Source organism: Rousettus aegyptiacus, unplaced genomic scaffold, assembly GCF_014176215.1.
Source record: "Rousettus aegyptiacus isolate mRouAeg1 unplaced genomic scaffold, mRouAeg1.p scaffold_m13_p_4, whole genome shotgun sequence".
Classification (NCBI taxonomy): domain Eukaryota; kingdom Metazoa; phylum Chordata; class Mammalia; order Chiroptera; family Pteropodidae; genus Rousettus; species Rousettus aegyptiacus.
In genome coordinates this window covers 156,004,629-156,239,585 of record NW_023416307.1, presented here as the reverse complement: position 1 = coordinate 156,239,585, position 234,957 = coordinate 156,004,629, and the positions used below count along the sequence as shown (strand labels likewise).

At 60.1% G+C, this 234,957-nt stretch overlaps 14 protein-coding genes and 1 pseudogene across 25 annotated transcripts; 11 read left to right on the top strand and 4 right to left on the bottom strand.

Annotated features, from left to right (window-relative positions):
• Positions 1-32,766: 32,766 nt before the first annotated feature.
• Positions 32,767-161,653, top strand: CACNA2D2 (calcium voltage-gated channel auxiliary subunit alpha2delta 2). The gene is made up of 38 exons (XM_016149799.2): positions 32,767-32,933; positions 57,503-57,584; positions 97,998-98,114; positions 131,438-131,497; positions 138,482-138,526; positions 141,714-141,855; positions 144,780-144,911; positions 145,091-145,148; positions 145,856-145,906; positions 146,034-146,133; positions 146,227-146,385; positions 146,620-146,727; positions 146,830-146,908; positions 147,410-147,459; positions 147,642-147,731; positions 147,946-148,017; positions 148,261-148,335; positions 149,528-149,602; positions 149,681-149,752; positions 149,829-149,900; positions 150,011-150,072; positions 150,832-150,908; positions 154,826-154,886; positions 156,886-156,983; positions 157,144-157,234; positions 157,340-157,402; positions 157,509-157,612; positions 157,864-157,962; positions 158,053-158,141; positions 158,352-158,399; positions 158,633-158,704; positions 158,816-158,968; positions 159,111-159,163; positions 159,284-159,339; positions 159,495-159,621; positions 159,809-159,918; positions 160,017-160,099; positions 160,215-161,653. The coding sequence occupies exons 1-38, from the start codon at positions 32,767-32,769 to the stop codon at positions 160,353-160,355; spliced, it is 3,393 nt and encodes a 1,130-aa protein (XP_016005285.2). The 3' UTR covers positions 160,356-161,653.
• LOC118602450 lies at positions 80,807-80,925 on the bottom strand (annotated as a pseudogene).
• A 2,748-nt stretch (positions 161,654-164,401) lies between the features above and the next one.
• On the top strand, positions 164,402-168,964 carry TMEM115 (transmembrane protein 115). Of its 2 annotated transcripts, none has more exons than XR_004950557.1 (2): positions 164,402-165,806; positions 168,173-168,297. XR_004950557.1 is itself a non-coding variant. In XM_016150016.2 (2 exons), exons 1-2 carry the CDS (start codon positions 164,886-164,888, stop codon positions 168,372-168,374), a joined length of 1,053 nt encoding a protein of 350 aa, XP_016005502.1. In that variant the 5' UTR covers positions 164,412-164,885; the 3' UTR covers positions 168,375-168,964. The 2 variants fall into 2 exon arrangements, 1 of the variants encoding a protein (XP_016005502.1); XM_016150016.2 differs by having other exon boundaries at positions 164,412-165,736; positions 168,173-168,964.
• A 613-nt stretch (positions 168,965-169,577) lies between these two features.
• LOC107513390 (cytochrome b561 domain-containing protein 2) lies at positions 169,578-173,022 on the bottom strand. Its single transcript, XM_016150018.2, is given in 7 exon segments — positions 169,578-170,423; positions 171,112-171,149; positions 171,500-171,651; positions 172,074-172,147; positions 172,149-172,199; positions 172,202-172,282; positions 172,285-173,022. Coding segments are annotated over 7 exon segments (1,059 nt in total). The 5' UTR covers positions 172,444-173,022; the 3' UTR covers positions 169,578-169,919.
• Positions 172,353-175,591, top strand: NPRL2 (NPR2 like, GATOR1 complex subunit). Its single transcript, XM_016150015.2, has 11 exons — positions 172,353-172,473; positions 173,016-173,107; positions 173,200-173,368; positions 173,515-173,623; positions 174,006-174,142; positions 174,234-174,331; positions 174,436-174,472; positions 174,591-174,684; positions 174,760-174,877; positions 175,157-175,299; positions 175,386-175,591. The coding sequence occupies exons 1-11, from the start codon at positions 172,396-172,398 to the stop codon at positions 175,451-175,453; spliced, it is 1,143 nt and encodes a 380-aa protein (XP_016005501.1). The 5' UTR covers positions 172,353-172,395; the 3' UTR covers positions 175,454-175,591.
• A 111-nt stretch (positions 175,592-175,702) lies between these two features.
• ZMYND10 (zinc finger MYND-type containing 10) lies at positions 175,703-183,309 on the top strand. Its single transcript, XM_016150014.2, has 13 exons — positions 175,703-176,783; positions 177,045-177,153; positions 178,074-178,190; positions 178,311-178,364; positions 178,485-178,622; positions 178,706-178,794; positions 178,885-178,985; positions 179,326-179,498; positions 179,720-179,845; positions 179,921-180,042; positions 180,156-180,281; positions 180,370-180,556; positions 183,204-183,309. The coding sequence occupies exons 1-12, from the start codon at positions 176,692-176,694 to the stop codon at positions 180,443-180,445; spliced, it is 1,323 nt and encodes a 440-aa protein (XP_016005500.2). The 5' UTR covers positions 175,703-176,691; the 3' UTR covers positions 180,446-180,556; positions 183,204-183,309.
• RASSF1 (Ras association domain family member 1) lies at positions 180,877-189,627 on the top strand. 2 transcript variants are annotated; one of them, XM_016150020.2, is made up of 6 exons: positions 180,877-181,309; positions 183,204-183,310; positions 187,196-187,300; positions 187,493-187,790; positions 187,913-188,028; positions 188,689-189,627. In XM_016150020.2, the coding sequence occupies exons 1-6, from the start codon at positions 181,060-181,062 to the stop codon at positions 188,833-188,835; spliced, it is 1,023 nt and encodes a 340-aa protein (XP_016005506.1). In that variant the 5' UTR covers positions 180,877-181,059; the 3' UTR covers positions 188,836-189,627. The 2 variants fall into 2 exon arrangements, with proteins under 2 accessions (XP_016005506.1, XP_016005505.1); XM_016150019.2 differs by lacking the exons at positions 180,877-181,309; positions 183,204-183,310 and adding an exon at positions 183,334-184,061.
• Positions 189,628-190,461: 834 nt separating this feature from the next.
• Positions 190,462-193,445, top strand: TUSC2 (tumor suppressor 2, mitochondrial calcium regulator). Its single transcript, XM_016150012.2, has 3 exons — positions 190,462-190,763; positions 191,876-191,996; positions 192,167-193,445. The coding sequence occupies exons 1-3, from the start codon at positions 190,618-190,620 to the stop codon at positions 192,230-192,232; spliced, it is 333 nt and encodes a 110-aa protein (XP_016005498.1). The 5' UTR covers positions 190,462-190,617; the 3' UTR covers positions 192,233-193,445.
• Positions 193,446-195,577: 2,132 nt separating this feature from the next.
• On the top strand, positions 195,578-200,537 carry HYAL2 (hyaluronidase 2). Of its 3 annotated transcripts, none has more exons than XM_016150010.2 (4): positions 195,578-195,693; positions 197,820-198,796; positions 199,283-199,372; positions 199,796-200,537. In XM_016150010.2, exons 2-4 carry the CDS (start codon positions 197,870-197,872, stop codon positions 200,204-200,206), a joined length of 1,428 nt encoding a protein of 475 aa, XP_016005496.1. In that variant the 5' UTR covers positions 195,578-195,693; positions 197,820-197,869; the 3' UTR covers positions 200,207-200,537. The 3 variants fall into 3 exon arrangements, with proteins under 3 accessions (XP_016005496.1, XP_016005497.1, XP_036075603.1); XM_016150011.2 differs by lacking the exon at positions 195,578-195,693 and adding an exon at positions 196,868-196,992; XM_036219710.1 differs by lacking the exon at positions 195,578-195,693 and adding an exon at positions 197,191-197,436.
• Positions 200,538-200,671: 134 nt separating this feature from the next.
• HYAL1 (hyaluronidase 1) lies at positions 200,672-207,381 on the top strand. 2 transcript variants are annotated; one of them, XM_036219711.1, is made up of 4 exons: positions 200,672-204,445; positions 204,912-205,835; positions 206,193-206,282; positions 206,476-207,381. In XM_036219711.1, the coding sequence occupies exons 1-4, from the start codon at positions 204,425-204,427 to the stop codon at positions 206,791-206,793; spliced, it is 1,353 nt and encodes a 450-aa protein (XP_036075604.1). In that variant the 5' UTR covers positions 200,672-204,424; the 3' UTR covers positions 206,794-207,381. The 2 variants fall into 2 exon arrangements, with proteins under 2 accessions (XP_036075604.1, XP_036075605.1); XM_036219712.1 differs by lacking the exon at positions 206,193-206,282.
• Positions 207,382-207,498: 117 nt separating this feature from the next.
• On the top strand, positions 207,499-210,953 carry NAA80 (N-alpha-acetyltransferase 80, NatH catalytic subunit). Its single transcript, XM_036219713.1, has 2 exons — positions 207,499-208,137; positions 209,905-210,953. Exons 1-2 carry the CDS (start codon positions 207,748-207,750, stop codon positions 210,733-210,735), a joined length of 1,221 nt encoding a protein of 406 aa, XP_036075606.1. The 5' UTR covers positions 207,499-207,747; the 3' UTR covers positions 210,736-210,953.
• On the top strand, positions 208,144-213,704 carry HYAL3 (hyaluronidase 3). Its single transcript, XM_016150003.2, is given in 5 exon segments — positions 208,144-208,533; positions 211,510-212,420; positions 212,802-212,891; positions 213,010-213,258; positions 213,260-213,704. Coding segments are annotated over 5 exon segments (1,671 nt in total). The 5' UTR covers positions 208,144-208,157; the 3' UTR covers positions 213,305-213,704.
• A 381-nt stretch (positions 213,705-214,085) lies between these two features.
• On the top strand, positions 214,086-219,069 carry IFRD2 (interferon related developmental regulator 2). The gene is made up of 12 exons (XM_016150002.2): positions 214,086-214,319; positions 216,171-216,290; positions 216,377-216,461; positions 216,568-216,692; positions 216,774-216,931; positions 217,088-217,138; positions 217,223-217,401; positions 217,489-217,594; positions 217,892-218,029; positions 218,117-218,245; positions 218,325-218,420; positions 218,541-219,069. The coding sequence occupies exons 1-12, from the start codon at positions 214,262-214,264 to the stop codon at positions 218,619-218,621; spliced, it is 1,326 nt and encodes a 441-aa protein (XP_016005488.1). The 5' UTR covers positions 214,086-214,261; the 3' UTR covers positions 218,622-219,069.
• LSMEM2 (leucine rich single-pass membrane protein 2) lies at positions 218,695-223,243 on the bottom strand. 3 transcript variants are annotated; one of them, XM_016150009.2, is made up of 4 exons: positions 222,214-223,243; positions 220,210-220,384; positions 219,932-220,117; positions 218,695-219,722 (listed from the first exon to the last, which is right to left on the bottom strand). In XM_016150009.2, the coding sequence occupies exons 2-4, from the start codon at positions 220,304-220,306 to the stop codon at positions 219,589-219,591; spliced, it is 417 nt and encodes a 138-aa protein (XP_016005495.2). In that variant the 5' UTR covers positions 220,307-220,384; positions 222,214-223,243; the 3' UTR covers positions 218,695-219,588. The 3 variants fall into 3 exon arrangements, with proteins under 3 accessions (XP_016005495.2, XP_016005493.2, XP_016005494.2); XM_016150007.2 differs by having other exon boundaries at positions 220,210-220,323; XM_016150008.2 differs by having other exon boundaries at positions 220,210-220,320.
• Positions 223,244-223,355: 112 nt separating this feature from the next.
• On the bottom strand, positions 223,356-234,750 carry SEMA3B (semaphorin 3B). Of its 5 annotated transcripts, none has more exons than XM_016149999.2 (18): positions 234,642-234,750; positions 230,469-230,652; positions 229,571-229,728; positions 229,370-229,432; positions 228,845-228,964; positions 228,672-228,765; positions 228,344-228,463; positions 227,323-227,468; positions 227,122-227,233; positions 226,940-227,009; positions 226,720-226,864; positions 226,174-226,393; positions 225,831-225,922; positions 225,715-225,756; positions 225,320-225,477; positions 225,177-225,232; positions 224,946-225,085; positions 223,356-224,414 (listed from the first exon to the last, which is right to left on the bottom strand). In XM_016149999.2, exons 2-18 carry the CDS (start codon positions 230,575-230,577, stop codon positions 224,013-224,015), a joined length of 2,247 nt encoding a protein of 748 aa, XP_016005485.2. In that variant the 5' UTR covers positions 230,578-230,652; positions 234,642-234,750; the 3' UTR covers positions 223,356-224,012. The 5 variants fall into 5 exon arrangements, with proteins under 5 accessions (XP_016005485.2, XP_016005486.2, XP_016005487.2 ...); XM_016150000.2 differs by lacking the exon at positions 234,642-234,750 and adding an exon at positions 232,530-233,537; XM_016150001.2 differs by lacking the exon at positions 234,642-234,750 and adding an exon at positions 232,033-232,197.
• Between the last annotated feature and the right edge of the window lie 207 nt (positions 234,751-234,957).

Below are 234,957 nucleotides of genomic sequence, written 5' to 3'. Positions count from 1 at the left end.
CTGTCACCAAGAGCCATTAGGTGTGGCCCTGGCGTTGTTCAGGCCCTCAGTCCTCCCTTAGCACGGTGGAAGCGAGATAGTCCATCTCCGATGCCAGATCGGTTTTGAAGTCATTCTGGAAGGTTCTAGGGGGCACCTGATGGCACCTGGGGTGGCTCTGGGTCAAGGAAAGTGAAGGCCCAGGTTCCCAGCCAGGATGCTAGTTGGGTGTATGGGGCGCATACTCTACCCACCTGTCCCTAAAAGGAGCTGTTCTTCCCTCCACCTCCTTATGGGAACTGGAACAGCAGGTGCTTTGCCACTTACAACCACCAGGTGGCAGCAGTAGAAACCATATTTTCCCTTCTATCCTTTCCTTTTTGGAGCTGAGGACTTGACCTCCAAAGAGACCCTGAGGTTGTCTGGCAGCCCTGAACCTGCAAGGAGTTGAGGAAAGATGGGGCCCCACGTCCCCTCCAAGGTACAGGATCCCCTTCCATCTCAGAAGAACGAGGGGCCTATGGCCTCTCCCAGCATTATCTCTGTAAGGTCTCAGGGGCAGTTGCCGGGTGGGAAGAGCAGGCTAGGGCCGACTAGGGCGGGACTTAGAGCTTGGCTACCTGAGACGCCCACGGTCACACCACAACCAGGGCTACCGGTTCCCAAACGGTGACCAGAGAGGACCCTTCCGGAAGCCCGAGCATGCTGGGCGGGTTGAGGGAGAGGAAAGAGGGTGGGGTAGGTGGGGAGAGGAACCAAGACTGTTAGGTGAGGTCCCACCATCCCTCGCCTGGACCCCAACCCAGAATCCAGCCCCGAAGTGGCATTAGAGGCTCTGTGGGCTGACCTGAGCCCGGAAGCCAGCTCTCCGCCCCCCAGAGACGGAGCCCATCTCTCCTCTGCCCACGGAGGGCGGCGTCCGGAGGGTTTATGAATTCTCCCAGCATCTCACCTCCCGCTGCCTTGTTCTCTCCCAAGCGCTGCATCGTTCAGGCTGCTCCAGCCTCCTTGTCACCGAGACACCTCTCGTTTATCTCCATCCTGTTGGGGCGGAGGGGCCCAGACGTGGCGTCGGCCTTCACACGCACCCCCTCTGGTCTAAGGTCGCAGGGCCTCGCCCCAGCAGGGCTTGGGGAACCTGCTTTCTAGGTGTATAGTGTTCTTGGAGTCCCGGTCATCCGGGCCCCCTCTAACAGCCTGGATCCAAAGCCTGAAGCCTCTCCAAGGGCTGCCCATCGCCCTGGCCGCCGTCCACCGGTTCCGGCCCATGCACAGGTCCTGCCTTACACCAAGCTGAGGAGCACGGGGGCCTGGGCACTCGTGGACCAGCAGGGAAAGCCGCTGGGCCCCTGGCCCCTGGGGAGGTGTAGAAATGAATGAATGAATGAATGAACGAACGAACGAACGAATGAATGAGGCCTGGCGCCAAGCCCCTCCAGCAGCCCAGCCCTTGCCCCGAGGTCTTTGTGAGGAGGGTCTTGATCCACTTAACAAATATACCTGGGAAAACTCTCCACTTCCTGCCCTGGTGGGGACTTGGCCCCTGGACAGCTGAGGACCCAGCTTCCACACCTGCAGCAGGACTAGGCCAGCCCCTCCCATACCCTATACTCAGCCTCTGTGGCAGCGGCCGGGCAGACTGGACAGCCAGGCCCCCGCCAGCTGGGCAGATCCACTGCAGGAAGCCTCTCTGACTTCTTGGCCCAGCCCTCAGTCATCCGTCAGGTGCAAGGCCGCCTTACCCAGTCCCGACCTGCCAGCCCCCCACCAGGGACCGTTTACATCCATCAGCTGCTCCCGACAGCTAAGTCCTCAGCCAACAGGTCCTGTCCCTCTCCCATGGAGCTGACACTGGACAGCCCTTCCCTGACTCTCAATCTCATCAGCTGGACTCCCTCAGGGAGGAGGCCACCTCAGGCAGGTCCTTGCACAGTTCTGAAGGGGATCCTTCCCACCAAGCGCCACCCCCCACACCCCCTAGAAACCCAGCCTCAAACAGCTCCAGATGCATCCACCCCAGACATCTGTGAGTGCCCACCACATGCCCACATGTGCCAGGCACTGAGCACAGCACGGTGAGCAAGGCCGGGGTCCTACAGAGCTGTGTTCCCTTGGCCAGGAGGGACTCGGTTCCCAGGCCCAGGCCCATGGCCAGTGCAAACTCAGGCAGCCTCAGACCTGGGCTCCTCCAGCCTGGGGCCCAGGAGGGAGGACTCCACAGGGACTGGCCTCATCTTGCCTCGGGGGGTGAGGACAGGGATGTCCCGAGAACCTAGTCCTGAGGATGACAGCATGCCTGCCACTCAGGACTCTTCCTTCACCTGGCCCCGGGCCCCAGCCAGGCCGGTATGGACTTGTCTTCACCTGTCCTAGGGGAGGGGCCATAGGCACCAAGCAGAATATAGGAATCCCGGAGCGCTGTGTGGCCGTGAGTGTGTGAGGACACAGCTGTATAGGACACCATGAAGGGTAACCAAACTCCAACAGGGCAGGGACTGTCCCTGTGGCCTCCATGGGTGGCACACATGCCTACCAGGGTGTGAGTGTGCCAGGCTGGCATGGGGGGGATGGGCCAGAGTCATGACTTGTCTTTTCTGATTACGGGAGAGCCCTGAGCCCGAGGGGTCTTCCACACCGCCCCGTCCCTCCTGGCCCTGCCCAGGGGCCAGGGGCCCGAGCCCTGCCGAGACGGTTCACTGGGCAGCTGAGGTGGACTGGAGCTGGGGGCCTTTCTCATCACTTCCCAAGGGCACAGGGTCCCCGAAATGGGATCTCCCTCCTGTCTCCTCCCTCCTCATTAGGGCAGCCTCCCCTCCTCCCGAGTTTCCACCCACAGGCCGGGGACAGGCCCTTGGAGGCCCTAATCCCTGCGCCGCAGTCAACTGCCTGCCTTTCTTCCCAACCTTATCTGTCTCCCGCAGCCACGGCTGGCTCCCCTGTGGCCGGCCTCCTCCCCCCTCCAGCCTCTCTGCAGGTCAGGTTGGTGTGTCCTCCTCCCCTCCCCTCCCTCTACCTCTCCCCCCTCCCCCTTCCGCCTCCTTCCCTCCTCCTCCCCCTCCCTCCCCCTCCTCCCCTCCTCCCCTCCCTTCTCCCACTGCCTTCCTCGACCTCCTCCCCTCCCTTCTTTCCCTTCCCCTCCTTCTTCCTCTCCCTCCATACCCCACCATGCCCTCCCTTAGGAAGAGAAGGAAGTTGGGGGGCTGTAGACAGTGGCCGCCATGCTCCCTCATTCAAGGTCAGCCTTCCAGGGAGAGAGGCCCTTGGGCTGTTTTATGGTGGAGATAGGAGGGCCTAGCAATGAGCATGGCCCCCGGGAGCACTGTGAGCTGTGGCCTGGAGGGGTCTGCATGCCACCCCCAGCGGCCTGCCGTGCCCCCTGCGATCTGGAGCCCAGGCCTCCAGAACCCTCGGGAGGAAGCTCGGTCCTCGGGCCTGGACAGCATCCCACTCACGGTGCAGAGCTTGGGGCCACCAAGCGTTTTTCTTTCTCGGCCTCAGATTCCGCCTCTGTATGCTACGTGTGGGGTGTTGGCCGACCCAGCTGATGACCTGACCCGGGGTCAGTTCCTGCCTCAGCCACTTCCTACCTTGGCAAGTCACTGAAACTCTCCAAGTCTCACATCCCCCACCTGTACAATGGGGACACGCGGCCCACCTCTGCCACAGGCTGTGAGGACACCAGCTGTCCGGCTCACGGAAACTGCCCAGAGGAGGCAGGACCAGGGAGGATCACGGCTGAATGTAGCAAATGAACCTACATTGGCGGTGACAGGAAGGACAATGATGCCCGCCCCGCCCTGCCCTGCCCCTGGCTCCTGCCTGGCCCGGGGAAGACAGGCAGCTGGGATTTACCCCTGACCGCGCAGCCGAGCAGCACCGCAAAGGGTCAGGCGGGCCCAGTGGCTTGGGCAGTGTGCGCCCCGAGGAACTCTCTCTTTTCCTGTGAAAGGAGAGAGAAATGGAGGACGAGGATGGCGATAAGGACCGAATGCAACAGGTGTGGAAGCTCCACACGTGCAGGCGCTCGGTGCTGCCTCCTCCAGGGGCTGTCCTCCCTGCCACCCCCCCCCATCCTCCTTCCCCAGTGTTGAGGACCAGCTCAGGGCAGGTCAGAGTCTGGTGCTGCCCAGGACAGGGCCACGAGAGGAGGGGGGTGGTGCACACCCTTTCAGGCTCAGAGAGAAGGTGCCTGTAGAGGGGAGCTCGGAGTGTCTGCCCTGAGGCTCCCCCAGAGTGACTGACACCTCCACAGACACACAGACCGATAGACGGACAGAGATGGAGAGGCTCCGCTCCTGCGGTCGGCCCCGGTGTGTCCAGGGATGCCTGAGGAGGCGTGGCTGGAGCGGTCTGCTGAGGCCCCATCACGGACGCCTTGAGCGCCAGGCCCAGGAGCCACGGCAGTGACAGTGTTGACTGCAGCTGGAAGCACGGCGAGCTGGCACGGGTGCGTGTGGGAGACGACGGTGTGCGCGGACACACGGACGCACAGCCGGCCATGTGGGGTGTCGGGGCACGGCTGTGTGCATGTGTCTGTGCCCATGGAAACAGCGAGGTGTGTTTGTGCGTGCGCCTATGAACGCGTGTGCAGATGGGTGTGCTGCCCCGGCCTCTCCGGGAAGGACACCTGCCCTGCTGTGCTCCCAGGTGGGCGGGCGGGCACCCGCCTAAGCTCTGAGACGTCCCAGCTGTGCCCCCCGCCTGCCGCCTCAGCCCCGTGTGCCACAAGGGCAATGGGCATGTCAGGCGATCAGACCGCAGGTCGATCTGACTTACCTTCTCAGAGGGAAGCAGCCTTGCTCCGCCGAGGGTGGTGGGGCGGCAGGAAGCCGGGCTCCGCTGAGAGGGGATGGGAGCCGGCAGGGTGTGGCCGCCAGAGACAGTGCGGGTGCAGCCGGGGACGGAGCAGAAGCCGCCGGGAGAGGAGGGCATCTCTGACCAAGGTCACTGACCACCGAGGCCAGGACCAGATGGGGCAGTAGCGGAGAGAATGCAAAGGATACAGGAGAGACGTGAGGCGGGCTGACCAGTGTGTCCCCTCAGCCCCCAGGGGTCCTCTCCCGGCAGGACGGGGGCCAGCAGTCAGGGTGCAGGCACGTCACCCAGCTTGCAGGGCGCCTCATGACCTATTCCGGTGGCCACTCAGGTCCTGGGCCTGGCCGAGTGTGCCCTGGGAGGTCTTTCTGGCTGACAACATTTGCGTACAAGAGAACCGGCCCCACGTGTGAAAGTTCTTACCACTAGAAAGCCATTCATTCATTCACTCATCCATTCATTCATCCATTCAATGACAGGCATCAGCACCCACAAAGCACAAGGCTCAGGGCTCAGGTACGAGCACCAATCATCCACTGTCTACCCTTGAGGGGGCAGGTGCTGTGGGGGGCAGAGTATACCTGAATAAACACCCTTCGACAGGGGGAGATGGGGGGTGCAGAGGAGTCTGGCTCGAGGGAGGAACACAGAGGGGCGTCCTGGAGTCGTCACCCCTGAGCTAAGGCTGAAGGATCTGTGAGAGGCGTGGGCGTGGCGGGGGGACAGGGAGGGAGACGCTCAGGCACTGGGGTGGCAGGAGCGGGGGCAGACGGCTGACAGGAGCGCCCTCCAGAGGCCGCACCTTGGGTATCGCAGGGATGAGTGTCAGGGTCGAGGCATGTGGTTGGGGTGGAGCAGTCAGCGTGGTGGGAGCGGTCAGCACGAAGGAGCTTCCGCGGGTCCCGAGGGTGACGGGAGCCGGGGCTGGTTTGAGCAGAGGAGAGGCGGGAAGACCCCCCTGGGACCTGCGTCGTCCAGGCCACATTGTCGGTCTCTTCAGGAGCTTTCGGGGAGAGGGTGGGTGGTACATCTGGGGATAGACCTTGACCTTGTCATGGACCCGCTGGGTTCCAGGCCTCTGGGGACCCCAGGGAGGTATCCCGTGAGGTGGCTGGAGGCAGAGGTCAGAAACCCTGCCAGAAACAGGAGGATAGGGCCATCTGGAGAGGCAGGCCGCCTCAACCACTGTGTGGTCTGCTCGATGGGTCCTTCGGAGGCCTGAGTCATTTCCAGGGCGTGGAAGGGTTCCAGCCTGGGGTGAGATGGGGAGACGGGGAGAGAACGGGGTTGAGAAGCGGGGATGAGACTGGAAGCCCAGGCTGGGCAGAGGGCATGGGAGAGGCTCCAAGTGGGTCCCCCCACCCCAGCCCTCTGCCCCAAATGGAGCAGAGGAGTCAGTCAGTGGGGTTTACTGAGCCCACTTCTCCACCTCCGCCATGGTGCCGGGAAGGGCTAGGGACGGGGGACACCAAGCCAGTCAGGAGGGGCCCGGAAATTACGAGGGAGGAGGCTCAGGGGGTGAGGGAGCTCAGGGGGAGGGACTGCGCCCGCCCAGACCATGTGGCAAGAGCGGTCAAGGTGAAGGGGCCCAATGAGACAGGAGGGGAGCCCCCGGCCTGATGCCAGGACCCAAGAGACACAAGAGACGAGACAGGATCCAGACCCTCCTCTGAGGCCTCGGTCTCTCTCTCCTCTGCGAGACGCCGGCGCCCCTGGGCCTCCGAGGGGGAGGAGCAGGAGGCCGGAGACCCAAGCCCCACCCTGAATTAAAGCTCCCCCCACCCCACCCCCTGCCCCACCCAGTGGCTAAAAATAAAAGCAACAATAATTTCCCTAAATGAAACCTCCACTTAAACACTTAAAAAGCAATAAAAACTCAATTTTCTTTCTCTCAATTATTTTACTTATTTCATTTTCCAAAAGGTTCACCCTGTTATGAAGATGTATTTTTCCCCATCAGCGGCGGCGTTCTCCGCCATTACTCAAACTGACTCGGCCTCCCTCCGCCAGGAGGCTCGCCTGGTCTCCGCGGCAACCAGGTGCCCTGGGGGCCTGTGACTTCACCGCCACTACCTTGTCAGTGGGGACACTGAGGGGCCAATATCCGCCCCCCTCCAGCCCGTGCCTTTGCTTCCCCGCCTCCCGGCTCGGCTCCGAGCCTCGCCGCCCCCAGCCTCCCCACCAGCGCCCCCGCCGCCTCCCGGCTGCTCGGGTCAGGCCGCGGAGGGAGATCGAGTCCCAGGCCCCCGCGGACGGCGCGAGGCGAGGCGGGTTGGCGGGGCGGGCCAGGCCCAGCGCCTCACTTCATCACGCAGAACTGACACCGTGAGCACTCGGTTTCCCGAAGTCGTTAGTGCTTCGCGATCGGCTCCATTTGTACTGCGCCCGCCCTGCTGCCTCAGCCCTGCTAATCGTTTCCACTCGCTCCTTCCGTTTTTAAACTGCTGTCTTGTTGGCTTTTAATTTTTAATTATTGCTGCCTCCCCTACCGTCCTAATTGGTCCAGGCCCTGCCGAGGCTCCCCTTGCCGGAGTGGCTGAGGCCTGCCCGCCTCCTGTCCCAGCCGGCCCTGGAGGGTCACGGCCTTGCTCCAGAGGCCAGCTGCACCTGGCTCCTGGTTTAGTGAAGGCGCCAGGATCCAGGTCCACCCTCCAAACACACGGCGGGCACCCACTGTACCGGGCTGTGGGTGCGCTGGTCCTCGGGAGGTTTGAATGACCTGACTCACCCGGGACCCCTTTGTTCTGTTGTGGGGGCTCCCATGGTCTGCAGGGCTGTGAGGTGGGGGTTACGCAACCATCTCCTCTCCCACTGCTCATCCGCTCACCGCCTGGTGTCCCTGGGCCTCTGGGATTTACGGTAGGAGGGCACCAGCCTCCTCCTCCGCGGCCCAAAGCCCAGAGGTCACTCTCGGCCTCACCTCGGAGCCTCTGCTCACACAGGTCCTCCAGCCAGGATGCCCTTCCTCCCCTTAGCTCTGCCGAATCCCGCTCCGCGTTCTATCTGTTCATTGGTCTGTCCGTTCGTCTGTCCACCTGTCCACCATCTACCCATCTATCTGCACTTACTTCCATCTGTCTGTCCGCGTCGCCTGTCGGTGGGTCTCCTACTCTGATGTTTTGCCCCTCTGCATCTGCCCGAGCCTGAGTCCTTCCCTCGGAGTCTGTCCCCCGAGGCCCCAGGTCTCCCCTGCTCCGTGAGGCACGACTCCATGGAGGCCCCTCCTGCATTGTACTTGGTCACAGGCAAGCCGGAGTCAAGTTCCTGGGAAGTTTCAAAATTAAACCTGACCTTCATTTCCCTTGGCCTGTGTCTTACACGTTCCTCCCTTCGGGCCTTTGCTCCCCTGAGCCATCCGGTGACCCCCCCAACCGAGTGTCAGCGGGCCGGGGCCCTGTTCTAAGTGACTTGGGCAAGACCCTCCCCTGTTCCGAGCTCCCACTTTTCTCATCTGTAAAATGGAAACAAACCCCAGTTTCTGGGTGGCCTCTCACTGGGCCGTTGGGAGGCTCACAGGGGTTCTGGATGGACGTGTAACCATATAACCAGTGGACAGGGAGGCCGGGGGCCCAGTTTCTACCCAGTCTTTACCCCAGACCCTCTCACCCTTCCCCTCTCTGAGCCCCTCCACCCCCTCCACGAGTGGAGTCATTACTGACTGGGACTCAGGAACTGGGCTTCCTCACGTCACTTGACTCCTGCCCGACACTATAAATTAAGGACAATCGGCAGTCCCAGAGCGGGAAAGGACCTGCCCACGTCCCCACAGTTATAAGGGCAGAGGAGAGTTTGAACCCAGGGCTGCGACAGCTTGTCTTAGGGTGGGCCGATGGGTGCTGGCGAGCCTGGGTGCTCCTGCGGCTTGCCATGGAGCCTCGGCCTCAGTCAGCTGTGTTAGCTCACCCGAGCACTGGTCCCACGTTCCGATGGAGACGCTGAGGCTCAGAGAGGGAAGAGACTAGCCAAGGTCACGTGAGAGTCCTGGTCTAGCAGGGGCTCCCTCTGCCGGGGTCCTCGGCTCCCTGGTGGCAGAGAGATGGGCCCTCACCCTGCGGGGGGAGACCTCATCCCATTGGCTGGCCTGGAGAATGTGTGAATCAGGCTGTGGTCACAGTGACCTTTCCTTCTTGGCCTGGTCTGTTGGTTTCTTCAGCGGCGTTAGGGGAAAGGCAAGGCCAGGAGGGGAAGAAACTTACTGAGCAGCTACATGGAGCCAGGCACGATGACAGGCAAGCCCATACTTACTCCCGAAATCCATCTGCTCAGAAGGAGCTATTATAATCCTGCTTTTTTCGCAGAAGCACAGCCTGAGAGTCAGAGACCACCCCTTGCCACACAACCCCCTGTCCCCTGGGAATCGGAGGCTCCTCCCAGTCCTGCCAGAGCTGCTCCCTGGCAAGGATGGGCCTCCCCAGTCTTAGAAGTAGCTCCGCTGCGGCCCCTTCTGGGGAGAAGGCAGTATGGAGGGGTCTGTAGTTAGAGCCCCTGGATCAGGGTCCTTACCTGTCACTCACCCTCCTCCAAGCCAAGCCCCCAGCACAGGGCCTGGCTCCCTGCGGCAGGGCAGGTGTTCTGACACCTTTGGTGACTGAGTACCTGAAGGGAAAAAGGAAGAATGTCCCAGCCCCACTTAGCCACTAGGGATTGCAGCCCCGGGGCACTAATGGGCCCTCCCCTAGAAGCACCTGGACTTCGAAGGCCCTGGGGGAGGTGAGGGACTGCTAATGGAATTGCAGGCAGAGAAGAGTTGGGAGACAGGGGAACAGGTGGCCTTCCTGGTACCCCCACCCGCCCACCAGCCCTGGCAGCAGCCCCAGACGACTCGGGCTCCTAGGCAGGCTCTGTTGGCCCAACGTGCGCCACCACCCCTTCTCGTTGTCCCAGACGTTGGTATTGGGGGGGGGGGGCAAGGGAGCAGCCTTGCCCGGGGCGGCCCGGGCCCGTTGCCCCAGCCCAGGGCAACGCCACCAGGACAGACGCACATGCGCGGAGCAGCCGCAGGCCCTGCTGCTGCCTCCGGCGCCCCCAGCCGCCTGCGTCCGGAACGCGGGAGAAAAGCAAACAAAGACGTATTGGTTTCTGCTCTATTAGAGGCGCAGGAGGGGGGAAATCAATGTTTAGTAAATGGGAAAAGAGAAAATCGTTCAGGAAAGACAGTCTATTTCCAAGCCGGAGAGGGGTTCGTAAACAGCACAGGCCATTGCGGAGGAAGCATCGCGGGCCATAAACTTCCGAGAGGAGGAGAGAGGAGGCGGGCTCCCTGAGCGCGCCCAGCGCGGGCGCTAATGGGAGCCCGCGCCCTGGCAGCCAGGCAGGCGCTTCCCAGATTCAGGGTTCCGAAAGGATCGGGGTTCTTTCAACGCCACGCCCAGGCACCTAGAGTCGGCCATGCTGCTCCCCCTTAATCCCTTCCATGGATCCCCATTGCCTGGCTTGCATCTGAGCTTCGTCCCTGGCCTGCGTGGTGGGGCCAGGCAGATCCTCTAGCCTCTCTCCGGTGTCCCTCCTCATGGCTCCAGCCGTCCTGACTGCCTGGAAGTTGGCTATGTCCAAGAGAGTCAGGGCTGGCCTCCTGGAGGAAGGGAGTTCCAGCTGGCCTTGACTCCCTGGAGGCGTTCCCTGGGTTAAGAAGGGAAGGCGTGGTGAGCTGGGGTGGAGAAGAGTTTATGCAAGGGCCAGAGGTACTTGGGAAGTGCCACAGGCTCTAATGGGAACTTTGTTTCAGAGGGATAGTTGAGGAAGAGGGAAAGGCTGGGATGGAGGAGTGGAATTGAAGTGGGGGCTGGCAACCTGGTCCGGCTGCACTGGTCCCAAAAGACCCCCCCAAAAAAATAGCATCAGAAAGGGACTGTTAGATCCCTAGGAGGCTACAGATGGGAGGCCGAAGACAGAGTAACTCTTGCTCTGGGCCCCTGGGCTGCTGGACTGTTAGAACCCACCTCTCTGGATGTCCGGGACACTGTCTCCCCGCACCCCCCCCCCCCCGTGGCTGGCGTTCCATTGTTCCAGAGAGTGGGCACATAGGACAGAGCCTCTGTCCTCTCCATTCATCAAGGCCTGGCTGGCCGCTCCGGGAAGTATTGAATTTTAGCTTAAGATGGATGGCGTGACCAGAGTCTCCTTTATAAATGAATTATGTTCTGTTTATCGTCTGCGTGTGAGTGTGTGTGCGCACACACGTGTGAGTACCAGGTGGCAGTGTGGATATGAAGGGCGTGCTCCCACGGGTAGGCGCGCGTGTGTAGGAGTCTGTGTGTGGAGAGGAAGTGGTAGCTGGGGTGCAGGCAACTCTTTCAAGAAGTTCGGTGGAGGAGGAAAGATCCTCAAGGGTGGGGCCAGGGAAGGGATGCCGGGAAGGGCAGCAGCTTCGCTTTGGTCGTTGCTGTTACTATTATATGGGTTCGGGACCCTGTTCCCTGCAGGAAGTCCCTTCCGGGTGAGTCTTTCAGCTTCTCAAGAGCATGTGAGGTTGTGAAGTCAGCTATTATCATCCCCATTTGCTGAGGAAATAAAGACTTGGAGAGGGAAAGGGATCAGCCTAAAGTCACAGAGCGGGACCCTGGAGCTGGGACTCCAGGCATTCCTGGGGCCTGAGGTGGTTTTTCTGAGAGAAAGGTTGAGATAGAGAAGGGAGCAGGGGTTGAGGGACATGGGGGGCTGGAGCACTCCAGGTCAGGGCACTGAGATCTTGATGGCTCTGGGCAGGAAAAAAGGATGTGCTCGGGTGAATGGCCCTGAACAGAGGCCTGTCTTCGAAGCAGTTGGGGAAATCGGCTGGACCTGTAACACCTCCCCGAAACTTTGCAGCCCCACGTCCCACTCAGGATGCCCACTTCCATTCCGCCCCTCTGGGCGCCTGCTCTCCCATCTGTACAACAGGGGTCTGGACTGGGTTAAGGGAGTGGAGGACTCTGACCTTCCGGAGCTCTGTGGCGGACATAAGCACAATTATATGGGTACACATTTTTGTGGGGGAGCATGTGCATGCTCAAAGGGAAGCACATGTGCAAAATGGGGTCCAAAGGAATGTAGACATGTGCTTGTATGCATCCCGGCCCGCTGTGGGGGCAACGTGTTTACACAGGGGAGGGAGCCTCCCGAGGGTCTACTAGGTCAGCTCAGCCTGGGGTGAGAGGGGGGAGTGAGCAGCAAAGTGGGGTAGACCAGGCCCGTGTCTGGGTCCAGGGGTGGGGATCTGGATAGGGCCTATGGGCAGGAAGGGCAGGCAGAGGAGGCCCTTGGATCATAGGACTCGAATTTCCAGCCACCATAGCCCATTGTCATCCCTGCACCACTCCGGCCCCGCCGCTCCGGGCAGGCACAAAGAAAACAATTTTGCTCCAGCTAAGGACAAGCAGGAGATGGAGACTATGATAAGGGAGCTTCAAGGTGAAATCAGCCAGCCTGGCCCTTGGGCTGGGCAGGGGAGGGGTGCAGAGCAGGGCTGAGGTTCAAAGGAGGGGACTTGAAGGGGCTTTGGGGTGAGGGAGCCTGAGAAAGGAGAGATGAGGGGAAAGGCTTCCCTGGGGGCCGAGCTGCAGGGAAGGAAAGACAGGCTCAAGGATACCAGAGGCTGGACATGCTGAGGAGGAGGCGCTGAGGAGGGGGCTTTTAGGCCCAGTCCTTGTGGAGCTCCTGAGGAGTCACCCACCCTGAACACTCCCTGAGTCCTGGGATTGATCCAGTGTAGGTATCCAGGGCACCCGAACCCAAGTGACAAGAAGGGCTCTGGGCCAGGCTTTGGCTTTGAGTGCCAAAGGAGAGTTAAACTTGGCCAGGCTCAAGGCAACTGAGCAGGAAGGTGGGTAGGGGAGTTCCTAGCACCAAAGGCTGCTCCCCTCCCCAGTTCAGGCAGGCATCTTTCATCCTGGATGCCTGGTGTCAGGTGCCAGCACTGAAGGAGGTGATCCCAGGCAGGGGCCCAGGCCACAGCACACCTGAGTCCTCTTGCTAATGGGGGAGCAGGTGCTAGAATGCAGGCCATGCCAGGGCCCATCCAGCCGACCTGCTCCATCGTCCCACCTGCTACACTTCGAGGTCAAACAGGACTGGGCAGTAGGCTCGGGAAGTGGAAGCAGCCAGATGAGTGAGGCTGGGGACAGGTGAGGGAGAGGGGAAGAGGTTCAGGCAGGTGCCCCGGCAATAAGGTGTCTCGCCCCCAGGAACCCCTCCTCCATCTTCTGGCAGGAGCCAGCTTAGGCTTTGTCCAGCTGTCCAGCACTTGTGGAGGCAAGTTCATCTGTCCTTTATGGAAAACACTCCATAGATGCCCCTGCTGCACCCCTCTCCATAACAGGAAAGGAAGTCTGGCAGGGAGCCTTGCTGGAACCTTCTCATTCTGTAGCTATGGTGAGTGAGCGAAGGACCCAGAGGATATTACTGGCAGTGGGATTCCTTTCAGTGCATTTCACTCATTGAAGAAACAAATGAGTCCCCCAACTCAAAGCACATGATCCTCTAGAAAAATAGCCGTGGCTTCAGAATTGTCATGGTCTCTTCAAGGGGGGCCCTGGAGGCTCACGCCATCTGTAGGGTGGGAGGGGGCACTTTCTGCCCCTCCAGTCCTTATGAGCTGGTCTTTCCAGGGGATCCTGTCTGTCCCCTTGGGTCCGACAATCCAATGCTCTGAGCGTCCTCCCCGCTCCAGCCCAACCCCACAGGCCTAGGGGTGCAGACATAGTGAATACCTGGCTTCAAGGGGCTGTAGGTCTGGGATTTGTATCAGACCCCAATGGGGAATGCTGCCTGCTATGGGAACATCATTATGGACATGGCCAATGTACCAGGCAGTCAGAAGCTCTATCTGTCTACAGTTCCTGCCCTTGCTGAGGCAGGCTTGAGATATATCCCTGTCTTTCTCAGTAAGAGAGGAGAGGAAGAGGATAAGGAGGGACAGTCGTTTGTGGGAAGGGAACTGGGAACTGGATGAACAAACGGGGCTCTGTGTGGCCCTCCCTCCAGGCCCCAGACTCAGGCAGAGCGGGAGAGGCCTGGGCTTCTTCCTGGGCTGGGAGCGCGGGATGGGCTGTAGCCCTCTCACCCAGCGGGTGGATCTCAGCACCACGGAGAGCTCCCACAGCCTCACCGTGGCTGTCAGCACCACGGAGAGCTCCCACAGCCTCACCGTGGCTGTCAGCACCGCGGAGAGCTCCCGCAGCCTCACCAGGGCCCAGCTGCTCCAATGCCTGAGAGTCAGCACCTGGGGTTCCTCTTGGTGAGTCTCATGGGTCTATTGTCCCCCTAGTGAGTAGTGTCCTGTCTTGTTTGTGTCACCTCCACACTGGCCTGGACAGGCCAGGAGCTTAGGACCAGCATGTTTGTTGACCAACCGAATCATGGTCTCCCTGCGACCTCCGCCGCGTCCCAGGCTGCTCTCCAGGCCTGACGACCATCTTCCCACATGTTCCTTCTTCCCAAAGTTTTAATTTAACCAAGCTATCCTTTCTTCTCCCTGAAGAATCAATATTTTCTCTGTCTTTTGACACTTATTTTATTTTATTTTTACATGCGGCCTCCCAAAGGCTGTAATTTATGGCTAATACCATGCAATCAGAGACAATGGCTGGGTGCCTGTGAGTGGGAGCAGGCAGGCTCCCTGCCAGGTGCCCCCCAGCTCCCCCCTCCACCACCCATTCACAGGGGTGTCCATGGCGGTGAGGCCTCTGGGTGCAAGGTCACAGGGAGCCCGGGAGAGACATGAGCCATGACCTCAGCCATTATCTATAGGGCACAAGGGATGGGCCACCAGCTGCAGCAGCACAGAGGTGTGGGGGCTTCTGTGGGGGGCTGATCTGAGTAGAGGAACAGGCAGGGTGCTAAAGGGCTCCTTGCTAGGCCAGCCTCAACTGCAGAGAGCCCTCCCCCAAAAAAACTGAGGTGCCAGGGCGATGCCTCTCTCTGCCAGCCAATGCCTCCTCCCTCCCACCCCTCCTCTGCCTGCCGAGCTGTGCCCGCGTGGCTCCCGCACTGTAATCTACGGCGCTGTTACTGTGTCAGTGATTTAAATCCTCTGATGGAGCTGGTGACAGCTTAAATGGCTGCCGTCCCCTCCCTGTACCCGCCCCTCCCCCCGGGCCCTGATGAGGCCTCATAGGAAGAAGGAGGGTTTGCTGAGGTGGGGCTCAGACAGTATTTGCCAAGCTCAAGTGTGACCAGTCTGCTGTTCCTCACCCCTCTGGAGGGGAGGGAGCAAAGTGTGCCCTCTCCTTCCCCTCACCAGTGATCAAGGAGAGAAGATAAAGCCCTCCATAAATTCCAGGGAAATGGAATGTCTGGAACATGCTCAATTCCACCTGCCGGCAGGTGAGAGCCACAGGGAGGGGGAAGGGTGCCCAGTGCCCAGCAGTCCTTTTCTGTGGCCTTGTCGCCTGTGACTGGCCTGGAATCTAACCCTGTGTGGTAGCCCCAGCCCCCACCTCTTCAGTCCCTCCCAATTATGCTGAGTTTAAACTCCGGCCCTGTCCCTGGGTCCTCCTTCTCATCCTGGAATCTCCCCTCCATTCAGATGTTTGATCCCTAGTTCTATCTCTGTTCAGCTGCTGTCGGGGTTAGGGCATTATACAGATGGGGAAAACTGAGGCGCATAGAGGCAGAGCTGGCAAAGACCACCTAGCAGTCAGTAGCAAGGAGCTGTCTCTCTCCCTGGCAGCAGATCCAGAGCCAGGCACTGGGACAGGGTAGGGGACAGAGCTGAGAGATCCTGCTGCTGGATGGGGTTTCTCCACACTGATCAAAAGAGCCTATAGGGCTTAGCATTTCTGGTCCTCTGGCTCTGGGGTCCCAGGCCTTCCAAATACAACCCCAGAAGGGGAACAGGAAGAGCAGGCAGGAGGCACGTCCAGTTCAGGCTGAGTCAGAGTGGACCTCACGTGGAGAGAACGCATGAGGTCTCAGCTCTGCTGGTGGACGTCAGGGACAGGACTTGGCCTTCTGGAGCTCATGCCTAATGGGGGCAGGTGAGGCTCTCACCGGGCACTACGTGATGAGAAGAAGCAGTCCAGGGGCCATGGGAACACCCCCCCCCCCACTCAGAGCTGAGGAGTTCCCTGGGAGTGGGGAGGTATTCCAGACAGAGGGAACAGCACATGTGAAAGTAGCCCCTGATGGAGGGGCCAGGACTTTGCTTTGATGGCAGAGGAGCAGAGCGGCGACAGTCCCAGACCAGGAAGGACGGAGGCAGATCTTGTAACCTCCCTAGCTCTGTGCGAGGAGACAGGCAGCAGCATCCCCTCCCTCCAGGACCGTAAACCGAGATGCAACAAGGTGAACTGACTTGCCCAAGGTCAACAGTTTGCATGTGGTTGAGCCATGACCGGAGTACAGGTCCTCTCGCTGCCTGCCCCTCAGCTCCCACCCCTGCCGGGACTCAGGCTAAGCTGGGCTGGTAGCTTGCCAGACTCTAAACCCCTGCAAATCCCTCCTGGGAGTAGGAAGTGTCAGAGGAGTAATTAAATGATCGAGTGAGCAGGGTCAGCAACTGGAACAAGGCACCCGGCCACACCAGGTGTCCTTCCAAGTAGACGCATGTCTCCAGCCGGGGCCTCTGAGGGATTCTGGTGGCAGGAGGGTCCTGTCTCCCTGCCAGGGGTGGGAGTCAGGTAGACTCCCCTTCTCTGTGCAGGACACTAGATAGTGAGCTCAGGGCTCAGGATGCCCAATTGTTCCCAGAGGGACCCTTTACTGCCACTATCCTGTCCTATGGAGCTTGCAGTCTGGAGGGGCAGACTCTGGACGGCCAGAAAGGCATACAGTGGGGTTGCAGGACTAACTCCCTAGGGTCCCAGTTCACCTCGAGCAGCCCTCTAGGTGATAGAGCTGGGCCTAGGAGTGAGACAGACCTGGGGTCTCTTCCAACCTGAATAGCCCCCACCCCATTACCTACGACCACCCCCAGATCCACACCCCTGACTCAGTGGCTTAGCCTAGCTCGCCACATCTCCTACCCCAACCTCCTTAATGACTTTTTAATAAATTGAAAAATTGTTTCAATACCAAATGCGATCCCGGGACATTGTTCGTGACTGTATTGAGCTTAAGTCAAACGTTTTGCATTAAATCCGACTGATTAATAATTACAAGGAGCAAGTCTGTCTTTACTGTAATGTGTTTAGGAAAACTGATGGATTTAATTTTTTTATCGGCCAAAGTAAGAAAATGTAATCTTTCTGAAAGTATCTAATACAACAATGCACCATAATTAGTTTCTCTGGAAACAGGCATAATGGAATAGAATAATAAATCACTTCTCCTTTCGTCCCTTCCCTCTGATGGAGAGAGATTTCCCCTCAGTGGGGCCAGGAATAGGACAGGGAACAGAACTGGCGGACTGAGAGGGCCGTGGCTGTGCAGCTCTGGCTCCTCTCTGCTGAGTCAGTGGCCCTTGGCCCTGCCTCACCCTCCGAGGGGCTTGGGGCTTGGGGCACAGGCCCTCCACTCCCAGGCCAGACACTGGCCATCTCTCAGGAGCTGGGACCCAGGTTCTGGAATGATGGCTGTGGCTCTGACCCACTCCCACCCCCTTTAGACAGAGCTCAGTCCCCCTGCTTTGCAGGTTCTGGGTCCTACCCCCACTCCTGGGCACCCCCGCCTAGCAGCCTCCACACTCCTCACGCCCTGCACCCTCGATCTGGGCCAACACCCCAGTCGTGGGCTGCCCTCATGAGAAGCTCCCCGGACCCAGGTGCTTCCCTCAGCTGCTGCCCCTGCCTCAGGCTCGCACTCAGTAATGACAAGATAATTGTTTGTTTTATTGATCATGATCAATCAGCCTTCTGTAGCCCAGTGATGGATGATGTGGGAATAGTCACATTTGCCCTGGCACGGTACCCCAGCACCAGGAGGGTCAGATGTCCCTCCCATCCTGCCACTTCGCTGGCCACCTCTGGCCCCAGCCCATGATGGCTAAGAAAAATGAGCACTAAATTAGGAATCCGGGGCCCTGGGGCTGAGTCCCAGAATTCCAGAGCCCCGTGCAGCCCCTGCCCCCAGTCTCTAGTTGCAGATTTCCCCCGGGAGGCCAGACTGCAGGTTAGCAGTTTGGAAGATCGGTGTATAACTGGGTTGCCCAGATGGTGCCCCATAAATGCCCACGCAGGCCATGAGGCTCGCGGCCCAGAACCAGGCAGCCCACTGGTCACCCAGAGCCACTGGAGGCTTCTCTGGCCACCTCACTCATCATTCTCCTCAGTTTTGGACTCTTCACTGAGGCTCCCACCCTCAGGTGGCACAGCCTCTCCCTTTCTGACTCCTCACAAGACTCTACTGGCTGGTCTCTGCCTCAGCTGCTCCCATTCCAACCCTCCCCACACCTGTGGCCAGAGTCGCTGCCTGAAGCCCAGCTCAGACCATCCTTCCCTTTGCACAAGGCTGCACAGAGACAGGACAGGCTCCCGGGTCCTCCTGGCTCACCCCGCCTCATCCTGAGGGCATCCCTTCCTGAAAAAGGAGGCCCAGACTGTGATCCCAGGGGGACCACGGAAGACCCTCTCTCAGCCCTAGAAGTCCTGCTGAGCTGGGGGCTGGAGAATGTTGTACGTGGGTCTGGGAGATGGAGACTGAGAGAGAAGGAAGGGGAAATCCCATTGCCACTGTTGGCAGTTGTCAAATTCCTCTGTTCTCCCTGCTTCCAAGCAGAAGGGAGACTTGCCCCCCTCTGCCCTCGAGTGGCCAGGTGGGGCTGTGTGTCTGCCTCTGGCCGGTGAGTGGCCAGAAGAAGGAACACTTCCAGGCCAGAGCACTTCATTGGTGGTGTGAGACCTTTCAGGGCCCTCGCTTGCTTAATTATTTGAAGCCACTAAGATTTTAGAGTTGTTATTGCAGCCTAACTGAGCCCATGTTGACTGGTGGGGGAGGAAGGATCTGCTCTGTGACAGGGGGCGCCGGGGGGAGGGGCGGCAGTGATGGCCAGCTGTATGCTGGGAGGCCAGGTTTTCACCCTGGTTTAGCTACCGTGGCCCTTGCCCTCTCCATGCCTCAGTCTCCCCGCCAGCAGCAAGCCACCTGCGTATCTTCTGGGATTGGGGCGAATCGACCTAGGGGACAGTGTGAAAGCATCCTGAGTGGGGAAGAGGAAACACGGGTCAGCGTGGGTGGGGACGGTGGCAGCGAGTCCCTGCGTGGGTGTCGATGCTACCGCGAGGGTGACAGCAGTGCGGAGCGGCCAGAGGCAGTGTTGGTGTTGGCGTCGGTGTCTGCGCTGGCGATGGGGAGGCCGACAGCAGTCAAGTTCGCTCCTGTCAGCCTGGCCCGGGCCGACGGCCACCAGGGCACAGGCGCAGCCGCGATCACGGCGGACCAGGACGGAAGGCCTTGGATGTTGATTAATTACCTCTGCTGGGGCTGGCTAATTGTCCGCTGATCTCGGTTCATCAGATGCCCTGCCCGCCTGACCGGGGCGAGCCTTCCAGAGAGTGCTGCGTGGCGTCGGGGCAGAGGCTGCCCACACACGCCAGTCCCAAGGCCTCTTCATTTGCCTTAGCTGAGCGCTCCCCTACTGGGCACACACAGGCTCCTCCTGGGGAGCTGGGTGCCAGGCTGGGCATCTGTACAAGCATCAGATGGTGTTTTCCTGACTCTTGATTTGCACAATATGGAGTTGCCATGTGTCAGGGAGATGCGTAGGGTGCAGGGCTGGGGGGACTCTCGGGGACTTGGCTAACGGAGTCTTCTCTTGGACACTCCATCAGCAAACATCTGTGCCCCTTCCATGCAGGGCCTTGTACTGGCCGCTGGGGGCACCGCGGACTCAGTGATGATACCGCGTGGCTTGCCCTCTGAGTCCCGGTCTGAGGAGAAGGCCGCTCTGGATCCGCACACTCCCGGTGGGGGGAGTTCGACATGGCTACCTGGGAGAGGGCCAGGGCGGAGCGGGTCTGACTAGAGGACCTGGCTCCAGCCCACCCCCTGTCCTGGTAACCATGGGCAAACTGAGGTCGGGAAAGGGTAAGGTCGGTCCCAGGCCACACAGGGACGTGGGGGCGAGCTGGGCCAAGGCTCCTCATGCCACACCCCAGGTCCTCAGTCTAAGGTCTGTTTCTGATGGAAACCATGGATGAAGATTAAAAAAATTCCTCCGTTTTGTTTGTTGCTGAATCAGCACTTCTGTCATTCCCAACCTGAGGGGCTTGGCTTGTCTGCTACGAGGGGAGGGTGGGGAATGCCTTCATTTAAAAGCAGAACTAAAAGAAAAACATCCATGGGCCCCATTTCACTGCGGCAGACATGACGAGCAAAGCATGGTCGTTAACATGATAAAAGTCACTTTGTCTGGGTGTAAAATTCATTTTTCCCCATTTAGCACATGGTGCATTTGCATCATGCAGCAGTTCCTGGGTTGCAGTCTCCTCCCAAGGATGCCCTGAAATTGTTCCCATTCCCCACACAGCGTCCCCGAGATGTGACCCTGGTGAGGCCAGGGCCACAGCCCTGGGAGGGGACACCATTCAGCCATTCCCTTGGCCACAGAGCTGCTGCTCCCAGTAGCCTTGAGGGGACCTTGAGGCCCCACGGTCTTTGGCCAGACCTGGAGGGGACTTGGCAGGGAGAGTGAGTGGGGCATCTGGGGACCCCACGAGCCCCCACTGGCCCAGTCCTTGCCCTGGCTCTGCCACCGTGCTGGGTGACTTGCCCCGACATCCCATCCACCACCACCCCATTAGGCCCAGGAGTGCTGGCCGCAGAGGCAGGGCCTCGCTCGTCTCCTGACACCCAGAGAGGGGAGGGAGTTGCCTATGGCCACCTGAGCAACTCAGTGGGCCCGTTCAGCCCCAGTACACCGAGGCCGAGGGTTCAAATCTCATCATCGCCTATGCCAGGGCCCACAGGGGTCAAATGCCAAAGTTGAGTCAGACGGCCTGGGTCCTGCCTCTCATCCTGTCTTGGAATATAGCCTTGGAGTTTTCCCCTTAGTCAGACTCGGTTTCCCCAGGTTCCATGGGCCAGATTCTGAGGTCCTCGAAGGGTGTTGAAATATCGTCTGCTGTTCACCCTGGACCTTGAGCGGGACCCGGCACCACTGTGGGCTGAGGGGCAGTCAGATGGAGGGGCGGGAGGACAGAACCTCTGCCCAGCAAGCCAAAAAGGACCCACTGCCTCCTCAGCGCCCTTGTCCCCAGCTCTCCCCGCAGAGGCCGGGCTGGCTCCAGGGAAGAGGTGGCATCAGGCTACCGCCAGGTGAGGCTGGCGGCCTGTGTGGGCACTCTGGGTAAGACGCAGCCCCCAAGCTTCGGGAGGTAGGAGCTGAGAACCCCTTTCTACAGAGCCCCAGCAGCAGACATGGAAGAGAGAGAAAGGACAGGAGCCCTAGGGCCATGCCCTTAGCTCCGGGGGCTTGGACACAGTTGCCGATAGAGTTGCCAGCTGTGGCGAGTGAAGACGGAGATTCCTGTGGAGGGAAGGAACTCAGCGGGCTGTGGGTGGGAGTGGGGAAGGCTCCCAGGGGGCGTTGGCCGTTGGCCCCAAGAAAAAGGGGGAGGAGGGCCCTTAAGTGCAATGCTCACCTGGGCCTGGTGCGAGCCTAGAGGTGAAGGGGACCCAGAAAAACCCATAGGGGAGTTGCGGGGAACATAGCACTGACCCCTTCGTTGAAGCAACAGAGAGGCTGAGAAGGCCTGAGGCAGTGGAGGGGAGTCCTGTCACAGTGGGGAACATGTCTGGGTCACGGGGCAATGTGGGGGTGGAGGGGCGGGGCTGGAGGCCCTTGACAGACAATGTTGGGGTGCCCACACAGGCTTTCCTGGAAAAGGCGGGGCTCCAGCAAGGCCATGGTCCAACTGCAGGGAGAGGTCCAAGCTGCCCCTCTCCTCCAGGCCGGGACAAGGGGCACGTGCCCCATACCCCACGGCTTACACTGTGCTGCTGGAAGGGGTCCCCGACTGCGGGCCAGAGTAGAGTTCTCAGGGACTCCGCAGGGCTGGGGGAGGGGGAGAGGGCCCTGCCCCCCACCGTGAGAGGGTGCAGAGGCGCAGTGCGCATGGCGGGCGGGGCCCAGCGACAGCTGTTCGCTTAGTGAAGCTATTTTATAATATTGCCGGAGCTTTTAAAATAATCCCATTTCTGCAGAATATTCCCAGCTAATTGGAGCTGTCTCTTTCTTATTAAACAGAAAGGTTATAAAAATGTGTGTTGAGGGTTTAAGAGCAATACCTCTCGGCTGCTCTGATTGTTATGACAAGGATAACGTACCGGAAGCCGAGCGTGGTGGGCTCGCAGAGCAGGCTGTGGTGGCTGGGCAGGGCGCGGGCCCGGCGCGGGCGGGCGGGGGCCGGGCGGGGGCCGGGCGGGCAGGGGCCTGGGCAGCGCCAGGCTGGCTCTCCCCATCGTGCCTTATGCCTCGCACAGCACAGGCTTGAGCAATGGCAGCCTCCTCCAGAACAATTGCTCTCCAAACACTTAGGCTGCTGTGACAGTGCTGTCCATCACCCAGGCCTCTGACTGCGGGAATTCACATAATTTACTGAGAGGCAGAGGAGATGGGGGGCAGCGATTCCAATTAGCTGAGCCAGGAGGCAGATGAGTTCGCCAAGACCTCAGCCCTCCGGGGGGATGAATAAACACCCTGCCCTGGGGTTGGGGGGCAGCCCAGGAGAGAGGTCTCTGCCCCTGTTCCAGCGACCGAGGGTGAGGATGCTAAAGGCACCCATTCCACAGGCAGGAGCGGGAGGCGCCGCTGTAAAAGGCCTTTCCCAAGGTCATTCAGGGAGGGTCGAAACTAGTCCGGACCCTGTCTGGAGCTGGGGCCTTGTGCTCGGCACCTGTCCCTCCCATAGCACGTGTATCTTAACTCTGTTTGGGGAGCCTCTGCACGCCTCCGCCCCACCGTCCTCCATCAGAGCACCCCGCTCCAATCTGCCACACGTGAGGGATCGGCACCGAATTTAGTGTAAAATGAATTCCCTGTTGCTCACACAGAGCTCCGGAAGAGGCACACAGGACCTCCATGGACCCCTCCCTGCTGGGCGGCTGCCCCCGTCTGACCGGGCAGGTCCTCCCTGGGACCTCTCTAACAGAAGACAAGCTTCCAGACCGACCTAGGCCGCCCACCTCTGTCTCTACTCATCACATTCCTCCACAGGCCACCCCGCTCGCCCTGTGCACCTCAGCCTCCGCCGACCTGTCGCTCTGAAATGTGCTCCATCTCAGTCCTGCGCCTGGCTGGGGGCTCAGTTCCAAGCCGTCTGGGGCAATCTCGTTGCTTCAGCTGGTGGTGTGTAGGGGCGGGGTGGCACCCGTGCCCCACCTTCCTCCATGGGCTTGGAGGGCACCATGGGAGCGGCCCGTCCACACATGCTTATGACTCAGCGATGGGTCAAGCCCCTGGTGGCTCCCCAGCAGCCCTGAGAGGGAGATCAGTGGGCTCACTGAACCCATTTTACCTTCAAGGGGACTGAGGTGCGGTGACATGAGGTTGTGGGTTCAAGGTTACCTATGCCCAGTGCACGTCTGCTGCCTCCCCAGCCATGACTTAGGCCGAGGCGCTGGGATGACTGTCCTTTCCACCTTATGCTCATGGGACATCTCTCTCATGATTTGCGGCCGCAGCTTGTATCAGCCCCCGCCCCCGCCCCCGGTCTGTTTGCCCGAGTGCCGCAGGCTCTTTCATCATGGAGACGCCTCGCTTCTCAAGACGGAGCAGCCCTCACATGCTTCACCGGGTTCCTGGAGGAGCTCCTGCCTTCACACCTTTCACCGCTTCTCCAATGTTTCCTTCACCTGGCGCCTGGCATGTCCTCTCCTCGAGCTCCAGAAAGCTTTCTCCTTTTCCTGCAGCAGAAAACAATCCATGGAACCCCAAGAGTGCAGATGTTCAACTCTGCTGGGCCCAGGGGTCCATGGAAGGGGGGTGGGACGGGGGCCCTCGTCTGCTCACTGGCTATGTGGGGTCAGATCCCCAACTGCTTCCTAAAGCCCCACCTGGAGGTATCTGTGTCGGGCGGGCTGAGCAAAGAGGTTCAGTTCAAGCAAGAGAGAGGGGCGGCCTAATTATTAGATGTTGGTCAAACCCGAAGGACGCACTGTCACCCTGCAAGCGGGCAGCAGGTGCATGGCATGTAGAAGTAAGATGGGTTTATTTAAAAAAATTTTTTTTTTGAAAGATTAGAACGTGCTCCTCATCCTCAACTCAGGAGGAGCTGGACCAGGAGCCAGATCCAGTCTCCACTGCTTCCCAGCCACACCGAACAGCTCACTCCGAACTACTGGAGCCTCGGTTTCCTCATCCGCTCCACGGGGCTAAAGCTCTCTTCTTGGGAGCCTGCTGTGAGCATTAGGCATCTTCCGGCCCGGGCTGGTGTATAGCGGTGGGCAGGAGGAGCAGGGCTGGGGTGTGGGGGGGAATGGTGGTGGGGGCATGCATCTTGTTCACTTTCAGGAGGAAACATTAAGAATTCTCTCTTGGAAATCGCAGGAAAGCCACAGTGACCTGGCCCCTTTCCTCTGTCCGGTGAACATAAACTTCTCAGTCCCCAGGGCGGGAGCAGGAGCGCTCCTGCTGAGCCTCCTCGGCGCCTGGTTACCTGGAAGCTGCAGCGAGACCCTCAGTGAGCTCGAAGTGTGGTCCCTGGTCTCTGCCAAGGGCAGGTCTGGAGGGTGGGGGGTCCAGCAGAGCGTGGGGTGAGGAGATTCCAGACCTGACCAGTTTTCTACAAGAGCAGCTAGGCCAGGGTTCTGAGCCCCGCCCGAATGGGCAGCAGCTGCCCCCGGGTGCCTCGCTGAACTGCTGCACTGTGTGTATGGAGGGGCGCTGAGTGGCCCCCAGTCCGATCGGAGGCATGTAGCTGGCCAAGAGCAGCACAGAAACCTGTGCGGGTCATACGGAGTCTTGAGGGCAGGGTCCCTCTCACTCCCGGAGGTGTGACCCGCAGGACTGGCAGGGGTCACATAGTGGGCCTGACCCCAGACCCCAGCATGACGGAGGTGACACGTTATCACATAGTCATTGAGTCATTCATCAACACTTCATAATGCCCCACCCTCCCGGGGGGCCTGCGCCTGCCTGGCATACCTGTTGCCCTGGGTCCGAGCCCCACCCCCACTCCCGCCCGTGCCTGACTTATTGCCAGTCAGTCCTGTCCAGGGCCTGCTCCCTGCCACCCACGACAGCTGGCTTAGATCCTCAGGCAGGACCTGAGTGGCTCGTTGCAAACTGCTGAGTCCACATTCTGATTCTCCCCGAGGTGACTCTCTGTCTCTCTCAGTGTGTCTCTCCATCCGCCTCTGCCTCTCCAAAACTCCTCCTCGCTCATTTAAAAATTAAGACCTCAGCAAGATGGTGCCCTGACTGGGCCCAGGGAGGCCACGGCGGTAGGTGGCGGGGAGCCCTTCCAGCTGGTGGGAACGTGAGCAGGCAGAAGCCAATTCACCCTCTTCTGGACGCTCACTGGCCAGCACAGCTGCAGCTCCCCAAGCACCCCCTTCTGCCTGCCTGGAGCCCCACGGAGCTCTCTGACAGCCGTGCTCTTGCAGGGAAGGGTTCAGCCCTGCCTTAGAGGTTCCCAGACCTCCGAGGTCTGTCTCCGGGCCACCGACAGGCCTGCTGCTGTCTGCAAGTGTCCTGCCACTTGCCTGGCTCTGCTGGGCACAGCACCGGCCCCTAATTAGCAAATAGAAAACAGACGCCCAAGATGGGGACATGGGCCAGCTCCGACCACAGGGAGCCCGGTGGATGGCCTCAGGTAAGGACTCGGGGGGCCTGGGGTCTGGTTTCAGGTGCCACTGTTCATAGGGTGACTTTGGGCCCAGCCCAGAGCATCGCTGAGGCTCAATTTGCCTATTTATGGAATGGAGTGAGAGATCCACAGAGGTCCCACTGTCCTTTGAAAGGGAGTCTGGGGCTTGATCACCCCCAGAAGGGCCTGGTTGTCTCCCAGCTGCCCAGACCCCAGGCCCAGCTGGGAAGAGATACGGCATCCCCGCGAACCATGGTCAGCCATGCCCCTCGTGCCCCTTCCCTACCCCCCACCTCTGGGCAGTGATGCCCCTCCCTCAGCTAGGCCACCTTGGGTACAATGGTCCGAGGCCAGCCTCTGACCTGCCTGTGTCCCCAGCTCCCACCCCTGCCCTTTTCCTGCCACACTGCATGGGCTGCGCCTCCTGTGAAGACCGGATGCCGCCTCATTTGCCTAACCAGGAACTACTTCACGCTGGCAGAGGGAGGAGCGTGTTTCCACGCACGCCACGGAGAGGGACAGCCCCGCCCGCTTTGCCCCTTTGTGGCCGGAGGAGCTGGGGCTCCCGGCCCTGCCACCTGCCCAGCCTGGGCCCATCTGTCCTGTGTGTCCCCAGCCTCCACTGCATCCCCATCCAGCAGAGTAGCCTCCCATCCAGCATAACCTTCCTCAGCAGATCCTAATGGCTCACCCACTCCCCCTGGGGGCAGTGCCGTTCACGGTTTCACTCTGGAGAATACCCTCCTCCTCCAAGGGCCGGGGTACTTCCTTAACCATTAGTGCACTTGGGTTATGTTTGCAGCTAATGCCCTGGCTTCTGTGACAACAGATGGGGGCTGAGAGAGACCCCTCTGGGATCTACACCCCCAGGCCTCTCCAACCAGCGTCCCTGCCTCCTTCCTCCCTGCTCCCTGCCGCACCTCATCTCGGGCCTGGAGAAAGGGAGAGCCGTGAGGGCTACAGATGGCGCCGGGATTCTGGGAGTGGGGACGCCCGTACTCAGCGCTAATGGGAAAGCTGGACTCGTTCTCGGCGGAAAGCCTCCTCCCTCCTCCCCGCCTGGTGTCCAACGAGCTCGCAGGGAGAGTCCAGAGTGCCAGCACTACCCCCAGGAGGCAGGGGCCTTGTGCGATGGGCAGGGCGGCCTCTCGGGGTCTTCCAGCCTCTGGCGACTCGCTGCTCCTCCTGGCCCCGCTGCCACCTGCCACCTCCCACAGCATCGGCCTCTTTCAGCAATCGAAGAAGAACACCTGGCCTCATCCGTCTTCCGGACTCAACAAATGAAGTGCTAACTGCCCCTCACAGGAACAGCAGCCATCAGTTAAACTAAGTGATGGTGGAGCCAGGTCCCGCCCTCCGCTCAACCGCCTAGCAGAGGCTGATCTGCTAAAGGGTTGATGGGCAAACGCCAAAGATGCTCTTAGCAGAAGTGGAAGATTCGAGGATTTTCCTCAGGGGGTTTCTCCAGCCCGTGGCCCGAGGAGGTACTTCCTGGGGTCCAGCGTGGATCTGGCCTGCCACTTCACGTCCATCGGTGCTAAGGGCTGTCACTCGAGCGCCTTCTGCTGTTGCGGAGGGGGGGGGGGGTGGTTGGCGTGAGGAGCGGATGGCCCTCGAAGGGCCCCCCTCTAGGGGAATGGCTCGCTCACTCTGCCCGCACTTCGAGCAGAGCTGATTCATTCAGAAGACACGTGCCTGGCCTGCTGGTTTCATTCAAGTCATCGAAGCCCCCTGTACCTCAGTCCCCTCATATGCAAAATAAGCAAGTTAGGGACAGGTCGTTTCCAGAATTACTGACAACTGGATTCCAGCAATGGGCAGGGACAGGACTGGCCCAGAAGCCTTTTTCCCCGGCCTGGCGAGGGAGGCCGGCGCCCGCTCCTCCTCGGCTTTCTGACGGCCTGGAGGGGCGGCTATCAGAGGAGGCAATTTGCCGTGGCCATTTCGCTGATGGGACGTTAGGCGGTGATGGAAGACCGCCTCCGTCAGAGCCTGACTCAGCCCACCGCCGACACTCTCCGCTTCCACCTGGAGGCAGACAAACATGTCTCGTGGAGAGTTAGAGCCGCTGTCAGTGCTGGCCGGGGCTCCGAGGAGACTTTTATTTATTTGGAAGCCGTTCAGACACCTAATGCTCTTCTGAGGACAGAATTTCTCTTTTATTTGTCCTCATTTTCTCTTGCCACAGCGGAATGAAGGCCTCAGGGGTGGGGCAAGCCCAGCATCCGAGCCTGCGTACCACACTCAACACTGTGAGTGGGATGCGGGGTGGCACCAAGGAGCCCTCCCTCCTGGGGCAGCTGTTCAGGCCAGGGTCCTTCCAAGAGGGGTTCTGAGGACTCGGAAGGCCCCAGTGTCTGGGAGGGCCCCAGGGGACAGAGCTGGGACCTAAGCCCGGAGCCTGATCTTTGCTCACCGAAGCCCTGAGAGAAGTGCTGCCCGCCCTGGGCTTAATTTGCTCATCCAGAAAAGAGCAAGTTGGACCAGAGCTCTCTGCACAAGACTCCAGACTGTCCAGAACAGCTCCTGGTGGAAATGGCACCACCAAGACTGGGCTCCTGGTGTGAGCAGGCCCTCTGACCCTCTGGCTGGGCACGCAAGCCGGTCATCCTGCCCGAGCTGGGACTCGAGCTCTGTGAGGGCAGCCGAGGCAGCGAAGGTGACACCGTGCTTCCCTGTCCTCACACAGCCCAGGATCTTTCTCCAGCGATGAGGCTACCCGGGGTGCTGGAACCTGAGTGTGGGGGCAAACAGGCTGTCCCAACATCCTGACTCATGGTCACCCCCGAGCCAAGCCTGGCCCCACACGCTGCCTTTGAGGCCATGTCAGTGGTCTCCCGGCCTCTGCTGGGAGCTCCCCCAGAGGGCCGCATGGCCCCTCACCCCCACCCCACCCCCACCTAGAGGAGCAGTGGAGCAAGGCAGACAGCCTCCTCGCCTTTCCCTGCATAAATCCCACTCAGTCCTGCCTCAGGCCTTCGCTCAGACCCCCCTCCAGGGCTGCTCTCTGCACCTCCGGCCATCCATCCGCCCGAGTCCTCCCTGTCCTTCCGTGTCAGTTTCAAGGCCCATTCCCTCAATGAGCCTCCCCTGACCGCCCAAGCCTCACGGCGCTGAGCAACCACATGCTCCGCTTCACCTACGTGACACAATTACGCGTGGCTCGAGGTGTTCACTGTGCTTCTCCTGTGTCACAGTCCTGCACTAAGTGGAGAGTTCCTGATGGCTGAGCCTCTTTCGCCCTCTAGAACCTACCCGATTAACCAGTATCCTCTCATGGTCAGATAATCTGGGTCCAATGACCCTCGTGGTGACGGAGGTCTGACCAGGGAGCTTCCACTGCAGCACGAGGAGGGGCCGTCGTTGTGAGGGCCCTTGAAGAATTCTTGATGCATTTGGAGGTGGGATCCCTCCCTGGCTGGTGGCCATGCTGCATCTGCATCATGCTCAAATGGGGGCATTTGTGCGACCGTTGCGTTCTTGGATGTCCCCAAGGAACTAGTGGGCAAGCCAAAGTAGCTGCTGGCAGGTGCAAGCGCTGGCACTCAGCCCCTACGCGAAGTGTGTCCTGCTGGGGGCCCTTGGGGACCACTGAGTCCAGCTCAGAGGAGGCGGAGAATAGGCACATCAGAAAAGACCAGAAGAGGCGAGGACAGCCGCCTGTTATAGGACACTTAGAAAGGCTAGGGCTGGGTCAGGGGGACTCGGGGGGGCAGGTGCCTGCTCCGTTCATGCTCAGCCCTGGGGAGACTCCCTTTCTTTCCTCTCTAATATGCCCACTCCACCTTGCTCATCTTGTGAGGCCAAGCTGGAATCCCTCCTCCTTTTCCAGGAAGCCTTTCTTGCCTACCAGCCTATAGGACCTGCTCATCCTGGGGATGCTCGAGTTTCTCTGTGGTTTTCCTTTATTAAGCTCTTGCTGAGGGCCAGGTCCTGCCTTTGGGGTATTATACACTGTGGGTCTTTGGACCATCCCTGACAGGTGGGTAGCCATGTCTTCCATTATATGGACAAAGAAACAGAAGCTCAGAGAGGCAAAGTGACTCGCCTATACAACCTGTGATATGTAATGCCAAAGCTTTTACCTCTTACACCCAGACCAGACCATCCTTCCCGGACACGCCCAGGCTATATGGAGAAGCCACTCAGAAGTCCTTTTATCTCTACTGCTTGTGCCCTCCCCATGGTCAGGCTCTACGTGAGAGCCTGAGGGGCTGACAGGGACAAGGAGACTCAGGTCCCAGCTTAACAAGGGGCCAGAGTGGAGGTGGTTTCCTGAGCCAAGACAGAGGCCGCTGATGCGGGTGGGTGGAGACCAGAGTGGGGACCAGAATGAGGAGGCCCGTCTAGTTGAGGGGGTTCATGAAGGCATCCCGGCATAAATATCCTGGGTTCGAGTGGTAGAGACAAGGGAGAATTTTGCGAGTGGAGGGAGCCGCAGGAGTAAAGCCCTATGAAAATGGAGCGTCCAGCCCACTGGCATGTGACGTGGCAAGGGGTGAAGGAAGGGAGGGTGGAGGCGGGCAGGCTGGAGTGGGGACCTTGCTGCCCAGGTGTCCTGACGGGCTTCCACCTCCCACATGTGGTGTAGCTAAGCCCAGCACTTGCTTGACACATAGTAGGTTTTCCATAAAGACCTCCCAGTCTGTTGAGCTGACCTCCCCTCAGCCTGCATGCAGAGCTGGCACCGGCCCGGCCCCCTGCCAGGACCAGGCCTCTCTCTGCGGGTGGCAGCTTTACCTGCCCCTGCTGCCCCACCTCTTCCTGCACACGCACCTCTGGCCAGGTGGGTAGCCCAGGCTTTCGCTGCCACACCTGTCAATGTGCCTGCCATGGAAGTCCCCAATTCATTGATTTATCCTCCCGAGTTCTCAACCTGTGGCTGGAGTCAGCCACCAGGAGACTGAGGATGCCGCGAGCCTTAGAGGTTGTGATGTGTAAACTCTTACTACCCGTTTACTCTCAATTACCTCCCCTCCTTATTTGTCTTCCTTTAACGGCCTGTCAACCAAAACCTCCCGCCTTTCCCTCGGCGCCAGCGGCTCAATTAGGTGCACATCTGTGGAGGCTGGGACCGAAATGCCCAACTCCCAAGGCCTGCTCACCTCTCCAGCCTGGGTACAGCCGCCCGATTGCCTGGGTGCTCTTTGGAGGCAGTACTACCCTCCTGATGTCTCGGGGCAGGGAGGCGGCCGCTGACACTTCTCACTCTGCCACTGCGGAGTTGGCCTTGCATAGGTGCCCACCTAACCTCAGAGGGCACCTAGGAGGGTGACACCCTTTGTGCTGGTTCCCTGGGGCCATGAGCTTGGGCATTTGTCCAGCAAACAGATACAGGAGGATGCCACCAGCCAGCCCTGCCTTGGGCGTAGAGGAGACAGAGACAGGCATCAGCTAGAGCGGCTGGGAAGTGTCTGGTTAGTCCAGTCCTGCTGACACTTCTAAGCAGACCCCTCCCCCCCAATTCTGTTTGGCCTGGAGGGACCGCTCTGCCCAGAGATGGGTGTGGGGACACCTGGCACAATCAGGCATCTGAGGATGGGCCCTGCTCGTTCCCCGTAAAGCTGTCCGGGCTTGGCCTCCCAGAGTCCAGCAAGCACCTCTGGTTCACTGGCCCCCAGGCCTATCAGGAGTTTGGGGCCCAGGGCACTGTCTTCCTTTCCTTTGATAATGTTTTGGGGACCTCACAGTTTGGAGCCTATTGGCAAACCCCAGTCTGGCCCTTGAAGACTCAGGTCAGGTGAGAAAGAGGCTCCAAAGCTGTTCCCTCGTGGAGGTCTCTGGCTTTTGAGGGCGGAGCAGGGCTGGGCACAGCCCAGACAGGAATGGAGAGCAAGCAAGGGTTGTCCTGAGCCCTGGTTCTAGCCCATGACCTTTGCCCCCCTCAGTCGGGGTGGGGGGAAGGAGGGCATTTCTTTTTCCTCAACCCCAAATCCTCTTCAGGACAGACATGGCGATGAATGACTCACCCAGATATCATAGGGGGAGGCTCTTGCCCAGGTGATTAGTGTCCTTTACTCAAGTTAGGCACAGAGTCTGCGGGTAGTTACTGCTGAGAGGGTCTTGCCCCATGCGGGGCTGGCAGGAACATTCTTATCTGCACAGGGGTGTAGCAGGACCCCAGAGCACCTTGGGGAAAGCCCAGAGATGCTCTCTCTCCCTCAACCACCAGTGCTGAGGTTTACCAAGCAATTCAAGCCTATTTTCACTTCATTCTGGAAATGGGGATGGGCACGCACACAAGCATTCACGAGGGAGGAAACTGAGGCTCTGAGAAAAACACAAGCTGCAGAGCAAGAATGAACACCAGCTCCCCAGCCTTCTCCCTGCAGCATGGAAGAGCCAGGGGCCAGCTGCCCCTGGCGCTGGAGGAGTCTAACAGAGGCTGAGCAAGCCTCAGGAGTCGGGCCTTGGGGCCCATAAGCACATGGTGCCTGCTTAGCCCCAGGGCAGTGAAATGAGTGGCCGCTCTGGGCTGCACCCTGCCATTCCCAGCCCCTCACAACTGGAACTGGACCCAGGTTCTCGCTCAGGGTGCCAGGAGACTCAGGCCCTTTCTTTCAGGGGTTGGGTACCCCGAGAGGACTCTTGAAGGTAGCTGCAGCCACTGGGGGGTGAGTTAGTTCAGCACCGCTGGCCTCTTCTTTGGTTTCTCCGAAGCCTGCCATTTCACCATTAAACCTGTGACTCCAGGCCTCAAGCCTGTTGAAGGTCGAGCCCCCAGAAAGGTCAAGTAAGCGCCTGCCCTGGGCCGCAGGGGTCGGTCACTCTAATTGCCGGGGGGGGGGGGGGGGGGGGGGGGGGGGGGGGGCGGCGGAGAGGAGCACGGGATCTGAGGCAGACGGGCAGGCAGGGGCGCACACGCGGAGCTCGAGCCGCGGCTGGGGCTCAGGTGGCGCGCGCCCGGGCTCCGCTCGGCCGCGCGGGCCAGCGGGGCAGGCTCGGAGCTGCGCGGGGACAGGGGGCGCGCAGGCACGGGCGCGCGCGTGGCCGCGGCGGGGGCGCGCGGGGGCGGGCCGGCCAGGGAGGGAGGGAGGGGGGGGGGGAGCCGGGAGGGCGGCGCCGGCAGGTTGGCGGCGGCAGCTATTTGAGCGCCGGTCCCGGGCCGGGCGCTCAGAGCGCGAGGAGCCAGCGCGGCGGAGAGACCGCAGCGCGCAGCCAGCAGCCCGCAGAGGCGCTGCGGCCCGCGCAGCTCCGGGGCCCCCGCGCGAGGAGGCGGAGGAGGAGAGGCCGGCTCGCCGCCCGCCGCCCGCGCCCCCCAGCCCGCCGCCGCCCCCCCTCCCCGCGGCGCCGCGTCTTGAATGGAAACATGGCGGTGCCGGCTCGGACCTGCGGCGCCGCCCGGCCCGGCCCCGGCGCCCGGCACCCCGCGTCCGGGCCCGCGCGCCCGCTGTCGCTGCTCTTGCTGCCGCTGCTGCTGCCGCCGCTGCTCGCCGCCCCCGGCGCCTCAGCCTACAGCTTCCCGCAGCAGCACACGTAAGTGGCCTCGGTCGGCTGCGGGACCACGGCCGAGCCCTGCGCCGCCTTCCGCGCCCCGCGCCGGGGGGGCGGGGGCGCAGGGTCCCGCGGTGCCCGGGGGCGCCGGCCCCGAGCCCAGAGGGCGGGCAGGAGCGGTCCCGGCGCCGCTGGCTGCGTCGCGAAACTTCCCCGCGGTGCCTCTTCTTCCTCCGCCCCCCGCCCCGCGGAACGGAGCAGAGCAAGGTCCCCGAGCCCTGGGGTGGGGCGGGGGCGGGGGTCCCGAGCTTGCCCGCCGATGCCCCGGCCGCCGGCCGCGTGAGAGGGGAGCGCGGGGTTGGGTGAGGGGGCGGCCGGCGACCCCCGCACCGCAGAGTTGGAGCCGCGCGTCTGCCCCACGTTTCCTCCCCTGTGGAAACCTGGCGCTCTCGAGCCAGAGGTGGCGGGGCACCCCCACACCTGTCTCCGTCGGCCTTTTCCTTTGAGGAGCAGGGCTGAGAGCAGAGGGTGCGAGCACCTTGTTGTGGCCGGTGCCACAGAGGGTCTCGGTGCTCCCTGTTCTTGCTCCTCCCACCACACCTGGGGCGGGGGGCGCCAAGTGAGCCCAATTGGGAGGGGACGATGCCGGCGCGGAGGCAGAAGGTGCATGGCAGGGAGGACCCCTGCTGCCCCCGCCAGCAGGGAAATAGCATCTCCTGGCCTTGCCGGCTTCTGCCGGTTCTTCTCTCTGGTCCTGAGTCCCTCGCCCTCCCCGAGAGCCTGCAAACGCGCCGTGCTCCCCGGCGAGCTCGGCCAGCTGCGTCTGGGATCGGGAGTGGGCATTCGGCGCGAATGGCCTTGAGGGCAGCAGCTATGTCTGTGGGCAGCGGCCCCGGCCTCTGTCAGTGCCCAGACACCCTTTGCCCCTGATGGGTTTGGGGTATGGCGACCACCTTGCTGTCTGCTCATCGGTCTCCCGGCTCCCTGAGGAGCCACCTGTCCCCGGTCTTCTTCGCTAGTGGCCAGGCTGGGGGTTTGAGAAATGAGCAGCCCGGCTGGCTGCCAGAGGCCAAGGGGAAGGGTCTGGCCCCTGGGAAGGGGTGAGTCTGTCTCTGTGTCATTAGACCAGTTCCACCCAAGGGCAGGGGCTCCCAGTTCTGCCTCGGAACCTGCCGACTCCGGCTTTTGGTTCTCCCAGATGAGGGAAAAACAAACTCGGAAAGGCGCTGCTCCGAGTCTCCCTCTCTCTGTCTTGTCATCGCTCTGCTCGCACAGCCTGGCTGTTGCTCAGGCGGGTGATCAGTTGGCAAATTACAGGTGCCACACGGACGCGTCCCCTGCCAGCCGCCTGGATTTTTCGTGTGTGTATATGGGGGGTACGTAGGGAGAAGAGAATCGTATGGAAGTTCAGAGCTCGTGGGTGTGTTATTGCCTTTCATTTACTGCGATGAAAATGGACTTAAGCCACAATGTTTAAAAAGAGCAAAAGCATTATATTTTGTTGTGTTTTTTTCCCTCAAAGCCAAGCCACAGTTATTTTCCCCCAGCCGTTTCATAGCTCCGCCGGCGGAGGTTTACGTAAATGTCTCTTTTCACCGCCTTCCCACCTGGCTCCCTCTCCTTTCAACCTGCGGGGGGTCAGGTGGCTGCTGGGCCTGCGAGGGTCTCCTTTGGAAGGACAGTGTGAGACCCTGACCAGAGTGGACACCTGTCCCTCTGTCCCTGGCAAGAACATGGTGAGGCGGGTGCGATGACAGCGGCACATTTCCAGCTGGACTCTCTTCTCTCGTCGATAGAGTTGGAGCTAATTTGAGGGTTTGGGACATGTCTTGGAAACTATAATTAGAGAAGGAGGGTGGGGGTGGGGCGGGGGCCGCGCAGCTCCAAGGGTCTAGGGGGAGGTGACTAAGGGTGTGACGACACACAGGGTTTACCGTGACAGCCAGCGCCCTTCAGCTGCCCTGGTCCTGCAGATGTGATGCCCGTTGATTCTCGGAGGGAGGAAGGGGAAGGAATTGAGAGAGGTCCTGCCCGCCAACCCCCCACGCAGGACCGCGGATAGTCGGAGTCAGGGCTTTTGCTGAGCTGACATAGAGGCTAAGGCTGCTGTGGGGATGCTGCGGAGGGGGGCAGCGGCCTCTCGGAACTCTGCAGGGTCAGTGTGGCCAGGCTAGGATGAGCCTTTGACACAGGTGGCTTTCCGAGGTAGGAAGTCGGACCCTCCCTCGGTCTCATGGCACGGGAGAGGGACCTCGATGGGGAAGTCATGTCCTCACTGGTGTCTGGCAGTGCGATGGGGCTCAGCGTTCCAAGTCGCTGGGCTCTAAGCGCGCGTGGGCTTAGGGTCTGGTGGTCGTTATTCCTGTCATTGCCCTGGCAGTGAGTGTGGCTCTCTGCCCACCAGGCGAAGCGACCGAGGCTGCTGCTGGATCGAGGAGGGCCGCGGAGTCATGGCTGGAGGGAGCACAGGGCCTTGGTTTCGGGGGCTCTTTCACCCCACCCAGACCCGGATCCGGGTTTCAAACGGGGAGGCGGCCACATGTCGCAGTGCGTGTGCGTGCATACACACACGCGTGTCGGGGGGGCGGCGTGGAGAGAGGGCACACGCTTCCTTTCACCTGCTTCCCGCTTCCAGGGGTGCGCGCCAGGCGGCTCGAGTGGCCGGGAATGGCCGCTGCTGGCCGAGGGGCGGCCGCCACTTCTTCGCCTCCCCGTGTGTCCTTTCCTCCCCAAACCCTCGGGCTCCCGCCCCTCCCCTGTCCCCTTAGTCCGTCTCTCACCCTTCCTCCACCGCCGCCTCGCTGCCTCGCTCACCTCCTTCGTCTCTTTGTGCCCACCCTGTCTCCCCCGCCTTTTTTGTCACCTCTTTTGGACCTCCGTCCCCTGTTCTCTGGCGTCCGCGGGTTTCTCTGGCTGCTGCTCTGTGGGGTCCCAGCTGCGTACTGCGTGGAGCACCTGGCCGAGCCGCCCCCTGGCTGCCCCTTCTGGCCCCACTCTGCCCTGGCGATGGTGCCGGCCGGCGCCTCCTTTCCCTGGGCGTGTGTGCTGGGTGGGGGGGAGCAGAGAGGGGCCTGAGGGGCCTGGACCCCCAGCAGATGAGTGACAGCTGGAGCGTGTGCCGCTCTTCCCGAGCGTCGCGACCGGGCATGCGCCAGTCTAGCTTCGGTTAATGGTGGGTGACGTGCGTCTGTCTGGGCCTCCGAGCCGCGTCCTCACCTCCCTGTGACTCTCCCTGTTAGAGAGAGGCAACGGCACACATCTGGGTCCCTGTCTCCCCAACAACCTACTGCAGCCTTCTGCGGGGGTGTCGGGGGGGTGCGGCTTGGTGGCCCGCCGCCTCCCCTGACCTGTGGAGCTCCCAGGTGCTCATGTTCCTCCTGCGGCTGAGAATTTGGGTGGCGGGGCAGGGGTGGGTACCCTAGGCTGCTGTCCCCCCTGTGCCCGGGGCCTTTATGGGGTGCCTCCTCCTGGCCAGCTGTGTCAGGCTAACCCCTGAGAAGGGAGGGGTCCCATTTTATCATAAGTCCCCTCCTAGTCTGCCAGTGAGCCTCACTCTGGATTCTCAGCCACACTGTCGCCCTAAGGAGAGACTGAGTCACGTCGGGCCTCCTCACCTCTGCTGCGTGCAGATGGGCCCTGCCAGCCCTTGGCACCGCGGACGTGGATGGGCGGACCCCGCCAGCTCCTGGAACGAGGCAGTCTGAGGGCATGCTGGGTGTCAAGGGTAGGCCCTGTGGGCTCAAGCTTTTGTCTTCAGAACTGACCCTCTCCATTGGGATGACCTGGCCTCAGTTTCCCCAACTGAGATACTAGAATCTGCGTAAGAGACTGGTGGTGAGAATTAATGGGAGAGGGAGAGGCAGGGCGGGTTCCATGGGTGGGCACCATGGCGGCCATTGTAATGTTAGCGTCGGGCCCTGATGCCGCAGCCCGACGGGTCTCCACACACCAGCCTTTCCACATTGCTCCCGTGGGCCGAGCGCCGTTCTCTCATGGGCATGCTTCTCTTAGGGGTGGAGAGCCCTCCCTCGAGGTCTCATACCCACACTTCCCAGATGCCTTTGGGTCATGCCACTAGCTTGGGCTGTACCCATGCACGGGGGATGTCACCTCCTTCAGGGTAGACGCTGGGCCACCTCCCTCCCTCACTCTCTGACGCCCAGCTTGACTGTGGTGGGGGATGTTGTCAGGCCAATGGTGGCCTCCCCTCACGGAGCCCAGGCAAGGCCTCTCACCCACACTGCCACCCTGAGCTCGGAACCCGTGGTCATGCCCATCCTCAAACGCGGAGACCGAGACTCAGAATGATGAAGGGACCTGCCCGAAGCTCCACTGGAGGTAGGGCTGGGCAAGGACCAATTTGTCAGTCACTTGGCCGACCTGCCAGGGAGCTGGGCACATGTGCCCCATCTTTGGAAGAAAATGAAGAGGCCTAAGATGTACGAGGCATGTCCAGGCCTCCCAGCGAGACTTGGCTGCTCTGTCTCTCTGGGCCTCAGGCCACCCCGAGGGCCCTTCCCTGGACCCAGGCTGCCCTGTCACCCTGGTCCTCATAACCGCTGTGTCTGCCTCCATCCCTTCCCTCGTATACAGGCCACCACAGAGTCCTGCAACCCAGGTGTCCCCTTCTCTGAGGCTTCGGGTCATGGGCCAGGCCTGCCTGCCATGGAGGGGTGGGCAGGAGGGACTCACCTAGAGCTGCCGAGATGCCATCTCCCCCTCCAGATTCCTGTACGATTCCGGAGAGAAGGGTCATAGGGTGGGGGTGGGGCTGTCGGTAGAAACTTGAGGCTGGATCCTCCAGTCCCTCTCTAGTTGTCAGGCCTGAGGGGACTTCGAGGATTTGGACCTGTAGATGCTTGGGTTTTCATGCTGTCTGGACAGGTGGGGCCTGGGGGTCCGGGGTTCTCATTGCTAGGGAACTACTAGTCAAGGGGCAGCGGAAGGTTTGGGAGTCAGAGCAGGCAGGCACGTGGCATGGGCCCTGTCTGGCAGAGTCCTGTTGTCTGTGGGTGGGGGTTGGTCTCTTTCTCCTTCTCTTTCCGGTACAACCTCCCCCCCCACACACACACACTGCTGTCCTCTCAGGCCTCCAGATTCGAGATCTGCCTCTGCAACTAGTGTCTTGAGGTGAGTGGGCCCAGGGCGTTAGGGCCTCGCGTGCTCTAAAGGCGAGGGCGAGGGGCTTTCCCGCTGTTGGCCGCCTGCCTCCAGCCAACCGGGGAACTTCGCTTCCTGTCAGGTTGGGTTTTTTTTCTTTCCGGTGCCTACTGTCTAAACAAGAAGCTACAGAATCAATATTCGTATTCCCAGAGGGAGGTGAATGTGTGGTTTTCGCTTTTTTTTTCCCTTTTCCCTTCCTCGCTTGTCCTGTACAACCTGAAGAGCTTCCCAAGTTACCTGTGGCTGAGAGAGGGAGAGTTGGCAATACAGGTGCAAACCGAGATGCCCCCGGGGTCCCCTCAGGGGTCTCTCGGAGCTACGTAATGGAACGAAGGATGTCCCTGCCTGACGCCCTGCCCCTACAGAACTCTGGCCATGGGTTTGGTGTCTCCGGCCCCGGTCCTGCTTCTGGACCACCTGGTTCCCCTCCTGCTTCGCCTGGGCTCCCTCCTCCTGGGGCTGATCTGGCCTACTTGGCCCCCAGCCACCACTGGTGCCGATGACTGAGCCTTTGGGGGTGGGGCCCTTCCAGCTGGGAGACCCTATCTAGCTGGGATTAGGTGTATGTGTGTGTGTGGGGGGGGGCGAGACCAGCGGTTCCCCACCTTAGGTTGGCCTATTCCTGGGGACCCTCCATCAAAAGCAGTCCCCTCCCAAGCCTCTCAGCTGAGCAGCTAGTGTGATGGTGACCTTGAACAAGGCCACTCCTCCCCCTGGGCCTCAGCTTCCTCTTCCAGGGCCCTCTGACTCAGACACTCCAGTGCCCTAAGAAAACAGGCCCAGGGTCTTCCCTCTCCTCCCCACACTCTGCTCTAGCTGTGGGGTGAGAGGCCAGACCCCTACCCTGGACAGGCTCGTCTCCCCCAGTGCGAGGGCCTGCACTTCCTAGCCTGGCCTCTGGCCACTCCTTGGGTATCTGGAAACTGCAACCCAGACTGACCCACTTTGAGCTCTGATCAGCCTAATTGTTCAGCGGAGAGGGAGGGGCACAGGAAGTCTTCCCTGCTGATCATTCACCATCTCTCCCCACCTTGGAAATGACTCCGAAAACCAGGGGGAAGGGAGTGGGGGAGAGGGGGGGAAGTTGCCCCCTCTGCCTCTCTTCCTGCTTAGCCCTGATCCCTGCTTCCTCCTGGATGCCTTCTTCCCTCTGGCTCTTTCTGAATGAGCCCCCACTCTCGAGGCACACTGAGGCTGCACCCACCTCTCACCGCTGTGTGACCTTGAGAACTTCCTCAGCCTCTCAGGGTCTCGGGGCCTCATCTCTAAAACAGAGTTCCCTTGATCATGCTGCTTCACCGGGTCGGGGCGTGACAGGTCATGAGGGATGGGATAGGTCTGGCCCCCATGGGTGCGTGATGAGGGCAGGTGGGTTCTGACTGGATCGCTGAGGGTTCTCCGTCCACCTGGGCCCGCGCTCGAGTGCCAGCCACCTGTCCCGTAGCCCACAGCACCATTACACAGCCTGGCCCTGTAAACACCTGAGACTCTTGTGGTTTCTGGGTCTTTCCTCCTGTGCTCGGCCCTTGCCTGGGCCTATGTGCACATGTAAGCTTGTGTGTGGAAGTGTCTACACGTATGTGCTCTTTGTTCACATATGTTGGGTATGTTCTCGCGTGTGCACACTTGTGTGAGTGTCCATTTGTACATGAAGACATGTTTGGGTACGTGTGCATATACGTGACCATGTGCATGCTTGCACGTTGTTTGTGAGCATAGGTGCAGGTATGTGTGTACATGCATGCTCATGTGTATGCACAGGTGTGGGTGTGTGCCCGTGTGTGTGCATGTGAATGAGGATGTGGGTGTGTGCTTATGCGTGTGTGCACATCTGCGGGTGTGAGCATGTGCAGTTTATCTCTGCACCCAGAACGCACTCCCAGAGCCCGCCTTTTGCACCTGCCTTTGAGGTTAATGCCAGGGTTTGGCTAGGCGAACGCAGGCAGTGAGAAATAAAGCCGACTGTTAGGACCAGCGTTTTGCAAACTTTTATGTCGGGAACAGCCTGAGTTAAGGCTGAGCTGGAAAGTTTGATCCTCTACCAACTGGCTCCTGGATTGTCTGCAAAGGAAACACATAGAGGCTGCGTCCTTGTAATTCAAATTTTTGCAAATTGAATGGCATTTAGATGCACCAGGGACTTGAGACTCTGAGAAGCTTGGTGAGTTCTTTGTGAAGCAAAGCATCTTTGCAAACAGCTCTTCCCTTATCTAGAACCTGGAGGGTGGGTGCAGACGGCAGGGCTCAGGCGGGTGGGAACCCTCGCTATGTGACCTTGGGCTGGCGGTTTCCCCTCTAGTGGGCGTTTTTCCTCTGCACACTGAGGGAGGGAGACTGGCAACCCTTTGGAGCATCTGCTGCAGGTTTGGGGTCCTTGCTTCCAGCAAGACATTTGTGCACTAACTGCAGGTAATTCGGGGTATCAAATCTGGCTCATTGATCCCGCATGTTCCTCTATTTGGGGGTTGTCCAGTGAAGCCACATCCTTTGAAGGATGACTTTTTGTCTACTGGGTCTTCATCAACAAGGCTCTCTGGGTGCCCTGTGCTGCGTGCTGGCCCTCGAGGCTATTGTGTGCTCCCTGAGCCGATGGGTTCCATTGTCCGTGGCACTGTAAGTTTGCTTTCCTGGCATCCTCAGAGTGTGTGGGCTGGCGGTGCTGGGACAGCCCATCGTCCTCAGCATCTCAGGAAGGGGCTTCTGCAAAGGGCGGAAGTGGCTGAGAGGAGATTAACAGCCTGTAGGGCCAACGGCTGTTCCTGTGGAAGCAAGGAGACCGGGCGGGACCATCTCCTTGGGCACTTGCTTGGTTTCCTGACCTGGGAAGGACACATCCCTGCCACAGAAGGCCCCGGGGCCCAGATACCTCCATTGTGCAGACAGGGAACTGATGTCTGAGGTGGTGGAAACGACCCTTCGGGCTCATTTCTGCTGGCTGCACACACTCTGTGCGCAGGACTCAGCCTCCAGTGCTCCATACAGGCTGCTTGAGGCGCGGTCCCCATTCTGCAGTCCTTGCACTATAATGTACAACAGGTTCTCTTAAAAACATCCCCGACATAGGATGTGGGAGAATTGGAGGCTGCTCTGAAAACCCCTCCGAGCCCAACTCCTGCAGTTCCTCGGGGACAGGTCTCAATGCCCCTGGGCCATTTCAGAGTCGGTGAGGCTTTCGGGGTACCCTTGGGAAGGACAGCTGTGTCGCTGGTTAGGTATGCATGGCCCAGTGTGTCCCTGAAGTAGGTAGAGGCCCCTGCTCTTGACAGCCCGTTTCCAGCCCGACGTGGCATTTTAGCCTTGATAACTCCCCCCGCCGCACCCCCCCTTCCCGCGGCCCCGTGTTCTCCTCCCGGCGCTGCCTGAAATGCTGCGTTTGAAGCCTTAAAGGTCAGGCCTGGTGCCGGCACCAGTTCCAACAAACAACAAAACAACCCACCTCGGCCCCACCCCCAACTGCTTGTATTAGAGAAGAGAAATGGGAGGGCAGAACAGGCCCCACGCTGCGGCTTCTCACGGAGGGGAGGGGCGTTTCTCCTTCCTCCCTGAGCTCAGGCCAGGTGGGCGTGGTGCGAACCTGGGCCCTCCCTTCCTCTGCTGGTCCCCCAGGCATGCTGCAGCGTCTCCCACTGAGGGCGAGCTGTGACCTCACCCCAGCAGCCTGCCGTGGGCAGAGCCCCACATTTCAGCCCAGCACTCGGGGCCCTGCCTGGGCTGGGTCCCGTCTCCGGCCACTAGCCCTATGAGTATCCAGGCTCCAGCCAGGCCCAGCCACTGGCAAGTCCTAGTGGGAGCTCCGGCCTCTGCTCCTTCTGGCCTTCACTCTCCAAGTCCCCGTCCCAGCCGGCCTGCTCAGCCTGAATCCTGGGGCAAGGAGCCTTTTCGTCTGAAACCCTCCTCTGGCTTCCTGCCCCTTGTTGGCCCCTCTCCCAACCCTGTGCCGTCTCCCCCAGCTCTGCCCTGTTTGTGGGGCCCTTCCAGGAGGAGGCATTGAGCTGACTACCACTCCCCTCAAATGCTGAGTCTGGAGATGGTATTTGGCTGCAAGGAAAAGAGGCTGCTCTGTGTACACCTTGGCAATCACAGCGTGATGACTTTCTTCATTGTAGTGAGGCCCTCTGTCCCCTGACAGGGAGCCCAGAGGTGGGTGAGTGTAGGCCGCCCTGAGGATCAGGTCCTCACTGCACCCTGCCGGGCTGGCCTCACTTTTAGTGTGGCTGCCTGTCCTTGGCCAACTTCCCTCACGGCAACAAGATGGCTGCCACAGCTCCAGGCATCACCTGTACCAGACCTTAGGAGTAAAAGAGAAAATGTATCCTTAAGAGAAATGTTCTTCTTAAGAGGCTAGAAAAACCAAACCCAGAAAACCTCTAGCTGACTTCTCCTCGCACCTCATTGGCTCGCCCTGGGTCACATGTCTACCCTAAGCCAATCACCAACAGTCGGGAAGGTGCTCTGTGATTCGTTCAGGCTAATCAGGATTTACCCTTGAGCTAGGGATGGGGTCACCTTGGGGCTGGAAGTGGCAGAGATTCTTGAAGACTTGGGTTTTGTTAGCAAGAAGGGGGGTAATGATGGAGAATGGAGGGGACAGTATCTGCTGCACATAAGAGGCCTGAATATGGGGGGGCGGGGCTGAGGAAGAAGGTGGGAAGGGAAGGGAAAGGCGGGTGTCCATGCCAGAGGAAACCACGTCATCAGTCACTATGAGCTGGGCCCTGGGCAGTGTATTTCACATGTTATCCAATGAGATCGGCCCATCCTTTAGTCCCATTTTACAGACGAGAAGAGTCAAGGCAGCAGGGACGCTGAAATCACACAGATGGTGAGTGGCGCGGGCAGGATTCGCACCAGCACGGGCGTCCGAGCACGGGGCCGCGGCCTCACACAGCCCCCTGCAGTTCGCCTCCGCCAAGCCCCCTGACCACGGGGCCCTTGTGGAGCCCCCACCCTTCCACTCTTCCATCACACTTGTCCCTCTGCGAGGGCCGCCTCCCTCGTCAGGCCGAGGTCTGTGGAGCGTGGTTTCACGGGGGACACTGGGTTCCCTGGAGGGAGCGGGCGACTGAGAGGAGGCTGGCAGAGGAGCCTGTCCTGCTTCTGAGGAGCAGGGCAACGGCCTCGACCTTCGTGGGCCACAGCTGAACAAGTGACGTGGCTGTGGCCAAAGGAGGGCCTGAACTGGGCCGGGCGCTGCCGGCCAGGTTTCCTTCTCACCGTAGGCAGGGGCGGCTGCAGAGTGGGGTGTACTCGTTCCTATTCAGTGTAGCAAGGGCTGCGTACCACCGGTCGGCTCCCGATGCTCCGAGGAGGCCGTGTGCTCATGACCTGGCCCCTGGCCCTTCCCGTCACTCTCCTCCAACCCCAGCGTAGCCCGGGCCCCTGTCCAGCTCACTGTGGGAGTCTGGACGCACCGCCTGCCCTCCTCCTCTGAGCCTCAGCATCCTCACCATGTCCGGGACCCCGCAGAGCGGTGGATCCTCTGTGGCTGATGGCGATGCTCCCCTGCCACCCCATCCACGAAGCCGTCACCTCTGTTCTCCTCTGTAAGCTGGTGCTATGGGGACCACAGCCGGGGGGGCTGCTTCTGGCGCGTACCGGGCACGTACAGGGGGCGGTCCCTGCCCCAGGGCTCAGCGCCCACTAGGGAAGCAGCCGTCTCCTTCCACGGGGGTAGAACATGCACTTACTGTGCACTGAATGTGGATAAGCAGGGGAGAGGTTAGGTGGGCCGCAGAGGACCCTGCCAACCCCAAGCAGGACCCACCTGTGGTCTGGGCGACCTCTACCTGTCCCTTAGTGCCTGACTGGAAGTCACTGTTCCCTGAAGCTTCCCTTGACTTCCCTGTGTGGGTCAGGGGCTTCCTCGGTTGCCTGAAGCCCGCCCCGCCCCCCACCCCCCACCATTCTTGTCCTGCAGTAGACCTTGCTGCCTTCCCTTCGAGGCTGTGTTCCTGGGAGGGGCAGACAGTGGCCACCTGTCCTTGGTGGGGGCTCCGGGCTAGCATACACCAGGTGCTCAATAAATGTTTGCTGAGCAGAGCGTGTGTGCAGGTGTCCGCAGGCCAAGTTGGTTGGTTGTCTTTGAAGCTGGAGCAGCTTTTACATGGTCTGGGACAGGGCTCCATTTGGACCTGTCTTTGCTGGTGCCACAGGGCACAGGCCGCCCCCACACCCTCCTATGGCTCTCTTCTTGCAAGGAGCTGCCCCAGCCCAGGTGAAGGTGGGGTACAGGCTGTTATTGAATTGGTTGGGGGCAGGGCCTACACATTAGCGTTTTCTCAGAGCCACCCAGGTGAGCCAAGGGAGAGAACCATGGTCACAGGGTATAGGAAGTTAAACACGGGACACCCCCACTTAGCAAAGGGCACCGAAGCTCCCAGGGCTGGGGGCTGGCCTCCTGGTCCTGGGAGTCTCCTGGCGTGGAACCTGGGAAAGCCAGCTGCTCCCCGATGCCTGTGCCTGTGCCCGTCCCCGGCCTCCGGGGAGAGATTGCCAGGCTTCCTCCGCGGGCTGCGCCACTCCTCCCCGACTGTCCCTCTGCGTTGACATTTGTCCTGCCCTCCCTGCTGGCCACTCCACGACCACGTTCAGGCCTCCCGACCGTGAGTTTACTCCTCACACCTTAGCGTGTGCCTGGGCTGCTCTGGGAGTTCACAGTCGGAGGCATCGTGACTGAAGACCTGAGACCTAGTAACTAATAAGCATGCGCGGCTGGTGCTCTAAGTAGGACCCACGAGTGGGAGGCGGTGGGACAGACTGAGTTGTGACAGGTTCTCTCAGGGTCGCTGCCAGAATCTGAGACTCCACAGTCAGGGCCGTGGTGGCCATGGGGAGAGCATTCAAAGCCACCTTCCTCTGAGGGTAAGTCACTGATGGGGACAAGGACCAGGGGCAGGGGTGGGGTGGGGGAGAGGCTCGCCTATGTTGATCCAGCCCCAGTTCCTGAAGCTCCAGGCAGGCCCCGGCCCTCTCCCGCTGACATGCTCGCCAGGGCCATGGCACCCCTGGGTGCAGGCCGCCCAGTACCTGGGACGCCGTGGGCTTTTCACGGCTCAAGCCTGGGGCCTCACCCGCCTGCAGCCTTGCAGCCCCAAGTTCCCCCCGCAGAGTGTCTTGGGAGGGGTTGCAGGGACAATCCCAGAGGCCATTAAGCCGGGTGATTTACATGGTGCTGGAGCCAGCACCAGGGAAATATATTTCACAGGTGATGCCTGGTGGCTCACAGAGGCCATTACTCTAACATGGAGACGGGTGGGGACATCTCGGGGCCATCTAGAGGGACCCGGAGCCCTGGGCTCTGTCGGCCTAGCTGCACTCCCCTGCTGCCTGCTAGACAGCCTGGTCCAGGGGACAGCGACTGAGGAGGGAAGGAGCCGGAGGTCCTAAAAAGAGCCCCGTATGTGGCCTTGTTTGTCATTTGTGCCTTAGTTTCCTAGTCTTTAAGATGGGATCATATTTCCTATGTTGTATAGTTGTGAGGATGGAACCAGTCATTCATCCAACATTTTTTTTTTTTTGAGCACCTACCGTGCACTCAAGAGATGATGTTTTAGCAACAACGTCTGTGTCCACAATTACCAGGAAAATGGTGAACGCTTTGTACTTGTGTGCGTCCCTGACTGGAGTGGCAGCAGGAGGGTCTTACTGCTGGAGCCCCATCTCACCGAGGTGGGGGGTGACAACAGGATCCCCAGCCTCTACCATGTACTGGGCTGAGGCTCAGCACTCTCTGCTGCCCCAGGTGTTGAGCACAAGCGACAAAGAACGGAGTGAATGTCGGGCGGCCTGGCCTGGCAGGCAGCCCCAGGCCTCCTCCCCAGATGGAGAGCTCCTGGCAGGGGCCGTGTGTTAAGTGCCTCTCTCCGCAAGGCAAGCAGTCGCAAACCTTGGTTTAAATAAAATTTACAAAGTCGACGGGCAACCATTCTGAGCGTTGCTATTCTCATCCGAGAAATGGGGAGAGGCAGCTCGCCCCTTTCTCACAGACCGGCCTTGGGGACATGTGCTCTGGGCTGGTAAACGCAGGTCCAGTGCCACGTCGGAGTGGCCTGCAGGTCAGTGCAAGGGAGATACAGGGTCTGAACACAGGTGCCAGGCAGGGCTGCGAGGCAGCGTGTGGGCCTGGCCACGCGGGCTCTGCCTGGAGAAATCCCGAGTCAGCCTGAGCCTCCCGCCGCTGCACCCTCTCCCGGGCCCTGCCCCTCCGCTGGGGGCCCGTCCATGCCTTCGACACACAGGAGCACCTGCTGTGTGCCGGGCACTGGCAGGGGACAGGCAGACAACAGTCCAGGGAGGCGCCACAGAGGACGTACATGCTAGAAGGTGACGAGAGCCTCGGAGAAGGAACAGGATGAATCGGGCGGAGCTTACAGTTTAACTCGGGGTTGGGGGAGCCGGAACAGACATTTGAGAACAGCCTGGAAGGAGTGGAGAGTGGGAGCCATGTGGGTTTCCGGAAGATGAGTGTTCCAAGCAGAGGGATGGCTGGTGCAAAGGCCCTGAGGTGGAATGTGGTTAGAGCAGGAGAGAAAGGAAGAAAGGAGGAGAGGAGGGCAGAGGGCAGTGGGGGCCGGGTCAGGCAGGGCCGTTAAATTGGCATGAGTCTCTGTCCATTACTTTGAATGAGGTGGGAATCATGGGAGGGGGCTGAGCAGGGGAGGATCATGACCAGGGTGGTAGCCATGGTGGTGGCGAAACCTGCCAGTGGTCTTGGTGTGAGAGAGAGAGAAAGGGGTCCTGGGTGACCCCAGGGTGTTTGGCTTCAGCAGCTGGAAGGACAGAGTTGTCCGCAGCTCAGTTGGAGGAGGCTGGGGAAGAGGAGGTGCAGGTGATGATCAGGTACGGGGCAAGTTGAACAGACGTCTGGGTGGAGATGCGTCTGAACCGATGTGCGTGCCTCTGGAGGGGTCCTGGCCAAGCTGCGCCCGCCCAGGCCAGGTGCCGAGGACTGAGCAGAGCCCCCTGCTCTGTGAGTCCGTGGTTCCCCACCCACTGCCTGGGCCTGCCCGCCTCATCTCCCCACTGCCAGGAGCCCGGCGCCAGCACGTGGAGGTGCTCGCGGGAGGCTGGGATTCTGCAGGCCTCAGCACGGGAGGGCAGCCTGCTCATGGCTGGTCTGCGCTGCTCACGGACGTCCACCTGGGCAGAGCGCACTGCCGGGCCTCGCACGCGCCGGACCCTCCGTCTGGACTTCCCTCCAGCCCTGCAGTGCTCCCTTCACCCGCCAGACCCCTGGGTTGAGTCAGGCCGCTCGTCGGGCATCCCAGCCGCCAAGGCTCCCTGGATGTCCCTTCCCGCCACTCACCCATCGGGTCCAGATCAGATCCTTTGCTCTCCTTGAATTCTAATCTCCTGAGGGCCGGCCACTGTGTCCCTTCCCAGTGCTCAGCCTGGAGCCACTCGAATGAATGAATGAACGAACTTACGAATCGGGCGAACTAGTAGGGACTTTGCAGACTGGAAATACTTGCAGAACCTTTTGTCAGTGATGAGGCCTGCTGGGTTTGCCTAACTGCTTTTCCTCAAGCCATCCTGGAGGACGACCCAGGCTCACCAGGCGGAATGGCTCCCCTTGGCCTGGCCATCTCCCTGGGGCTCCTCAGAAGGAGCTGTGGCTGCTGGGGCGGCACCTGAATCCCCCTCCTCGCTGCAGCTGTGGGTCCCACACAGCCCACTGAGGGGATGGGCATTGCTAAAGGATTCACCACGGAGGGAGCGCCGGCGAGTAACCTGCAATCACGTTCGATTTACGTGCAGCCTGGCTCATCCTGAGGCGCCAGGCACTAGCGACAAGCAAGTCCCAGAGGAAGGGGGCGTTCTCCCCCTGCCTGATCCGGGCTTCCTCAGGGGGATCTGCACTGCCGAGACAACATTCCTACAGCAGCGCAGCTCTGGTGGGGTCCAAGGGAGGACTTCCCAGCTTTGTCCAGCTTGGGGAGGCAGTGGGGACCCTGATGTGGAGCTGGGCTCCTTCTCAAAGCTGGAAAAGGTCATAAATGAGATTTGGCCCTTACCTGCACCCTATGTCCTGTTTTAAATCTTGGCTATTGGAGTCCACCTTGGAATTAGGGAGGCCTAATGGTGTAGGGGACAGGGACGGGGCTCCGGAGCCGTACTTTGCTAGGTTCAAATTCTGGTTCAACACAGACCGGCTATGTGGCCTTGTGTGTGTAGCTTCACTCCCTAGGCCGCAGAATCTTCATCCGTGAAGTGGTCCCGAATTGGTCTACACCTAGCCAACGGCGTGGCGTGCCTTCAGTGGGAGTCACACACGGCACCCAGCCCACAGTAGGTGCCCTGCATCACGAGTTCCTTTCCTGGGTGCTCTGCTGTCCGCTGGAGCCCCTTTCCCAACCTTGCCTTTCAGTCTCCCCCACTGCAAGCGAGGTGGGCAGGGCAGGCATCAGTCCGGTATGTGTAAGGGCAGGATGTTCAGATAAATCTAATCCCAGGTGTTTCTAGAAGATTCTTTTTTGCCAGGCTGCAAGCTAAGCTCTGCAGAGAGCTTGTTGATGGACTAGCCTGCAGCCCCAGCCTAAGGCAAGGGTCAGTATAACGAGGTGAGGACGATGGGTTGGAGAGAGGGGCGAGGGAAACCCAGGAAGGCTTCCTGGTGGAGGTAGAAGAGGAACAAGGCCAGAGAACAAAGCGGGTCCGACTAGGTTGAGTTCTAGTCTTTGTTTCACCTCTCCTCTCTACCTGGGTGTCCTCCCGTGGCCTGCCGGCTCCCACAGGGACATCTCTGCCCTGAGGAGGAACAGAAGATCTTGGAAAGGAGGGGGGGTCTCTGTTCTCCTCAAGGCAGGAGGCTGTATTGAGGATACACACAGAGGACGGCTATTTGTGGCTCAGCGAGGATTTGACTCATGCCGGGGGGCGGGGAGGGTGTGCGGGAGGGGAGACGGGGACATGCGAACGACAGAATCTGACCGTACTGGTTAATGACATGTGCACGCGGCCTGCGTGGCCAGCTCCCGTCAGGCTTCAGCTGCCCGTGTGGGGCAAAGACAAGCCGCTGGAGCCCCCGGGTCCTCCCTGGCTCACCTGATGACCTTAACGTGCGGCTCAACCCTCCTGCGCACCTTCTGAGACCAGGCTTGGGCGTGGCACACAGTGGCTGAGTCAATACATCCACCTCCTGAGATTCAGCCTCGCCGAACCTCAGTTTGCCTGTTTGTTCAATGGGCCTGAGCAAGGGTTAAATTCTCATTGTGCCTGATGACTTGGAGAATGTGCTGCAGAGAGAAGGAGGCGCCATAGACCCCCAAATGCCCATGACCTATCTGTGTCAGTGACTAGGTGGTTCTGGGCCTGGGGAGCAGATGAGGGCCCCAGGCGGAGTAGATGCCCCGCGTCCCTGGCCTGGACCCTTTGCTTTGCTCTGGGGAGGCCCCAGCTAGTTCATGACCTACTCTTGCTCATTGCTAAGGGTGACAGAGAGCAGGAGGACAGCCCAGGGTGGACTTCTCACACTTCCATCTGGCTTTCTGGAAGGAGTGGCTGCTCCAGTACCCGGCCCTTCTGGAAGAGCCATGAATTATGCACAGAAGCCACAGGCCTGGGCAGGCCCATCATAAGTGAGCTTTAATAATTCATAGGGAGAGGAGCCAGGGAAAGGGAGGGCCTCCTGGGGCAGCCTCTGCGCTCCGCACGGCCCAGCCCACCTGCCTGCTCCTGTGGCCAGCCTTGTATAGGCCAGGGTGGATGGCGAGGCGTGGGCAGGGGGATTCCCTGACCCTGGGAGATGTATCCACTCGGCAAACGGCCTGTTCTTCCAGGCTGGAGAGCAGGAGCCTCCTCCCTCACAGCTCTCAGGCCAGGGCAGAAGCCAACAGTAAACAGGAGGCCCGGCGGAGTGCTAGCTAAAACAGTAACCCCAGGCGGGCAAGCGAGTTCAGTCACTGCTTGCAGAGGGGTGCAACTTCAAATGGGGGGCAAGGTGGACTTCATCGAGCAAATGGTATGTGTCCAGAGACCTGAAGGTGAGAGCGAGCCCTGTGGACTTCTGAGGAAAGGCCGATCCAGGCGGAGGGAACGGCGTGGGCCGGGGTCTGCCCAGGGCTCATTGCAGTGTGCGGTGTGGAGGCCGGTGGGCTGGCGACTGCCCTCGTCCTGGAGATGCAGGCCAGGCTGGGGCCCAGGAAGGTGGTAGGCAGTGGGCAGATTCCGGCACAGTGTGACGGTGACGCCAACAGGACTTGCCGATAGTTTGGATGTGGGTGCGAGAAAAAGCAGGGTCCAGGTCACCCTGAGGCTTTTGGCCTGAATGGAGGGACCTGTCCTCTGCTGAGCCAGGGGAAGTGGTGGGTGGGACAGTGAGGACCCACAGGGAGGGGAGGGTCTTGGTTTGGGACACATTTAGTTAGAGACACCCTGAGAAGAGCCGGGTGTCATCCTGGCAAGTGTTCGTTAGCTGTGTTACCTCAGGCACATCATTCAATTGCTCTGTGCCTCAGTTTCCCCCTCTGAAGATTGGGGGGATGGTCTGACTGCTGTGCAGATGAACTGAGGTAGTGCCGTGAGAGCCCTGGCTTGTCACTGCTGTGACCCCTGGCTCACAGGTGCAGGCCCCAGGCAGGAGGGCCCCAATCAGACCCCTTGGGAAGTGGATCTCCAGGTCAGCCTCGGGCCACCCCTCTTTGGGCAAAGAGGGAAACTGAGACCCGGAGGGGCCAAACCGTAGAGCTGGGTGTGGAACGCAGAGCAGGCCCTGCCTGGTGCCTGATGGGCCGGTAGAGAGACAGCCCCAGGCCCCCCGCAACCCAGGCCATCTGTCACCCTGGCCAAGCCCCCCAGCCTCCCGCAGACCGGCCTTTTCCTCCCCGCGCCGCGCCTCCCGGCTCCCCTGTCCCCTGGTGCTACAGGGGTTGCTGGGCCAAAATGCAGCCCGTGGCAGCTGGCACCGCCCCCCTTAAGGGCTTCTTCATGGTTCAGACACACGTTTGTGCTTCACCTTGAGGCGAAAGGATGTTGTGAAGGTCACACAGTTAACCGTGATGGAAACAGAAGTCAGGCCCGGGTGGGCCTTCCGTGTCGTCCTCCTCGCCGATGCCGGAAAGCTTTGCCCTCAGCCCGCACACCTGGCTTGCCTCATCCATGCAGTCCTCCCTGATTGCTGGTGCCCCTGTGGGCCCTCTAGTCTACACTGATGGTGAGGATTGAGGCAGAGTGCTGAGGCCATTTGCCGTATAAACCTGGACACTTCATCTCTCTCTGGGCCAAGTGGGCTGCCTGGCTCGCCCAGCCCTGGGTGATGCTGCTCCCTGGCTCCAAGCCTTCCCTTCCTTGGCTCCTTCCCTCCCCCATCAGACTATTAGGAGTAAACACTAGGGCCTAATTAAAGCCAGATGAGTGGTCGCTGTTAGTCTGAGGGTGTGGGGGGCCGGGGGGCACAGGCTTCCGACTAGAAGAGGAGCTTTCTTCCCGGCAAAGAAGGAGAAAGGACAGCCCGTAATTAATAACCTCATTAAACGGCAGTATTTGGGCAGGGTCCCAAGACACGTAGTCAAGGCCCGTGGATCTGGACTAATTCGCGCTTAGGCAGCACTAGCCCCTCCCCAGCCCAGGGTGTCCCTGTGTGCCTGGGATGGTGGCAGGGGTGGGGACAGTGTTCCTGGGGGGGCGGAGCGCACTGTGTCACTCATGCTAAGAGTCCCTATAGCCGAATCACAAATCTGTTGAAGATGAGCTTGTACCTTTGATTCCTGTGCCTCAGTTTACCTGTTTATGAGGTGGTGGGTGGCTAGCGGGGACCCCTGTCCCACCGTGAGTCGGTGGAGCTGCCATCGTCTGTCTCCCCCTGGCCTCAGCCTTCCCTCTGTGGTTTGTGCACACAAGGCCACTGCTGACCAGGCCCTCGCCCCCGGGCACTCCAACCCCAGCTGGCCTCTCGGGGTCGAGTGACCCAAGAGCCTTCTTTCCTGAGTGGACAAACAGGAAGGAGGCCCTGCCCTTCCTGAGGGCCGTCCCCTGTGTCGGGGTCTCTGAGGCAGGGTGGGGGTGCTGCAGCCCACACGAAGGACCCGGTCTAAGGAGGAGGCGCAGCCAGCCATCCCACGCCTGGTGAGCTGCAGGTCTGCGGAGGGAGGCTGGGCTGTGGGGAGGGCGGCCTTACCGTCTGGACGGGTCCGTGCGTGCACGTGAGCCCCGTCCACGGCGGTGGCTTCCATCTGCCTCCTCTCTGGGTCCTGGGAGGTGAACAAGTGGGGAGCCTTGTCTCCATTATCCAGGTGGGAAAACTGAGGCCTAAGGGGCCACACCTGGTCCAGGTCATGGACAAGCCAAGGCTGGATCTGGGCACTCAGTCTAGGTGGAGAGGGACCTCCACCAAGTGGTCAGGGAGGACTCCTCGGGGTAGGTGGCTCTGGAGACTCCACCGTCCTGGGGTGCAGCCTTGAGCTTCCTGCCATTTGTAGCAGGGCTGTGGCCTAGGGGAGGGCCTGGCTGTGTGCTAAGCCCTGCTTCGGGTGGCCATGGGATGGGGTCAGCCTAATGCGGAGGCCCTGTACTCCCCCGGCTTCTTGCCCTGGCTTCCTGTCCCCTTCAGGAGGCTGAGAAGGCATCGAGGTGGTAAGTGACAGTGAAATATAATCAGAATCATTAACTAGCACTTTATTTTAAATCGTCGCCTACCCCGGAGCTGGGAGAATAATTGGCCGGCCTGTCACGAGAGAAGCAGGAGACCTGTGGGCCGCCGCCATCGCCAAGTTTGGCTCATGGTGCCCTTGGCGGCGAGTGGCCTCCGCTGGGCCTGCTCCCCGCACCCCTCGCCTGCCCAACCGAGTGCCGCCCTGCCGCCCACCCCTCCCGCTTCACCCGCCGCTGCCACCCTCAGCTGCGGGGAGGGCTGCAGGCCGCCCCGCGCCCCCAGCGGCCGTCTGCCTGGCAGAGGTAGGCTCGGGGGTCCCAAGGCCTTGGTCTCGCCTGGGCCACCCCCGTCTGCTCTTGAACAAAGCCCTGCCCCTCCCCTTCTGGCCCCTCCGCGGGGTCCAGCTGCCCACACCAACCCGTGCCCTCCGAGGGCGAACCTGCCGCGTCACCTGTCTTTGGTTTTTTGATTTGTTTAATTATAGATGAGTTTTCTGCATAATTTATTCCAAAAGCCTGGATTATACTGTACAATTAAATCACATTCTGATCAACAACTTCACGTATAAAATTAACAACTGGCAACAGTTTAATCTGTGCTGCTGCATCTGTAGGGAGGCTCCCCACCCCATCCTCCCCTTCCATCTTCCCCCTCCCTCCCCCCTCCTCCCCCCTCCTCCCCTCCCCCTCTCCTCCCCTCCTCCTCCCTCCTCCTAGCCCTGTCCCGCCTCCCCTCTTAGGGGTACCTGTGCAGCTGGCAGCCCCCCACCTGAGTGCTCTGTAGTTTGACCAGGGTCCTCCCCAGCCTTCTGGCTGGGGTTTCAATGGATCTGTCTGATAAAGGGGGTCCGAAGCTCTTTACCCCACACACAGATGACTCTGCTGCCTTGCCTGATGGTGACACGCTTCCCCCCTCCCATACCCTCTTGGTCCGACCCGACCCCGACCCGGCCCTGGAGACTAAGGCGTGGTGTCCCGCGGCAGCTGGCTCAGCCCCTTCCCGCTGGGCTGCCCTCAGCCGGTCTCGGGACACGTGCACCTTCGCCCTGTGCCTGCTCCCGGCCTCTCGCAGCTGGCGAGCAGGGCGTCACAGGAAGCCATGAAGGGGCCCCTTTCCGCAGCACCCCGCCTCCGTGCCCTCCTCTCCCCAAGGGCAGGCATGTATGGGAGATTTCCTGAGTGCCAGGGGCACTGCACTGGATGAGCTTCTGAGGCTCAGGGGGCTGCCCCATAAAAATACTGCCCATCAAGGTCATCATGTGGATTTGGCCATTACTCAGCCACCCATTAGCATCCCTGTTCCTAGGCAGGGGTTGCGAAGCTGGTAGAAGTGGCCTTTCCCGGAGGCTCATCTTGGGGCCATGGCCAGTGGAGCCAGGCAGACAGGTCTGGCTGCTCTCCGTGGTATATGGCCCTGCACCCATCCTTGCCAGTAGCCTCAGTGTCCTTGTTTGTGGAAGGGGGGTGCGGTGCCTGGACCCGCCTAGGTTCGGGCACGTTGGAGGCCATGGTGGTGCTCGGCACTGCCCTTAGCCCCTCGTGCCCACAGCAGTCGTGCCGGCTGCAGCCCCTGGGTGCACGTGGCTCCTCACAGACTCTCTCTCTCACTTGCTAATTTGGCACTTAGAGACACTTGGAGATGAGCAGAGTCATCTCAAGGAAGAGCGTGGAAAATCACAGGGATGTGGGGAGTCAACAGGTGGGTCCACCCCGTTGGGAGGGTAACCCGTGGGCCACAGTGTCCGACAAGGGAGGCATTGACAGAGCCAGGCGCTTGGACCCAGGTCGATAGGAGCCCAGGCAAGATTTGGGCCAATTGCCTTGGATCCACGGGGGCCGTGGATCCTTCCAGAGCGCCTGTGCCTTTCTGCTGGCGGGAAGACGACCATGCCTGGCCAGGGTTAGCCTCAGCTTGGTGGGACAGGACATTGCAAGTACCTAATTGACTCCTGGCCCTCTCAATCCCATGTGTCGCCCCTTGGAGCCAGTACTGGGACCCCAGCCAAACCCTGGAATCCACAAAGTCGTGTCTCTGCGACAGTGAAGCGAATGATCTGTCACGTTCTTTTACACTCCTGGGCACATGTATTGCTTTCCTAACTGGGTTTGGTTTAGGTAAATAATCAGAGTAACGTGTTTGCCCGGCGTTGTGACGGTCTGGGGCCTGGGGTCCACCCGACAGTCCCAGCATGCCAGGCCACGGGCTAGCGCCACTCCTAAAGCCCGGATGGTGTGTGTCCTGATGTGTCGCTGGTGGGCCAGTCCTTGAAGCCCATGGCGGAGTTTGGAGCTGCTCAGCCTGGGAGTTTGAGTGGGGAGACTTGCGTGTGTGTGTGTGCACGTGTGTGTACATGTGTGAGGGTGGGGGCCAGGGAGGGAAGATGGGAAGGGGAGTGAGTGTTTTGGGGAAGAATTGGACTTTATCCTGATTTGGCTCTTCTAAAAAATTTTTTAGTGTTGAAACAGCATGGGTTTTTTTTTTTTTTTTTTTTTGATGATGAAATGATGGTGATTATAATAATAATAATGTGTTGTCTGAGCAAAATAAAAACTTGGCATCCATGCCTGTTCTTCTAATTAATTTTCTTTTACTTATCTATGAAATCCTAGAACCGAAGACCTATAGATACACTAGGAAAAAGTCAATAGCCTGGGATTGAATCAGTGCTGTGCTGGTAAATGTTTACAGTTTTCTCTCCAGGGGGGGAAAAAAGCTGTGATTGGCAGCATTTGCCGATTTATAAATATTCCCACTACGGCTGATTTCACGCTCCCAAGGCGACGGCACTGCACGCAGAGTCGGGAAGGGGTGCACACTGTTCTTTCCTGCAAGCTCCACCCCCGGGCCAGGTTCTGTGGGCACCACTTCCTGGGCGGGTGACCTTGGGCAGGTCACCTAAAGCCACTGTGCCTGTTTCCTCATCTGTCAGTTCAGGATGATGATGTTTGCTTCTTTGCGAGGATCGAAGGTGAGAGCAGGTGACATGCTGGCACCACACCTTGTACTTAATGGATGCCCTTATACACAGCGGTTCCAGGAAGGATTATGATTGGCATTCTGTCCCTTAGACCAACGAATGGCTGAAGTCAAGGTCAGAGCCAGGTCAGAGCTAATGGTCCCCCTTGGGGATCGGCTCCTTGACCTCACCTGTCCACCTGCCTCGCTGGCCATAGGACTGCGTGGCAGCTCATCTTAACATTAACCCCCTGGGCTCCATCTCAGGACCACGAAACAGCCACCTGCCTCACCGACCACCCACAGCCAGGGCCAAGCAGTCCGCGCCGAGTGGACAGGAGCTGGGGCCAAGCAGGCCCTCCATTCTCTGCGGGGCTTTGCCCTCCCCGGCTGGTGGCTGAGGCCTGATTGCCCTTTGTGCCTGGCCTGCAGCCTGGCCTCCCTCGGGCTCCGGTTAGCTTTTCCCTGCGGTGGCGAGTGGAGGTGGACATCAGGCTATGGCTCAGCCAGTAACAAGCCGAAGCTAATACCTCTTTCTTTTGATGTTGATTTTTTTTTTCATCATGGTCCTGACATTCAGCTTGGCAAATTGCAATTAGTGATCTGCCCGCCTCCTGCTCTGAGTTCCCATGCCAACCGACCCAGGCACACACAATGGCACGGGCCCAGCCCCCCAGCCACAGGCCTGAGGAGGGATGTGGGGCAGAGGCAAGCTCTTCTGACCCCTGGAGCTAGAAGAGTCGTGGCCCCACGTGGCTCTAGGGAGTGCAGAGAGGTAGCAGGCCCCGGGCACACACCGGGGCCAGATTCAGTCTCCCAGATCCCTTGGCTCCTGGGGTGGCTCTCCAGAGGCTGGGGGGCTGGCACTGTCCCTCCCTTACCATGCCCTATGGGGTGCGTTTGATTTGTGGCATGTTTAAATCTTCGTGATATTCTTCCTGTGAGTCCTCCCTGGAAAGGCCTCGTTCTGTGTCTGTGGGTGGGGACGTTGAGATGCCTTTTCAGATGCATTAGGACGGGGGTCCCAGATACCAGTCCTGTCCGTGGGCGTGTTCTGAGAATACAGGGATACAGGACCATGCGACCACCTGTCCACTCCAAAGATCCCTGTGCGGCACCCTTGACCCACCTGCTCTCGTGTGCCCTTCTCATACCCTGTGAAGCGGCGCCCGTGTGGAGACCTGCTCAGGCTGGTGGCTCAGGCAAAGGACTCGTGGGACTAGCCGGGGCCCCGAACTGTACCCGCGGGTGGGTGGTTCACATGGGGCATCCGGCGATGTGCCCCGGATGAACACCTGTTTACCAGGGTGCTGGGGAGGCCAGGGCCTTCTGCACCAGGGGCTCCCCAGGTCCCCTCCTCAGAGGAAGCCCAGGGGAGCAGGAGTCCGCCCCGGGTCACACAGCGACTTGGTGGTGGTGGCAGCAGCGACTCGTGTTTGCCCCTCCCCTTCCCCAGACCCCACCCAGCCTTGGGGACAGGATGCTCCAAGATCCAGGAGGCACCCCTGGCTCGCTCACGTCCCCCTCTTCCCTGGTGTCCCGCGTCCCCACGTTCAGAGCAGTGGCATCAGGAGTCGGCTCGTCACAGTGGAAAATAGTCCCCTTCAGGCTTCTCGGAGCTGTTGGACTCCCTCGGTGCCTTTAAACTACAGGCCGCCCCCTCCCTGGCATCCGAGGAGCCCTGGGCCTGTGGGCCTCCTCCATTGCAAAGGGGTCACAGGCGCACTCCGGCTCCTGAAGGGCGGCAGCAGGCGGGCTCCCCTGGGTGGCCGGGCACCCCCGGGTGGCGGGGCCGGGCCGTGCCGGCAGCAGGCGGCCCCCCTGGGCGGTCGGGCACCCCCGGGTGGCGGGGCCGGGCCGTGCCGGCAGCAGGCGGCCCCCCTGACGTCTCTGTCCTCTCACGCAGGGTGCAGCACTGGGCCCGGCGCCTGGAGCAGGAGATCGACGGCGTAATGCGGATCTTCGGGGGCGTCCAGCAGCTCCGCGAGGTGAGCCTGCTGCCTCGGGCTTTCCCCGGGGGACCCTCCTCCGAGTGGGGCCGGGGGAGGCGCCTCGGAAATAAGGAGCGAGGCAGGGGAGCCAGCGCGGTGGGACCCATGGGTGCAGGTGGGGACGCAACTAGCAAAACAGTGACTCCCGGGGGGCTCGGGCCGCTCTTGCTGAGGTGGCCGTGCACGAGGTCTGTGTCTGGTGTGGAAGGCCAGGCCCCGGACGGTCCAGCGGATGCACTTGCGCACGCAAGCCGGAGGGGCCGTGCATGCAGTGCGCGGAGGCCAGGCCACGCCACCCCGGGGAGCAGCGCTGCCTCTCGAGGCATTGTCACTCGCCTGACGAGACGAGTCGAAAGCCGGCGCTTGGCGAGATGAGGGATCAGGGGATGGGAGGGGTGATTGATTAGACGGGAGCAACCACATTCATCTGGGAGATTATGTTAATGTTTGAAATAGTGATGTGAAGAGTAGGCCATTAGTCACCCCCAGAAGGCTGCAAGATGTGTCCCTGTCAGGCTCCTGAGCCGTCGTCGCTCTTTCTGTGGGGACCCAGAGGCTCGGAGCGCTGAGCGCTGGGAGGGGCTGGGGTGAGACTCCCAGGCCGCCTCTGGCTTCCGGAAGCTCGTCGTCGCGGGGGGCTGGGGCCAGAAGGTGCGACGGGATTGGCGGGCGTTTCCTGCCCACGGTTGTCCGGAGAACAGCAGAGTCTATGCAGTTCCTGTTGGGGAGTCCAGGCCCAGAGCTCGGGGTCGAGATGCAGCCCCGCGTCCCTGTCCTCCCTCTCGGGACGACTCCTGTGAGGCAGTTACCACGGGGTGAGGTCCTCGGTCCTTCCTCCGCCCAGGCAGTGGGGGTGGCAGTGAGGGTGTTGCCAGGGGCCTGGGATGTAGGACCTCTGGCCCAGGACGGGGCTGATCAGGGGTGTCTAACGAGGTGGTAACGTGGCAGGAAGAGGGAGGCCTGATCAGGGGTGTCTAACGAGGTGGTAACGTGGCAGGAAGAGGGAGGCCGGGTCTGGAGGTCAAAGCCACCCACTTGCTGGGCGTCCCCCTGTGGCGGCCCGGCCTCTCTGAACTTCCCTTCCCTGGTCGTGGGGCTCGAAGTGCACTCACCCCATCCCACTCTCTTCTTGTGAACTCTCCATGACTCAGCCGCGCTCGGAAGCCAGCAGAGCTTTCCAGAGGAGAGAAGTGTAGGAAAAGCTGTTCCAGAACAGAGGTCGATTTATTTATGCTCAGGAATAGCACCCGGCACTCGCTTGGTCCTCAGTGGTCACTGTCAAGTGCAGCCGTGTAGGTGACTGAGGAAATGACAGTTCCCTGGATGTGTCCAAGTTTTGCACCTAATATAAGGCGTTAACCGTGCGCCAACAGTCAAGAATTGTCCGTGCTTTGAATCCATGCCTTGCAGCCAGCGTTAGTTGGTAGTCGCCGTCAGCTCAGACCCAGAGAGTTTGCCAATGAGAAATGGACGTACACGTTTCACGCCTGAGATCCCATTCTGCCCAAGCCACCGAGCTTCCTGGACAGTGAGGACCAGAGGCGGAACCCCCAGCTCAGCGCAGCCGCTGGGTGCTGGGTGCTCGTGGGCAAGCCCCGGACCCTCTCTGATCCCCGCTCTTGGTCTGTGGCGTGGCTCGGAGGTCTGGCTGGAGGAGAGGATGGTGAGAATGGCCGTGGACGAACTGACACAGATACGCCCCACACACCCCCTTTGCTAGAAGCCGGGTCTGAATTTCCCTCGTTGATCTTTCCACGCCCAGGATGTGCTGTTCTCCTCCTTTCTGATTGACGGTGGTCGAGCGATTCCAGACACTTTCTGAGCACATCTTCCCTCGGTCGCACCCGCCCAGCCGGGACCCCAGGCTCCCGATTCCTGTTCTGGGGGGCTCCTCTGGCTCTGCCTCTCCTCTCGGAAGGGTGGTCAGGATGAGCCTGGGGAGCTGGGAGCTGGGCTGGAGCGGGGGCCGTGCCTGGCGGGGCCGTGGCCAGCCTGGGAGGCCGGCGGAGAAGTGCTGACCCAGCATCCCCGGCTCCGCCTGGCGTCCCTCTGCCTGCCGACCGCTGCCAGCTCTCCAGCGGCTCTCCGTCCTGCTCCAGTTTTTTCTCACCTGCTTCCTCAGCCTCTTGCCTCCCGCTGACAGCTCTGGGGCTGTTCCTTGGCACGGGGCACTCTGGTGAGGTGGGCGGCAGCAGAGCAGGTGAAGAATTCTAGAGGAAGAGGTCGACCCTGGGGGAGCCAGGAGGGAGCCAACCGATGAGCACCCGACCCTCCAGCCTGACGGGGCCACCTGGCTCCCCCTCAAATGCACGTGAGAGGGCCTTGTGCCCAGCCCGTGCCCAGCCCTGGCTGGTCAGGGGGTGCCGGCTGCAGAGGCTCCCGTGGACCCTGGCACCAGCTCTCCCGCTGGGGCCGCCCCTCCGCAGGCCTCCCTGAGCTGCTTCTGAGCTGCTTCGAACACCTTGCAGCGGAGGCGAAGCTGGCGTCCGGGCCCCCTTGGCCTCCTCCTTCTGCATGGCTGCCCTCTCCTCTGCCTGTCCCAGTCCTAGAGGCCACCCCACCCCCAGAAGCTGGGAGCCACAAGAGCTGGCAGCTGCACGAATTCAGAAACTGCAGACAGTGGCATTTGGGAGCATTTTCCTTGCCTCGGCACTTTCCTCCTCTTGGCCTCACCACCACCCCGCGGGGGCATGGCTGGGTGCAGACCGCAGCCCAGTTCCGGGTCGGACGCTATGGCACACCTCAGTGCTGAGTGTGGGGGCTGTCCGTAAAGACCCCATCATATCTCCTCGTCTAACCCCAGGCCCAGCACGTAGTAAGAGGTCCTCCTGCTGAGGCCTGGTCTTCAGGTACCGTGCTCACTCCCATGCTTAGCTAGACACTCCTGAGCCATGCCCCCCTGGGTAACCCAGCCCCACCTGTGCCCCAGCCCTGGCCGGCTTCTGCCATGAGCAGGTCACAAGAGTGTGGACCGTACTGCAGTCTGCCCTGTCCTGCGTTCTCCCAGTCCTCCCAAGCCCCTTCCCTCCCCTCCCCCGTCAGCACCATATTGTCCCCATCCTGGGGGAGGGGAGGGGGAGAAGGAGAGCATATGCTTAGGCTCGAGCTCATTTGCATAATGAGGCTGATCAGGATGAATAATTCATCAGGTGCCTGGGGGTGCACGGGGGAGGATGTGGAGACGGCCAGTCTCCCTACTCCGAAGCCCAGGTCACTCTGACAGGTACAGCTAGGGACCTACCCCCTTCTGACTGGGTGTCCAGGTGAGGACATCATATAGAAGAGGGACATCTGTGGACCTGTGCGGAAGTAAAGCAGGAGAGATTATCGTCAGACGTGAGGAAGAAACAGCACTTATCAGGTGCACCAGCCCTGAGAGGGGTTCCTGTCAGGGGTGGGGTTGGAGGTGAGGGAAGGCTGCCTGGCCAGAGCTGGGCTGGGAGCAGAGACCTGGATGGCCACTTCTGGGGACTACGTGCCACCTGCTGGGAAGGCTCAAGCCACGTCTGCACCTCCGAGGGCTTTGCCGTACCTAGCCCGCAGGTCGGGGCAGAAATGGCCTGAGCCCTGCCTACATCTCTGTCACCTCAGCCCCCACGAGGGCCTTATAGCTCAGCTTCTAGTTACTCCCATGGTCCTGTCATACAAATGGGGAGACCGAGGTCCTGGACAGCTGTCCCATCCTGGAGCCAGGCCTGAATAGTGCTGGGGTTGGAGAGAAGTATTGAGGCAGAGGTGCAGGCCTGGGGCCTGCCTGGAGGAGCCACCCTGGGGCAGCGCCTCCCCTAGACTGCTGAGCTGCGTGCACAGAGCAGCACCCCAGGACCTGGAGCTCCCTGACGGCGGGTCTCCCACGCCACTCCCCACGGCTGTGCTTCTAGGCAGTCACGGTGATTCACACCAGTGGTGTCCGGGTATCCCCGCTCCGGGTCGCCGGGAATGGCGCTTCCGACCCTGTGACGGCACTCGGTGCCAGCCCATCTCGTCGGCCCCTGGCCATCCCCGCACCCCATCTACTCAGCACTCCCTGGGAATGTGTAACTAACATCCGCAGAGTGCCACATCTGGAGCTGGCCACGGCCAGGGCCCCCTTCCTGCGGGCGTCTGTGCAGGTGTCTTTGAGACTGGCCTCTCCCTGCCCTCTGCCCCCTGCTGGTAATGCCAGCTTGCGAAACCCACGCACACTCACACGCTGGCTCGTGGGGTGCTGGCTGAGGGTGTGTCGGCCCCTGTTTGGGGGGTGGTTCTCTCTGGTGCATCTTGGGCAGGGCTGTCAGGGTCCAAAGTGCCGGGAAGCTCTGAACCCGAGCAGAGCTGGGGTGGAAGAGGCGGCCAGCAGGGCTGGGGAGGCGCCGGGGGACGGAAGCAGCCCCAGCAGCGCCAGGGAGGGGAGCTCAGACCCCACATTCGGTCCATCAGAGCAGTGCGGTTCACATGCACCCCAAGATACAGGCCTGCAGCTGCTGGGCCGGGCAGACGCCTCACAGGACCAGTGCGGCCAGAGTCTCAGAGGAGCGGAGGGGTGGGAGCGAAGCCCCCAGGCCTGTCACAGCTCATCCCTAAGGCTCGGGAGCCTCAGAACCCCCGTCCTAGGGGCTCTGTGCCCGCTCCCCACGCAGCCCCCGCCCCTCCTCCGGTCACCTCCCAGTGAGGCCCAGCAGGGCCCTCCTCTCCTGGCATAGATGGTCGGGGTGCGGGGTGAGTCGGGGTGGGGGGCGGGTGTGAAATATGCTGCCGGGTAGGGATCGCTGCCGCTCGCCTCCCTAAAAACCCACATATATTATTCTTTAATGGAAAGTTAATTGTCTTATTATTCCCTCCATATGGTCCTCTTGCTCAGCACCCAGCGGGGATGCGTGGGGCTGGGGGCGGGAGCTCCTGAGAGGGCGTCTGAGACGTGGGGAGGCCTCCGCTTGTGCATAATTGGATATACACAGGCAGATCCAGGGGCGCCCGGCTGCAGCCCTGCCAGGACCCCTCTCTGTGCCCCTGGCGCAGCCGGCTTGCCACCTCTTTCCTTCCCGGGTCCTGCCCTGGGGGTGGCCCCTTCTGGCACCCCGCCACACACACACACACACACACACACACACCGCGGGGTCTCGGAATGCTCTCTCTTGAGCACTGTGTGGGAGACATGGGGTTGGAGGGGGTGGCCGTCACCCTCCTGCATGCCGCCTCCCCACACACCCTCCGTTGTCGCCTGAAGGAGAAAATTCCATTTTTGAGAAGATTTTCAAAAGCCATTTCATCTGTGGCAGGAGCTCCTGCCTGAGGGCCAGCTGACTGGCTTGGGTCTCCTGCCCCACCCCCACCAGAGAGGGGTGCGGGGAGGTCAGTGCATGGAGGTGGGGGGGTCTGTCCCCGAGACACCTGGCCCGGACGGCTCCGGGGCTGCTAAGGCTGGGCCAGTACCTGTCCCCTCTCAGCCCCGCCCCCCCCGCCCGGGCATCTCTCCCCCCTGCTCACCAGAGTGTGAGGGTAGTCGGTGGGAACAGCCACAGCAGGCGGAGGACGCAGTGACAGGAAGGTCCCCAGGGGTCGTGAGTGGGTGGAGCATCCATGGCCAGTCAGAGCCCATCGCTCCTGGAGTCCAGCAGGGGAAGGCTGGGCCAGGGAGTCTGGCCAGGAGGCCTCGGGGGGCCTGGGATGGCCTCGGCAGGGAGGTGCTGCCCAGGCTTCTGTGGAGGCTGTGGGTGTGGAGGGGACAGCTCTGTGGGAAGGGCACCCGTGGGTGGGCTTAGCACACCCGCATAGCTTGCGGTAACAGGCCTGGGAGAGGGCCGCCAGCTTCCAGCCTGTACCAGGAGGTCACCATGGGGCCACATTAGAAATCAGTTCCCAGAGGACAGGGAACAAACAGCCCAGAGCCGAGACAAGAGCTGCGCCTTCTGAAGGTGGGACCCGCCTGAGGCCCCTGAGCTGGTGGTAGGTGACAGAACTAGGATTTGCGCCTGGAGCCCGAGCCCCATGGGTGGCGGGGCAGAGCGCAGTAGGCGGGAACCGCGGGGCCGGGCCCTCCCGCTCTGCGGCACCGGGGGCGTGCGGTCCTGCTTCTCTGAGCCTCGGTTCCCCTACCTGCGGAATGGGGATGCGAGCACCCCCGTGCTCGTGGGAGACGCGAGGATGTCAAGAGAGCGGGGGGCAAGGAAAGGCTGCAGGAGGAGCCCCGCAGATGCGAGGCCGCCTTTGTGGGCCCTGCCGCTCTTAACCGCCTGCCCGTCTACGAGCCGGTCACAGTCTGGGCAAGTTCTCAGGCCCGAGGTGTCTCCCTGGCTTGTCTCGGCCCAGGAGTTTGGACATCGGTTCCCTTTCCCCGCCGTCTTAGTCGTCCGGGTTGCCCTAACAGAACACCGCAGACTGGGTGGCTGACAAAGAACAGAGATTTCTTTCCCATGGTCTGGGGCCGGAGGGTCCAAGGCGAGCGCATTGGACAGATCTGAGTCCGGCGAACGCCCACTTCCTGGTCCACGTCCTCACACGGTGGGAGGGGCCAGGGTCTCTCTGGGTGGGATCTCCTTCGTTAGGGCACTAATCACAGTCATGAGGGCCCTGCCCTCTTGGTCTAGTCACCTCCCAAAGTGCCCACCTCCAAACACTGTCACCTGGGGATTAGGTTTCTTTCTACACATGAATTTGGGGGAAACTCAAACATTCCATCTGTAATACCTGCTGACTGTGACATCTTTTGGGGACCTTACTAAGAGAGGCACAAAGGCCACCGGGGTTTGAAGAAGCAGAGCCCATGGGCCAGGGAAGGGTGGATGGCTACTTGAGCCAGGACCCCAGGGCGCCAGCTGCAGAGGCGCCCCTGGGGAGGCTGTGGGCGCGGGTGACAGGAAGGGCCCTTGGAGCCAGGAGAGGCCTGTAAGTCCATTTCTCAGAGTAGTCAGCAGCTTGCCTCCCAGGCCCCGTGCACTCGGAGGGCCTGGGGCTTGGCTGGGTGGGAGCCGCAGGTCTCTGGGCGGCCCCAGGTGTCGGCACTGGGGATGGGAGATTGATGGGTCCGAAAATAGAGTAGCTGAGGTCGGGCTGAGCGTCGGGGACTCTTCAGGGTGGCAGTGCCAGGGATCTTTGGCAGGTTCTCTGACTGGGGCCCCTCAGTTTGGTCTCAGGTGTGGTCAGGACTTTGCCCATGGATGGCCCGCGCCGCCCTCTCTGGAAGCTATGGTTGAGAGCTCACAGCTTTGCCGCGGTCCCCCTCCCTGAAGGGGGCACCCCTCAATCCTTTCATCTTGGGAATCTGGATGTTGGTCTGTCATACTTTCCTAAGGCAAGACCCCCCCCACACACATACACATGCACACACACACATGTGCATGCACACGTGCACACGCACACACGCACACACATGCACATAGGGCAGTGTCCTGGCGAATAGTCTGGCTCTCCTCTGCGATTAGGGCAGCTGGGGGTCAGCTCCAGTGGAGACCCAGCACGTGCGGGTGGTTGAGGAGAGGCCAGTCTGCTCCCCTCCCCTCCCCGGCCCTTGTACCCTCCTCTGGAAAGCAGAGGGGCGGCATGCGCAGAGCCAGGGACCGATCGGGGTGAGCGAGGGTGGGAGATGGGGGCTGGGTTTCTGTGCTGGGCCCCAGGGTTGGCTGACCCGATCTGCCTTCCTCCCTCCTCCACCCCCATCCATCGCTGGATCGGTGGCAGCCACGGGGACACTTGCCTGAGATTCATGGAGCCCCGAGCATTTGGCAGAGGCAGAGAAGTAATTGGTTCTGACAAACCACAGCCGGCCCCAGGGGCAGCATGAGCAGCATTTACCACGACCAGGCAGGAGGCGGAGGCGCAGCCGGGCTCCCTCCACCCTCCTCGGGCCCGGCTCCCTCTCCTTGTGAGTGGAGGTCTAGTGTTGGGGACAGGGTTACAGAGCCCCACACGCCCCACTTTCCCATACCTGCCTCTCAGCCCTGGGACCTGGTGTCCTGCAGGGGGCTGGCTGGCTCCCTGTGGCGGAAAGACGTAGACAGAGGGTGGATCCTGGGCAGACTCCACAGGCCCCCCGATGTCCATCCTCGGTTTTCATGAATCAGGGGGCCCAGGCTTGAGTACCCTGGCCCCAGGAGGTAGGGTCAAGGGCCGGGCCCCCACCTTAAGGGACGTGGCGTCCACGCCCACCCGCAGTGTGCAAACATGCATCATGTGCTGCCGTGCCGGCACGGAGTAGGTGCTCAGCTAACAACTGCTCGGGGGGTGGGTAAGCGTCCGAGGACTGAGAAGGAAGAGGACGTGGCTCCCACAGTACTCGGAGACATCCCGTCCCACACGGGGAGACTGAGACCCGGTGCATGATGGTAAAGCTTCGGTGCCATGCGGCCCGGGAGAGGGAAGCTCGCGTGGGGTCTGCCGGATTTGGCCCTACGCCGAGGGTCCCTGACTGCTCTTCGTGAGGGAACGGTGGGTGTGGGGGCCATGGAGAAGGGCGCAGGAGGAGAGCCAGCCACACGGAGCACTGGCATCCAGGGTGGGGGCGAGGGAGGCTGGACTGCTCCAGGAGTGACCCGGAGGCTTGGCCAGAATGTGTGGCCTGGGTAGGGGGAGCGGGAGGCTTCGGGCCTCCCGGCCATTCAGGCGCCCTCCCTGCTCCCACTAGACTGCCGAGGTTCTTCGCCCTCCTCCCCTGGCCACCCTCACTCACCCCATCCCCTCCACCTGCAGCCCAGTCCCGCAGGAAGGCCTCCGGACCAGTGCCGCAGCCGGCGGCGCGGAGGCCCCCCACTCCCTTCTGCTTCTGCATTTTTCGGGCACACGCAGAAGGAAGGCAGCAGCTGCCAGGAACTTTTGGTGGGCACAGTCTAGTTTCTCCATCATACGGGGCAGGGAGACCATGATGAGAAGGGCGGGGCCGTGCCCAGGCCAGGAGCCCACGGGGCAGTCAGACCTAGAGGGCAGCTGGCACCTGCTGAGTCTGGCCCCGGGCCGCACCGGGGGACGGCCTCTGACCCGCGGAGGCTTGTGCGAGGTGCAGTGTAGCCAGCCACGTGCGCGGGAGAGAAGAGAGAAGTGTGATGCTGTCTGTGGGCATGCGGGTGTGTGTGCGCGTGTGGAAGAGAACACGTGAACCCCTGTGTGTGCGCAAGCGCAGGAGGGAGCGAGCTGCCCAGCCTGCCCGAGACGCCGCGTGGGGGCGTGACCAGTCCTGTGTGCGCGATCCCGCGGGCAAGTGTGCGTCGCGGGGGTGTGGCCAAGCGAGTGCGTACGTGTGCCTGTGTGTGGCTGAGTGGAGCGTGCGGGTGTGAGCAGGCACGCGGCGGGCCAGGGTGGGGCTGCCGGGAGGCTGAGCAGCCGAGAACCACGCAACCGATGCATTAGCGAGGCCGCGAAGTCGCAGTCGTGGGCGAGGCGCCGCCTTCCTCGCGCGCTCACCGCCCCCGCGCACGGCAGGCGTCCCCAGCAAGGCTCGGCTGTGGCCTCGTGTCCCCACCCCTGTGCCCTGGGAGAGGTGCCAGACCAAGCGACGCCCCCGCGATGAGCACAGGCCTCGCCGCCCCCAGTCCAGTGCTCGCAGAGGCCACCTGGGACCTCGTCCCCATCTCGTAGTAGACGAGAGAGCTGCGGCTGGGAAGGGGCGGCTTTTCCAGGCTCTGGGCTGCCTGGAGAGGAGAAGCAGCTCTTCCCGCCCTGGGCTGGGGTCCACCGGAGCCTTACCTCCCAGAAGTAGGGGAGCACTTAGGTACCTGCGGGCTTAGAGCAGACCTGGAGGCCACGGGGAGCTTTCTCCAGTGCAGGACAAGCCACTCGCACCTGTAACCCCCCGGCGCCTTGTCATGGGCCATCATCCTCCACGCTCCCTGCAGGCGGGCCTGGGGCCTGATCCCCCAGCAGCCTGCGAGATGCCTCCCCTCTCCCGCCCCCGAGCTGGCCAGCTGCCCCAGCCCGGCCCCTCCTGATTCTCCCCGTGAGCGCAGCCCCTGAGGCACCGGCGGCATGGTGCGGCTTGCCCCGAGGCCCGGAGTCTCACAGGTGGGCCTGCCGCCCCCTTCTGCACCCTTCACAGACCCCTGGGCCCTGTGGCTGCTGGCGTCCTCGTTCAGAGAGACCCCGAAGCTGGGTCAAGTGGCAGCCACTTGTCTCTTGATCAGGTGTTGACGGAGGAGCCTTCATTATGCTCCATCTACAGGCGCAGAATAAATTGGTGTGCAGTGAATTTATTCTTTTTAAAGAGGGACTTTCACACTGGGGAAAACTTTTAAAAAGAACATTTATATAAAAAGCAATTACTGTGCCAGTAATTTTTATGTATTCTCCCCCTCGCATCGCCGCCTTTGTGTTTGAACATGACCGCCTCCCGGGCAGCTGCAGCCTGGCTCCCCGGCCTCCCAGCGACGGCTTCCCGCCCGCCGGGGCGCCCCTCCCTGAAGGCGCTGGGTGCAGGGCCCGAGCCCAGCAGGGGTGCAGGCTTCAGGAACATGGCTGGGTGGATTTATGTTCCAAACTCAGGTGCTTTGGACATTTCCTCCTGCGCGGGTCTCTGTCCCTTCTGGGCTTCTTTTGGCAGCAGCCAAGCTCTTGAAGCCACTTGCTTCCCTACAGCTTCCTGCCCCCTATGCTGTGAGGGGGGAGGTGGCGGTGTGGGAGCAGGTATTTTCCCTCCCAAGGAGCCACTAAAGGGCACCCTGCTTCCCCAGCCATTATTGCTCTCACACTTGATGCATTATGTAAATTGTCTCAGTTGCTAAGTAGTGGAGGAGCTGCTCAGGGGGAACAGAGGTCTGGAGCCTTCCGTGGGGACCTCAGGAGGCTGGCCCTGGAAACCCACCGCTCTGCAGCGAGGGTCCGAGCCTCCCAGCTCAGACTAGGAACCCCGGGGCCTGCACACTGTCTCCCCCTCAGACCACAGCATTGTGAGGGTGGTGGCTGCACTCCATAGCAGACTGGGGGCTCCCAGGGGGCAGGGTGGACTCCCCCATTGGGCAGGGCTGTCAGATTGGGCTTTTGCCTCAGACTGGCTCCGGGGCTAAGACCGGGGTCCCTCTGTTGCCCCAAGAAGCAGACTGCTCCCACCCTCTTACCCACAGACCTCTTTAGAAACCTTTGGCAGAGCTGGAAAAGGTCATGTTCACCCATAAGGCCAGGCGACCTGCCATCAGCCCCCTGGGGACCCAGGGGACCCCTGGGGCTCCTTCTGCAGTGAGTACCCAGTGAACTTGGGATCCAGAGGGTGAGTTTTGGAGCAGCATCACTCCTGAGGCTCCAGCAAATTCTTGGGTCCCCAGGAGCCTGGGATCTCCATGAGGCGGGTAGGGGCATGAAGGTTCCTGGGCCCGGGCGGGGGAGGGGCCTCTCCTGGGGTAGTCACCTAGCTCTCAGTCTTCCCTTTTGTGACACAAGACCTGCCAGGGGAACCCAGCCCCCCCCCCCCCGGGAGGTCTGGGTCCAAGGTCTCGTGCTCCGAGGACATGTGTGGCCCCCTCCCCGCCCTTCCCCAGCCGTGGCTGCCAGTGGGTCTGGGTGAGGTGGCCACAGGTTTAAACAGAAGTCGGTGCGAAGGTAGTGAGTGTGTCTGCGTCTGCACAGACATCGTAGAAGACTCGGAGCTTCTTCCTCCCCACCTGGCACTGTCACCCACTGCCCCCAGGATGGGTGCTAATCCACTTGCTTTCTGAATACTGCCAGCATTTGGAAAATGTGGGCATGAGAGCCAGGGGTCACCAGTATCAATTCATGTTTTGGCCTAAGGAGCCTGGTCTGTGGACTCTGTACTCAGCTGATCAGGGAACTGAAACTTCGAACTGTCTTTATTTTCAATGAGAGGGGACAGAGGTGATGGCGATGTCAACGGCTCTGTTGCCAGCTGCTGCCCTTTGGGGGGCCGTGTCTCAAAGAGAGAGAGGCTTGAGTCAGGCCCCTGCCTCTGACTCCTCTGTCTCTATTTTTTTTGCCTCCTTTCTTCCTTCCTCCCCACCCCCTTTCCTTTCCTTCTAATTTTTTTTCTTACATCTCTAGATGGATTTTTAATGTGAGGGTTTTAAAATCAGCGTCACACATGCACATAGTGTAAAATCATAGTTTTACGAGGCGCGTTGCGTTAGGGGCTCAGCAGCCCCCTCCATCCCATTTCCAACTCCCCAGAGGCTGCCACGTGCTAATCTCAGAGATCCGCATCTCCAAATGACATACTTATGTCACTGCTTCATGCTCGTTCAGTTTTAGGCATTAGCCATGGATATCCGCCGGGGGAGAAGGAGGCTTAGCTCCCCACCCCCAACATTCGCAGTACCATTCCTGGCCCTCACACTGCGATACGACCGGCTCGGGACTCAGTGTTGACATTGCCCTGACGGAGCAAATGCTGAGCAGGATTGTAACCCGCAGTACACACTTTTGGATACAATTTTTATATTCTTTTCTTGCAGGTGACAATTGCCTGGTGTTAGTTTGTTGCTTAGTTTTCTGTGAATCTTTGCTAATTCTGCCCCCAAACTCCCCACCCTCTATCTGACCTCCTCTCCTACATGCAGACGCATCTGGGGTTTTGTCAGATTTGCCATCCAGGGAAGTCTCACCTGGAGCCTCCTTGTTTGCTCCCGTGAAGACAGCGTGCCCTCCCAGGCTGTGGCTCGGACGTGAGTCTGAGACGCCCCTCACCCCTCTTCTGGGTCAGAGTCCCCTTCTCCTGGGTACCGTGGGTTCCTCTTCCTTGGTTCCTGGTTCTCTCCCTCATTTTGGTAGAGAAATTTTCAGTTGGCTTCCTGAGAAAAGGTACCCGGGAGCCAGACTTTTGAGGTTTCCATGGCTCAGAAAGCCTGTCTTTCTTTCCCCCGACGCTTGGCAGAGACTTTAGGTAGAGGTGTCAGTCCTCGGTGGAAACCATGGGCCTCAGAATTTCTAAGGCAGCACTCCATTCCCTCTAGCGTCCTGAGTTGCCGTGACATGGTCCAGAGTCAGTCCTCTGGACATGACTGGATTTTTACCTCTAGAAACTTGTGACTCTTCTCCTGGTGCCCAGTGTTCAGAAATCCCACACCGATCAGCCTTAGTGGGGTTTATTTTCATTCCTCACCACCCAGTGGACGTGTTCAAACCTTCAGTTCCGGCAGGTTTTCTTGAATGATTTCTTCGACTATTTTCCTCCTTTCTCTTTTCTCTGTTCTCTTTCTAGAGCCTTTAACTCAGACCCTTTTCTTTCCTTTTTTTCTTTGCAGTTTTCCGCCTCTGTGTCTTTTGATCAGGAGATTTCTCAGTTTTCTCTTCCAACCTTTCTATCAAGTTATACATTTTGTTCCCATGTTTTTTTAATTTCCGGGATCTCCTTTTGGTCCTTTTTAAAAGTAACATCTTGCCCTTGTTTCATTGTGGCCATGATGTCCGCAGCTCTCTGAGTAGTGTATTACAGCTCTAAAAAAAAAAAAAAAATTATTTTGAAATAATTTTAGACTTAGAGAGGTTGCCGAAATAGTACAGAAATTCCCTAGGCCTTCGCCGAGTTTCCTCTGCAGTCATCATCGTGCGTAAACGTAGTACAAATGCCAAGGCTAAGACGTCGACGTCGGTGCGATGCTTTTGGTCAAGTCTGGGTCCTGCCAGTTTTGGCGCTGATGGCCTTTCACTACGCCAGGATCCCGTCCCGGATCCCACGCCGCGTTTAGTTGTCATGTTTCCTTAGCCTCCAGTCTGCGACTCGTTTCCATGTCTGTCCGTACCTTTCACGGCCTCGACACTCTTTCAAAGTGCTGGCCAGCGACTGTGTAATGTCCCTGAATTTGGGTTCGTCCGATCTCTCTCTGTGTGATCAGATCAAGGTTATGCGCTTTTCGGGAGGACATCGTAGAGCCGACGCGTCCTTCCCAGCGCGTCGGCTCAGGCACATGACGTCGGCGCGTCTTATTATTGGTGACATTGGCCTTGGTCATGTGGTTAAGGTGGCGTCCACTTGGTTCGTCTACCGTAAAGCCGCTATTTTTCTCTCTGTAATGAATAAATATCTCGGGGAAGAAGCTTCGCAAAGACGGCTATGCAGACACCCAGTGTGAGGCGGCCCAGCACCGCACGCCCCCTGCCCGGCGATGTCGCCGGAGCCGGCCGGCAGCACGTCCAGCCGCGGCGACCTCATGGCGCTGTCCCGTGTCTCTCGTTCCTTCTACAACGATCAGTCGAAATTCTCCCCTGTTACTTGTATTGGTCTGGACTCATGCATATGTATTCAAAGGGTTATAATTCAGTATTCTCATGATTTATCTCGTGGCTCAGATCGTTCGAGCGTTGGCCATTGGGAGCTGCTCCGGGTTGGGTCCCGTGACCTTTCAACGTGCCTCTTTTAAGCACTTTCTTACTTAGTCTTACCACAAGATGCTCCAAGTTCCTTTAGTATTTTCCCAGAAATCAGACGCTTCTCCAAGAAATTCTGGTTCCATTTTTTTTTTTTTTTTTTTGGCGAATGGTATTTAGAAATCAAGATCTGGGCGCCGAGTGTGCTCACTGCCACCGGGGTGCCACGGCTGCTAGGCCCTCTTACCGCCGGCTCCAGGGAATGTACGTACGTCTCCCCACCCAGGGATACGCACGTCTCTGTAACTACATCGTTAGCTATGTCTCCGCACAGACACTGAAGACCATGCGCTCCGACCGAAATCGCCAACTGCTCTCCAGCACTCGGGGCTCAGTCAAGCCTTCCTCCTTTCCTTTTCGGTGACTTCCTTCTCCAACACCGAGAAATCCAGTTCTCATTATCTACAATATAGTCACTCATGTCTTCAACCCTAGTCTACGCGATTGGTGGCATTTTTTACACTTTCATCTCCCTGTGTAGCCCAGGCTCCTTCCTTCGGTTGGTTTGTTTGTTTGTTCGTTTGTTTGTTCTGGTCTCTGGGTCCCGCGTGCCTGTCTCCCCCCAGTGTCCGGGGTTTCACACGCTCTGCTCATATTTAAGGAGATGGAGAAGATAATGTGATAGGAGCTGAGGAGTGGGACTAATAAGCCTCTGGGTCTCAAGTCTAAACCCTGCCGAAAAGTGGACTGAGCATGGAGGTGGGGACTCTGAGTGTGGTAGGGAGACTTGTGGACCGTGCGGTTCATCGTGGGTGATCTAGCCAAGTTATCATCCTGGGCCGCAGGTTCCACAAAGAAGGTTCTCTCGTTCTTCCATTTGGGGTGTCAGAGCTTAGTCTTTAGGGTTCCCCAACATTGACCTACTATGAGCAGGCCCTGGCAGGGCCTTAAAAGCAATCAAACCGAAAGAATCACCTCACGCATCAGGTGACCTGGGCCTCAGTTTCCTCGTCCATAAAGGGGGAAGGTTTGTCTCTGCCCTCAGGGCCACATGGAGATGATGAAGTTACCGCAGGTGACAGAACCACGTCCCATGTATGTGGAAGTAGCGACAGAGGAACATGGAACCGCAGGGGCAAGAGCTAGATCAGGAGATGAGGGACTGGCCCCGAGGGCACAGTATCAGGGGGCCATGGGCCGGACTGGGGAGCCACGGCGGAGGGCTCCAGGGCTGAGGGGAGATGGAGCCTCACCCCTCACCCTGCAGATGGGGATGGACAGCGCAGCACCTTGTGGAGGTGGACCCAGAGGCTTTTTTTAAAAACGTCAGTGTGAGTTCCGGAGTAATTTTTTTTTCCGGGAGCTGCAGAAAAAATATGTAGTAAGAAAGGAAACCTCAGTTCCAACGTCTGCAGTGGCGCGTCAGGAGATTGGGCAAGCTGGACCGCTCACCAGAACCCGGTTTCCTTTTCGATGTCCCGGTTTCGTTCTATGAGAGACCAGGACGTGGAAAGAACAGAAGGCGCTTCTGCAGGCTGAAGAGACGGCGACATTCGCCGCGGACGGGCGGCGAGGGGTGTCGCGAGGGGCGTGGGTCCGGATCGGAGGCCCGGCCCTGGTCTCGGCCCTGCCTCCTGGATCTCTTCGGGGTGGCCTTGGGCACATGACCTTCTCATCCTTGTTTTTGAGGTTTCCTCCTATAAAACCAGGTGAGGGAACAGGACACTGTCCGTGCTCCGGGTTTGGGGCAGGTAGGTGTGGAAGAAGGACAGGGGGACAAAGACCCAGAGGTAGGACTGAGCGGGGGGCAGAGAGCATGTGCAGCAGGCCCAGGAGGACAGCGGGGCTCCTGGCAGGCCCTCGGTCCCTCGGATCATCTTGGCCAGTCTCTAGGGAAATCGAGGTCCAGAGAGGGCAAGGACAGGCCCTCAGCCACACAGCTGGTGGCTGAGCTGCAGCCAGAACACAAGCGTCCAGACCCTATCCCAGGTCGACGGGTGAAATGAAGTCACAATGTCATTCCAACTGCAGCAAGCAAGACGCATCTATGTGACAGACCCACTCAGCCATGCGAGGAACTGGCCCTCTTCCTAGTCCCTGAATGTGGGAGCCTCTCCCAACCCACTGCCTACCACCTTTGCTCCTTCTTGCCCTGGGCATCATTTGTTTTTTGGGGGCCAAGCATGGAGACTCAGATTAGGTGCTAATTAAAAGCCACCGACCTTTTTTTCTGCAGAGGGTTCGTTAACACACAGCCGGGGCTAGCAACAAACCCTGGGTCCGAGTCCTTCTTCATCATTTGTAGCCTTGGGCAAATGACTCCACCTCTCTGTGCCTCAGTTTTCTCGTCCGTGAAGCAGGGATAACACTCCCTGTCCTGCCCCCCCTCCTGGGTGCCACAAGGTTTATAGGACACATATGCATGTAATTCCATCCGGTGCTACAGACAGGAGTCCTGGATGATGGACGAGAGATGCCATCCTCAGATTGGGTGGGGGTTGGGGGGGGCTCGGGATCCTGCCCAGGGGTCCGTCAGAAGTTGATGCTGCTTGTCACTGGGGACAGGCCCGGGGGGACGGGGGCGGCGTGGTGAGGACCGGCGGGGGGAGCGTGCAGGCCCGAGTGACTGTTTTGCTGATTGCTCCTTTCGCTTTCAAGGAGATTAAACTATTTTTAGTCTGCGCCACTGCTGGTGAGACGCCGGAGGAAGCCTTTCCATCGCCGAGATTTTCTGGAAGCTGCCAAGTGTGGTCTTCAGCTCGATTCCGGGAGCCTCCCAAACGACCGGGAGGGGGAACGTCACTTTCTGGGGGCTGTGGGGACAGGCCGGCGTGCGGCGGCTCCCCAAGGTCCTCGCCGTGCTGGCCTCTGGAGCCGGGTGGCCCTGGACTGCAGAGAGCTGTAATCTGATGCGCTCGATGTTTGTAACGCTGTGTTTAAAAAAAGTAATTTATTTTCTAATTATTCCTTGTCTTGCATAACCGTGCATCGCCAAAGTGTCGCTATTTAAAATATTTATCTCTGCACGCCGTGGGAGCAGCTCTGGAGCGTGGAGGGGGAAGAAATAAGAGAGCGCGCGCCAGTCGCAGGCATGTTACTCTGACTCGTCCCGGCGGCTCTGACGTCTCCCTGTAAATACATTTATTTTTCGTTAGAACGTTTCTGAGCCTGCGGCCCCCAGGAGAGCCAGTGAGCACGCTGTTCCTCTGTGAGGGATGTGATAGAGGAGCTCGTGGAATGAGCCGCCAAACTCACCTCGCGCCTGTCTGACCGGGGCGAGGGTCCGAGTGCGTGGCTGGGGTACGCGCTTGCAGAGGGTGTGCGGTGCTGGGCCGCCCGACGCTGGTGGGGGCAGGGGTATGCGGGTTTCATGTGGCCGGGGAGTTGGGCCATTTGGTTTGATGGGGAAACTGAGGCCCGGAGGGAGTCTGCTTTGGAATGGAATCAGACTCATTGGCAAAGTGGGCAGCGCCCCTGCGGCCTGTTCTAGCCCAGGGGCCAAAGCTCAGCAGGTTTTGAGGTCGGGATCGGGGAATTCCTGGGTGGCTTCAAGGGGCACGCGTGTCTCAGAGCCTCAAGCAGAGGGCCCACTGGTTCTCAGCATGCAGGATGGGGACCTGACTCTTCTCCATCTGCGCCCCTCCCTGGGCTACGGTCTGAGCGTGCCACAGGGGCTGCAGGTGGCTGGGGGCTGGAATGGTGCCTTCCTCCAGCCACCCAGGGAGCAGGCACCAGGCCTGGCTCCTCTCTCACCAACAGGCTCTTTTCCAATCAAAAAAAAAAAAATTTTTTTCTTTCTTTTTTTTTTTTTTTAGCTCACTGAGTCTAAGTGAGTTTTATGCTGAATTTTAAAATACCTTATTTTTTCCAGCCTCTAAACTACTAATCTCCCGGGCCGAGGGATTCTGGGACAAAGGCGAGGCCTCGAAGTGGAAATCTGTAAAATTAGCTTCGGCGGTATTAGTGTTTGCAGTTGGAGATTGAAAAATTGCTTCCCGGGGTCTGATTGGAGGCTCCCTTCTCCTCAGGGAAGAAGCAAAAACTCGGCGTAGAGATGCCCAGGAGTACGGCATGGCGGCCAAGGGACAGATGCTGGGAGGCCGTTGTGGGGTTCGGCGAAGCTCCTCCTAAGGGGGCCCCCACCGGGCCTGTGAGCTGGGCCTGCTCCGCAGAGCTGTGCAGGGGGCGAGTGTGTCCTCTGGGCTCTGAGTACACAGCAGGTGCCAACTAAATGGGGCTCCTTCTTTTCTTCTTGAGGCCTCGCAGAGCCAGCTCCCCAGACGCCCACCCCAGTGGGGGAGAGGGGGGCTTCGGAGCCTGACTGAGGGGCCAGTCCTGGTGCCTGTGGGTGCGCCTGCCTGCGCGGCCCGCCAGGCAGCGTGTGTGCTTGATTGCCTCTGATTGGCTGCAGCTGAATTCAGCAAAAGCTATTATTTGCCCTTGATGAGCCAATCAGATGTCCTCATTGGCCATTCAGAGCAGGCACAGGAACCTGGGGGGGAGCAGGGACACAGTGAGGCGGGGGGCAGGGCACGGCAGATGCAGGCCCCGAGTCCCCGAGTCTGGTCTGTGCCGACTGCGACCTTCACGCAGATCACACCTCCCTCCCCCACTCGTCACCCCAGACCAGGGCTCCTCGCCCCCCGAAAAGGCCTGCCTCCCAGCTTTCGCCCTCACTGGTCCCTCTTCCTGCAGCACCTTGCCTAGCACACCTACCTACCTGAACCCCTCGAGACCTCCTCTCTGGAAACCCTCTCCACCTCTCTGGGCCAGGGCGAGCCGTCTCCTCTCCTCCAAGCTGCCCGAGCCTGTCGCCTGCCCCCTCGCCTTGTTCTGCCAGGAATTATGGAAGTCGTGGGAATGGTGGTCACGGGAGTTCAGACAGACCGGGGTTCGAACTGAAGGGGTGAGGCCTGAATGCAGGGTTTGGGGTGTGAGTGCAGGTCTGGGGAGCTAAAGATCTAGTGGCCGCCATGGCTGGGCTCTCTTGGGCCTCTGTAGGCTAGCCCAGGATTTGACACTGGTGGGGGCAGGCAGGCCTGGGCTCTCTGTCTTATGTCAGCTTCCCGGGAAACAGACTCGGAGACTGTACGATTTGCACACAGGAGGTCTGTCTGGGGCAGGGGATGCTCCGAGGAACAGCATTCGTAAGGAGACATATGGGGCAGGACTGAGCAGGGAGAGATGCTGACCGTGGTCTGACCCGTGGGGAGCTCCAGGGCTGGGCGGCTCTTTAGAGGTGTCCTAAAAGGAGTCCAGGGGTCCTGGCCTTGGTACCCTGCCCCAGCCCGTCACTGAGTGCAGGCTGCTGCTGGGGAGGGGCGTGGCCGTGCATGAGGTGGCTCCCTTCAGTCGGGGGGAGAGACAGAGAGACTCGTCTTGGGCCGCCAGCATGTGGTGGTCGGGGGATGGGTGCTGGTCCTCGGGCAGACCTAAGCAGCGTCCACAGCGGCCCACTCATGTCACTTAGATCCCTCGCAAGAGGCAGGTGGGGCGGGGTGAGCCGCGGCCTCCAAAACAGAGGCTGCCGTTGGTACGCATCCTCCCCTTCCTCTCCCACCTGTTCTAGATTCCTGTCACCCCGACCCGACCTTCACCCCCGGTAGGGCTGAGCCCCGCCCACCTACCTGTCCGTCTCAGGCCATGACTGATGCATTTCTTCATCCTTCGTTAAAAGTAGACAGGGGAGTTCCAAAGAGATACCCAGGTGGGTCGCCTCGGCGTCCGGGATATTTTCCCTGCCCCAGCATCTTCTGATAACGAGAGTCAGTTACCTTCCTGTGACTGCTGCCCGCTCATCCTGAGGAGCCTGAAGCTGAAACAAACTCCAATGGGACTTTCACTGTGTCCCCTGTGAAAATGTTTCCTCTCTGGGAACCAGGACTTACAGATTCACAGAGCCTAGAGCCGAGGGGATGAGAAGCCAGAATTCCCTAAGTGGGAGACTGGGAACGATGAGGAGTGGGACCTGCTTCTACCTCATGGTCCCTGGACCTGAGTATTCTTGCCCGTTAGAGACTCAGCACTTGTAATGGTCATTAATTTAGGGTGTATACTGTGTCCTAGATCAACAGTCCCCAAGCATTTTGGCCCCAGGGACTCGGGCTCCCGTAAGAATCTAATGCCTGATGACCTGAGGCGGAGCTGAGGCGGTGATGCTGGCGCTGGGGAGCGGCTGCAGACACAGGCGAAGCTTCTCTTGGTGGCCTACCACTCACCTTCTGCTGTGTGGCCTGGTTCCTAACAGGCCACGGACCAGTGCCGGTCTGCAGCCTGGAGGTGGGGGACTCTTGTCCTAGGTGATAGCACCCCATGTTGTTGGATATCTTCTCCAACCTGGTGCCTTTTCTGTGCCTGAAAAGGTCTCACCACCCAAAACATCTGTCCACACAGAAACCTGTACAATAGTGTTTATGGTAATTTTCCTTGTGATATTTTTTAAAAGTGGAAACAACCCAAATGCCCATCAGCTGATGCATGAATAAACAAAATGTGGTATATCCATATAATGGAATATTATTGAGCAGGAGAAAAGGATTGGCGTTCTGACGCATGCCACAATGCGGACGAACCTTGAAAACGTTACGCCAAGTGAAAGAAACCAGTTATAAAAAGGGCACTTGTTGTATGATTCAATTTACATGAAATGTCCAGAATAGACAATTCTCTAGAAACAGAAAGTAGATTAGTGATTGCCAGGGACTCGAGGGGGCAGGAATGGGGTAGAAGGTTTCTTTTGAGGGTGATAAGAAAAAGTTCTAAAATTAACGTTGATGGTGGCACAACTTTGTGAATAATCGAACAACCGTGGAATCGTAAACTTAAATAAGGTGGATTTTATGGTACGTGAATTATATCTCAAAAAAGCAGTTATTGAGGGGGGGGGGAAAGGTCATTCCAACACTGTCAGGCTGGTGGCTTCACGGGGTGAGGTACGCGATGTTCATATGCCCACTGAAGTACCTTTTTTGCTGTAAAGTGGGCTCCTTGGTCCAAGGAAGCCATGGCAGGGGTCCCCAACCCCTGACCCACAAATTGGTACCAGTCCGTGGCCTGTTAGGACCTGGGCCGCACAGCAGGAGGTGAGCGGCGGGCCCGTGAGCCAAGCTTCATCTGTTTTCACAGCCGCTCCCCAGCACGAGCATCACCGCCTCAGCTCCACCTCAGATCATTAGGCATTAGATGCTCATAGGAGCACCGGTCCCTGGTGCCACAAAGGTTGGGGACCGCTGAGCCATGGGATCCCCTGTCAATGCATCAAACACTAGGCAAGCTCTCGGATAGCCAGCACCCTACATGGCCGGTCCCAGGCCCCCTTCTCAGGTCGAAGAGATCGAGTGTAATCAACTTGCCCCCAGGTGGTGATCTCCTTGAGAAGGAGCGCCATGCTGGGGGCTCGGGACTGGCTTCTTGCTGGCAGCGTGGGAACCCAGCAGCCGACTGACCTTGGCCTGGGGCTCAGGTATGACCTCCATCCTGCCATCAGGGCTACTCTCTTCACACACGCATCGGACCGGCCCCGGAGGGGCTGATGACAGAGGCTGGCTGATGGCAACCAGACAAATCATTATTACGTCTCGTGATTTGGTGCCTCTTCTCTGGTGGCATTAACGTACACAAATCTTCACATTTTGTGCCCATCCCTATCGGTCCATTCGCATGCCTCTTTACCAGGCTTCTTGTCCCTGGTCTTCCAGGCTTCCTGCATCCTGACAACCCGCTCAGCCATTTGTCACTTCCCATGAGTCCGAATACATTCTCGCCTCGGGCCCCTTCCCTTTCCATACAAAGCAGATGACCAGCTGTGCTGCCCAAAGCTTTGCTCTTTGGGAGGCCGTCTCCCTAACGCCATTTCCCGGCATCCCTGAGTGAAGCCGTGACGTGGCTGCTGTCTGCTTCCAGCTCACGCCAGCAAAGCACGCTGACCCATCTGAGGACAAGCTCAGTCTTTCTCTTCCTCCGTCAGCGGGTCGTGAGCGACCCCCCGCTCCATGTAGTCATAGACGAGAGAGGGGCGCTCATGCAGCAGCGGTGAATGGAAGGGGTCGTGCGGCTTTCCTGTGCCCTCTGACCAGGCTTCTACTCGATCGAGGAGGCGTCACTTCCTGTCTATAGTGGGTTGCCCTTGGGCTTGCAAGACCTCATGACTTCGTGGGTCCGACAGAAGCCAGATCATTTAATATGCCGTGGCCATTTAATCAAGAGCTATGTGCAGTGACAATCCAAGAGACGCTTTTTGAATGGTGCATAGTTTTCTGTTGAAATGGTCTGGACTCTAGGACTATGCTGAGATTCTCCTGTTCGAACCTGCTGTATAGTCCATACAGCATCTTTTCCCAAAACGGATACCTCTGGTACTGTTGGGCCGGCTGGGTCATGTGGCCTGAGCCTCCAGGGCCACTTTCGCCTTAGCCTGCACCTGCTGAGATCCTTCCCTACCGCCCGGTGTATGAGGAGATATATATAGTATCTATAACATATGCATTTATATAATATTTACATTTATGTGTATATGTACACATATATACACACACACACACGTCTTGGTATCGAGCAGTATTGTCAGGCCGGCCTGCGGAGGACAGCCCCCACTGAGTCTCTCTCTGACGCTGGTGTCCTCCTCACGCTGGTAAACAGTGTGCCCTGGGCCGTCCCGCAGGGGTCGTGGTCATGGCGGGTTTTCTGGCCTTTGTGGTGGAACCGCGCTGGTGTGTCCACTAGTCCGAGCCTTTGGTCCCCTCCTGCCCTGTTTGCTGTGCTTCGGGCATTTCTGCTTCTCTTAGAAGCTTCTTCCCGGCTTCTGCCTTTTCCGGGGGTTCTTGCTGGGGTGTTGGCTCCTGAGGAAGTGCCCCCATGTCAGTAAGCTCTCCCGTACCCAGCCTGTCTTCTGCCATCCTTGATCCAGGGACCTCAGGATCCAGTCCTAAATGCTGGCTAGATCCTACAGTGCCTTTGGGATGCAGTCCTTTTTTTTTTTTTTCTTCTTCTTTTTTTTTTCTCTTTTACACCTACAGCACCTGGTCTTCCTGGGTAGTCTCCCATCCAAGTACTAACCAGGCCCAGCCCTGCTTAGCTTCCGAGATCAGACAGGATCCGGCTTGTTCAGGGTGGCGTGGCCGTAGACTGCAGTCCTTTTTTCTTAACGGGCCCAGCAGTTCCTGCGGTTGGTCATGTTTTTGGTCTGCTGCTGGGAAGGAGGGGTGCAGACCCTGAGGGGAGCATGTTGCTTTGTAACGCGGAGGCCTCTTCATCATCTCTAAAAACGTGGAGGGTGGTTCTCAACCTTTAACAAGGGGGACTGGCTGCTTCTGGAGGTTCAGACGGTTTAGGGGGGTCTGAGGTTTCAAGGTTCTCAAGCGCAGTGACCCAGATGCTCCCATCCCACAGCTCAAGGACCCACTCCTTCCCTCTAAGGGGACCTTGGGTAGCCGGCCTGCTGGGATTAAGGCTGTAACCCCACCCCGCCCCCCCCCCATCCTTGCCACTCTTCTAATTAAGTCCCACGCCTGACCCTCAGCTCTCTCTGCCTTTGGCTATAGGAGATGAGAGTCTTTTTTATATCTTGCCAAGGGGGCTTCTGACTTTCACACTCCGCCTGAAATTCATGATTAATCACACTCAGCCTTTTGTTGTCCCTCTCTGAAGCAATGAAAGCCCTCAGCAACAGCCACCCCATTCCATCGTCCTTGTAACTGCACATCCCCGAAACTCTCACCCCCTGAAATATTGCACCCATCCGCAGGTACCCTGTCTCAGCCCACGATGGGTGAACATGTCATCAGTCACACCTTTGCAACATGCAGGGATTGTCGTTGCTCCCCGTACCTCAGGGCCAGCAGGACAGTGCCCGCTTTAGAGCCAGCTTCCTAGGGCTACTTCCAGCACCAGGGACCACCCCCGTGAGGGGCGAAGGGCAAAGGATTGGGCAGTAGGAGAAGCTGAGGCGGTTGTAACAAAAGCCTCAGCTGATTGCACAGAGAGTGTTGGAGCTGGCCTCGCCCCTCAGAGCTGTCCCCAACTGAGGCCGGGCCCTTGTGCTCCTCCACCCCACCTACGGGTCGGGCAGGGCATCGCGAGGCAGCTCCCTTCTGCTCAGGCCACAGCCTGGGCAGGGGCTTCGCTGGGAGCGGTCAGCGGGCAGCATCTTGGCAGCAAGGGGCATTTGGGCCTCGTCCTGGGTGGGGCATCTGGGTGGCACGCCACAGCACCCACTTTGTGGTGCCACACAGTTCGGAGCCAGGTTCTCGTGGTGCCCCTGCTCAGCTGAGACCTCAGGCGAGTCCCAGGAGCTCTCTGAGCCATGTCCCGTCTGTAAAATGGGTTTCAGCGGGTGTAGCCAAGCCCCACCTTCCAGGGCCGCTAGGAGTGGGCTCGGAGGGTGGCTGTCAGGAACAGTGGGAGCTGGAAGGCTGCACACATGGGGTAGGGGCAGGTTCCAGTCACCAACCATCCCGGTGGTGGAGCTCAGGGCCCAGAGACCACCCCCCTCCCCTGGAGCCAGCAGGCTCCTCATTCTCTCCCTCGACAAGGAATCCAAGGCCTGCAGCAGCCCAGGTTGGATGAAATGGGAGACACGGGCTAAGTCTGCACTGTTCGTAAAGCCCCATCAAGTCTGTCTGGAGCCTGGAGATGAGTGAGATGGACCCGGCATGTTGTCGAGGGGCCAGGGGTGAAAACAGTGTTTCCTCCGGAGGGGCAGGCAGAGCGCGGCTGCTCAGAGTGTCTGGTGGGTCGATACGTTAGTGGCACATGGAGGCAGGCTGGGTTCCAAGGGCTGGACTCCAGGATGCCTGGTGGTCTGCTCAACGGAGTGACCAGAGAGTAGGGGCCATCAGGCCTCTGGCCCCTGGTGGGGTGCGGATAAAAGTGATGATGGGGGTGAGCGCCAGCAGTGTGGCTCTCCGTGGCCGGGCACTGAGGGTCATCCGGAAGTGGGCAAGAAGCCCTTTCAGAGGCCACGTGGCGGTCACTTTTGTTGAGGCCTCTGTAGGCCAGGTGATTCTGGGCATACCAGAAGCGATCCCTCACGAGGTCGCCATGCGGGTAGAGAGACGGCTCAGAGGCAGGCCTCATGTCCCGAGACCGGGCCCAGGGCCAGAGAGCCTGGGTTATGGTGGCCGGGAACACCCACGATGTGGGCTCCCGCAGCCGGCGCGGTGGGGCTGACCGTGGGGGCAGGTGCCGTGGCCGTGGCCGTGGGCAGGGAGCAGACGGCAGGCTGGGAGCGAGGCAGGGCCGAGGCGGGCATGCGCGGGGCGGGCGTGCCTTCTTAAACGATCGTCAGCCCTGGTGTTCCAACAGCCTCTCTCACTTTGTAAAAGGCTTTTCTTTCGAAAAATAAAAGAAGATTGGAGGCAAGTACAATATTTGGCTGCGGTGGCTGCTAATTTGGCACCGACTGTCACCTCCGCCTTTCTCTTCTCATTTCTCTTCCGCGCTCCTTCCTGGGCTCTGGTTGGGCGGGCGGGGTGCAGGGGGTGCAGGGCGGGCTCCGGAGCCTCTTAAGATGCGAGATTCATTTCCTTAAACACACATTGTCTCACTCCAATTTCACGTCCCAGCAGTTCTGGTGAGGAATTAGCAGCCCCTGGGAGAGAGCAGGCGGGTTCTGTTTACACAGGTGGGGGCGGGCAGGGCTCGGGGGGCGGCAGTGCAGGCAGGGGGGTTGGGGCTGTTTGGACAGGGCGCCCACAGAGGCCCTGGGTCAGGGGCTGCCTCGCCTGGCCGGACGGCGCTCGGAGGGAGTCGGGAGGGTCCCCTGTCAAAAGAATGTGTCCTTCCTGTCCCATTTTAGTGTCTGAGTGCTGGAGGAGGGGGCTTATATTGATTTGGGGGGCAAATCAAGGACGTTGGGCTCTCAGGTCAGAAAGGACACTTCGGATCGTTTGTCCCCACCCCTGCCAGACCTGGGGACCGACTTTCGCCGATCCCCTTCCGTGGCAGTGGCTCACCATCTCCGGAGACCGCACTGCGCTTCGAGTCAGGCTCCCTGGACTCCTTCTCAGCCCGGACCCTCACCTCTACCCGCCTGTCTCCTCCACGTCCCTGTGAACTTACGAGGCTACTGTCCTGTCATTGTGTGGGAGAAGCGACCCTACTCCATGGGTGGCCCCCAGGACCCAATCCCAGGTCCCTCCCTGTCCTCAGGGCACAGACTCCCATGGGCCAGCTGCCTCTCTTCAAGGCATTCGGGCCCTTGTGTGTGCAATGGTGATGATCTTAAGGCGGAGTCTGAGGAGGGGAACACTTTAACCCCCTCCCCAGGCGCCCATCAGATGGCATGATGGCAGCCTCGGGAATTCAGGCCTCCCTGGCTGGACTTGTTTTGGGATGTCCTCCAAGGCCAGGGCTGCCCCTCTGTGCCCTCTCTGCCCTCTCCCTGCCCATGCCCGCGGTCACCCACCAGCCACACCCCTACCCTTACGGAGTCAGTGGGCTGGGCACCCCATAAACGCGGAGTCAGGGCCGAGCCCCAGGAGGACTTGCTGGGAGGCAGCCGTCCCCCGGCTCTCCCAGGCGGCTGCTCATTCATCACCGTTTAGAGGGGAGACCCGCTAATTTGTCAGCCCATTAGCCAGGCACAAGCAGCATATGGACCCGGTTCCTGGCGCCCCCTCCCCGCCTGCTTGGATAGCATCATCTGGGCTCGCTGCACACGAGGTCAGGCTCGGATCACTGGGGCACCACCCTGCCCGAGGCTGAGCCCAGCCCCTCCGCGAGGCCGCCGAGGGTTCACTGCCCGCAGCGTCTCCAACAAAACTGCATTGGGAGTGAGCAGCCTCGCTAAGCTGTGGGCTGAGGAGGGCCCTGCTGTTAGGAGACTGGGCATCATTTTTAGTGTTCAGAAAAAGATAATTTTTTTTTTACCCACTGTCAGCATGGAAATCCACTGTTTTCTAGATCGTCTTGTCTGCGGGGTAGGAGTGGGCAGAAAGATGGCCTCGTCCCATTGTCTGACCCCCCCTCCCCCCGCCCCACGCACAGAGGGCATTTGCGTCCTGGGACCTCACAGATGCAGCCTGATATCATAGAAGGAGTCTCTGCGCCTGTGGGGTCAGTGGCTGGAAGGAGGGGCCAGCCCAGCGTGGTTGGCCTGAGTCTGGATGTGTGACTAGTGCCTGGCTCCAGTCCCTCTGAGGTGATGGGCAGGGGGCAGGGGACTGCGTCTGCTCGAGGGCACCTTGGGCCTGTCGCGTGCACGTAGATGTTCCCTGAGACCTGCGTGCTGTACTCGAGCAAAGGGACGCAACTCGGGGCCGCGCTCAGGAAAGGGAGAGGCCTGCGGCGTGGATTCTGGGCCAGTGGGCAGGGAGGCAGGAAACCCAGAGGGACAGGAGTCTGCCCAGAGGAACCATGGCTGAGCAGAACCGACCCGGGCCTCTTCCCCCGAGCCTGCTCTGCAGGCCACAGGAAAGGGGCCAGCTGCAGTCCGTCCTCAAGATCCGTCCCCAGCACCCCAGTGACTGGGCCCGAGACCCCGCTCGGGGGACCTCCGAGGTGCGCCCACACGGGTCCAAGGCACGGGTGGGGGCGGGGGAGGGAGGGGCGGAGTTCCGCAGTCCTCCTCTCCCCGCTAAGAAGGAAGGAGGGCCGCCTTACATAATTGGGGCAATTTGTTCCGCTCCTGTCCTCCTGGTAACGTGTCCCTCGCCGCCTCCTTGCTCCGGGAGCCCTTGACGGAGCTAGAAGCTCAGGCGTCCCTCCCTCCTGCTGGAGGTCGCTGAACAGAGGACGTGGGAGCCCAGAGTCTCATCTCCTCTAAGACCCGATGGGCACCCAGGCCTGGGAAAAGCAGGGGGTGGAGTAGAAGGGACAAGGTCACGCCACGTGCCGGGGACACATGCCTGTTGCCCCCAGCCTGCCAGCTGACCTCGGCGGTTCTCAGAGAGTTCACGCCAGCAGACCAGCCCCCCGCCCAGGGCTCCTGTGATTCGTAGGGGGGCATAGCTGCCTCCCCCGGCAGCTTTCTCCGCCGGCCCTCAGGCCTAGCTGCTTACCCACCCCCACCTTGACTGGCTGTCCCCCTTCCGGCTGGGCGCTCTCTCCTGGCTCCTTCATTCAAACCCCTCTTCGGGAAAGTCTCCTCTGCTAGACCTTCCTAGCAGAGAAGGAAGTGCCCGCAGCTGGAGCCTGGGTCTTCCTGGCCCTGCCCTCCTGCTGACTCCTCCCTCTCAGAGCTCATCTCACCTATCTGTACCGTGAGGCCCTTGCAAGGCCAGGATGGTTTTCCGCAGGCAGAAGCATCTCCTTGAGGCATGCCCACCCTCGGGCCCAGCTCCGAACTCTGCTTGTCCTCTCCGCAGTCCCACTGGGCAGACAGGATGGTGAATGAGCCTTCAGGGCCTGGCGGGTTCCTTGGGAGCCAGTGGAGCCACGGAGCAGGGCAAGGATCCCATTGGCACCATGAATCGACCTGAGTGAATGATCCCGGGCAAATGCGTGAGGGGCTGGCCGTCCCGAAGAGGCTGCACTTTGGGGGAGGAGACACCCGGGTGCCTTTAAAAGATGGGCTCTCCAGGGACATTCGAAACAGGTTGAGGTTCGCAAACGCCCAACTCACTAGCCAGAGCAGCTTCCCAGAGGAGGGAGCCTGGGACCAGGCTGGGCCAAGGACAGTCACAGGATCCCACGGGGTGGAAACCAGCCCCTGGGAGGTGGGCGGGGGTCTGGAATGGGTCCGTGTTCAAGTGTGCGGTTCGCCTGTGTAGCCCTGAGTCCCAGCTCCAGCAGTTATTCTCTGTGCCTCGGTTGCCTCGTCTGTGAAATGGGGACGACGACCGTAAGGGGCCTGTAAGGACTTGACACGATAGGCAGCCAGCATGGCGGCTCGCTCCCGCCCCACCGGGATTGGCGGCTCGTCCTGTGGCAGGCGGCCCCCCAAGCTGGGCAGCAAGAGGCGGGAGCCCCAGCGAGCAGTCCGCCTCCCCAGAGGAAGGCCCTCAGACCAAGGCCCTCGCCGTGTTTGCCAGTGTAGCTAAGGCAGCGGGTCCTGTTTGCACAGTTCGTTTACACAGCAAACACCGTGCGCAGACTCAGGGAAGGCAGACGTCGGCCCCAGTGGCTGCTGGGGGTGCTCGCATGAGGGAGAGCGAAGCCGGAGCCAGGGGTGCCAAGGACGGTCTCTCCGTGGGGTGCAGAGAGTGGGGCCGGAGCCTGGCCTGGCGCACCCAGGGGGCAGTGAGCGTAGGGATCGCTGACTTCCGGCCATGGAAAACCCTCGTGTGGTGACTCCCCTGAATTTTTTGAGACGAAACATTGGAGCTTTCCCGTGAGGTCCCGGGAGAGCCTCTGCACGATGGAGCGAGGAGGTGCCCTCTGGGCATGCGCCTCAACGCACACACGCCCCTCGTGTGTGCCCGTCCTCCGTACGTCTTCTGCACACGTGCAAGGCACCCGCGTCACTCCCATTTGTTGATTTATTTCTGCTTCTGACTTGTGTTACGGAAGATTTAAGGGCGCTCACTTGCAAGAATATGTACAAGTCGAGAAGAGCCTATAAATCGGGGATGGGAGAGAAATCAAAGGAGAAGCAGAGGCAGGAGCCGCGAGGTGCCCGCAGGACGTGGACCGGCGGCCCCAGCACGGCGTCTCCCTCGTACGCTGGCACGCTTCACCGTGCGCGGGCTCCAGCTTGCCTCCGGCGCCCACAGCTGATCAGCGCCCGGCGCTCGGGCCTCGTGCTCAGCGGAGGGAGCCCCGCCAGCCCCTCCTGGGCACCCTGGTCCAGAGGCGACTATCCGCCAAGCCACGCGCTCGCCCCCACCCAGCCCCGCTGTTAGGCGCCTCTCCCCTGCCGTGTCCTGCAGGAGAATTTAGGGCCATGTGCCCCTCAGGTAGCCTGGACCAGCTTGGGCCAGAAAAGTCCCACTGCTTAAAACATTTCAGACGGCCACAGACCATCTTTCGCGGTGCAGGTGGAGACCGACGGAGCCTCGCCCAGGCTGGGGCCGCTGGCCATGCGGCGACAGTGGACGGTCCCTCTGGGCGGTGGCGCTTTCACCGCGAGCCTCCGTGCGAGGCATGGGCAGGGTCTGCAAGTGCTTCCTGGGCACCGGGTGTGACCGCGGTGAGGTTGGAGCACGTTGTGGAAGGTCGGGCAGACCCACAGAGTGTGCTCAGGTGCGGGGGTGACCCTGGGATGGCCTTGCCCCGAGGCCGTTGGGAGGTGCAGCCACCTCCCAGGCTTCCTCCATCTCTGTCTTCATCCCCGACACCTGACGTGCCGAGAGCAGCCAGCCCGAGGGCCGCTCATTGTGATCCATGCCGTCACTGTATGGGGACACCTTCGGTAGCCGGTCTCAGCAGCGAAGGCAGACTTCCGGCCCGCCAGGCCTGGAAGGAGGCCGTGCGAGAAGGCATCAGCACCTTGCATGTGACCTTTGATCTCTGAGGCTTGCCCCAGAAGGCCTGGCCGAGGCAGTTCGGGGCCGTGTGGACGCTGACGGTGAAAGCTTATGCCAGCCACGGGCTCCTGAGGGGCAGGGCCGGAACGCAGGCCCATGGCTTTTGAGCCATCTTCAGCCGCAAGTGCAGGGGACATGGGCTGGGACGTCTCCCCTTGGGACAAGGTCTGACCCTCCTGGAACCTCAGTTTCCTCCTGTGTAAGCTGAGAAGCCAGCTGCTAAGCCCTTCCTGGTGTCCCTGTCGCAGGTCAGGGAGGGAGAGGGATAAAGAAAAATCAGGTGGGCACCCCCCCACACACACGCGCGCACACACAGGAAGTCTACCTGTGGAATCTCAGGCAAGGTCAGTGTCCGGCCACGCTGGAGTCCCTGAGGGACCTGCTCCAGCCCCCGAAGAGGGCCGCCCACCCCAGCCCGTCAGTGCTGGGAGGGGCGGAATGCAGGTGATTCAGGCAGAGGAATCATGTTTGCCCGGCCTCACACCCATCTGCCGAGGGTACTTATGGGGGCACGCTTCTGGTGGCTCTGGGCTGAGAGATGAGAGTCCTCCCTGGCCCACCAAGGTCCTGATGGAGCCTCCCACCCTGGGTCCCAGAGCCCTTCCCCCCACCCTGTCAAAACTCTCACTCCTGAGAGGCAGGAGAGGGCCTTCCGGGGCTGAAGACAGGCCGAAAGGGCGAAGGGGTTGAAGAGACCAAACAGCAGGACAATGACCAGGCCCCGGGCCTCTCTCCTTAGGCCGTTACGTGGCCTGCTCTGAGGGCAGAGTCCATACCCAGGGCCGTGCTGGGCCAGGGCTGCTCGAAGTGGTGACCCAGGTAAAAGGCAGACCAGGTTTGTCCGGCAGGTCGGGGAACGAATGGGCACCGGGGCCTGGAACTGACAGCTGAGGTCCGACCAGCCCCCCACTCACTGCCCACCATCCCCAACCAGTGCCTCCACCTGCCGGAGCCGTGGTTTCCTCAACCGTACGATGTGGACAGTAACCACGCCTGCTCCTAAGGACAGTCACGACGACACTTGGTGGGTTATGCGCTGGCTGAGCCCTGGGTGGCCGCGTGGAGTCGTCACTGTCGCTGAGTGTCCTGTGGTTCAGGGACAGGAGTCCTAGTGGAAGGAAGGCAGGGCCCGCGGGGGGCGGGGGGGAGGCGGCGGCAGGAGCGAGCCGAGCCGAGGCGGGTGGCACGGGGGGCCCCCGATGCGGCACAAACAGTCTGTTCCCCATAAACACGGGCGCCCACACCAGCCGGCCTCCACCCGGCGACTTCTGCGAGTTGGGAAAGTGTGGGCATGTTTACTCGCACTCCCCCGTGCCAGCTGGTGTGCTGGGCACAGCTTCCCTCCCAGCTGCCTCGACAGCCGGCGGCTCCCCGCTCAGGGGCGGGGGAGCAGGCAGGGGCCCCCAGATCTTGCCTGCAGTTCGATTCACCTCGGGCTCAAATCACCCGCTCCCGATGCCGTCCGGGACCAGACTGTGAGGCCAGGGGGCCCTGTGAGTATCCACGCCTCGTGTCTGTGTGGCCGGGCCACGGCACAGCTCCCCTGCTCTCCAGGACCACCAGAGTAGACGAAGGCCTGCGGCAAAGGCCGGGGGCCCCTGCCTTGAGGTTAGGCAACAGGTGTCCCTCTAGTGGGCCCAGCACCCCTACCTTTGTGGTGCTTCCCGCTGGGGTGTGGGCAGCACTCGGAAGCCTCAGCACACCCAGAACCGATGGGCGCACACTGCACGTGGGTGCTGTTGCGGGGGCCCCGGTTCCCCACGTCTCAGGTTCTGGGCTCTGCGACCGTCTCGTCTGAGCCGAGCAGTGGCAGCCGGGGGGGTGCACGTGTCACCCCCACGAGGCCAGGACAGAGTCCGGCTGGGAGGAGTCTCTCTGGCACTGCACCTCCCACCAGCAGGCCTGGGTCAAGCACCTTGGACTCGAGGAGCTGTGGGAACTTAGAGAAAGGGGTTCCGAGAGAGGGCTTCTTAGGCCGGCCCTGAGTGCCCCATGCTAGAGCTCTAACCTGGGACCTTGGAGATGGGTTTTAAGTGATGGACACCTGGCCCTGAAACATTTGCTTTGAGGTACAAAGGACTGTGCCCAGTACTGACACGGGCAGTCAGGGACACTGGAGTGTACCCCGTTTCCGTCCCTATGGGCTTGGCTAGTTGACATTGTCACCTCCGTGGGTAGGGAGACATGCCCCCCCCCCATCGGATTCCTTTCTTACCTGCCACCTGACCCCAGAGGATCCCCTTGACCTCCAAGGGAGCCAGAAGCTAGGGGAGACAGAGTCACTGACTGCTTCACGCAGCCATGGGGAAGCTGTCGCCTAGTGGTGACAACCTAGACTCCAGTGACCATGGGCGACTCCCTTCTCAGCATCCCCAGCGGCTGGGCTTGTGTACGTCCCATATTGGGAGGCTTACTATCTACAGGCAACACCCCCAAGATTTGGAGGCCCAGAGTGGGAGAAAGTTGTTCCATCTCCCCTGCCCTGGAACACGCCCCTTCCTCACAGACACCACCGGGAACCTCTCGCACTCCGGATGGGCGGAGGCCGCGGCCCCTCCGGGACTGCGCCCGGCCGGAAACACGTGGGTCTTAATGTCAGAGGTCTCGACCTGAGTCAGGTCTGGACGAATAACGGATGGGGAATCCGAACGGGTGTGGTTCTGAAGCCGGTCTGGAAACTCACATCTGTCCCGAGGGGTGAAGCCAGGCCACACCCGTGGGCCTCTGCGGCGGGCCGTGCCTCGCAGGGGTGGGGGTCTGCGCTGGGGAAGGACAGGGAGCTGGTACAGATTGGCCCTAGCTCAACTGGGAGGATTTGGTTTATTGTTTTGTGTTGGGTTTTGTGTCTTTTGAAAAACAAGAGATTGAGCCTTTTTATGACATGGATTTTACAGCGTAACGAGCCAGCGTAATTTCCCATTCTCAGCAGCAAGTGCACTTTTTACACTAATTGCATAATTAGACATAATGTACTAATTGCGGTAATGGATGACAGTCAACTAAACTTTAACTTTAAAAACAGGGAGGCGTTGCTGGGGGTGGTGGGGGGGGGGGACTTGGTGCCCCTGTGAGTTTTTTGAAGAAAAATGTGCTGGTGAGCTCCGAGCAGCTGCCTCTCGGGGGGCCAGGGGAGCCACCAGGGCCTCCTCACCTTGTGATCTAGGCCACACCCCCTCCTCTCCTGAGGACCCCCGCCCCGCCCCACCCTCACCACATTCAGACCTCCCCCCCTGCCCCTCAGCCTCCCTCCCGCCACCCACAAGCCCCTGTGCTCCTGCCACGGAGCTGTCCGCGAGGTCTCCCTCCTCCCAGCCATCACTCCGGCCTGGGATTCCTCATCGCCCAGCCTGCCAGACTCTGCTCCGATGGCCTCTCCCCTGAAAAGCCATCCCAGTCTCTTCCTTGACGCCCCTCCCAGCCGTAACCAGCCAAGCCACCCCCACTCTACTGCTCCCCTCTCCCCAGTGCCCCCCTCAGCTGTTAGCCGTGTAAATGGACATCTCTCCCTCTGGTTAGTGAGCCCCAGGAGGGCAGGAACAAGGTCCGGTCCATCTCTGCTGCCCCGGGCTCACGAGGGCCCCAACAAGAGCCTGTGGTGTAACTGTGGGGCGCCCCGGTGGGCCTGTAAGGGCGGAGGTGGGCGGCAGGACATGGGACCATTAATGGGACATTGACCCAGGACGGCCACACCTTCACCTGTCCCTGGACGCCAGGCCAGGAGCCCTCCCTGCTCCCACGCTGCCTTCATGTCCTCCACCGTAGCCCACGCGGGGCCACCTTGTAATGGCCTGGGTAGGCGTCCTTGACCGCCTCCAAACAGGAAGTCCATTCCAAGAAACCCCTATTTGATACGAAGGTTAGTTATTAGTAATGTGACAGCTAACATTGCAGTGTCCCGACCCGGCCTGTGGCACGACACCATATGCAGCTGACTCACTGCAGAGCTAACCCACCACGGGATGGGAGCAGCGTGGCCCGGCCACGTGGGAGCCTAACGTGGCTGCTGGCGAGGGTGCAACCAGGCGGCAGCTAACCCCTGCCTGTGCACCGACTCTGCTCCGGGGGCTCCGGAGCCCCACGCCCTGGCCCTGCTCTCAGTCCTGCACCAGGCAGGCCAGGGCGGGCCACAACCCCTGCCCCAGGGAGCTCGCAGCCATGCACACGGCCCAGGGCCTGGAGCGTCCCCAGAGCAACCCCTCAGTCCCATCGGGAACTGGGCGATGGGGCTCCAGGCTGCTTGGGTGAGGGGAGAGCCCAGGAGGTACAGCTGTCCTGGGTCTGTCCTGCGTGCTCCTGGTGGGAGGGGTCCCCAGACACCCGGCGTCTCCATCGATCCTGTGATCTTCGAGGGGGATTTAACAGCCATGTCGATACCCCTGATTTTCCCCACGAAGGCACAAGGCAAGGGCAGCAACCTGGCAGGGCCGAGGGCAGGAGATTTGCCCTGACGGGCTGTGGTCCCTGAACTGATCACTACCGGTCCCCTCTCACCCCGCCTCTCTCCTGGCCCAGCTCAGGGTCCCTGAGCCCCCGTGAGCCCCCATCTTCCATCTAAGGTTTCTCCGATCCCTGTCACAACTGTACCCCGCTCTAGCAGCTGACCCCCGTCTGCAGAACCAGACTCCATGGCCTCCAGCGCTTGCCCATGCAGACCGGCCTAGGGAGGCCCAGCTCACTGTCCCTAATCCACTTGCTGCCCTCCCTCTGGAGGCCTGACGGGGTGAGGGCTGGGCAGTTAGGACCCCCAGCGGCTGCTCCTTTAATACCAGGGCCTGGACAGCAAGACGTGACTAGAGGGGGTTGGAGAACAGCAAATTCCCAGGGGTCAGATTGTGGGGCTCGGCTCCCTCCACCCTGCCTGTGCCCTCCTTCCCAGTGCCCCGGGCAGGGGGAGGGGCCGGATGCTGGAGCACCCAGCCGAACCCCCTGCCGAGCCTGGGCCTTGGAGGAGACAGCCCGCAGCAGGGCCCAGCCTGCATCAAACCTTTCTCGTCCTATTTTCTTTCTGATTTAATTTTCCAGAGATTAGGGCCTGTTCACCTTTGCTGCAGAGAGGAGCCTCACACACATGCCCGTTTGTACTCGCAGGATTGAGTGGTTGATCAGCGGATCAGCCTGGTTCTGCTAGTCCTCTCCCTGCTCCCCGCCGAGAGTGGCCCTTCTGCCTTCCACGGGCCTTACTTAGGCCTTTGGCATCGCCCCAAGTCCTCCCCAGGCCCACAGACCCCCAGCTTATCCCACATGCCCCCTTTGCCAGAGGCTTCACCTTCATGTTTGGGGATAAGCCCTAGGAACAGAACTGTACAGAGTGTGGCCTGTGGATCAGACAGGCCACTCCAGTTCTGAGCTCTGCTGTGGGACTTAACCTCTCGGGCCCTCAGTGTCCTGTCTGCTAAATGGGCATGATCAGAAGGGTCCCTCGTCAGGGCCACCTGCCGCAGGGTGGCCAGGGCCAGCACTCAGCAAACGGGGCTGCTCCCGTGGCTGTCACGGTCTTCCCGCCCCTCCCTCCCTCTCCTTGCCCCGCCTCACCCTCCTGCACCTTCCTCCTCTGCCTGGGCAGGTTGGGGGCTGACTCAGGTCCAGGCCCCCCGCCGCTTTGCAAAATGCCTCTTCGGTCTGATGGGGGCTCGTCCACGTCACTAGTGTTGGGGCCTTTTGTCTCCTTGGTGGCTTCCTCTGTGTTCCAGGCACCTCAGCTCGACCCTGTCTCCTAGTCAGCACTGTTGAAGCCTGTGGGGACCAGGCTGACCAGAAGGGTAGCCCCTTCTGCCCCTGTGAGTGTCCGGGATTCCTGTCTCAGGTCACCATTCATCCAGGTGTCCTCCAGGCTCACCTCACTTTGTGTGAAGCCGCCCCGGGAAGCAGGAAGCTGGGCAGAGGATCTGGGGCCCCTGAGGAGGCCTGGGCCCCACGGGCCCTGGAAATCCCCAGACCAGAAGGCTGACCAGACAGGCTGTTTAACAACAGTTACTAGAGCGGAAGGAGGCGAGGGTCCGGCCGGCATTCAGAGGCAGGGCAAGGGGATGAGGGAGACATGGAGGGACAGGTCTCAGTGACTGGCGAGGAGGTACCCTCGAGGGGAAGAGGTGACTGGTGGCCGTATGGGGTGGAGGGAGCAGGGACTCTTGGGAACGAGAGTGTACGCACTGCCTCCTGAGTCGTCCCTCGGGGCCTCAGCCGCCCCTGCTCTCCCCACCCTCAGCCCCTGTGCCATTGTGTCTCTTGCCCTCCCCACACGCCCACCTGGCTCCAGCCAGCCTGTCCTCGAGTCTGCTCTCCTTTCCCCTACCACTCACCATCTCCTACCTGCCTCGTCCTCCCCATCACAGCTGGCACGGAGCTGCAACAGCCTGTAGCCCTGTGGCCTGTCCCTCTCCTGGGCCCCGCTGCCTGCGCAGAGGTGGGGGCCGTGCAGGCTGTGACGCTGCACGAGCCGCTGGGTTTTTCCAGTTAGCTCATGAGGCCAAGGACACCGGCAGGCGTGCGGTCCTGCCGCGGTTGTCGAGGCCCTGAGCCCGCCGTTCCCCGGCCTGTCTGTCTGTTCCTGTGCAACTGGCCCCAGGGACCAGGACTAGAGGCTCGGGCTCAAGGGGAGGCCGCCCCAGGCATGCCGTGGAGCTGCCCTGGGCTCCCCTTCCCTGCCGGGCTTGCAGGTGGAAAGCACTTCCCAGACCACACGAATGGAGAGATGACCTATCTCCCAGGGTGGGACGGACCATCTGCTGGGCCGCGTCTCTCGGATCTCCCTGGGGCGTAGAACTCAGCTCAGGGCCCACCCCAGAAGACAGGCGCCTGGAGCAGGTCCAGGGAAATATATAGCACCTGGGATAGAAGGAACGAGGCCTGTTGTGTTCCAGAGGCCCATTCGGGGCGGGGGAACAGGGTGGGCTGGTAGCTGGACCAGCCCGTATAGTTCTAGAATTCTACCCTCATCTCCCCCAGAAACTTTCTCTAGCCCATTTCCTCACCCTTGCCAGGGAGAATATTTAGATAGGCAGGGAAAGGGGTGGGGGGCAGTGCAGGGACAGCATGAGTAAAGGGGCGGCAGTAGGAATCAGCAGGGGCTGGGGACCCAGAGGCCTGAAGGTACACGCCGGGTCATTGGGCTGCAGAGGCCTTGAGTGCTGGCACCGGGGGTGGGTCCTTGGGTAGAAGTGGGACAGGGAGAAAGCTGGCAGGTGCAGCCCCAGGCTCCAAGGGGTAGCAGAGCTGCAGGTGGAAGTGGAGGAGTCAGACGTAGGTCCGGCTCTGTTCTCGAACGTGAGATTGGGCGTATGCGCTTGCCGAGGGTCCGTGGCTCACGGGCCTGCTGGCTGCGGCTGTGCCCGCTCAGTGGCGTCCCTGTGTCTGGGCTCCCCTGCTGTCACTGCCAGGGCCCAGGCCGAGGTGCCGGAGACAAAGACGGGATGGCTCGGGGGAGGGACGGCCCAGGGAGGGGGGCGGGGCTGTCGATGGCAGACCCCAGAACAGCAGGGCTGGCTGCCCAGGAATGGACGCCCATGGCCGCGGAGCCCTGGAGGGTGGGTCTAGCGGGCAGAGCGGAGGCGGGAACCAGGCCGCGACTGCTGCAGAAGCCGGGAGTGCCAAACAATAGCAGCAGCGACAATGATGTCGGTTCCTTGCCATCCTCGGCTGGCCTGTGGGGACTGCCGTTCTCTCGTTTAACAGAGCAGGCAGCAGTTCAGAGACGGGGTGACTCATAGCAGGGTCCCTGCTTTCAAGCCCCTGTGCCACCTGTCAGACCCCTGGGGTGTGAGCTTGCCACCTGGAGACCCCCTCTCTCGGCAACCCCCATCCCTAGCCCAGTCACCATGCCAGGCTGCAAGGACCACCCTGGGCCCAGCGGGGAGGGACTTCTGGGCTCCCTGAGGAGAGTTGTCGGCAGGCCACATGGTCCGGCCTCAGATCTGGGGCGGCCGCTGCCGTGGACCGTCCTGGGAATGACCTTGACAGGGGCGGCAGGTACGGCGACTCCATCCCCTGCCCTGAGAAGCCAGGCAGCTGCGCCCCCTGCTGGCGCACGTGGGCTGGGGCGTGCTCAGCCGCAGGCTTCATGCACTCAGCCCGTGTGGCTGAGACTGTGGGCACCGCACGCCCAGGGGCGCAGTCCAAGGTCAGGAGAGGGTGTGTCTTCAATGTCCGGAAACCTGAGCAGGAGGGAGGGGCGTCGGGCTTTGCCACCCACAGTCCCGTGCCCTTGACACGTCTGCTGTTTCTGAGCCTCAGGTCGCCCCACAGTGGGCGCTGGGCTCCGGGCTCCTTGAATTCCCAGTGACCCCCGCCCCAGGCTCTGAACCCACCTTGACCTCTGTCTCCATCTGGGGGTTTCCGGTCCTGAGGCAGGGCCCGGGAGCAGCGTGGCCTGACGCCCACTTGGGGCCCCCACCCTCGCTGGCCGGGCTGCCTGCACGCTGATCGCCACTACTCTGTGGGGAGCAGCAACTTCACCACAAATTATTCTGTTCTCAGAGAAGGACAAAAAGAAAAGAGAAGCCGGGAGGGATGGGGGCGGGAGGAGGAGATGGGGGAGCTGGCTTTGTGTGGCGCTTTAACCCTTGGACTGCCAGGCGCTGGGCGGGCAGGGGCTCCGGGAGCCCCGGGCCCCCCACCTCCTCCCCCGTCAGATGCCGAGGCCTTATCTCCCCACGTCTCGCTGTCACTGCCGACCTCGTCTCTCCTGCCTGCCTGTCTCTCATCAGCTGCCCCTCCCATCTCCTCATCACCTCTCTGTCCCCACATCCCTCGGCTTCTGCACTGCCTGGTGGCGCAGGCCCGTGACCCCTTGTGGAGAATCCAGCTTGGGGCATGGACCTCCTGGGGTCACCTGGATGGACCCAGTGAGGCTCAGAGCCATGCAGGGGTATACGATGCACACACACATACACACACACACACACATGCATGCACACACGTCCTCAAGACCCCAGCCACAAACAAAGACACTCAGAAATCTGCCTCTACAACTCACATACGAGCCCCCAGGCTTTGTCTAGAGGCTCCTAACCCCACCCCACCCCCACGTACAGGCGTGTGCACAGACGATGTGTGTTGAGCCGTAACACACACTCGCACACACACACAAATGAGACCACCAGATCTACACCCCCACATGCGCGTACACGCAGGCCCGCCCCCCAAGGAGGAGGGAGGGGCAGACTCGCTCCCCCACGTGCCTTTTCTGGCCCCTGCTCTCCCATGCTGTGCCCTGAACGACAGAGGAGCCCCTGGGGGTGCTCGGAGCTCCCGCCACAGCTTCTGAAGTGCCCTGGGGCAATGCCGGCAGACAGGGATGCAGATGCCTGAGCCCATGTGAACGGGCGACTGTGTGGTGCACATGCAGGTGTGTGGGTGTGTGTACACGCGTGGGTGTGAGAACATCTTTGTGTTGTGTGTGCGTGCTGTGCGCTTACTGGCTCCATCTCCCCACTACACCCTGCCTCGTACCCGGCCCACACTTCCCCTCTGCCGCGCTCAGCCACTCTGAGCTAGTCAGGGGGTTGCTGCTTATGGCCCCTCGAGGAGGAGCCCCGAGTCCCAGAGAAGGCCGTGACAACCCCATCCTACTAACCACAATCGACACCCACTGTGGAGCCCGTGACCACGCCCTCCCTCCAAGTCCATGAGAGCGCAGAACCCAGGTCCCAGACCTGTGTGCTTTCTCTCCGTGGCCGAAGCCAGCAGCGGGGTGGGGGTGAGGACCGAGCTGCCCCGTGCACAGAGGAAGTGCAGGGGCTGTGGCGTGGGGATCGCGACCACCCTGGCCTGACCCCTGGCTTCCACTTCCTTCCAGATCTACAAGGACAACCGGAATCTGTTTGAGGTGCAGGAGAACGAGCCTCAGAAGTTGGTGGAGAAGGTGGCAGGGGACATCGAGAACCTGCTGGACAGGAAGGTGCAGGCCCTGAAGGTAAGTGCAATGGCCAGGATCGAGGGAGGACCTGGCAAAGTAGCCCTGCGCTGTGAGGGTGACGTCCTAGCCTGTCACTAACGTACGGCCCTCCTGGCCCTCTGAATTCAGACTGGGCCGCCATTGGCAGGGCTGTGCCCACGTGGACTTTGGGCAGCTGGGGCAGGACCAGGCTGGTTTTTCTGGTATAGGGTATGTGAGGGGTGACCTGGGACCTTGGGATCCCTGCGCGGTGTGATGGTGGGGCCCAGGCAGGCTACACCCCTCCCTCCTGTTGGGCTTGGGTCCTCCATTCCTCTGCTGTCTATGAGTGTGCCCTGGGTGAGCACCCGGCCAGAGTGGTGACCCATTGATGGCTGCGGCGTCCTGGGCAGGGCATGCGGTGTCCTGGGCAGGTTGTGTGGTAAACGAGGGAAGGGGGCCCAAGCTGCCTCTGGATCAGAGGCACAACTGTGGCTCCCCCGGCCTGTGTCAAAGGAACGAGTCTAGTAAAAAGGAATGAAGCACTTTACACGCAACAAAGTGGACAAACTTGAAAACATTACATTAAGAAAGAAGCCAGTCACAAAAGGTCACCTGTTGTGTGATCCCATTTCTGTGAAATGTCCAGAATAGGCAAACCCATAGACATGGAAAGTACGTTAGTGGTAGCCTAGGGCTGGAAGGGAGGGGATAGGGAGCGTCTGCTCATGGGTACAGGGTTTCTTTCTGGAATGATGAAAATATTCTAAAATTAGATTGTAGTAATGGTTGCACAACTCTGAATATGCTAAAAAACCACTGAATTGTGTACTTTATGTGGGTGAATTTTATGGTATGTAAATTATATCTCGATAAAGCTATTAAAAAAAAAAAAACAGATGAGGGAGTCCACATAAGCCACGCCCAGGCTCAGGCCAGGGTCCTGGCAGGGTCGGGTCAGGGCAGCCATGCAGACTGAACCCCTACCACGGCCAGACCCCAGGAGAGAACAGGAACCCCCTTCCCTAGCATCTGGGCCCTGCTGTGCCCCTGGGGTCCCCTGCCTGCCTAGTATGACCTGCAATCATGCAACAGAGAGAGGCTGGCATCCTGGGACCAGAGGCCCAAAGGGAGGCGGACCTTGAGGCCTCCTGGGACCCAGAGAACCCAAAGCTGGGTCTGGCCAGACCTTTGGTTCTCCTAGTCACAGGTTGGGGACAGGTGGGAAATGAACTGTCATGGGGAGAAAGCAAAGTTGAGCCTTCGGCCGGGTAGCAGCCCCCATGGGTCCGCAGAGTCTCCCTGACTGTGGGAAACATCTGTTTGCGCCCCCAGCCTGCCTGTCATGTCCCACCTCCGTACTTTTCCTAGAACCGGGCAAGATCTGGACGCTCTTCCCTCCTTTCTCTTGTTTTTTGTCTCTTCGTCTTTCCCTCCCCACTTTATCCTAGACCCCCATTTGCCCACTACTTCCTCGCTTTGCTGCCCGCCCCGCCCCCGCCGCCCAGTTCACAAAGTCCAAGCTGCCGGCCCTGAACTTGTGTCAGAACCGTCTGATAAACTTGAGAAGGAGCACCCTTCAGGCCTTTAGGCCTACTACCCGCCCCTGCTTCAGTCGCCTCAGCGAGGGGCACCTAGTGGCGGCAGTGACAGACGCCCAACCTGCCCTCCACACCTGGAGCTCAGGACCCAGCTCCTGCCCATCCCCTCCGAGTCCTGCAGAGCCGGGGCCCCTCCCCAGGCTTCTTTCCCCGCTCCTGGAGGAACAGTCAGCCCTGCCAGTTTGGGAGGCGGGGGAACCCAAGGCCTGGGATCCTGATCCCAGCCCTGTCCCCGTACCATGTGCCGGACTGTGCCCCATGAGGCAGGGCAGGTGTCAGCCTCCTTTCTACTACACCCGCAGCCAGCCCATGGCCTGGTACGCAGTTGGTGCTAAATACACATTATTCTCAATGGAAAAATGATGGGAAAAGACACACACTGGTCGGGCACTGGCCGCGGGCTGAGCCTGCCACGTGGCATTGTCACAGCAACCCCGTGAGGGAAGCCCACTTCACAGACGGGACACTGAGACTCAGGGCTAGGATTTGAATCCAGGTCACTCGGACCCTAAGCTGGACTCTTGAGTCCCCATATTATTCCTGAGGTGAGCAGGGAGCCCTTAACCCTCCCTCCCCAGCTCTCTCCTGCCAGCGAATGCCCCTGCCGCCGCGCCCCCGGCCCCAGGCTGCAAGATGCTCCCACCCCGTGTCCCCAGGGGAAAGGGAGGACCATCCTCCTCCCAGCCTGGTCCTAATTGTTCAAGATGAGCTTTGGTCTTAATTATGTTTTAAATTTGCTTTTAATCAAGCCCTAGCCCTTTTCTCCTTTCCCACATTTGTTTGCAGCCTGAGTGCATATGGAGGGAGGGACGTTGAGGGTCTGGGCCCCCCACCCCCCACTCCCATAGTTCCTCTCTCCCTGGACCCCATCCAGTAATCCAATTTAAATCCTCTTGCTCTGGTCTGGAATTTTAATTTGGGGCTTGCAAAGAGGGAACCGAGCAATGCAGGACGAAGTTCATTGTCTCACCTAATCAGGTCTAATCAGATGTTTGTAACGAGTTTCTCCAAGCTGCACAGGGCAGTTTATGGGGTCAAGAGTCAGGCAGGAGCAGACCAAGTCAGGGGCTTGGTCACTCAGGCAACCAGCATCCCCGGGCCAGGATGGATGGGGGCTTCAGCTTTGGAGGCATGAAGAGGACCTCTCTCTCGGAACTTCTAATACCCAGGGAGATGGGTCCTCCGGGCCTGCACTGTCAGGATCTTGGGTCCCAGAAAGGGGAAGAAGGTGACTATGTTCTTATAGCAGACTGGAGGCAGTTGGACCCAAATCAGGACTCTCCTGTCCTCCCAGCTGGTACCTGACACACGGCCCCCTCTCTCAAAGGTCATCTCTCCATGGTTGCCGTCCTTCCTCCATCTGTTCATCAGCATTCACTAGTGCCCTACTGTGTGCAGGCTGGCGCGGAGTGTGCCCTCATGGAGCTCTCATTCTAGTCCCATCCCAGGCCTCAGTTTCCCTCTCTGTAAAATAGAGACATGCAACTATTCTCTGCCCCATGCTTCTGGTTTCACGGCTTCAGGGGCCATCGTTTATAAAGGCCACCACGAAAAGTGTCCCTGAAGGTCACGCCACCTTCAGCACCATCCCTGGCACCTCTGCTGCGTGGCCCAGAGGAGAGGCCGTGGGAGGAGGCTCTGCCGTGGATGAGGAGGGACCCCCATTGCAAGGCATCCCGGCCTCCTCTCAAGGACAAGGACAAGGACAAGGACTTTGTGGCTCCGTGGGCTTAGTTCCCAGAGAATGGGAAGCACAGGGCCAGAGCAGCCAGGCCAGGGCAGGCCCTTGAGGGACATCAGTAGTGGTGAGAACTCTGCTTTCGGGGCGAGCCTTTCACCTCCGACCTCAGAGAAGCTGGAGGCCGTGGAGAGGCCTGGGTGGGGGTCCAGGACCAAGCGCCTCAGCCCCTAAGCTCCGCCCTTCCGGCCACGCCCATGTTCTCCACGCTGCTACCTCCGCTACCTCCCGGTGCTTGTTGGGGGCGGGGGCCAGGGGGCGCCAAGACCTCCGCGGATGCGGTCCCTTTGTACCTTCGCCTTCACGCGGTGTCTGTAACCCTGCCTGCACCCTGGCGTCATCTGAGGCGTGTTTAAACCGTGATGCCCAGGCCCTGTTCCAGACCGGAAAGGTCGAGTTTTGTAGGGCTGGGGCTGGGCTTCCATATTTTTCACTCCTCCACAGATGATTCTGTGTAGATTCAGAACTCAGGATGTTTCCCCTGAAATGGCAGAAATAATTCCTTCCCATGATTACTGGCCTCTGAGCGCCTGCCACGTGCCTGGCCTAAGATGAGCCAGAACTTTCCAGATCTCCCCAAATCCTCCCTACAAGCAAAGGGTTACTCCTCTTATCCCCATTTTACATTTAAGGAAACTGAGCCCCAAAATGGATAAGCCACTGGGCCCAGGTCCCACAGCAGAACCAGGCTTTAGATCCAGGCGATTGGGCTCCAGACCCCACACAATGCCCCCAACACTGCCCTCCTCTATGCTACCACTGGTGGCCACATGGAATTTGCTGTCCACAGGGAGACCGGATTCTGGGCTCCTCTGACAGGGCTTGCTCTGGGATGGCCTTAGTGACCTTGGGCAGGTCCCTGCCCCCACAGTTTCTTCCTTGGGCAGTGGAGACAAGACACTGAGTGCCCCCTCCCCGGCCACCCCCACAAGGCCCAGATGGATGGGACAGGGGGTGCAGCCGTGACCCTGGTTCTTCCTTGGGGCTCCGGTGGGCAGTGTTCCCACCATCAGTGGCCTCTCTGGGGAGCAAGCATCATTTAAAGAGTAAAATTAAAAACCCTTCTGCACATAGCCGCCCTGCTTTTGCCGTTAATGGCCGCTTAACCCAATTAAGTGGATGCATTGTTGGCAGCGTGACCCGTCTGGTCAGGAACTGGGCTGTGGGCCGGGCGTTCAGAGGAGCAGGAGGAAGGAGCCAGGGGCCCGGGCCGCGGGGCAGACAGGTCAGGAGGCAGAACACCCCAGGTGTCTCGGTGTAGGCATGGTTGACATTTTGAGCAGGTAATTCTGTGTTGCAGGAGTCGCCCTGGGCCCCGTAGGATGTAGCAGCATCTCGCTGGATGCCTGTAGTACACCATCCCCCCACTCGTAACAACCAAAAGTGTCTCCGAATGTCGCCGAATGTCCCCTGGGGTCAAAGTTCCCCCTGGTTGAGAACCACTGGTCTAGCGGGACAGAGAGCTGCAGCCATGGTGAATAGAAGTCCCACAAGCAGGGGACCTCGGGGCCTCAGGGGTGGGACAGAATGGCGCGGCCCCAGCAGGAGGAAGGTCCCTTCAGTTCAAGAGGGCGATAGCAAGCTCGGGGCTGCCCGGAGGAGGCAGCAAGGATTTAGGGGGAACGCTGGACAGCGAGGCAGCTGGAGACTGGGTCAGAGCTGGGTCCACCGATGCGTTCATCGATGGGGGTCGGATAAGCAAGTGAGCCCTGGGAGGACAAGATCATGGCTGTCGCCGCCAAGGCCTGGCCCACAGTAAGAGCCCCTGAGACATTTCTAGAACAGGTGCGAGAACTGTGGCTCTGGGTTCTCGCTCTCGAAGGCACAGTAATGGAGGACGGACAGGCGGAGGGTGCTGCACCACTGGCCGCCGCGGCCCGCCCTTCTCCGGGCAGTGAAAAGGTGTGTACGCGGGGCCGGCGGTGGCTTCCGCCTCCCCTCCATTAGGACATTAAGAGGTCTTGACCCTTCCACTTTCCTGCTCTCAAAAGGAGCCGCCAACACGTGGAGCCAGCCAGGCGCGTGCGTGGGCACCCAGGGCCCCGGCAGCCTCTTCTCCCTGACTGCGGCCTTGACAGCTGATTATTCCCCCCTCACCCAAACATCGCCGCTGCGTCCTGGCCAGGTGCCACTGGCCAGGGACAGGGGGCGGGGGCATCCGTTGAATGCCTATTGAGTGGGAGTTCTTGGGACTTCCGCCTGCAGAGAGGAGCCGGCAAGTAAACGAGGGGTGGCAGGCGCGAGGAGGAGACCGGGCGGCACGCGCTGGGAGAGGGCAGCCACTCCTGGACAGCGTATGAGGGAGCTCTTTGGGGCGGGGGGGGGGGGCAGCTGCCGTCCACGCTTCACGCACAGGAGGGTCCAGGGGATCAGCGTGAGCCTGGGCAAAGCCAGGCTGCTCCTAGCAACTATGTGGGGACGGCCGAACCCAGAGACCCCTCGAAGCCCTCCAGGCTGAGAGCTGGCCTCCCTGGGGACCAAGAGGGAGACAGTGCACATGGGGCGCGGCTAGGACGTGGGTGTGGTCAGGGGGTGGTATGTGGGGTGTGCGGGGGGAGGGGCAGGAAGACCCTGGGGGAGGACACATTACTCCCTCCTCTTCACCCATCTGCCCCAGCAGGGGGTGGTCAGACAAGGGCTTGGCTCGGCCTGTCGGACCTCAGGAAAGACCAGGCTGTGAGTTTTAGGCTGGGCTGCCCTGGCCCCCAGGATTGTGCCTGAGGAGCAGGCCCCTCTCCTGGCCCCCCCTCCAAGGTGCAGGGGCCCCAGGATGGGTCAGAGAGCTGTGGTGGTTCCTCAGCATCCACTAGCCAAAGGAAGGGTCTAAGCGCCTGGCATGCGATGTCCCTGAGGCCCACAGAGCCTGGTGGGTCAACCTTACACCCGCCGCACTGCTGTTGAGTTCTCTCCAGTGACAAGGTCAGAGGGATGAATGCGGCCACATGTCCAGCCAGGAAGCTCAGCACCCTGCTTGCCCTAACTAGCATCGACTACCTCCTGTGGGGACACCTTGGCCGAGGCACCTCAGGCCCAGGTCTCACCCCAAGAGGGCGTACCTGAGCCTCTCCCGCCTGATGGCCCCGCTCACGATGCCAGGCACATCCCCTGGGGGTGCCATTCGGTCTCTCCATCCTTCATGTCCTCACTCAGTCATCCAGCAAACCTCTTCGCTGCCCCCAGCCTGGCCCTAGGCATGGAGCCTGTCCCCACTCACTGTGAGGCAGAATTCCCATTTTACAGAGGAGGAAACAGGCCCAGAAACAATGCCAGCCCCGACCACTGCCTGGCGGAGAAGAATCACGAAGCCCCGTGCTTACCCTGGCGCCGAAGCCCATGCGCCTGCCCGCCCGCCCCTCCCAGAGCTCCCACAGGTTGGGAGGAAGCAGAGGGTGCTGGCTGGGGCAAAGCGGAAGCTGGGGTGGGAGAGGGAAAGGTGGGGGGCAGAGCACCAGCGAGGAGCTGCAGGCAGGACCTCGATTGGAGGACAGTGGGGGTGGCTGGCTGGGTTAAAGAGGACTGCAAATGCCAGCAGGAGCCATCGCCCTGAGTTCCCTGCCCACCGCAGGAGGGGAAATCTAGGGCATAGGGGGCGGGGTTGGCCAAACGGAGAAAACGAATCCTGGGCCCAAAGGAGACGCACAGACTACACTCCCCAGAGAAGTCTGCGCCCAGGGAGGATCCTCTGCTGCTTTGCCTACCTCCCCGGGGGCCCTAGCCAGCAATGTGGGGGTGGGGGGGCTTGGAGGTGGAGTAGAAGGGCCTGCAGGTGCCACAGGGACAAACCAGTCTAATTTAGGATCAGAGAAGGGAGAGGTTTAATTGAATTTTAATAGTGTCTGGCCCTTTGTTCCTAAATCCTCGTGCGTGGGGGCTAGGGGAGGGTGGGGTGTATCTAAGGCAGGACAAGCCAGAAGCCTGGCTCGTCCTGTCTTCCAGGACCACAGATCTTGAGGATACAGACAATGAGCTGTGCAGAACAGCTGACGTGGGAGGGGCAAGTCTAAGAAGACAGCCCGGAGGAGGCGGTATTTGAACTGAGCCTTGGAAGGCAGGTAGAATTTCGAAAGGGGGAGAAAAGGAAGAAGCATCGGGGACGCGTTGCCAGCCGGAAGGGGAGCCTGTGCACCGCCCCGGCTCCCCCCCCCCCCCCCCCCCCCCCCGCTTCCACCCAATGGGAGAAAGAATGGGGCGGAGACGAAGGCAGGGGGCAGGGCTCGCCGCCTGAGTTCTGAGGCGTGCGCTGCGCCTCTGGAAGTATGGCTCCTTGTCAGCACAGGCAGCCTGAGGAGCCGCCAGTCATCTCCCTCACCGCCTCTTCCGTGGCTTAAAATGCTCAGCGAGCGATGCCTCTGCTGCAGCCGTGAGCACCTGGAGAAGCGAGCCTGCAGGGTGCCGGTGGGAAGGCACAGAGCCGGACCCAGCCTCGGGGTGTCAGGGTAGCAACAAGGCCCCCTGAGGCCCCTCGAGGGTCCCTCAGCTGTCTCCTCCGGGCTTACACCTGAAGGCTGACCGGCCCAAGGCACCGTGGTGACCCCGGACAGGGGCCCCTGAGGTGTTCCTGGAGGAGGCCAGTTGACTTTGGCTCGTCACCGGGTACCGAGTGCCTCGGGTGCCCTTTGCTTCCTTCAGCCTGTTTTCTGGGCGCTCTACTACAGCTCCAGGTGCGGGGACCTCGGGAATAGATCTGGGGGGCCCCTCCTTCAAGGTGGCAGTGATGCGTGACCCATACCACAAAGTGTGGCCTTACCACCCGCCAGGTAAGGTAACTGACCAGGCCTAGGGGATCCCTGGCGGGGAGCGGGGGGCGGTGAGAGGCAGAAGTTGCTGGCGATTTAGCCAGGCAGAGAGGGAGATGGCCCCAGGCAGAGGGCGCAGCCAAGCAGAAGGCCAGAGGCAGAGAGACTGGGTGCGCGTCTGCCCGAGCGTCCGTGTGTGCGCACGTGTGCGTGACGGAGCGTGTTGCCTGCAGGCCTGGCTGCAGCTCGCGTGCACACGGGTGCCTTGGGAGGTGGGCTTGCGGCAGAGGCGTGCCTGGGCCACTCCCAGTGCAGGTACTGTCCCTCGGGGTCTAGGTGAGACCTCGCCTGGTGACCACAGTGTACACAGTCCCGACCCTCGCTGCCCCCAAAAGAACCTCTGGGCATGGACGAGTCCCCTCAGCAAGATACAACATGGCACATGGCGCACGGGACCAGGCCCAAAGGAAGAAGACGGCCAAGAATTAGGGGTCCCCCCCTCTGCTGTGCTGCAGCGCCCCACCCACCCCATACTTGGCAAATCTCACATTCTCCGGGCCTCAGTTTCCCTACCTGTACCGTAGGAACAAGCTCAGCCTCACAGATCTGTCGTCAGAGTTTATGCCCAGGCCTTGGTGCCACCGATTCAGGAAGGAGTGCACGTGAGGCGTCGCACGGGTGGGCCCGTGGACAAGACTGCCCTGTGCCCTGTGGCTCCCCCCGGCATGCGGACCAGCCCTGGGCTGTAGGGCCTCATGCCAGTCCTCCCCACTCTGGACACCTTGTCAAGGGCCCCCCCCCCCGGTCCCACCTCCCTGGGCCACGCTGCCCGGGCTGCTCGGTGCTTCCTGCCTCCTGGCGCAGGCTCGGGGGCCCTCGCTCGGGAGGCTGGTCACGGCCCCGGGCCCTTCGTTCCCGCCTTCCTGTGTTTGCCCACTCTGTGCTCTGCAAATGGGAATCGCAGCATGTTTGCTGTGTCAACACCAGCTGGAACCCAGTGATCGAGACGGCCGAGGGCGTGAGGCCCCAGCCGCCAGCCGCCCGGGCGCCCGGGGGTCTTGTCCCTCCATGGGCGTTTGGAGTGGGTTGGCAAGTGGGCAGCTCCCCACCTATGACCCAGCCGCTCACCCACGGGACTGCCAGGCCAATGCTAGGCAGGGGTCTGGAACCAGCAAGGACAGCCCCCGGCAGGGAGGAGGGCTCGGGAAGGGCCAGCACAGCCTCCGTTGGCACGGCTTCAGGAACTTCCTGGCAGAAGCAGCTGTCAAACCTTTGAAGGCTAAATTTTTGGCTCCCCCCACTCCCCGTGCAAAATCCCTTTGACGCTCTAGCCCCGACCCTCTCCTCCTCTGTGTTCTCAGTCATCAGATCTAGCAGTCCAAGGAGAGGAGGCCTGAGTGGTCAGGCAGATGGACAGATGGGCAGACAGGCAGCGAGACAGGGTCAGGGCAACAGATCAGAACTCCAGGGAGGACTCAAGGGGGCCCAACCCAGGCAAGCTGACGTCCATGTGTGAGCTGTGCAGGCATGAGCGGGGGCAGGGAGGGGGGAGGTGAGGGAGCCGCGGCCTGGAGAGGGCACCGATGGGCAGCTTTGGGCTGCTCCTGAGGAGTGGCTGCCTGAGACACAGGGGAACAGAGGCCTAGCGACGGGGAGCTGTTTGCCCCGAGCCTGGAGAGAACCTAGGTCCCTGTCCTTCTGCCAAGGTTATCACCACTTGGGGACCCGGGCAGTTGGCTGCATGGCAGAGCCGGGCCGCTCGATCCTATTTACATCCGGAAAGAGACCCCTACCCATTTCATCAGTAGGTTTTCCAAGAATGAGTGACGCACCCAAGAGACCGAGGCCTCTGGGCATGGATGGGCTTGGCAACTGGATCAGGAGGCGGGAAGGCCAGGCGCTGCCTCAGCTCCATGCAGCATCGGCTGCATGGCTTCTGCTGGTGATTTCCTTTCTCTGAGTCTCAGTTTCCCTCTCAATAAAATGGGGCGATAAGGGTTCACCTGGCGGGATCGCCAAGAGGATCACCTGAGCTGGAACTCGATCCGCTCGTAGACACACATGTGTCATGTGATTATCAGTTACGGGAGGGGGTTTGGGATACAGGGAAGGTCCCCATCACTTGACCTCACTTTGGGATTTCATGGGAAAGCGTCCAGGAACCTGGAAACACAGACTTAGCACAGGGGATGAGGCCGGAGGGAAGGAGAGTGCCTCTCAGAGGGCAGGGAAGAGCATTCTGAGAGAGGGAACAGCATGAAACGGGCATTGGAGGTCAAGGACAGGAATCAGGCAGAGTCCAGTGTGGCTGCAAGAGTAGACGGGGGCGGAGCGCAGGGCTGGACCCTCCGAGTTCTAGATTGGGCGATCAAAGCGGAGGCCCCCCTGGCTGTCGGGAGGAGGCCGGCCCCAGGGCGGGGTCAGGGGAGAGTGACTCAGGACCAGGCAAGGCAGCAGCTGGGTTAGCTACGGCAGGCTAAGGGAGGGAGAGTCAGGACAGCTGGTACTGAACAGCAAGGGGGAGGGGAAGGCGGCCCTTCCGGAACACGGGGTCTTAACAGGCTGTGCAGTGAGAGGGCTGAACCCCGAGAAACCAACAGACTGTCAGCAAGTGGGCAGTGCCCCCCGCCTGCCTCCCACCTTCCCTCCCCGACTACTTGCTGGCCCCTCCCCCAGAGACAACCCCAGGCGAGCCTGGGGCGCGGCAGTAGGAGCTGGGGCTCACTCATCCCACTGTCCCTGTGCACCTGCCTGCCTGGGGTTCTGAGAGGCTCGAGGCTTTTCTGAGCTTGTATCTTGGACCTTGACTCTGGGCGCTGGGGGCCTCAGGACCTGCCAGGGCCTTTGGGGTCCCAGGGCATCTTCCTGTGTACCTGTGCGAGCCAGGGAGTTTGGGAGTAGAGCACCATGTAGTGGGAGGAGTGCCCTGAGCCGATGTGCCCCCACACCCCATCAGGTGGCAGGGGCCTGGCCCCAGGGCCAGCAGATGAAGTAATGGTCATTTAAACAGGGAAAATGGACCTATCTGTTCAGCCAGTGGACAATGGTGACAGCCCAGCTAATGACATGGCCACAGCTCCACTTTCCTCTGACTCCTATATTCATGTGCGGGAGCCCCACCACAAGCTCGAGCCCCAACCCCAGGACGCAGCTCGCAGGGGAGGGGCTGTAGGGGAGGAACACGCAAAACTGTGGGCGCTCCACTCCTGGGCACACGTGTGCGTCTACCCTGTGGAGGGTGCCTCAGTGTGAGCCCGTGTGTCCACGTGTACATGCCCACGTCTGCCCCTTCCCCCAAGGTCGAGACTCCCACGTGGCCCAGGCAGGACCAAGCTGTGTGTCCGAGCAGAGTGAGGAGGCTCCCGCCCCGCACCCCGTGGCCCCAGCAGAAGCACCAGGCCCCGCAGTCTCTCGGTGAGGACGCTGACCTCTCCGCACCACCCACACGCATACCTAGGCCTCCTTTTATCCAACATTCTTCTGCTAATCTCATCTCCCTATGTGACTGCCATGTAATTAGCTCATTTTGCAAAATGTTGCATCTGTCATATTTTCTCCTGGTTTTTTCCTGTTCTCGGGAAAGGGCAGGAGAGGGCGGAGTAGAGGACGGTTTCCAGGCCTGGGACCACGTCGCGGGTCAGCTCTGGCCCCACCCCCCTGTGTGCCGATACACATACAAGGCCCCCTCGACACGCACCCCAGACCCAGGGTCTCCTGAGCAAGTGGTGGTCAGTGGGCAAGGCCTAAGGGTGTCAGGAGGAAGGGATGGCCCAGGCCTGACCGAGTCCGGTCCTGGGGGCACCTGTATGCACCTGCACATTCCGAGCTGGGCTCAGACTAGTGAGCTACTAAGTGGCACGGCCCCCGGTGGACATGCGTCCAGTAGGCAGGCTGGGGGTGCACAGGTAGGACGCTGGATGCCGCCAGGTGTGCAGCAAACACTCAGTTAGTAGGAACCCCAGTGACCTGCATTATCACATACCTGCCCACGTCTCCTCCCTGGGCAGGTCCACAGCGGGTGGGCTGCCCCGAGCAACCACGCCCAGCCAGGGTCTGGTCCGGCCATAAGGTAGGGACTGCTCGGGACAGTGGACTATGGACAGGGCACATGTGGAGCCCCTAGTGGGTCACATGTGGCCCAGGCCTTGGCCCTGACCGAGCATGACGGCTGCGGCCAAGGGCCTCAGGCCTCATCCTTCTCCCTGGGAGCGGCAGGCGGGGCCCGGCAGAGGGAGCAGCAGTGGGAGCCGTGCGCGCCCTGCCCCCACCTCCCCACCCATTTCCCAGATGGAAAACCAGAGGCTGTGGAGGCCTCACCTGCACAGCCCTCTGTGGCTCGTACCTGCTGCGGCCGTGCACCCCGGCTTGCTGGAAGGCTGGGGCTCAGAGCCCTCAGCAGGCGCGCCCTACTTTCCTTCGCCAGCCGCCCCCCCCACTATCCCCACTCTCTCCCTGCCTTCTCTTGCTTCAACTCCCTCGGGTTGTGAATTCTCTTAAACTTTTAATTAAAAACATTCTCCTGTCTCCCCCCCAAGGTTTGCTTCCCTGTGATTTTCCTCTTAGAAGGAGACATGGGAGGAAGGGGGGCGGGGGGCGGGCGGTGGCCAAGGAGTGGGGGTCAGCCTTCCTGGGTCTCCATGGAGGGTGCAGAGGAACCGGGGCCTGGCTGCCCCCTGCCCCATGTCACTCTGCCTGGCTTCCTGGCTCCGTGGGGAGGCATTTCAGAAGGCTCCAACCCTGGGTGTCATGGCGCCAGGAATGGCGCCAGCTCCCCAGGGCCCTGCGCTCACTCCTCCCACCACATCCCACAGGACCGCTCGCGCAGGCCGTGGCCCAGGCCCATTTTCACTGGCGGCAGGGGGCCCTGCCTTCCCGTGAGAGTGCTGCTCGCTCCAGCAGCCTCGGGGTCACCCTGAGCCCATTGGTCTCAGATGGGGAAGTGTCCCTCGGGAGCACTTCATCAGGCAAGATGCAGTCCAGGCTTGTGTCATAGGCCTCAACGTCACCGACGCCTCCTATGCTGAATTCTCGATTCAGCCCAGGGGCACAAGGTCAGGCCCTGGCTCATAAGATCAGGGCCCCAGGGATGCTGGGGACACAGGTCCTGAAATAGGGAACCGGAACAGCTTCTTTAATTGTGGGACCGGAGGGGAGCCAGCCCATCCCCTCAGGCAGCGACCTACCCCTGACCCTCAGATTCCCATTTCAGAACTGGAGACTACCAAACATCTAGTTCTTCCTCGTGTCAGACCATGGTCCTTGCTGAAGCCTGAGCCCATTTGGCTTTATCACTACAGAACTTTGGCTGAGACTTCCTTGCCCATAAGCCCTCCCTGGCCCAGGAGAGAGGGACGGAGTCAGCATCTCCCTGTTCCTGTCGCCTCCCCCGCTCATCTACAGGCTGGAAAGCTCCATCTCAGGGGCTCCAGGCCCAGCCCAGGAAGCACCAACAAACTTACAGACTCATCCAGGCGCATCTCTATGTCCCGTCCTGAGATGCTCCCACCACAGGTTGTAGCTCTCCGGGCCCCAGGAGCCAAGCCCCCTACCAGCCCCCAGAGGTTCAGGAGCTCAAGCCTCCAACCAAGCGTGAGGAGGGCCCACAGCTCCACGGAGCTCACCCCTCCCGGGGCTCGCCCCTCACTCCTCTGCCTTGTCCTCCCACGCCAGCTGCAGCAGTGGGCAGGGGACACAGCTGGCCCTCATGGGAGCATCAAAATGACCCAGAGCAGGGGCTGCGATGGGGGCATTGGCCCTGAGGTGCTAGAAAAAGGGCGCCCCCACCACTCGCCGCCTCCTGACACTCCCTGCACGTGCCCTGCTCCCCAGACTGGGAGGCCACACGGACTGGCCCTGGGGACGCTCAGGAAGACATCCCCACAGAGGCAAGTGGAGCCATGGCAGGATTCGGGGAATTGGGGGAAGAGGGACAGGCAGGCCAGACAGGGGCACAGCACAGGCACAGGCAGGAAGGGGCTCTGGGCAGGGACTGGTGGGAGATGGGGACAGTGCAGGGCCCAGAAGGTAGAAGTGACAGTGGGAGACCTCGAGTGCAGACGCAGGCATTAGACCCCGGGCAGTGGAAGCCCTGGCCGCCTCTCGAGTAAAGCGTGAGTGTCACTCACTTTACAGACATATGTTGAGCGCCAGCTGAGTGTCATGGCCTGGCCCAGTGCCCGGGCAGTGCCTACCTCCCCTGCAGAAGCTCTGCGGCCGCAGGAAGGGCAGGTGGGGGTGATCCCAGTGGTGGGGCTTGTGCATGCCCCACAGCAGGGTGGTGCAGCCCGTTCCGGCTAATAGACACGAGCAAAAGTACGGCCCGGGCCCCCACAGCACTGGCATCTCCGGGCTGGCTCTATAGGGCCCACTAATTTCCAAAGCTGGTAAGGGCAGTGATGGGGACAGGGCCCTTCCTCCCACCGAAGCACTTCTCGGTACACCCCGAACCCCATCATGCCAGGCTCTACCCATCTCTTCATTCCCCAATTACATATTGAGTGCTTACTGTGTTCCAGGCTCTGTGTGGTTGCTGAGGACTCCACGGTGACAGAAACAGACCTGGTCCTGCCCTCTGGGACCTTGTGGTCCAGATGGGAGGCAAAGGGTAGATGAGTAATGTATCATGGGGTGTTGGAGGGGTATCGGAGGACAGGCACAGCAAGGAGGCAACCAGGGGTGTCAGTGGCCCTCACACGCGTACCCGCGAGTGCTAACCTGGAGCCCAAGCAAGGGTGAGGCAGTGAGGAAAAGGAGATGCCCATCCCCCTGTTCATTCAGGGTTGAGCCCCGTCTCCCCACCTGGGACACAGCTTCCCGTGGGGTCTTCCCTCCCACCGCTCAGCCCTGTTCCTGCTGGGCGTCCACGTAGGCAGGAGCCTCCCCCGAGCTCCACACCTGCCGTGCCCACCAGGGCCCAATGAGCGGTGCCTCCGAGCAGGTGGTAAGAGGTGCAGGTGGGCGCAGCAGACAGCCCTGGATCTTACTGGGTTTCCCAGCCCCAGGCCGCCCTCAGCAGCTGTTGGTGTCAGCAGAAGAGAACTCCGAGGGTACCTTAGGGTTCACAGCAATGGTGGTGGGGTCCCCCCTAAGGCCAAAAAACAAGTGGGTTGTGTCTGCTCATGGGGGCGTGTCCGCGTCTTGGAACATGCCCCATAGGCATGCCAGGGTGCCGCTCGATGGACATGCACGGCCATGTGCAGGGCTAAGGGTCGGGCCGGGGCTGCCTGCAGCAGAGCCCGCATGCGTGGGCGTGTGAGACGTGTGCGGTGTGCCAGAGGAGCCGGAGGAGCTGGGGGCAGGAAGGGAAGGGAGCGTTGCACCACCTCAAGGTTCCCGCTGCAGCAGGGACCCGTAGACACGCACACACACACGTCCCGCCTCCCTGTCTGTAACCACACGGGCACACCCAGGGCCCGCGCCCCCCCACGAGTGCCTCCAGATCGATGTGCACGCACACGTGCGGGTAACGCGTGCGTACGTGTGCACCTCGGCCCGTGCGTGCCCGCGTGTGTACATCCGCGTGCCAGATGGACGTGCATGCACATGCTCACTCCTCGCCTCCTGGTGCAGCCCCGGCCACGGCTGTCCGAGCCCTCTGCCCGTTCTCCGCACCACTGCACCGACAGGCGCGCAGGTCAGGATGAATATCTCTATCTTCCAGACTGGGAATTGAGGCGCAAAAAGAACGGGACTCGCCCAGTGCCGCTCAACGGCTCTACCCGGGACCCAGGTCTTCCCAAGAGCCCATCTAAGTCTGACGTGGCCACATGGCTTGTGTGGTGGTATCCCCCCGACTCCTCCGCAGAGCCCGTGGGGTCCGGGACAGAGGACTGCAGTTTTCGGGGTGCCCCATTCCTCTCTGCTGTCCCCTCGGCAAGTCTCCCTGAGGCCCACAGTGGAGACACTGAGTCAGCAGGCAGACCAAGCGTCTCTCAACAGTGGAGCCTCCAGCTCACCATTCTAAGAGTCTGGATAGCAGACACCTTTCCCTGGGCCTCCTGCACGAAACTGGTCTACAGCAGAAGTAAAGGACTCAGTGGCCTCTGTCACCAGCCCCAACACGCCTGGCTCCATCTCATCTCCCCCTACCCTCCTCGACTCTCTGCTACCCCATCCCACTGACCCTGTCTCCTCTCTCCATGCCCCTCCACACCCCCTCTACCCCCACCACCCCCCGCCCCAGGGACTTTCTGGGTTTGTTTCAGCAGCTCCTGACATTCGCAGCTGGGAAGCTGTCGCTGAGAGGCCATGCCCTCAGCCCCCCCCACACACACAGACCCAGCCCTGGCCCAAAGTGGGGACACTGGAGGAATCGAGAGAACCTGGCCCAGGGTGGCCAGGCTTGTAAACCAGCTTGGTGCCTGCCCCACAGTAAGCAAGGCTGTGAAAGGCTGAGCGAGAAGGGCCCAGTGCAGAACACAGCCGAGCTGGGCATTAAGAGGCAGGAAACGATTGCCCAGGCAGAGGGAGTGCCATGTGCAAGGGCGCGGAAGTATGAGAATGTGTCCGAGCGATCAGACAGTTGTCGAGTCCCATCTCGTGCGTTTGAGCGTCTGTGCGGCCAGTTATTCATTTATTCACTTGTTTATTCACCACATAGTTACCAAGAACTTGGCACCAGGGCCACCGGGATGGAAAAATAAAACAGCATTGTCTCTGCCTCAGAGAGCATAGTCTGCTGGGAAATTCTGAGACAGACAGTACGGTGAAGTCCTCGACGAGGGCACACGGGCGCTGAAGCCAGGACTGGGCCTTATTTATCAGCATTTTGGTTTTTTTTTTCATTCATCAAGAGTATTTGGTACCCGGTCTTCAGAGGCCCTCAGAGCTGAGAAGGCCCTTAGAAGTCCAAGTCTACATCGCTGTATGGACACCGAAGCTGAGGCTGTAGGCCCAGAACTCAGGTCTCCAGGGATTCTGTTTCAAGAGTGCAGTTGTACTGGATTGTCCGTAGCCAGACCCAACTCTGGACCCACACAAGACTCAGTCCTCCCTACACAGCACCACCTGCAGGCCGGAGGTGGAATTGCAGGCCCAGGGACAGCGTTCTGGGCAGACAGCCTTAGCCGGGATCCCTGGGAGTGGACCTGTGTCTTTCTCAAGCAGGCAGGGACCTCAGGCGTTTCATTTTACCACCACCACACAATGGCCCGCCTGCCACACTGGGGGTTGTGAAGATGGGGCGCCATCCAGGAGGCCTTTCTGCTGGCCGGGGGTGGGGAGGGGTGGGGGGGAGACACAGGGCTTCCCACCAGCACAGCAGCAAGGCGGTGGCCGGCTTTCCCTCCTCCTCTGTGGCTCTCGAGCCATCCGTCACTTATAAATTCTCTTCATTCCTAAATAAAATGATTTGTTAATTTGAGTGAGTGATCGCCACTCGGCCGAGCCTCTTTGCAGACCGGAACAGCTTGTGGGCTCCCGGAGCCCAGCGCTGCCAGCCTGGTACTGACTTGGAGGGGTTGTTTTCGATTTAAATGTGAATCGAATGAGGAGAAAAATGTTTCTCTTGGCAATTCCATAGGAGCTCGCTCTTCTGACAGATGTTGGAGTTTATTATCCCATCGGGCCAGCATTTTGTTGAACAGAATTGCTAATTATTTCAGAGGCCCGGCCACAGCCGAGGAGGGGAGGCTGGTGGCAGGCGTGGCTTTGGGCGGCATCTGTCGAAAGGCGGGCGCTGGGAGGATAGGCCCAGCCTGCCACCTCTGCACACCCCTCCCGGGGACCAGGGACATTCTGGGGACATTTGGGTTTCTGCTTTGTGAAGCACCTTGGAGGAGGCATTTGAGTCTGTTCTTGCCAGTGCTGCTTTGACCTTGCAGTGAAGACTCTGGAAGGTCACTTGGGGTCTCGGATTGCTTGTGTGTCATGTGTCTGTGGACGATGGGTGGGAAAAGGCTCCAAGGAGGGTGGTGTTTTCGCTGTGTGAGGCCGAAGCTGTTGATGGTAAGGGCTGCACCTGGCCAGGGCGTGCTTGCTTGAGCATGTGGAGTGTCTTCAGAACTGCGGGCTCCGTGTGGGCACGTGGGGCGGGGGGTTGGAGTGACCATGTGCTGCGTTTGGGAGCCGAGAGCTGCCCGGCGTGACTGCATGTGTCTGTGATGAGATGTCGGTGGCCGAGCTGCTCGGGCTTTTGAGGTACGGCTCTAATTCATTTCTGCCCCCAGTCTCTGCACTGCAAGGTGAGGGAGGCCTTGGAAGATGGATAGCCAGAGGGGACCAGACCTCAGAAGGGGTGGGCCGAGGCTGTCCAGGGTGCACGCAGCCACCGTGGGGGTGCCTCAAGTTCCAAATGCACCGTGGTGAATAGACTGTGGGGGTGGGTTTCCTGCGGAGACGTGGCCGTGGCAGCCAGACCCCTGTCCTCCCAGTCCATCCAGCCTGGGACCTTAACCTCTCCTGGGGCAACTTGGAGCAGGGGAACATGGTCAGTCTCCCTGACACCAACAAGGATCCCAAGATTTCTACAAGACTTGGCCCGAAGGCCTCCTGACTCCCCACAGCCAGGTCTGACTGACTCTGGGGGGACAATTCCTCCTGCATTTTCCCCTGAGAACCATCCCCGCTGAGAACCACCCCCACCTATGCCCCCCTTCTCTTCCCACCTCTCCTTCCTGAGCCCCAGACAGGCGGCTGGAGGCCCTCACTGCCCCCGGTCCCGGCCAGCTCAGGCTGCGGCTCCTCCCTCTCTCCATCCCTGGGTGTCCTCTCCCCGCCCCTCCTCTGCTCTGTCTCCATCACCATTCTCCACCTCCACCAGCTTCGAGCTAAGCGGAAGCTCAGTTCCCTAGGTTTAGCACAAAGGCGGCAGCGGCAGCAGCTGGGCAGGATTTTATAACCCTAATTAATGCTGATCCCCTGGGGTCCTGGCTCCAGAATCCTGCTGCAGGCTGAGACCTGCAGAGCACTAGACCGGGTGGGGGCCGCCTTGGTCAGGGGAAGTGGCATCTCAGTCCGCAGCAGCTGGGTCCTGGAAAATGACATGGAGTCCTGTGGCCTCAGTCTCTCCGCACCCTGAATCCTGGGCCCTGGCGGCCATCCTAATGGGGGACAATGGGGGGCTGGGAGGGGGCGCCTAGCCGTCCCCACACTGAGCTCCTGCCAGGCATCTCTGATTGACCGTGTGTCCCTCTCTCTCCTCTGGATAAAACTCCACCGTGACATCCTTCCATTAAACAGGGCATGTTCAGAAGAGAAAATTGCTACTATTTTCCCCTTTTACTTCACTGTCATCAAAAATTGATCCCATATTGCATCCTTATTTCAAAGAATGAGCTAAAAAAATAAAATAAAATTCCCACTCCTCAGAGCAGCAGCTGCATCAAGCTTCCCCTTCTACCCACCCCCACCGCACCACCACCACCACCACCCCCGGAAAAGAGAAAAACGCGGCCATTGGAGGGAGGATGAGCCCGCCGGTCCTTCCGGGGCCGTCGGACATAGCTAGATGCTTCGGGAGTGAGGAGGAGCGGGACACATGTCTGTGCGGGCAGGAGGGGATTTCGATCTGGTGAAATGTGGTAGAAAATGGGGTAATTGGGGGAGGTTAATTTGGATCTAAATGGAGCGATCCGTTATCTCAATAAGAAGCCTCTCGTTTTCCAGGGAGATGGCTGTGCCGGCCAGATGCTGGCCTGCCCGTCCGCTGGGTGGTGGCTCAGAGCAGGGCCCTGCCACCCGCCCGCAGTCGCTCTAGCCTCACAGAGCAAGTGGGGACAGGGGGGAGGTGAAGACAAGGGTACAGGAAGGCAGAACTGAGGCTGGGGACAGCATCTGGCACGGCACCCCACAGAGCGCTGAGGCCTCCCGACCCCTGTCCCATGTTCCCACAGGTCTGGCTGCCTCCTGGAAGAGGCGGGGCGAGGAGTTTAGCTTAATTTGGTTTATTTTCCAATTCATTCTGCACAGTATTGAGCAGCTCTTCATGTAGTAAAAGCACAGAATGTGACAATAAGGGTGAGACAAAGAGCCAAGGTAAGCAACCTCAGGACCAGGTACTTGGTCAAGGTGAGCCTCCAGGTAGCCCAAGGGAAAAGGGAGGCCCAGTGCTCTGTGTTCTGACTGCAGGAGATGAGACATTCAGATCGACTCCCCGGGAGAGCCACGTCGGCTCCCCAAGGAATGGTGTATGGGGGAGACGTTCATTCACGATGCTGCCCCTCAGCCCCTCCCGTCTTTACCAGGAGCTGGGGTTGGGAGCTGGCACCTGAGCTCCAGTTCTGAGCACGTCCCTACGCCCCAGGCCTTAGATCCCCAGCTGTCCTTTGCCAGGCAGGAGCTGCCAACAGTTCTGGGACTGCCGGTCGGTCACACGGGTGTGGCCAACACAAGCCACAGAGCTGCAGGCCAGGGCTCAGCAGCCGAACAGACTTGGGTGTGGGCCTGTTCCTCCTTCTGCCAGTTCTGTGGCCTTGGAGTACATCCTTCTGCGCCTCCTTCTTCTGAAACGTGGACCGATAGCACCACGTAAAGTCCACCCCGGGGACCTGCGGTGAACTTAGCCTGCTATGATTCAGGGGTCCACTTCCTGGGAGATGGCATGGTAGAGAGCAGACTCCCAGACCCTCATCCCAGGGTAAAGGGGCGCAGCCTGAGTGGAGGTGGAGATGACAGAGGTGCCCCAAATAGGTGGGCACGTGCCGCAGGGCTGCTGCCCACCCGCCCCAGCTGGTGCGGTGGCTCCGCGGCCGTTGCTAGGCACTTGGAACCCCCAGGTGGGCCCTACCTGTCGTGGAGCAGCCGCGAAGCACGGGGTGGGCACGGGGCCCAGGCAGGAGCAAGGCCGCCTCCGCCTGCCCGCCCTCCTCTCGCTTGGCAGCCGCAAGCAGAAGCCATTAGCACCTGGCAGCCCGTGTCCCACAGCTCTGACAAACGCCTTAAACGTTGTCACCAAGGCTCCAGCTGTCCCGCGGCCGCCTTTACTCCTCGTAATAACCAAGTGTCGAGGCTGATTGCAGCAGCGGGGTGCAGCCGGTATTCAGAGCAGCTTTTACCCTGGGCGTTCCCACCTGGCAGTCAGGCCGTGCCCACCCCACCCTCCACCTCAGGCCTTTCTTTGTCTGCCTTCCCCCTCTGCCCCGGCCCTGAGCATCGCCCCCGGGCCAGCCGGTGCCTGGCTGTGTGTCTCAGGCGCTGGTGGGCATTCACGGGGCGGAGTCTCAGGCATCCACACCCAGCAGAGTGATGGCCGAGTGGGAAGATCTGACTCCGGTTCCCACTCTTCTGGGCGGCCTCTGTGGCTGGGGGGGCGGGGGGGGCTCTGATTCCTCTTGGTTCAGAGTCATCTCTGGACCTGGGCATCCTTGTCAGTGGAATAAGAATAACAGGTATTTCATGAGGCTTAGAGGGAAACTGTGTGTGAAGCGAGGTGCAAATCGTGACAGCCGCCCTGCGAGCACAAAGCCCCTTGGATCAGGGAGGCTCAGGAGGAGCAAAGGCGGGCCTCGGCTTCCCCGCTCCCCCCAGAGAAGCCCGCTCATTCCCTGCCCGGCTGACGCTCCCACTCGGAATCCCCTCCCCTCTCCCCTCTGCCTGGCCTCATCCTTCAAGTGGGGTCTGCTGTTCCCTCCCAGCTTGATCATCCCCACTCGGCCTCATAGGCGAGAGCGTTAGAAGCCTCATTTCAGAGATGCAGAGATATCAAGGTTCAGGGAGGGATGAGCGTTAGTCACCCATGTCACGCATGCGGCTTTTGGCTCTGCCCCATGGGGTGCTGTGGCCGCCGATCGGGGTAGTAAACTAAGCCCCACGCTCCCAGAGGCTGCGCCAGAGCGGGTGAGCGCCCGGACCCCACCTGCTGGCCTCGAGAGCTCCCTTCCTGAGACACCCAGGCGCAAGCGCCGGTGTCCGTGCCGGATTTGGGTGGCCGATATATGAGGTCTCTGGTCACTAGATCATTTGTTCATAGATTCCCCAGCCTTCCGATGATGCCGAAGGGCGATGGGCAGAGAAAGGCAAGGAGCGAGTGGTCTCTGCCCGTTCATCAGACTTTCCTCGGGGAAGCCGAGGCAGTGGGGCCGGCAGTGAGAGCAGTCACTGCGAGGAGACGTGAGGTGCCAGCAGAGGCACCGCAGCGGGGCGACGGGCATAGGCGTGAAGGCGGTAGGGGGGGTGGAGGCGATGAGGACCGTGAATGGTGATAGCAGAGGCGACAATGATGGTGCTGGTGACGACGAGGACAGAGGCAGCGATGGCGGCGATGGCAGGGAGCATTGGCGGTCGTCATGGGAATGTCGATGGCGGCTACGTGGGCATCAGTGATGACGGCGGCGGTGACGGTGGTGGTGGCAATGGTGGTGATAGGGCTGGCAGAGCTCCCTGTGGAGGGTACCTCGCGGGGCAGCGCACCAAGCAGCCCTGCCCCACACGCGGGCTATGCCCCAGCTGGAGGCAGAACACAGTGGGGCTTGCTTGATTCTTTTTTTTTTTTTTTTAACCTCCAGTGAGCACGGCCTTCTGGGTAATGAGATGCAAATTGACGGAAAAGACAATGAGCCAGCCCGCGGGCCGGTGGGGCAGCTTTTAGAGTCAGGCTGATTGCCTCCGTGCCAATTTGCATGGCATTAGCTGTGCACGTCTCTTGCAACGAGCCTGTGCACTTCCTCGGAGGTCACCTGGAGGGTTGCTCTCAACGAGGGGTGATGACCTGTGATCCAGACCAAGGCCACTCTGACCCTTACCTGACCTGGGCTCCCAGATGTGGCCCCAAGGAGTCTGAGCCTGTGGGGAAGGCCAGTGGATGGGCGGGGGGGGGGGGGCTTCATGGTCAGCCAGAGCTATGGACAGACAGGCCATGGTCAGCATCCATGTGTGAAACACCCAGGGGGTCTGGTCAGCCAGCACCATGGTTCCATCTGAGCGTGTGTTGCTAAGGTGACAAACAGGCCTCAGGCAGAAGGGAGGCCTGGCCCTGGCCTGGGATGCCTCAGTGCAGGTCCAGGCTCCTCCCCTACCTGGCGTGTGGCCTGGGTGGTCCCTCCAGACCTCGCCTCCCCCGCCATGCCGTGGGCCATCAGCTTCATTGTTTCCACATCGACCGTGAGAGCCATCAAGCCAGGCCCCGCCTGCGCTGTCCTCAGTGAGAGCGACCAGGGCCAGTTCTCCACGTCGAGGTCGCACGTTGCGTCGTCTGAGCACGCCTGTGCGGTCGCTGTCGTCATCGCTCAAGGAAGGCTACGTGTGGCGTCACTCCCGGAGCGGGGCCTGGGGAGGCCTAGGCGGTGCGGGGCCCAGGCGGATGCCCAAACTCAGCTGTGCAGGCCATCTGCTCATCCCTCCCACTTCTGCCCGTGGTGCCGAAAGCCCGCTCGACTTGCCGCGGCCGGGCCAAGGCCCCCTCCCTGCTGCCCTTGCTCCCTGAGCCTTGTACTCCCTCTGACGCGGCGCAGTCCAAGACTCCGCCCCACACCCTCCGCGGGCCAGACGACAGTGAAGCCAGGGGCTCTTTCCCTCCGCCCTCCACCCCCAGCCGGGCCACTGCCCCGGCAGGCACGTCCCAGCACCCTCGGGCTCCACCTTCCTCCTCGCTGCCCCACTCCCTCTCCCCTCGAGGTCGGGCCTAATCAGAGCTAATCAGAAAATTATGAGCTGCCTGATTACTGATTAGATTCCTAATGTTAATAGAGTCGAGAAGGACCCGCTCAGGCTGTGTTTCAGGAAAAAGTATAAAAATAACATCATGGGAAGGGAGCACGGCGGCTGGGCTTGGACTCTGCCCTTCCAGTTCGTGGGGGTTCCCAGGCTCAGCCTTCAGGTGGAAATAGATTTTACAGCAGAGAGGCCTCCGGACGGTGGAGTGCTCCCCGGACGGCTCTCACTGCGGAGGCCTCCGCCAGGTTCCGCGCTCAGGGCGGTGAGAGGACAGTGGGGTCTAAAGAACCCGGCGATGGCACCCCACGTGAGAGCAGGGCCGTGTCCGTCCAGCTCACTGACCTACTCGCGCTGAGTGCAGGCCGGGCACGCAGGAGATGCTGAGTAAACATTCACGGACGGGAAAGGGGGAAGGCACATCGCCGCCTTCCCACTGGAACTGCCACCCGAGCCCCGTCCTTCCCCTGAGCCATGGTGGGCATCGAGGCATCTGCGGCTTCTTGGAGGAGGGTGTTGGAGCACGGCGGGAGAATACGCCGGGCTGGGGCCAGAGCAGGGCGTGCCAGCTCCCCAGGGACCCAGCTCCTGGCCGTCCTGGCCAGGCGAGGGGCCATGTCCACCACGCCCAGGCTCTCACTCCGGCAGGGCCCGGTGGCTTTTGCTTCCAGACCACTTCATCACTGACTTGGCAGCAGCTGGGTAGGACTGTCAGGTGACATTCGCATGAGGCCCAGAGTAGTGCTAGGGTCCCAGAGAGCAGATGTCTCCAGTTTCGACCCCTGAGGTAACCCCTTGGACCCTCGGCATGGGGAGCCCTGAGAAGCCCGTACTTAGATTCAGCTGTGCCCTGCCCACACCTTTACCTCTGCACCATCTTGGATCCTTGTACTCTGACATCAGCACTGCTTCTGGCCTGGTCTCTGCCACCTCCATCCTAAAGAAACCCAGGGCCTCCAAGCCAGCAGGTCCCTAAGGCAACCCCCTGCCCAACTGACCATGGTGGAAGCCTCTGTGCCCAGCACTGGGGCTGCCCAGATCCACGAACCAGGTCCCCACCCTCAAGAGACCGCATCTGGGAGGGAGCCAGACACGGCAGTGATGGAGACACCGCAGGGGAGACCCGGCCTGGCAGGGTCTTCCTGGAGGCCTCCCGGAGGAGGCGGACGAGCACCGACTCCTAAAGCATGAGGAAGAGCAGGCCAGCAGAGCAAAGGGAAGGGTGCTCAGGCTTAGGGCACACAGCACAGGCAAGGGCAAGGCCCCTAAGCATGGCAAAAGGGCAGAGTTCAAGTTCAGCATGGTGGGAGAGTGACAAGGTGAGCAGAGCCAAGCCACGCAGGGCCCTAGAAGGGCAACGGGAAAGGAAGGAGTGTGCAGTGTGCAGGGCACCCCGGAAGCACTGAACAGTGGCACAGGGGCCTGGGTGGGAGCCTGAAGGTTGGGTCGGGGGATGGAGGGCTCTAGAGAGTTCTAGTCAGGAAGGGAGAAGGGGGCCATTGGAGTAGGGGACTTTGGAGGGGAGCAGCTTCTCAGGCGTGACCTTGAGGAATTGATGGCCCAGCTTAGGTAGGGTAGGTTGAGTAGGACACCCAAATGGGCCCTTGGCGCCTTCCTGGAACAGGGCTGGGCTAGAGGCCAGGCCAGGGTCCTAGGGGGCAGTGGACAAGGGAGAGAGATAGCACGTTGGCATGAGCTTACATGGGTCCAGGTCAAACCAAGGTCAGAAGGTCCCTGGGGTGAGGCCGAGCAAAGGCGCAACCCAGGATCTGGAGCTGTGTCTCGTTTCCAGAGTAGGTCCATATCCTGCTCTCCGTCTGCGCCTTGTTCCCCGTCCGCATCCCCATAACCCTGAGAGGGTCCAGGCAGGGCTCGGGTCCCCATTATACAGGTGAGAAACTGAGGTCCAGAGAGATGAAGGCAGTGCTTCCCAAACTGTGTGCGGGGCCAGTCGCCAAGCCGTGGGAGCTCAGGCCTCCCAGCCTCTGTGGCAGGAGCATTGTCACGCACAAGCACACGTACCCTAGAACGTGGCCTGATGAGGGAAACGGAGGCAGCAACTTGTTCCATGGTACATCCCTCTAGATAAACGATGTGTCCCTCTGCCCCTCTAACCAGAGAGTAGCCGACAGCCCTGGGCCTGATACCCTCACCTGATGCTCTGCATGTGTTTTCAAAGGATGAAAGAAGCGTTAATGAGTTACACTGAGTCATCATTCAGAGAGAAGAAAACTGACAAACTGGCAAATTTATGAGAAATTTACCTGGTTCGCCAGGGACTGATTCACCCGCGAGGTGGTCAGGTTCCATGCCGGGGCTGAGGGTGTGCCAGCTAGGTCGGTGGGTCCTCACCCATGTGACCCCCTGAGGGATTGTGCTGGGCAGGGCAGTACCGTGGCAGGGGCCCCAGCAGCCTTGGAGTCTCCCTGACCCAACCCTTGGCCAAGGCTCCTCAAGGATAAAGTGTCTCCCTATGGCTGGGCTCAGGGGCCACAGCCCAAACGCTGGCCTGGGTCTGTGTGTTGACTTATTGGCTTATTTCTCATGGGAACTCTCTCACGGGGGCCGGTAGGGGCCCCAGAAGCAGCAGCAGCAGCCAGGCAGGGCAGGGTGCCAAGAGCCGGGGCTGTCTGGCTGCCCTCAGCTCGAGGCTGCCCAGGGCCACGGCCCTCGTGGCCCCAATGCCAGAGGCGAAAGCTCCCGAGGGCGGGCTCCTTCCACGATTCCTGACATCTGCTCTGAGAAGCCACGCCGGCCCCCGCGAGTGCTCTGCCCAGCCACAGAGGCCTGTCCCCGCCCCTTGCCCTGTTCACACTGGACGCATCCGTCTCCTGTCCATTGACACGCCGGACCCACCCTTTCTGTATTGGCTGAGTTTCCCACTGAAAATTAAAGCCGTGAAGCCAGCGGAATTTACGTTGTCACCTGAGTGCCGCTTCGCCTCCTTTCCTTCCTGGGAAGGAGGTCTCGGAGCCCATGGCCTTCTCATTCCTGATGTTAAAATGTCCACTTTGGGGCAACCTACCAATCCTAGGTTTTTAAAATGTCCTCCCATGGCTGAATACAACCTAGCAACCGGATGTTCTGGAAATCTTATCTGGTCTGAAACCCAAGCATCCGGGACCCCATGTCCATCTTCACCACGACCCGCCCCTCACACCTTCATATTTCCCCCTGGCAGGCGGGACCGAGGGGCGTGGGAATCGGTCGGCGAGCCCGAGGCGCCCACGGAGCCGGCGAGCCCAGGCCCGGCGGGAGGAGGCGGCGCCCGCTCCCGAGGGGAAACACACCGCGAATGAGTTTTTCCTGTTACATATATTCTGACCTTTTTATAAAAAAGGAAAAAAAAAATCTATTCTAATTTTTTTTTATCAGCTCGCGGAGGACGCCTGTGACGGGTGAGGGAAAAGGCCAGGGAGCCCGGCGCTGCCCTCAGCGCACAGGCCCCACGCGGCCGCCCCCGCCCCCCGCCGGCCGCCCGCCCGCACGCCGAGGGGCGCTCCTCATGCCCCTGCGGGTTTGGCTGCTGAAATTTCGGTCTGGGGTCTGGAGGTTTGTTTGTTTGTTTTTCGTTGTTCTCGCGGTGGTTTTATCTGCAAGCTGGAAGCACGGTTAGTACAGAAAAGGTGGGTCTGAGCCAAGTATGTCAACTGTCGATGGAAATAGAAAGGGGCGCAAGAAGGGGCTTGGAAGGGCAGGGGTGGAGAGGGCAAGGCCGGTGCCAGCCCTGCCCAGGACACGCCGGTGTCAGCAGCGCACCGGACAGGAGGGCAGAGCCACCGGCATCTCCTTCACCTGCCGTGCGTCCCAGGGCAGGGGTCCTGGTCGGCCCGGGCCGCCCGTCCACGCTGGTGGGCTGCTCCTCACCCCTCGGAACCCGGCAGAATGGGGCATCGGGACAGGACCTGCCCTCAGAAGGTCATGGCGAGTGAGGTCGCCCCACGAAGCTCTGAGCACATTAAGTGCCATGGATGGTGGCCGTCAGAGGGTCGTCAAGGCAGCCGTGGCTCCTGTGGCAGGACTGTCCCCCATGCCCCTCCCCCAGGGCGAAAGTCGTGCAAGGATGGGGCCACGTTAGGGCTCTGCTGCTGGTCCCTGACTGCAGACGTACCTCCTCGGAACAAGCGATAGACAAACGGCCACCCAGGCCACGGCGGCAGGAAGGCGAGACCGCGGGGCCAGGACCCCCGCCCCGCCCGCGCGGCTGCTCCTATTGTCAGCCCCGGGCTCCAGCGCCATCCTTACTGAGCTGCATCTTGCTTCATTATTATGCAGATATTTTAATTATGCAGATATGTTTTTAGACAGTTTTAAATATGTATATTATTTACTCATTAGACCATAACAGCTCTGAAAATTGGAAATCTGTATTTAGTATCTATCAGTGCACAATGCAGAGCTAATACCGGGCCCGAAGGCGGGCCGGGAACCAGGGCAGCAAGGGCGCCGCTGCTGGGCAGGGCAGGGACTGCGGGGCGTCCTGGTGCTTGGCCCCCGCCCGGGGTCTGGGCCCAGGGACAAGGTTGAGGGGTGGGTTCAGAGCGGCATCTGGGTCACTGATCCCCTCTCCTGGGGGAAGGGCAGAGGGACCACTCTGGGGGGCAGATGAGGGTCACCTGAGCCCAAGCAGCCAGACCCCACCTGGCCAGACCTGGCCCTGCCTTGGGGTGTTCGCTGGTTGACCTGAGTTTGATGTCCTCTCCGCCGCTTCCTCGCTAGGGACCTGGGCCAGTGGCACCGATGCTCTGAGCCTCAGCCCCCTCGTCTGTAAGGAGGAGATCCTCCTCTGCGGGGTCAGGCTAGGGGTGGTGGGGGGGGGAGGAAGGGGCACAGTCTTCCACCTGTGGTCGGATTAATGTGCCAGTCAGTGAGGCCTTGGCCCACGGCGGGTGCCAGGGGCAGTAGCTGGTGTCGTCCTGCCATCCTTACCTTCCCTGCCACCCTCTGGCCGTGTTCCTGGGGCACCTGTTGAGTGCCGGGACTTCGCTGCCTCCAACTCAGAGCCCCCCCCCCATCACAGCTTCCACTGGGCTCAGCCCCCAGTGGCCCAGATCTCAATATCCTGTGCCCCACAAGTTCAGGGCCTTTTATCCAAAACCTCTCATCCTCTTGGAAGAGAGAGTAGCTATGACTAATTAAGACCAAAAAACTCGAACAGTCTTCCCTCTGGGCCACACAGAACAAATCCTATTTGATGGGCAGCTGCTCCCAGACCCTTTCGGACTGGGCCAGCACTGAGGGGAGGGGCTCCCCAGTGAGGGGGGTGAAGGGAAGAGGCCCAGAAGAAGTGGGAGCACCCAGCCTTGGGGGGAGGAGCAGGCCCTCAAAAAGGATAAAGACGCTTGAGGGCTCCAGCACCCCCACACCCAAGCCCCGCCCCTCCCAGCATGCAGTGGGGCCCTCTCCTCTTCTGAGGGCTACCCCACGGCAGCCCAGGTCCCTTATCTCAGTTCGCCTGTCGGCTCCAGGGCAACTGGAAGACGTTTAACTAAAATTTGAAGGTACGGCGGGGGCTTCTCCCCAGGGGGGCTTTGTCCCCAGCCCAGCACACCACCCGTCCTCCTCCTTCTTGCTTTTTCCTATAAGAACAGTTTCGGAAGCTGAGGGAACTTGATTGTTAAGTGAAACTCTGATAATTGCGTCTGAAATGCCCGCTGTCACTGTGATGGACTTGGCCGTGGGCAGCGCTGCTCAGCCATCCCACCGCAGTTCTCTCCGACACCTGGGCCCGGATGGGACATGCTGGTCAGGCAGGCCACCCTCAGCAACTTCGTAGCAACATGACTTTCGTAGCGGCCCTGACTCTCCGGGATGTGATGAGGGGAAGAGGCTCGGAGAGGTTAAACCGCACACCTGGGGTCACACAGCTCAAGGCCTCGACCCGGGTTCGGAGCCGCTCTGACCTTGATTTAGCAGATGTTCGTTGTGCACCTACTATGTGTCGGGGGCCAGGTTACTATCGGGTTCTCTGGGTGCCGTGACAGGGACAGGTGGGGGCTTGGAGGGCGTCGAGGAGTGGTTAGGAGGGGAATGGCGTCCAAGCGAACACCTCAAGGCTGAGAGGGTGAGCCGGGCTCGAGGAGTCCGGGCGAGAATGCACAGGAGGGGACAGGATGTGCAAGGCCTGGTGGCAGGAGGGCCGGAGACCGCAGGTGGCTCCGAGAACAAGCCTGAGCAGGGAGCTGGCCCCAGGGCAACAGGTGCTCCGGTCAGGAACGGCACCAGGGCGTACCCCCCCGACAGGCGAGGCCTGGAGACAGGACCAAGCCACGGCCCCACCTCTGCCCGGCCGGGGGTCTTGGTGGGTTGTCCCCTCACTCTGAGCTTCAGTTTCCTTCCCCATCCTGCCCACCCCTGGGCCATCAGGAGGACCCTTGAGAGATGGGAGAAAAGCCTGAAGAAGACGGACCTGGGAGCAGGGCGGGGGCAGGGCTGCGAGCCAGCGCCAGGCAGGCCTGACTACCGTGGGCTCTGCCGACAGGAGCCCAAGGCTCTGGGCGTTGCCAGCAGGGAGGGGACTGGCAGGGGGGAAAGGAGGCTTCCAGAGGAGGTGGCAGAGTCTGGTAGGGCTGACCGAGATGGCAGGGAGCACATCCCAGGCAGAAAAAGTGGGTAACAGGAAGGCCCAGAGGTGGGCAGGAGCCCTGCATGCTTAGAGTCAGTCACAGAAACCCCGGGGGACCACCCCCTGTGAGTGGCTTCTGGGAGTTGGAGCAAGAGGGCTGCCAAGAACCTACCCTCTGCGTGGGTCCAGTTACCATCTCCAATTTATGAGCAGGAAACTAAGGACGGGGGAAGCCACTTGCTCAGGGAAGCCAGGATTTGAACCCGGTCCAAGGCCAGGGTCTGGGCTCTGATCCCGCCTGAGGACCCTCAGGTGTGCCTGTGGGTGGTCCCAGTCCTCCCCCACTCCGCCCTCAAGCCTGACAGGACCCAGGCGGCCACAGCCTGCCCACTGCACTGCCACTCGGCCGCCCCGCCCTCCCGCACCACCAGGCCTGTGTTTAGCAGTTCACGCACGTCCAGCGCCCGGGGATGGACTGATTGATCTGTAACACCGAAAAAATAATAATGGCTTGATCGTTACTGAGGATTAAAAGTAATCCTTTCACTGTGGCTATTGCAACTCCGTTATTCACGAGTCAGCGGGCTGACCCGGGCCTTGCACCCCGCAGACTCCGTGAGTTCAAGGAGGCTGGGGGTTGGGGCCCTGGCTCCCTGGGGCTCCCTCCCCGTGGCTGCTAGGCCAGGGAGCTGGAGGGGTGGCAGCCCCCGTGTTCCTGGGTTCTGTGAGTCCCAGGGTCAGAGCCGAGCCCTGAGAGGATAAGGAAGCGGGGCGCGCAGTGATTGGCCAAGGCTCCCCGTTTGAGGGGCAGCCCCAGGGGCGGCTCCCAAGGCTTCGCCCGCTCATCCAGGCCAGGTGCTGAGCGTGCGTTAATAGACGCTCAGTTAGCAGTAGTGACAAGTGTTAACCACGTGTGTCACACAGTAGCATTCTCTGTGGAAGAGCCCCACAGGCTTGTGACTCAGGAGCCGCACTGCCCCTGGGGGTTTGTGGTTTAGGTGGGGAGGAGGCCCCCAGATGTAAAGGGAGGGGTGGGAGCTGGGCACAGGCGAACCCCCGGGGCCTCCAGAAAGCTTTCCCTTTCATACGCAGAGCCATAGGGAGCTGCTGAGGGCTTGGGGTCAGGGAGAGGCTACACGCTCAGATCCATATTTCGAAGGCTCTAGGTGCCATGAGGAGAATAGATGATAAAAGGCAAGAGAGGACGCAGGAGCCTGAGGGAGGACAGAGCCCGCGCTGGGGACAACGGCAGGTGGTTTGAGACCAAGGGCCGGATGTAGGGGGCAGCGGTTCCAAGGTGGATGGCCATGTTCCAAGCGTGGGCTCGGGTGGGCCTGAGGGTCACCCCGGGGAGGGCCAGGATTGGAGGCAAGACATGGGAGGTGTCTGGGAGTAGAGAGGCCTGTGGCCCCCGAGGCTGGATAAGGCGGGCAGAGACAGGTTGGCAGAGGCTGGACTGACATAAAAAGGTGGGCGGGGTAGCAGGAGGGGGAAGGGGAGGCCAGGAGGGGCACAGTATTGTGAAGCGAGGGGTTCGACTTCAAGAGGAACTTCCCTGCCCTGCCCCAGGACCCCCAGCCTCATAGGCCTCCCGGCTTCCAGGTCTCTCGGCCTGCGGAGGAGGGGAAGCCAGGCACGGCAGGAGTGGGGGTGGCCGTGGACAGGTCCTCTAACCGCCAGGCATGACACGCCGTGCCCCCCACACCGTTCCACGCTGGGAGGGAGGAAAAGCTGGTCTCCCAAGTCCTGACTCCCGCTTCCCACAGTGGGAGGGGCCAGGCTTTGTTAGACCCTCAGCTCTGCGGCGCCCGGGGCCCAGCAGGCCTGGGCCGATGGATAAGGGCGTGTGTCCTGCGCACCCAGAGGCCAGGGCCTTCTGAGGCAGGGCTGGAGGCCAGGAGGCAGGACGCTACTGCTCCACGCGTGGAATGGAGTGAGGCCGGAGTCGGGGACCGGAGCCCCTTTTCCCGAAAGAGCCACAGTGTTGCTCACCAGGCTGGTGGGCCCTGTGGAATGCGCCTCCAGATCTTGGTCATGGGCTGGGCAAGGCAAACGCAGTGAGAGAGCCAGGCCCAGGGCCCCAGTGCAGCCCCGACTCACTCTGTGACCTTGGTGTCCTTATCTAAGGGGACATGTCAGGCACACTGGGAATGGTGGCAGGTACACACGGTGTGTCGCTGGCCAGAGGGAGGGTTTGGCTTGCAGTAGGTGACTGGTTTGTAGTGACAGTGATCGTTATGATTAGCAGGACTTCACTGCATTCAATTCTGTGAGAGGCCCCAGAGGGCCCTCTTCAGGAGCCCCAAGACTTCCTGGAGGGACTGGGTCCTTGAGGTGCACACTAACAATCTCTGGGCAGCTCAGCACCTCCTCCAGGAAGCCTTCCCTGACGTCCCAAGCTCCCACAGTGCTGAGCTTTCTAGAAGCACCTCGGCTATTCCCGTCCTGGTTGTTCTGCCCAGTTCCGTGTCTGTTTCCCGCTCCGGACTGGGAGAGGGCCGGGCCGGTGCTGCCATGTCCCCCCACGTCAGCATGGCATGGTGCCAGGTGTGCAGATGGGCGGATGGAGGAGGCTGCAGGAGCCAGCCCCAAAGGAAAGGCCAGGCTCATGTGGACAAAAGGCTTGGAGAGCCTTGTGGGGAAGGGCCTTAGGAAGCCGGGGTGGGGACGGCAGGGGTGGGCCGGGGCGGGCAGAGGGGGGCTGTGGGCCCTGAGCGAGGCACTCTGCCCCCGTGGCAGTTTACCCTTGGCTGGGAAGGGCCTTCTTGGCGCTGGGGTGACGCCGTTTTGTAGGGGGTAGAGAGTGGCAATGGGCTTGACTCCAGGTCCTGGAGCCTGCTGTGTCCTGGGGATCCCCGGCCATCCTGTGGGCAGGAGTGTGGCTGGGCTGAAGTACAGGGAGTCCCATGGAGAAGCTACTTGGGTCCTTTTGTGCAGGCATCACCTTTACTGTGTGAACCCAACCGTGGGTGGGGGAAGGGCCCCACGGCAAGCTGGAGCATGTCCAGGAGTCTGGCAGGGTGGCGGGAGGAAGTCCCTGAGCCAGCCTGGTCCCTGGGGATGCTGGGGATGGAGAAGGCTTTGGGCTGAGCACGAGCCCCCCTCAGCCTCTGACCTCCCTGTGCTCTGCTCCTCAGAGACTGGCCGATGCTGCAGAGAACTTCCAGAAAGCTCACCGCTGGCAGGACAACATCAAGGTACGAGCAGCACCCTCCCCAGCCCCGAGGACCTGCCCGCCCCCAGCAAGGGTGGCTGTGAATGCGGGGGAGGCGGGAGGGAGGCTCCCCCAGACGCACTGGAGGGGCACAAGGGCTCTGTGGGGTGGAGCCGGGAGCTTTGCCCAGCATTCGACAGACGTTTGAGGCTCTCCTCGGTGCTGGGACACAGAGTACAGATACGAACTTGCCGTTCCATTCCAGAGGCGCTGTGGAGCCCCCCTGTGAGGCTTGCTCTGAAGCGATGCTCCCTACGTGGGTGGTTCAGGAGGTGCCAGACTCCTCAGCAAGCCCCCAGGGCAAAGAAGCCCCTTAATTCTGACTTTAATACACTGACCCGGAAGAGACTCTGGGACAAGGGTCCCTAACCCCCTCCCAGGACTTCCCTGAGCAGCAGCCTGTCTTTCAGGAGGCCCTCAGGCTGGGAGTGGGGACCAGGCTCTCTTTCCAAGGCAGTGCTCAGTCAGAGCCCAGGCCCCGAGGACGTGGGGGCGTGAGAAGCTGGCAGTTAGTACTCTTCTTGAGGGCGGAAGGGCCCAGAATGTGGGGGAGGGAAGGAGAGCCTCACTGACCCCCAGCCTCACACCTAGGTGGCCCTCACAAGTTCAGGCCATGCCTCCTGGTGGTCTCTGTGCTAAACACCGAGGGAGGCACCAAGAGCTGCCCCTCTGGGTCCCCTAAGGAGGGTGGGAGTAGGGCAGGCCCTTGACTCACTCCAGCACTGGACCTGGCCCATCTGGGAGGCAGGTGGGATCATTCTCCTGCACAGAGTGGTTAGACCTGCCCGAGGTTACATGTTGGTAGCAGAGATTCACGGTCAGGCTGTCAGGTGCCAGGGTGTTCGTGCCTATGATCCAGGCCCCATCCCCCCGGACACTCTGATCCCCACCCCACCTTGCCCACGCAATGGCATTCTTCCCTGGCTGCCTGGTGGGTGCTGGGTGCTCCCCTCAAGGAGTTCACGTGGGTTCGGGGTAATGGATGAATTTTTTACAGTGAGCGCATAAACGAGCTGGTGACTCCCTGGACCGCCCCCCACCTTCCAGGGGCTCAGAACTGCCCTTTTCCCCCTCCCCATTCCAGCACCACCACCCCCCTCACTGAGCCCCCTGACTCCTCAGCCCCTTGATCAGAAATACACATGGCGGCAGCTACTTGGGGTCACTGGCCACTCAGACCACGCCCCCACTGCAAACAGCCCTGAGCCTGCACCCGAGACCCCAGACCCCAGGTCTGGCCGTCCCTGCCTCCTCGCCAAGCTCGCCTCCCCCGCCCCTCCTCCTGTGCTCCAGCCGCACTGAACACCTCAGTCAGGCCCGCTCCTCATCTCGGCACCCGAATGCCCTCCGTTCCTCCTGGAGGCCCAGCTTGTCTGTCCCTTCCCAGCGATAGCCCATCAGCCCCTCCTCCTTTGAGCAGTAACCCAGGGGACTAAGGCCGTTCCTTTGTTCCTGCCATACCTGCTTCCTCCCCTCCCCACCAGGACAGGTGTGCAGAGCGGGCGCAGGAGAGTGAGTGATGGAATCGGGAGAAAGAATGAAAAGACCCGCCCTCAGCCTGGCTTTCTCTGCCGCCCAGTCCAGGCCCCCAACAGGAAGGCAGAGAGGCTGCCTCAGCCCCAAACTGCTATCCTCTCCCCGACTCCAAGGGTCACCCTGCCAGGTCCCCGGCCCCTAGTTTTCAGCTTCTCTCTAAGGCAAGAGCAGCTTACCCCAGGCCAGAGCGAGCACCTCTCTCATGGGGACAGCAGATGGTTCCCAGGGCCTGCGAGGAAGGAGGGCCAAGGTCTCAGGGGCACCCGGGGGCTGCTAAAACAGGTGCTACTTGAGGACCTGCTCCCCACACACTGGGCCACAACCCCTGCGTGACCCAGCAAGGGCTCATCCCTCTCTGGGCCCCATTTGGCAAAGGACCGGCTGGTGTTGGTGCTGCCTGTCAGTGCAGACGTGGTAGGTGGAGGGGTCCGCCCGCACCTCGGGCCATGTGGGTACCAAGTCAGGGCTGGTGCGGGTGCCTCTCTGGCCGCACCGGCCCATGGACCCAGGTGCTCCTGTCCCGAGATGAGGCAGGAGCAGGCTCCGGCTGGCCCCCTCCCTCGTGCTTGACCTGAGTTTCTTCCAGCCGTGGGTGTAACCGCAGGGCCAGCCGGGCTCAGCCTTATCTGCCCAATACTCACCATGTCCCCCAGTTTTTCAGTCTGCTGTCTGTCCGTCTCTCCCACTGGTCCCTGGGGCATGGTGGAACAGTAGTCACCCCTGCTCTCCCCCAGGCCGAAAGGCACCAGTGCGAAGGGTGGGCCCATTGGGCGACACGCCTCCAGCCCTGCCTGGCCTGCCGAGGACCATCCGCAAGTGGGGACTATCCACGCCGGGGGGTTCGGGGATAACTTAAAGCTGGGGAAGGGATGGCGTTTTTGTCCCTTGCAGGCACTCCACTCACCCTTGAAACCAAGTCCTTCCCAACGACCTTCAGAAAGTGACAGATAAGGAGCCAGGTTCCTCCCCAGCAATCAGGAGGGGCCCCTGGCCTGAGCCACAACCCAATGTCAAACTCACGCCCTTTGCACAGGCCGGGCCTTCCCCTGGGAACGCCCTTCCTTTCTCCTCGGAGGCCAACGCCTCTCCCTCTCCACTTAACTTCCTAGGGCTCCTCTTTCTGGTCCCAGCCCTAGGATTGGCCCCCACTACCCATGGCACCCACCTTTGGTGCCTCTGTCACAGACGGTCCCCAGGGCCAGCTGCCCCAGGCCAGCGTCCCTGTGGGCTGGTCTGTCTGCCCCACTGGCAGCTCTTCTAGGCCAGAAGCAAGTGGGCCTGACTCAGTGCTGTGCATCAACTGTCCATGTGCTCAGCCAAGTGGCCTGTGGACAGAGTGACCAGGAGTAGCTGGGCCTCAGTCTTCTTACCTCTGAGATGGGGAGGATGGCACCGGGGGGCCAGGCTGGAACTCACTGCATGATTGATAAGGTGTGGTCCTCCCTGTGTCAACAGTACACAATAGGTCTGCATGCAGACCTCCAAAAAACGGACAGCGGTGTACCCACAATCCGCACACACGCGCACCCCTCAACACCAGCTCGGGCGCTTCGGGGGTCCTGGAGTCTGCAGGGTCAGAGCTGGGATGGATGGCAAGGGCGAGATGTCTGGATTGAAGCCCCGCTGCTCTCCCTCCTAGTCCCAGGTCATGACCTCACACACCTGGCCGTAGTAGGGGCAGGGAACCGGTAGCCGCAGCCTTGGCCGCCAGGGAAACCGTGGCCCTTGTTAGCAGGCAGCACTGCCCAGGGCTCCTGCAGACAGGCGGCAGGTGCTCTGGTGCCCATAACACTTAGGGTAGATAAAGATGGCCCACCTGCCGGACATGGCACCTGGCGCCAGCACCTGACTGCGCCAGCGTCATGTGCCATCTAAACCACCACCAGGAAGGAACTGAGCCAGGGCATGGGTGGCAGAGGCAGGAGAGGTGATTGATTCCCCAGGCCCTCAATGCCAACACCAGGACTGGCAGGACAAAGCCCTGCCCTGGGCATCTAATGGAGAAAGCAGTCCTACCCTGGGGACTCTGATGGGAGAGCCACAGTCCTACCCTGGGGACTCTGATGGGAGAAGTCGCTCTGCCTGGGGACCTAACGGGAGGGCTGCAAAGGCTCGGCCAGGCCCGAGGGGCCGGCTGGACAGGACTGGTGGGCTCCCTGGCCCGAGGTCTGCCCCAGCCATCGGGCGTGCTGCCTGCCTCCCTGCCAAGCCGGCGACAGACGGCTCTCTCAGCAAACAGTCCTCTTGGCTGGACTGAGCTGGCAGCGAGCCAGGGCGAGAAGGCCAAGCGTCCTCGCTGGTGAAGCTGGGCTGCCGGCCTGGGCCCTGCTCGGAGGCCTGGTGGGCAGCCGGCCGTCAGGTCTGGCTGGGCCATGCAGGCGCCTTCCATGGCACCGAACTGCCATTCCCCATGCTCGCCCTATGCTCACGTCCTCGCCCTGTTCCCCACCTGCCAACACCCCTCGTGCCCCCTCTCGGGCTCAAGTCCAGCTAAGGAGAATGTGTGTGCCGTCCGTGCGATGGCCACGCGGCCTCCCCAGCCCCACCCCTCATGTGTCATCCGTCTACAGAAACCCTCATGGGCATGTGTGTGAGTTAGAGGGGCTGATTTCCCCACCCCTAGAATATCAGGAAACAAAGGGAGGTGTTGGGGTCTGGACCCCAGACCTTAATGACACCCGTTTCACCCCACCCAGGGGGTTTCTTCCACATTCGGGCTCCTCCCAGGGCTGTGGAGTTGTAAACATAAGGGGGGTCCCCCCTTGGGTTGGGTTAGCCCTTTTCCCTGGGGACATTCAGCTCCCCATCCTCATAGTACCTTCGGAAGAGGCAGCACCATCCTGATTTTATAACGAGAAGTCCTGGTGCTGAGGCTGCAGGATTTCACAGACACCCTTGCCCCATCGGTGAGGTGGGGTGATCGCTGGGAGTCTTCGTGGGACGTCTGGGGTCTGCGCTCACTGCTCAGGACCCCAGGGCTCAGGTGTTCTGGTCAGGATGGAGGCCGCGACCCTTTGCCAAGGCCCTTGTGGGTCATCGCTAAGTGATGTCGCCTCCTTATCTAGCCCAGAGGCCGGTGCCAGCGGAGGACACTGGGCCCTGTGCAGGCCAAAGCAGACGCACGAGCCTTTCCCGGGGACCCTCCCGCCCCGACCCCAGCCGCCCCAGCTCCACATCAAGCGCAGCCGTCACAGCTGTGTTTACCGTGGATGTTCACACATTTGACCTTGTCCTCCACCACCCCATGCTAATGCTGCTCTCAACCAAGGAAGGGCAGCTGGCCCTCCAAGGCAGGAGACGTGGGGAGGACTCCCGCACCCGGCCCCTGGGAACAAGGACCGCCTACGGACCCCTGAGCCTCACCCGGGGGTCTGCAGGGAGCTAGAACCCTCCTGTATGCCACGTTCCCCCTGTGACCCTGATGCCACCAACATCCCATCCTCCCCCAAAACCGTGAAACAGGACAAAGAGCGAAGGGGACCCACCGGAGCAGCTGGAGGGGCGGCCGCCTGAACAGCGGGGCGTCTCTGGGACGGAGACGCTCGCTGGACCCGCCACGGCCCGGCCCGTGAGGGAGCCCAGGGCCCCTGGGGGCTCGCGAGCGCCCGGCCGCCAGCCCTGCCCTTTCCTGTCCTTGCGGAAGCCTTGCCTGAAAGGTTGGAGGCGAAGCCCCGCGCTAATCTGCAGTCCTCCCGCCGAGCCGCGCGTTCTCGCGCCGGAGCCGTGTTTATAACCCCCTTTCAGATAACAAATCACATTTTCTTTTCGCCAGCGAGTGTGTTGAATTGATATTTTTTTCCCCTCGGTTTAATGGGTTTGTGTGTTCAGGAATGATCTTCATCAACCGAAACTCTTTATTGTGTTTGATGTAATGTCAGCTTTCATTACGCGCTGCCGTGGGAGCCTGGCGCGGGGGAAAGGCCGGGCGCCCTGGGGCCGGACCCCGGCCCCGCCCCGCCCCGCCCTGCCCACTGCGCTCCAGTCTTGCGGGCGGGAGGGGCTGCGTTGGGTCCGAAAGGCGGGTGGAACCAGGGTGCAAAGCCTCTCTCATCCCTGCCACAGTGTCCCCATCTGTACGGTGGGGTCACAGAGCTGTCAGGGAGGCCCTGGGATGCGATGTGTGCAAAGCGCTAGACACAGCCTATGCCTCAGATGACTGAAACTATCAAGTGGCCCTCGGCCTCACGTTTGTCAGGACGTTGTGGTCTAGGCCAACACGGTGCCAGGCGTGTGGTCAGTGTTCCAGAACACTTGCAGCGTTCCTGCAGGTCCAGCCAGTGGCCTGGCTCCCCGCCCCCAGACCGCTGGTGGGAAACAACCCACCGCTGTTCCCCACAAGAAGCCCCAGTTTGACCACCTCGAGCCGTGGCCTCAGGCCCAGCCCCTGAGCAGTCACCACGGCCGAGCCCCTCCCTGGCTCAGAGAGGGAGTCGCTGGGAGGTCACACAGCAAATGGGGCCCAGCCGGGCCTGCGCCAGGGGTGGCCAGGACGACTTCCGCCCACCGCAGAGTACCTGCCGGCCCTGTGCTTACTGTTTTACGGTCAGACCCGTGCTCACACTCGGTCGTCACCCCCATTTGCAGACCACTAAGAAACAGGCCAGTGAGCGAGGGTCCGTCAGAGCCATGCTCCAGGTTCTGCTGTACAAAACGAGGCTGAGGAGCACCAGGGGAGGGCGACTCCAACAGTGGCCCCACTCCACGTCCTGCCTGGGGCCCACCAGGGCAGGGGTGGGGCGGCCCCTCCTGAGCGGATGGCACTTTGATGGCACCAGATTCACCTTCTGGCGGCCTCTGTCAGCCATGCTCAGCGCTGATTAAAGATCATTAAACATGAAATTAGCCCGTTTGTGTTACGGGTCCCCCGGGTGGCCAGTGATTATGACGCGCAGATGGCCGAGAACCTAGGCGGCAGGCGGGCTGGTCAGGCCCGGGCGGGCGGGGCGGGCTCGGCAGCCGAGGGCTGGGAGGCAGGCTCGGGGGCCGGGCTTTGTTTTCTCCCGATCCTGTTGTGCAAACCCCCTTGCATTTCACAACAAATCACAGATAATTAATAAGTGCATGCCCGTAATGAGCAGGCTTTTTAATAGAAGAAATTGGAAGATGCAGCGTCGAGTCATTATTTCACTCTTGCCCACGCTCGGCTCTGTTTTTCCATCTTCTTCACTCCCCCTGGTTCTGCTTTGGCCACGGTCTCTGCAGACGGGCTGGTTCAGACCCACTGCAGAGACCCTGGAGTCAGCAGGAGCCCCCGAGGACGGTCCCTAGTCCCCTAGGGGAGGGGCGCCCTGGCCTGACTCGTCCTGCCTCCCTGGTGGCAGCTCTGGCTGGAGGAATCTGAGGAGGCCGTTCCAGGCCTTGCGGCCGGGGGTCCTGGTTGCGCCTCCAGAGACCTTGGGCTGTGAGTGTTGAGGCCTCTCTCCCCACCCAGGAGGAAGACATCGTGTACTATGATGCCAAGGCTGATGCTGAGCTGGTAAGTGCCCCCACCTGCGCTGGGGGGAGGGGCAGCTGCCAGAGCCACCGGCCCTCTCCGAGCTAGTGGCCTCAGCTGGAAAATGAGTGTCGGGCTCAATGCTGCTTTCGGATTATGAGCTCAAACCTGCAGGGTTGCGATGGCACAAACCCCCACCCTACATGCCCCCCACACACCCTGGAGGCCCAGACGCCTCCAGGGCTGTGTCTCTGTGACTAAGGGGCACGGCTTCACTGCATAGTGTGGGTCAGGCCTGGACCCCAGCCGTGGGTGGGCAGGGTAGTAAGGCGCTTGGACCCCCTCCCATAGAGTAGTTCAGGTGCCAGTGTGGAGAGGGGTGCTGAGTTGTACGAGAGCAGGGAGGAGAGGGAGCAGTCAGGGAGGGCTTCCTGGAGGTGGCGGGGAAGGCCAGGATGCGGGATGCAGTGCCGTCGGGTGTTTCAGGTCAGTGCAGGTTCCCTTCCCTGTGGTGAGGGGAACAGCAGCTCAGTGTGCTGAGCACCCCACAGCCTTGCCCCAGGCTCAGTGCTCGGCTCCATGCTCCGTGAGTCTCGCCCCAGCTGCAGGGGCAGCCCAGGTCCTCTGTGCCTGTCCTTCAGATGACAGAGACCATTTGGGTGGCTGAGGGCCTACAGAGGGGACGAGGGCGTCAAGGGGCAGGGCACACGGAGTGGACCTGTCAAGGCCCAAATCCATCTGCCTGCCTTTGAGGCAAAAGTAGTTGAGCCTAGCTGTCTCCTCTGAGCACGGAGCTGTCACAGCGGCTCGGCCTCTGGGTCCCCGCCTGTGCCGGCTGGTGCAGGAGACCCCAAACCCAGTCTTTTCCTCTCTATCAGCCTGGGGGGGTTCCTGCAGGGAGCTGGCTGTGTCCGGTGACACCAGGAGGTCAGCAGGAAGGCAGGGATCCCTGCAGCGGGTCCACAGTGCCAGGCCGGCCTGGGGCAGCCATGAGAGGGTGGGCAGGCAGGGGCCCCGGGAAGGAAGGGTGGGTGGGCTAAAGCAGGTGTGCTTCCCCCTTGGCTGAGCACTGTGGCTCCCGGAGAAGTTGCTAAAATTAAAGCTGGAATCTGAAATTCAAATGAAGAGCGAACCTTTAATTAGACCCTGAATCTAATTCCTTACCCCCCTCAGCAGCGGGCTGTAATTTTAGCAATCAGTGCATTAAATATAAACCAGGAGACTGCGATGGCCCACCATACAAAGCCCTGGGCATGGGGCTGCCGCTGAGGGGCTCTTTGGCCTGCGAGGGGGCCTAGCCCCCTGCCAGGACACTGAACCAGCCGCCCCAATGCATCTAGGACCCCCCGCCCTAGCGCTAAATCAGATGCCCTGCCCCCACCCCCTTGGCCATCTGCTGGGGCGCTCGGGGCAGCCCAAGGAGGAAGATCACCCCAGGCGGGGCCCGGCCGGGGTCAGGCAGCCCAGACGCCCGGCCCGGCCCTGGCATAAATTCTGCACACACACATTTGCTGGCTCCTCTCCTTGTTGTGTTGTATTGTTTTTTTAATCTTTGCCAGAGGTACAGTTAGAGATCTTTCTAGACCATTTACTTTTAAATTACCAGCCAGAAGGTGGGGGTGGGGGAAAGAGAAGGAAGGAAAAAGTTCGCCAGCTGATAGCTTATCAGAACGGAATCCAAATGTCACATTAGTTGGGAAAGTTGGGAGATTAAATTCTCCGGCGCCCTTCATCTGCCGCTGACATTTCGGGGGCTTTCTTCTCGCGAGCCTCCCCTCCTCCCCGAAGGACGAAGGACGTGCGTGGCTCACGCCTCAGAGGCGGCGGCTCCCCGCTCTGGCCTCCGCGGGGCAGCTGCCCGCCCGGCTTTACCCAGCACCAGGACCTTCAGAGGGTCCTCCCAGGGTGTGCCGAGGTGGGTGGAGGGGCCGCATGCTGGGAGACACAAAGAGAGGGCCGGCCGCACATGGCTTGGGCTGCGCTGTAGGAATTTCACTCCTGAAGAGATGAAAAGGAGTTTGCTGCAGGCCCTTCGGAGCCATGCCGGCACCCACACAGGCCAGCCACCGTCCCCGCCATCCGGGAGCTCTCCCGGGGTGGGGAAAGCCGGGTGGAGGGGCAGATCACCCCGACGAGAGGCGGCCTGGGCCAACGCCTGGAAGTGGGAGCCGAGGGGCGAGCGGTGGGGTCGACTGGCACAGTGCCATCCGGAGAGAGGAGTTGTGCCTTGTCAAGGGTGGGAGCAGGTCTTGCCAGGCAGTGCAAGGGGAGGGGGGTTCAGCTGCTTAGCTCCTCCCTCCCGGCACACAAGCCCCCGCTCTGCCCCCTGTCCCGCCTGCCTTTTCCTTGTCTCCCCTTCACTCCACCACCAGCTCTCCCTCCCCCTTGCACACCTGCACCCTTGCCCGTCCACCCCCCGCGGCTCCGGCATCCACACCGTCACCGCAGACCCGCCAGCCCGTGGTGGTGGGCGGGGGCTCACAGCGCATGCCCAGCCTGCCTGGCCAGAGACGCAGTAATTGGCACCTGTCAGACAGCTGCAGCCCGTTTTAGAAAGTCACGGGGGCTTTTACAGTCCCGCTGCTAGCAGGAGCTGCAGACCCGCCTCCCAGAGGTTACCGGTCTCAGTGCTGGCCCCTGCTCCAGCCCGGCTCTCCCCAGGGCTCCCCAGCTCAGCCCTAGAGCCACCCTGCTGCGGGGGTGGTGCCCCTGCCCCAGAAGGGGCCAGTGACCTCTCCCTGCTGCCGAAGGAACTCCGTACAAGGACTGAGCAGGGTCCGGTGGGGGTGGCGAGTCCCAGATCTCCTGGGAAGGGCAGACAGGCCTGCTGTGATTGCACAAGGCACATCCTCTGGCAGAGGTCTGCAGCCCGCTCCTCACCGGCTCCAAGACTTGCCTCCTTCACTGATGACTGGTTTCCAAGGATGTCGGGAAGGAGTCGGTTTGATTTGGGTTTTGGAATCTGGGTTTAGCAAGCGCAAGAATGGCGGACGAGGTGGGCAGGGGCAGATGGAAGTCACAAACCTCCTGGGTAAGGGGAACACACCCAGTGTCCATCTGTCCCTGTGTCTCCTCATCTCGCTCTCTGTGGGTCTCTGACTGCAAGAGTCTGATTCTGAGATGCCCCTACTGCCTGGACTGGCCCTCGCCTGCCTGCAGGCCCGTGTGACCCCACTCCACCATTGCCGGCCCTGACACTGCTGTGTGTGGGGGGGGTCCCTTTCTGCAGGATGACCCTGAGAGCGAGGATATGGAGAGGGGTTCCAAGGCCAGCACCCTAAGGCTGGACTTCGTCGAGGACTCAAACTTCAAGAACAAGGTCAACTATTCGTACACAGCAGTGCAGATCCCCACGGATATCTACAAAGGCTGTGAGTGTGTAGCATGCTTGGGCCAAGGCCCACCGCCGGGGCACTGCCAAGTCACAGGTGCTCACCTCTCAGACTCACCCACATGCAGACATCAAGCCCCTCGGGCACAGCCTCACAGTGGCCGGACGGTCCCCGAGCCACTCACCTTGTACATGGCCCCCTCCTGTTTGTACACGCGTGCCCACATGAATGCATGCACACAACTGTGCCCCCACATGCCAGGCCAAGTCCCCGCCCACCCCAAGCAGTTCCCCCCTTCCCTGGTGCCACATGGGAATGGCGGCAGAGCCACCAGCCACATCAGATGGACGTAAGGGCTGGGGGTCAGGGAGCAACCCCTCATACAGACAGCACCTGTTACATCTCCCTCCTGTTCTTGGCATGGAGGAGGAGTGGGTAGAGGGTGGCTGAGAGTCCAAGCTCTGGGGACAGGGCCGTTGCGCACAGCGGGGAAACCGGGTCACTACGGCTAGGAGGGTTTCGGTCAGACGTGCGGAGGGCCTTACTGACCGTCTTGGGAGGTGCGGCGGAGGGGACCGAGAGTCCAACACCAGATGGGGAGCTCTACCAGCAGGTCAAGGCTCTGGGGTCTGCTGATTCTACATGGTCCTGGGGGTGCCTACAGGGCAGCCCCCGGAATCCAGAGGGCCCACTAGATGGCGGATCTTGGGGCAAAGGTCCCAGAGCTTCTGGGCAGTCTTCAGAAGGCAGGGAATCCTCCAGGATCCTCAGGGAGGCTTAGGGTCAGCCCGGCCTTCTGGGCAGCCTCGGGCGGGGGCGCGGGTGGATGCTGCCCCGCCCCCTCCACAGGCCACCTGCCCGAGCCAGTCGAGGGGCACTATCACAAGCAGGCACGCTAATTAAAACAGGAGCCACACCGCCCTCCCCAGTCACCCCTCGCTACCCACACAAATTACATTTTATATGTTTTTTATTTACTGTGTCACTTTTAATTAAATCTGTAATCACTTGCCTGAGGGGGCGTGGTCCCCGTTTTCCAACTTCGCGCGATCGGAGAGCGTGTTCTCGCGGAAGCGGGCGTGCGCACGTCGGGCCGAGGAGCAGGCTCTTTCCAGGCGGGGCCCGGAGCGCTTGCACAGCCGACCTGGGAGTGTGTGTGTGCACGCGGTGGGGTCACGACTGGCAGAGGCCGCCCCGCCAGGCCGGGGTCTTCCCTTGGCTCTTGACCTGAAGTCAGAAACACCGCCAACTGCCAGCAGCTAGACGGGTTTCTAGGACGATCTGGTCTAAACCTCTCATTGTGCAGATGGGGAAACTGAGGCCCAGTGACGGGTGGGACTCGCCAGGCAGACTCTCCCCGGGCAGACAGCACTGTGTGTACCATCTGAGAGCCTGACTTTATTTTTGCCTTAAAGAGAGAAATAGAGCTCGTTCAACTCGCTAAGTTTCTAAATTAAGAACAGGACCGTAACAGGGCTCAATAGGCACAGCCAATGCTAGAAATGTGTTTTGTTTTCACATTACGGTCAGTTACGGGAAGCTGCAGGGACCGAGAGGGGGGAGCGAGAGGGGGGAGCGAGAGGCGCGGGGGAGGGAGGGCTAGGCAGCCCACGAGACACAGCAGAGGTCCCGGAGCAGAGGGACGAGTGCGCAGGCAAGTGTCGGCGCCCCGGCCGCGGGCAAAGCCTGGAGCCTGCGTGTCGGTGAATCACGGCTCTTCAGTTCTGAAGGCGTCAGTGTTCAGAAGCTGTCCTCTGGGGCGAGGAGCAGGGCCTTTGCAAGGCATCCTCCGGCTCTCGCTCGGGGCGGCTCTTTCACAGGGACAGTGAGGTGGAGGGAGGGGTGAGGATGCCAGGGCTCCAGCTGGGAAGAAAGGGAGCGGAAGAAGTCACCCCTCGGGGAGGGGTGAGCACAGAGCCCTGGCTGGAGCAGGTGTCCAACTCCTGCTCGTTTTTCCTGAGCATCCCACGTGCGGAGACAGGTACACTGCATATGCGAGAACATGAACCGCACGTACGTCAGCAGATTTAGGGCTGTCCCCAGGTGGAGGCAGGTATACTGCTGGGCCCATCCGAGTCTCTGCCCGAGCGGAGGACTCTGCAGGCCGGAGTGCATCCGTCCGAGAGGGGCCTTGCTCAGCAGCGGGTCTGGCTGTTGGGGGGCTGTGAGAGCAGGACCCAGAGTGGGCTGTAGGTATGAGCATGTGAGTCCCTGTGCCCATGGCAGCAATTGGGCTGCTGGGCAAGTAGGGGTAAGGCGGTCACACACCTGGCCAGAAACATGGAGGTTAGATACAGGTATACCTGCTGGGGAGTGCAGGCTCTGTGTGTGTGTGTGTGTGTGTGTGTGTGTGTGCACGCGCACGCTTGCAAGTTCAAATGCTTGTGTTGGAGCAGGATCATGGCACAGCCCCTGCCCCTCTAAGAGTCCTCATCCCCGCCCTGCCTGCTCCTGGCCCCAGTTGATTAATCATGAAGCTGAGTGGCTTCCAGCTTATCAGGTACCTTAATAGCGGAATAATTCCAGCCCCATCATCGAGCCCTTAATTGCTTTCTTGTGGCTGCAGCCCGGAGTGCATGCTGAGTGGGTGAGCTCCCAGGGGACCAGCCGCCAGCTCCAGACAGAGTGCTGGATCGGCATCCCAACTTACAACTCCCTGACACCTGGGTGGCCCCTCTCCGGGGGGCACAGGTCACAGCTGCCCCGCCTGATCATGTGGCGCCTGGCAAAAGAGCAGGCTGAGCTATTTCTTCGATGGCTTGGGAGGGGAGGAGGACCAGGAAGTCTACCTGGTGGAGCTGGCGCAGCCCCAGCTGAGCCCTGGGGAATGAGGGGAAACCTGGATAGGCAGAGAACAGGTGAGGATGTCTAAATGGGGGGCACATGCGTGAGTGTCATCGTGGCGAGGTTCAGCAGGGGACAGCCTAGACGCTTCCCACCCCAGCCCCCCTCTTCCCCCACAGCCACCGTCATCCTCAACGAGCTCAACTGGACGGAGGCCCTGGAGAACGTGTTCACCGAGAACCGCAGACGGGACCCCACGCTGCTGTGGCAGGTCTTCGGCAGCGCCACGGGAGTCACTCGCTACTACCCAGGTGGGTGCTAGCCCGTGTCCTGGTGCGTTCCTCCGTCTCCCAGCCCGCGCACCCCGGGCCGCGTGGGGTGGGACGGTCACCCCATAGACTGCAGAGTGGCCTGGCCACTCCCGCAAGGCCTGCCGGCTCGCGCCAGACACCTCGCTGCCAGCCCCCCATCGCCTCCTTTCCCCCCACAGCCACTCCATGGCGAGCCCCCAAGAAAATTGACCTGTACGACGTCCGAAGGAGACCCTGGTGAGCAAGCAAGGAGGGGCCGGGCAGGGACACCCTCTCGGCTCCCCCACCTCTCCCGCCTGCTCCCCTCCCTCCCGATATCCAGACCTCCAAGCAGGGCGCAGCCAGCTCTATCCAATTTTCATTTCACACATCGTTGCCACTGGAAAATGGATCCCATCACCCAGGCAGGCCTCCCAGCTGCCTCTGCCCCCGTCCACTGCCTGGCACTCCACCCCCCCGGGACTGAGGGATGGGCGAGTGGAGGCTCCCAAGGGCGGACGTATCCTCTGCGGGGTTGGCCGGCCCCTGCCCTGCCCATCTGAGCCCCGGACACCCCTACCCTCTGCTCTGCCTCTCCTGCCCATGACCTCCCGCCTCCCTGCCACTTGTTCCGTCCCCTGCACAGCTAAGACTCTGCCCTCGGGAGCTCATCCCAGGCTATGGGAGGGACAGGGCACTGAGGCCAGGGACCATGTCTCTAGGCCCCTCTCTGGGTCACCTGCTCACCCCTCCTTAGGGCTGCTCATTTGCCAGGGGGACCAGGTGACTTATGTCATAGGCAAAGACTGTTTTATTAAACACAGTATCTTCAGTGCCCAGCACCCTGTCCGGCCCACGCAGGGGATGCTCAATAGAAACATGTTGCATCAATACGTGGGTGAAGGAAGGAAAGAAGGACCCACAGGTCCCAGAGGCTGGCCCTAATCCAGGCTTCTCCTGGGCAGGTATATCCAGGGGGCCTCATCACCCAAGGACATGGTCATCATCGTGGATGTGTGAGTGAGCAATGCTGGGAGGCGGGGTGGGGCGAGACAAGGGACTGGACTCTGCCGCCGGGGGCCATCCTGGGGGAATGACAGGAGAACACCTGAGGCCTACCCGGCACCTCCATGACCTCCCCAGGAGTGGCAGCGTGAGCGGCCTGACCCTGAAGCTGATGAAGACGTCCGTCTGTGAGATGCTGGACACACTCTCCGATGACGACTATGTGAACGTCGCCTCGGTGAGTGCCAAGGGGCCAGGCGGGCCAGGCGCGCGTCGCGGCCACCTGCCCCGGCCGGCGCGAGGTCCCTTACGGCCCTCGGTGTCCCCGCAGTTCAATGAGAAGGCGCAGCCCGTGTCCTGTTTCACGCACCTGGTGCAGGCCAACGTGCGGAACAAGAAGGTGTTCAAGGAGGCCGTGCAGGGCATGGTGGCCAAGGGCACCACGGGCTACAAGGCCGGCTTCGAGTACGCCTTCGACCAGCTGCAGAACGTGAGCCCCGCGGGCGGATGCGCAGATGGCCGGGGGCGGGCAGGGGCCCGGGCTTGCTGACACTGCGGAAGTCAAGACGACTGGCCTTGTTAGCACCCACCAGGCAGCTGGGGCAGATAACACCATCTGCTGTTGGGGGGAGCACCAGAGGGCCAGGCGCGCCCGAGGGGATAGATCTACCCCTGAACCAGGAGTGGCCAAGAGCCACCTGACCCCACACCTGCTCTTGCCCAGTCCAACATCACCCGTGCCAACTGCAATAAGATGATCATGATGTTCACGGACGGCGGCGAGGACCGCGTGCAGGACGTCTTCGAGAAGTACAACTGGCCCAATCGGACGGTGAGGCTCGGCCCAGGCGGGCGCTGCCCTGACCCGGGCGCCGCGCAGGGGGTGGGGGGCTGTGCTCCGGCAGCCGCGGCAGTAACCTCGAGCCCCGAACAGGTGCGCGTGTTCACCTTCTCCGTGGGGCAGCACAACTATGACGTCACACCCCTGCAGTGGATGGCCTGCGCCAACAAAGGTACCTCATCCGCGTCCTGCCGCCGGGCAGGCCGGTCGTCCGTCTTTCCGTGCGTGTGACTGCCTGCCTGGCTGTCTGGCCCATCTGAGCCTTTGTCTGCCCATCTGAGTGCCCATTGTCCATCCGTCTCCCAGCTCGTCTGCTCCCGTGTCCGTTTGCCGGTCAACCTGTCTCTCCGTGCATTTAGGCCTGTCCCCTGGGTGGACTCTGCATGTCACCGCCATCCTAGAGTTAGGGGCTGTAGGCCTCAGGTTCCTGTCCTCGCCCCAGCTCTGCCTCCCTACACCCCTACCTGCACTCACAGCCGCGCGCATAGCATCAGCCCCACTGACAGAGCCACAGCAGGGAGCGCTGAAGGGACACGGTTCAGAGCGAGCGACTCCAGAGAAAGGGAGCCCGAGAGACAGTCAGGGCTGCAGACGCACCCCAGGGAGCCGGGACCCCTGTGCCTCGGGTCCCGAGCGCCGCCCGGGGCCACCTCTGCCTCCCCTTCCCTCACAGGTTACTATTTTGAGATCCCTTCCATCGGCGCCATCCGCATCAACACACAGGTGAGACTGTGGGGGGCCCCGTCCTCCCCTGAGCCCCCTGCTTCTGCAGAGGCAGCACCAGTAACCGTCTGCTCTGGTGCGTGAGCGCCCCCTGGTGGTGAGCTGACACACGGGGAGGCCGAACAGGGAGGACACAGTGGGAGGGGTAGACTCATGACCCCTGCCCACCGCCCCCTCCCCAGGAATATCTGGACGTCCTGGGCAGGCCCATGGTGCTGGCAGGCAAGGAGGCCAAGCAGGTGCAATGGACCAACGTGTATGAGGATGCGCTGGTAAGTGCTCTGGGCGAGGAAAGGGTGGGGCTGGCGACCTTCTTCCACGGATGTGCCCACAAGGTCAAGTAAGTCCCTTGGGGATCCCCTAACCAGGGCGAACCAAACAGAGGAGCAAGAGAAGTGGCCTGCACCTCAGCCCCTGCTCTGAACACTCGGGGCAGGGGCATGGCTGGCCACAGGAGACCAACCCATCATCTTCCTCTCCCTTCAGGGTCTGGGGTTGGTGGTGACAGGGACCCTACCCGTATTCAACCTGACGCAGGACGGCCCTGGGGAAAAGAAGGTGAGGCGCCCACTGGGTAAGGGCGAGGCACGCCTGGGAGGGTTGGACATGCCCACAGCATGTCTGGGAGGGAGGCAGGAGGGGGGGGCCTGCAAGCTGGACAGGGGCAGCCGCCCGAGCTGGACGGGGGCAGCCGCCCGCGAGAGCAGCTGAGCAGCTTGAGGCCTCAGGCATGGGAGGGAGGGGGCAGGGGCCCCCCCTATGGCCCTGGGCCCGTTGCAGACCTCCTGCCTCTGCTCCCAGAACCAGCTGATCCTGGGCGTGATGGGCATCGATGTGGCTCTGAATGACATCAAGAGGCTGACTCCCAACTACACGGTGAGTGTCCAGCTGTGCATCCACCCCGCTCTGCCTCCCACGAGGACACGGCCAGACACAGCGGAGGAGACTCAGCGAATACAGCACCTCCGTGGAGACCTCTGAGTTCAGGCAGTCAGGGAAGGCTTCCCGAGGAGGCGACCCTGGCCCTAGAGCCGGGGTCATCAGACTATCTGTAAAGGGCCAGACTAGGACTGTTGGGGGCTCTGCCGGCCTAGATACTCACACTCGGTTCTGCAGTTGTGCTGGGAAAACAGCCACAGACTAAACACAAACAAATGGGCATGGTCACGCTAGAGCACGACTTTGTTTGTGGATCCCGAAATTCCAGATAATTTTCACATCATAAAATATAATTCTTCCCATCTTCTTCAAGCATTTAAAAATGTAAAAACTATTCTTAGCTCAGCCATACAGTAAGAGGTGTGGCCCATGGGCGGTAGTTTGCCGACCCCCCGGGCTGTCACGTAGGCAGGAGTGTCCTGGGGACAGAGGAGGAGAAGGGGTACCTCAGAGGTGGAGGGAACTCTCTGGGCAAAGTCTCGAAGGTGAAAAACAGAGTCATAGGCTAGGGAAGGAGCAACATCAGTGTGGCGGGCCCCGGGCCTGTGGCAAAGGGAGTTTGGGTCTTGGTTGGGGGATGGGGGATGAGCTGTATCGCACCAGATCCTGAATGAAACCTGGCCACACGAAGGCCGCAAGTCATTGGGCTCCATGTGCCGTGATAAAATGGCCGAGAGGTAAAAGTGAGTCCAGGGTCCCACTTACTCCTGGAAGGGATGCCCAGGCCTGCGGGATTCCAGTTATACTGAGACGGGGACCAAGAGGAGACCGTAGTGGGGAGGGGAGCGGGAAGCAGCAACGGCTTGTGGGGCCAGTCGAGGCGGAGCAGCCCGGCTGACTGACAGCTCCATGAGAACCAGGGGCGGGGTGAGAACTCCAGGAGGCCAAAGGAATCTGGCCCCGGGGAGCTGGGCAGCTTCGGCCAGGCCTGGTGCATGAGGGGCGCCAGCCTGCTGGGCTGGGCTTGACTTGAGAAGCAGGCTTGGGGCCGAGTGGCATGTGGGTGCCTGGCCCAGGCAGGCAGACGGCACCCCTCAGCGGCATGGAAGGCAGGACAAGGAAGAGCTCCGGAGCCCGGGGAACCCCTGCCCAGCCCTCCAGGCCCTGAGCCCCCAATCTACACCCCCAGCTTGGAGCCAACGGCTACGTGTTTGCCATTGACCTGAACGGCTACGTGTTGCTGCACCCCAACCTCAAGCCCCAGGTGAGCCAGGTGGGTGGCCTGGAGGGAAGTAAACAGTTCCAGATGGGAGCTCCTGACTTCCTGCCCCGCCTCTCGCAGACCACCAACTTCCGGGAGCCTGTGACTCTGGACTTCCTGGATGCAGAGCTGGAGGATGAGAACAAGGAGGAGGTGAAGAGGGGAATGGGGAGGGGGAGCACCCAGAGCAGAGGAGGGTGGGCCCGCCTCACATCCCTGGCCCTTCCAGATCCGTCGGAGCATGATCGACGGCTACAAGGGCCACAAGCAGATCAGGACATTGGTCAAGTCCCTGGACGAGGTGAGACGGCGGCTGGCAGAGGAGGGGGAGAGAGCCCGGGCGGGCCCCCTCCCCCTGCCGCCCCACCCCTACCTGCTAGCCCAAGCACCTGACCCAGCCCCTCCTCCCAGAGGTACATAGACGAGGTGCTGAGGAACTACACCTGGGTGCCTATAAGGAGCACCAACTACAGGTGAGTGGTGAGTGGTGCCGAGTCCGGGCGGGCGGGGCGGGGCAGCCCCACCGCCGGAATCCGAGCCAAATCCCGGTGTGGCCCCCGGCAGCCAGGTCTGCTCACTTCTCACCCCATGACACTCAGTCCCCAAGGGCCTCCCACTGGCCTTTCAGGAACCGCCTCCTGGGGGCACAGGACAGAGACAGGACGGTGTACCGGGTGTCTCCCTGGGGCCTGCCCCCCTCTCGTGTCCCGCCCACCTGGACTGTAGCCCTGGGTGTCTGTCCCAGGAAGTCATCCTCCGCACATTCGCAGCCTGGGGGCAGGCCCTGGCAGTGCAAGCTGGCCCCTGCACGCCCAGGACCAGCCGGTGCTGCCCTCACCGAGGCAGTGCCAACCCTGCTTTCAGCCGGCTTTCACGTGGCCCGAGTCTCTGGGGACCGTGGACCCCGCTCCCACAGCAGGCTAGCTCCCTGACAGCGTTCTTCCCCTCGTGCCCTTGCTGCTGGCCAGATGGGGGAGGCTGGCTGGGCAGGCAGTGTGTTGGGGGAGGTTGCTGGGGGTAAGGGGCAGGGTGGGGATTTGCTTCGGGGCTGGTAGTTCTGAGGCCTCCAGGAGAATTTGGCGAGTGGAGGGTCCAGGATCCTAGGCCATGACTCTCCCATCCGATGGCCAGGGGAGGGGAGGCCGGAGCCTCCAAGGCCATGGGGAGGGGGCACCGGTACGGCCCACCTCTCCCCAGTGGTGACTTGCTTCCCTCCCCTCCCCTCCTCCCAGCCTGGGGCTCGTGCTCCCTCCCTACAGCACCTTCTACCTCCAAGCCAACCTCAGTGACCAGATCCTGCAGGTCAAGTGTAAGTGGCCAGCCCCTGCCTGCGCCCTGCACCCTGCCTCTGCCCTGCACCCTGGCCGGCCCCAGGCAACGTAGCCAGCCGCTTGCGGCCAGGCGGCCCCTCCTGCCCAGTCTGCCCACGCCCCAGGCACCCGCAGGCTGGGGCGCCAGCCCAGAAAGTCTGTGGAAATCTGCATGCTCGCCTTCTCTCAGATTTGGTTCCAGACCGTTCTCTCATGGTTTCCGTTAAGGTTGTTTTTGGTTTCTCCTGCTCCGTGTCTTCCCTCCTTAGCCTGCCTCCCGCACACCCTGGGGGCTGCATTCCCTGAAGACACCCCTCCTCTCCTTCCTCTCTCCCCTTCTCCCGGTTGCTCTCTCTCCCCCTGTGGTACCACCCTCAGGGTCTCTCTCTCTCCCCCCTCTGCCCCCTCTGCCATTCCCGAGACTCATCCTCCTCACCTTCCGCCTCACCTCAGCCCTGTCTTCTGGCTCCCGCCCCTCCCTGCCAGCCCCAGCTCCCTCCCTTACTCTCTCTCCCTTTCTTCTTCCTCCCTCTCTTCCTTCCTCCTCCTCCTCCCCCTGCCTCTCTCCCTCCTTTCTTCCCTCCCCGTCTCCTCCTCTTTCCTCTCCCTGCACCCTCACCTTCTCTGTCTCCCTCCCTCTCTTGCCCTCCCTTCTGCTCACCCCCTCCATCCCTCTCCCCTACCCGGAACCCCTCCTCTCCTCCCCTCTCCCATCCTCTCTCCCTTCCTGCCTCAGCTCCGCCCCCTTCCTCCAGTCTGTCCCTCTCACACTCCCCCCTTCCTTTCCTCCCTCTCCCACTCTTCTGCCTGTGGCTCATCCTGCATGTCCTGCTCACCCTGGGCCTCCCCCAAGAGTCCCCGGAGCCTGTGGCCCCGCCTGCCCACCGCCCGAGGTCACTGGGAGGGAGGCTGGGGCTCCGGCCCCACCGGGCACCCCCACCTGCCTGGCCGACTGGGGCTCATCTCCTTTGAGTTTTCTCGCTCTCTCTTTCTCTCTCATGTCGTTTTTTTGCAAGAAGTTTCCTTTCGGTATGATGATGAGACACAATATTTTCATTCAAACAGCCATTGAATAAAATATTGTTTGTGCCCCTCCCCTTCCCCTCCCCCTTTTCGTTTGTTTTTGTGTTTGTGTTGTTTTTTGTTTTCCTCGCTTTCTCTCTTGGTGGACTGTCCCAGTGCCAATCAGCAAACTGAAGGGCAAGTATATTCAGAACCAGTGCACCCTCCTCTCCCCACCCCACCTGCCCTCACACCCCTGCTTGCCCCCCTCCCTGCCCAGGACCAGCCACACCCTGCTCTCCAGGGCCCCCCTCCCAGCACCCCCTTGGCTCCTCTAGTTCTTGCCTTTCCTCTGATCCCTAAACCCCTATTAGAGCCAGCAGCCCTTGCCCCTGGCCCCACCCGCAGGATAGTTCTCCAGCATATTCCGAGAGCTCAGGCCGCACCTCATCCTCCTCACTCCCTCTGGGCAGGCCCCTGTCCCCATTTCCTATCTTCTCTGTCACTTCAAGACAACTCAACAGTGGGGACAGGGCTGAATACCTCTGCACCACCTTCCACCCAACAGTACAGGGGCCTGAGATGCCGGGGGTAGATCAGTCCTCAAAGGGACTAACGTGAGGCTTACGGGAAAGGGCCAACCGCACGAGGCTTCCTCTGGGCTAGTTCTCCCTCCTCTGATCTCTGTCGGTGGCTCCAGAAGCTGGCAGTGGTCCCCAGGGGAGACAGAAGACTTTGGAAGCCTCGTGCCCTGTCCCTGAGGTAGGTAGGGAGGCAGGACAGGGCGGCCGGCAGTCAGGCCCCTGGGAGAACCTGACCATCCTGAGCGCTGGCCAAGGTGCTGAACTCCTGTCCCCGACGTCTTCACAGCCCCCAGAGACCTTGCTAAGGCCGCTGGCCGACTCGCTGCTCCTAGGGAGGGTGGTCAAGTTAGGGAAGGTGTTCCCTTGGGAAACAAAGGCAGACTCAAGGACTGTGGGCCTGGCCAGGAACGCAGGGAGCGCTATCTGGACCCCAAAGGCTAGGACAAAAGCTTGGAGGGAATCAGGCTGGATGTGAAGGAAAAGGTTCTGGCACCCGCAGGCACCCAGGCCGGAGACTCCCAGGAAAGGCAGGCAGTGAACTCGCAGATCCTGGCGAGAGCAAGGCGAGAGCGGCAGATGAGGGGCTCTGCTGCTGGCGCACGGGGGGACGCCCCTCCCAGGGAATGCCTGGGCAGGCGGGGCATGGAGAGACGAGGGGCTGTCCTATCCCTGGTCCCCGTGGTCTGGAAGCAGGGGCTCCCCAAGAAGCCCTAGGGGCCCTGTCCTGCCTCATCCAGCAAGGAGGCCGGGGGGCGGGGCATGCCCTACCTCCACTGGCTTGAGTTGTCTTTTATCCCCCTCCTATACCCCTCCAGTGGCCCCAGAAACGCAGGGCCCCGGTAACAGTGGCAACCATAGCATAGTCGCCTTCCTGTTCCCCCACCTCCTTTTTCTTTCTCCTCCTCCCCTCCCACCCCTACCCCTTCCCTGTCGGCTTGTGTCCAAACCCCTGCCTCACAGTCCCATCAGAAAGCAACAGTCCAACCAGTGACTGTCCGGCCCCTCCAGGCACCCCGATCTCCTCTCCCCAGAACCTTGCAGTGCATTGTGGGTGTATTTGGGAATAAGGAAGACCCCTCTTCTACAAAAACAAAGCCCTGGGGTGACTGACAGTTTGGACTCTGGGTAAAAGGACTGCCCAGAGTGCGACAGGCTGAGAGCAGAGGGACACCTCCCAGACGCCGACCGGCAAGGTGGCCAGTCCAGCTGGGCAGAGAGAGGCCACAGAGGATCCCCAGTGGCTACATCCCCAGATTCACTCACAAACCCACATAGAGACACTCGCACAGCTACACACCTACACACACACACACTCACGTATATGCAAATGCAAACACACACGTTCTCATGCACACGTGCTCCCACGTGCACACACGCACTCAAGCGTGTTCGGTCCCACACATATACGCCGGCCCACTTGCTGGATCCCTCGGCAGCACCTTCTCCAGAGCCCCCAGCATTCCCCCCTGGCTGCTCTGAGCCCAGCCAGGTCCTAGGGAGTGAGAAGACTTAGCCCTTCTTCCCCACCTGCCCTCATGCGCCCAGCCCCAGAGGGCAGGTGTGCAGGTTCCAGCAGCCCTCCCGTCCCCTCCCAGCCCCTAGACTCTCCTCCTGCAGTGTGGGAACATTCACAGGCGCCTCGAGGGTCTCTCCCCCAGAAAGGACCTCCAGACCCCACAATGCACTTCAGCCCACCCCCAGCCGCCCACACCGTCTCTGGTTGGACTGTCTGTACCCGTGAGAAAACCCCTCGGTTTGGCCATGTTGATGCCTGACACAGAACAAAAGCGAGACCTACCAAAATGCAAACAGCTGCAGCAAAGAAAGAGAGATAAAAATCCGCAGCCAAAAGCCAATCCCCTTCCTCAAAGTCTCTTTGGAGGAGAAGGGAGCTCCGCATGCGGTTTTTTCCATTATGGATCAGATAAGAGCAAGACTGGCGCCTCCCCCAGACCATGCATATATATAGCAGTGTGTGTATATATATGTGTGTGTGTGTGTCCGTGTATATGTGCTATACAGCCGTATGGAAGCATATACAGCCACGCCAAGGGACTCACTGCCGACAGAGGACCAGGCCCGGGCAACATATTGGCTATAACTGCCCTCCTCCTGCGATGCTGTGGTCTCCGCAGGCCCTCCACCCCTCCCCACCCACCCCCTTCTCTTTGGCTCGAACTTGAACGTGGAATTGGCGGGCTCCCTATTTGCTGGTGTCTCCCCCACCCTCAAGCCGCCCCCTTCCCTGTCCCTCCGACCCCTTCAGCTCTAAGCCTCCTGGCCTCCCGCCTCCCCAGCCCCCGCCGGATAACCCCCCGTTTCTGTTGCAGATTTTGAGTTCCTGCTCCCCAGCAGCTTTGAGTCTGAAGGACATGTTTTCATTGCGCCCAGGTAGCTTGCGTGTGGCCTTGCTGAGGCGTCCTCCCCCACCCCGACTGCCCCGGCCCACCTCCTGCACTGCCGCCTGGAGCTCTGTGTGTCTGTGTCCCGTGCAACGTCGCCCCCTCCCCACGCATGGCCCCGTATGTGCAGCCACGTGCATACACGGGCCATGCAGCCCAACCAGGCAGCAGGGGCCAGCTGCCCGCAGCTCCGGCTCCCACCGGGCTTGGGGCGGCAGGGCTCTGGACCCTCTGCCGGCGTTCCCCACCCTCCCAAGCAACTGGAAGGAGCCCTTTCTGCCCCGGGTCGGCTGTCCGCAGCACGCCCCTCGACGGGCAGCTGCTGCTCTGGTTTGCGGTGCCCTCCCTACCTCCACCCTGCACCCTGTCCGTGTCCTGTGTCAGTGTTTGTGTGGGTCTGGGGACCGAGCCAGCCAGAGCCCCTGTCCGCAGTGTCGAGGCCAGGTGCGGTGGCTCACTGAGGACGGGGCGGGGGAGGGGACAGGGCCTTTGAGGAGCTGCTCTGACACGCGAGGGGTCAGGGCCCAGGCCTGGTGCGTCCCTCAAGTGCACGCAGCATGCACACACACATTCTCACGTGCATACCCCGTGCCCGAAGGCCCACGTCTGAGACCGGTGGGCCCCCCAGGTGGTAAAGCCCTCCCCTGTGACCTGGGCTTTGGATGAGGCAGGTGGGTGCAGCCAACAGAGACCCACGGGCACTCTCAGGGACCACACGGGGGCTCTGGACACGCCTAACCTCTGTGTGTGCACGTGTGTGCATGCACTCACGAGTTTCTCTGTGACTCTCCATAGATGTTTGTTTGTATTTGTGAGTCATCGTGGACATTCGTAAGAGTCTGAGTGTAAATGTGGAGTGGGCCGTGTGCCATCAGTGACTGTGGAAGTGTGTGAAAAGGCCTGTGCAGCCTACAAGGCCCTGAGGGAGCTCTCTGAGGACAGGGACTGTTTGTTTTTGTCACTTCTGTGTCTTCAGCTCTGGAGACCTCAATTGATGTGTGTTGGGTGAGTGAATAAAGAAACGCACTAATATAAATGTACACACGGGGGACTGCAGGTGACCTGCATCGCAAACCCAGCCGTGTGAGTGTCACTCTGGGTGTATCAGGCATGGCCTCCACACACACACACGAATACAGCACAAAGGCCCTGGGGGCCAGGGAGCAATTGGGGCTGAGACGCAGTCCCAGGTACCGTCACCAAACTGTGGGCCCTAGCAGAGTCTGGGGAAGCAGCACGTTTTTAAAAATCCTACAAAATCGCCGCCATATGGGCCATTGGGGAGGTCTCTGGCGGCAGGGAGACAGCCCCATCACCAAGACTTCCTGGGGAGCAGAGCCTGAGCAGACCCCTGAGCACCCCACAGCCTCTGTGCTCTCGGAGCCCCGCGAGGTGAGGGACTCGGCCTGTCCACCTCTGGGGCAAGAGCATTTCAGGCAGAGGGAACAGCCAGTCTGAGGACCCACGTGTTCCCACTGACTTCCTGACATGCTCTGTGGAATGATTCTGAAAACAGAAACAAAAAACAGGCTCAGGGAACTTGAGTGAGTTGCCCAAAGGCACACGCCAGGACGCAGGATGAAGGCAGGATGAGGTCTTAAACTCTGTTGACTGAGCTGGTGCTCGGACTCCGCCCACCCTGTGCTCGTGGACCCCTACAGCAGACAGGTGGGCGAGCCTGCCAGGTGGGCCTCCCAGGTGCTCCATCTGGGTCCAGATACACAAGAGAGGTGGGAGACTCTGCAGGGCCATGCCCAGGATGGAAAACCTGCCGGGCTGGAGGAAGCAGACCATTCTATCATCTCTGCCCCTAGTCAGACCTGGGAGCCTGCCAGGCATGTAGCTGCTGCGACCTGTAAGCATATACCTGCCCCTCCCTGAGGCTTGGGCGTCTCAGCAAACGGCCAAGCACACTTGTTGGGAAGCCTCGACACTCTGCCCAGTCCAGCCCCCCAAGCCCACTCTTCTTGCCCCCACCCCACCCCCAGAGAGTATTGCAAGGACCTGAATGCTTCAGACAACAACACTGAATTCCTGAAAAACTTCATCGAGCTTATGGAGAAAGTGACTCCAGACTCCAAGCAGTGTGAGTGCCTGGTGGGGCAGCCCCGAGGAATCCTGGGAACAGGCAGGGCCCAAGCCAAAGGCAGGCCCTGCGCCAGGTCACTGGGGAGCCTTGTGGGGAGGCAAGGAGTGGACAGGGAGCCGCGAGAAGACGCCCCTCCTCCCTTGCCCTCCTGTTCTAGGCAACAACTTCCTTCTGCACAACCTGATCTTGGACACAGGCATCACACAGCAGTTGGTGGAGCGCGTGTGGCGGGACCAGGATCTTAACACGTAGGCACCACCCAGCCTGTGGGGGCCGGAGGCTGGGATGGGCACAGGGGCCTTGGCCATGCCCTACTGGAGACAGGCCTGTGACCTCACCCCTGTTGCCCTCAGGTACAGCCTCCTGGCCGTGTTCGCCGCCACCGATGGCGGCATCACTCGCGTATTCCCTAACAAGTAAGTGACCTACCCCTCTACCCTGCACCCTGCCCCTCCCTGCCTGGGACCACTGTCTCCCATCAGCCGCCCCTTCCATCAACCTCTGCCTGTCTTGGGTGACCAGGGCAGCTGAGGACTGGACGGAGAACCCTGAGCCCTTCAATGCCAGCTTCTACCGCCGCAGCCTGGATAACCGCGGCTACGTCTTCAAGCCCCCGCACCAGGATGGTGAGTGGCTTCCCCGTGTGCTCAGCCAGGGCTGAGCTCTGCTCTCTGAGGCCCCTCTCAAACGCCAGGCTGGCTGAGACTGGGGCAGATGAGAGGAGAGGACTGGGCTGTGCTGAACACTACACTGGGTGCTGGGTGCTTAGGCTGGGGTCAGCCTTGACTTGGGCTCCTGGATCCACGGGGCTCAGGATGGAGTGATCAGTGTGGCTGCCAGTCCCCACTGCTGACTGCCCACCCCACCTCATCCCCAGTCCTGTTAAGGCCTCTGGAGCTGGAGAATGACACAGTGGGCATCCTCGTCAGCACAGCTGTGGAGCTCAGCCTGGGCGGACGCACGCTGAGACCAGCAGGTGAGTGCCCAGGGCAGAGGCAAGAAGGGACGGTGGGCAGGGCGCTGTCCGGGCAAGTGAGCATTGATGGCTCCTTGCTCTCTTCCACAGTGGTGGGTGTTAAGCTGGACCTAGAGGCCTGGGCTGAGAAGTTCAAGGTGCTAGCCAGCAACCGTACCCACCAGGACCAGCCTCAGAAGGTATTTGGGCAGGGGTGGGGGCAGTAAGCCCAGCAGTAGCCATTCTGGAGTCCCCAGGAACCCTCACCAATCTTCCCACTCAGAGTGGGTCTGGTGCCTGTGGGGAGGGAGGAGCTGTCGCGAATGGCCTGGGGACCCAGACGGATGAAGGGTAATGGGAGGGAAGAAAAACTGGTGGACACCTTACGGTCCTTGCTCTCTGCCCAGCAGTGCGGCCCCAGCAGCCACTGTGAGATGGACTGTGAGGTTAACAACGAGGTACGTGTACCCTGAACCCTAGCTTCCCCCACTCCTGGACTTCTTAGTCCCAGCTGCAACTCCTAGCCCATCCCTTGGCCTGTGGGTCTCAACATCCCGCCCTGACTTCACAGCTTTACCAGAACCGGGGGAAGTGGTGCTCCCTCCACTTGACCGCTGGATTGCCAGGGTCTGGGGAAGGAGGTCCAGGCTCGAGCCCTTCTCCATCTTCCTCTCCCTTCCCCACCTCCCAGGACCTGCTCTGTGTCCTCATTGATGACGGGGGATTCCTGGTGTTGTCAAACCAGAACCATCAGTGGGACCAGGTGAGGATCAGGAAGAGCGTGGAAGGAGGGAGAGGGCCTGGGGTTGACTGAGCTTTCCGGGGCTATGGCACTGCTAGCCCTGTGACTGTGGTCCCCTCCCCGCATCCCCAGGTGGGCAGGTTCTTCAGCGAGGTGGATGCCAACCTGATGCTGGCACTCTACAATAACTCCTTCTACACCCGCAAGGAGTCCTACGACTATCAGGCAGCCTGTGCCCCCCAGCCCCCAGGCAACCTGGGTGCCGCGCCCCGGGGTGTCTTTGTGGTGAGCCCCAACAATGCCTGGCCTGGAGGTGGGGGGGTCTGGGAGACCTGCCTACAGATGACCTCCCACCTCTGACGAGAGAGCTGGGGGTGACCCGGGTCCATGGGCAGCAATGGCAGCCCATGCCCTCTTTCTGCTGTAGCCCACCATTGCAGACTTCCTTAACCTGGCCTGGTGGACCTCGGCTGCGGCCTGGTGAGTCCTACAAGGGAGAGGGGTCAGGGAGGATGCTCCCTGGCATGAAGGGCTAAAGAGAAATGGGGCGGGGTATTGGCCTCTTCTGACCACTCCCACTTCGTGACCCATGTCCTGCAGGTCCTTGTTCCAGCAGCTTCTCTATGGCCTCATCTACCACAGCTGGTTCCAGGCAGGTAGGTAGGGCTTGGGTGGCCCCTCCTCAGCCCCTCCCCACCAACTGCGCAGAGACCGATCCCAAAGGGAGGGGACGGCTTCGGCTGAGCACTGCCGAGGCCTGAGATGGTGCCAGGGTGTAGAGTTGGGGCTGAAGCGCTCTGGGCCCTCGCAGACCCCGCGGAGGCAGAAGGCAGCCCCGAGGCACGCGAGAGCAGCTGTGTCATGAAACAGACCCAGTACTACTTCGGGTCAGTGAACGCCTCCTACAACGCCATCATTGACTGCGGAAACTGCTCCAGGTGCCAGCAAGGGCGGGACCGGATGGGGCAGGACCTGAGGGACTGGACCGAGGAGGGGACCGAGGGCGTGGCCAGGGCTAGGCCTGCTGGGTGGTTGCCGGGGGCGTGGCCTAGGCTGCCGCGGGGCGGGGACGGGATGGAGGGGCGGGGCGAACATCAACGCCCCGCCCCTCTGTGGCTCCCGCAGGCTGTTCCACGCGCAGAGACTGACCAACACTAACCTTCTCTTCGTGGTGGCCGAGAAGCCGCTGTGCAGCCAGTGTGAGGCTGGCCGACTGCTGCAGAAGGAGACTCACTGTATCCTGCCCCCGCCGCTCCCCACCGCGCGCCCCCCTCCCGCCCTGCGCGCCCCCTCCGTGCCGCCGCAGCCTCCTTGACTCCCCACCCATGCCCAGCGGACGGCCCGGAGCAGTGCGAACTGGTACAGAGACCGAGATACCGGAGAGGTCCGCACATCTGCTTCGACTACAACGCGACGGTGAGCGGGGCGCGATGGACTTGACACCCGTCCCCCTCCCCCAGGGCTGGCGCTGCCCGGGGCCCTCCCCTGCCCCAGCGGCCCAGGCCGACCAGCTCCTCGTCTCTTCCTGCAGGAAGATACCTCAGACTGCGGCCGCGGAGCCTCCTTCCCGCCGTCGCTGGGCGTCCTCGTCTCCCTGCAGCTGCTGCTGCTGCTGGGCCTGCCTCCCCGGCCGCAGCCTCAAGTCCATGCCCAGGCCTCACGCCGCCTCTGAGCACCGCCCCCTCCCGCTCCAGGCCTCCCTGCCTTTCCCCTGCTCCCTGCCCCACACTTCACACCTTAGGTCCTCACACCTCCCTCACTGAAGGACCTGAACTGCACCAGGCCCGAGAGCCTTGGAGTGGGTTCCCACAGGAGGGCGCCACAGGCCTTTGGCCCCCAAGTCACAACTGCTGCTGAACTGTCAAAATGTCCCAAGACCCCTCCTTCCCACTGGACTCACCCACCCCCAGGGCTGGAACAGGGAAGCCACGGTACTGGTGCCATACCAGGCCTCACTGCCTGCGCTGACCAAGGATGGTGCGGAGGGGAGGGGCAGGGGCCGGTGGCCTTTATTTGGGAGAACTAGGCCCTGCCCCAGCTGGACTTCTAACCTGGCCCTTCTGCCCCTCCTAGGACAATCTGAATCCCCTGGGAATAATGGAGGGAGTTGAGATGGGTGGCTTGAGGCCTGTGCAGCCCAGCTTAAGTCCTAGCAGGAGAGAGGTCCTGGGGCAGCCCCCCAATGGGCTCCTGTCCCTCTCAGGCCTACATCCTCCTCCCCATCCCTCAAGCCCTGCAGGTGTCAAAACAGTGACAGTAACACTGGCTCAGACACAACCCCAAACACACGTGGAGCCCTGAGGGCAGAAACTGGACTCAAATTAGACATGCCCCAGAGGACGCACACACAGACTACCCTGAGGTGGGGGGATGGGGGCTCACAAAGCCTTACACAGGGCGAGGGGCTGGTGGGAGGGTTGGCACGTGCACACTTCCATCTCCTGCTCACCACCCGCCTCTGATCTGACCTGCAGCCCAGCTGGTCCTCCATCTCTAAAGCTGAATGTTAAACAGTGCCAAATGCCGGGACAGTGGGTAAAGACCCCTCTGTCCCACCCAAGCCGCCAGTGTCTCCTAAATGCCCCTCCCCCCTCCCCCAGGTGCTCATTGTAATCATTTCTCACTAGTGTCAGGCCCCAGTGGGATCACATGCCACTGCCTGCACCCCTCGGCAGAGGAACCCTCAGCAGACATCGCCCTTTGCCTTAGCAGGGGTGATTTGATTGCTCCCGCCTGGGCCATCCCACCCCTAATCTGGCCCTTACACACTCAGGCCTGTGCCCACGTCCTGTCACACACATACTCCCCGCCCCCAGGAGGTCAAACTGTTCCTCCCTGCTAAACACACACTTACACACACATACACACATATACACACACTGTGCACGCACAGAGGCTGGGCCTGGGCACAGCTCTTCACATCATTCATTCTGGTCATTTCTCCCAAAGGCATCCCAGCCTGGGGGCCAGTGGGGGATTGAGGGCAGGGGGATGTGGCCATGGGGCTCAGATGGACTGGGAGGAGGGGGGAGGGTGATGCATTAATTAATGGCTCCGTTAATTAATGTCATGTTGCTTGTCGCTTTCTCAGTGTGTGTATGGTCCATGCCCGCTGCTGGTGCCAGGGTGGGCGCCCATGCTGTACACCCAGCCTAGATGCCAGCCGTGTCTTGCGGGGGCGTGTGTGTAACTGTAGTGTAGTCAGGTGCTCAATGGAGAATATAAAAATAAAAAGAATCAAACATATACAGAAAAATAAATATATATTTTAAGTTTAAAAAACAGAAAAACAGACAAAACAATTCCCATCAGGTAGTTGTCTAACCCCCAGCTGGGTCTGATCCTGCTCATCTGCCCACCTGACCTGGCGGCCCCCTCACCTTGGGCTCAGGGGGTCTGTGGGGGACTGGGGGGCCATTTCCTTTTCTCTGCCCTTTTTTTTGGTTGTTCTATTTTGTACAGACAAGTCGGTAAAACAACAGCGACAAAAAAGTTAAGAAACTTTGTAAAATACTGTGTGTGTGATTCCTTGTAAAATATTTTCAAATGGTTTATTACAGAAGATCAGTTATTAAATAATGTTCATATTTTCACTTCAAATGGTTCCCATCCACTGTGTCTGCCCTGGGGTGAGGATTGGGTAGCTCGAAGAGACCCACTTAGCACTCAACTGGGAGTGAAGGCCATAGCAATCCAAGACCTGGGTGGGCACAGGGCCTCCTGATTTAGGCAGGCATCCCGCCATCGGGTCAGACCACTGGGATCTAGTGGGCAGGTCCTCCATCCAAAGCAGAGAATACCAGGCCTGAGTCCAGAACCTGGCATCTGAAGGCCCAGTGCTACTGTCTGGAGGAGCCAGGATCTGGTCCACCTAAAAGCAAGACTGCCCAGGGGAGCCTCAAGGCCCTGTGCTCTGTGGCCACTGCTGCTCACACTGGAACCCAACTCTGGGTCATTTTCTGCAACTCCTCTCAGGCCTCCCTCCGGCCGGCCCTACACCCTTGTTCATTTTAATCCCAAATCTTAATAGTCACCCCTAGTCTGTGCGACTGAGTTCTTTTCAAGGAAAAATACATACCCACCAATGCAGAGGTTTTCCAGTGCTGCTGACACACTCTCTTACAATGCTCAGCACTTACCCAGTGACAGCCAGCTGAGTCCTCACCACAACTTTAGAGTTGGGTACTAGTTTATCCCCATACTGCAGATGAGCAAAGTGAAAGAGGATAAATCATATTTCCCTGGATGAGAAGAGCAAGAAATCAGCAAAGGTTTCAGAGAGGAGGTGGCCCGGGGCTGGAGCAGGGGCGGGGAGGGGGTATCCTAGATGGTTAAAAAAAAAAAAAAAAATGGAGGAGAGAATTCCAGGCCTTAGAGAAGACACATTTCCTCACTCTTCTGCAGAGGCTGGCCACTGAGCAACACCTAACTAGCAACCCCTGAGACAGCCACCATGCTCTGACAATGTCCCAGAGGTCCTGGGGTAAGGCTGCCAGATAAAATACAGAACATCCAATCAAATTTGAATTTCACATAAACAATGAATAGTTTTTAGTATGTTTCCAATATTTCATGGGACATAACTATACTAAAAAAATGGGAGACATGCTTATACTAAAAAATTATTCATTGTTTATCCAAAATTCAAATTTCAGCACCCTCTATTTTGATTTGCTAAATCTGGCAGCCCTATCCTGGGGTGGCATGTAGTGTGGTAACCCACATCCCAGACAAAGATAAAGGGTGTCAACACCCTCTGTAATCTGGAAGGCTACACACACATTCGCAGATCGGTGGCTGAAAGGAAGAGATTCTGCACTTTATAAATGTACTTTGTTATATAACTATTTTATAGTTAATTTTTAAAAAGTAACTCAAGACACAAAAAAAATCGGTTTGCACAGGACAAAACCTGCCAGAAGCCACCGCTGCAGTGAAGCAGGGACCCAGGGCCAGTCTTGTCCAAGTTTGTGGGGAGACCCCTTTTGCTCTGAGCCAGCAACCAGAAGTTTGTGGTGGGGAGAAGAGTCACTGAGAGCTGCCAAGCCTCGCCTCTTTGAGGGCAGAAGACCTGAGTTTGAATCGCGGCTCGATTACTCGTAACAAGGACAGCGTGGGCAGCACACCTCACTGAGCACCCAGGCTGAATTGGCATTTTATACCGCATTCTCCATAGACCCTCACGGTAGATCCTGTCATCATCTCCATTTTATAGACCATGAAACTGAGTTTCAACAAAGTTCAGGAATCTGGCCAATGTCACACAGCCACCAAATGGCAGAGCAAGAATTCCGACCTGGGTCACACCCCATACTTACAACACAACGTAAATCAGCATGTGCCAGTGTTTTTATCTACACTCCTGTCCACAATGACACACTCATTCAGATATACATGTACAGAGAGCCACTCCTTCCTGAAAATTCAGCAAGCGTGTGAATTGCTGTTGTCGTGCCGCCGGTACCCACCGCTTTCCCAAGGTTAGCGATGCTCCCTCACCCACTCCCACCTCCCGAGAACCTGTGCGACCATCCCTGAGAACTACAACTCCCAGCACATCCTCCTCTCACCGCCTGCAAGAACGGCCTGAGCGCACAGCCTCCTGGGAATTGTAGTTCTACCCAGAACCCTGACTTCCGCTCGTCCCCAGTTTCCGCCAAGGACTCGCTGTCCCAGCCTGCCGCGGAGCCGGAAGACCTTCGCTGAGAGGGCATCCCGCTGCCGCCCGCGGTGCGCAAGCGCAGAGCTTCTGTTTGTCGGCCCTTGATAAGGGTGGAGGTACGATCGAAGCTGAGACTGAGGCCGAGCCGGGGCCGACTAGATTTGATTTCGGCCCAGAACTAGATTCCAGTCCTGCAGGGACCGTAGGACTCCGGAGTGGATGGAGTAGGCCCAGCCCTGAGATTGACGCCAGCCCAGGTGGCCTGGCGCGGGGCCCACAGGGCGGGCGGTCAGTCGTGCGGAAGCCTTCCAGGGCCTTCCCTCAGGTCCCCGGCGAGGGCCCTAGGCCCCGGCCTCCAACCAGGCCCGGCTCGGCGCTTTGGGACCAGAGCCGACCCAACCAGAAGTGGACGCTTCACCGGGGCCATTGGCCAGTGATTAGGCCAGGCCTGGGCCTCCCGTCGGGGCCGGACTGTTACGAGGCCCCGGGGAGGCCCCCAGCCCACTAGAGCCTTCCCTCAGGCCGACGCCCGCCGAGAAGATGCAGCGCGCCCTACCTGGTGCCCGCCAGCACTTGGGGGCCATCCTCGCCAGCGCCAGCGTGGTGGTGAAGGCCCTGTGCGCGGCGGTACTCTTCCTCTACCTGCTGTCCTTCGCCGTGGACACGGGCTGCCTGGCGGTTACCCCAGGCTATCTCTTTCCACCCAACTTCTGGATCTGGACCTTGGCTACGCATGGGCTGATGGAACAGCATGTGTGGGACGTGGCCATCAGCCTGGCCACAGTGGTGGTAGCTGGACGTCTGCTGGAGCCCCTTTGGGGGGCCTTGGAGCTGCTCATCTTCTTCTCAGTTGTGAACGTGTCCGTGGGGCTGCTGGGGGCCTTTGCCTACCTCCTCACCTACATGGCTTCTTTCAACTTGGTCTACCTTTTCACTATCCGCATCCACGGCGCCCTGGGCTTTCTAGGGGGTGTTCTGGTGGCACTCAAGCAAACCATGGGGGACTGTGTGGTCCTGCGCGTACCCCAGGTGCGCATCAGCGTGGTACCCATGCTGCTGTTGGGGCTGCTGCTGCTCCTGCGGCTGGCCACGCTGCTCCAGAGCCCAGCGCTGGCCTCCTATGGCTTTGGGCTGCTTTCCAGTTGGGTGTATCTTCGCTTCTATCAGCGCCATAGCCGAGGCCGAGGGGACATGGCCGACCACTTTGCATTCGCCACCTTCTTCCCTGAGATCCTGCAGCCTGTGGTGGGGCTGTTGGCGAACTTGGTGCACAGCCTCCTGGTGAAGGTTAAGATATGCCAGAAGACAGTGAAGCGCTATGATGTGGGGGCCCCATCCTCCATCACCATCAGCCTCCCGGGCACAGACCCTCAAGACGCGGAGCGGAGAAGGTACTGTGGAATCTTCTGAAACGTTGTCGAGCTAGGAGTGTATTTATTAAGTCACATTCCATCCATCAAGGTACTTGTTGTATATAGGCTGGCAGCCAAGGGTCAGGTGTTGGGGCAGATTCAGAAAGAGATCATATCCGGTTTGTGGCCTTGAGGAACTCAGCATTTAGGTGTCTGGGTTCCAGTAGATGCTTTCCAACATTAGGGAATGTTGCTTTTCTCACCACTCAGGCCACTTAACAAGTCTCAAGAAATGTGCAGTTTCCTTTGGTGAGCCAGGTACACATAACCCTGCTCGTGTTTCAGAACCTTGGAATCCTAGACACTGGTTCTGTGGGAGCCAGAAACAACCTGCTGGTCCTTGAGGAGGAGGAACAGAGAAGGAGACCTGGGATCCTTAAGAGGCAGCCTGGGCCACCCCAGTTTTCAGTTGCTGAACCATGTCCTCTTCCTGGATATTGTGCTTCTTATTAAGAGGGAAGCTTGGGCCATTCATTACTAGACTTACCCCGCCCTCCTGCAGGCATGTTACCAAACCCAGGGGACAGGCCACGTGACCCCAGGGAATAGAGACAGCCCTTTCATTATCTGTAAACCTAGCCATTTGCACCATCAGAGGCCTTAGCTCAGTTATTCACTCAGGGCCCCCTGGCCGGGGCAGATCCTTTTCCAGCTCTTTCTACCCCCCTGGTCTGTTGCCCCACCAGGGTGGTCACAGCTCTGTTTGCACCATTATTCTTGGGGTTTTTTGAGGCAATTACTTGATATGTGGAGCAGGCTCGGTTCCGACTTGCTGCATCTGTCGCAGGCTTCTATTTTTGCCCACCTGTGGAATGGGTTCTTGGCAACTTTATGAATTCAGCTGAAGAGCTAGCGCCGCGCTTCCTGTCCACTGGGGCTGTGGAGCTGAGGGACGCATCCTTTTCTTGAAGGAGTTTCCAGCCGGGGAAGCGCCACAGATCACTCCGGTCCAAAGTGGCAGGTACTATAGAGCATAATTAGGGCACTATAGTTTGCACCCCTGTGGCTGACGGATCCTGAAGGCGAAGGTCTGTCTCAACCTCATCCAGCGGAGGAGATGGAGCCAGAACGTCTGGGCCTGGTAGAAACTACTGTCCTCAGAGCCATTCAGGTGGGGTCAGGCCCCAGTGGCAGCCCCTCCTCCAGTGAAGAGTCTCGGATTGTTAGGTTTGGTGGGCCATTCAAAACAGCTTTGCTCAGGCCCAAGAGAATAGCCTTGTGGATACAGATTGCGGGGCGTCAGCACATGGCACAGCCTGGTGGTTGTGAGCTTACTCATGGATGGGGGTTCCTCCACCAATCACTTTGACTTCTGGCTGCATGCCGCTCCCAGAGGGGCTACTAGTAGTGGGACCCGGGGTTGCTTATCTTTGACAGTTGTGAGGAAATGACTAGCAAGCCACTCTGCCTTGGCAGGCCTTTGACAGAATTGACAGGCACTCTCCAGGATGGGAGCCTGGGTAGCAGCAGAGGAGGATTAGCCTGTCTGTGCCAGCTTGCCATGTGCCAGGCCGGAGCACAGTGGAAGTATGCTGCGATTTTCTGTGCGCATGTCATTGTCGCCTCCCCACCATGTCCCCTGGCATGGTAGAGATCTCGCTTCTCTGCTGGAATTTGGAAGGCTAACGGGCCGTCTCCCACGCAGGCCGCACAGAGAGGTGGAGGCATCAGGGGTCCACTGTGGTACCAGGTGCACATGTACACCTTCTAGTGAACTTTCCCACCTCCTGCAGAATGGGATCTCTGGGGCTCTGCCCAGAGAACCAGCGCCCTACCCATGTAGGCTGTTTGTCTCTCCTCTCTTGCTACAAGGACTCAGTGTGCCCCTACCATAACACAGTCCTGGTGGCTTTGGGGATTCTTCTGGGAAGGAGAATATTAGAATCAGTTAGGAGTGGGCTGACCCACGTTGACCCTGCTTCCCAGGCTAAGAGCCAGGCAGGTGCTTGAGTCCCAGCCTTCCCCACACACCCTTGCCAGGAGGCTCGGAACACTCCCAGTAAGGAGCAGGGAGTAGTAATTACCTTCTCCAGGGATGCCAGTGCCCAGGCAGAAACTCCCATATCCAGGGATTTGGCCTTCTATCCATCTACCCTGGGGCACCAGCTCTGCCACCCTTATGCACCACCCTCAGCACCATTCCTGGGGCTGGCCTGGTGGGCATTCTGGCAGACACCCAGCTGGCCTTCTCAGCCTGGAGGGGCCCCAGCTACAGAGCGAAGGCTCTACGGCCTTGGGATCCTCATTCTGATGGCAGAGTGGACCCTGCACGAGAAGGGGAACACATAGGATTCTGAAGGGTTCTGAGAAAGGGATCCGAGTGGTAAGGGGTGGCAGCTTCATGAGGGCAGAGTCCAGGGATGAGCCAAGTCCAAACCCAGAGTGACCTGTCTGTCATCTTTCCTCTGGCCCCAGGCAACTGGCCCTGAAGGCCCTCAATGAGCGACTGAAGAGAGTGGAGGACCAGTCCGTCTGGCCAAGCATGGACGACGATGAAGAGGCTGGGGCTAAGGTGGACAGCCCCCTGCCCTCAGACAAGGCCCCCACACTCCCAGGGAAGGGGGCGGCCCCAGAATCCAGCCTGATTACCTTCGAGGCAGCTTCCCCGAAGCTGTAACTGCAGACCACCTTGAGTTTAGCACCTCCTCTCCCCAGCCCTCCTTGACACCCTCTCAGCTACTCTAGGGCACTGACTGCTCTGAGAGGGAAGGTGGCCTGCTAGGGGTTTTCACGGCCTTCTGCTATTTCTCGCCAACACTACCCAGGACTTTTGCTACCTGGTTCCAGTTCCAGACAACCACTAATGTCAGGCATGGGGCCTCCGAAGCATCAGCCAGCCCGGGTCATCTGAGGTAAGACTGAGGCTCAGCAGGCAGCCCTGAGCAAGAGACTGCAGGGACACTGGTGCCAGCCCCTGGGCCAGCCTTCACACCTGTACTGGTTGCCGAGAGCCTTGAGTCAAGGCACGAGGACTTGCCAAAAACATCCTGGGGGTCCAGCCAGTGCAGGAGCCAGCACAGGGCTGCACATCCCCACCCGCGACCAGAAGGACTGTGTTCATGTCAAGATTTCTGGTTCCCTCTGCTGTGGTCACGGCTGCTTCTAGGCCAGAACAGCCACAGCCCCCAGGTATTTTCTACAGGACCACTGGAGTGGGCAGCCGAGCCCAGCCACACAGTATCAATAAAGCAGTTCTTTGAGGTATGACTCCTGGGTTCTGTCAGATCACCTTGTGCAGCCCCTCCCCCCGTCACGCTCAACTGCAGAGTTAGCGACTTCAGGTTCAAGGACTCAGTGCCCCCAGCAACTCCTGTTGGAAAGCAGCCATTGCCCTCACTCTCCCTCCCCGTCGCCACTTGCCCACTGTCAAGCAGGCGTCCCAGAGCTGTCACCTCGCTTTCTCTCCCTGCCCAGGGGATCTGGCAGTTGAGGGCCTGTCACGAGAATCGTTCTCATCCATGGCTCACCTCCGTGGCTCACCTCCATGGCTCACCTCCATGGCTCAATGCTGACACTTACAGAGCCAGCCCATCTCCAGCTGCCACCCTGCCATGGTCCAGATGTAACCACCACGGTCTGAGACTGCAGCACAGTGGGCAGCTGGAAGACCAAAGGACACAGTGGTACCACCCACGACCGCAGCCTTAGGGCCTGCGAGGGCGCTGAGTGGCATGGGACACTCAGCAGCCAGATCCTGGGGGCTCGTGTGCTGGGAGAGCTTCAGCCTCTCGGCGAGCAGCCAGGGATGGGGTCCCGGTCTTGCCGCACTGCCCTTTTTTCATGCTGATGGCATCAGCAAGAACTATCCCCAACTCTGGGCTATTCCTCGCATCCAGTCTTTTCAGTCACTTTTTTATTTCACTTTTTTTCCTCCTGTAATTTCTGGACATACCAGTACAAGTATGAGTTGAGTTGCCGGGGAGGCAGTCTTGACACCCAGCTTCCTCCAGACACATGATCCATAGCGCCTCTGGGACGGTCGAGAGAGGAGACAGGAGGCACTCCAGTGTGAGAGGCAAGCACAGATGTCGCACACAGGACTCCTACCAGAGCCCCAGTGCCTGAGGTGTCCCTGTGACCGAGTCAGCTGCGAAAGTCCAGGTGGTCCCAGCCCCAGCTCCTACACTGGCAGGCGAACCCAGGCTTCTAGGCGGAGGAGAGCTCACGGCTGAATCCTCTTGCGGTACAAGTAAGCATTGCTTACCTGGTTCATGATGACCAAGCTGGTAATAACGGGGCATAGCACAGCCAGGTACCAGACCCCGCCAGTGACAGTGGCAGTGAACCAGAGTGAGCACATGCCCAACAAGAGGCTGGCACTACCCAGAAGGTAGCCCACTAGCCCAGAAGTGGCATGGTACAGCTTGAGCTTGGCCAGGGGCCATCGGGGCAGCAGTTTGGGGTAGAGCAGCCCCACCCCACCTGAGCACTGCAGCCCTGCCCACAGCACAGCTAGCAGCCCTGCCCGCCCATGCCATGTGGCCAGGTGGCCTTTGCCAAGCTGTTCCTTGTGGAGGATGACAAGGCCCAGGCCCAGCAGTGCACACAGAAGGGCCAGCAGCTGCAGCACCCAGTGGCAGCGTGCTCGGCCTTTCCGCGAGAGGGAGCGCAGCAGAGAACTCTCAGGAGAGAACACCAGCAGTGCCTCGGTCATCAGGAAAGAGAACTGGGGAGACAGGAATGAGACACTAAGTGAGAGTCCTGCCCAGCAGAAGGGAAGAGGGATTTAGATAACCTAAGCTGCCATCAGTCTGGGCTGATTCCCTCCATTCTCTCCCCACTGACAAAAGTATCCATTTATCGGGGGTGACATTGAGACCTCCATCTGGGACAGAACACCTCCCCCGAGTAACCAGCAAGAGGTACCCCTCCAAACTTCTTCCTAGGGGCTGTTCTGAAATGTCATCTCTGCTGTTACCCAGAAAACACAAGGTTTGAGATGTGACACTTATAAATGATTCACAAGCTTTGTTTCCCAAATGGGGCTGGATACAATTTCCTGGTAGAGCTGGCCAAGCGGGTGCACTGTGTCAAGGAAAATTAGATGCATCACTATAAGTCAAAAAGGGACAAAGTTACAACGAAATATGTTTTCTAAGCTTCCTGCCTGAAGGTGGGCGAGGACTCATTTGTGCTGAGACAAACCCTACCCATTTGCCCTGGGCATTCAGTACTCTAGTTCAAGTCTAGGATATAGATCATGGGCAGGAGTTGGAGCATCCAACTCCTCCAATCCCACATCCCATCCCTTCAAACAGATATTAAGTGACCATAAGGATACAGAGGCTGCAAGGCCCACCACCCATACCTATGCTCCTTCCCGCCCCTAAGAGCTGGCCAGGCCTACTACTTACAGCCAGAGACATAAGCACAGGGTGCCAGGAGAACAGACCTGGAATGAGAAGAGGACTTATGAAGCTGAGGAAGGAGAACCCAGCCACATCACTACCTGTGGGCTGAGGAATATGAGTAGTCCATCGCCCAAGGAAATGCTGCCAAAATGCAAGCCCCCTTCTCACCAAGTGGAGCACCAAGATGAGGAAAGAGAAGCCAGGTATGTGGGGCCTGACCAAGCTGGCAGACCCCCCACATTCCTCTACTCCACCCCACTCATCCTTCCAGCATAGCATGTCCCTCAGCCAGATCTTTCTCAGGAGTCAGCCCCAAGACTTCCTATTGCCCCTACTCCCCAGGTAAAACTGGCAATTTCCTCCCCAGAAGTTAACTATTAATTATACTTACTGGAGCCAGGCCTAGCAAGCACAGCCACAAAGATGGTGAAACCAAGGGCCACAAGGTGGGCAGCAGCCCCAGAGGCAGTGCGCAGGGCTCTGTAGATGTGCGACTCAGTCTCCACAGAAAGGGCCATGGTCAGCCAGGCCAGTGGCTGTAGCCTGAAAACATAGTAGAGTCAGCAAGGATCTGCAATGCCCACTGTCCACTCTTCTCACTGGAGCAAGAGTTGCAGGTCAGGAATGACACTCTCTTCCAAGATTTTAAGGTAGGAAGGGACAATATCAAAGCATGCACCAGAAATAGTAGAGAACCGGCAGCCTGTCAGCATGCACCTGCTTCTGAACTGGCACTGATCACCTGCCCACCTTCCAGGTGAGATGCGCAAAGCTGTGTAATAGACTACAAATCCCAGCGTGCATCACGTCGTCGCCAGGCGAGAGAGCCTCTGGAACGGCATGAAGCACTACGGGAATTGTAGTTCCCAGCTGCGACCAACTTGCACCCTGAATCCCTTCGCGCGCAGCCTTCTCACGTGCGGCAGGCACGCTGCCCCTGATCGCTAGGGATTCGCCTGCCTCACCCGCAGCGCCGACCCGACGAGGCGGTTTCCTCCTGAGAAAGCGGGATACTTGGGACACTGCCGCGCGCACCGCCGGTTCCGCCGCGGAGCCGCTTCACTTCCGGGTGCGAAGCCTACCCAGCGGGGATTTCCTGGGACGAGCCCCCTCCGCAGCCACACCTCCGCGTCGCGCTGCGCAGGCGTCGTCGGTCGGACGGCTTCACGGATGTGTGAGTGCGCAGGCGTGCTTGACCCGACAGCCGAGGCCTCCGAGTTTTTTTTTTGAAAGGTGTTGCCGGTGATCCCGGCTCCTGGAGCCACGGTCCCAGGTCTCGCTAGTGCCATGGGCAGCGGCTGCCGCATCGAATGCATATTCTTCAGCGAGTTTCATCCCACACTGGGACCCAAGATCACCTATCAGGTGCCATCCGGGCTCGCGGGGCTGAGGGTGGGGGGCGGGAAATTGGGGGACGCTTTCGTGAGCTCAGCCCGCTGCCTGGAAGCGGTGGATCCCCGTCCTTGTGCAGCACGCAGTCCCGCCACTCCTTCATTAGCGGATAATCGTAAACCGAGAGGATACTCAGACCCCAAGTCTCAGGCTCCAGTGTGGTGGGGCAGACAAACATCACAAAAGCAGTGATTATGGAAAATCGGGCTGTGGGGATCCAGAGAAGGTGCCACGTCCCTCGAGAGGTGGGGGTAGGTGATCCATTACTATCCCTGGATGCACAGGAATTTAGGTGACGGGGCAGAGAGTGTGCCAGGTAGAAGGAACAGCATATGCAAAAGCCAGGAGGCAAGTGAGAACATAGCATATGTTTGGAAACACAAAAGATTAGTAGTCCTGGGTAAATGGGAGAGAGGAGAAACATTGGAGAAGAGGGCTTAGGCCTTGGAATTTTACTATTTACTTTGCCTAGTCTCAAGGTCTACTAAGGAGCCTGTTACCACCCACTTCCCCAGGTTCCCGAGGACTTCATCTCCCGGGAGCTGTTTGACACCGTCCAAGTGTACATCATCACCAAGCCAGAGCTGCAGAACAAGCTCATCACTGTGTGAGGCCCTAGCTGGGGGAGTTCTGTGGAGGAGTGGACAGGCTTGTGAGTGGGAGGAGCCTGACTTTGTTCCCACCTTTCCCCCTGTCCAGCACAGCTATGGAGAAGAAACTGATCGGCTGCCCTGTGTGCATCGAGCACAAGAAGTACAGCCGCAATGCCCTGCTCTTCAACCTGGGCTTCGTGTGCGATGCCCAGGCCAAGACCTGTGCCCTCGAGCCCATCGTCAAAAAGCTGGCTGGCTACCTGACCACCCTGGAGGTCTGCCACACTGGGCTTGGGTGGAAGGGCAGGCAGAGTTGGGGAACACATGTCTCCAAAGCCCTCCAGACCTAGGAATCTGCCAGGGCAGGATGCCAACCAGGGTTCACAGGGTGTACCCACCATGCTGTCCATGCTCCATCCAGCTAGAAAGCAGCTTTGTGTCCACGGAGGAGAGCAAGCAGAAGTTGGTGCCCATCATGACCATCTTGCTGGAGGAGCTAAATGCCTCAGGGCGGTGCACTCTACCCATCGGTATGGACCAACTTCTGCAAGGACAACAGAAGGGTAGAGGAGGGATGGGAAAGTGACAGGGGAAGGTAAACCCAGCCAAGAAAATCTCAATAGCAAATTCATGACCAGGAAATAGCCATGAGCTGAGCTGATGTGTCCACAGTCTAGTGCATGATGGGGTTGGGGATGGGGCAGGAGAGGCCAGCAGAGCTCTCTAGCTCTGCTCCTTGTTCCTTGCATGTTCCTTCCCTTCTCTGGACCTCAGTCTCTCGCTCCATAAAAGGGGAAGATTGGCCCTACCCAGAGCCACCTGCCTGCCTCAAGGGTTGCTGGGAGGACTAAATGGTAATTGAAGGTCTCTTGGAAGAAGTGGCACCAAGAATATGTGTGGTGCCCCCTGCAGATGAGTCTAACACTATCCACTTGAAGGTGATTGAACAGCGGCCTGACCCTCCTGTGGCCCAGGAATATGATGTGCCCGTCTTTACCAAGGACAAGGAGGATTTCTTCAACTCACAGTGGGACCTCACCACACAGCAGGTGTGCTAGGCCTCCCAGGGTATCATCACCTAGGGCTGGCCACAGCCCTGGCCTCATCCCACCCCCACTGACCCAGCCCTGTCCTGCCCAGATCTTGCCCTACATTGATGGTTTCCGCCACGTCCAGAAGATCTCAGCTGAGGCAGACGTGGAGCTCAACCTCGTGCGCATCGCCATCCAGAACCTGCTGTGAGTGGGGCAGCAGTCACACCCATGGCAGGGTCGCCAGCCAGGGAAGAGCCCAGGCTGGGAAGGCATGGCCCTCAGAGGCTAAGCACAGCTATCTCCCCCAGGTACTATGGTGTTGTGACACTGGTGTCCATCCTCCAGGTAGGTGAGTCTGGGGCCTGGTTATGTGGAGAGTGGATCATGTGACTGGGCCAGACTGGGGCTATGTCAGACTTCCAAGCCCCTCGCTCAGGCCCCTGTGCCTCCTGCTGCCCTCTAGTACTCCAACGTGTACTGCCCGACACCCAAGGTCCAGGACCTGGTAGATGACAAGTCCCTGCAGGAGGCGTGTCTGTCCTATGTGACAAAACAAGGTAGTGGTGGGCTCTGGGGGAGGCCATCTCGGGGAGGGCAGGGCCACCTGGAGAGCTGACCACTGGCATCCACAGGGCACAAGAGGGCCAGTCTTCGGGACGTGTTCCAGCTGTACTGCAGCCTGAGCCCTGGCACTACTGTGAGAGACCTCATTGGCCGCCACCCTCAGCAGCTGCAGCGCGTTGATGAAAGGTTGGTCAGAAGGGGATTCCCTGGGGTGTGAGGGGAGTGCCTGAGGGCAGATACACGCTCTCTGTCTCTCCATGGCCTTGGGTTAGAAAGGAAACATTCCCAGGGAGCAGAATCATGTGGCACTAGTAATCCAGGCAGGCTTCCTGGAGGTGATGAGCTTGGAGGCTAGTCCAGTCACTGAGACATAATTATAGGGGAGACTGCAGGAAAGGGTTGGGCTGGCTGGAAGGAGGTCTGGCCAGGGCATCACTCCTCTCTCCCTTGACCCACACACCTCAGGAAGCTGATCCAGTTCGGGCTTATGAAGAACCTCATCCGGAGGCTACAGAAGTACCCTGTGCGGGTCTCTCGGGAGGAGCGGAGTCACCCTGCCCGGCTTTACACAGGATGCCATAGCTATGATGAGATCTGCTGCAAGACAGGTAGAGGCAGGCAGGACAGCTGGAATGGGGTCAGGGCAGGGTGGCCAAGCCAAGGGTGCTGACCTCTCCTCCACCACCCAACTCAGGCATGAGCTACCATGAACTGGATGAACGGCTGGAAAATGACCCCAACATCATCATCTGCTGGAAGTGAGGCTCTCAAGGGCTGGACCCAGACACAGCTGTAGCTACTTTCTCCCATCTGGTGCATGAAGGCTAGACCAGCAGACTAGTTCATCCTGTCTCAAGGTTAATCCTCACTTCTGTAAATAAAGTCATCCATTTTAACCTACCTTTATTGAGTACCACCTCTGAGCCAGCCACCAGAGAACCAACAGTAGATGAAATAGCCATGGTCCTGGTGCCCTGGAGCGCCATCTGGTGGGGTAGGGCTGGCAATGGACAAATAAATGTGCCCGCTAATTAAAAACTGAGAGAATCAATCTTGGAAGATGCAATGAAGAGAAGTGGGGTGGGAGCCGGGCCTGCTCTGGATTAGAAGAGCAAGAAAGGTCTTGCTGAGGTGACTGACTTAAACTGAGCCCTGACGGAGGAAGAGTGTGCCAGGCAGAGGGAACTGGTACAGAAGCCCCAAAGCAAAAACCAAGGGAGGCCCATGGGGGCAGGGACACCAGAGGCAAAGGGGGCGAGGGGCAGGGAACAAAGTCGCGAGGTAGGAGAAGGAGCAAAAGCCTGATACTGCAGAGCGGCTGGTAAGGTAGTATTCTGAGGGCCACAGGCAGCCACAGTCACCCTCATGCGAGGGAGTAATGTGTCATGTACACTTTTAAAGGACTCCAGCTGCACAGGAGGATCAGGAGTGGAAATGAGTCCAGTAAAAGGGCTCAGTACTGACCTCACGCGAGGTGGTGGCGGCCTGGACTAGGAACCAGAGAAGTTGTGGGCCCGGCGCAGTGTTTGAGGGGTCCTGCCAACAGGTGGAGCTGGGCGCGAGAAATACGGGAAGGAGGAAGCCAAGCCCCAGGCGGGGAACCGGGGTAGAGGAACTGCTGGAAGAGCTGGTGGGGGCGGGGCGACTTGACGTCCGTCCGAGAAAAAACCTTAGGCCACGGGAGTTGGCACTCGGGAGACCTGTAAGCCGCAGCCGGTTGTGAGGGACAAAATCCCGGGAATCCGAATAGAGTTGCTGCCCGCAGCCCTGCAGGCGAGGCCCAGCTGGCGGTGCGAACCCTGAGCGGGCTGCGGGTGGGAGCACTGCGCAGGCGCCGAGCTAGCCGTTTCCATGGCGGCGAGAACACGCTTCTCAACCGCTGCACAACCGACGTGCCGGACGCCGTTGTGCCCCAGTGTGCCGGCACCTCGGCCTCGGCGCCCGCTGCTGCCAGGAGTCAACCGAACCCTGCCTTCCCGCTCTCTGTCCTCGGCCCCGACATGGGGGACCTGGAGCTGCTGCTGCCCGGGGAAGCTGACGTGCTAGTGCGGGAACTGTGCAGCTTCCCGCTGCGCGAGATGGGATCCGGAGGGTGAGGCAGCTGGATCCAGGGTCGGGCGGAGTCATGGGGTCAGAGTCCTTGAGCGGGGGAAGTCCTGATATTGGGAAGAGGAGCGTCCCAGTGTGGAGGGGCCCGCAGGTGCGGAGGTAAAACTCTCTGAGATAGGGGTATGTGGTCTTGAGCCACCTCTGGCCCCTCAGGATCAGGTTAAGCCTCAGTGGGACCCAGCCCCCACCCCACTCCCGCTGCACCCATGTGTACCCAAATGCACACACACACCCTCTGGGGCAGGTGGAACCAGCAGCATGAGAACCTGGAGAAACTGAACATGCAGGCCATCCTCGATGCCACGGCCAGCCAGGGTGAGCCCATCCAGGAGCTGCTGGTAACCCATAGAAAGGTATGCTGGGAGTCACAAGCAGGGTTCCTGCCTTCACGCCAGCACCCCACCCCACCCCACCTCTCTACCCCTCAGGAGCACCCTGGGTGCCTACTCTTGGCTCCAGCTGGTATACCCGTCCTCCCCAAAGGAGGAGGAGTATGTAACACATTTGCTTGAGTACCCCTGTTGGATATGACCCTGGCATGCCAAGCCAGGTGCAGATTGTGGGTTGACTAGGGCGATAGTCATGGATCATAGAACAGCCTGAGCTACAGGGGCAGGCCCAGGTTCTAAAGGCATTCCCGAATAGACTGTCAGGCTGGAGGGGGCACCCCACTGAAGTGGGGGTGGGGCTTTGGTGGAAGGAAGCAGCCTTCCTACCATGACAGAGAGAGAGAGAGAGAGAGAGAGAGAGAGAGAGAGAGAGAGAGGGGGAGAGTTAGAAAGCAGGGACTGGCTTGGACGGAACATGAGCCAGGAAGTGGCACCAACAGATGGCCTGAGATATCACTTGGCATAGGGGTTTCTCACCAAGGAAAAGGTAGAGACCCCTGCCGGGGGGTGCGATAAGAATAGGGCATTGTGAAGGGCCTGGGTAAGGGTGAGGATAAGGCATACAAGAGCCTTGGAAGGCCAGAGGACAGGGATGAGAGGGAGGGCATAAGCAGGAGAGAGAGCTAGCCTGAGGGGGAACAAGGCAGCCTGGAGACAAGGCAAGGGCCAGTCTCAGGAAGCATGGGAGAGGTCCCCACATAGATGCTGAGGACAGCTAGAGATGAAGGTTGGGGTACAGGATCAGGAAGATACTCATGGGCTGTAGGAGAGTCTAGGGGCCGAGGGGAGTTTGAGGAGAGCTGGGCTAAGCTGAGCCAGGGATGGGAGAGTTGCCAGGCCAAGGTAAGCCCACGTCATCCCTGTCCTGTCCCCTCCCCTCAAAGATCCCGACGTTGGTGGAGGAGCTGATCGCGGTGGAGATGTGGAAGCAGAAGGTGTTCCCTGTGCTGTGCAGGCTAGAGGACTTCAAGCCCCAGAACACTTTTCCTATATATATGGTGGTGAGCTGGGTCCCTGGTCCACACCCTGCCCACTCCTTCAGAGGGCCTTGGACTAGATAGCTGGTAGCCCCTACCCCTTCGTCAGCATCCCCGGACCCTGTTCTCTGCTTTATGTGCTAGTTACACCACGAGGCCTCCATCGTCAACCTCCTAGAGACGGTGTTCTTCCACAAGGTGAGGCGTCAGTCCTGCCCACTGGCTACTGCCGCAGGCCGGGCCCTGGTGGCAAAGGGGGCTTACGTCTTGGGGTGGGGTGCATCAGAGACAGAACGTTTCCCTTCTGCCTGCCCCCAGGAGGTGTGCGAGTCAGCAGAGGACACGGTCTTGGACCTGGTGGACTACTGCCACCGCAAACTGACAATATTGGTGGCCCGCAGTGGCCATGGTGGTTCCCCTGAGGAGGAGGAGTCCCAGTACAGCACCCCCATGAAGGTGGGCTGACTTTCCCTGGGGTTGGCAAGGGCTAGACCCAAGCCATGCCCCTCTCCCAGGCCTGAGCACCATGTGCCTCCCAGGAGCTGCAGAAGCAGGCAGAGCTGATGGAATTTGAGATCACACTGAAGGCACTCTCAGTGCTGCGCTACATCACAGACTGCGTGGACAGGTGGGCCGTCCTGCCAGCCTGAGACCTGAAGGGGAGGGCCGGGAGCCTGGCCTGTTGCTTCTGCTCACCTGTCTCCACCCCTGTCCTTAGCCTTTCTCTGAGTGCCCTGAGCCGCATGCTCAGCACCCACAACCTGCCCTGCCTCCTGGTCGAACTGCTGGAGCACAGTCCCTGGAGCCGGCGGGAGGGAGGTAAAGCCCTTCTCTACCTGCGTAAGCCCCAGCTCTCTGCTTCCAGGACATCCTCCAGGATGAGTGAGGGTTGGCAACTTGCACACAGGCAGATAAACTCTGCCCCCTAGCCCACATCGGATGCCACGGTACCTCACCCAGAGTGGGCCAGACCTGGGCTCTGCAGCAAGCAAGGCCCATGTGCCGACTAGAGGACTCACCATGCCCTGGAGCAAGCGCTACCAGAGTCTGGGCAAGTCCTGTGCCCAGGCAATGGTCAGTTCCCCAGCCCCCGTGGCCACTCAAAGAACATTCATCGTCTGCCCCCAGGAGGCAACGGTATGCTGGTTCCTCTCCCCAGGCAAGCTGCAGCAATTTGAGGGTGGCTGTTGGCAGACGGTGGCCCCCTCAGAGCAGCAAAAGCTGAGCAAGTTGGACGGGCAGGTGTGGATCGCCCTATACAACCTGCTGCTGAGCCCTGAGGCCCGGGCCCGCTACTGCCTCACGAGCTTTGCCAAGGGACAGCTCCTCAAGGTGGGGAACTCCTCCCACACCGTCCCCACAGCCCCGGCTCTGCCCCACCTCGCCACTGCTGTTTACCTTTGTCCACCTACCTCTGCCCCAGTCCTGTTTCCAGACCTCAGGCCTCAGGTAACGTGGCAGCTAGTGGGACGCGGGCCCCACAGGCACCCTCAGTGCAGCCCAGTCCCTCTCTGTTCCTTGACCCTCTGATCAGCACCACTTCACTCTTGCAGCTTCGGGCCTTCCTCACAGACACTCTGCTCGACCAGCTGCCCATCCTGGCAGACCTACAGGGCTTCCTGGCCCACCTGGCCCTGACCGAACCCCAGCCCCCTAAGAAGGACCTGGTGTTGGAACAGGTAGGCACTGGGAAGGTATTTGCTCGGGACCACTGTGTCAGCTCCTCCCCGGCACGCTCCACTTCTCTCCCCCAGGTCCCGGAAATCTGGGAACGGCTAGAGCGGGAGAACAGAGGCAAGTGGCAGGCTATCGCCAAGCACCAGTTGCAGCACGTGTTCAGCCCCTCGGAGCAGGACCTGCGGCTGCAGGCGCGAAGGTGAGGTCTGCCAAGCTGGCACCCAGGGTGGAAGGCATGCAGAAGGCATGGATGTGGGCAGGGATGCTCCCCCCGACCAAGCCCAGCCACGCCTTCCTGACCCTTTTTCCCAGGTGGGCTGAGACCTACAAGCTAGACGTGCTAGAGGCAGTGGCTCCAGAGAGGCACCGCTGTGCCCACTGCAGCGCCGAGGCCTCCAAGCGCTGCTCGCGATGCCAGAAGGAGTGGTATTGCTGCAGGTGAGGGCATCCCGGGACCTTCGGTCCTTAAGCATCACTCCCACACCCCCCACAAGCACTTTATCCTCACCCGCCCACTTGCCTGCAGGGAGTGCCAAGTCAAGCACTGGGTGAAGCATGGAAAGACTTGTGTCCTGGCAGCCCAGGGCGACAGAGCAAAGTGAAAGCTGCCATGCCTGAGGGCCGATTACCCAGGCCATACGAGCCAGTCAGAGAGTGCCCCTGAACCTCAGGATCTCAGCCTGGCCTCTGCAAGAGCTGCTGCCTCCCAGATGGTGAGCTTAGACGGGTGGAGCTGCTGCCCCATCTCCCCGCCAAGGCAAAGCGCTCTCGCTTCCTGCCCCACCCTGTGGATGGGCTTAAGGCGCTGGCTGCCTCGGTTGGGGCAGGAGGCAACGGCAAGTGCGAGGGTGACGGCCGGATGTGGGGACCCTCTTCCTCTTGCACAGTAAAGCTGGTCTCCAGAACACGCTTGTCTCCGCCTGACCCTTTGCATTCGTCGTTAGGAGGAGGGGAGTTGCTCGCGGGATAAAGGAAGGGAAGGAAAGGAGGGCGGGGACTCTGCAAGAGTCCCCCGCCGCCGCCCCCACTGCCCCACTCCGCCTGCGGGCTGGCACAGCCTGGGCGCCCAGGTTTCCGTTGCGCCGCTCTCCTAGGCTCTCTCCCGCCGCTCTGCCTGGATCTCCAGGGCGGCGCCGCATCGGGCCCGCCCCGCGGTCCCTCCCGCCCCGCTCTGGCTCGCGCTCAGAGCCGACCGGAGCCTGGGTCCGACCGGGCCATGTCCGCTGAGCCTGAGCTCATTGAGCTGCGCGAACTGGCACCTGTGCGGCGCGCCGGCCCGGGTCGCACCCGACTGGAGCGTGCTAACGCTCTGCGCATCGCGCCGGGCACAGCACGCCACCCGGCAAGGCAGCCGGCCCCGGGCCGCGGCCACCGCTTCCAGCCTGCGGGGCCCACGACGCACACGTGGTGCGACCTCTGCGGCGACTTCATCTGGGGCGTCGTGCGCAAGGGTCTGCAGTGCGCACGTGAGTAGCGGCCCCACGCGCTGGCGAGAGCGAAACGGGTGGTCAAGGGGCAGCGCTGTAGCTGCAGGTCAAGTTGCGATGAAAGGGGCCGGCGGGGAAGGCCCCTGAGGACCCAGTCCTTTACCTTTGCCCCGTCGTGGGAGGGATTGCGGGCACATGTCTGGGACACAACTGGGCAGAGGCAGTTAGTTGCCTGTGAATAACATGGTGCTGATTCCAGTTTCTTATGTTTAAAGTGCCTTGGCTCTTCCTGAGAAAGCCTTTGTGCCTACCAGTCTCTGAGTCCGTGTTCCCAGGCCTGCCCCTAACCAAAGATTCACTCACCATGTCCCCTTCCAGAATCCCTGGGATGGGAATTTACCCACTAATGGGAGGGGGCTTGGAAAAAGTTAGAACCTTGGGTGGGCCCCCTACAGGCAGAAATTTTGTGGAGTCTTTATGTAGCAAATATCACAGACCCAGTCAACCAGGTGCTAAAACATGAAAACACAGCTGCCCACATGCCAGCGGTCCTTCTGCCTTCCTGGGAATCACGCGCAAGCAAGCAGCGGTTGCTCTCCCACTGGCTGTAGATCAGCTAAAATCACTCGGGATGCTTTTACAGCCCTCCAAACCCCTATGCCTGGTCCCTACCTCAGACCTGTTGAATTAGTCACTAGGAGTGTATCGGCGATTTTTAAAAACATTCTCCTAATGTGCAGCCTGGGTTGAGAATCACTGCTCTGGCCCATTTAAGAACTTGGGGCAGGTGTCCCAGGCCTGTCTGTATGTGTATGGAGACCCTCTCATCCAGTATAAGAGTCTCCTGAATCCAGCTGGGAGGAGACTCTGGAGATGTGGCAGAATACAAAGTATGAACAACGGCTAGGACATCGCAGTGTTCCCCAGAAATAAAGTGGCTAAAGAGATGAAAAACAGGATAATTTGGGTGTGTGTCAGAGGCAGAAACAAGGAAGGTATAAAGCATGCGTTTTTTGTTTTTGTGGGGGGTTTTTTGGCCTCAAACAACTGGGAGAATAGTGGTAATTTTTGCTGAGATGAAGAACTCTGGTGAGGACTGGGCAAGATGGGAAAAAAGTGAGTTAAATTTTGGCCATGTCGGGTTGAAATGTCTGTTAGACATCGAGAAGATACATACAGGATTTGATCTGAAGGGGGAGGTCAGTGATGGAAGCCTTAGATCCAGGGTAGGTGAGTGTACACGGAGAAGGCAGTGAATAAGACTGAGCCTCTGTGACACTCCGCCATTAGATTTGGAGGTGAAGACCGAATCAAAGCTGAGCAGGAGCTGCCAGGAGGTAGGAGGGAAAACCGGGGTCGTGGGGGCCCGTGGGAACCAAGGGGAGCAGCATAAAACGTTGCTGAGGCGATGAGAATGGAGAAGGGCCACCGGATTTGGCATTGCGCAGGTTGCTGAGGACCTAGACCAGGGCAGTTTCCTGGAGGGAGAGGCAAGCCCGATCGAAGTGGGTAGAAGAGAGTGAAAGCAAGAAATTGAGTGCATGTAGACCAGTGTTGATAAGTTTTGGTATAAGGGGAGTTGAGACAGATAACTAAAGGGGGACATTGATTAAAATGTTTTTTTTTCCCCTTCGAGGGTGGAGGGAGGAGGCAGACAATGCGGAAGGGGGAAGTTCTGCACTAGGCGCTATAGCTCCAACTGCTGAGCAGGCCAGCATCTTTAGCAGCCTCAGGCCTTCCCTCCAGTTTCCAGACGCGGGGAACTAACACTAGAATTTGCGTAGCAGTGGGTGGTAAGGGGACCCAAAATAAGGCCGATCATGCAGAGCCCGGCGGGCAACGTCCTTCACCCCGGGGCGTCTCTTCCGTCTCTGGGACGTTTCCCCGAGCTGGAGCTGGGGCTCCTCCGCCTCATAGCCAGGCCTCTCTGCAGATTGCAAATTCACGTGCCACTACCGTTGCCGCGCACTCGTCTGCCTGGACTGCTGCGGGCCCCGGGACCTGGACTGGGAACCGGCACTGGAGCGGGACACAAACGTGGTGAGCGCGGGGCCGGGATTTGGGGGGTAAGAGTGAGCCAGAGATGCGCACACGAGCGCGCCACCTCGCAGGCAATGCCTAGGTCCGCTCGGCGTTAAGCACAATGAGCGTTCCGACAGCGTATTTCCCCGGGGCAGAGTGACTAACTCTGCGCGCGGGCTCGAACGGGTGCCGGGGGTGATGCTTCCGTGCGCACTACCCTATTCGTCCTGGTTCGGCGCCCACACCACGTCCACACGGTCCAGCATCCTCTTCCGGTCCTGCGGCCACGCTGGTGCACATGCGCACACGCTCCTACTTGTTCCCCAAGGGAGACGGGGCCTGCGGTCTGAGCTGAGCTGAGCTGAGCTGCCTGGGCGATGAGATCATTCCCAAAGGCGAGGCGCGTGTGGCTCCGCCCCTCGAGGTTCCTCCCCCAATGAGACCAGAGCTAGAGCATGCTGGCTACATTTCAGTGCTAACGGTTGCAGCGCTGACACGGGTTTTGGCGCACGCGCACACTGGCAAGTGCGCACGCGCACGCGCGTCCGGGGCGGTGGTTGGAGACTACCGGCGCACCGAGCTTCGGCGGCTGGCTGGCGGGCGAGCGCGCGCGGCGATGGGTGAGGCAGACGCGGGGACGCCCTCTTTCGAGATGACCTGGAGCAGCACGACAAGCAGTGGCTACTGCAGCCAGGAGGACTCGGACTCGGAGCTCGAGCAGTACTTTACGGCGCGTACTTCGCTAGTGCGCCGGCCGCGCAGGGACCAGGTGGGGACCGGGAGTTGGGGGCGGCGGATCGGGGGCGGTTGCTGGGACCCTACCCCTCCCCGGTAAGTTCCTGTGTGGAGAGTTTGTGGGCAGCCCCACGCTCCGTCAGCACGGATCCCGGGCCAGCCCGTGGAACCATGTGTCGGGCTGTCTCCAAGCGCGTCAGCACTGGGTGCTGAGGCGTTGCTCTCTCCGTCACGCACCGGTTGAACCAGGGGAAGCGGCTCGTGGCTTGAGGTAGACCAGGGACAGGCATTATGCACCTATGACTAAAGCTGACTGCGCAGTCCGGACTAGCACCTCGTTTCCGCGTTTGGGCGCTCCCACCCGCTCTGGGAGACCAGGAGGAGGAAGTGGAGGGGGAGGAGTCCTCGCCGGGAATTGAGAAGTTTTTTAGGAGGGAAGCTAAGGAAGGTCCACACCCCTCCTTACGCACTCCTGAATGGTGCTAGCCGAGTCCCCTCTTCTTGCCGGTCCTGGCTTGTCACCAGCTGCTGGAATGTGGAGAATTCTGATCCTTATTCTGGAGCGGACCTGGAGTGCTCACTTCAGCAGCACATACACTAAAATTGGAGTGGATCTGGAGAAAGGAGATTTGGGAATGGATGGGAAGGAGGCCTTATTTTGGACTGTAAACATCCAGAAGCTCTTTATCCACAAGAGATTGGGGAGGTTCGATTGCAAAATGCCTGCGGAGGGGGTCAAGAGAGACAGGAGTTACTAACCCAGGACTATACGGAGCAGCTGTGTCTCTTGGAGTCTCCTAGATATCCCCATTAGCAGAGACGTCTGTGCTGTGTGCCATGAGTGTGACCACCAGGCTCAGATAAATGACTTCTGGAGCTGGTACACTTCAGGGCATTAGGAAGGAGAGCCCGGGACTACGAAGCATAGTATATCCGGCAGCAATGGGACAGAATTCTTTACATGAACCAAGAAGAGGGAGTTTTAAATGAAAAGCTTATACCTCAAAGCCCAGCCCAGAGCTTGGGTGCAAGGTTTGGGTTTGGACCCCTAGCCTGTCTCTATGCCTCTCGGGCCTGAGCCATTTTCCATTATTGAAAGGTGAGAAAACAACAAGACACTAATCGATTGAAAAGGAGGCCGTAGAGTCCAAAGTTGTAAATAAAATAAAAAACCATCAGCCACTATGGGCAGCAGCAGAGTGGAGAGTGCGTTACTACCGTGCAGGCGACAGGAAAGTCCACGGCCCTGCTGTGCATCCCTCTGAGATGGTTATTGGAATCCTCCACTTCAGCTTTGGAAATGGAAAAAGAAACCCTTCCTCCTCTAGAGTCCTGGCAGGACAGTGCAGGCCTCCCGTCTAGGTCTCTTGTTTTATGAATAAAAATGCCGAGGGAGGTTCACCCGGCGAAGGAATGGGGCTGGAACCGAGGCCACTGCATCGCAGTCTCGGGCCCCTGGATTACCTGGGAAGGGAAGAAGCAAGTTTTCTCATTCCTAGGCTGGAGCTCAGAGCCATCACATAGAAGGGGAATAAGTTGGTGCCGTGCCTGTGCCCACCCTGTTCTGTAAACAGAATTCTCGGTCTCCCTCTGGCCCTAGAATCTGTTCAGCTTTCCTTTTGCCCCTAGCATCATCCCTCCCATCCTGGCACTTTTCATTGGGACGCGCCTTCCTGTTCCAAGCTCTCTCCTTGGTCCTGAAGAAACATATCCACCCTTTATTCTCAGGCTCCACCCCCCATTTTCCTCCCTAGAACCCACATTTTCCAGAGCCCACACCCTCTGTTCTTACTAGCCTTATGGGGTTTCCCACTCTCCCCACCAAAGTTTCTGCTAGAGTATTCACTTCTCAATGCTCCTCTCCAGCCAGGAGGCCTTTGGAAATTTGGCCAAGCAAATAGGCTTCAGTTTCCACCCCTCCCCCAATACCTTTTTCCTGTGGTGCCCCAGCCTTAGTCCTCAGCTCCATGTACTTGCTGGCTGCTGAACAGCAGTGTGTTCTAGGTGAAGAACATACTGCTAAAAGGCTGTGGACTTCACCCTACGTCCTATCTATCTTCCCTATTTGTCCCCATCAGCTGAGGGAGCTCCAGAGCAACAGTCGGAGAGAAGCTTGGCTGTCCTAGGCTCAGAGCTGGGCGCAAGGTTATAATACAGGAAACCTGATGGGAACTCCCTTTGGACTTGGGACAAGGCATCGGTTCTCACACTGATCTCAGCTGTGTCTGTGACACTCTCATTCCAACTAGGGCCTATCTGACGTCAACAGGAAGTAAGGCTGATGCAGTGAGACCAAAAGAGTTTGCTGAAAGTTAATTGAGAGCCCTGGCTGCCCTGGTGCATACTCCACCCTTCCGACAAGAACCCAGTTCCAGGGGCAGGGGAGGGGCTGAGTGGTGGAGCTAAAATCTTTGCTATGAACATCCAGACAATGAGGAGGAGGTGCAGAAGCCTACCTGCTTGGCACTTGTAGGACAGGCTCGCCAGGAGACTGCCTGTGCACCTCTGACAGATTGGAACCTGGCCCAAAGTTACCTTTTGTGCAGCTTGGGTCAGGATCAAATGGCATGCCACAGTGGTTTATTACTATGTCTGAGACATGCAGGGCTGGCCCCAAGCCCTCCACCAGGGGGTGTTGTAGAGGTTGCCCTTCCTCTCCTGCGTATAGCTGGGCTCCTGGCATGCACCAATCCTCACACCTCTCACCCTGCATTAGGTCCTTGGCCCTTTACCAGGGCAGAGTGGCAGAGTGGGCTGCCTTCTCCAGCACACACCCTGACCTCACCCTGACATTAGGCTGTGCAGTTGAGAGGTAGTTTTACTGTAAACAAGAGTCTTTCTTCAGTGTCCCCTATCATTTTCTGGACTCTGACCTCGTGCCTTTAGTTGCCTAGGTTTTAAAGTACCTGTAGGGCCTCACCTAGAGGAGGCTACAGTTGGGGCAGAGAGAAGCCAAATGATTCTGCCTTTGCTGTCTCCATCCATAGTGTGCAGAACCAGGAGCAGTGATGGGTTCTTCTCATCAGGTCTTGCGCTTTGTCGTCAGTTTCCCCAGAGCTGCCCCAGAGATCATTTTTCAGAGCGGCCCACCTGGGCTCACCTTTCTGTCATGCATTGAAGGGGGATAAGTTTCTAAGGGCCCTGTGTCCATGCTGACTCTTCTTTCAGGACGAACCTGTGGAGTGGGACACACCTGACCTTTCTCAGGCTGAGATTGAGCAGAAGGTCAAGGAGTACAATGGCCAAATCAACAGCAACCTCTTCATGAGCCTGGTGAGTTGACTGCATGAGAAGGGGATGTGGGGCAAGGTGAGAATCCAGCTGTGTGCCTGATGCCCAAAGGGTCGCAGCTGAGGTATTCTTGGGTGGACCCAAGCAGCGATTTATTTGAGTCCTAGTGGACTGCTGGTGCCCAGTTCTGTTCCATCTCACGTGGAATCTAGTCATGGTTCGGTTTCTCTTCAGAACAAAGACGGCTCCTACACAGGCTTCATTAAGGTTCAGCTGAAGTTGGTGCGCCCTGTCTCGGTGCCCTCCAGCAAGAAGCCACCCACGTTGCAGGATGCCCGACGGAGCCCAGCGCGGGGTCCAGCTGTGAGGCGCCGCACCTCCTTCTACCTGCCCAAGGATGCTGTCAAGCACCTTCATGTGTTGTCACGCACACGGGCAAGAGAGGTCATCGAGGCCCTGCTGCGCAAGTTCTTGGTGGTGGATGACCCCCGCAAGTTTGCACTTTTTGAGCGGGCTGAGCGCCATGGCCAAGGTGGGCTTCCTACCCAACCTCACCATGTGTGAGGGTACATATGCATGCAGCTGTGTATGCAAGGGTGAGGGGGCTGGGCCTGACCCTAACCAAACACTCCTTTCTCCCTGCCTGGCCTTCAGTGTACCTCCGGAAGCTGTCGGATGATGAGCAGCCCCTGCGGCTACGGCTCCTTGCAGGACCCAGTGAGAAAGCCCTAAGCTTTGTCCTGAAAGAGAATGACTCTGGGGAGGTGAATGTGAGTATACAGCTCTCCTTCGTTTCTTGGTTGTTACTAGGCAGGGCTGGTGAGTTGCAGCTACAGTAAGGCTTGGAGGAAGAATAGGGCTGGAGGACAAGCCCTGCAAAGCCTCTCCAGGAGTGTACGAACTTTGTGGCTAAAGTGAAGGCTTCCTGGCCACTCATGTCAAGGTCTTGGGCTTGTCCCAAAAAGCCAGGAAGAACTGTGTTGGCGCTCTGCTTTTTCCCATTGTGGAAAGTTCTCGGGAGATACAGGAGTCCATCTGATGGTATGGTAATGCAGGCCAGATCAAAGCCACACGGATGAACTCAGATTATCATGGAGGCTCCCAGTCAGACATTAGGACTCTTTACCTGGAAGCTGTCTGGCTTTCAGGTATTGGATCTATGGAGTGAGGTTAGACTCAGCGTGTGGGAATGATCTGTCCACAAGTAACTGGAAACGGGTGGTTTGGTGCCTGTCCATGAGGTGACTGCCCTACTTCATAGGACCCATCTTCTATATGGACTGAGTGGGAATCCTAAGACAGACCATTCCGGCAAGAACCTGACATTAGAAAGCCCAGGCCTAGCTATGTGATCATGATGCTCTGGTCTTCTCTGGGGAGGGCCTGCTGGCCATGCCTATTACAGCTTGTGTCACCCCTCCCTGCTGCAGTGGGATGCCTTCAGCATGCCTGAACTACACAACTTCCTGCGCATCCTGCAGCGGGAGGAAGAGGAACACCTCCGGCAGATCCTGCAGAAGTACTCCTATTGCCGCCAGAAGATTCAGGAGGCCCTGCACGCCTGCCCCCTGGGGTGACCTCTTATACCCCTAGGTGGAAGGAAGAGAGTAGGCAGCGCCAAGGGCGTGCTGTGTGAGTGTGACAGGGCCCGTGTGGCCTGAGGAATGAGTGTGCATGGAGGCCCTCTCTTGGTGGGGAAATGAGCCCAAAGAACAGTGAAGGAGCATGATCGGTGGGTGTAGCAGAGCATGGTTCTGCACCCTTCTGCCCCTCATGTACTGGGTTGGTGGGCCAGGGTTGTCTGGGAAGCTGCTCCAGGCTTGCAGCAGGGTTAGAGCAGACAGAAGTCTCCTTAATTTGTATCTCAGATGCGAGAATCTTGGAGACCCTACAAACAGTATAGGGTCATGTTAGCAAGGATGAAGATCCTCATCTATGGGGAAAGGTTGTATGTTTTGGGTCTTGGATGCGGTCACAGGATAGCCCTGTCAGAGACAAGGGTTGGTATTTAAGGTAAGGCAGGCATCGTGGAAGAGTCTAGATTTTCCTTTACAGTACCCTCTGGCTCCACACACACCCTGGGGTCAGGGAGTGCTGGCTCACAGTGCAGCAACAGTGCCTCAGTGCCTCCTCCAAGGAGATTGTCCCTGGGCCGGGGTCTATGAGTGTGAGCACTGGCCCAGGTCTGTGCCTTGTTTGCCAATCAAAGCCAGGGTCTTTACTTCAGGTATTTTTGATAACGTGAGTGAATGTATGTAACATTTTGTGGCCTCAGCTGAATGCCTCCTATGGGAAAAGGGGTGGGGGTGACATCATCAGGACCTGGGGCCTGAAAAGATTTGGCTGAATAAAAATTTAAGAATCTCCTACTTTTGGACTCTTTATTATGGGCCCTCAGCTTATTGCCCATCGTATCGGTCGCTGCCAACGGTGATGGACAGGCTCGCAGCACCTTTTCAGGGTCACCATGGAACCAATTTATGAAGGATGTTGGGTACTGATATGTACTCAGTCATCAATCAGAACCCTAGGGCTCAGGTCTTGGTGTGAGCAAGGATATCAGCTGCAGTTAATGCTTAGGGAAACCACACACCTCGCAAGCTGTGGGAGGCGCTTCACGAAATACTTGAGCTATTTCTGTGAACCAGACACTGCTCACGGCACCGAAGGTACAGCTATTAATTCTTGCCATCATGAAGCATATCTTCTTGTGGTTTTGGTAACACTGAATTGGAATTTCTTCAGACTTGAATGTAGTTATGACATTTGGCCAATTCCTAAATTTTCCTTAGGTTCGGATTCTCCACATCCAACAGTGGTGATCTCAAAAATGGTGTGGGAATAGAATGAGGCCAGATGTGCACTGCGTGGCCTGGCCTGGGATCAGGCCCCAAAATGCTGTTTTTGGGGAACCCTGGTGGTTGGGCAGGCCCGCTGGAACTGACCTTCGGAATATGGAGACGTTGGAGCCGTCACACACACCAAAGAAGCCAGCAGGACTAGCCACTGTTTTCCTGGGTGGGAGCTGCCACAGCTGGAGAGAGCGTGGCCTGCCGGGACTTGACATCTCGCAGTGCATGCTGGGATGCCTAGCGTCTGAGGGCGGCTATTGGTTCCGCTCTGCAGACCGACGAGAGAAGCAACCAATCGAAAGGGGCAGCGTGCGAAACGTACGGAAGCGGAAATGAGGTTTCCGTGGAGACAGCGGAGCCTGCGGAAGGCGGCGGCGGCGGCAGCGGCAGCGGCAGCGGCGGCACCTGCGGCACCAGCGAAGGGAAGCCGAAGCAGGGCATGGCGACGCCGACGGCCCTGTGAGAGCAAAGCGGCCGCGGGGTCCGCCATGAGCCGGCGGCCCTGACATGGGCGCCAGCGGCTCCAAAGCTCGGGGCCTGTGGCCCTTCGCCTCGGCGGCGGGGGGCGGCGGTCCAGAGGCGGCGGTCGCAGAGCAAGCTTTGGTGCGTCCGCGAGGCCGAGTCGTCCCCCCCTTCGTATTCACGCGCCGCGGGTAAGGGCGTGGGTTCCGCCCGGGGGAAGAGACTAGCGGCTAGGCTCCCCGCGTCGTCGGTAGCTTCCGCCGCCGTATCCCTTGCACCCGAGTTAGGACCACTCCCATACTTCAGGCTCGTATTAGAGTAAGGGATGTGGAAAGCCGGGCAGTCGGTTCCTGGTGTCCTGGCTACTCTTAAGGTCTCCCTGGGAGAAGAATGGGCCTGTAACTTGTCCCTGGGCAGGCAGCTTTATGCAGGGTAAAGCTAAGAGGGCCTCTCCGCGATTTCAGGACCCCTTCCTTTCATCCCTTCCAACCCAGCCTGCAAGCTGAAGCCTTCTAGCCTTCCTCTCCCTCAGTTCTTTGGAGAGAATGACCCCTTTTTTTTTTTGGCTGTTTCTGTTCCCTACAATGGCGAGGGAAGGGGCTGCGAAAGCAGGAATGGGCCCCAGTGTTGGGGATGGGACCTAGGGGAAAAGGCCCTCACCCAGATGTGTTGTTCTCCAGATCTGGAGCTCGGACCTCCCCCCTATCCCCCAGAGGTCCAGACAAGAGCACTAGATTGGTCTGGCCCTGGTGTTCGCCTGGGGACTGGTACTCAAGTGATGCCAGAGTTTTGGCTGTAGATCCTAGGAAAGTCCCAACAGTGGCAGCTTGGCTGCACTAGCTACCTGCGGGGCATGAGGAGGATGCAGCCTTTTCCCCTTTAGGCTTCCTCCTAGATCAGACTACTTTGGCCTTGGGCCAGCAGTGGCTTCTGGAATGAGATCAACATGCTCATGCCACCATCCTGCTCACTAGAAATCGTGGGTGAAGGCAGGGGCCTGATGTTGGAATGGCTATTGCTGAACAAACCAGTGATGAGTACTGGTCTTGGCTGCCTGCACAATGTACTCTGGTACGGCCTCTCTTTCTGGTGTCTGACAGAGAGTAGCACTGGCCACCACCCCACTTCTCACTTCTAGTAGAATCCAGACCCTAAACTGGAGATTCTACAGACACATTATCTTCTTTTTCTCCCACCAAGGTTGTTTCTCCCCATTTGAGGGTGGGTACACTTCCTGGTCTGTGGCATTTGCCATGACCAGATGTGAGACTCCAGCCCAGCCTGTTCCCCTCTTTCTACACAGCTCCATGTTCTATGATGAGGATGGGGACCTGGCTCATGAATTCTATGAGGAGACAATCGTCACCAAGAACGGGCAGAAGCGGGCCAAGCTGAGGCGGGTACATAAGAACCTGATCCCTCAGGTGAGAGGCTGGGCACCGGTCATAGAGCCTATGTTGAGTGTGTGGAGGTAGACCCAGATGGGGTCTCCTGTCATGGTGGGAGCTCCTGGGGGAGGAACTGGGAGGAACAGGAAGCCTTCCTGGAATATGGGCACTGAGATGGCCCTCACTAGCCTCTGTTTCCATGGCAGGGCATCGTGAAGCTGGATCCCCCCCGCATCCATGTGGATTTCCCCGTGATCCTCTATGAGGTGTGAGCCTAGGGGGTGGCAGGCATAAGCACCCCCTGCCTCAGGAAGAAACCCCCAGGTTCAAGGTGTGGCTTCCTTTGAGGAATCTAGGCTGAAGCCACATCCTGAATAAACTCCTTTGGCCTGGAACCTTCCTTCAGCTGTGAGCGGGGCAGTCCTGCATTGTCGGTTGGGTGCTGGTTTGTATGCAGACAAGAGGTGGCTGGCTGGTGGCTGGTGAGGGCTCATAGTGGTCTTACCAGCCCACCTTCCCCAGCAGTCCAACGAGGAGCTTGGCAGGGCATACAATGATTGGAAATGCCTGGTTCCTGTGCCCCTGCCTGATCTGCTTTCTTCCAAGCTTGCCTAGGGCCCAGCCCTGTTAGGGGCTACAGCACTTTACAAGTAAGGTCTGCCTTCTTCCAGCCACAGGGCTGTGGGAGCTGTACACAAGTAGGAACTTCCTTTCCCTCACTTCCTTCACCCTTTTGTTGGAGCATTTCAGCCGTTTGCTACCTCGATTCCTCCTCTGTTAGACAGAGGCTGGGGGCAACGCAAGCCTGATTCTTCCTGCCTACCTGCCATGTTCCCACCCCCAGATGGATGGACAGTTTGTTGGGTATTAATAAGAGTAGGGACTGGTGTGGGAGGTTTCTCTCCACGCAGGACTGGGCTGATCCCTCCCCTCCACAACTAGTTGTTGTCCCTTGTCGTCCTTCCTCCCCATCCCACCCCCCGGTTGAGAGTAGAGGATGGGATGAGGAAGGGCTATGGATACCTGTGCCTATGGGGAGTTGCCCCTAAGTCACTTACTCCATCTAGTCCCCCTTGTCTTTGCACCAGCCCCCCCCCCATTGGGAGGAGACCATCTGCCACCCCGTGGTGAGGGACAACACCCTAGGACTGGTGCCAGTAACTCTGAGGAGCCCCACCACCCCTTCCCCTACAGTGTGCCCCCCTCTTCAGGATCAGTCAAGGGAATGTACCAGAGCCAGAAATGAGAGAACAACCATAAAAGGAATACTTAAAATGTGAAAGTTTGTAAATAGTCTAGTCCATGACGTTGTTGGGGCAGAGTCTGATTTCTACATAGATATGACTTTTTTTTTAATTCTTTACTGTGCAACCTCTGTGCTTCAAGAGTGTGGAAAATGGTATGGGAAGGGTGGCCCCCAATCTAGGAAGGCTGTCGTATTATTTGTTCAGTTTCAATAAAATTATTTGTAGACCCTGCATACAAGAGTGGCATCCTCTGGGGCTATAACACCCAGTGGGGCTGCCTCCCCATCTGGGCTCAATAGATAGGCCTGGGCCCAGGACTCTGGTGGCCTCCTATCACCAACACCCAGGGAAAGCCTGAGCCCAGCCTGTGGCCACCCCAGCCATGACCAGCAGGTGGCAGTGTATTCACATAGATCTCACCACAGGGCCACTCGGGATGGAGGGCCATTCATCTATTGTGTTTGGTAGGTGGGGATCCGTAAGACTGGAAAGTCTTGGCCTGCTCACTAGCAGTTGGCCCCACCTTCCTAACTTGAGGTGAGAGTGTGATCTCAGATAGGTCAGGAACATCTGTCCTGCCCCCAGCAATGCCAGTTGCCCCACATGAGGTCATAGCTTGAGCCCTATGGACCTCCAAGGCCCAGCCTTAGGTGGACAGCAACCAGATGGGTGCCACCATGCCCTTGATATACTGCCAGGCTCTGCAGCCCAAACCCACCAGCCTTCTCCCAGGGCTTCCTGCGGACACTACCAGGGGACTGGGCTTGGGTCTTCTGCTCCAGCAGGAAAAGCTCAACAGCCCCGTACTTTCTCTGTTCCCTCCCACCTGTCTTCTCACTTGCATCCGGCCCCCCTGTGGACATTTGGCCTATATGTCTCAGGGCCTGCTATAAGGTTGGTTCAGGTCCAGCCTATGGCCATTAGGCCAACTCCCAGTTAGGGAGGAGGGAGTTCGAGGCCACAGGCTTCTGGCTCTGGGGAGTTGGCCTGCCAGTCTTTAGGAAGCTTAAACTGACAGGTCCAGAGCAGGATCACACTGTGCAGCCTGGATTTACAGTTCTTTGGGAACCTGCCCATTTTCCCAGTAAGATGCTAGACATAAGGCCCCATCATCCTCCACTGTCCCGCCTACTGACTGCCCCAGGGTCAGGGTTCTGCCACACCAGATGGTATCCCGTCTCTCACCGCTGTCCCAGTGCAGGGGAACTCCTTGTGCTGGGCCTGCCCCAGCTGACCCCAAAGCTGGAAACAATGGGGGTCAGAGCACTGCTTTCCCACTCCCTCCCACTGGGCTGTGCTCACTTCCTTCCTGCCGTCTGCCTGAGGAAGTGCCTTGCCCTGGGACAGTCTGGTCTGGCCTTTGTTTCCCCAGGGGCCACCACCCTTGGAGCTTCTAAAACCAGTGTCTCTTGTGGGACCAGCGTGGTGGTCCAGGGACACACACACCCTATGCAATGTCCTGGACTCCTTGGTCCTCAGGGACAGACTCCAGGGTTCATGCCCACCACCCCAAGCCCCCAATCCTACACAGCCTGTTAGGGCGTGGCCCTGGGCATCAGTGGGACAATACAGTAAGGAAGGCGGGTAGGCTCAAGTGATTTGAGAATATACAGGTTTGTCTGCACCTCTGAAGGGGTCTGCTGGGACCCTATCACGGCCTCCTCAGAGCCAGCTGCATTATGGGCACACCCCGCCCACAGGAACATACTCTTTTCCTTACCCATGTTGTAGGAGCCCCCAGCTCTACAGAGTCTCAGTAAAATCCACTAGGAATGTCCTCCGGAAGGAGAGTACCCTGCAGAACCCTCCCGGCCCCTGCCCCATCCCCAGAGACACATGTCAACACAACTACTTGATTACACTTGGGACATTTCCACTTGGTGGGGAAAAAATTGACTCAGTTCCTGTAATTTTTCCTACCTGCCCCTCCCCCACTAACCAGCTGGTTCCCTTCATCACCTGCTCAAGGGGATCATCAGTCAATCATTTCCCAAGTAGTCTGACTCCCCAAAACATCACCCCTGGGGGCCCCTCCATTCACACTACTGCATTTGAGAATGGGCCTCAACCCCAAGGGAAAGTTGGGGAGAAGAGCTTTCAATGTTAAGAAAGCTGCCAGCGTCAGGGAGGCTGGCACCTGAGCCAGATCCCACAGCCTTCCTGTCACCTGGCCCAGTTCACCCGGGCCAGGACCTACTGGAGGAAGGGTGGGGAGGGCAGCCAGCCAACAGGGCATACCGGAGGGAAGTAGGGTCAAGGCGGTCCCCTCCCCCACGCCGTTCCTGACCCTTTCCTCTCCGAGGGGCAGCAGGAAGTGAGGAGAAAGGGCTGGGGTGGGAGGCGGGAGCGGGTGGGAGGGGATGGGGTTTATCAAGTCGCCAGCGGGCTGCCCGGCGGGCAGCAGCTGGCGCTAGTAGCTTGGCTGGAGAGGCTACCCTGGGAAGGAGGAGACCGCTGACCTCCTGGGCCGACGGACTCCCACACAGGTGAGCCCAGCACAGAAAACTGGTCCGCACCCCATCCCCCATAGGTGCGCTCACAGCAGCGCTTCCTCCCTCTCCTCCCCTGCGTGCGAGTGGGGAATGGGCCGGCGGTGCAGACCTGCGCCCTTCGGGGAACTGAGCCCCCCATGGGAAGCGCACCTAGGAAGAGGCAAGGAGATCTCGCCCTAGCCCATATGCAAGCCTACTCCCCAGCGGATGAAAGGGTTCAGGATACCGGGGGGAAGCCCGAGGTTGCCCCTCTGGCCGCGCTGGCTTTCTCCGCCGTCCCGCCAGGAATTTCTGCGAGGGTGGCAGCCTCCTCAGAGTAGAAAGAAAGCCTTGGGAGCTCTCACAGCCCACCCCCCGCGCCTGAAACTGGGCTGGAGGGGACGGGATTCCAGGGATTGGCCTATCCCTGAGGTAGGTCTGGGGTTGGGGGATGCCCTACCCCCAGGGCCCTCTGGGCTTACCGGCCCCCAGCTGACTGGCCACGCTGCGACCCACAGCTCCTGTTGTCAAGACAACCACTGCCTCCGCCCAGCCCTAAAAGGGCTAAGAGGCAGGCGCTCGGCCCCCTCCCCCAGTCAAGCAGGGGGCGGGGTGCCCCTTCAGACCCTGGACGGGGGAGGGGAGCCCTGATCCGTAGGTGTCAGGACATTACTGTCCTGGGCGGCTGGAGATCGGCACTGGTCACCGTCCCCCTTTTCACACAAAATGGCCCCAGGGCTGGGGGCTACACTCCGGGATAACGAGCCAGATCCGCGGCTGCCTTTAGCCAAGGCCTTGAGGGTCCACAGCACCTCCTTACGTACGGCCTGACGGGAGAAGGCCACCTCCGTTTTCCCCCTCCTCCATCCCAGTCTTTTTTGCTTTCCCTTTAAGGGGCTGGCCGCGCCGCGGCGCAGGGAGGACTGTACCACCGGCCGCAGGCCGCGTGGGGGGGTGGGAACCTCGGGCTGACTGGCGCTGGTGGCTGAGACTACAGAAGAAAGCCCCATTCGGTGGGGCCTCACGGTCCTAGATGGATGGTCACGTTCCTTGGCGGGGGATCTGGGGACCCTGGAGACCGAAACGCGGCAGTGGCGGCTAGAAAGTGAGGCACACCTCCCCTCGCCGACCGCAAGTCCTGCCCCGGGCCCGCCTCCGCACTGGATTCTTAAAGGGTCCGCGGGCCAGGGGGCGGGGTCAGCAGAGGCGCCGAGCCGGAGCCGAACCCAGGCTGTGCCTGGGCGAGTGGCCGGAGTGGGCTGGGCCGGGGATGGCGGTGGCTATGGCGCGGGCCCCGGCGGCACCCCGCGCGAGGTGAGGGCTGGCGGTGCAAACCTGGCGGCTTTCTTCCCGTGAGCTGAGTTCGGAACCTGTAGAGAAGCAGCCCAGGGACCCCACTCCCACAGCGCCGGGCTCAGGCCCCACGTGCAGAGCGGAGGCGGGGTCCTGCACAAAGGCCAAACGGAGTGAGCTTTATCCCGACCGCCTGGCGTCGGGCGCGCGCATTCCGGTGGCTGTGGAGGGAAGGGCCGGTCGGCCGGCGCCGCCGTGGGAGGTCCGCTGCCCCTTTGTCTCTGCGGGACTTCTACTAAGCTTGGGAGAGTGTCCGGGCTCGAGACAGTCCTGACAGCCTCACTCTTCTGCCTGGCGGGTGCTGTACTCGCTCCCCGGCTGTGTTCCAGCGTGCTAGCCGCAGCTGAGCTGTGCCCTGCCTTACCCAAATGCTGTCGTTTCTTTGGACCAAGAGTTCCTCACCGGGTAGAGTGGGCGTCGGGGTTCCGGGCTTTCTGAAACCGTGCCCTGGGTAGTATGCAGGCATGCGTGTGTCTCTGGTCAGCGAGCCTATAGCTTAATCCGTCCAATTCTTAGAGGGATCTACAGACCTATCAGAGGTCCCCTTCTCAGCCTTAGGCCACCTGCTCCAAGAAGGAGCCCTGTGCTCCTGCCAGTGAGTTCCCAAGGTGTCTTGCCTGCCCCTCGGTGGCCCGTGGTCTCTCAGATGTGTTACAGCTATGTAACAGATCTGAACAGCCCTCAGCACAGTGCCCCACACAGCATGGGCTTTGGGAGTGTGGACGGGTTTGGGATAGACACCTCCAGGATTCTCTAGCCTGACTTGCTCTCTCCCACCCTTTCCTCAGTTCCTGAGCTGGTGCCAGGCAGGTGACACCGTCTCCCTGCAGCCCCCAGCATGTGGGCAGGCCTGAGCCCCGCCGTCACACTGGCCCTGGTGTTGGCGGTGGCATGGGCCACGGAGCTCAAGCCCACGGCACCACCCATCTTCACAGGCCGGCCCTTTGTGGTAGCATGGGACGTGCCCACACAGGACTGTGGCCCACGCCTCAAGGTCCCACTGGACCCAGAGGAAAAAGCCTTTGACGTGCAGGCCTCACCAAATGAGGGTTTTGTGGACCAGAACATCACCATCTTCTACCGGAATCGGCTAGGCCTGTATCCACATTTCGATTCGGCAGGGAGGTCTAAGCATGGTGGTGTGCCACAGAATGGGAGCCTCTGGGCACACCTGAAGATGCTGCAGGAACACGTGGAGCACTACATCCGGAGACAGGAGCCTGCGGGGCTGGCAGTCATCGACTGGGAGGACTGGCGGCCTGTGTGGGTGCGCAACTGGCAGGACAAAGACGTGTACCGCCAGTCATCGCGCCAGTTGGTGGCCAGCCGCCACCCCGACTGGCCATCAGACCGCGTGGGCAAGCAGGCTCAGTACGAGTTTGAGTTTGCTGCTCGGCAGTTCATGCTGGAGACTCTGCGCTTTGTCAAGACAGTTCGGCCTCGCCACCTCTGGGGCTTCTACCTCTTTCCCGACTGCTACAACCACGACTATGCACAGAACTGGGAGACCTATACAGGCCGCTGCCCTGACGTCGAGGTCTCCCGCAACGACCAGCTGGCCTGGCTGTGGGCCGAGAGCACGGCCCTCTTCCCCTCCGTCTACCTGGACGAGACCCTCGCTTCCACCGCCCACGGCCGCAACTTCGTCAGCTTCCGTGTTCAGGAGGCCCTTCGTGTGGCTCGCACCCACCATGCCGACCATGCACTCCCGGTCTACGTCTTCACGCGGCCCACCTACAGCCGCAGTCTCACGGGCCTTAGCGAGGTATGTGCCTCCCAGGGCCCTGCCTTCCTCAGGGGCCACCGCAGGTTTGAGTTACCAGGGGGCCTCCTGCCCCGCAATCTACTGGCTACTCTATGTCCCTTTACCTCAGTCCCTTCACTTTGCAGAAGCACGATGTCATTATCTTCACTTTGTGGATAAGAAAATTGAAGCTCTGAGATGCTGAAAATTTTGCCCAAAGCCCCCAGCAAATCCTGGACAGAGTTAGGACTTGAGCCTAGGCATTCTGACTTTGGAGCCTGTCCTGGTGGCTACATCCTAGGCTCAAGTGTGCCCTTGGCTTGGGAGAGAGACACCAGGGACAACGGTGGGGGTGGAAATGGCTTAAACATTTAAGGAGAAAGTGAAACAGAGCCTCGGCCTGAGGGGGAGAGGGGCAGGACCAGGCTGGGGGTTCAGCAAGACAGAACAGGCTGGGACCTGCCCACCCTGTCTGTCCTCCCCAGTGACCAGCCCCTTCCCACACAGATGGATCTCATCTCCACCATTGGCGAGAGTGCCGCCCTAGGTGCAGCCGGTGTCATCCTTTGGGGCGACGCAGGGTTCACCACCAATGCGGTAAGTAAGACCTACCCAGCCCACAGGGTCTGCAGAGTCTGCAGGGACAGCCAGAAAGTTGGGGTTTTGGGATACCAGCCTCAAGGTGGGCAAACCTAGTCTGGCCCCTTGTCCGTTTCCCACCCAAATCATGCCTGGTCTCAACAGAGAAGGTGCGGCCCCTGCCCTGCTCCCAAGAAAGGGGACATTCTGTCCTGAACAGCTGTTGAGTTCTGTCCTTCCCCGCCTGCCCTGCTGGCCTCCACTCTCTGCCCCCAGCCGTTCACAGCAGGAGCAGGGACAGTGAGGGCTCAGGCACACGTGCGCGTGTACATGTGTGTGCACCAGTAAAAGAAGGTACGGTCACCGCGGTGTGGACACAGAGTTTTCATCTTGGTCAGTGGGCCGAGGCAGCTGACCCTAATCCCTGGCCTCTGCCCCCAGGAGACCTGCCAGTACCTCAAGAATTACCTGATGCAGCTGCTGATCCCCTACGTAGTCAACGTGTCGTGGGCTGCCCAGTATTGCAGCTGGGCCCAGTGCCATGGCCACGGGCGCTGCGTGCGCCGCGACCCCAGCGCCAGTACCTTTCTCCACCTCAGTGCCAGCAGCTTCCGCCTAGTGCCTACCCATGTACCTGGTGAGCCCCAGCTACGACCAGAGGGCGAGCTCAGCTGGGCCGACCGCGACCACCTGCAGAAGCACTTTCGCTGCCAGTGCTACTTAGGCTGGGGTGGCGAACAATGCCAGAGGGACCATAGGCGGGCAGCTGGGGGAGCCGATGGGCCCTGGGCTGCGCCCCACCTCACCAGCCTGCTTGCTGTGGCAGCCCTAGCCTTCACCTGGACTTTGTAGGGCTCTCTCACCTGGCTGCCAGGCAAGCTGGCCTCTGCCACAAGGACTCTGCCAGGCATGTAGGAGCCTGCAAGGAAGGGGTGGACAAACTGGAGTCTGGAGGGGGCAGAGCCCCCCAGGATGCCCAGTAGGGCGTCCATGCCAGCTCTCACCACGCCCCCCTGTTCTAAGGGGGAGGGGCAGTCCCCGAGGAGGCCCCTTCTCTTCCTGTCAGAGAGGAAGAAGGGTATGGCCGGGGAGGACCTGACCCTGCTCCCCTGCCCCTGGATGGTTTATTATTATTATTTTGGGGTCTCTTTTGTAAATTAAGTATAAAACAACTGCTTCTGTGCTTGGACTGTCTGCACCTGGGCCAGGGCATGTGTGAGAGATTTCAGTACCTTCCATGAGATTTGAGCCCAGCTCTGTCCCAACGATGCTCTTTGCTGGGGACTTCTCATCTGTAAATGTGTCTACTGGGATTTGGGAGCCCAGAGGTACCCACTCTGCAGCTGTCCTGATGGGGCAGGAGCCACTAGGAGTGGAGGGTCTCACATGCCACCCCAACGCCAAGGGCCTTGCTTTCTCCATATTGATTGGAATGCAGTTCAGCCTAACCCTCTGTGAGGGGCGGGACTCACTGTGCTTCTCCTACTGGCCCATGGAGCCCCAGCTGCGCCAGTGCCAGCCACCTCGCCTTGCCCACCCAGGGAGAAGGGGAGAAGAGGATGTTTGATCTTTCCTGGCTAGGCAAGTAGCCAGACCACCCCTCCCTGCTGTTCCCACAGGCAAGGGCGTCTCCTCTACTCCCTATTCCCAAGGGTGGTGGACTGCAGCCACACACACCTCTCCCCCCTGAGTCAGCCCTCTCCTGAGTATGGGCGGAAGAAGCAAGCAGGCGATTGGGGTGTGGATTCTGGGGTCCAGTCCCTGTCCCACTGCACATACATGATGGGGTAAAGGGGACGCATCATGAGCCTGGGAGCAGACATTTTAAGAGGTCAGTCTTAAGAAGTCTCCTATACATAGGAGAACATGCTTTGCCCCTAGCTGCCCCAGGGGAGAGCAGTGGCAGCCGGAGCAGTCGGACGAGCTCCGCCCTGCCTCACGCCTCTGCACCTGAAGGGAGTTACCCTGGGTGGGTAACTCTGCCCTGCCCCTCAACCAGCACACCCACACCTGGGTGTCCTTGTCCAGTGATGACTCAGCCCTGCCCTCAGGACACACCGGCTCTGGGAGACAGGCTCAAGAAACAGCTGAGTGGTGAGGAGGGCAGCCAGCCACAAGGACTCTGGAAAGGGAAATTGGAGAAAGTGCTTTCTATGAGTTTTGAGAGGTAAGGAGGCGGCTCAGTGCTAGGCGTGAGCAAGCACAAAGGCTGGAGGAAGCCAAACTCAGGACTCAGTAGGAGTCTGGGCTGAGGCTGGGGGTCTGCTGCAGGCAGAGGAGGGAGGGACAGTCCTGGAGCACGAGTCCTGCCTGTTCAGTAAACACATGGAACACACACCCGCCAGTGCTGGGCTCGCTGCTGGGGATGCATCCGTGAACCTCACCAACAAAGACCCCTGTCCCTGTGGACACAATGTAGAAGGAGATGTACCCTGGATGTGCAGACTGTGGAGGGTGCTCCCCAGAGAAGCACACAGACGTGAGGATGGCGTGGTTAGGGGAGCAGAGCCTGCGGAAGCAAATCCTTCCAGATCGATGTCCATTCAGGTTGTAAAACGATTCCTCACCCGCCTAGCTGGTGACAAAGAAGGGAGAAAGGCTGGGCGGTTGCCCCGGGAGGGCAACATAACTCACGTTGTGGAGGAGGGGCCCCCGGTGGAAGGTTTCCCAAGTGTTTGTGGCGGTGGTGGGTGGACAGCCTGCTGGAAAAAAGATTCAGATGTTGGCCAGTAAGACCATGAGACAATGGAGCCAAGATAAGGAGGGCAGCTGTGACCCACACACTGCACATCTGTGAGCTACCAAACCCACATCTGGAACCTCCCAGCACACAGGTGATGAAGGCATACCCGTGGCCTCACCGACACAGCCGGGACCTTCCCCGTCTAGCTATGACCCTTACATACCCATAACCATAACCTATGTACAAAGCTGTGACCTGCACCCAGCCAACCGTGACCCCTCCAATCCCATGACCACCTCATATCACTTCCCGAAGGGACCCGGAAGACAGCCGTGGAGAAAGCACAACTTGGGAGATAGCCAGAGCTGTCCCATGGGTAAGCTGGGTGAGGGGAACGGGGAGTGAGGTGGCTCAGGGGCCTGAGGTCTGTCCAACCAGAAAGCAGGCAGAGCTGGACCATGAAGCTGGACTGACCTGTCAACGGAATGTAAAAAGTACTTTCCTGAGAGTAATCAGTTCTTCATTCTCAGCCTCTGGGTTGTCCAAGAGGGGTTATCAGATGTGTGGCCTAAAGGTGGACACCAAGAGGTCTCGTCACATCCTGCGGTCTGGATATGTGAGTCCTTCAGGGGCTAATTAAGAGGACTGGCTGGAGCTCTGAGATGTGTCCAGGTGTTGATGTAAGACTGGACAGTTAAAAAGCTTAAGTCCCCAGGCTACTTGAAACAAGAACAAAATCTTTCCTTGGGTCTCATCCTACTTGATCTTAGTAATTGAGCAGCTTGTCTATAATGGTTCCATTTCATTTCTTCAGTCTGTTCCTCAGACCCCAGACACACGCCACTTGGACCAATCTGACCAGAATAACCTGGCAGAAGCTGGCCTGTGGGCGGGGCCCTGGTGTGGGGGAGGGCTCCGGGCACCCCAGCTGCTTCCTGCTGTTTCACCATCAGAACCATCAGATCCTCTCTCTTGGACTGAAGCCAGCTAGAGAATGCTGGCCTGCTGGTTGGCTGGATTGAGCCAGTTGCAGCACTAGGTTTCCGGGGGCACCAGGAGGTAGCATGGAGCCCTTGGGAGTTGTGCCAGGCTCTCTGAGCCTAATGGTCATCACTCTGCGACCCTGCTTCTGGAACAGGCTCAGTGGCCACCACCTCTGTGGCTAGATCCTGTGCTCAGGCCATGGCTGGTGTGCTCACAGCCCCCAGCACCCTGGATCCTCCTCTCCATCCCTGCCAGCTTCTCCATCCTAGTCAGCCTGAAGGACCAAACCCAGGTGGCAGCCAGCCGTGCCACTGCTGGTGACCACCATGCTGGAGGGTCACTGGCTCAGGCTCAGACTGGGCTGTAGACCCTGGCAGCATTTTCACCTGGGCCAGGGCCATGATGTTCCCTTTACCCCACCCTGGCAGGCAAGCTTGGGCCTGGGCACCTAACAGGTCTCAATCACTAGCTTCTGAATCAGCACACAAGTGAAGTCACCAGGGAATGAACAAGCATGCAGTCACTGATACACCCTGCTCAGACCCGTGGTCTTACCAGCGTGGTCTCACAGTCACAAGACAGTGGAGTCTCACACTCTGCCGGAGTTTGCATGGAGGCCCAGATGGCCACTAACTACAGCTTCACAGAGATATAATCACTGACCCAGCAAGTGTACAGAGGGTGACAACACAGGCCCGACTTCATGAACACAGTGCCTTTCTACCAGGTCCCTAAAGCAGGGATGACTTATCTACCAGGCGCAGGGCCTAAGAGCCACAATACTTCTAGGGACCCACAAACATGTTATGATTTTTAATAGAAGAAAAAATATATAAATAATACATAATGAATTCAGTCTGGATTGTACTTATCTTTATACCAACATTGTTGTAAAATATATTTTTAAATACTTTTTGAGGAAGGGACCCACAAAGGCAAAAGCGTCCAGGGCTCCCACATGTCATAATGCAGCTATGCAGGGGAAATTCACTCCCTGGGTATCCTCCCAAGGCACCCAGACTCCAGTACCACAGACAGGCCTGCCCAGCTGGGCCGCCACCCAGACAACTCCCCTGCACTGCCTCCGCCCCCACCCCAGTCCAAATAAAGCCATGAAGCCCTGCCCTAGTGCTGACAGGGTGGGAGGAGGGGCCACTTCCTGCCCAGGCCCCACCCCTGACCAAGAACATTTTGCTAGGGGTCCCGAGGTGGCTCCGCTGCCTGGCCCTGACCCTCCGAGGCCTGCCCCCATACTGGGTGGGGTGACCTCCTACAAAAGCTCAGAGTTGTCAACAGCAGCTTCTTCCTCCAAGAGTCTGGTGCAGCTGGGACCACAGTTAAGGAACAAAGAATCTTGCTGATTCCTGTCTAGGCGCTCATCCTGGGGTCAGGAAGTTTGGAGAATGAGGCCCTTCAGCCCTGAGGTTAGCAGGGACAGTGGACAGACTGGTGGACGGATATACAGGAGAGCGGGACCAGCTAGTCCTTGATCACTGAGCATCCGTGCCAACGCTGGCTGGGATTCCTGGGGGAAGAGACAGAAAAGGCCAGCCTGGGGGCCCAGGGCCTGGCTTCCTGCCAGTCTTCTCAGAACAGATGTCATGGCTTCTGTGGCCCTTGGGGAAGTAGGGTGATGAGCCTAGGCCAGAGCAAAGGCCTGTGGGAGACAGGGCAAAGGCTGGGCCCTAGAGGAAACTTGGACATGCCCTCCAGGGACTTTGCTCCCTTCCATGCCTTTTCTTTGCCCTCTGACCTTTTTGAGTCCTGCGGGTTGGTGTTTACCTGAAACCAGACCAGGGGTGGATTAATGAGCCAGGGGTTTGGCCTGCTTGCCCTGTGCAGGCGTCAGAGAGGTCAAGGCCTGCTCTCAGCTCTGCCTCCCGTGGCTAGGTTTCCCTAGACCTACCCTGTGCCATGGCAGCCCACCTGCTTCCTGTCTGCGCCCTCTTCCTGACTTTGCCCGGCATGGCCCAAGGCTCTGGGGGCTCTGTGGTACTCAACCAGCCCTTCACCACCGTCTGGAATGCAAACACCCAGTGGTGCCTGGAGAGGCACGGCGTGGACGTGGACGTCAGTGTCTTTGATGTGGTGGCCAACCCCGGGCAGACCTTCCTTGGCCCTAACATGACCATTTTCTACAGCTCTCAGCTGGGCACCTACCCCTACTATACATCCGCTGGGGAGCCCGTGTTTGGCGGCCTGCCCCAGAATGCCAGCTTGGATGCCCACCTGGCCCACATGTTCCAGGACATCCTGGCTGCCATGCCTGTGGCCGACTTCTCAGGGCTGGTAGTCATTGACTGGGAGGCATGGCGCCCACGCTGGGCCTTCAACTGGGACTCCAAGGATATTTACCGGCAGCGCTCACGGGAACTGGTACAGGGGCAGCACCCTGACTGGCCAGCTCCTTCTGTGGAAGCAGCAGCCCAGGACCAGTTCCAGACGGCTGCACAGGACTGGATGGTAGGCACCCTTAAGCTGGGGCAGGCACTGCGACCTCGTGGCCTCTGGGGCTTCTATGGCTTCCCTGACTGCTATAACTATGACTTTCTAAGCCCCAACTACACAGGCAAGTGCCCACCAGGCATCCGTGCCCAGAATGACCAGCTGGGGTGGCTGTGGGGCCGGAGCCGTGCCCTCTACCCTAGCATCTACATGCCGTCAGCGCTGGACGGCACGGGGAAGGCAAAGATGTATGTGCGGCACCGTGTGGGTGAGGCATTCCGTGTGGCTGCAAATGCTGGGTACCCCAGTCTGCCGGTGTTACCCTACGTCCAGATCTTCTATGGCAATACGAGCCGTTTTCTGCCCCTGGTGAGTCTCATCTCGTGACCCTGCCCACCCCGTACCTTACCTTGTCAGGCATTAGGCCCAGCAGCTGAGGCCATACAGGCTTTGGGCAATTTCATCCATTCATTCTCTTGTTCTTTGAACAACTGTCGTGTGCCAAGTTCTGTGCTAGGCATAGACGGTTCAACATTCATTAGTGGGATGTAGTCGCCGCCTGCATGGCACTCACAGGCTAGGGAGGGCACAGGCTGGCCGTTGGCCACCGGGCCAGAGCAGCCCCAGGTGGGGGTGATGAGTTATTTATCTCATCCAATGGTGTGACAGTAATCTGCTGTGGTGCGGGAGGGCAGCTCCACAGGGCTGTGCTGTCGCTTTCCGCAGGATGAGCTGGAGCACAGCCTGGGGGAGAGCGCGGCCCAGGGGGCAGCCGGAGCGGTGCTCTGGGTGAGCTGGGAGAACACCAAAACCAAGGTAAGCTCAGGCCCAGGGTGGAGGTGGAGGTGGGGGCGGGGCAGGGACGGAAGGTGCTGCCCGGCTGACTGGGGAGACCTTGGTCCACCCTTCCTACTCCTGAAGGCCTGGCTGGCCAGCAGGCGAGGGCTGCAGTGCCTTGGGTAGGCCCATGCATGGCCATGTTATCTCCGACACTTTCTCTCCTGCCCAGGAATCATGCCAGGCCATCAAAGAGTATGTGGACACCACGCTGGGGCCCTTCATCCTGAACGTGACCAGTGGGGCTCATCTGTGCAGTCAAGCCCTGTGCTCGGGCCATGGCCGCTGTGCCCGGCGCCTCAGCCACCCTGACGCCCTCTTCATCCTCAACCCCGCCAGTTTCTCCATCAAGCCCACACCTGGTGGTGGGCCCCTGACCCTGCAAGGTGCCCTCTCACTTGAGGATCGGGTGCGGATGGCTGTAGAGTTTAAATGTCGCTGCTACCCTGGCTGGAGGGGAAGATGGTGTGAGCAGCAGGGCGCCTGGTGATCGGCCACACACCGGGATACACACAGAGTACCCCCTGATGCACTCTGGGCCTGGCCAAGGCTTTTTCAAATACAGGCAGTTCCATGAGTCATGGTCACAGTCAGGAGTACACTCAGCACAGTCAGGAGTACACTCAGCCAGTCATGAGCATATACCTGCGCATGCACACATGCTTACAGACCGGGATAGTTCCATAAGGAGTTTGAGACTCAGGCACCCATCCGCAGTCATAAACAATCTCTTTCAGAGACTCTGAGCCAGTCTTTAAACTGCAGCAATCACAAAAACTGACATTCACGGAGCGCCTACTGTTCTCCGAGTCCTGTGCTAGCTAAACATTTCAAGTAGGCTAACTCATTCAGTCCTAACAGGATGCTATGAGGAAATTGCGGCACAATGGGAGGGAAAGCCCTCCGCCCAAGGTTGCACAGCGAGAAAATGGGGAAGCTGAGATTTGAACCCATGCTGTTTGGCTATAGAGGTAGCGCCCTTTGATTCTTACTACGTGTTGATCGTAACCAGCCCTGCACGCAACCTGAATCCGTTCAGGGGCACCAGCCCCGCAAATAAAGCAGATGATGATTCTTGCTTCAAATGCTGTTTATTGAGCGCCTAAAATGTGCAGGCGCCGGGATCCAGAGGGCACAGGAGTCTCGTCTCTCAGAGCTGACGTCAGTCGGAGGGAGGCTGCTTCCCTGGGCGGGACCCACATTTCCAGAGGAAGCTCCACCTGGCCATTTCCACGCTGGATGGGGGCAGAAGGTCAGGAGCCGAGACAAAGCCGAGCAGGGGCGAGACCTGAGTCCGGGGGCGAGGCGGGAGCGGAGCCAACTGGAGGAGGAGTCTGCCCGCCCAGCTCAGGCTTGGGGAGCACCAGACGCCAGCACCGCCTCCGCAGAGCCAAATCCAGGCCGGACCTAAGCTGTGACGCAGGGAGCGACGGACTCGGCCTCTATGGGGCGGGGCCTGGAGGGGCGGAGCCGCCAGGAGATGGAGCCGGCGTTGGGTCGAAGGGGCGACGCGCAGGACGCAGGGCTGGGTTCCGCGCGCCCGGGCGGGGAAGAGGCGGAGCCAGGCTACAGACCGAGCCTGCGTCCAGTCAGTGTTATGACGCACGGTCCGGGGGCGGGGCCCAAGAGGGTCACACGGGGGCTCGGGGGCGGGGTCTGGCCACCCCCGGAGACTCTGGACCAAGTGGTGCGCCGCGGCTTTCGTCGACCGCAGTGCGTCCGCCGCACCGCTAGGGGCCAGAGCGGGCGGACGGGAGAGTCCAAGCCAGAGACAGCGAGTTCCCGATCTGTGTGGAGCCAGGACGCCGAGCATCCTGGATCCCGGCTTCAACATGTCAGTACCGCCCCCACCCCATGCGCGGCGTTCCGCCCTCATTATCCCCCGCGCTCCTGTCTGCTCCGCGCGTGCGGTCAAGTGCCCGTGCCGCCCCGCGCGCCCTCTTTGTGTCTGTGGTTCCCTCCCAGAGCATGCCGAACCACACCCACCCAGAGTCAAGCTCCCGAAGCCCCTCTCCCCGACAACAGCACGGTTTGCCACCCACTAGGAGGGAGGGGGAAACCGAGGCACCGGAGGGACAGTGCTTCCTCTCTGAGGACCCAGGGGCCCCGCCCACAGTCGGTTGGGTCGGTACTGAAGGGGTTAAACCTGGGAGGAAGATTGAGGTTCCGGGCCTACAGGCAGATCCTGGGGCTTCCTCCCTCCTGGTCAAAGGGTGTCGCAGCTGCGGAGGTAACTGATTACAGGTGAGGGCCTTAGAGCCCTCTGAGTGGAATGTGGTGTGACGCAAGAGGCCCACCTGTTACTGATCAGTGTGGAATTGGCCTCAAGCTCAAGGGAACTTCCAGGGGAGGTGGGGAAGGGGAGCCACTACACCCCCTCTGATGAGCAGGTGAGTAGAATGGTGGGGCCCAGCGCCTCCCCCAGCCCTCACCCCCCACCACCAGAAATCCCCCAACATAGATCCTTCTGCCAGTGGGGCCTGAGGTAGGATGGGCAAACAGTGGGGTTTGGGTGCAGAAGATCTGGGCCCCTAAGCTGTTGGCCGTTGGACCCCCTGTGAATGTAGGAAGGAAGCTGTGGTCCTTATCTAGGGTGGCTACGAAACTCAGGCCAGTGCAGAACCAGGCTTGCAGGAGCTACCGTTGCTGTGTGACTGTGAGCCAGGCCCCTTGTTAGTGCTACTGGGGCCCCATCTGAAGGTACAGTTGGGTCCATGCTCAGTCAAAGTGTCCTGGCAGTGTTGAAGAGGGGGTCATGGGCCCTGTGCCCCAGGCAGAGAAGGCAATCCAGGGAGGAGAAAATAGCCCAATGGGTGGGTAAGTGGTGTCCCAGGATCCATTAAATGGTGGGCATGACCCAGGTGGTCAAAAAAAATGACCTGGAATATAGGGGCAGTGAGGTCCTGGGGATAGTTGTGTTCCCTCCAAAGGGAGCCTTGGATGGGTTTAAGCAGGAGTCATGGTGTCTGGTTTGCATGTTCTGTCCACTGGCCAGCAAGCTGCAGTGGTATAGGGCTAGATCAACTGCCCTGGGGAGGACAAAGTTGTAGCCAGACCAGGCTGGGGCCAGGACTCCTGGGTTCTGCCCCAGCCTTTAGCCCTCAGCCTCCATCCAGTGTGGGGCATGACACCCTATACCCATCCCCTCTGCTGTCTACCTGAGTAAGCTCCCCCAGGTATAGGAAGGAGATGGATCTCCTCCGGCTTACCTGTGCTTTAGGTGAGTATGGGAGCAAGGTGCAGCCCGCTACTCCCCTGTTCTAGGATGCATGGCTCCCCTAGTACTCTGTCAGCCCCTTCCTGCTCCAGGCCCATCCTCCCTCCTAGAACAGCCCAGCATGGCTGGTGTCCAGAGGAGGAGATACCAGGTCCTGGAGACCATGGCCTTAACCCCCAGCTTGGCACTGAGCCACCTGCAGCCTAGCAGGAGATAGCCTTGGCTCCCAGCCTGACTTAGCCAAGCCTGGATCTTACATATAGGCAGGAGCTGACTCTGAGCCCTGGCCCAGCCAAGCTGACCCCTACCATAGACCCTACACACTGGATGGGGCTGATCCTGAGTACCAGCCCAGCTGAGCTGACTCTGGATCCTGCATGCCAGCCAGAGCAAATCCTGAGATCCAACCTGGCCAAGCTGACCCTGGATCCTGCACACCAGCCAGAGCTGATCCTGAGCCCCAGGCTATCTGAACTGACCCCGGGTTCTGCATGCCCTCCAGAGATGACCCTCAGACCTGGCTCAACTGAGCTGACCCTGGAGCCTGTGCACTGCCGACCTGAGCTCCTGGATGCCTGTGCCGACCTCATCAATGAGCAGTGGCCCCGCAGCCGGGCCTCCCGCCTGCACTCCTTGGGCCAGTCCTCAGACAACTTCCCCCTCTGCCTGATGCTGCTGAGTTCCAACCCCACACCCGGGGCAGCCCCCATCGTGGTGGGCCATGCCCGCCTGTCACGGGTGCTGGACCAGCCCCAGAGCCTCCTAGTAGAGACAGTGGTGGTGGCCCGGGCTCTAAGGGGCCGTGGCTTTGGCCGCTGCCTCATGGAGGGCCTTGAGGTCTTTGCCCAGGCCCGGGGCTTCCGCCGGTTGCACCTCACCACCCATGACCAGTTGAACTTCTATGCCCACCTGGGCTACCGGCTGGGTGAGCCTGTGCAGGGCCTGGTCTTCACCAGCCGACGGCTACCCACCACCCTACTCAGTGCCTTCCCCAGAGCCTTTCCCCCCCGACCACCCTGCAAGGGCCCTAGCTCAACTGCTCAATCTGCTCCAAGAGCCCCCAAAGGGCCATCATTGCCACCACCCCCTCCCCTGCCTGAGCCCTTGACCTCCTCATCACTACTTCCAGCAGGGGCCCTTCCACAAAACCTGCTGGAGACACAATACTGTGACCTGAGAGGATGCCCCATATTCTGGATGGAGAAGGACATCTGAGAGCCACCAAGGGGAAGGCACCATCTTTCTGGGTCAATGAACTTACCCAGGACAATCCCAGCCTCAGCCCACTGGCCATACCTCAGCCCCTAACCCCTAACCTCTGGGGACAGCTTTAGCCTGAGCATGTTTCCTGAGTGCCAATGGGGGCAGGAGATGGCTCCTGGCTCTGGCTCAGAGCTGTCAGTATGGCCGAATAAAGGCTTTTGTTGGGTGTAGCCATGACAATTTATTTGTTGACCCCCACTCTTACCTCCCAGACTCATCTTAGGTCCCCTATCCCTCCAGGAGCCTCCAGATCCACCTTGGCCCTGAGGCCATGGATGAAAGGACACCTGCCCTTTGCCCCACCCACTCCAGGGTCTGTGCTGGGACAGTGGGAGCCCAAGCACCCTCTACCTGGAGATCCAGGAAACCTCCCACGGGAGGTGATTCCACAGCAGAGACTTGAGTGCTGAGTAGGAATTAAGCCAGGCAAGGTGGGGGCTGAGTGTCACTGGGACAGGAAACAAGATGGGCAGAGGAAATAAGGGGACTTATGGGTAGGGAAGGAGTCAGAGGGTACAGTAGTGCCATGACAGAGATGAAAAACATGAGAAGGGAGCTGGCCAGGCCTGCTTGGGGCGTTGCTGCTCTGAGGTGTATGGGACCCCTTGAGGACTGTGCTTTTCCCAGTCCCACTCTTCTTGTGAGCTGAGGAAGTTTTCCCAGCTTTCCCTGCTATGTGGGAGGTACGGCCATGGACTTTAAGCTCACACCCCTTTTCTCCTGCAGGTTTCCATTCCCGAGGCATGACCATGCAGCTAGGCCCGGCCCTGGTGCTAGGGGTGGCCCTGTGCCTGGGGTGTGGCCAGCCCCTGCATCAGGGCCCTGAACGCCCCTTCTCGGTGCTGTGGAACGTACCCTCAGCACACTGTAGGGCCCGCTTTGGTGTGCATCTGCCACTGGAGACCCTGGGCATCATAGCCAACCGCGGCCACCGTTTCCATGGTCAGAACATCACCATCTTCTACAAGAACCAGCTTGGTCTCTATCCCTACCTTGGGCCCAGGGGCACAGCTCACAATGGGGGCATCCCCCAGGCTGTGCTGCTTGACCGCCACCTGGCACGGGCTGCCTCCCAGATCCACCGCATTCTGGGACCTAGCTTCGCTGGCCTGGCAGTGCTGGACTGGGAGGAATGGTATCCACTCTGGGCTGGGAACTGGGGCCGCCGCCGAGCCTATCAGGCAGCCTCATGGGCTTGGGCACAGCAGGCATTCCCCCACCTGGACCCCCAGGAGCAGCTCTACCAGGCCCGTATTGGCTTCGAAAAGGCAGCCCGTGCACTGATGGAAGGCACACTGCGGCTGGGCCAGGCACTGCAGCCCCGTGGGCTCTGGGGTTTCTACCACTTCCCAGCCTGTGGCAATGGCTGGCATGGTATGGCTTCTAATTACACGGGCCACTGCCACGCAGCCACCGTCGCCCGCAACACCCAACTGCATTGGCTCTGGGCTGCCTCCAGCGCCCTCTTCCCCAGCATCTACCTCCCACCCAGGCTGCCTCCTGTTTACCACCAGACGTTTGTCAGATACCGTCTGGAGGAGGCATTTCGTGTGGCCCTCGTTGGGCACCCACATTCCCTGCCTGTCCTGGCCTATGTCCGCCTCACACACCAGAGCTCTGGGAAGTTCCTGTCCCAGGTGAGTGGAGGTCGATGTCTAGTGAGGAGGCATGACCCTGTCCTAGGAAGGTTGGAGGAGGATTTGAGGAGGAGGCCCTGATCTAGGTGGTGGGGTGGGGGTCGGGGGGCACAGTTCTGTCCTGGAGCATCTGATGAGCCTTGGCTCTGCCCTAAAAGATCTTGAGGAAGAAGGCAAGGCCCAGCCTTGGAGCCCTGGTCTGAGGGAAGACATTGTCTGAACGGAGGGCCTGAGAAGCCACTCAGAGGTTCAATACCAAGGGGCCCTACTCTAGATGTGGAACTAGATCACAGCAGTGAGCCAGAAGGTTTCTGGAAGGTGGAGGTAGGCCCAGATGGATCTGACCAGTGGAGCCCTGGCTTAACAGCTCTCTGCTTCCAGGATGACCTTATGCATACCATTGGTGTGAGCGCAGCGCTGGGGGCAGCCGGCGTGGTGCTCTGGGGGGATCTAAGCATCTCCAGCTCTGAGGTGATCATTGCCCCTGCCACTTCAACCTGGCACTCAGCCTGTGTTGGGGTCTCAGGGTCGGGGAGAAACCATGGCAGAGCCACCGAGCAGGAGTATTGATACATTCCTCCCTTCTCAGGAGAAGTGCTGGCGTCTTTATGACTACCTGCTGGATACCCTGGGCTCCTATGTGATCAACGTGACCAGGGCAGCCATAGCCTGCAGTCATCAGCGGTGCCATGGCCATGGGCGCTGTGTCCGGCAAGACCCAGGACAGTTGGAAGCCTTTCTGCACCTGCAGCCAGATGGCAGCCCTGGAGCTTGGGAGTCTTTCAGCTGCCGCTGTTACTGGGGCTGGGCTGGCCCCACCTGCCAGGAGCCCAGGCCTGAGCCTGGGCCTGAAGCAGCATAAAGCCAGGAGTCACCTGCCCTGACCTTCTTGTCCCTGCTGCCATTTACTAGTCCTGGAGGATTCTGTCTCTTGTTCTCTTTAGCCTAGCCAATCCTCCCATATGCACACCCCACCTCTCATGAAAGAGATAAAAAACAAAAACAAAAACAAAAACAAAAACCCACATTTACACCGTTTTAAAACCAGGGCCCTGTGAGATCACCTGATCCCTCTTGAAAGGAAGCAGCCCCAGGGAGAGACAGGGTTCCAGATGATTAGGGTCACCAGCCCAGGGTTCTATTCCTACACATCACTGGGTCCATGAAGTGGTCACGGGGGACTTACCACTCCCAAGAGCATGTGGGCCCCCAATATCTTGGCTAGGGTATGTAAGCTGTTGTCTGTACTTTGCTTTCATCATAAAGTCATTTTTTCTTTCACTGCTTGAGGTTTGGCTGTTCCCTCTGTTGTACCAAGCCCTAAGTTCATCCCATCGCGAGTGTCCCGCCGCAAGTGCCCGTAGATGCGGGTCATTGCATGGTGGGCGGCTTCAGGGGGGCAACTTGCGAGTTAACGACTGTGGAGGCGTGCCCGTGCTGGGGCCGTGAGGAGGACGCAGAGCATTGTGGGTGTATAGTTCACCTAGTGTCGTGGGCTTAAGGGTTGCGGGAGTAGACTACAATTCCCGAGGTGCTCTGCGCCCACCCGAAAGGCGGCAATCTGCGCGCGCAGCCCCCAGGGAATAGTAGTTTTGGCCGCGTGGCTGTGGGTCTGAACTGAATGACCAGGAACTCGCCTTCCCGGCGACCCGTCTAGCAGGGCGGGGCGCTTCCACCGGTTTGGCAGGGCGGGGCGCCTCGTGAAGATGGTGGCACGCGCGGCGTGTGGCTCCCGTCTTCTGCTCAAGTCTCATCTCAGCGCACCGGCCGGCGTCTCGCTGGTCTGGAGCCCCCGCCCGCCGGGTCCCTGACCCCACGCCCCCTCGTGCCCAATATCCGGAATGCCGCGTGCCCGTAAGGGTAGCGCACCCCGCAAGGGTGGCCAGCGCCGCGGAGGGGGTAAGTGGGGGGCGCGGGGGCAACCGATGAGCGGTGAGCCCTGGGTGGGGCGCTGCGTGGGGCCCTGTCGGTGTCCCCGAGGGTCCTGGGCGGAAATCTGTGCCTGGAGCAGCGTGGCGCGGTCTCCTGCAACTTTCCAGCTGTTTGCACGTGCTCCGGGAGACGGCGGCCACGTGTGCGCGCAAGTTGAGCGCGCTGCTTGCTGGTCAAGAGTCTGTACTCCAGACCCTAAGCCGGTAGGCACCTCCTGGACTCGGTTTCCCCGTTGCTCCTCCGCCCCAGTTGCCTGCTGTGGTGGACAGACCTGCAGGACAGCAAAAGCCCGCTGTTTCCCCAATTCCTGATCTTTTCCAGGACTGGACTAGAAGTTGTCGCGAGGCCTGGGGGGAGAACTGATATAGGGGGCAATAGGGAAGCTGCAGGATTCTGACCTTGGCAGACCTGGCCCTAGAGGGTGGATGAGTGCTTTGGAGCCTGAGGCGGTTCCTATCTGCTTATCGGCGTCCACCAGGACCCTGTCCTGGTGCATGCAGTAAACACATGTTTACTCTGGAGTGATGAGGTGCCTTGCTAGGCACAGCTCCGACCTTGCCACCACCCTAATGGGGCTTGGGTGGGGCACATCTAAGAGGGTAGTGACATTCTGAAAGGACTGGTTCACTGAATGGTGCCTGCCCTAGACTCAAGAACCAAGGAAGCCTCAAGGTTGGGACTTATGAGTGAATCCTGAGAAGGTCAAGAGAAGAGCACAGTGGGAGGCGACAATTTGTGCAAAGGCCCGGTATCTGGAGGGACCATGACACAGTGGAGCAAATGAAGCAACCTGGGTGCTCTGGTTGGCAGAGTGCTGAGCAGAGACCTGAGTGGGTGTTGGTTGGACTTTGCCCTGCAGGCATATGGAGTTTATAGTTCCTGAGAAGTAGGGCCAGCTTGGCGACCAGAACCCATCTGGGTCTCTGCTTCAGCAACTGCCCTGGCAAAAGCCAGCCCCTGGTCCTGGGCAGAACCCACACACAGGAGTGCTCAGTTCTGCCAAGCCTGACATTCCCCTGTGTTCACCTATTCTCAGGGGCAGTCCACTTTCTGCCCTTCGTAGGGACAGGAAGGGCTCTTGTGTCCATCCACCCAGGGCTGAAAGTCTTGGGTAGACCAAGGGAAGCTCAGAAGATAGTATGCTCGAAGGTAGGGGCACACTCCTATATCCACTAGCAGCTGGGTTTCTGCTCCTGAGGCCGATAGGTGACCTGGTGAGCTCGTTGGTCCACAGAAGAGCCATAACTAGTCACTTGTTAAAGTCATCGTCTTCATTTGCTCCACTCAAAAGAGGTGCTTTGGCATCTCTGTTTTGCAGAGAAACTGAGGCTTTGAAGGTTATGTACCTGTTAAGATGTGGAGCTGGGATTTGAACCCTGAGTCTGTCTGACTTTGCAATCTAAGTCCCTGACTCTTGCCTTGGCCATTTTGGGCCATAATCTGGCCTGGTAGCTGAGCTCCCCCAGGATCTGCCTAGATATGCCCCCATTCCAGGCTAGGCCACGGGCCTAGGTGGGACCTATGCAGCCTGTTCTGCCTCCACCTGGTTTGCAGTGTCTGGTCTCAGGGAGGCTCTGTTCACCGTGCCTGCCAGATTTTCCTGGGCTGGGCCTGGTGCCAGGCAGGTGGACCTCGTTCCCTTTCTCCTGCATCCTGGCTCAGTGTTCCCTGCAGCAGCCCCTGTGGCTGCCACCTCAGCCTCGGTTTTCTCATCTAGAGATGGGCAGCATTCTCTCTTGTGGGCTCATGAGGCTGAGTGAGGTACCCCCATCACTCATCAATGGAGGCAGGCCAAGTTCCCCATTGCACCCTCCTCAGGTACCCGGAGCAGTACCCAAGTTGACTCAGGTTCCAGCGAGGATGAGGCAGCCAGTGAGGCCCGCAGCACCACCAGTGACTGCCCCAGCCTTCTTAGCACCGCGGCAGAGGACAGCCTTGGTGAGACTGGGTGGGAGTTTGGCAGGGACTCGGTAGGGGCTCCATGGGCAAGGGCAAGAGGCAGGGCTGACCAGCTGGCCTTGCAGGGGGGGATGCCGTGGATGAGCAGGGCCAGCAGGAGGACCTTGAGGAGAAATTGAAGGAGTATGTGGACTGCCTCACAGACAAGAGGTACCCCTGATGCCAGCCAATCCCCACGCCCATGTCCCTGCTCCACCCATGTCAAATGTGATCCAGGTCGCGCTGGCTCACAGAACCCCTCTACTTTATCTCCCAGTGCCAAGACACGGCAAGGCGCCCTTGAGAGCTTGCGCCTGGCCCTGGCATCACGCCTACTGCCCGACTTCTTGATGGAGCGCAGCCTCACACTGGCCGATGCCTTGGAAAAGTGCCTCAAGAAAGGTTGGACCCAGGGCACGTGGGTGACCTGAACTGGCCAGGTGCTGACCTTTGTGCATGGCTGACTAAAAAGCATCCCTGCAGGGAAGGGCGAGGAACAGGCCCTGGCCGCCGCCATGCTAGGTCTGCTCTGTGTGCAGCTGGGCCCTGGACCCAAGGGTGAGGAGCTGTTCCACAGCCTGCAACCCCTCCTGGTCTCCGTGCTCAGTGACAGCACAGCTAGCCCTGCTGCCCGGCTCCACGTGAGTGTTCCATGCTCTTTGACACCCTTCTGTCACTCAGCCCCTAAACAGAGAGGTGGGTTCCACCTGCCTCCCCTACTCTGAGGGTGAGCCCTCGTGGCTCGGCACCCAGGCTCATTCTCTGACCATGACCTGGCTTTGCCTTCTTCCCAACAGTGTGCGTCTGCTCTGGGCTTGGGCTGCTATGTAGCTGCTGCCGATGTCCAGGTAAGTGGCCTTTGGGCACAGGTAGTAAAGCACCTAGGCCCCAGCTCTGCCCTGAGCCACTGTCCTGCCTCCCTGTGCCTCTAGGACCTGGTCTCTTGCCTCACCTGCTTGGAAGGTGTTTTCAGCCGGGCTTGCGGCGTTGGCGGCTCCACAGCTCCTGTGGCTCCCACGAGCCTGCACGGCCTGTTCTGTGCCGCCCTGCAGGCCTGGGCATTGCTCCTCACCCTCTGCCCCAGCACCCACGTCAGCCACATCCTTGACAGGTAGGGGTGACTGCCTCCTGGGTATGGGAGGGGAAAGGTGAAGAGACCCCCAGCCCACGAGCGTAGCTCAGTTTGCCCCCTCCCCAGGCAGCTGCCCCGGCTGCCCCAGCTGCTGTCCAGCGAAAGTGTGAACTTGCGGATCGCTGCCGGCGAGACCATCGCGCTGCTCTTCGAGCTCGCCCGGGACCTTGAGGTGTGACAGGGGTGCCTGCTGACTCCACCTCACCCAGGCTGTATGAAGGGGATACCACAGGTCACTGTAGAGCAGAAGTAGCCCCAACGCAGACTCATGTGCCAGGGGCTGTGTAGGGGTCTCTGAGCAGGGGCCTCCGGCCTAGGCAGGGCCAAGAAGGAATTCGGGGGTGGGGGGGTCAGGCAGAGAAGAAAAGGCCTTCCTCAGTGAAAGGAGGAGTTCGGAGAACCAACCCCGTGTTGAGAGCCAGCCGAGCTCAGGCTTCTGCTCACGCACCCTTCGTCGCTCCCCCTGCAGGAGGACTTTGTTTACGAGGACATGGACGCCCTCTGCAGTGCCCTGCGCACTCTGGCCACCGACAGCAACAAGTACCGTGCCAAAGCTGACCGCCGGCGTCAGCGCTCCACCTTCCGTGCCGTGCTGCAGTTTGTTGAGGTGCGTGTGAGAATGTGTGTGTCCCAGCGGGAGTGCCTCCCCGGGCACAGTGCCAAGCCCAGTCCTGTGGGCCCCTCTACCCTGCAGGGCAGTGAGTGTGAGGAAGAAACAGTCCGCTTCGGCCTTGAGGTTCTCTATGTGGACAGCTGGGCTCGGCGCCGGGTCTACGCCGCCTTCAAGGATGCGCTGGGGTCGGGCATGCACCACCACCTCCAGGTGGGGAGGCCGGCAGGGAAGGGCCACCCAGCTTATCTGCCTGGGACTGGCCTGAGCTCACCGCTGTCTCTGCCCCCAGAACAATGAGCTGCTCCGTGACATCTTCGGCCTGGGCCCTGTGCTAGTGCTGGATGCCGCCGCCCTGAAGGCCTGCAAGATCTCGCGTCTTGAGAAGGTTCGCACCCTTGGGCACCCTCCATCCCCACCTCCTGGAGCTCTGCAGGAGCTGGAGGAGAAGCCCTGGGCCTCCCCCTCCCCCAGCTCACCAGGGCATCACTCTTCGCCCCCACTTCAGCACCTGTACAATGCTTCTGCCTTCAAAGCGCGGACCAAGGCGCGCAGCCGCATGCGAGACAAGCGGGCGGACATCCTGTGAGCCAGGACCAGCTGAGGAGGAGACTGTCCACTCCGTTGCCCGTATTTTTAACAGAAGACAGTGCAACACCTGGTCCTTGCCAGAAATTGTCGCTTTATTTTTTTAATGACAAAACCAAAAGCAGGCATAGGGGTGGGTGGCTGGAGGCCGGGTCACTTGGAATCCTGGCCCTTTGCCCCTGCACTCAGCCCTGTGGCCTCTTCCTGCCCTCTCAGGCCAAGGCAGATGTGTGCCTGTCCCAGGGCTGTGGGGCAGACAGTAGGAGGGTTGTCCCTTTTTCTCCTTTCTCAGGCCTGTTCCCCTGGGATGAACCACTTCCTTGGGGTGGCGGGGTGGCATCTGGGCAGATACCACCACAACAGGTGGGAAGGTCAGGCTACCTGGAATGGATTTATGTGATTTTTAAAGATTATTAGAGATAATTAAACTGAATGCTCAGCCTTCTGTGGCCCTGGCTCCCGGGCATTTCTACCTGCCGGCCCCCATCCACTACCCCAGGCTTGGGCCCAGCTGGTTATCTCCATCTCATTTTTGCCCTGTGGGAGTCTCTGTCCAAATGGCCCTCTTCCTCCTACTCAGAGCCCAGCCTGTCTTGAGAGCTGAAGCTGGACCCCCACCAGGAGGTCTGGCAGAGTTTGGGTGACTGGGGTGGGGGCAGCTATTTCTAGACTTCCGAACCTGCTATCTGGGGGAAGTTAGAAAGCCCTGATAGGCCACAGCAGGAACCAGGCGGCCGTATTGCTTCCTCTGACCTTAGGTCACCCAGAGCAGGGTCTTGGCACCAGAAGCCTTGGCTAGGCCTGGCCCGAACAAGCCAGGAGAGGCGGGCACTGTGGGGCCAGATCAGGCTCTTGCACAGAACGTTTGCCGAGGAAGGAGAGTGGTACAGCAGTGGGAGAGGAGAAACCCGCCAATGGCCACTTTACCGCCCTCCACACACCCCCAGACCCCAGGTCCAAGTGACGTCTCAGCTGGGTGCTCGGGCCTCACTGGAGTTGAGCCTGCGCAGCTGGCTGAGGCTGGCCAGCCGGAGTTTGAGAAGCGTCTCCTCCTGCGCGCGCAGTGTGTGCGCCAGCGTGCGTAAGGATTCGCTCTGCAGCACTGCGGACAGGCAGGCAGGACGGAGGGTTATCAGACCCGTGCCACCCCCACAACTCCACCCACCCAGCCCAGCGTCCGAGGGTGCCGAGAACCCCTACCCCACCCTTCACCGCCTCAGCCTCTGCGGCTGCTTCCTCCGGCCACACAGAAGAGCCCCCTGGTCCCACTTCCATGCCCTTGGTTCCCACTGGCTTGTTGCGCCTCCATACCGCTTAGGTAGACGGCCAGGATGGCAAGCGCCAGGCAGGTGAACACCAGCACTGCGAGTAGCAGCAGGAAGCCGCCTCGGCTGTGCACAGGGCTGCAGCCGCACTGGGCGCACAGTGATGGTGGCAGAGTGCCCAGCAGCTCGTCCCATGGCTGTGCCTCCTCGGCCAGGGAGGGGCGCAGCGAGCCTGCAGGGCGAAGGGGCCATCGGGAGGGCAGTGGGTGTACTTTCTTTCCTCTCCTCTCCCAACAGCTGTGTCCCGTTCCCCGCCTGGCTTACCTCCACTGTGTAGGTCACTGATGGACTCCACGTGGTGCAGGTGCACCTCCTGCACGTGGTTGGGGGCCAGCGACGCCCTGTTCCTCGGGCTCAGCATCGGTCCCGTGGTGTCTGCTGGAGCAGCATGTGGCCGATTGAGGCAGCGGGTCACCCCCTCTCTTCTCCTAGGTGGCTTCTAGACGTAGTGGGGGCTCAGAGGAGATGGGGACAGGACTAAGGGGCATGGGGCTCCTAAGCCCCTAAAACCAACTCAGGAACGGACCTCGATTTTGGAACCAGGATGACCCCGGAACCCTAGAGGCCTGTTTCACCCACAATAGCGGGAGGTGCCCTTGACGTTCACGTTTGTTTCCTTCCAAGCACCTCAGAGACTTTCAGGTATTCCTCTGTCTGCTGGTTTCTAGAGGAGAATTTACCATCCTTGGAGGAATAAACCCACAGTGCTTGAAGTTCATTCCTGCCTCTTCTGCTATCCGCTTTCCCTGGGAGTTAGCCCTCAGGCCAGACCCAGAGCCTCGCGTTCTGGTCCCCGGCAGAAGCAGCGCCATGCTTGCTGACGGTGCCTTTCTCTGCTGGCATGGGCTCTGTGTTCTTTAACATACTCAGCGTGATTATGCTGTACTGCTGTGAACCCTGCTGTTTTCACTCAAAATCAAGATAGGAGACCCGCCTTTGCTATCAGACTTCCACAGGCCTCTGAGGTCCTTCAGGCATCCCTCTGAGGCCGCCTGGGCATTTAGGTTGTTTCCAATTTCCTTTGGGAAATGAATAACCCCTGGAAAAGGATGCGCATTGCTGAGTATGAAATGTCTCTGTTTCCCCAACAGTTAAGAACAGATTCCAGAAGCTGAATTACTGGATCAAAAAGGGACTTTTCTAAAGCTATCCTCAAATTGTCTGCCACAATGGCTGCTCACAGCCCCCAAAAGGGTACAACATTGCCACCATTAGGCATCTCCATTAAAAAAGCTTATACACACACACACACACACACACACACACACACATTTCCACACATATATTTGGTACGTTGAAAGACGAGAAAAGGCTTTTTGACCCATTCGATTGGGGGTCTTTGCCTGAGAGGCCTAACCAATATATGCCTTTCTAATTTATCCATTCACAACCTCTGCCCAGTTAGTGTTTATTTTGTGATTTCTGAAAATTTTATTTTCTTCTGGTCTTTGATTTTTTTTTTGTTTGTTTGTTTGTTTAAATCTTGTCCCATTAAGATCCCCAGATGCCCAGCTAGAAGCTAGATAACAAAGGGGGACATTTCCTGATAGGGGCAAGGGTCTATCTCTGGGTCTGTCACTTTCTGAACAGTAACTCGACCTTCATGATTTGCCTGAAACTGCCCCCTGATGTGCCAGTTGCTATGTCTGGGTGGTGCGTTGGGAGTGACATTAACTTCCCTCTTTGGCTGTGCTTTTCCTACACGTTCTAGATTGAACTCGGGTTGTTCGTTACTAAGAAAAATTCCGTAAATCATTAAGACCTCAAAAGGAGGTAGCAGCACCCCCTCGGACTCAGGGTCGGGCCCCTCCCATCCAGTGTAAAATATTGAGAATGTGATGATGGGGGACGGGGTGGGGAGGGAGGGTGGATAGTTGAAGGAAGCCAGAAGCCTATCCACTCCCAGTCCCTTGGTCATGTGCCCAAATGCTTCCTGGAAGCAGTGGCCCACCCCTCTGATCTCATCTTCCCCGAAGGAAGCGCTGAACTGGCCAGGCCTCTGCCCCATCCACACCCCCTGGGGCACAGCCTATAGCTGACCTTCCCCCAACTGGTAGCTCCCTCATCCTTTCTGTCCCTAGCAGAGGAAACAAGCAGGTGAGGTGAGGAGGAGTTCCAGGCATGATAAGCCTTCCTCCATGCACAAGGGGCAGGTCCCATTACTTGAACTGGGACATGGTAACTGATGACTAGTTAGGTAGTGAGGTCAGTAGGACAGGGGACAGGGTCATAATTCTGGGGCCTTGGCTTCCCTCAGTTATCTCCTACCTTCTTGGGTCTCCTCGGGCATGATGCGGGTAGACAGTCAGGGGGTCTGATGTCAGCTCCCGGGAGCAGGACAGGATGGAGGCAGCAATGGTTTCTCTGAGAGCCTGGGGAACGCCTGGCCGCCTCCCAGCCTAGGCCTAAAATAGGCCTGAGCTCAGCCCACTGGGCTATATTTAGAGGAGATAGCTCTCAGCCATGGGAAGGGGCAGAGTGACCCACATGGGCCAGCGTGGACTATCCACCCAGGGATGGAGTGCAGGCAAGAGCACATCTCCCCTAGCGCATGTACCCGGGGGCTTGCCTGGGGAGCCCCGCCACTCCGATATACACATGGGCCTCCGTGTCTTCATCCAGACAAGCCACGCTGGGTGGACCTCCAGCAATACCCCACATGGCCGCCAAGACATGCAAGGGCGTTCCGTGCATCGCCACGCCTCCACTCCACAAGACCCCCAACTCGCAGCTGGGTCATTTCTCCAAGCGCATGTGGGAGAAGCACCCACCGCTTTGTGACCTGCTGCCAAAGACCGAGCGTGATGGACAACCGGAACCCAGTGCCATGAGGGCTTAGAGAGCCCTAAAAGGAGGCAGACACCCTCACACATGCAAGCACCCATGCTGGTCAGTGGGAGGCTGGGACTTCTATTACTAAGCCTACGACCTTGTGTAAAGGACTGCCCCCTCCCTAAGCTCAGTTTTTCATCTGTAAATTAGAATAACAATGGCTCCTCCCCGGCATAGTACAGATGAGAATGGAAATACAACCACGAGTCTGAAGCACTCAGCTCAAGGCACATAGGTCACACCGGGTCGTGTGAGGATGGGTGCACGGCACCATTTATCCTTACCGGAGGGAGTGGGCCCGCTGAGGGCCCACCCTCTGTGGTTAGACTCCCAGGTCCCTTCTTCCCAAATGGGACAAAGCAAGACAGTGGGGCTCTGCTTCCTAAAACGTCCCAAATCCATGACTCCACTTAGACTAGCCTCCTTGATGTTCCTCAAACACTGCCCGCTTGTGCCCACCTCAGGGCCCTTGCAATGGCTCTTCCCTCCTGCAATACTCTGCCTCCAAATAGTCCCCATGGCTGGCTCCTTGTCATCTAGCTCAAATGTCACCCCTTCAGTGAGGCCTTCTGCTCACATTCTTTTCTACATAATCCAATTTTATTCATAGCACTTAGCCCAGAAATTATATTATTCAGAATGTATGTGCATGTCAGTATCCCCACAGGCCCTGCAGGATCCAGTCAGTCGCATAGCAACCACCTTTAATCCTCAACACGGCATCCTTAGAAGAAACTGAGGTCCTGAGAGTGCTAGAAGGTGCTCAAGGCCATACAGCAAGACCTAGGACCAGTTGTCTGCCGGGCCCATTCTGGCTTCAGCTGATAACGTGTTTATTGCGTTAGTACAGTCGGCCTGCCCCACCCACCCCACCAGCCCAGCCTGTCACAGCTTTCTGGTTATTGCCCAAGGAGGAGGTCCTTCTCCCAGGGTGGGCACTCCGAGCACCTCCCCCTCCCAAGTTGTTGCTCTGGAGCCCTGCTTCTCTGCCTCCTCCCCACCAGCCAGACCCTGTGCCTGGCCTGGGCGCCCCTCCCGGGGCTACATTCAAGGGTTATCCTGTTAATAAATAAGCCAGCGCGGCTGCCCCACGTCCAGAGCCTCTGTCGGTGTCTCGGTTGGCCGGGGACCGCAGCGGGCCCGCCCCCTAGCTGCTGTCCATCTCCCAGGGTCTGTCCGCCCCCTCTCCCGCCAGTCGTCTCATCTCCCCAGTCCCCGCCGCGGGGACGGGCGAGTCACCAGTGGGCTACGCTGCGCGGCCCCCGCTCGGCGCGCGGCTCTGGGGCGTGCGTCCTCCGGTTGCGACCCTTCTGCCGCGACTCAGGGGGCTGTGGGTGCGCCGCGGGCTGCGGTCGACACATTCGCAGGGAGCTGGCGCCACCGCCGCCCGGCTCCACCAGCTGCAGGAAGTCCCGGTACCAGAGCTTGGGGCCTGGCGGCGCGACAGGCGCAGCCTCCTCGGTTCGGGCCAGCCTTTCCGCCTGCGCAGCACTCAGCACATGCAGCGCCAGACGACGCAGCGGCTGCGAAAAGCCCTGCTCCACGGCTGCGCACAGGTACGCGCCCGAGTCCCCGCGTCGCAGGCCGCGCAGCAGCAGCCCCCGCGTAGTGCGCTCCGCGCGCTCCTCCGCCGGCACCTGCGGGCCGGGCGAGCGTGAAGCGGGGCAGCGGGGTCGGGAACACAGCTCCCAGGCCCCAGCGTGGGACAGGAGAGGCAAGGGGCAGTGGTGGCCTAGCAGGAGCAGCAAAGGTGCGCGCGCAGCTGCACGGTGGAAGGCTGGGTGCAAGGGGGCAGATGGTCTTCAGGTGGAAGCCCGAACGGGGCGGGGTGCACCTGAATGCGAGGGGCGGGTCAGGTCCCTCAAGGGGCGGGGCGAGGGAGGGGTTTCTCCCGGGTGGGCGCGCGCGCGCGCGTCTGTGTGTGTGCGTGTTGCGGAAGGGCAATTCAGGAGACCTAGTTAGCCGGAACCGGACTTCTCCAGGATGTGGCGTGCAGGTAAGGGACCACATAGGACGTAAAGGGTCAGGGCGGGCGAAGCCTCACTGGGTGTGGCTAGACCTCTAATGTGGGGGGCAGGCCAACGCCTCATTAGTCAGGGCGGGGCCTCTCCTGGATGTAGGGGACGGGACAAGGGCCTGGTTGGGAGCGCTCCCCCACCCAGGCTCACCGGGGTGCCAACTCCCTCCCCGGCGCGCTGGAAGGTCCACTCCACGTGTGCCTGCAGCGAGCGAGGCTCACACTCCAGGAAGGCGCTGCCGCCCTCCACACCGAACACCTTCCGCTCCAGCAGCGCGGGATGGGACGAGTCTGGGAATAAGAAAAATGGCAGATTTAGGCCAGGCAGGGCCGGGTGGGGTGTCTTCAAAGGCTGAGAGGTGGGGGCAGCTGAGGCACTCACCTCCAGAGCACAATGTACTGGGGTCGCCGTTCTTTATGTCTTGCCGCCGGAACCGCCTGTGGGAGGGGACATTGGAGCCTCCATAAGCCCATCTTCTTTTAACCAGGGACTCCCTCCCAGCGGCCCGCCCTGACCCTGCCCACCTCTTGGCACTGGGCTGGAAGCGTGTGCACGCGGCCCCGTCCCAGGCGCAGTAGGGGTCACGCGCCAGGCAGCATTCGGCGCAGGCGCGGCCGTGGGCAGCACAGCGGTGCAGTGGGATCTGGGCCACCGCGCTCCGCGAAGCTACGTACAGCTGGTGCTAGAGGGCATGAGGGGCTCCGGGCTGACCGAAGGCGGCCCTGTGCCCACCTCCCATTGGTCAGGGATCCCTTCCCCACTTGACAAATGGGAACACTGAGGTCTCAGGTCACACAGTCTAGTGAAGGCAGAGCCTATTCTCAAACCCCGGGCTTCAAACTACCAAGGGAGGCATGGGGGTGGCAGTGCCTGGGCACCCTCTTGGTCCAGGCCGCTCCTGGGACTTTTGGTCACTTACCCTCTTGGAGGAGATTTGCATGCTGGTGACAGCGGCAGAATCCTGAGAGAGAAGGGGCGCTGGGATCAGGGCGGAGCGGAGTGAGGGAATTCTGGGTGCCGGGGGCTAGGCCTCACCTCAAACACATGCAGCTCCTCCAGGAGCAGCCCCTCGGCGTTCGGTCTGCCACCCTTGGGGACCGAGATCACCTTCAGCACTGTGCCAGCATCTGCAGGGATGAGAAGGGGTGAGTGACTCCTCGCGCTCCCTGACAGCTAGGGCCAGGAGTCTTTTCATTCCGGAGGCCCCCACCCTCAGCATGGTTGGGTCGGTGGAGAATGTGGGTCAGATCGATCAGAACAGCATCCAGAAGGAGGTAGGGCCACAGCCCAGGCAAAGGCCGGGACAGGGGGCTCAACAAGAGGAACTTGCTGAAGAGCCCAGACTGGGTCTGGTGGGTGGTCACGGCAGGACCCTGACCTGTGCCGATGAAGAGGACGTCATAGTGTCCGTCAGCAGCTGCTACACGGTCTGCAGCAATCTGGGTGAAGGTGTACCCGGCACCCACTTGTAGGAAGAGAGGGCGCCCCCCCATGGGCAGGACCGGATTGTACATGAGGGGGTGGTTCCGGGCAAACTGGATGACGTCATCAGGGAAGTCCTTGGTGGAACTGAAGGTGCCAAAGGTCTTGCTGGGGCACTGGCGGGTGGGAGGGAGGCAAGACAGGGATGTGGGTGCGCGGGCCTGGCGGGCAGCTCCCCACAGGAAGCCTCCAGGGACCTGGAGAGTGTGTGTGTGTGTGTGTGTGTGTGTAGTCAGAGCCCTGCCCTGGGAATGACAGGAGACCCTGTCTTGACCTCTGAGGAGGAAACGTGGCCTTCCCCCGAGGAGTCCTGTCTGATAAAGATGATGTTTTTTTCACCCATAACGAAAGAAACCACATTCACCAAAAAAAAGACCTCAGGCCAAGTTCTCCACCCCTGAGGCTTCCAGTGGGTTGTGGTGGGGGTTCCTGGGCTACATACCACTCCAGGCCGGGGGTAGGGGACACGGCCCTGGTAGGACACCCACTGGTGCACGGGCCCCTCCTTGTGTGCGAAGGGTCCCAGGAAGGCCCGGCGTACATCATTCATGCTGTACACACACACCGCGGAGCCCTGGAAGATGCCACTGCAGGCGAAGCCATGAGTGAGTGACAGGCCCAGCAGAACCCAGCCGGCCCCACAGAGCCACTTCCCACCTCACCTGGAAGTGGAGAAGACAGTGTAGAGCAGCGGGGCCCAGCGGTCCCTGGAGGACAGCAGGAACACATCCTCTGCGGGGAAGGGGCCTAGTTGGGGGAGGCCGCACAGCCCCACAGGCGGGCCAGGCCCCAAGGTCTGTGCCTCTGCTCTCCGCTCTCCCCGTCCTCCACCCCCGGCACTCACGGAGCTGGTCAAAGTGTGTGTCGCCCTCCACGCCAGGCACGGAGCACACCAACCGTGCCTTCAGGAATGTAGTCCACTTGTTGACCAGGCTGCGCTGGCCGCCCACGTCATTCTACGAGGTCAATCAGAGAGGATGAGAGCAAGGCCTTGTTGGGCAAAGGGGGAGGCGGGGTCAACGGATGTGGCCCAGGGGCTCCTCACCCGGCAGATCTGGCCGACTCGGGACACGGTCAGGCGTCCCAGTGCTGGCGCCGCCTCCACTGCCAGCTCACGGAAGAAGAAGTAGATCTTATCATCGTCTGGGTTCTCACTCTCAGGAATCCAAAAGACCTTGACGAACTTGGGCTCTGGCCACAGCAGGAGGCGTGGGGTCAGTGAGGTCCTGGCCCCGCCCCCCGCTATATGACCCACATGATGCCGCCTCTTCCTCACACAACAGCCTGTGGGGCAGTATCCGATTACCCAGCCTCTAGGACCAAGTTTAGATGGCACTCCACGGGAAGACTCCAAAGGATCAGGACCTGCGAGTCACGGAGCAGCCACGAGAGGGCAGCAGAGACCGTGGCTACCCGGGCACGAAGGCGGGGGACCGCGCCCTCCGCTGGCCGCCCTCTCACCTTGCTGCTGACAGTGCGCCAGGCCCGTGGGCGAAGGAGGGAGATGGGGTATCTGGTTTTACCTTCGCTCAAGAATCTCGCTCTCTAGCAGGAAGCAGATGCCCCCACTCCTCAGAGTTCCAAAAACTCTGCTGGGTCCCATCACTCTTAGAATAAACGACCTTGACCCTTAACAGTCCAGGCCCCTTATCATTGCTCCCTTCATGAAGCTGTTCCCTTGCTTGTTCCTGCCCCAGGGCCTTTGCACTAATTATTTCCTCTGCGGGGAATGCACTTCCCTCAGCTCTGCTGTGCTTCGGGACTAGCTCACCCCTCCCCGCAGAGTAGCCTCCTTTCCCCAGCCCTCCCACTGCCCCCAGCCAGTCCCCTTCCCCTTCCTCTCAGTCCATGGGAATTGATCTTATCATGTATGTGTTAGGAGGTCTGAACTCAAAGAGGCCATGGGCCGTACCTGTCTCATCCCAGTGGCTAGGATAGGCCCTGCCACATGGTAGTACTTGGTGAGACCTGGCTGCACCCATCGCTCACTTCTGTAACGCCCCTTACTCAGCACCTGCCCTGTTGAGGAGAACGGCCTCCTCCCACCAGCCCCACCAGCCTTTCACCGTTGAGCCAGCGGGAGTCGTGTGGCTCTGTTCGGAGACTCGGACGCTGGCCCAGGCTGCGGAAGATGGTGAAGTCCCGGCCCATGAGGTCCGCGGCCACCCCTGAGTACAGCTCTTCCCCTGCAGACAGGGCAAGGGCTGCTCAGCCAAGCCGAAGGCTCTCAGCGAGGTGGAGGGAGGGGGGTCGTGGAGCTCTGCGGGCTCTTGAAAAGTCAGTGAGGCTGTGGAGGATCCCTGGGGCTCCAGGGAGGGTCTTGGGACTTTGTGAGGTTCTAGAGTCTCTGAAGGGGTCCAGGAGTTCTGTTGGGGTCCCAGCCTTTGGACTCACCCACCAGCACGGAGGCAGCTCGGTGCCTGGGGTCATAAGGACTCTTGCCCTTGCCGTCCTCTAGCCCTCGCGGGTCCAGGCGGAGCACGGGCTCCTGGGAGGTGGGGGAAGTTATGACTGCCGGTCCCCTCCTTACTCTCCCAGCCTCCCGCTCTGCCTGGATCTGGCCTTACCTCCAGCCGGTGGCCCACCTCCACAAATGCACAGGTTGGGTGGAAGGCCCCTGTGCCACAGGCCAGCAGGTGGGTACGGTTGTAAGCATGCAGCAACTTCACGAAGTTCATGCACTCAGTCTAGTGGGCAGGCAGGGGCAGGGACGATGAGGCCTCCCCCAGGGAGGTGGCCTTAAGGGGTCCCAGCCCACCAGTGGCACCCCCACCCCTCCCTTTCTTCTGCATCAGCCCAAGCAAGTACCCACATGGGCTCCTGGGACCTGGGTGCTGTTGGTGACCAGCCCGGCCTACTTCTCACCAGAAGGGGTGCATGGGGAAGCAGAGGCCTACATTGGCCCCTGTGACTCACAAGACCCCAAGAAGAATCACATGAGCCCCCACCCTGACTCATTACCTCCAGACTGCAGCCACCCCAACCCCCTGCCCTCACCCCCGCCAGAACAGACAGGCCTCTGTTTGAGCGCTGCCTTGTCACAGAGTGAGGGGCTGGCCCTCCCCGCTCCCACCCCGGCAGCCAGCACTCACAGCGATGTCCTTCCCTGCCCAGTTGCACTCCTCTCGCCATTCCACAGGGGCCGGCCAGGCCAGCTACGGGAGATGGGGGCACGGGGAGGGGAGCAGGTCAGGGACTGCAGACGCTCTCTGTGCTCAGGATGTCCACCCAGGGGCCCCATCCCCGTGGGGCTCTCCGCGCCATGTCCCACTGAGGCTGCGGGGCCCTGGCACCTTCTTGGCTCGCTTGCTGATGTTGTCCAGGCTGAGGGAGGCCAGGTGGTTCTCGGCACCCACAAACAGGCGTCCACGCTCCTCATCCACCAGCAACGCTTCGTAGCAGCAGGTCCTCGCTAGCCTGAAGGTCCGGAGACCATGCTGGGCCTGGAGCTCTTCGGGGAGGGGGCACTACTGAAGATTTGCCACCGGAAGCTTCTCCTGGGCCCTGCCTGCTGCCTCTCTCACGGGCCAAGGTTGTACATGTGACCTGGCCCACACACATGTGGATTTACACACATGTGAGTTTATATTCGTAAAGGTGGGCCCACCCAGGTTCGAAGCTTCCAGGGTGGGCAGCGCAGCCACACACCCCTCCCCCCCCAAGGGGAAGGCAGGTTGAGCTCCTCAGGCATGCTTGGACAAGCAGTGACTCCAGGCAGGCACACCGGGAGGGCAGGGTTCTGGGGGAGGCTGGGCATGTAAGGAAAGCAGAAACCCCAACCCCCAAATCAGGCTGAGGGTTCTCTGCCACCCTGCCACCAGCCTGAGCTCAGTGCGATGCCGCTGCCCAGCGTCCACCCTCCTGTGTAAGGGGGTGGAGGAAGGGGGTTCTAATGACCCCCACGCCTGAACTTCCCTGGGGGTAGGGGATGGAACAGAGGCAGGATCTGTTGCCATGGGGACAGAAGGGGTCCTTCTGAGAAAGCATGAGGAGAATGTGGAGGAGCGTGTGGACAGAGGGGTTGGGGACCGAGGCCAGGATAGGGTTAACTGGAGATGGCTTACGGGTGCTCCCAGTCCAAACCAGGTCAGCAGGTACACAGGGTAACAGCAAACACGGTGCCCCTCCCCGCACTGGGCCCCTTTCCTGTCCACCCTGAGCTGGGCCCTCCCGCCTGCCAGGTGCACTTACCTCGGAAGGAGAGGCGAAGGCGCGGGGGGCTGGGGGAGGCCCCCCCCAGCACTGCCGTGCAGAGCAGGACCAGGCCCAGGATCATGGCGGCGGCCTCAGCCCGCCCCATCCCGGCTCAGGGCGCTCAGGGTTCAGCAGGCATGTGTGGAGGAGCCTTGAGCCGCCCTGGACTCTGCCCCGGGATCTGGAAGAGAGAAGACGTGCAGTGAGGGCAAGGGGGGGCGACTCGGGGGGAGTCCCCAGAGATCAAATTACAGCCCCTAGGGGAAAGAGGCTGGGGGGTCGCATTCTACTTCCGAGCCCTGCCTGGCCATAATCACAGACACACCCACGCTGGGCACACCCTCAGGGTCACCCCCACACTGGCAGGCACCCGCCCCACCACGTCACCCTCCCCAGTGACCCGCCCTCCCGTATACACAGAGACGTTAATTCACACACTCTGTGTCTATTCCATGCCAGCCTGGGACTTGGGCTGGGGACAGTGGGGGACACAGACACTGTCCCCCACTCATGCAGAAGCAGGCAGAGTGCCCACAAGGACTCAGATTAGCGCATTTTAGAGGTCACCGAGTCCAGAGAGCAAAGCGAGTGGGTCAAGGGAGTGAGAGCGACAGCACAGGGCCAGGTCTCCGGAGGTGGCCGTGCACCCACAGGCCCACAGGCAGACGGAGGCACCTTCGGGGCTGCAGCCAATGGTGTGCCGCCTGTGAGCGTGAATGTTTCCGAGGGTCCCTTTGTGTATCTGCATTGCACATGTGTGCGTTCAGCGCGTACATGTCTGTGTGAGGCCATCTGGCATGTGTGTTTGTTACCCATGTGGACATGTGGCGCGCACACGCAGATGGCGTCGTACGTGTATCTGTGCAGTGCGTCTCTGTGGTGTGCACGTCTGTGTGTCGCAAGGTGTGCACCTGCGAACGCGTGTGCACAGGCGAGCGTACGCGTGCGTCTGGACACGCAGGTGAGCAGAAACAACTGCAGCGCCAATCGCTGCCTTCGACCCATTTTCCAGAGGGACAAGTGCTGCCCAGGAGACCAGGGGCTGCCCCCACTCAGCTCCAACAGCCCCAGCTGGAGCTGGCCTCTCTCTCTCTCCACACCCCAGCGGCTGGAAGGCGCTGATCACACATAGAAATTCTGTGAGCTGACTTCAGACCCAAGAGGAATCAAGTGAGAAGAGCCAAGGACCTGAGGCAACCTCTCCCCAAGCTGCCCTTCTCCCCCGCTGAGCCTTTCCCACCCTTGCCCTCACCCTCAGAGTTCCCCATCATTGAGCCCCTCCATCTCTCTGAGCCAGAGCCCTTCCCTGGACCCCTCAGAAGGGAGCCAGGCTCTGGCTGCAATGCCCGCCGTCCTTCCCAGAGGCTGGCTGGGCAGGTGCTGGGCACGGGAGCCCTGGTGTGAGGCAAGGTCCTGGGGTGCAGTGAAGCAAGGGGCACAGCTGCTGAGGCACATTCCGGACTGCTCCCCACAAGCCCCTGCCCGGCTCCGCAGCTCCCGGCCCCCTCCCATGCTAGGACTCCCGCCTCCCTCCTCCCCTCCCGCTGACACTTGCCGCTACCTCTTCTGGGCCCGTGAGGTCTGTGATGCCACAAAACACCCAGCTGCCTTCCCACAGGCCACCACGAACTCCAGCAGCAGCACCTCCCACCCTAGCCTCTTCTCACCCTGGAGAGGGAGAGAAGCCTAGGGGCCGCAGGGCACCCTCTGACGGCTCCTTTAAGGAGCAGCCCCCGCCCCCGCCAAGCCAGCCACCGCCCCACACACGCCGTCAAGTTTACGGGGCGGGCAGATCGGGTGACCGGGCAGGCAGCCGGGACCGCTGGAGATGGTGGCCTGCAGGACTGGGGCAGGCACAAGGGAGGGGCGGGTAGGGAGGCCCCCTTCCCTGTTGGGCCTCACGGCAATAGGATGCCCGAAGCAGCAGCGGTTCAGGAAGTGGGGCTGCCAGTCAAGGCAAAGGAAGAAGGAGCGAGAGAGACCCCTCCAGCCCAGAGGATCCCACAGCAGGCAGAGGGAGCAGTGGTGGGCACGTCCCCAGGGACTCAGGTTCCTCACCTGTCCCTCCACAGCTGGGGAGCTGACAGAGGGTAATAAGGGCCCAGTTACCACCTCAGTTCCCGAGAACCAGCTGCGATGGGAGGGTTGGAGGTCGGGGAGGGGGTTCTCAACTGGAGGTCCGATGGGCCCCCAGGACCCAGCCTCAGTCCTTCCTCACCACTTGGGCCGGCATCTCTGACACCTGGCCGGCAGTGGTTGTGGAGGCAGGAGAGGAGGGTTAGAGAGGGGCAGACGCCAGAGGCCCGACAAGTCTCGCTGCGCTGCAGGGTGTGGGCCCACGCAGGCGCCCTGCCCTGACGGCCGTCCCAAGCACTCGGGCGAGCTCTGACTCCAGTCTTTCTTTTAGGTTCAAGGTGGGAGGGACTGCCCTACCAAACACAGAACTAGGTACCCCGGGGGCGTCCATCACAGACAGGACAGGGCTCCTACACTTTGGCAGGAGCCCCAGTTGGGAAGGGTCTGGGGCTTGGCTTGAAGCCGAGTCTGGTGGGGTGCTTCTTTGGAGGGGCTGAATGTTGACAATGGCCAAGTGGGGACCTCGGGTCCACCTGGGTCAACATGCCAGGGCTCAAGCAAGGGCTTCCATCTCTCAATGCCTCCAAAGGGCGTCCTCCTGCACTGTCCCCAAGGCTGGTGAGCAGCTGCTCAGGGGCCAGTGAGGGAGGCTGTGTGGCCACTTGAAGTGCACAGAGTTCTGCTGCCCATCTCCTGCCAAGTCCCTTGGAGTGGAACTGTCTGTGCCCAGCCAGGGTGGGGCTATGCCTCTTTCCTGAGCCTCAGGGCCTGGTGTGCCCAGCCTGGCTGGCTGGCAGGCAATGAAGGGTAGGGGTCAGTGGGAAGACCAGGGGCCTGGAGGAGGGGGAGTGGAAGGCCACAGCCCTGCCCAAGCTCCTAGGCTTCTAGGATGCAGCCTCTTCCTCCTCCTAGGCCCTCTCGCCTTGGACCTGGGCGGCCTCCCCTGGCCCTATGCAAGCAAACAAAATTCTTTGGCTGTTTACAATTTTCCACCCAAGCAGCCAAGATCAGCAAGTGCCTTTGAGGTCCCCACCCACCCTTGCTGTGCCCCCTACCTGCCCCCACTGCTTTTAGTTCTTTAGGCCCAGGGTCCCAGACTGTTTCGGTCCCCCTACCCCCACCGCCAAGCTCTGTGACCATACCGAAAAATGGGACCGGGAACTCAAACACCAGCCAAGGTGACTGGGCTGTCCCTGGAAGCCCTTTGCATTTGCCTTCCTTCCTCCAGATGTGTCCCCTCCCTGGAAGGGGAATCCCCGGGTGGGAACTCAAGTTGTCCCTGTCCCCACAAGGTATCCTTTCTGCTTTTCAGGTCCAAGTGTATGCCAGGCCCTGGGTGGGGGCCTCGTGGAGACAGCGCTCTCTGAGCAGGGGCATTGACTGCGTGGGTCACCGTGGGCTCTGGAAGTCCCCAAGGATTCTGGAATCGGGCAGCTTGGGCCTGGGTCTCAACAGAATGAGACAACTCAGGGGAGGCAGCTGGGTCCCTAGCTGGGGTCTCTACACCTGTCTGCACTTGGGCTACCCAGGACCCTAGGCCTTCATCTTCTGCCAGGGGACCCACGGGTCAAGGCCTGCTGCCTAGGCTCCTGCCCTGATGCTGCCTGTCAGTGGCATGGCCTGCCAAAGTCTCAGCTTTTCCTTCTGGAAGTCACTGGATTGTTGTGCCAAGTGCCAGCACCTGGCTCGCCACCCCTCATCAGCAGCCAGGCCTGCCCCCGGCACCCTGCCTGGACCCTGGGCGGTGCGGCTGGGACGGGGCATCCATCTGAGGAAAGCTGCAGCCAGTCCTCCCGGTGCCCAGCCTGGGCTGGGTCACCTTGGCTCCCAACTCACACCTGCTTTAGCCATCAAGGCTGGTGGCTCCAGCTTTCTGCATTCTGGCCACGTGGGTACTAGGACCTGCTGCTTGTGGACTTAGGCATGGGGGGCCGGAGGCGGTGGGAAGTGGGCTGGGAGAGAACCTAACCAAGGCTTAACTTCTCTGACACTCAGCCACCCACCCCTGGGGAATCTCCCGGGAAAGGGTCTATGGAGATACTCCCCACCCGCCCCCAGCCTGGCCTCCATGCTCCCAGAGGACCCCTGGCCCACCTTTTTAGAAAGATCAGCTCCTCCCTTCCTTGCCTGTTCCCCTTCCCTTCTGAGGGCCATGTCAGAGCTGAGGTGGAGGGGCTGAGGGCGGGGCCACCAGGAACCCTGGGCCTCTGGCTGTGGCCCTGCCCCCACCCGCTCCGCCCGCCCCTGCCCTCCGCCTCCTGCACATTCCTCCCTGGCTGAGGTCAGCCCCTCTGGGATGGGGCAGCCCTCCCCTACCAGCCACATCACAGCTCTTCACTCACTCCTGTTTTCCTCATTGCCCAGCGGGAGCGGTGGCGGGGGACGGGGGAGGGGAGGTTAGGGGTGGGGC

Excerpts from the sequence above, each read along its gene's own strand:
- SEMA3B (XM_016149999.2), bottom strand. The coding sequence starts at position 230,577 with ATGGGGCGGGCTGAGGCCGCCGCCATGATCCTGGGCCTGGTCCTGCTC. Across the intron at positions 229,729-230,468 it reads CCTTCGCCTCTCCTTCCGAG|AGCTCCAGGCCCAGCATGGT; the intron begins GTAAGTGCACCT and ends CCCTCCCCGAAG. Across the intron at positions 227,469-228,343 it reads CGACTCCCGCTGGCTCAACG|AGCCCAAGTTCGTCAAGGTC; the intron begins GTGAAAGGCTGG and ends TGCTGTGGCCAG.
- ZMYND10 (XM_016150014.2), top strand. The coding sequence starts at position 176,692 with ATGGGGGACCTGGAGCTGCTGCTGCCCGGGGAAGCTGACGTGCTAGTG. Across the intron at positions 178,623-178,705 it reads AGTACAGCACCCCCATGAAG|GAGCTGCAGAAGCAGGCAGA; the intron begins GTGGGCTGACTT and ends TGTGCCTCCCAG. Across the intron at positions 180,043-180,155 it reads CTGCGGCTGCAGGCGCGAAG|GTGGGCTGAGACCTACAAGC; the intron begins GTGAGGTCTGCC and ends CCTTTTTCCCAG.
- RASSF1 (XM_016150020.2), top strand. The coding sequence starts at position 181,060 with ATGTCCGCTGAGCCTGAGCTCATTGAGCTGCGCGAACTGGCACCTGTG. Across the intron at positions 187,301-187,492 it reads GCAACCTCTTCATGAGCCTG|AACAAAGACGGCTCCTACAC; the intron begins GTGAGTTGACTG and ends GTTTCTCTTCAG. Across the intron at positions 188,029-188,688 it reads ATGACTCTGGGGAGGTGAAT|TGGGATGCCTTCAGCATGCC; the intron begins GTGAGTATACAG and ends TCCCTGCTGCAG.
- HYAL2 (XM_016150010.2), top strand. The coding sequence starts at position 197,870 with ATGTGGGCAGGCCTGAGCCCCGCCGTCACACTGGCCCTGGTGTTGGCG. Across the intron at positions 198,797-199,282 it reads GTCTCACGGGCCTTAGCGAG|ATGGATCTCATCTCCACCAT; the intron begins GTATGTGCCTCC and ends CTTCCCACACAG. Across the intron at positions 199,373-199,795 it reads CAGGGTTCACCACCAATGCG|GAGACCTGCCAGTACCTCAA; the intron begins GTAAGTAAGACC and ends CTCTGCCCCCAG.
- TUSC2 (XM_016150012.2), top strand. The coding sequence starts at position 190,618 with ATGGGCGCCAGCGGCTCCAAAGCTCGGGGCCTGTGGCCCTTCGCCTCG. Across the intron at positions 190,764-191,875 it reads TTCGTATTCACGCGCCGCGG|CTCCATGTTCTATGATGAGG; the intron begins GTAAGGGCGTGG and ends CTTTCTACACAG. Across the intron at positions 191,997-192,166 it reads ATAAGAACCTGATCCCTCAG|GGCATCGTGAAGCTGGATCC; the intron begins GTGAGAGGCTGG and ends TTTCCATGGCAG.
- IFRD2 (XM_016150002.2), top strand. The coding sequence starts at position 214,262 with ATGCCGCGTGCCCGTAAGGGTAGCGCACCCCGCAAGGGTGGCCAGCGC. Across the intron at positions 216,932-217,087 it reads GCCCTGCTGCCCGGCTCCAC|TGTGCGTCTGCTCTGGGCTT; the intron begins GTGAGTGTTCCA and ends TCTTCCCAACAG. Across the intron at positions 218,030-218,116 it reads CCGTGCTGCAGTTTGTTGAG|GGCAGTGAGTGTGAGGAAGA; the intron begins GTGCGTGTGAGA and ends TCTACCCTGCAG.
- NPRL2 (XM_016150015.2), top strand. The coding sequence starts at position 172,396 with ATGGGCAGCGGCTGCCGCATCGAATGCATATTCTTCAGCGAGTTTCAT. Across the intron at positions 173,369-173,514 it reads GCTACCTGACCACCCTGGAG|CTAGAAAGCAGCTTTGTGTC; the intron begins GTCTGCCACACT and ends TGCTCCATCCAG. Across the intron at positions 174,473-174,590 it reads CACTGGTGTCCATCCTCCAG|TACTCCAACGTGTACTGCCC; the intron begins GTAGGTGAGTCT and ends GCTGCCCTCTAG.
- HYAL1 (XM_036219711.1), top strand. The coding sequence starts at position 204,425 with ATGAGGCCCTTCAGCCCTGAG. Across the intron at positions 204,446-204,911 it reads TGAGGCCCTTCAGCCCTGAG|GTTTCCCTAGACCTACCCTG; the intron begins GTTAGCAGGGAC and ends TCCCGTGGCTAG. Across the intron at positions 205,836-206,192 it reads CGAGCCGTTTTCTGCCCCTG|GATGAGCTGGAGCACAGCCT; the intron begins GTGAGTCTCATC and ends CGCTTTCCGCAG.
- LSMEM2 (XM_016150007.2), bottom strand. The coding sequence starts at position 222,235 with ATGCCCGAGGAGACCCAAGAAG. Across the intron at positions 220,324-222,213 it reads GCCCGAGGAGACCCAAGAAG|CAGACACCACGGGACCGATG; the intron begins GTAGGAGATAAC and ends ATGCTGCTCCAG. Across the intron at positions 220,118-220,209 it reads CAGTGACCTACACAGTGGAG|GCTCGCTGCGCCCCTCCCTG; the intron begins GTAAGCCAGGCG and ends TTCGCCCTGCAG.
- TMEM115 (XM_016150016.2), top strand. The coding sequence starts at position 164,886 with ATGCAGCGCGCCCTACCTGGTGCCCGCCAGCACTTGGGGGCCATCCTC. Across the intron at positions 165,737-168,172 it reads CAAGACGCGGAGCGGAGAAG|GCAACTGGCCCTGAAGGCCC; the intron begins GTACTGTGGAAT and ends CTCTGGCCCCAG.
- CACNA2D2 (XM_016149799.2), top strand. The coding sequence starts at position 32,767 with ATGGCGGTGCCGGCTCGGACCTGCGGCGCCGCCCGGCCCGGCCCCGGC. Across the intron at positions 157,613-157,863 it reads CAAGCCCCCGCACCAGGATG|TCCTGTTAAGGCCTCTGGAG; the intron begins GTGAGTGGCTTC and ends CCTCATCCCCAG. Across the intron at positions 159,164-159,283 it reads TGGACCTCGGCTGCGGCCTG|GTCCTTGTTCCAGCAGCTTC; the intron begins GTGAGTCCTACA and ends CATGTCCTGCAG.
- NAA80 (XM_036219713.1), top strand. The coding sequence starts at position 207,748 with ATGGGGCGGGGCCTGGAGGGGCGGAGCCGCCAGGAGATGGAGCCGGCG. Across the intron at positions 208,138-209,904 it reads CTGGATCCCGGCTTCAACAT|CCAGAGCAAATCCTGAGATC; the intron begins GTCAGTACCGCC and ends CCTGCATGCCAG.